Source organism: Schistocerca americana, chromosome 1 (genome assembly GCF_021461395.2).
Source record: "Schistocerca americana isolate TAMUIC-IGC-003095 chromosome 1, iqSchAmer2.1, whole genome shotgun sequence".
Lineage (NCBI taxonomy): Eukaryota > Metazoa > Arthropoda > Insecta > Orthoptera > Acrididae > Schistocerca > Schistocerca americana.
Genome location: NC_060119.1, coordinates 635,741,440 through 636,029,797, shown reverse-complemented (window position 1 = coordinate 636,029,797; position 288,358 = coordinate 635,741,440). Strand labels below are relative to the sequence as shown.

Below are 288,358 nucleotides of genomic sequence, written 5' to 3'. Positions count from 1 at the left end.
TAGCAATCTCACAGATATTTTTGAAAAAATGACTCACAAAAACATTCATTTTTTCTCCAGAATCAATAACTACAGTGGCTGACATTCCATCCACAAATGGTTAAACTGTGGCCTGAACCTGATCTTTAAAAGCTTCCATGCGTACCATACACTAAGGTGACGCAAGTCATGGGATAGCGATATGGGCATACACAGATGGCGTTAGTATCGCGTACACAAGGTATAAAAGGGCAGTGCACTGGCAGAGCTCTCGTTTGCACTGAGGTGATTCAGGTGAAAAGGTTTCCGATGAAACAGGAACTAACCAATTTTTAATGTGGCGTGGTAACTGAAGATGAACACATGTAACATTCCAATTCGGAAATCGGTAGGGATTTCGGTATTCCGAGATCAACAGTGTCAAGACTGTGCCAAGAATACCAAATTCCTCTTATGTCTCACCACGGGCAACACAGAGGACAATGGCTTTCACTTAACGACCAAGACCAGCGGCGTTTGCGCGGAATTGCCAAGAATACCAAATTCCTCGTATGTCTCACCACGGACAACACAGAGGACAATGGCTTTCACTTAACGACCAAGACCAGCGGCGTTTGCGCGGAATTGCCAAGAATACCAAATTCCTCTTATGTCTCACCACGGACAACACAGAGGACAATGGCTTTCACTTAACGACCAAGACCAGCGGCGTTTGCGCGGAATTGCCAAGAATACCAAATTCCTCTTATGTCTCACCACGGACAACACAGAGGACAATGGCTTTCACTTAACGACCAAGACCAGCGGCGTTTGCGCGGAATTGGTAGTTGGTTGGTTGGTTGGTTGGTTGTTTCGGGGAAGGAGACCAGACAGCGAGGTCATCGGTCTCATCGGATTAGGGAAGGACGGGGAAGGAAGTCGGCCGTGCCCTTTCAAAGGAACCATCCCGGCATTTGCCTGGAGCGATTTAGGGAAATCACGGAAAACCTAAATCAGGATGGCCGGACGCGGGATTGAACCGTCGTCCTTCCGAATGCGAGTCCAGTGTCTAACCACTGCGCCACCTCGCTCGGTGAATTGGTAGTGTTAACATACAAGCAACACTGCGTGAAATAACCGCAGAAATCAATGTGCGACATACGCAGAACAAATCCGCTAAAACAGTGCCGCGAAATTTGGCGTTAATGGGCTACGTCAGCAGACGACGAAAATGGCTGCCTTTATAAGACATTGCCTGCGGCGCCTCTTATGGGCTCCAGATCATATTGGTAGGACCCTGGACGATTGGAAAACCGAGTCCCGATTTCATAAGTAAGAGCTGATGGTAGGTTTCGAATGTGGCGCAGATCCCAAGAAGCCATGGGCCCAAGTTGGTGGTGGTGGCTGCATAATTGTTTGGGCTGTGTTTACATGGAATGGAGTGGGTCCTCTGGTCCAACTGTACCGATCATTGACTGGAAATGGTTGTGTCTGGCTACCTGGAGAACACTTGCTGCCATTCATGGACTTAATTTTCCCAAAAAACGAGGACGATAACAAGCCATATCAATGGGACACTGATGATCGCGTTTGGTTTGAAGAGCATTGTAGATAATTCGAGGGAATGATTTGGCCACAAATATCGCCCGACGTGAATGCTATCTAACATTTATGGGACGTAGTCGACAGTTCCAGTTCGTGCACAAAAGCCTACACTGACAATACTTTCGCCGTTATGGGCGGCTACAGAGGCAATATGGCAGAATGTCCCTGCAGAGGACTTCCAACGACTAGTTGAGTCCATGCCACGTCGAGTTGCTGCACGATGTCGGGCAAAAGGAAGCTTAGGATGTATCCCATGTCTTTTGTCACCTCAGTGTTGGATCATCACATAATTCATAGTGTATATCTTTTCCCATCGTTATAACGTGCTAAAATGCCGTGTACACTTACTTTGTGATCCATTATACCTGGAATGACATGGTATGAGAACACTATGTCAGCAGTATCGGTTTGTTGTTGATCACTAACACCACTGCCGCTTCACCTTCCTGCTGCAGTCAAATCATTCACAGCACATGAGAACTGCACGACAAATGACAGTTTACTATCACACAGATATAGCAGCTACCACTCAATGAATTCCAGCACCCAAACCGGTAACGCGTCTCTACACTTGTATCCTGTGACTCCGTCATTTCTGGTAGCACTGGGTACGAAGCCCCTCTGCCGTTTGTATGCTGGAGTATGGCTAGACCATTATCTACTACATTCTGTCCGCTCCGCATACGGCTGTCGAAAAATGTGCTATATTGAAACAGGTGAAGCGTTATTCTCCACAGAAGTACAGTCCGTCCGTCGCTATTATTCCTTTACGTTATTATTCTGCAGTTTTTTCCGGAATATTCTTTGACGCCATTAATTTATACACAGTGCACATATTCTACCTCGCGAAACACCACTATTAATCTAAATTAAAGGAACCAGCCTACTTCGGTGATTCTATACAGACTTTCCAGGATAGAGCTTAGTATTCGGTTGGACGGCACGCCTCGTATAAATAGCGACACATAGGGTTATACTATACGATAAGACAGCTACCGTCGACTGTTTAACGTGGGTAACCTCCAAATGTGAAGCTTATATAATATGATATATATGTCAATCTTAAGCCCAGGTGTCGCCAACGTTATTGGTAACCACGTTATAAATTTTATTAAGTGACGAGACGCGTGACTGACCAGAGTATTAGTCGACTGGAGACCATTATAGTATGGATCACGTGTTTGATCCCTGTGCAGGGCTGTTTAGACGTGTTCTTGACAACTCTGTTATGCAATATAATTACGTCACTTTGGCAACTATTAGCAATTAACCATCGCTAATGCTCCTTTAATCACATTATTTTGCGTCTATTACGACGTCGATATCTTCGTCTCTGCAAACTGGCACTGTCACACTGTCACTTAACAATACTGGGGTATCATACCTTGTAATATTTACATCCATTTTATTGGAAATCCTAATATGTACATTGTGGTTGAGGGCTTGATATTAAGCGTACATTCCAGCTGAGGTGGCGTCGTGACCTGCTCTGGTAGAATCTCTAACGTCATTTCAATTTGTGATCCACAAATTTTTTTTAGAACATGAAAACTTTCGCACCTGTATATCTGTACTGTTGGAGAATGTCACCACTTTAATATGTGTTGTGACACATGTTTAGTCTTTGTATAATGGAAAACGGTCGTAGAAAGGCTTGCGTTAGCCTTTAGGCGTACAATGACGTCTCTTTGTGTCTGCAAGGCGTACGAAATCAAATTTTAGTGGTGAATTTGTTTATACTACGATAAAGGAGTTAAACAAACAATTTAGATGCAGCAATATTTAATTTCTGCTTACAAAGTGTAGGGCGTCCCGAAATATATTATGTTTTTTTTTTTTTTTTTTTTTTTTTCGAGATATCGACTGCGGTTCTGTCTTTGGAAATGTCACATTTCCCACTGTTATCTCTTCGGTGCTATGTTTACAAGCTGTAGGCTACATATTCTTCAGTTGTCTAAGTAATACTTTTGATAATAAAAGCCACCCTATTCTTACAATAAGAGAGTTATGTTATGCATGTGTTTGTTGTGGTAGAGTTGGCTTCTGATTTTACTTTTCACAAACCATAATTTGCGGAAATACAAGTGCAGGGTTAGAATAGTCACTTTACATATTTAACAATGTGAACAGCGCACCTGAAGAATAATGTGGTCTATAAGATTGGACAAATAGAGTCTGTAAAGCTTGTAGGGATCCTTCTAACCACAGTTTACAATAACTGTGGTTATTTTCATAGCTTTTAGTAGATTTATATTATTTGTAATAATAGCAATAATTGACAATGAATAGCTTCCAGTATAATGTTCCTCGTGAATAATGCAGTGCATTATCTTTGTCCCGCCAAAATTGTTACTTAAAAATATGGAAACTCGTACTTAGAGAATGCATCAACCTCAATTGCCAATGAAAGCATCGTTCTTTTTGTGCTGTCTCGGACATACTTTATTTGAGGGTGTGCCCAATTAGTTATATTCATTCTATTTGATTGCTTAGCTAACAATTATTTTTCTACTGTTACAAGCTTGACCAAATGTTAACTGTTGAAATCTTCTCGTATTATTGGGGTATGTACTTCGGAATTGTGGGCAATAATTTAGCGAATATATGTACATGTGGAAATTAGCTCAGGCTTTGCCGATGCTATTTTGTTGTGTTGTGACATTAAACAGCATTTTTCATGTATTAATCTCAACTAGTGATGTAAAAATGGTACTTTTTGCACTACCTCGGTAATATGTTATTTGAGTGTGTGTTGTGAGGAGTTATATTCGGTCTACCTATCTCCTGCTTAGCTAACACTTACTTTTCTGCAGCTATTGCTCTAGTCAATCTAGTTTTAAGACATCGAATTTTTAGCCCTAATTTCTAGAGTTTCAAATGTTAAAATCTCCTACTGGAGTACACACTGCACAATTTTGGACAGTAATTTGGCAAATATGTGTATATGTGGAATTTAACCGTGCTTCCTTTTACATTGCAGACTTTTTTTCATTATTGTGACATCAAACAGCATTTTTCATGTATTAATCTACATTAGCAACGTGAACATCGCACTTTTTTTCACTGCTGCTGTATTTAGCGCTATTTTAGAATATCTGCAACATCTTAGATGGAGAAAATTATTAATTTATAATCCGTTGAATCTATTAAATGCTATCGCTGCTATCTGTTGGTGTGGAAAAAAAAATCAATCAACTGTCGAGATTTTACAGTGCAGCCACTTGCTGGAGACTGGAGGAACAGGGATTTGCTATTATTTCATGTTTCCTGAGTTCGGTATATAAGGTAAATCTCTTGTTCAACAAATACAATCCTAATTTATTATTTTTATTTTGCAAGAAAACATCGGTTTTTAATTATTTGTAGAGAAAAATTGATTTTTCAGTGCAGTCATCTGCTGGAGATAGGAGGAAGGAGGATGTGAAAGTGTACTTACCTTTATTTACTTTTCCAGAATTTGTGGGAAAGTGTTCATGGTAAGACACTCCTTTTCAGTTATAAAGAATTCCTATTTCGTTCTTTATATTTGAATGTAAATGAAGGTTTTTAACTGTCTCTAGAAAAATATGCTATCTATTCGTTTCAGTATGATATATAGTTTCAAATCTTACCAATGTAAGTACTAATAAACCAGTCTTTAAACGATTTTTTTGGAAGTCATTAATGCAAAGTTATTTGCAGAGTGGAGGTGTGAGGCGTGAGGTCCGAAGTGCGAGATGCGAGGTGAATGGGAGAGGGAGTGGGGATTGGGATGGGGAGTGCTTCACGCAAAATTTGCAAAGTTGAAATGCTTTCCCGTCCTGCCTGCTTTCTCTCCTTAGCATTGGCAGGTTGTCATGATTCCTGGAATGACGTTGGAGATAAGGAAGTGCTGAAGCTGGCTGCTTCCAGTAAAATGTGTCTTCCGTAATCGTCTCAGCTCTCATATAACACCAGATGTGTAACCTTATCTCATCAGTTCCTGTAAATGGAACCCTTACCTTACCAGTTGCTGGAATTTAGATCACTATCTGCGCATATACCGGCCCTGGTCTGTTACTGAGGTGCACTGAGATAACAGTGCAGGAAATTACGCGCAGTGTCAATCCTTAATTTGAGTATGAATCCAAAGCAAATGGTTACTTAGATCGTAGATCTTTATATTGTGTTTTTACTAATCTACTTAAGACTTGATTAATTACTTGCCTTCTCCTTGTAATTTGTTTAATTTATTTCCATTATACTTGTGTTGTCATGGTATCAAAAAGCAAAGTGAACCATGTGTTGTTTTTGTAAAGGTTTGAGAATGCAAAGTAGTTAGGGAATTACTTTCAGGCCTATACCTTGAACGTTTGCGTCACTCGCGCACTTAGTGTTTGCTATCTTATATCTCATTCCGAAAAGTTACGTACCTTAAATCACATTTTCGGTAGACTTGATTGGTTGGTTTGGGGGGGGGGGGGGGGTTGAAGGGACCAGACTACAAAGGCCATCGGTCCCTTCTGCCGGTTTGGAAAATCTGCTGTCCAAACCTCTCCAAGAAATTATTTCTGGTTTTGAGAATAGTGGGCCAAGGTTGAATGTCTGGCCAGTTTATTTCACAACAGAAAACACAACCAATAAGTAACATTATCCACAGTTAAATATCCGTATGTGCCCTATCGTTATACTCAGTAAAAGAAAAGCAAGCATAATGTGAAAGAACTTTGTTAAGAATGATAATTACGATCCAGAGATTCAAACGAAAGAACTACTTGTTTTTGTGAAGAACGTGATGAGTGCGGAGACAAACGAACAATATACTTCAAAGTAACACTTTCGGTGAAAAAAAAAATGCACATGCTGTAGTGCCATGTGCAAGAAACTGTCTCACCGACGTAAAAACAAAGTGCAGGTGAAAAGTATTTATGTACACAGTGAAAAAGTACTTACCTCTGACGAGCAGACAAGTGACGAATTCGACGAAAATACAAAATCCTGTAGGTGTGTTGTGCACTAATACACGAACGTTTGCGACAAGAACAGGCACCAGTGTTCTGTGTTGTATTCCCACGAAGGATTGGGTGCGAAAAATAGCAGCGGACAATACTGGGCCCTGTTATGGACTTAACTGTTGCAGTGCTACGTTGAGTGTGCGTACAAATTTAAACTTCTCGCTGTACATGGATTATACACAACTGCCATGAAAAGACACTCCTGTAGTGCAAGTATTTAGACTAAATAAGAAGACACTGAACTACGGACTCCAGTAGGAGCAAAACAAATCAGTCAACTTTTAGTATGAGTAATTTGTAAAGGCAGCAAACATAAATACTAGGACCTACGTGACACCCGTGAGTGACACAAGTCCCTATAGTTGTGGATCATGAACACATTAATTAATTGCAACTGAAAGCGATTTGTTCAGGAATCTAGAAACTGCCAGCTTCGTATCCTGCAGCCTCTACCTTGCATTGATACTGCCATTCACACTTTGTTTCGTAGTGACCGCCGCGTGCTGATTAGGACTATTGGCAGCACTGCCGCCAGTTCGGCTGTCTGCACGTGACCGCCAGTTGTCTAGGGAGTACGCTGCAGCTAAGTTGATTACGTGGTGGCGCTCGCTGAAGTCAGCACCTATATAGGGGGGCGGAGCCCTGCCTCCATTCCCACGCTGATCGCGAGGCCACTGAGTACACGAAGACGAGTCTAATTTGTACTGTATTTAGTAAAAAAATTTCTCAATACGTCTATCATTTCCCATACAACTGAAGGCATGGTGTCTTAGTATTATGTAAATTCAAAATCGTTATTAACTTAATGAAGACATGCCTTAAAGCCAATTGATCCTAGTAAAATGGGACTGTAGGCTGAACTCTTATTTAGAAAAATCTCTAAATAACGCTAGTGAAAAGTACTTTTACATTAACAATTATTCATTTTCAGATGCAACTTAATTCCATACATAAATGTCTTAAAGCTATGTTAAGGTAATCAACAGGCAAAGAAACGTCATTATGCTCAGTCACTACTTGCTACAGTTTAATTATTTGAAGTTTCATGATATTTACCTGAGTACACACAACCTTGGGAACATGTATTTTTTTATCTCTCTTCTGCTAATTTTTATTTTTTAAAAAACGAAAGTAACTATGTATCTGCTTAATATGCGAAATCTACATATTTTGTACTGAGAATTATAGTCATCACATTACATTCTAACTGATGAAGCTCCCCAATTTTTTTCGATGCCTTGAAACCTGTACATTTTGTAGACTAGCTTCAAGCCTTCGAGGGGCGATGAAGAACTACTTTCTATAAAAACTTTATTTTTCGTATAATGTTCAACTGGAACCCGTTTCTCGTGCGTATTTGCACTTTACGTTCTTTGAATACATAAAACATTTTACGTAAATCTTTGTAAGTCAAAAAATGGTTCAAATGGCTCTGAGCACTATGGGACTCAACTTCTGAGGTCTTCCGTCCCCTAGAACTTAGAACTACTTACACCTAACTAACCTAAGGACATCACACACATCCATGCCCGAGGCAGGATTCGAACCTGCGACCGTAGCGGTCGCGCTGTGCCAGACTGTAGCGCCTAGAACCGCTCGGCCACCCCGGCCGGCCCCATGGTTTTAATCTCTTCTGTAAAACCAGTCATCTCCCCATGCAGCTCCTTTATTCCTTTCTACCCCACTGTATAGCAATATATTCTCTTATATCTTCTGAACCTTTCGCCGGCTTTGTAAGTCAGGTAGTAACTAATATAAAGGTAATCGCAGTGCTAGATGCATTCTAGAAAATCAGTGATTTAAAATCATCCTGTGGCTGAAACGAAACACATGTATGAACTTGTTACTACCTCGTCTTTTGGTAAGAGGATAGCTGTACATATATTTCCATGTGTATTCTTCCTCGTCCTGCCTTAGTGAGCACACGCATATTGTAAGTGTATAGATGATTACTGCTTGTGTTCTAGGAATTAAATATGAAACAACGGTAAAGAAACTCCTGTTATTATTTTTATCGTAATTTCTCCTAATGTGGCTATTTACATGTTTGTGCAAAAATTAATTCGGTATCATATCGCTTTGGTGAGGTAGCTAAGTCGACAGATAATTGTTAACAGACGTAATGGCGGAAAGTGCATTGCGTTCAACCATTAATTTGCCATTGCTGACAGCAAGTCGCGGCCCTGAGCTTAGATGCCAATCATTTTAATGTGCCTTGCGCTTATTACATGTACGAAATTATTGCGAATTATTAGGCCATTCATCTTTGCTCAGTCATGTTGCTAGGCTTCAATCCCATCAAATACAGGCCCTACTATAAAATAGCGACTGATGGTGATCGATGAAACTAACTCAGATTTTTGTTATTAACATATGTGCACTTTTACTGAGCATGCTATTTGATCACAACACGCACAATAGCGGTGTGTTATTAAGGACATATTACCACCATCTAAATGATGTGTTGCTCTCTCTGACGATAGTTGCTTTTTCGGTGAAGATTTTCGGTATTGTCCATCTCCATTACAATAAACTTATCGCTTCACTTGAGAACTTAACACTCAAGCAAAGCTACAAGTAGCTGTATAGTGAGATAGTGGAGTATCGTGTCAACGCTACCTCTTCCCACGCCTCCTACTGGTGGCCTACACATATGTATGGCTGGCTCATGCCGCACTGTGTTGGCATGATGCTGATCTGTTCAGCAAATAAGAGAAAATATGGCTTGATGATAACGCTTGCAGCTTCTATCGGTGACATTTACCACTGTGGGACACACATTCATAGCTTATTCGCAGCTTCAAACATGAAAGAAAATTGAGATGGCTAGTAAAATATCCGTTCTATCGCTATGAAGTACCGTACTTACTTACTGTCATTTGTGTTTGCTCTTTTTAAATGTTTTAATTCTACTGGCAAACTTACTTTTGCTACGGTTTTCAACCGTTGTATCGCTCCTTCCTTTCAGATGGCACCTCCCTTTTTAGCTGCTAGTAGAACTTTACATAATTCCCAGACCATGATAAGAGAATAAACTAGTTATTGTTTTCATGTATTATACGTTTTACTGCCACATACTATACTCTATCACTTAATTTTGCTGTTGAAAAGCACCTCTGTTCATATTTAAAATATTGACAACCATATATTTGAGGCTGTTACATATTCTTTAGTTGAAGCATCATTTGCCTTATCAGCTGCCAGTTGTCGCTCTTTCACGTAATATGACGCTAGACCATGATCCTAAATCATAAAGTGACTATTTTTTATTTTCAATATGTCTTTCTTATGTTATAGCGAACAACTCTTGTCACTTTTTCTTAATATGTCTCTATATTTGTATTTTGGTGCTCAATAAATAAATTAATGTTTATGTGTCATATGGCAAGCTGTGTTACAGGAATTGTTCTGTTTCTGAATGTGGGCTAACATCAGTGATCAGTATCTACATCTACATCTACATCTACTTCCATACTCCGCAAGCCACCTGACGGTGTGTGGCGGAGGGTACCTTGAGTACCTCTATCGGTTCTCCCTTCTATTCCAGTCTCGTATTGTTCGTGGAAAGAAGGATTGTCGGTATGCCTCTGTGTGGGCTCTAATCTCTCTGATTTTATCCTCATGGTCTCTTCGCGAGATATACGTAGGAGGGAGCAATATACTGCTTGACTCTTCGGTGAAGGTATGTTCTCGAAACTTTGACAAAAGCCCTTACCGAGCTACTGAGCTTCTCTCCTGCAGAGTCTTCCACTGGAGTTTATCTATCATCTCCATAACGCTTTCGCGATTACTAAATGATCCTGTAACGAAGCGCGCTGCTCTCCGTTGGATCTTCTCTATATCTTCTATCAACCCTAACTGGTACGGATCCCACACTGCTGAGCAGTATTCAAGCAGTGGGCGAACAAGCGTACTGTAACCTACTTCCTTTGTTTTCGGATTGCATTTCCTTAGGATTCTTCCAATGAATCTCAGTCTGGCATCTGCTTTACCGACGATCAACATTATATGACCATTCCATTTTAAATCACTCCTAATGCGTACTCCCAGATAATTTATGGTATTAACTGCTTCCAGTTGCTGACCTGCTATTTTGTAGCTAAATGATAAAGGATCTATCTTTCTGTGTATTCGCAGCACATTACACTTGTCTACATTGAGATTCAATTGCCATTCCCTGCACCATGCGTCAATTCGCTGCAGATCCTCCTGCATTTCAGTACAATTTTCCGTTGTTACAACCTCTCGATACACCACAGCATCATCCGCAAAAAGCCTCAGTGAACTTCGGATGTCATCCACAAGGTCATTTATGTATATTGTGAATAGCAACGGTCCTATGACACTCCCCTGCGGCACGCCTGAAATCACTCTTACTTCGGAAGACTTCTCTCCATTGAGAATGACATGCTGCGTCCTGTTATCTAGGAACTCCTCAATCCAATCACACAAGTGGTCTGATAGTCCATATGCTCTTACTTTGTTAATTAAACGACTGTGGGGAACTGTATCGAACGCCTTGCGGAAGTCAAGAAACACGGCATCTACCTGTGAACCCGTATCTATGGCCCTCTGAGTCTCGTGGACGAAAAGCGCGAGCTGGGTTTCACATGGCCGTCTTTTTCGAAACCCATGCTGATTCCTACAGAGTAGATTTCTAGTCTCCAGAAAAGTCATTATACTCGAACACAATACGTGTTCCAAAATTCTACAACTGATCGACGTTAGAGATATAGGTCTATAGTTCTGCACATCTGCTCGACGTCCCTTCTTGAAAACGGGGATGACCTGTGCCCTTTTCCAATACTTTGGAACGCTACGCTCTTCTAGAGACCTACGGTACACCGCTGCAAGAAGGGGGGCAAGTTCCTTCGCGTACTCTATGTAAAATTGAACTGGTATCCCATCAGGTCCAGAGGCCTTTCCTCTTTTGAGCGATTTTGTTTCTCTATCCCTCTGTCATCTATTTCGATATCTACCATTTTGTCGTCTGTGCGACAATCTAGAGAAGGAACTACAGTGCAATCTTCCTCTGTGAAACAACTTTGGAAAAAGACATTTAGTATTTCGGCCTTTAGTCTGTCATCCTCTGTTTCAGTACAATTTTGGTCACAGAGTGTATGTCGCTTTCTAGCTAAAGAAAATATTATTTGCCACAAATATGTAATGAGAGTTACATTTATAAGCACTTTATTGGACATTGATATCTTTATCAAAAGCTCGACGTAAGATCGTTTTATTTTTACAAATACGGCGGCTATAATAAAAACCAAAAATATGATGACGTGTCGTAACCTGATAAACGCTTATAGAGGTCTAAGGTACGATGGATTATTTTGACGAAGACACGAAATACAGCGAGTGCTAATTTCATAAAGAAGTACAGATTACGGATACCGTATGATTTGTAGCCTGTTATCAGTTTCATGTATTTTGTAACGGCGTAGCTTAATAGATGTCATGTTCATTTCTTCATTAACTTGTGGTATAAGGAAAAACTTTAAGCAAACTAATATCAACGACCTGCCATAAGAGTTAACAAGATTCTGGGCTTAAAAGAATAACTTTCGGTAACACATTTCGCTCTATCGATAGCTGCAAATGTGTTGTAACAATACACTGAAGAGCGAGAAAGTCTTGCACATCTGCCTAATATCATACAGGGCCCCCGCGAGCACGCAGAAGTGCTGCAACACGACGTGGTATGGACTCGACTAATGTCTGAAGTAAAGCTGGAGCGAATGGACACAATGAATCCTGCAGACCAGTCAATAAATCCGTAAGAGTACGAGGGGGTGGAGATCTCTTCTGAACAGCAAATTTCAAGGTATTCCAGATATGCTCAATAATGTTCATGTGTGGAGAGTTTGGTGGCTTCCCTTGCAAGTGGACACGGGTTCGATTCCCACCTGGGTTGAAGATTTTCTCCGCTCGGGAACTGGGTGTTGTGCTGTCCTCATCACCATTTCATCCTCATCACCGGCGCTCAAGTCGCCCAATCTGGCGTCGAGGGAAGTAAGACCTGCATTTGTCGGCTGAACTTTCCCGAATGGGACCTCCCGATCAACCACGTCATACAATCATTTTCATTGTTTACCAACTCATTACCCCAGTTGAGCAACTGCACGTAAGCAACATGTTGTGTCCTGAGTAACTGTATTAAATTTTTTTGATTTCTTTTGTTTGCTTCATGTTGAATGAGCAAGTTCCCATCAAGGCTGACCAGTGTTGATCTGCCTACACGGTGAGTGGCAATGTCAGTCACTAAGAGAAAGAGTTGGAGTCAGTGCCAGAAAGAGTAGCTGGACTGCATTGTCAAGAAAAATTTTGTACTTTGTTGTTCGCAAAAGGAGCTATTCCTTACTGCTGTATCAATAGCCTTAGAGAACTTCGAGCGTGTCTCGTCACTCCTCAGTACTTCATTATCCTCATTCCTTGCATATTGATTCTTCCTGACTAATCTCTTAAACTTCAGCATACTCTTCATCACTCTAAATTATGATGTGAGTGTGCATCCGCTCCTGGTACCCCTTACAATCCAGTATCTGATTTCGGAATCTCTGTCTGTCCATGATGTAATCTAACTGAAATCTTTCCATATCACCTGGACTTTTCCAAGTATACCTCATTGTCTTGTGATTCTTGAACAGAGTATTTCCTATTAGTATCTGAAATTTACTGCAGAACTTTATTAGTCTTTCTCCTCTCCCATTCCAAGCACATATTCTCCTATAACCTTTTCCTCTACTCCATCCCCTAGAGCTGCATTCCAGTACCCGGTGACTATTAGATTTTCATCTCCCTTTCTGTACTGTATTACCCTTTCAATATCCTCATACATTTTTGCTATCTCTTCATCTTTAGTTTGCAGCGTCGACATGCGTATCTGAACTATTGTTGTCAGTGTTTTGTTGCTGTCGATTCTGATAAGAACAACCCTATCACTGAACTGATCACAGTAACACACACTCCGCGATACCTCGCTATTCATAATAAATCCTATTCCAGTTTTACAATTTTCTGCTGCTGTTGATATTACTGTACGCTCATCTGAGCAGAACTCTTTGTCCTCTTTCCATTTCACTTCATTGTCCTTTACTGTGTCTATATTGAGCCTTTACATTCCCCTTTCCAGATTGTCTAGCTTTCCTACTACGTTTAAGCTTCTGACATTCCACATCTCGACTCACAGAAAGTTATCCTTTCGTTGATTGCTCATGCATTTTCTGTTGGACACTCCCTCCCCACCCCTCACTTCTCTTGTAAGTCCTCTCCCAGAGATCCAAATGGAAAGATCATTATGGCACTTTTTGAATTACAGGCCACTTGTCCTGTGGATACACAGGACAAGTGCAGTGGTTTCCATTGCCTTCTGCATCCTCAAGCCATTGATCACTGCTGATTCTCCGCCTTTAGAGCCAATTTCCCGCCCCAAGGACAACAGAGTGTCTTGAACCTCTGTTGGGTCCTTCATCCTCTTTGACTTTTTTATGCTGAAAGTCATCAGCCGTCAATGCTGATTCATAAGCAACCACGACTGATCACATTTGGATTGGTAATCAAAGACGCTACACGTAGACCACCTACAACATACTCCTGTAATAAAAAATGTGTACACTCAAAAAGTAGAAAGAAAAATTGTTTTAAAAGTGTACTCTACCTCAATAGTTGTAATGCGGATGGTATCACAACCCCCGTCCCTCCCTGCTTCTGATCCTCAAAGTTATCTACAACAGCAAAGAATAGGCATCAGAGTTGTTGGGCACGAAATAACACCAACATATTATGTATACACAGCAGCATGATGAAATTTTAGAAATAACATTTTAACGAACAGTGTATGTCACAGCAACATATGATGTATACATACAGCACTAGGATGAAGAGAATATGTACTTAAATGTTGACGCTGTCGCTGCTGCCTCTCAGCTTCCAGCTGATCCAGTATTTCATGGGTATACGCTGAAACAACGAGAAGAAGACGTGTATTTAATACTAAGAAAAAAGTTAGAGTTATGGATTTGAATATATACTTACCAAATAATTCTCGTTTCCTTGTGAATTCCCCAAAGGCGCTGCTGCTGTCTGCTGTTGGTGGTTGCTTAATCTTGCAATAGCTACCTAACAACGACAGATGAGTAGTCCAGCAGCAAACTAACAAACACTAGGAACGTCAATAAGCACACAGACATCTGATGCAGCCACGGATGATAGGAGACTGAGAACGAAAATGGAGGGCATAGACATTATATAGGTTCATTGATCCAGCATTAGCCAATAGTAGTGTGGGAACAGTGACCAATAGTTGGGACAAGTCAGCAGGTGAGTGGTGGACCACACACATTGTAGGTCCTTGCTCAACAGGTAGGAACTTTTCAATGCGCTGGTGTTCCCATCTGACAAGGAAGATCTGTCGACTTCTTCTGAGTGGCCCAGAAACCTCTGAGGTAGATAAATTGGTTTGCTTCACACAAAACTGCGAGTTCACAGACAGAGGAGAAGGTACTGCTGGGAGACTGTTTTGTGAGGGAAGCAGGGCCATAGCCCTTCCTAGAAGGAACCTGTAGATTGTTATCATCTCTGGCAGTGAGGAACTCTCAGGGAGCAGAGAGCTACTGGCACAAAAAGGAGGTAACTGGACACGTCTTTTGCGTCCATCTTGGAAGGAGTCAGTATTATGTTTGCTATCTAAATATATCAGAGCTTCAGTTTTTCATGGTATATCCGAAACATATCTGGGGGGAATGATGGTCATCAGCAGCAAACACGTGTACAGGACAATGTGAGCTGCCAGCTGATATCGGATACTTTCTGGCTACCACAGCAGACCGCAGTGGTTGGCTCACAGGCAGGGCTAACTTCCCATGGCTAACTTCCCAGACTGTAGGGAAGCATGACACAATGATCCTGGAGTGATAGCTCAGGCACCAGCCACTTCACGACACTACAGGTGGTGGCTCTGATAACTAAGGTGTGGCGACAACTGCCAGCTGGCAACACATGTTCTGTGTGGCACCATACAACAGCTGACAGATGGGGACAACCGATGTTATTTTTCTTTAAACACATTATCGCATTTACTGGGCATTATGTGTATTGCACTAGCAGCAACAGTATTAGCGTCCAGTGCAGTAGCACCTACTATTACAGAGATTTTTTTGTGATGCTTTTATATCCATTAACCCCATAGCAAATTTTTTTCTATGTGCGTACAGACATAATTTGTCCAATTCTTTGTTTGGTGTGGCCATGAGAACATATGTTGGTTTCACTGCTGGGTAGGCATACAAAGAACCACACTAATATCAGCACATGCATCTTCTGATGGTACACTGTGAGACCTCAACAGCAGCTCCTCTGCAGCCCCCAACAGCAGTTTTCTCTGTTTGGCTGTGCAGTGGACAGGTGCGACGTACGCACTCAGTCTTGAGGTAGTTGTGTAGCAGCTGGATAGCGACACTAGTGGCATGCACTGTGGTGCAGTCCTAGGGAGTGCCGGAAGCCAGCAGGCTTCCACAACAAACAGAGCTGTCAGCGTTTTTGTGGTGTGTAGAATGTGTTACGATCTTTCTATGCATGTGATCAGTAAAAAGGATTTGTATTGTTATTTTCGAGTGGTATACAGACGATCTCTCTACGTGCAGTCGACATTTAGTATCATTCTTAACAGTGATTTTTGTATGTTACAGCCTTTCTATGCATGTGAATGGGGAAAAAAGTTGTCAGTACAGTCTAGGTCGGTATTTAGCATCGTTTTCAACATCATGTAGATGTGAGGACTAGCTGTGAGTGTCTGGCCGGCTGACACATGCTTGGCTGACCCAAAATGGCAGCTAATACATCGCGCTCCATGCCATTTCTCGGTGCTCATGTCAAAGGAAGTGGGGGAGCAATGTCTCCTGTAAACGGATGAAATAAAGAATATGCATAGTGAATTTTATAATATATCCTCTGCAAGATAACTGAGATTGATATGAAATTAATGTCATGAGATCTTTCATCTACAGCACAAATTGAGTCTTTTTCCCACCAACTTCCAGGCTTGGGAGGGGAGAGGGAGGAGGGGAAGGGAAGGGGAGGGCTGAGGGTTTCATGGCATGAGAAAAGCGGCTCAGAACTGAACTGGGGTATGGTGACAAACAAAATTATCCCTTTGGGGTGGGGGTGGTTTGGGGGGGAAGGGACCAAACATTAAAGTCATCAGTCCCATCGGATTTGGGCAGGATGTGCACTTCCAAAGGAACCATCCCTGCATTTGCCTGAAACAATTTAGGGAAATTATGGAAAACCTAAATGAGGAACGCCAGATGTGGGTTTGAACCATTGTCCTCCTGAATGGGAGTCCAGTGTGCTAACCACTGCAGCACCTCACTTGGTATTGTCCTTTTTCCAGAGGGATGAGGGAGGAGGAGGAGGAGGAGGAGGGGGAGGGGTGGGAAGGGGTTTATAAGAAGTACAGGCTATCCCCAGGGGTTATAAATCAATTTGCATAACAATAGGTATCCTCAGGGCGTCATAAATCAATTAGCATGACGATAGGTCAAGGTCACAGATCAATCAGCTTTCACTTGTTAATAGATTAGAATAATAATTTGATATCAAAAGTGTGCCAGATCGAACTTTGAACTACTACTGCAGCTATCCACAAAACAGTTACGTGAATATTAAGAATAGTGGTGAAGACTAGCCTCTCTGGAGCATAACCAAATCCTATTCAGTTTTAGAAATCTCTCTTTGAATGTAGTTAGAAAAAAGGAAATTGTAAAGAGTGATTAGAATTATTTTATACAGAGTCATCTTAATAGATTTATCAAACCATAGCTTCAAGAATCATTTATTCAGAAATAATTCAGAGCCGTATAGTCCAATAGCACGTCTGAGTTATCGATCTCAGTGACGAAGCATTGTTGTTTTTCACGAACGATCATTTTCGAACTTAGCACTAACAAAAAGTGATTTGAACGATTTCCGAACTCTAGTTTTTCGATAATGGAACCTGTATCGTATATAGAATATTTAAATAACAAATTTACAATCTCTGGAAGTTACAAATTTAAAGAGGATTTGAAATTTCCTGACAGATTAAAACTTTGTGCCGGACCGACACTCGAACTCGGTACCTTTGCCTTTCGCGGGCAAGTGCTCTATCAACTGAGCCACCCAATCACGACTTACGACCTCTCCTCAGAGCTTCAAATTCTGCTAGTACCTCGTCTCCTTCCTTCCAAACTTCACACTTGGTAGAGCACTTGCCCGCGAAAGTCAAAGGTCCCGAGTTCGAGTGTAGGTCCTGCACACAGTTTTAATCTGTCAGGAAGTTTCATATCAGCGCACACTGCTCTGCAGAGTGAAAATCTCATTCTTAATTGTGTGACGGCATTAAGCGTGGTGAACCAATCATTTCATGAAAAGTACACTCCTGGAAATGGAAAAAAGAACACATTGACACCGGTGTGTCAGACCCACCATACTTGCCCCGGACACTGCGAGAGGGCTGTACAAGCAATGATCACACGCACGGCACAGCGGACACACCAGGAACCGCGGTGTTGGCCGTCGAATGGCGCTAGCTGCGCAGCATTTGTGCACCGCCGCCGTCAGTGTCAGCCAGTTTGCCGTGGCATACGGAGCTCCATCGCAGTCTTTAACACTGGTAGCATGCCGCGACAGCGTGGACGTGAACCGTATGTGCAGTTGACGGACTTTGAGCGAGGGCGTATAGTGGGCATGCGGGAGGCCGGGTGGACGTACCGCCGAATTGCTCAACACGTGGGGCGTGAGGTCTCCACAGTACATCGATGTTGTCGCCAGTGGTCGGCGGAAGGTGCACGTGCCCGTCGACTTGGGACCGGACCGCAGCGACGCACGGATGCACGCCAAGACCGTAGGATCCTACGCACCGCCACTTCCCAGCAAATTAGGGACACTGTTGCTCCTGGGGTATCGACGAGGACCATTCGCAACCGTCTCCATGAAGCTGGGCTACGGTCCCGCACACCGTTAGGCCGTCTTCCGCTCACGCCCCAACATCGTGCAGCCCGCCTCCAGTGGTGTCGCGACAGGCGTGAATGGAGGGACGAATGGAGACGTGTCGTCTTCAGCGATGAGAGTCGCTTCTGCCTTGGTGCCAATGATGGTCGTATGCGTGTTTGGCGCCGTGCAGGTGAGCGCCACAATCAGGACTGCATACGACCGAGGCACACAGGGCCAACACCCGGCATCATGGTGTGGGGAGCGATCTCCTACACTTATCTGTGATGGGGTGTACCCTGATATTTTTAGTATCGTGGTATTACTTTACATCTTGAGTTATTGCGATACAGAGCAGTGTTTTCTAGTGGTGGCTTGTTGGAACTACACTCCTGGAAATGGAAAAAAGAACACATTGACACCGGTGTGTCAGACCCACCATACTTGCTCCGGACACTGCGAGAGGGCTGTACAAGCAATGATCACACGCACGGCACAGCGGACACACCAGGAACCGCGGTGTTGGCCGTCGAATGGCGCTAGCTGCGCAGCATTTGTGCACCGCCGCCGTCAGTGTCAGCCAGTTTGCCGTGGCATACGGAGCTCCATCGCAGTCTTTAACACTGGTAGCATGCCGCGACAGCGTTGACGTGAACCGTATGTGCAGTTGACGGACTTTAAGCGAGGGCGTATAGTGGGCATGCGGGAGGCCGGGTGGACGTACCGCCGAATTGCTCAACACGTGGGGCGTGGGGTCTCCACAGTACATCGATGTTGTCGCCAGTGGTCGGCGGAAGGTGCACGTGCCCGTCGACCTGGGACCGGACCGCAGCGACGCACGGATGCACGCCAAGACCGTGGGATCCTACGCAGTGCCGTAGGGGACCGCACCGCCACTTCCCAGCAAATTAGGGACACTGTTGCTCCTGGGGTATCGGCGAGGACCATTCGCAACCGTCTCCATGAAGCTGGGCTACGGTCCCGCACACCGTTAGGCCGTCTTCCGCTCACGCCCCAACATCGTGCAGCCCGCCTCCAGTGGTGTCGCGACAGGCGTGAATGGAGGGACGAATGGAGACGTGTCGTCTTCAGCGATGAGAGTCGCTTCTGCCTTGGTGCCAATGATGGTCGTATGCGTGTTTGGCGCCGTGCAGGTGAGCGCCACAATCAGGACTGCATACGACCGAGGCACACAGGGCCAACACCCGGCATCATGGTGTGGGGAGCGATCTCCTACACTGGCCGTACACCACTGGTGATCGTCGAGGGGACACTGAATAGTACACGGTACATCCAAACCGTCATCGAACCCATCGTTCTACCATTCCTAGACCGGCAAGGGAACTTGCTGTTCCAACAGGACAATGCACGTCCGCATGTATCCCGTGCCACCCAACGTGCTCTAGAAGGTGTAAGTCAACTACCCTGGCCAGCAAGATCTCCGGATCTGTCCCCCATTGAGCATGTTTGGGACTGGATGAAGCGTCGTCTCACGCGGTCTGCACGTCCAGCACGAACGCTGGTCCAACTGAGGCGCCAGGTGGAAATGGCATGGCAAGCCGTTCCACAGGACTACATCCAGCATCTCTACGATCGTCTCCATGGGAGAATAGCAGCCTGCATTGCTGCGAAAGGTGGATATACACTGTACTAGTGCCGACATTGTGCATGCTCTGTTGCCTGTGTCTATGTGCCTGTGGTTCTGTCAGTGTGATCATGTGATGTATCTGACCCCAGGAATGTGTCAATGAAGTTTCCCCTTCCTGGGACAATGAATTCACGGTGTTCTTATTTCAATTTCCAGGAGTGTATTTCCTCGTAATTGTATAGAGAGTAAAATGTTTGGATAGTAAGAATTCATAGGCATTCACGTCTACATAAAGGTGAGAATACTCTTTACCCAGGGGAGTGTTACTGAACAGTGGAAACTGGTAAGGAACATTTTCAAAAGATATTTTTCCCAGCTTAATTGAAGCAGCGTAGTCGGACTGCGGCAAAGTCTGAGACCGGAGAATCTCCAGTAAATAACTGAGGACTTTGGATACAAGTGCTACTCTGAGATGAGCACGTTGACACACGAGAGGAATTCGTAGCCACCTGATAGCCAAAAGAATAAAAAAAATAAAATAGTACGAGCGTGTTGGACTTGTGCCGATTTCGTTAGCACGTCTACCACATTCATTTAGATCAAAACCATGAAATAAAGTTCGTTTCATAAAGACCTTGGCGCCTCATAAACAATCCCATTTTAAATATTTAGTATTAGTGGGGTGGCTACCCACACAGAATTAAAAATGCGCTTAATGATATAAAAACTGCATTCCATGTATTAATACCTCATTATCTCAAAGTGAAAGTCGTCACTAACAATGGGTCATAAAAATGTTATGACCTGGAATATGATTGTGTGACTGAATTCGTGTATTTATTAGTCCTCGTGACGACAGTTCACTTGATAGTATATTGTGTTTTACTGTGACGAGTGTGTGATGTGGCATATGCTTATGTTTTTAATGTGCATGACTTCAATGTGGGATTATTTTTGTGGACTGTTATTTTTATATTGCTATGAGAAAGATACAAAAGGAGGTAAACAGCCATTCGTAGGGAGGGCGCATAGCCAATATCTCTCAAAACCAAGAATGACATGCTCATCAAACTCTGCATCACCCTAAATAGTATAAGAGGCCCTCATTATATACGACAATTCTCAGAAATTGTGGCTCTAACTTAGGATACTGTCACACAGTCTGATGATCGAAAACTGTGCGCGCCGCACTTCCAACTGATGTCAGCCAAATTACCCCCAGCAGGACGCTTCAACGTCGGCTGCCACAGCACTAGCTGCTGTTAGAGGCTTCGTCTGTGGAGGCAAATCCTAAAGCATAGATATTATCATTACTTTGATAATTTTTTGTATGAACAGTATAGTCAGGTAAAGACTGATTCTATTCAGACGACCAAAAGTACTGTAAATCTCAGGAGCGAAAACAGGCTGGTAAAACCCTGTTTCTCAACATAATCTCCGTTCAATACGACGACCTTCGCCATCTTACTGAGAGGGCCTGACAAGCCTCGTAACGCGCAAGAAATTGCGCACACATGGTCCATCGTTGCTCTTTATGGTCTTCTGTTAAGCGATGGGGAATCCAGCAGGCATACACCTGCGAGTACCCCAGCTGGTGGACCAGTGTCTCAGCACTACCAACAGAGACGTCCAATTGTACAGCGACGTGTTTCATTGAGGTCCGTCGATCACCTCCAACGAGAGTGTCCGCACGTTCCAATGTTGAAAGGAGTAACAGCTGTGTGTGTGGCCGGCTGGCAGGCGTGTGATGGGATAGGTTGTGCGGCCTAGGTGCTATGATGACAGACACCTGGCCCATCGACTCAAAATGTTTTGCTCGGTGTCAGATCTCCGTAAACATTCTGCAAGCGCATGTGAATACCTGCGGTACTCTGGTTTTCCGTCAAAAGAAACTCAATGACGGCTCTCTACTTGGAACGCACCTCTGTTACAGACGCAAGTTTGAAGCCTACGTATAGCGCCGCCAACTGTCGGAATTTCACGAAACTATAGAGGCTGAAACGGTAATATTTCACGATATTCCACAATAAATTCCGCATTTACTACACCGAAATTGGTCGAGGAAAAAAAAAAGTGTTGCATTACCTACCGAATATCCCTCGTAGACTCTTATATAAAATTGTCTGTAAAGCTTACATTCTGATCTATTCAAGAAGTAAAATGTTGAATTTAGTCATTTTCTTCGTGTGCCGTACCAGAGGCGTACCTATTGCACTTGAAAGTGTTATATAAGACCCATTGCGCAAGACGTAATAAAGTGAACATTTGTCAGCAACAACCTATAAAACGTCTTTTATTTACACCACACTGTCTTTGGTAAATCTTTCAGTCCGTCTACCTAATGCCTGTGTTTGTGTCATTCGGGCGCTGGATGGTAATGGGCTGGCAGCCGGAATGAGCGTCACGACTGCTCCTGGCGCTCCAAGGCCGACCGCTGGCCTGCCCTGTGACGTCATGCCGTCGCTTCGTGCGTAGACACAGCTCACACGCTGATTCGCACGGTGTTTTCCCTGAAATCTCCGCCCGCTGAATGGGAATTGACACTTCTGCGTATAAGCCGCGCCAGCGTCCAGACGTTCTCCTTGCGCGTTAAACAGTGCTGGCAACTTAAAAGCACTCTTGCTCAACGTTGTGGATTTCTCTCTTATCAGATAGAAGCCTATTCTTCATTAGCGTGGCCACAGTTCCCGCAGGTGCTTAGCAGTTATTAAAGGTATTTAAAATCAGTCTTTACAAATATTAAAAATGCTTGTTACATATTAACATACGCCACTTATTTTATTGATTTAAAACACAGTCAGTGGTGGCATATTTGTCTCATTTCCGATTATATCTGGAAGTGTTGTCGGCTTGTACATTTTCCATGTGTCTGCGTTTGTCACGTCGTTTTCGATACTAGGCAATAAATACTGGTCCAGACGTGGAAAATGTGCAAGCAGACGAACTCCCAGATGTAATCGGAAATCAAACAAAATTGATACCACTGGCGACGTTCTAAAATAGTTAGACGAAGCTCATATAATAATACAAATTCACAGATTTTAGCTGTGAAGATGGATATTAGAAGTCTTTAATATGGAAAATATTTGTTTTACTGGAAATCTGATTTTAGTTAACTTTTCTTCGGATTCACGATGATGTTGTAACACTCATTCAGGTATGTAAGTACCATTTGTCTAAGTTTTATCTACTGAAATTGCTAACTGGTGGAGCTTTACTGGAGTAGATAGATGCATGATAAGTTTCACAATGCGGATATTTTCCACAGGAAGTATAAACACATTTAAAAAATTGCCGCAATATGATACTTATTTACGTTCCAGATGCGTTTTGTCTTTACAAGTGATGCTTATAAATTTAAAGAATGAATAATAAATTTATACACGAGTAAAATTTTGCTGCTGCCCTACCAAAATCTCGGTTTCTCCTCACATGGTTATAGGGGAGATGGCGCACTTCCATTTCTCACATTACATTGCAGCGGGACAAAGGCGTGTACTTTTATAAAACGAATAGATGGACACGTTTGCGAAAAAAGGAAAAAAGAAAAATGTGCAGTACACTGTCCTAATGGCTGTTGTGACAAAGATGTATCTTCGATAAACTGATAAGAAAATCAGTAAATTTTTCATTTTTAAAAATAAGGGAAAAGGTAGTCTTTGAGCTGAGTTTTATGTATTTGATATTTTCATGCGATTTATTCATTTAAAAACATCATTACAAGAACCATGAGTATTTAATAAAACAAAATGAATTTACTATTCAAATTTTTTTTGTATGCTGCAATTATTTTTGACAGTGAAACTAGAGAGGTTGGTGCATTTGAAATGAGAACTGGACACTACACAACATGTCACAGTAATAACGTACTTGCACTAGTCGACGTCAGAGGCCAGCACAGGAAATGTTGCCGACTGCTATCTTGTGTGTATAGAAACACTGAACACTGAAGGAGTGCAGAACTACTCCCACAGGATATGGACTTAGAGGACTGTAAGTAACATCTTTAGAGTTCATCATGCGCAGGATAACACCTTAAAAGAATGTATGGAACTAGAGAGATTAAAATAGGGTCAAGGAAAACGAAAGTTTTTAGTACGGAAATATCGAGTGTATGGATGAAAGCAGGCTGCCAGAAATAAAGTGACAGGTGAGCATAACGTTGTGCAGCACTAAAAAAATTTATTTCTAGGGAACTATGCTAGATACAGGTATGCGGTTTGATGCAAATGTTAGGTTAACTCCTGAAGTTTTTATGGATACGCGTTCACACGCGCTCTGAGACCATCTTTCTCTCTCTCTCGCTTGTTAAAAGTAGCATAATTTAGGAGTGCTGCTGATACAATGGCCTCTATGCAGGACGTGTTTTGTGGTTTCATGAAATACGGTGGACCATAAGATGTCAGCGACAGCCCCGAAGTGCCCCTCAAGGCAGAAAGCGGTAAGCCTGCAGGGGGTGCCGACACTGTTGGCGCTCTGTTTACGGCACTTCAGTGCAGTCCGCACTGATCGACGCATCGTGCTACCAGGGAAACCGTCCTACCATGGCGAAGATTCTACACAAATGGCTGGTTTTCGGTATAGAAAAAGCGCAACTCCTGCAAGATATTCAGCCAGATGATAGGTCCACACGTGCTGAATTTGTCAGAACCATACTGGAACCAATCGATTACCTTAAGAAAGTCTGCTCTTCCAATAAAGCGATTTTTCACTTCTCCAGGAAATCAAACGGACATAACGTCCATCTACGGCGTTGGAGCACCCACAAATCGGGGTACAGCATGTAAGGGCCAGACGAAAGTGAAAGTGTAGCGTGGTTTAACGCACTAAACCGTTGCGGGACGGTTCTTTTTTTACTGAGCCTATCATCACGGCAACATTTGACGTGGATATGTTGGAATTTTTAATTGCGCCTCAGTTACAGGAATTTCAACTGTGAGTAGCGTCTCGACAAGATGGTTCATCGCCACACTAGGAATCATTTGTCCGTCAGTTCTTGGATGAAACCCTTCCGGACAGATGGACCGGTAGAGACGGTCCAACATCGTGACCACTACGTTCACCAGACTTGACGGTTTGCCTGAGGTTAGGTTAAGAACAAACTGCTCAGTTCAGCGGTTCCTGATCTGAAAAATTCTTACGGCGTGAATCGATATGCCGTCTAAGCGCTGACGGAAGAGAAGCTGCTGAAGTCTCGGAGAGAAATCGTGTAACGCCTAGGCGTTCTACGGGTAACAAGTGAAGCACCTCTGGATCTATATCCACGAAAAACACTGAGTTAAGTTGCCAGTTGCAACAAACTTCTTAGTTGGATCTAGCATAGGTCCTTAGAAACAATATTTTATAATCAGACACGTGCTGATCCTTTGCATGTATCTCATTAGACAGGGTGGCTAGAATATCCATCTACCAGCAATCATGAAGTTAATTTTTTTGCCGTCATCTCAACAGGACTATAAACAAGTGACTGTCAGGACACGTGTCTTTGGAATTTGGGGATATTCACATCTCGTCAGTCGAAAGCTGGGTTATGTGCCCATCTTATATCAGGAACACACTACGCACGATATCTAACACGCCCATTTAATGCAGAACTGAACACAACACTTTGCGAGAGGCTGGCCCGACGTATAAAAGGCGGGGTGGAGTATAGTTTTGTCACCAGAGAAGCAGCAACAACACAGCGACTCAGTCAGGAGAGCTGTGTGACATCGAACGTGAGCCAGTTACTCAATGTCACCTGAGTAACAAATCCATGAGCGGCATTTGAACCCTTCTACATCTGGAACTGCGCGATCAAAAATGGTTCAAATGGCTCTGAGCATTATGGGACTTACCATCTGAGGTCATCGGTCCTCTAGAACTTAGAACTACTTAAACCCAACTAACCTAAGGACATCACACACATCCATGCCCGAGGCAGGATTTGAGCCTGCGACCGTAGCAGTCGCGCGGTTCCGGACTGAAGCGCCTAGAACCGCTCGGCCACAGCGGCCGGCTCTCACTGTGGATTCCGGTACGTCTGACAGGAAGACCACACGGAAACTGGAACTAAATACCAGTGCTAAGAGTAAAGGAACTGAAATGCTGTACGGGGAGGCATGTGAACTAATAAAAGTGTGAAAAACTGCTGTGTGTATAAAAACAGATTTGCAGGGCCTGTACTAATGTCAACAGGACTGCAGTCTAGAGAGTTTAGCGTTGAAAAGCAATGGTCATATACCTCGATTTCTTGGGACTTCATCCTTGAGAGTATTTTTCACATAAGGAAAAAACTTTCATTTTTATTTATTTGTTAGAGTACAGATACAAATTGCCACTTCGCTTTGAACTCTCTACAAAAATTCAGTATTGCATGCTACAGTTACGCACTGTGACGTCATAATTATTAAGTTTAATGGTTTTTTTATAAATGTTATCACCAGAAATAATCTTAGCCCTAGGAATAACACAATCCTCTGTCAGGTCGGCTTGGCTTTCCACAATTTTCCATCGACAGCGAGCACTTACCGGAGATCACATTTTTATATTTATGGTATGCGAAGTTCAGAACCTTAATATCAATTTCCAAAAGGATTCGATGCAACTCCGAAACATTCTGGGCAAAATCGACATTGAAGTTTTCCGTTCCTCTTTAATTTTTAAAGTAAGGTCAACGTCTCTACCGGTAGCGTGCCACCGTGGTATAATGCTTACTTGCACCGTGGGGGGGGGGGGGGGGGGGAGGGAGGGAGGGGGGGCGAGGGAGGGAGGGCGGAGGGCCGATATCGATACCCAAACAAAGCTGGATACTCTTCGAGAATTTCCGTGAAGCGTAAAATATATAACGTCTGGAAACAGTTCAGTAGCGCTTGATATTGGTAAGCACTGGTCGAATCCGTTTTGGTCATTAATGTTTTCGATTTTGCATTTTTCGAATACACTACATCATTTGAATGTAAAATTCATGTAATATATCCTAATTAATATACAGTTAACCGACAATTTCATGAAAAACACATGTTATTTATTTCCAGTTACATATGGAACTAAAAAACCTCGTTTTCGTTGTAGATATAAATTATTAATTTAAAGTTTTTTTTATAAAAAACTGCTCATAAAGATTGTTTAATTTAAAAAAATTGCATTTTTTATTTTCGTACATTTTCGCTTCACGGCAATGCACGTAGAATATGAGTCTGTTTAAAAATTTGCCATGGCCAAAAATCAAACCCAGGCCTCCTGCATGATAGGCAAACATTCCGCCACAGGTCCACGCTACCTGTCGAAAAACATACCATACTTCAGAGCACTGAAAACTCTCGTAAAATTTAAATCGATTTTCTCGAGATTGTTTTAGAGTTGCGCCGCAATGCTTCTGAGGATTGATAGTTACGTGCAAAACTTTATGTGCCATAAATAAAAATGTCCCAAAAATCCGATTGCTATGTGGTCTCTCTATTAGATGCACCGCCATCTGTACTCCAGGAGAATTTCATATATATATGACTGCAATTCTCCAAGAAAGTGTTTTCTTTTTCGGTCAAAAATCCAACGCCGTATCTCCTTCTGGAGTCAAGACAGCGATACAGTGGCAAGACGCAATCAATACAACGGTGAAGTCACTGACGACAGTCCACAAAAGCAGAGTTATTAAACACGGTTTTCCGAAACTCCTTCACCAAAGAAGACGAAGTAAATATTCCTGAATTACAATCAAGAACAACTGCCAAGATGAGAAACATAGAAGCAGACATTCTCGGTGTAGCAAAGAAGCTTAAGTCACTTAATAAAGACAAGGCCTCCTATCCAGATTATATATCAGTCAGGTTACTTTCAGAGTATGCTGATACTATAGCTCCATCTTTAGCAATTATATACAACCTCTCGCTCACAGAAAGATCCGCACCTAAAGACTGGAAAATTGCTCAAATCACACCAATACCCAAAAAGAGAAATAGGAGTAGTCCGCTGAATTACAGGCCCATATCACTGACGTCGATTTGCAGTGGGGTTTTGGAACATATACTGTGTTCGAACATTATGACTTACCTCGAAGAAAACGATTTATTGACACACAGTCAGCACGTATTCAGCAAATATCGTTCTTATGGAACACAGCTAGCTCTTTACTCGCATGAAGTGTTGAGTGCTATCGACAAGGGATGGTTCCATAGTTTTAGATTTCCAGAAGGCTTTCGACACCGTTCCTCACAAGCGTCATGTAACCAAACTGCGTGCCTATGGAATATCGCCTCAGTTGTGCGACTGCATTAGTGATTTCCTATCAGGAAGGTTACAGTTCGTAGTAATAGACGGAAAGTCATCGAGTACAACAGAAATACTATCCGGCGCTCCCAAGGAAGTGTTATAGGCCCTCTATTGTTCCTGATCTATGTTAACGACATCGGAGACAATCTGAGTAGCCCTCATAGATTGTTTGCATATGATGCTGTCATTTACCATCTTGTAAAGTCATCAGATGACCAAAATGAATTGCAAAATGATTCAGATAAGATATCTGTATGGTGTGAAAAGTGGCAGTTGACGCTGAATAAAGAAAAGTGTGAAGTTATTCACATGATTACTAAAAGAAATCCGCTAAATTTAAAGTCACACAAATATGAAGGCTGTAAATTCAACTAAATGCTTAGGGATTACAAATTCAGATAACAGAAATTGGAACGATCACATAGATCGTGTTGTGGGTAGAGGAAACCAAAGGCTGCAATTCATTGGCAGAACACTTAAAAGGTGCAAGGGGTGGGTTTACTAAAGAGATGCTTATAACACGCTTGTCCACCCTATTCTGTATTACTGCTGTGCGCTGTGGAATCCGCATCAGGCGGGACTGACGGATGACATCAAGTTCAAAGAAGGGCAGCTCATTTTGTATTGTCGCGAAGTAGGGGAGATAGTGCCACAGACATGATACGTGAATCAGAGTGGCAATCATTAAAAGAGAGGCGTTTTTCGTTGCGGCAGGATATTCTCATGAAATTTCAATCACCAGTTTTCTCCCCCGATTGCGAAAACATTCTATTGGCACCCACCTATATAGGGAGAAATAATCTGCACGATAAATAAGAGAAATCATGGCTCGCACAGAAAAATTTAAGTGCTCATTTTTCCCGCGCTCCGTTCGAGAGTAGAACGGCAGAGAGACAGGTTGAAGGTGGTTCATTGAACCCTCTGCCAGGCACTTTATTGTGAATAGCAGAGTAATCACGTAACTGTAGATGTAGAACAGGGATGTATCGGGACGCTCAGACAGAGACATGCGTTACGTACCCACTGAATGTCGCAAAGCCATACCCATCAATAATCATCATAAAATTGATCGTGACTACTTTTTGAAATGGTTAGACAACACTGGAACATGCCACGATATTCATTCATATACGTTTTGTGTTAACACGCATATGCTTTATATTGATCACGAGTTTGAAACTGGCCAGCAGCAAATAGGAACGTTACACCAAACAATATGTAGCATATCTTCGTGGCACAAGAGAAAACGTTAATGCTTTTCTCCAGTGTTATTATGACTGATAGCAAGCAAGCCGACAGCTAGCAGTCTGCTCCCCGGTGCCTGCATTGGCGGCACGCGTGGCGCATCACGGCAGAGTTCCGTCGCGCCAGTATCTGCTCGTGTCTTCTCCTGTCGTCCAGCTTTCCGGAGGTCGCGTCCTGCCGAGGCCACGGCGGCACCAGACCTAGCGGCTGAAACTGCCTTCGCCAGCTGCGCGACCGGTTACGCTGCTGCTACCCTACCGCTTGCCGACGCAGAACACAGAGCAACCAGTTGCGGTGGCTGTTGGACATTTTTTCTTGGTTTTGCTACGGGGTGAGGAATCTGTTCTAAATCCCAAGAAGAATTAGGATAAAGATTAGATAAATGGAGTAATCTACTGAAAACAAGAGCTGGGAAGGCAACAGGTAGTTGATGTTGCTACAATGGTCATTCTGATAACAGGATATGATGGTATTTAGCGAAGTACACAGCTAAGATGAGAACAATGAGGAATAGTAGAAAGCCGACTAAAACGTTGCTAATCGTCGAAGTGAAATATTTTTAAGTGAAATAATTCTTCTTACCAGGGACAAACATTACGTTCGAAGGCCCAAAAAAAGAAGATACCAATGATAAGCTATCGTACATGAAAACTTTCTCAAACAACCAGCTACGTTGATACCAAAGATTGGCGAAGAGCTGTACATCTGTAGTACAAAAATGTGGAGAAAGGAACCGTAAATGTTTGGCTCTGAGCACTATGCGACTTAACTTCTGAGGTCATCAGTCGCCTAGAACTTAGAACTAATTAAACCTGACTAACCTCAGGACATCACACACATCCATGCCCGAGGCAGGATTCGAACCTGCGACCGTAGCGGTCGCTCGGCTCCAGACTGTAGCGCCTAGAACCGCACGGCCACTCCGGCCGGCGAACCGTAAATCCTTTCCGAAAGAAGGGACGGAACACAAAAGATTGGAATTATGTTGCAAATATTGACAAGCATTCCCTACCAGTCCTAGGAAAACTTAATAATATATGCAAACAAAAATGTCAAATGTCTTTGAAGTTCTCCCATAGCTTTCAATTTATTTAAGAAATGGTTTTCGACAGTCAACTGGTGTTACAAGTGCGGATAAATCTGACTTTGGGTGAGAAAGAAGCATTAGGTAATAAAATAGACAGAGGTAAGAGCATTTACAAATTTAATCTTGAATGAGAACTTCACACAAAAGAAATTGTTGGGTCTTACAGATTATAGTTGTCCGTAGAGGTAGAATTGTCTAGTTTCGTCTTATAAACGTAAATTTTAGGGGTAAAAATTTCAACTTCAGAAGGAATGCTATGTCATATCTGTAGGATATACAGCAAAAATGTGGTAGGGATTGAGATGTGACTATCATTTCGTCCAACATTCTCGTCGTATTTGACACTGTGAATCCGCAAACTTTGTTATCAATTTTGTTAAATAGCAGCTCCAATGCCATAAAAACGTGTTTATTTTCACGGCTGGTTTTAGTCCATAGGCCATTATTACGGATAAATTATTTATAACAGCGTAAATCATATTGTGATAAATAATGCACCACATTATAATGGCCTAAGGGCGGAAAGCGATTGTGAAAATTAACACGTAATTATGCCCCTCCAGCCGCCATTTAAGAAAAAACTAAAAACTGAGTTCCGTGAATTTTGGATGTATAGGTAGAGATAAGACAAGGTGAAGTCGAAAATGGCGTTGAACTATCCTAAATAACGAATTTATTATCCATGTGCATGTTTAAATCGAAGAATCCTATGATATTACGTCACTAGCACTGTTACCCGAAAAGGACTTGAACCAAAATATTGTGCTTACTACAAGCAACCCCGTAACAAGTTAGATCTTCCGAGAAAGCCTCCACGATCTGCTCAGCTCCATTAAACAATTAAGATGGTGGACTGGGTAATCTATCTGTGTTCCAACTATCTTCCTTTATGTCTGTGTATATATATGTTCGTACACGGGCGTGTGTGTGTGGTTGGGTGTGTGTTGCCCCATCGATGGGGTTTCTTAGCACTGTGCAACGAGGAAAATGCTATGTAATTACAAAGGTTTTGTAAATTATAGAGTGTAGCAATCAGTCGTCCTTTTTTAGATTTTTTAAGCATATCCAGATTTCGGCTAGTGGCTAGCCATTCTCAGTGCACTATTTTCTATCCTCCCTGTTTTCAAATTGATTCAAATGGCTCTGAGCACTATGGGACTTAACTTCTGAGGTCATCAGTCCCCTAGAACTTAGAACTACTTAAACCTAACTAACCTAAGGACATCACACACATCCATGCCCGAGGCAGGATATCCTCCCTGTTGTTCGGGCGTCAGTCACAGCTCAGTATTCAAAGAAATGTGACTGACGCCCGAACAACAGGGACTTACATGCTTCGAGGATAGAAAATAGTGCATTGAGAATGGCTAGCCACTAGACGAAATCTGGATTTTCTTAAAAGATCTAAAAAAGGACGACTGATTGCTGCACTCTATAATTTATAAGCCACATAACAGTAGCTGAGTGCACCCAATTTCCGAAGGAAGGAAAACTGCTACAAAGGTTTTGCTTGTATCTCTACAGCGAGTAATGGCATTGGCTATCTTTCTACATAACTATGTTTAAAAAAGACGCCTGTTGTTCCGACTCACTGTGTCAAATAAAAAGGTGAATCATATTCAGTTACTGTGTTGCACTCGACGGTAGAGTTCAGCTCCAATTACTTGTAATTGTGAGGCAGGGTTAAAGAGAGGAGAGCCTTACGCCGTGTCGACGACGAACACGTTAGATTCTGAGAAAGTATGGGATAATGGTTGTGTCTTTTGCAAAGGAAGCATCCCGAAATGTTGCTTAAATAATTTGTGGCAACCACTGAAAATCTAACTCTGAGTGATACACCCAAATGTTCGTTTCCATTTCCGCAACACTTATCCTAAGTTACTCTCATTCTGAGATACATAATATTCAAAGTTGCATAACAACAACTAGGGCGCAGATAAACGAGTCTTCCATTGCCTCGGTATGGGTGCCTGAACGTCAGGATGTAAAAAATAAAGAACAGCAGTTATTAAAAGATCAGTTTATGGTAATACCCCGGACCTGATGAGTTAACGGTAGTTCCCGTTAGCTACTGAGGGCATGAAGGCTTTCTAGCGCTGTTTGGTGTTTCCTCATAAGTATGTAGAGCTTCTCAGCCACGATTTAATACATGTTCAGCTTATGGGGCTAAATTGTTTCGTGTTTTATAAATAAGTGATCAATCAATTTATAGCCCATTAAAAGGACCATTCTTTTCTCAAGGACGCAATTTCTACACTGATTACATTAAATGTTTTAGCAGTCATTAGCTCTGAACATAAATTTTGGGTAAGTGCTCAGTATGATACCAAAATGCATGTCTCATTTCTCTTTCAAACTACAACCAACCAATGTCAGCCTACCTCTTACAAAGAAGTATGTGGTGTCAGAGCTTGCGCAGTTGGGGAACTATTGATTGCTCAATGTCGCCCACCTCGCCACACATGCTCAACAATGTTGTGCTCCAATCTGTGTGTCTTTCTTACTCTTAGACTATCACCTTTGAAAAAACAAGAGTTCACAAAGATTAAAGTCACATACTTTGGTCCATAAATGTGTGATTTACTTAGGAACAACAATTTTCAGTGAATTGCCAACCGTCATAAAAAGTTTAACTACTAATAAAGTTAATTTTAAGAGAAGCGCAAAGGATTTATTGGTGACCAACACCTTCTATTCCACTGATGAGTTTCTTAGCAGAACCAAGAATGTTACTAATAATATCAAACAATGCTAGTATTAGTACAATCTGATTTCTGCACTCTCACTATTTTTCATGCATCTAGCATGCTATCCAAATGGCTACCCTAGAGCATTTTATCACCGATGCCATTGAGTTGTGTCAAGTAGATACTTATAGACAATCAATTTCCAGTGGCTCCTGTATCTTTGGAAGCCCTTGTAAGTAAGGGTCACTACCGTTTCAAGATGGAAGTGGCTGCGTATAACTGTTCATAAATAGTGTCTTGGTGGCCAATAAATTACCTCCCACGACTCGAGTGGAACGTTGAGCAGCTGCATCTGATGCGAAAGCTGCAAGTTGCCAGCACCGGAGAATTTGTTCAAAAATGGCTCTAAGCTCTGTAGCACTTAACATCTGACGTCATCAGTCCCCTATACTTAGAACTACATAAACCTAACTAACCTAAGGACATCACACACATCCATGCCCGAGACAGGATTCGAACCTGCGACCGTAGCAGCAGCACTGTTCCGGGCTGAAGCTCCTAGAACCGTTCGGCCACAGCGGTCGGCGGAGAGTTTGTTGTGGGACACGTCCAGCACCTACAGCTGCTGCAGCGGCACCAGCAGCTGCGGACTCACCGTCTGCGCTAGTTGTGAGACACCTGCACGCAAAGGAAGGTATGTTGGTTGTTAATCTGATCTGACGTCACTACCTGTAGACAGGTACACGTAATGACAAGGTTCTCCTCTTGGGGGACGTACATGATGGGATTGCATAACACTTCATTGGAGACCATATCCACAGTAAAAATGATGAAAGTCTGTACGTTCTTTTTATGTTATCCAGATAAGAGGCACTACGGATGCAAAATGAGTATGTCGCGGATATGAAATTATTTTCGATGTATTTGTCGATGGAGTTCTTCTCTACTTTCTCATTATAACTACTATTCTTTCCTCCAATATACTGAGAGACAATATAAACCGAAGACCATCATCAGACGAATATCCGCGAATGTCCGGCTCATAGTGAGTGAAATAACTGTGTATGGGTGCATGACACATCTGCTCTCAGTACACACAGTGTGTATAGGGGTGTTCTCCGACAGTTCTTTCAAATTAATACAGGAGACCTTTTTTTATTGTTTCTGAGTCATCAGTTTTCTGACTCGTTTGATGCGGGCTCTCCACGAATTCCTCTCCTGTGCCGACCTCTTCAACTCAGGATAGAGCTTGAAACGTACGTCCTCAATTATTTCCTGAATGTATTCCAATACCTATCTTCCTCTACGGTTTTTGCCCTCTACAGTTCCCTCTAATACCATGGAAGTTATTCCCTGATGTCTTAACAGATGCCCTATTATCCTGTCCCTTCTCCTTGTCAGTGTTTTCCACATATTCCTTTTCTCTCCGATTCTGCGCAGAACCTCCTCATTCCTTACCTTATCAGTCCACATAATTTTCAACATTCGTGTCTAGCACAACACCTCAAATGCATCTATTCTCTTCTCTTCTAGTTTTCCCACAGTCCATGTTTCACTACCGTACAATGCTGTGCTCGAAACGTACATTCTCAGAAATTTCTTCCTCAAATTTTGATACTGGTAGAATTCTCTTGGTCAGAAGTGCCCTTTTTGCCAGTGCTAGTCTGCATATGATGTCCTCCTTACCCAGGGTTATTTTGCTGCCCAGGTAGCAGGATTCCTTCATCTACTTCGTAACCATCAGGCCTGATGTTAAGTTTCTTCCTGTTCTCTTTTCCGCTACTTCTCACTACTTTCATCTTCCTTTGTTTTACACTCAATCCATATTCTGCACTCATTAGACTGTTCATTCCGTTCTGTAGATCATGCAGTTCTTGGTTGGTTGGTTGATTTGGGGGGGGGGGGGGGGGGCAGGGTGAGCCAGGTCGCTGGTCGATCATCAGCGATCATCTTGTTATCTTTGGCGCGTCCCCGGGCACGAGCATCTTTGCGTTTACGGCTGGGGCGTGCGGGACGGCGAGAGGCGGTGGGTTTGGGGCGGCCGGTCAGACTGCCGGAGTTTTGGCTCGGGCGTAAGCACATGTGTGATGTCTGCTACGCTGGGCCTGTTTGCGAATCGTGAAACTCCTGCGGCGGTTACTGGTTGCCTGGAAGGTATTTCGTATAAACTGTGCCAAGCCTCGCAGTGAGAGGGGAGTCCGGAGTTTGCGTTTGCCCAGATGTTTGTACAGATTGAGGTGCCTGTGTGAGAAGCACGGCGTGGGCCTGTTGGTTACTTCGTCCTTCTGCCAGCCACCGCAAGCGGATGTTCGGCTGGAATGTCTACAGTTTGTGGTGGGCATAGTGCGAACAAGTTCTCGTAGGATGTGCTCCCAGCCTGACCCTGAGCCTGTGTTATTTGTGGGTGCCGAACCCCTCGTCTGTTACTGCTTCCGGGTGTCCTGTGAGATTTCACAGCAAAACTGTGTTTTTGTGGCATTCTGTGTTTCTGGCTCAGGCTCTGCCTAGAAAAGGGAAAGATTTGGAATGCCTTAATGGTGAAATTTAAATATATAAAAATTTGTTTTTTTAAATTCCTGTTTAATGCAAGACAGATTCAAATTTAGTTTACCTCGTTATTGGCTTAACTCGCGCTTCACGCACTAAATCAGCTGATATTGAAATTGTTTTTTTTTTAATTCCTGTTTAATGTCAGACAGATTCAAATGTAGCTTCATTTACGTTTTTGAAATAAATGTGTTGAATTGACCTTAATGAATTATGTGCAATCGAAGTAAGGGACCCAGTCCTTCATTACTGCTTAACAGTGGCGTGTAGTTCGGGTTGTGAGCCCCGTGCTCGGACCAGAGGGGACCAACATTGAGGTCATCGGTCCCATCAGATTAGGAAAGGAGGATGAAGGAAGTCGGCTGTGCCCCTCAAAAGGAACCATCCTGACATTGCCTGAAGCGATTTAGGGAAATCACAGAGACCCCAAATGAGGATGGCCCGACACGGGTTTGAAAAGTCGTCCTTCCGAACGCGAGTCCAGTGTGCTAGCCACCTGCGCCATCTCGCCCAGTTATCTAATTCTTCTTCCCCTTCGCTTAGTGTAGCAACGCCATCAGCGAATCGTATCATTGATACTCTTACACCTTGAATGCCTTGAATTTTAATACCACTCCTGAACCTTTCTTTTATTTCCATCATTGCTTCTTCGATGTACAGATTGAACAGTAGGCACGAAAGACTACATCCCCGTCTTACACCCTTTTTGATTCGAGAACTTCGTTCTTGGTCGCCACCTTATTATTCCCTCTTGGCTCTTGCGCATATTGTATGTTACCCGTCTCGCCCAATAGCTTACACCTTTTATCTCAGAATTTCGAACATCTTGCACCACATTACATTGTAGAACGCATTTTCCAGGTCTACAAATTCTATGAACGTACCTTGATCTTTCTTTAGTCTCGCTTCCATTAGTAACCGCAACGTCAGAATCACCTTTCCTGAAGCCAAACTGACTCTCATCTAACATGTCCTCAATTTTCTTTTCCATTCTTCTGTATATTATTCTTGTCAGCTGATTGTGCGATAATTATCGTGCTTCTCAGCGCTTGTACTTTTCGGAATTCCGTGGATGATACTTTTCCGAAAGTCAGATGGTATGTCGTCGGACAATCTAAACACAAAAGTGAATGGTCGTTCTGTTGCCACTTAACCCAATGATTTTGGAAATTCTGATACAATGTTATCTATCACTTCTGCTTATTTGATCTTAAATCCTCTAATGCTCTCTTAAATTCTGATTTTAATACTGGTCCCCTATCTCTTCTAAATCGAGTCCTGTTTTTTCATCCATCGCATCAGACGAATCTTCGCCGTCATAGAGGCCTTTAGTGTTCTATCTTTCCACCTATCCGCTCTGTCCTCTGCATTTAACAGTACAATTCCCTTTGCACTCTTAATCTTACCAACCTTGCTTTTAATTTCACCGAAGATTATTTTGAATTTGCAGTATGTTGAGTCAGTCATTCCGACAAACATTTCATTTTCGATTTCTTCACATTTTTTATCGTCCATTCCGTCTTAGCTTTCCTGCGCTTCCTCTTTATTTCATTCCTCATTAACTTGTGTTTCTGTATTGTTGAATTTTCCTGAACGTTTTTGTACTTCCTTCTTTCATCGACCAGCTGACGTATTTCGTCTGTTACGCATGGTTTCTTAGCAGATAGCTTCTTTATACCTATGTTTTCCTTTCCAGCTTGTGTGTTTGCCCCTTTTAGAGATGTCCATTCCTCTTCAGCTGTACTACCTCTTCAACTGTACTGAGATATTCCTTACTTCTTTATCTACAGCCTTAGGGCACTTCAAGCGTATCTCAACATTCCTTAGTACTTCCGTATAACCCTTCTTTGAGTATTGATTCTTCCTGACTAATCTCTCAAACTTCAGCCTGCTCTTCATCACTACTACACTGTGATCTGAGTCTATATCTGTTCCTCGATATGCCTTGCAATCGAGTATCTGATTTCGTATTCTCTGCCTGATCATGATGTAATCTAACTGAAATCTTAACGTAGCACCCGAATTTTTCCTAGTATACCTCTTCCTCTTGTGATTCTTGAACAGAATATTTACTATTACTAGCTAAAATTTTTACAAAACTCAGTCTTTCTCCTCTCTCAATCCTTGCCTCAAGCCCCAAGCCCAAGCCCCATCATTCTGTAACCCGTTCTAGGGGTAGCGTCTTTGATTCATAATCAAAACGTCTTCGGTCCCGGGTTCGATCCCCGCCAATGACTAAATTTTGATAAATAATCAGCATTGGCGGCCGAAGACTTCCGGCATAAGAAGTCAGCCTCATTCTGCCAACGGCCTTGTCAAAGAGGGCGGTGGAGCGGATAGAGGTTCAGGGCACTCTCTTGTCCTAGGGGTGGGAAATTGCCCCTAAAGGCCGAAGAATCAGCAATGATCAACGACATGAGGATGCAGAAGGCAATGGAAACCACTGCATTAAAGACACGTAACGTGTATCCACAGGACATGTGGCCTGTATTTAAAGAAGTGTCATGATGATCTCTCCATTGGCAAAAGATTCCGGAATAGTTCCCCATTCGTATCTCCGGGAGGGGACTGCCAAGGGGGAGGTTACCATGAGAAAAAGATTGAATAATCAACGAAAGGATAACGTTCTACGAGTCGGGGCGTGGAATGTCAGAAGCTTGAACGTGGTAGGGAAACTAGAAAATCTGAAAAGGGAAATGCAAAGGCTCAATCTAGATATAGTAGAGGTCAGTGAAGTGAAGTGGAAGGAAGACAAGAATTCCTGGTCAGATGAGTATCGGGTAATATCAACAGCAGCAGAAAATGGTATAACAGGTGTAGGATTCGTTATGAATAGGAAGGTAGGGCAGAGGGTGTGTTACTGTGAACAGTTCAGTGACCGAGTTGTTCTAATCAGAATCGACAGCAGACCAACACCGACAACGATAGTTCAGGTATACATGCCGACGTCGCAAGCTGAAGATGAACAGATAGAGAAAGTGTACGAGGATATTGAAAGGGTAATGCAGTATGTAAAGGGGGACGAAAACCTAATAGTCATGGGCGACTGGAATGCAGTTGTAGGCGAAGGAGTAGAAGAAAAGATTACAGGAGAATATGGGCTTGGGACAAGGAATGAAAGAGGAGAACGACTAATTGAGTTCTGTAACAAGTTTCAGCTAGTAATAGCGAATACCCTGTTCAAGAATCACAAGAGGAGGAAGTATACTTGGAAAAGGCCGGGAGATTTCAATTAGATTACATCATGGTCAGACAGAGATTCCGAAATCAGATACTGGATTGTAAGGCGTACCCAGGAGCAGATATAGACTCAGATCACAATATAGTAGTGATGAAGAGTAGGCTGAAGTTAAGACATTAGTCAGGAAGAATCAATACGCAAAGAAGTGGGATACGGAAGTACTAAGGAATGACGAGATACGTTTGAAGTTCTCAAACGCTATAGATACAGCAATAAGGAATAGCGCAGTAGGCAGTACAGTTGAAGAGGAATGGACATCTCTAAAAAGGGTCATCACAGAAGTTGGGAAGGAAAACATAGGTACAAAGAAGGTAGCTGCGAAGAAACCATGGGTAACAGAAGAAATACTTCAGTTGATTGATGAAAGGAGGAAGTACAAACATGTTCCGTGAAATACAGAAATACAAGTCGCTGAGGAATGAAATAAATAGGAAGTGCAGGGAAGCTAAGACGAAATGGCTGCAGGAAAAATGTGAAGACATCGAAAAAGATATGATTGTCGGAAGGACGGACTCAGCATACAGGAAAGTCAAAACAACCTTTGGTGACTTGCGGTCAAATAAGGCAGAAGGGATAGATAACATTCCATCAGAATTTCTAAAATCATTGGGGGAAGTGGCAACAAAACGACTATTCCCGTTGGTGTGTACAATATATGAGTCTGGTGATATACCATCTGACTTTCGGAAAAGCATCATCCATACAATTCCGAAGACGGCAAGAGCTGACAAGTGCGAGAATTATCGCACAATCAGCTTAACAGCTCATGCATCGAAGCTGCTTACAAGAATAATATACAGATGAATGGAAAATAAAATTGAGAATGCGCTAGGTTACGATCAGTTTGGCTTTAGGAAAAGCAAAGGGACAAGAGAGGCAATTCTGACGTTACGGCTAATAATGGAAGCAAGGCTAAAGAAAAATCAAGACACTTTCATAGGATTTGTCGAGCTGGAAAAAGCGTTCGACAATATAAAACGGTGCAAGCTGTTCGAGATTATGAAAAAAGTAGGGGTAAGCTATAGGGAGAGACGGGTCATATACAGTATGTACAACAACCAAGAGGGAATAATAAGAGTGGACGATCAAGAACGAAGTGCTCGTATTAAGAAGGGTGTAAGACAAGGCTGTAGTCTTTCGCCCCTGTCGCTGATGACATTGCTATCCTGAGTGAAAGTGAAGTAGAATTAAATAATCTGTTGAACGGAATGAACAGTCTAATGAGTACACAGTATGGTTTGAGAGTAAATCGGAGAAAGACGAAGGTAATGAGAAGTAGTAGAAATGAGAACAGCGAGAAACTTAACATCAGGATTGATGGTCACGAAGTCAATGAAGTTAAGGAATTCTGCTACCTAGGCAGTAAAATAACCAATGACGGACGGAGCAAGGAGGACATCAAAAGCAGACTTGCAACGGCAAAAAAGGCATTTTTGGCCAAGAGAAGTCTACTAATATCAAATACCGGCCTTAATTTGAGGAAGAAATTTCTGAGGATGTACGTCTGGAGTACAGTATTGTATGGTAGTGAAACATGGACTGTGGGAAAACCGGAACAGAAGAGAATCGAAGCATTTGAGATGTGGTGCTATAGACGAATGTTGAGAATTAGGTGGACTGATTGGGTAAGGAATGAGGAGATTCTACGCAGAATCGGAGAGGAAAGGAATATGTGGAAAACACTGATAAGGAGAAGGGACAGGATGATAGGACATCTGCTAAGACATGAGGGAATGACTTCCATGGTTCTAGAGGGAGCTGTAGAGGGCAAGAACTGTAGAGGAAGACAGAGATAGGAATACGTCAAGCAAATAACTGAGGACGTAGGTTGCAAGTGCTACTCTGAGATGAAAGGAATTCGTGGCGGGCCGCATCAAACCAGTCAGTAGACTGATGACCAAAAAAAAAACTAAGGAAAATCAAATGTTACGTATTGGTTTTTCTTACCAGCTGCTAGGTGCTGGACTCTAAAATAAGGATAGAAACTTTTGTGCGCAAGCGACAATTGAACTGTTCACCTACCGTGCATCCACGAATATAGCTTAAGTAACAGTTGCTTACTCACCAATAGTAAGATGTGTGCGTGTTTGAGCAGAAATAAATAACGACACCTATTGCGATTCTTGGCAACACGTGAACAGACGTTAAAAATGCACGTTAATTTTCACTAACAGACCGGTGTGCACGTGATAGGGCTTGAAATGAAATTATGAATAATTGTGTACTGGATCAGGATTCGGACCCATATACTTACCTTTGGAGGAGACCTAGAGAAGACTGCAGTCTTGAGAAAGGGAACAAAAGGATTGAACTATACTGTTCCGAGAGATTCAGATCCTCGAAAGAGGAGACACGAATTCGAATCACAGTCCAGCACCAAATTTTTCTACGTCTCTAGTTCAATCAAATACAAAAGAGCGCTGTTCCTTTAAATGGCTATCGGTTCATCAAATAAAATAAAGTTTTCTAATTTAAGTTTACTGGCGACTGTATTTCAGTTTACCATGACTTCCGCTATGTCATTTCCCAACGTAAACCGGCTCTGCCCAGTTGGTAATGAAGGAACGTGATGTTTGATGCGGATTCTGGATTATAACGTCTTTCTCTTGCTGTTACCGGGGGTAAAGTAAATCTGTTTGTGCTTCTTAAAGGTAAATGCCTGAACCCATGCATTGCACCTGTGATAGTTCGTTCCGCCAGACCATTGTCGCCACATTTCCCAGCCCCAGGAGTGTGCTGTAACAGGTGATGTGCTTAGCTTACAAAATTAGTCATGGTGGAAAAACGCGACACTATTGGATGGTTAAGTAGAAGCAAGCTTCTGAAGCGGGGATTATGCTATTCTCATGTCAGCAGGATGTAAAGACTCTTCTAGGCATCATAGGCTCGATGTGAAGCCTTTTGAAATTTTCACAAATTCAGCAAATTTCTGAGTTCGAGAAAATCCACTGGGAAGTGTGAAGTTACCGGATAATTCGATTATTACCGTCATTATTACTATCATTTTCTCCATACTGCTGCTGGAGCACTGTACTTGAAGATCATTTGATGCCTTTTGGTCATTATAGAAGTAGTTTCCCAAGAACAGGTTCTTTCCCTGTGTACGGAATCCTTTTCATATTAATATCAAACGTCAGTAATAACTCGTAGATTACATTAAAACTAAAGTAATTGATGAAGACGTTACTTGATAACAAAAACGCGCAGCCTTTCTTCATTTACTTGCGCCAAGAAATGGCTTCGAGTACTACCAAACCTAAAAACAAGAGATCTTACTGCCTTCCGATATACGTCGCTGTCAGTTCTTCCATATGATTTGGTCGACATGACCTGTTTCAAGTTGTGTATGACAGACAATGTTTTAGAAAATCAATTGTTTTCCTTTGCAATAAACAGAAAGATTTTCATTCTAAGCTATCCAAGTCCAAAATTTTCACAATATTAGTTCAAATTTAATATTCGCTTCTATAATGTAGGAAAGTATTTCACAGCTGCAAACCTCGCAGCCGACTCATTGACCTTACACTTAGTCGCTGACCATAAATTCTGGCTCGGAATGGCACCAGATTAAATAACCTGATGTAGCGAAGACTGTTTGCCAGTGCTCTTTCTCACCGGAAAATACGTAATTCACTCATTTGGCTCCATAAGTACACTGTAACAGTAATTTCTGTGTGTATGCAATGCAAACGGATTAAAATTTAGTGGTACTGTCTCTTCCACTTCTGTATACAATATGCCTGACGTAAATGGGCCTTTTATCATTACAGGCCCTGGGCAGTGCAACATCTTACTGACAACAGTAATGTGCTTATACTGACCACCTGACTGTTCGTTTTACCTGATTTTGTAATAATTTAAATAAAACAACATGACCTTCCAGTGGGAGACATTTCGTCCTCCTTTTCCTTCTGTGAAATTTGTCAGTAAACTTTTTGCCTTCCAACCAGTGAAATGCGGTAGAGTACGGCCAGTAAATGATTCACAAACCACGATTTAGTGCCGTTAAGACGATTTCTTTAAACATTGTCGTAGCTGAAGGAATTTAGTTTCGTCCTAAATCATCTCAAGCAGCAACGTTCACAGAAATCTCAAACAAGAAAAAGCTCATTATCCACATAGGAAGGTTGTAAAACAAACTTCCCACAGTTTGTGTCAGGTTGATCTTTTCGTCTGATAGCACTGCGCAAGTATTTTGTCTATGAGGTATCACAAGTAGTGTTTCTGTAGCTGTGGGAATCATTGGTTGAAAACGAGTTTAACACCAATGGGTACAGTACTGCTAAATATTCAAAATGATTATCAACCTAATTCTGAGTTCATCCGCAAACTGAGGAATTTATAATGTTGAAGCTAGACTGTGTGTCCTTGTCTTCCTTGAGTGGGAATTAGAAGGCATTTACACACACGTATACAATACTATGAGTATTTACACTGTAGTTAGTGAAAATTAACGTGCATTTTTAATGTCTGTTCATGCGTTGCCAACAATCGCAATAGGTGTCGTTATTTATTTCTGGTCAAACACGCACACATCTTACTATTGGTGAGTAAGCAACTGATACTTAAGCTATATTCGAGGATGCACGGTAGGTGAGCAGTTCGATTGTCGCTTGGGCACAAAAGTTTGTATCCTTATTTTGGAGTCCAGCACCTAGCAGCTGGTAAGAAAACCAGTACGTAGCATTTGATTTTACTTAGTTTTTTTTTTTTTTTTTTTTTTTTTTTTTTTTTTTTTTTTTTTTTTTTGTCGTCAGTCTACTGACTGTTTTGATGCGGCCCGCCACGAATTCCTTTCATCTCAGAGTAGCACTTGCAACCTACGTCCTCAATTATTTGCTTGACGTATTCCAATCTCTGTCTTCCTCTACAATTTTTGCCCTCTACAGCTCCCTCTAGTACCTAGTACCATGGAAGTCATTTCCTCATGTCTTAGCAGATGTCCTATCATCCTGTCCCTTCTCCTTATCAGTGTTTCCCACATATTCCTTTCCTCTCCGACTCTGCATAGAATCTCCTCATTCCTTACCTTATCAGTCCACCTAATTTTCAACATTCGTCTATAGCACCACATCTCAAATGCTTCGATTCTCTTCTGTTCCGGTTTTCCCACAGTCCATGTTTCACTACCATACAATACTGCACTCCAGACGTACATCTTCAGGTATGTCATTTATTGTAATAAATGTGAGCTTACAAGCCTTAAGGACTGTCTTATCTGTGATAAGGGGTTCCCCGATATTTGTAGTATCGTAGTATTACTTTACATCTTGAGTTATTGCGATACAGAGCATGGTTTCTAGTGGTGACTTGTTGGAACTATTTTCAATAGTCAAACGACGGTACGAAGGAGCGATTAGAGGACCTGCTAGACAGCTGCGTTATGTAGGTTGCATGCGAATCAGGCGAAATGCAATTCAGGTTGTTCGGATACTTTTGTGCATGACTGTACATAACTCAGCACCAAGAAGAATTCATAAAAAATCAGGATTATATCTATCTCAGTTTTTAAGTGTAGATATTGTAAATAAACTTATCAATGTGTCACCCATTTGCAGATGTCAGAAAAGTCATTCCTCTCCAATCCCAAACTCTGTGGCACTGGTACAGCATTCGTGGTAATGTTATATAGAGTCGTGCTTGGAATAAAGATGGATTTGTTAGTTCTTCTTTTGCGAGGCGTTTCGCCTGTATTGAAAGGCATCTTCTGACAGTCTAGGAAAATTACAAAACCCAGTACAAATACAATGGTCATACACAAAAATTCTGAAACAACAATACCAACCTAAAATTCTTTAACCTTACAACATACATCCCTGTTCAGGAAAAAACAGAACACGCTGAATGACTAGAGATACAACGTTCATATCCACAGGACTTGTACATTAGGAAGTTCTGTTGAAATGATTAACATTTCAGTCAGCATGTGTCCTGTTGTCTTGCAGGCACAGGGTTCGTCATGGGCCCTGTTAACTTGTTCCATTCGTGACGGCATCGACGTGAATAAGGCGCAAATGGCGTCCTGCGGTATAGCAACCCATGCTGCATTCACCTGCTTCCAAAGTTTATCTGTCAAAGCACAACACCCATTGTTTCACCTTATCCCACACGTTTTTGATTGGCGACAAGACTGGCGATCTGGTGGACCAGGGCAAAAGGTGGACATCCTGTGACACTAAGAAAGAACCTGTTCACGAAGCAACATGTGGTCGTGCATTATCGTCCGAAAAATCATGTCTGGGATGTTGTGTAAGAAGGGTATGGCTATGGGTTGCAGGCTGTCATTCACGTAGGTCTCACTGGTCACGGTGCTCTCGACACTCACTGACTGTGATTTGTGGTTGTACCCAATAACACCCCACATCCTAAGGCCTTAAGTTAGCGCTGTATGACTTGTGCGAATGCAGTCACTGTGTTGCCGTTCTCTGTGTCTGCAGCGAACCAAGATGCAGCCGTCATTTTCAAACAAACAGAAACTGGTTTCGTCCGAAACACTACCTGATGCCGTTTCTGTCGCCAGGGACGTCGTTCCATACACCGTTTCCGCCTAGGATGTTTCTACACACTCGCCAAAGATAGGCGGAGAAGTATACAAGCGCACGTAACCCATGCCGTAATAAACGGCGACGGACTGTCACCCCTGATAGTGTACGATGTGTTTCACTGTTCCATTGTTGCGCCAGAGGTGAGGAGGACGCAAATCTGTCCTGCAGTGTCATTCGGATGAGTTGTCGATCCTCTCGGAGGCTGGTCTCGGTGGTGCGACGTGACCCATCTCGTCGTACTCTGTGGACTTCCCTGAACCATTCTGTACACGCCCCGCCCGTTGCACTGCCGGAGCACATTGTTCCACACGAGCAGCATTTTCCCGGGTCGATGCATCACATTCTCTCATGCCAATAATGCGCCCTCTTTCAAACCCACTGATTTGATGATTCGGTCTGCGCATGCTTCTGCGAAGTATTCTGCACGTCTGATCAAGTCACACTTCTTCGGTTTATAGCGACAAAGACAGCCGCAGGCATATTTTACCGGTAGGTAGTGTTGCGCTGCAATATCGATGATGACCTTGAAGCTGCGCGTTGACATGGTACAAATACTAATCATTTCTGCGGAAGTTACTAATGTACATGTCCTGTGGATATGAACGTCCTATCTCTAGTCGTTCAAGGCGTTCTTTTTTTCTGAAGGTGAGTGTAAAATTTAAAGGTCCTAAATGGTGTTTGGGAGGGGGATTGAGGGAGGAGGGGGGGGATGGTAACTAAAGCGTGGACTAGCTCCCATAGTATGAAATAAGAAATTTATCACTTGTAAATGTGAGTCTTTCTTGCCCACCTCAGTTACGGACACAACAAAATGAGAAGATCAAGTCACGGCTATCGTGAATGTAGAAGGCAAGTTATTTAGACGGAATGCGACATTTCGAAGGGCAGTTCTGAAGTCGGTGATCAAAGAAGCTATTTTTAGGGTTCCGTATCTCAGACGGTAAAAATGGAGCCCTTGTACGATCACGTAATTGTCCATCTGGGTGTCTCACTGTCCGACCGTGAAATACACTTTTCACGGGAACGCGTAGATGTATTAAGTCGAACCTTATGTCACTTACTAAGATCTACAGACCCTTGGCAGTGTAAATCATTGAAGCTTCCAAGTCAATACAATCAAAAGATACTGCTATTTGTGTCACATATTTAGATACTCAGAAACTATCTCATAAAATCGTACAACGTACTTCCCCTTGGCCTAAAATGATGTAATTTGGCAAGAAGAAACATATTACGGCACAAGTAAGGGAAAAAATCAGAAAATTGATAATTTGAAATTAAATGACATGAAAAAATATTTCTTTTTCCATTTGTTATCTGCATTCAAAATTAAAATAAAAAATTCTTGGAAGTTTTGGATTTCCCATGACCGATATCACTCCAGACTCAATTATGGCAACAGGTGAAAATCGTCCAGATTCTCGATTCGCGATATGGATGAAATATACATACTAAGTTTGTAAGGAATCTTCATTGTACGGGACCTATTCGCACCTGGCCAATTTTATTATTATTATTTTGTTTTTTTAAATACTTTGAGACTACAAGATTCCAGAGGTGTCTTCCAGTATGAGTTCGTGGAAATCTGACTAAGTCTTTTCCGACTGTCTCGGCGAACAGCACTGTGTAGCGTGTGTGCACAAACATGACAGACACAGACCTCAAATTAGGTTGTGATGTCGAGTAGTAGAAGGGGATGAACCACATGCGATTTAGTTGAAGACATTAAATCACATTTGCTGCTGTGAAAACCTGCTTTTGCGTGAATTTCAGCAGCTGCCTTCGAATTCTTATTCTAATTTTACTTTGTTGTATATTACCACAGGAACTTATGAGCCAACTGAAGGACGTATATGAACTGTTAGTGATGAACATCTACCATGCTTGTGGTATGTTAGAGGACTAATGTAATCTCGATACTACAGTTTCCACTTGTTTATTGAATGATAACGACAGGTTATTTTAAATTACCTTTCATTATTGTATCAGGATTCAGAACTACTTGCTTCCATCAAGAATATAAGTCTCACGTTCTGATATATTCTTACTTACTTGTATGTCGGTAGTTGACAAAAACAACTTATTAGATATTGCTCTGGTTCAGAAGAATCATTTTTCAGTTAATCTTCCATCGCCAGAAATATTTTCAATTATTTGCATGCATTTTATAGCAAGTATAACGCAGGTATGTGTTGCTGCGGACTTCGACTACTCGACCTGATCCGGAATATTTTCGAAGCTAGAAGGCAGCTAGAGTGTATTGACCGTAATGTTGCATTCACTTAAATACATGTTCAAGTTCCATTTGTATTTGTCGTTGCGCGAAAAAGTGTTTTATGCTCCTAATAATGGCAACCAAATAGCACTGAGATCTCGTTAATACTTTTTCTAAAAATGAAAATATTTTCAGATTTTCACTAAAGTCATAATTTAGAAAGGAAATGGAGGTAATCAGCCTATGAAATTCTTCTGGGGGCGTGTGAAGAGCCTAGTTTTCGAGATTCCAGTCCATACTCCCATTAATTTAGTTGCTAGGATTATCGCAGCCGCGGATGTGTTACACCAAATAGCTAACGTTACTGACCGTGTTGCCCGGTGGTGCGTAGCTTGATATCCTGCCGTGATGATGGTGGTCGGCATTTTGACCCGTCCTTTATTTGTTACGTACTGTGTTGTACGCTCATAGAACACGTTGAACTCACAGCGATAAAAGTATACTTTTTTCGCCTGAGAATTGTTGTATTACTCTACAGTTATACGCTTTGTTGATTAATATTTCAGGTTTCTTCACTGTTGTTAAAATTTCAAAAGAACAAAGGTAACTGAGGTAACAAAACAGGAAATTATATTGTTTTCTTCTTTAGGGGCAACAGATGATGACACAATTATTAGAAAGATGCACGGGAGTAGTTGCTTACTATAATTAATCTTTGTTAAAGACAGACTGTTCGGCATTTATCGTCACTGTCAAGTACGTCTGGAATAGTGTTACGTCCATACTACGTCTTTAGTGAACTGTCTTACACTGAAGAGCCATAGAAACTGGTAAACCTGCCTAATATCGTGTAGGGCCCCCACGGGCACGCAGAAGTACCGCAAAACGATGTGGCATGGACTCGAATAATGTCTGAAATAGTGTTGAAGGGAACTGACACCATGAATCCTGCAGAGCTGTCCATGAGTCCGTAAGAGTAGGAGTGGGTGTAGATATCTTCTGAACAGCACGTTTCAAGGCTTCCCAGATATGCTCAATAATTTTCGTGGCTGGAGAGTTTGTGTGGCCAGCGGAAGTGTTTAAACTCAAAAGTGTTCCTGGAGTCACTCTGTGGCAATTCTGGACGTGTGGGGGTGTCGTATTGTCCTGTTGGAATTGCCCAAGTCCGTCGGAATGCACATGGACATGAATGGATGTAGGTGACCAGACAGGATGCTTAAGTACGTTCCACTTGTCAGAGTCATGTCTAGACGTATCAGGCGTCCCATATCACTCCAACTGCACACAGACCACGCCATTACAGAGCCTGCACCAGCTTAAAATGTCCCCTGCTGACATACAGGATCCACTGATTTATGAGGTTGGATAGAAAGTTTCCTAACAGACAGAGAGCAGTATGTCGTCCTGAATGGGGAGACTTTAACAGAAACAAGCGTAACATTAGGTGCGCCCCAGGGCAGCGTAATAGGTCCGCTGCTTTTTACGATTTACATAAACGATCTGGTTGATGGCACTGACAGCGGCGTTAGACTGTTTGCCAATGATAATGTAGTCTACAGGAAAGTAGTATCACATGAAAGTTGTGAATGAATCTATGAGGATTTGCAGAAAATAAATGCGTGGTGTAATGACTGGCAGTTAACTCTCAATATTAGTAAGTGTAACCTACTGCGTATAACAAAGTCAAAATCCCCATTAATGTACGAGTACAAAGTAAATGCCCAGTCTTTGGAAGCGGTAACATCCGTCAAGTATCTGGGTGTGACTATTCGAAATGATGTCAAATGGAACAGTCAGATTACGCAAGTAACGGGTAAGCCGAACTCTAGATTGCGGTTTATTGATAGAATCCTGAAGCGAAGCACTCCTTCAACAAAGGAAATTGCTTACAATTCTTCAGTTCGCCCAGTCTTAGAGTATTGTTTGTCTGTATGGAACCCTTACCAGTTTGGTCTAAATGGCTCTGAGCACTATGGGACTTAACAACTATGGTCATCAGTCCCCTAGAACTTAGGACTACTTAAACCTAACAAACCTAAGGACATCACACAACACCCAGTCATCACGAGGCAGAGAAAATCACTGACCCCGCCGGGAATCGAACCCGGGAACCCGGGCGTGGGAAGCGAGAACGCTACCGCACGACCACGAGCTGCGGACCCAGTTGGGTCTGATTCGAAAGACTGAGAAGGTCCAAAAAAGAGGGGCAAGATTCGTGACTGATACATTTAGCCATTTAGCCATCGCGGGAGCGTTACAAATCTCTTAGAAAGTTTGAAGTGGGACGCACTTGCAGTTAGACGAGTAGCTATACTAAATTCCAAAATCCGACCTTCGCAGAGGATGTAGAGCATATATTATTACCACCAACTTTCAAATCGCGCAATGATCACCATTCAAAGATAAGGGAAATTAGAGCTCGTACTGAGGCGTTCAGAGAGTCGTTTTTCCCTTGTGGGATCCGTGAGTGGAACGGGGGGTGGGGGGGGGGGGATATGACTTTGGCGTTAATAGAGCCCTCCGCCACACACCGCTTGGTGGCTGGCGGAGTATATATATCTAGATGTAGATCAGCTCTATAAATTACAAACGAGACTCATCCGACCAGGCAACATGTTTCCAGTCATCAATAGTCCATTGTCGGTGGTGACGGGCCCAGGCTAGGCATAAAGCTTTGTGTCGTGGAGTCATCAACGGTACACAAATGGGCCTTCGGCTCCGAAAGCCCATATCGATGATGTTTTCGTTGAGTAGTTCACACGCTGACACTTGTTGATGAGCCAGCATTGAAGTCTGCAGCGATTTGAGGAAGGATTGCACTTCTGTCACGTCGAAAGATTCTCTTCGGTTGTCATTGGTCCCGTTCTTGCAGGATCTTTTTCCGGCCGCAGCGATGTCGGAGATCTGGTGTTTTACCGGATTCCTGATATTCACGGTACACTCTTGAAATGGTCGTAAGGGAAAATCCCCACATCATCACTACCTCGGAAATGCTGCGTCCCATCGCCCATAAACTCCGTCCGAACAGGCCATGAGGGCACAACGGTACCGGCCGGCCGCCGTGTCACCTTCAGCCCACAGGCGTCATTGGATGCGGATGTGGAGGGGTATGTAGTCAGCACCCCGCTCTCCAGGCTGTATGTCAGTTTACGCGATCTGAGCCGCAACTTCTCAATCAAGTAGCTCCTCAGTTTGCCTCACAAAGGCTGAGAGCACCCACGCAAGTGCTAGCCCAGCCGGATAGTGGCAAGGCCGTTGGCGTCCCACTACTTACGTGCTGACTATAACATCACATTGTAACTTACTTAAATCTTGATAATCTGCCTTGTCACAGCAGTAGGCGATCTAACAACTGCGCCAGACACTTGTTGTATTATAGGCGTTGCCGACCATAGCGCCGAATTCTGCCCGTTCACATATCTCTGTATTGGAATACGCATGCCTATACCAGTTTCTTTGGCGCTTCAGTGTATAACTGACAATATTTTGATTAGACGGTGAATCTTTGTTTGATTAGTTGGTGAATGACGTATATGTATTGAAAATAATATGTCAGTTACAGTTTGATTGTAGATTAACAGTTATACTCTTATGACGCTATATGTTTACAATATATAATCTTTGTAATCATATAACGTCAAAAGAGTGGAACTGTCAAACTACTGTCAGACCATAATTAACATGTTATTTTCAATATATGTACGTCCTTCACCAACAAATTTAAAACATTGGTTCAGCATCTAAACAAAACAATGACAGTTATAAGACAGATCACTAACGACGTAGTATGGAAACGCCGAGAAAATCTGTCGTTATCAAAGATTAATTACAATAAGAAATATTCTGGTGCATCTATCTAATAAAATCATAATTATGCTACTACTCTCAAACGAGCCACCAACGGCCCCTTATACGAAAACTCAGAAAATATTCCTGAACAACCTCCGAAATGTTATAGCTCATTTCGGTTTCAGACGGTATACACCGACATTTTGCGGAAGGCCACTTCCAACAGGCATCAGACAGTTGGTTCACATAAGGTCGACGCGATCCAGTAGGTTCAATGGCATCCAAAACTTGCCTGAGTGTGACGTGTTTCACCCTCAACAAATTCTAGGGATGAAATTAATTAACATTATGACTGCAAGCTGCCTTTTCCAAGGTGCCAGGTTTAGACCTTAAATATAAATGGCTGTAAATATTTGTAGCTTCTCAGTAATAAAGCTGAAAGCTTCTGGTGTTTGTTGATACTTGCCTCGATATTACTTCGCGAAAATTTAAGGACGACGAGAGAGCCAGGCAGCGCGCTGGGTAATATGCTGAGGTGGTTGCAAGAGACGTTGAGGATCTCCAGCAATCCAGGCAGCGCCTGTGGCGGCTGTTCCAACTGGTTTCCAGACAAGTCTAGCACCAGTACGCCAGGATTCTCCTACAGCAAAGTTACAACACACAAATAGATAACATTTGCTGTGTATATCACTCTACTTCGGCAATAATAGTAATTTAGAAACAGATGTGAATAACGAAGCCACGAACACGCAGATAATGACAAGTTGATATTTGATATTCTGATGGAATGACCCGCACTACAACAACTCTCTTCGATATAACTGTTGTTGCAACTCGGACGATGCGTTCATTTCTTCTTTCATTTTTAAAGAAACTGGTTAGTGGAAACAAACGGTTGGCACTTGACTGTTACCATTACACATTTACGGACACGGTCGGGTTCTAAGTTAAATAACTCGAAAACGTTTAATGATTTACGAGTGTCTGAGAACTTATCTAAGTGTTGGCGAGAACGTGTAGCTTTGAAGATGATTACAATATAAACTGAAAACTCTAAGAAAAGGTGCCAATAATAAGAACTTCAGGCTCTTACCATTGGCTTCATTGTGTAATATTACACAATTGTATGTTGTCTTGTTGAACACACGTTTTGTTTTCTAGCGTTAAGCTGTGCAATAACTGATTTCTCGAAGTGGTCGAGTCTGAAAACATTTGGGTGTTCTCGGAAACTAGTTTTGAATTTTCTACCTGTTTTCCCTATATAGTAGACAGAACAACTGTAGCGTGGTACTTTATACACTTCTGTTGAATTTTTGGTTATCAGTTTTTATGTTCTGGACTGGTAAGCGTACTAATTTATTATTAGTGAAGAATGCAAATCTGTTAGAACAATTGGAAGTATACCTCCACAAAATCAGAGTGCTTGAATTTGTATTAAATGAACTAAAAGATTTCATTAGCCATAGCTATTTTAGTAATTTTTAAGACTTATTTTAAATTTGCTCCTTGCACATATCAGGTGCTTAAAACGCAGATCTCTGACACTATGCGATAAACTTGATCATATCAGGTTAAACGACATTTGCGAAGTTTTTTGCTTTAATACTCTAAACAAGTCTGGGCCTTGAGTAACGTGTTCTTCCACGATATTATGAATATACCAAATTATGTTGACGTAAAATAGTTAATAATGTTCTTCCTTGTTTGTTAGGTAGGTTTTTCAATGTTTCTGTCACAGTTTGATTTTTGCTACTCTGCGATATTATGAATATACCAAATTATGTTGACGTAAAATAGTTAAAAATGTTCTTCCTTGTTTGTTAGGTAGGTTTTTCAATGTTTCTGTCACAGTTTGATTTTTGCTACTCTGCGAAACGATGACAATCACCAGAAAGTTTATACTCCATTCACATTTTCTTGCCGTGTTGCCTCCCTAGTTCCTAAATTTTTAGAAGTCTGAAGAATTAGGGCCACTGACAAGCATTAGTTTTTAAAGAGGACAAGAAAATAAAAAAATTTAGATATAACAATTAAAAACAACTTCGTGAACTTACCAAAAACCAACGACAAACTGACACGATAAAACACTAACCTGAGTTAAACAACAGTTACAAAAATAAGCAGCACTCCGACATGTGCTCTACAGATTCAATAATAATAGTAATAATAACTCTAAACACACAATCGCAAACAATGCTACTATATGATATTGCAAAGAAAAGCACACATATTAAAACAACACTACAAAGAAAAAACGACAGTAAAAAAAAGGGGATGCAAACACTAACTCACACCAAAAACACCCACATTTTCACGTTCAAAACATAAACGTAGTACGCGAAAAAGTCATTTCAAAAGTACCAAAAGACAAACATCTGTTTCTAAGAGGAAAACATGTGGAACATTCGGCATTCGATGTCTGAGAGTCTAGATATATGGGACAAATCATTCAATATCGACAGATAACCTTAGCGAAAATAACCAGAAGCCAACGACAAGAGAGGAAGACATAAAGGTAATCAGAATAAAGAGTGAAAGACACCAAACTGCAAGAGAATTAGCATATTCACCCGAAAAGGAATTAAGGAGGAAGGAAGATTGGTTTAACGTCCCGTCGACATCGAGGTCATTAGAGACGGAGCAAAACCTCGGATTGTGTCAAAAATGGAGAAGGAAATCGGCCGTGTCCTTTCAGAGGATCTATCCCGGCATATGCATGGAGTGATTTAGCGAAGCTACGGAAAACCTAAATCGGAATGACCAGAGCCGAGATTGAACCATTGTCCTTCCGAATGCGAGTCGAAAGGAGCAAAGAAAAGCGCTTTTAATGATGCTGCTGTAGAAATGACAATTCTGTAAATTGTTAAAACAAATTCCGTTAAAATTTCAATCACATGAAACATTACAGCATTTCATACCTGCGTTTGACACTTCGCACGTGCTCACTACGAAGTATAAATCGTAGTTGATGATATCTGCACTCCCCTATTATAGGTACTGTTATACGCCCAATGTCCTGTCCATCACACCGTTAGTGATGAAGAAAGCAAAGTAGCAGGGAGAAGGGAAAGAAAAATGTGTGTTTATGAATTTTAGTTTAAGCGTCATAACAGTGGTGATGGATCTCTTCCCACGGCTTCATCTTACCTTATCCATTACTCTTATATCAGCAGATGATTGTCGTCAGCTGCTCACTGCAATTGCGAAGAAGCCAACGAAAGGTAGTTTCCTTCCAAACTTCATTTTTTTGTACGTTACGGATATGACGGATCCCAAAGACATCCACGCATCCGATATCCTTCGATTAACATCAGAACATTTCCTTTCGACCGATCCGTCATTCATAACAGATGCATAGCAGATTATGACTTCAAAATTTGTGCTGCTCCCACCGAATATACACTAACGGAAAAAATCGCAACATCAAAAAATAATTAATGTGTTGTTCTTGTGGTCTTCAGTCCAGAGACTGGTTTGAGGCAGCTCTCCATGCTACTCTATCCTGTGCTAGCTTCTTCATCTCCCAGTACCTACTACAATCTACATCCTTCTGAATCTGTTTAGTGTATTCATCTCTTGGTCTCCCTCTACGATTTTACCCTACACGCTGCCCTCCAATCCTAAATTGGTGATCCCTTGATGCCTCAGAATATGCCCTACCAACCGATCCCTTCTTCTAGTTAAGTTGTGCCACAAATTTCTCTTCTCCCCAACTCTATTAAATACCTCCTCATTAGTTATGTGAACTACCCATCTAATCTTCAGCATTCTTCTGTAGCACCACGTTTCAAAAGCCTCTATTCTCTTCTTGTCTAAACTATTTATCGTCCACGTTTCACTGCCATACATGGCTACACTTGTAATGCTATTGTAAATATAATACTGCCATTAATCTGTACATATTAAATTTTTTTTGTTCCATAATAATTTTGAAATTATTAAGCAAATACTATAACGAGAGTAAGCTTTTGTTAAGTGTAGTTTATCTATTGAAAATAACCTCTTTGACGTAGATGGAATAAATGTATTAAAAGGTATTTTGTAAATAATTATGTAATATTTCAAGTACAACTGTAATTAATTATGTCAATTTTGTATGTATACGCTGTCATGCAATTGTAGATTGTTCATACTTAGGGTTTTTTGTAAGCAGAAGTGTAAATTGAAAAGGTGTAGTGATCATAGGTAGAACGGAACTCCGTTCTGTAGTGGAATGGAGAAGGTGGTGTGGCGCGCGAGTGAGAATTGGCGCGCGAGTAGCACACAGACGGTAGCTGCTCTGCAAGTAGTGAACACGCATTACGTTGGTCAAGCACTAGAGGCCCCGAATTTATCCACAAGACTGGGTTTTTGGCCTCGGACGTATTCTACATGATTGGCGCAGTACGGCAATAAATTAATAGCTCAGAAATTTGCAATTTTATCGTCGCCACCAAGAGGAAGACAGAGCTATGTACATCAAGAGCCGTACCTGCGCAATGTTACTACGCAGCACCGCCTCACGCTACCTTCGACATCAGTAACAGGGAAAGTACTTTATGTAGAAGTGTATCACAGTATGAACCATCCTTATTCAATCAGTGGAATAGAAGTGTTAAATGTACCTCTGTGTTTAACCGTGATTTCCCTTTGTCATTTACCTCAGTAGGGTCCTTACCTAAACGAATTTATTCCGACTATCCTGATGTTTATTGAAGCTTGAATAACAGTAAATTACTGGCAAGAGTACTGTTTTGGTAGTAAATAATGAAAATCATTATTAAATACTAAAGTTTGCACGTATCAGTTTAAGGGCCACCGCTTTGCGTGACCATGAGGATAAGTTTTCAATAGTATTTCTGAAAGTAAAGTAACATAGTTGTTTAACTGCAACAATTTTAACAGTAATTGTTCGTGTTGCTTCTCCATATCAAAGAAAGCCAGACAAATATTGGTTTTAGTAAAACGTTAACTAATAACAGTCCTAAAGAAATGAAATTTAGTCGTGTTAAGTAATAGTTTTGGTCATATGAATAATAGCAATAAGCTTAATATTTTTTTGTATCCTTGTTGAAACATATGTGTGTCTTCTTTAAATAATTACTGATGTATAGTGATAAGTAACAGAAAGTGGGATTAATAGTACTTACTGCCAAGTGACCGTAGTAAGTGAAAGTAGTTATTTATTCAGTGTCGAAAATTGACTTCATCTTTTTGTGTAGACACTGTGCCCGATTTGGGCTGGCGGCCGTTTTATTAAGCGTAACAGTTTATTGTTATAACAGGCTTTGGCTGATAAAAGGTTTCCAAAAGTAATTATTCTCACTGCATTCCCCCCATACTGTATGATTCGCAGAAAAATAGTTCGATACTTTACCATTGGGTTGAACACGGTTAAAATCTCTCTCCGAGAGTCGATAGTTTGGAGTGTTAGCGCTGCGCGATTTTGCGGTGGTGTTCCTGCCGCTACTTACTGCACGGTTCTGACATTCCGAATCGCGGATCTTCCGTCTTTACAGTGGTCGAACTTAAACGTTCTGGTACCGTATTGACGAGAACGCGAAAGAGCCGTTGCACACTCCATACAAATAATTTCAGAAACGACTTCCTGACACTTAAATCTATACTCGATGTTAACAAATTTCTCTTCTTCAGAAAGGCTTTCTTTGCCATTGCCAGTCTACATTTTGCAACACCCCACCCATCACTTAGCTGTTTTTGGCGTGTGTTCACCCCAACTAATTGACTAACAGATCAACAGAGCGTGCAAAACTGCCGCAATATCGGATAACGCAAAAAAAGTAATATGGTCCTGTGACTCCTGATTGAACTGCGGTGGCAGTGTTGACATTAATTTATTCAGAATTGATCACTTTTAATTAAAAAGGGGTGCACATTGATGTTATATTCAGCTATTGAACACCAGATGCAAATGTTGAACATAAAATTAATTAAGAAAGTGACTTGGGATTTCAACTACTTGATTGAAAACAGATGCAGTCGATTAGCACAAATTTATTTTAACTCCCGACCTTCGATCATCACATTACAAGACTCTTCTATCAGGCAGTGATAACAAATTGCGTTTGCGTGGAGCAAAGCGCGATAACTCAAAAGTAATTCCTATCGACTGACCCAGGCGTAATGCGAAGTGCGAGAAGAATTCTACAATACACGGCACATGAAAGCCTCGTGGAAACTTTGCCGATGTGATCCAACAAATTAATCAATGGCTGGAGCGGGCGCAATATCACCGAATACAGCATGGAGGAGCGGCATCGTTGTGTGGACGTCGGCCGACTTCAGGGTCCTCCAAGGCTGCGCTCGTCTATTCACTCCTAGCTATCTTGCTCAGTACATAGCTGAACCAAAACTTTATATCTCCAAGCTCAATCGTACCATTTGCTAAGTTACTAAACTCTTTCTCAGGCTAGCTGAGTAAAGAACGCCACGTCCGCGCTCTAGGCAAGCTGGGAATGGAAGACCTCTACGGAAACTTCTGCCAGTCCGCTCTTTGCCTCGGTTTCCCCTCCAGCAAAATCACTTACGCCAATTGCAGCGCAAGTCGCGTTAATTATGCATCGATTCCCAGCACTGACTATGCCTACTCCGGGAAGTGAACAAATTCCCACAAAATTTCCCTTCCTCTCAACTTCTGCTACTTAGCTGCTCCCAGGCCACCCATCAAGGTCTGCGTCTGCACAAACACCAAGTTTTCCGGAATTCTGACTCCCAGGAGAGTACTTCAAATTCCTTGGCCCTATGTTCCCATCGGAGGCCGGCGTATTTCCTTCTGTTGCTCTTCACCTGATTTACTTCAGACTCTGCGGACCGTGAATTCAGCGTGAAGTTGCTATAGTTACGAACACGCATATTTTGACCTCTGTTGACCGCTCCACCGTAGCTTTGCGCGGTTTTCTCGCATGTTTCCCTGAAAACGGGAGAACGGACGTTTATCAACAGGCATACAAGTTCTCCATCTGTTTCCCTGTACACCAGCATGGGGTTCGGGTCAACCACCCATTGCTGTCACTCATCTTAAGGCGGCTGGAGGCCTCGCCACGTTACCACTTTCTCAGAGCTTGAGCTGCCCTAAGCTGCCTAATGTCGGTTCAATTTGCTGTTCCCCAGCTGGCCATGGTCAACTCTAAATACTTCCCTGGGGTAAACTAGCGTCCAGTAAATCGACTCGTTTCCACAAAGTTTTCATGTCATGTGAATTACTTTAAAACCATCACCCAACATTAATTATTCCACTACGTCCATACTATACCCTCTACAAGATGCATTGTGCCTTGTCAGTCATTTTGTTCAGCCCTACTGTTCACTCAACATGAATTAGGTGATCTTTAATGACTTCATGTAAGGCAAAGTTCTTGCCATCTTACTATTTTATGTCCTCTCAACTTCGACCATCACAGTTATTTTGCTCCCCAAATAGCAAATCTCATTTACTACTTTAAGAGTTTCATTTCCTAATCTAATTCCCATAGCATCACCTGATTTAATTAGACTACATTCCATTATCCTCGTTTTGCTTTTGTTGATGTTCATCTTATATCCTCGTTTCAAGACACTGTCCATTCCATTCAGCTGCTCTTCCAGGTCCTTAGCTGTCTCTGACAGAATTACAATGTCATTGGCGAACCTCAAAGTTTTTATTTTGTCTCCATGGATTTTAATTCCTACACCGAAATTTTCTTTTGTTTCCTTTACTGCTTGCCCAATATACAGATTGAATAACATCGGGAATAGGCTACAACCCTCTCTCACCTCCTTCTCAACCACTGCTTCCCTTTCATGCCCCTTGACTCTTAGAATTGCCATCTGGTTTCTGTACAAATTGTAAACAGCTCTTCGCTCCCTGTATTTTACCCCTGCCACTTGCAGAATTTGAAAGAGAGTATTCCAGTCAACATTGTCAAAAGTTTTCTCTAAGTCTACAAATGCTAGAAATGTAGATTTGGCTTTCCTCAATCTATCTTCTAAGATAAGTCGTAGGGTCAGTATTGCCTCACGTGTTCCAACATTCCTACAGAATCCAAACTGATCCACCCTGAGGTCGGCTTCTATCAGTTTTTCCATTCGTCTGCAAAGAATTCACGTTAGTATTTTGCAGCCATAACATACTAAACTGATAGTTCGGTAATTTTCACATCTGTCAACACCTGCTTTCTTTGGGATTGGAATTATTATATTCTTCTTGAAGTCTGATGGTATTTCGCCTGTCTCATACATCTTGCTCACTAGATGGTAGAATTTTGTTACGCCTGGCTTTTCCAAGGCTGTCAGTAGTTATAATGGAATGTTGTCTACTCCCGGGGCTTTGATTCGACTTAGGTCTTTCAGTGCTCTGTCAAACTCTTCATGCAGTATCATATCTCCTATTTCATCTTCATCTACATTCTCTTTCATTTTTATTTTATTCTCCTTAAGAACATCGCCCTTGTATAGACCCTCTATACAGGGTGGTCCAAAAGTCTGGAAACACCCTCATAAAATTCAAATGGAGTAGCAAACAAGGAAACAGAGCCCTACACACGAGGAATGGGGAGGGGGAAACTTTATAGGCTATGCCACCAACATGGCGGCCATCTTGAAAGCCGCCACCATGGATTCAACTCCAAAATTTCAAATGGGAATGTGGTCTTGTGACATATCAGACAGATAGAGAATTTCACCAGAAAAACAATGCCGTTGTTATTTTAAACATACCTTTATTCGTTCTCGGGTTATAGCCAGTTACATGTGGCAGCGGTGGGATGTTCGGCAGCATGTGTGTTATGTGCCGAAGAGACATTACGCTGATGTTACACAGTCCCGAGAGCCCACCAACAGTCATAGGAATGGGTTGATATGTTGTCCATTATGATGGATTGTTAATGCTATCCTCCGAAACAAGTCCTGATGAACTTTGACCAAAACATCTGGCTGAATTTGACCACACGCATCAATAATGCGCTGCTTTAGATGATGCAAATCCAGTATTTTCACAGAATAAACCAATGCTTTCACATGACCCCAAAGATAAAAATCCAAAGGAGTCAAATCTGGTGAACGTGGTGGCCACTCCACAGCACCTCTATAACCAATCCACTTGTTAGGGAACTGCACATCCAGGTATGCTCGCACATTGTGCCCATAATGTGGCGGGACTCCATCATGCTGGAAGAATTCCAGAAATGTCCCGTTCTCCGTTAACAACGAGAGAAACACTTCTTCATCCAATAACCTCAGATAACCGTTGGCTGTTACCGTACCATCAATAAAAAAAGGTCCAATGACTTTGGTACCCCACACACCACACCAGACCATCACTTTTTGTGAGTCGACCGTTTTGGAAGCATCAATCCAGTGTGGATTTGTGTCGGACCAGTATCTGTGATTCTGCTTGTTTACCATTGATAAAGAAATTGGCTTCATCACTGATCAGCATCTCATAGGGGAAACGTGGGTTTATCTGCAGCTGCTGTGTCACCCATTCTGCGAACTGTACCCGACGGTCTGGGTCATCCTCGTTCAGGTGAATTTTGTATGGGTGCCATTTGTGCTGCGATAAAATTCGCAGTATGGAGGTACGGCTAACCTCACATTCTTGTGACAGGCGACGAGTACTCCGTTGCGGACTCTTGCTAAATGATGCCAACACGCTCACTGTTGTTGCTTCATCGGTGGCGGATTTTGGTCTTCCAGCCATAGGTTTATCTGCGACAGAACCTGTTGCTCAGAACTTGGCCAAAAGCTTGGCAATGACCCGTGTGCTTCTTTCTCCTGATATCAAGATGATTTGGATGTGGTCTTCATGTGTTAAGGACATTTTGTAACCTGTAAATAAGGAAATGATACCTAACAGTCAAACACATGCAACATATCAGGCATGGGATAGTCACTTTGAACCGTTTCAGACTCCATTTTATGACTTCTCAGTACGTAATACTCACACTGCCTAGCGTCCCACTGCTGCCGCAGGTAATTGGCTATAACCCGAGAATGAATAAAGCTATCTTTAAAATCGCCCTCCTCCATCACCATAATATTACGCTTAAGTACGTCGCCCTTGTGTAGACTCTATATATACCCCTTCCACCTTCCTGCTTTCCCTTTTTTGCTTATAACTGGGTTTCCATCTGAGCACTTGATATTCATGCAAGTGGTTCTCTTTGCTTCAAAGGTCTCTTTAATTTTCCTGTACGCAGTATCTATCTTACCCCTAGTGATATGCACCTCTACATCCTTAAATTTGTCCTCTAGCCATCCGTGATTAGCCATTTTGCACTTCCTGTCGATCTCATTTTTGAGACGTCTGTATTCCTCTCTGCCTGCTTCATTTGGTTCAAATGGCTCTGAGCACTATGGGACTTAACATCTGTGGTCATCAGTCCCCTGGAACTTAGAACTACTCAAACCTAACTAACCTAAGGACATCACACACATCCATGCCCGAGGCAGGATTCGAACCTGCGACCGTAGCAGTCGCGTGGTTCCGGTCTGAGCGCCTAGAACCGCGAGACCACCCTGCTTCATTTACTGCATTTTTATATTTTCTCCTTTCATCACTTAAATTCAAAATCTCTTGTGTTACTCAAGGATTTATGTTAGCCCTCGTCTTTTTCCTACTTGATCCTCTGCTACATTGACTATTTCATCTCTCAAAGCTACCCATTCTTTTACTATTGTATTTCTTTCCCCCTTTCTTGTCAATCGTTCCCTAATACTCTCCCTGAAGCTCTCTACAACCTCTGGTTCTTTCAGTTTATTCAGGACCCATCTCTTCAAATTTTCACCTTCTTGCAGTTTCTTCAGTTTTAATCTACAGTTCATAACCAATAGAATGTGGTCAGAGTGCACATATGCCCCTGGAAATGTCTTACATTTTAAAACCTGGTTCCTAAATCTCTGTCCTACCATTTTATAATCAATCTGAAATCTTCCAGTGTCTCTAGACCCCTTCCAGATGTATAACCTTCTGTCATGTTTCTTAAACCAAGTGTTAGGTATGATTAGTTATGGTCTGCGCAAAATTCCTCTTTCATTCCTTAACCCCATTCCATATTCACATACTAGTTTTCCTTCTCTTCCTTTTCCTACTATCGAGTTCCAGTTGCCCATGACTATTAAATTTTCGTCTCCATTCACTATCTGAACAATTTCTTTTATCTCATCATACGTTTCATCAATCTCTTCGTCATCTGCGGAGCTAGCTGGCATATAAACTTGTACTACTGACTCGAGTATTGACATCATCAGATCAAAAGTTACAATTCGAAAAAGATCGGTCAGTGTCGGTATCGATAAAAACTTTGCCTAATCAGGGAGCTTAGGCATAGATTTCTAATCAGCAAAGAAACTGGTGCTTAAAAATGTGCATCTAATAGTTTGAAGCGATGTGTTCTGCGTCATCTGATAGGATTCAAGAAAAATCATACTCTTATCTGGTCAGGATAAACCATGAATTTAATGCTTCTTCAAATTAAACGAAGTGGCTGTGAGATGATGAGGTGACGCTCAGAGAAGTGTGAGGTAATTCAATTTCTAGGGAAATAATTCATCGAACATTAAGAAACGCTTGGCCTGTGTGCATGAATCTTTTAAAAAGAGGCTGAAGCGCAGAAGTATTTCCTTGCGTTATCAGGTGGCGCGGACTCAGCTGCGGACGGCACTGTCTCACTTCCGTTTCCTGCGCAGTGGTCGCCAGACAGTACAGTTGAGTCAGTTGCCGTTTTTTTTGTTTTTTTTTAAAAAAAAACAACAGGCAACTGACTCTCTTCAAGTACACAGTCCTCGTGTGAAACAACCTTGCATAGCAGCATTTGGGGTCACCAATCTTATCGCCTCGATTCATTTACTCTTTCGCAATAAACTGCATCCTATCATTTCCTGTACCGACACTCACATGAATATCCCACTTCCAACCTCACTCATTCATGCATACAAATGTCACACTGAAGTGCAATTGTTTTACAAACCAACAAAAATAATTTACGAGCATTAACTTCACAAATGAGGCCTTAACTAATTGCATTAATAAATAGTTACTGTTCACGAAGTGGTCTCTCCAAGCACATCAGTACGACGTGTAACATCACTTGGCGTCCTACCAATAGGATATTCCACAGTCAAACAGCCATACAGGATGATTCAAAAGTAGCTGTACACACTTGGTGGGTGTACTGTGTGTATCAAAATAAGGCTTAAATATTATATAAAGTTTGTCTGAAATTGCTTAATTTACAAGCTATGATCCATACTGTCACTTGTGGTAGGCACTATACCATCGGTGTTGAGAACATCCTGGAAATGGCAGACGAAGATCGTAATTGCCCGCTGTATAAATGAGACTGTAGGGGTTCCTCAGTCAACTGCACGGTGCCTGCTACGGAGACAGCAATTCCATCCTTTTCACGTGTTGAAGGTACAGGAGCTGGCACCTGAAGACTAACCTAGGCGTCAGAGTTTCTGTCAATGGTTATTCGAGTGTAATGCTTCTGATACACTGAACAGTCGTCCGGTACTGTTTGCGGAAGACAGTTTCTTTATCCATACAGGTATCGTGGACGTTCATAACATGCACATATGGGCGTATGAAAACAGTAAGAGAATATCAACATCGTTCTGCAGTGAACATTTGGTGTGGTATAGTGGACAATCAGTTACTCCGACCGCATGTTCTTCCACAGCACCTGAAGGTCAGAGTGTATCAACAGATTTTGGAACATTACCTTGGTGGTCTGCTTCACAATGTACCCTCTCACCACACGAATCACTTTATGGTTAATACACGATGGTGCCCCTGCACATTTCAGCTGGGAGACAAGAGAGTATCTCAGTGTTGCTTATCCCAATTAGTGGACAGGCCATGCAGGAACAGTTGCTTTGCCTGCCAGACCTCTGGATCTTAACGCCTGAAATTCTACCTTCGGAGCCGTCTCAAGGACTACGTGTATGGTTTTGTAACTGAGAATGTGGCACAACTACAACAGCAAAATGAAAATGGCTGTGTAACTGGGCAGAATGAGATGAAAGGAGCCTGTAACATTTCGAGAGCAGACAAAACTTTATTTAACATTTTAGTCTTTTTTTGATACATCTACTACACTCACAAAGTGTGTGGAGTTACTTTTGAATCACTCTGTATATACATCTTCACTTAAACATGTCATACATTTATCTGTCAGCATGCCAGTCATCATCTACATTGTGTCAATTTTTTATGTAATTTTTGTCTTAACGAAGAAAAGTTGAATGTCAGTTATATTTTTTAATTAACAACGTAAGTTCTACACTTGATGTAATACCGTTACACTTAACTATATTTTTTCTTTCATTGTTGTACAAGAAAAGTTTCAGAATAACATTTAAAATCTGCAGATCAGTCTTTACAAACAAATCTTAACAGTGGCTTTACTTAATATATTCTCGAATGGCTTCAGCTGTGGACTTTCGCAGGAATCTATACTATGAACAGAAGGGAAATGACATTCGATTTCTTTACCACGATCGCTTAGACACATTCTTTCACACAAATGACAGTGTCATCGTTAAAGGAACGATGAACTGACGCTGAAATAGGCTTATTACTCCATTTTCAATGGAGTAATGGAAAAGGATTTAATAAAGAACAAACACTGGCTTCATTATTACAAAAACAATGGACTGATGAATATATGAATGTATAAATTGAGGACAGCTCGAGATCGAATTCAGACGACATTGAATAACCAGGATCAGAGCACGCTGTCATATCCACAAAGAACCGATAGGCTGTAGGAAGTACTGGTGTAAATATCGAATTGGTAAAACACTATTCAGTAGGGTTCAAAACCAGGTTAAATAGATTTCAGAATCTTTGGTAGATAAGGAAGGAAAAACCCAAATAATTGGACATATCGCTCATAAAAACCAATATTCAAGAACAGCGACAAATCAATTAAGGAAAATTATTGAAGGATATCGCTACTGAAATCGGCGTATTAGATACGTGATAGAATTATAGCCTCAAGATTGAAGCCCATAACGGAGTGCTTGCTGCCAGAGGAATAAAGTGGATTCAGATAAGAAAGAAGTTGTGCACACAATGCATTTTACTAAAAGAAATTTAGAGTAAAGCAGGAAAACAATAAAGAAACGGACTTAGACTGAGTAAAGGTCTTCCATAAACGAAATAGACTATTGTTTCAAAAATGGTTCAAATGGGTCTGAGCACTATGGGACTTAACTACTGAGGTCATCAGTCCCCTAGAACTTAGAACTACTTAAACCTAACTAACCTAAGGACATCACACACATCCATGCCCGAGGCAGGATTCGAACCTGCGACCGTAGCGGTCACGCGGTTCCAAACTGACACGCTTAGAACCGCACGACCACACCGGCCGGCGACTATTGTTTCAGGAGATGATAAGAAGCATATCAATACATCTTATTCAAGTAATTTAGAAGATCTGTGATGATACAAGAATCCAAATAACTTGAAAAAGAACAGAGGATATTCTTCAATGTATGCATTGGACCAACTGAACACCAATGGAAAAAGAGACTACACGTTTACACACATGATTTTCACAAACAGGTGGGTATAATGACGTTACTATTTTAATCACAATATGTGAATGATACGTAACATAACGATTTCAATACGAAAAACAAAATCGCTGGTTTTTTGTGGGAAAGAACAAATAAGGGTAAAAATATTAAATCATATCAAATCTGTGTGAAATCTTGCGGGACATAACTTCTAAGGTCATCAGTCCCTAAGCTTACACACTACGTAACCTAAATTATCCTAAGGACAAACACACACACCCATGCCCGAGGGAGGACTCGAACCTCCGCCGGGACCAGCCGCGCAGTCCATGACTGCAGCGCCCCAGACCGCTCGGCTAATCTCGCGCGGCTAAAAATAGCAATATGAGACAAAATAATAGTGCAAGTAATTGGATATAAATGTTTAGGAACCACATAACCTACAGAGAAGACGTAGACTAAACAGACAGACTTCATAAATTCACTTACCTAAATGGTAAAATAGGAAGATTTTTCCAAAATAAAGTGAGAATAGAGACGTATCTTAAATTTTATAAAGTTATGTCAATACGAGCACTGCTGTGAGAAAGCAAATCTTGGGTAAGGAACGTTAAAAGATAAAGTAAGATTGCAGGCCAACGAAATGAAATTCCCGAGAGACATACAAAGATACAAAAAGTTACGTACAAAAGAAATATGAGTTTTAGGAAGGAACTGAAAAATTGGTATAAAATAGGCAAAAAGTGATAATTATCGCATCTGTTGCGAAAGGTAGAGGCGAGAATTCCACTATACATACACTCCTGGAAATTGAAATAAGAACACCGTGAATTCATTGTCCCAGGAAGGGGAAACTTTATTGACACATTCCTGGGGTCAGATACATCACATGATCACACTGACAGTACCACAGGCACATAGACACAGGCAACAGAGCATGCACAATGTCGGCACTAGTGCAGTGTATATCCACCTTTCGCAGCAATGCAGGCTGCTATTCTCCCATGGAGACGATCGTAGAGATGCTGGATGTAGTCCTGTGGAACGGCTTGCCATGCCATTTCCACCTGGCGCCTCAGTTGGACCAGCGTTCGCGCTGGACGTGCAGACCGCGTGAGACGACGCTTCATCCAGTCCCAAACATGCGCAATGGGGGACAGATCCGGAGATCTTGCTGGCCAGGGTAGTTGACTTACACCTTCTAGAGCACGTTGGGTGGCACGGGATACATGCGGACGTGCATTGTCCTGTTGGAACAGCAAGTTCCCTTGCCGGTCTACGAATGGTAGAACGATGGGTTCGATGACGGTTTGGATGTACCGTGCACTATTCAGTGTCCCCTCGACGATCACCAGTGGTGTACGGCCAGTGTAGGAGATCGCTCCCCACACCATGATGCAGGGTGTTGGCCCTGTGTGCCTCGGTAGTATGCAGTCCTGATTGTGGCGCTCACCTGCACGGCGCCAAACACGCATACGACCATCATTGGCACCAAGGCAGAAGCGACTCTCATCGCTGAAGACGACACGTCTCCATTCGTCCCTCCATTCACGCCTATCGCGACACCACTGGAGGCGGGCTGCACGATGTTGGGGCGTGAGCGGAAGACGGCCTAACGGTGTGCGGGACCGTAGCCCAGCTTCATGGAGACGGTTGCGAATGGTCCTCGCCGATACCCCAGGAGCAACAGTGTCCCTAATTTGCTGGGAAGTGGCGGTGTGGTCCCCTACGGCACTGCGTAGGATCCTACGGTCTTGGCGTGCATCCGTGCGTCGCTGCGGTCCGGTCCCAGGTCGACGGGCACGTGCACCTTCCGCCGACCACTGGCGACAACTTCGATGTGCTGTGGAGACCTCACGCCCCACGTGTTGAGCAATTCGGCGGTACGTCCACCCGGCCTCCCGCATGCCCACTATACGCCCTCGCTCAAAGTCCGTCAACTGCACATACGGTTCACGTCCACGCTGTCGCGGCATGCTACCAGTGTTAAAGACTGCGATGGAGCTCCGTATGCCACGGCAAACTGGCTGACACTGACGGCGGCGGTGCACAAATGCTGCGCAGCTAGCGCCATTCGACGGCCTACACCGCGGTTCCTGGTGTGTCCGCTGTGCCGTGCGTGTGATCATTGCTTGTACAGCCCTCTCGCAGTGTCCGGAGCAAGTATGGTGGGTCTGACACACCGGTGTCAATGTGTTCTTTTTTCCATTTCCAGGAGTGTATAACAGTATATTTCGAAAGGTAAAAGATGCGTTGGAAGACCAGCAGAAAGAGCCAAGGACAAATGTAGCTTCATCAGGCCAAGTAGAGCCTAACGGACGACAAAAGAAGGAGGAGGTGGAGGGGGGAGCCGAAATCGCGAAGGTGTTGAACAAATACATGCAACAGCGGTCCAGGCGGAAATAATGGACGGAAGGCACACGTATTTCCACGTGTCCATACGATATGAGCTGGCTCCATCTTTGACTGAATAATCATATAATAAAAAATAACTAATTTTTTGGGGTTCCATGCCTCAATATGTAAAAACGGAATCTTTGTAGGATCACTTTGTTGTCCGTCTACCTGTCTGTCTCACTATCCAAAATCTCTTTGAGTAGATGAAGCAAGTTGAAGTTAATGCCAGGTATTAAGGCCTACAGGCCCTTACTAATGTAAAAACGTGAAGGTTCTAAATGTTCAAATGTAAGCTCTGTAATGTGGATATATACAGTTGTTACACTCGCTGCTTTGGAAGTTGTTACCTCCAGATATTTGGAGCGACACTGGCGCTCCCAGCGGCAAGAAATCTGGCCGTCTCTTAGTGTCGAATGAGACGTAAGATTGTCTGCTTTTAATTATTTTTTCTACTTATTTGCCACATAATTATTACAATTTTTGTACCCCAAGCATTGGTAAAATATGAAGAGGGTTGAACCCTTTCCTTCCTCTTCTGTTTTTTTATATGGATATGGTGTCTTTTCTTTCGGACAAGTCCGAACAGGAACAGACATCCATATAAGTATATAGTTCTGGCAATACCAGCCATGACCTTCTTCTTCTGTGCGGATGCACACATATTACCCGAACTCTTACGGGACTTGGTAACAATGTCTTAAACGAGTAATGAGTGTGTTGGGTAGCGACACTACGAATGTAGTGTGTTGACATATATGGTGAGTATGTGGGTCTCGCGAGAGGCGTGCGCGAGATAGTCTTTGCAAGCGCACTCTCCTCTGTGCCCTCGGTGGCTCAAATGGATAGAGCGTGTGCCATGTAAACAGGAGATCCCGGGTTCGATTCGCGTTCGGGGCACACATTTAGCCTGTCCCTGTTGATATATATCAACGCCCGTCAGCAACTGAAGGTATTAATATATAATTCTTCTGTTTCTGCCTATTCCCCGTATCTTCTCTGAGGCCGCATTGTTATCTAAGATGAGGCAACGTTGGTGGTAGAATTTACCCTGAGTACTCTATGTGTCAGCGTCCAGAGTAAATCTATCTTCAGGTGTGGAAATGAATTCCAAATGTTTGCATGGAGTGTATCTGACGCGGGATTTAATTCCAGATACTTATGTAGCTGGACGTAGGAAACCCCCTAAACATCACGTCGTTAATCTGACATGCGAATTCGATGCAGGGCAAGTTCGCCGCCCTGTATCCTGGGAATATATTCCGCTATCCGGGAGAGTCATCAATAAACATGAATGGTTGGAAAATTAATTGTAAATAGGTCAAAACACAGAAACTGAGTAACGTAAGTTACTACGTATTCGTGTAGAAATGTTTTCGAAATGGCATATACAGGGTGTTTCAAAAATGATCGGTATATTTGAAACGGCAATAAAAACTAAACGAGCAGCGATAGAAATACACCGTCTGTTGCAATATGCTTGGGACAACAGTATATTTTCAGACAGACAAACTTTCGAAATTACAGTAGTTACAATTTTCAACAACAGATGGCGCTGCGGTCTGGGAAACTCTATAGTACGATATTTTCCACATATCCACCATGCGTAGCAATAATATGGCGTAGTCTCTGAATGAAATTACCCGAAACCTTTGACAACGTGTCTGGCGGAATGGCTTCACATGCAGATGAGATGTACTGCTTCAGCTGTTCAATTGTTTCTGGATTCTGGCGGTACACCTGGTCTTTCAAGTGTCCCCACAAAAAGAAGTCACAGGGGTTCATGTCTGGCGAATAGGGAGGCCAATCCACGCCGCCTCCTGTATGTTTCGGATAGCCCAAAGCAATCACACGATCATCGAAATATTCATTCAGGAAATTAAAGACGTCGGCCGTGCGATGTGGCCGGGCGCCATCTTGCATAAACCACGAGGTGTTCACAGTGTCGTCTAAGGCAGTTTGTACCGCCACAAATTCACGAAGAATGTCCAGATAGCGTGATGCAGTAATCGTTTCGGATCTGAAAAATGGGCCAATGATTCCTTTGGAAGAAATGGCGGCCCAGACCAGTACTTTTTGAGGATGCAGGGATGATGGGACTGCAACATGGGGCTTTTCGGTTCCCCATATGCGCCAGTTCTGTTTATTGACGAAGCCGTCCAGGTAAAAACAAGCTTCGTCAGTAAACCAAATGCTGCCCACATGCATATCGCCGTCATCAATCCTGTGCACTATATCGTTAGCGAATGTCTCTCGTGCAGCAATGGTAGCGGCGCTGAGGGGTTACCGCGTTTGAATTTTGTATGGATAGAGGTGTAAACTCTGGCCCATGAGACGATACGTGGACGTTGGCGTCATTTGGACCGCAGCTGCAACACGGTGAACGGAAACCCGAGGCCGCTGTTGGATCACCTGCTGCACTAGCTGCACGTTGCCCTCTGTGGTTGCCGTACGCGGTCGCCCTACCTTTCCAGCACGTTCATCCGTCACGTTCCCAGTCCGTTGAAATTTTTCAAACAGATCCTTTATTGTATCGCTTTTCGGTCCTTTGGTTACATTAAACCTCCGTTGAAAACTTCGTCTTGTTGCAACAACACTGTGTTCTAGGCGGTGGAATTCCAACACCAGAAAAATCCTCTGTTCTAAGGAATAAACCATGTTGTCTACAGCACACTTGCACGTTGTGAACAGCACACGCTTACAGCAGAAAGACGACGTACAGAATGGCGCACCCACAGACTGCGTTGTCTTCTATATCTTTCACATCACTTGCAGCGCCATCTGTTGTTGAAAATTGTAACTACTGTAATTTCGAAAGTTTGTCCGCCTGAAAATGTACTGTTGTCCCAAGCATATTGCAGCAAACGGTGTATTTCTATCGCTGCTCGTTTAGTTTTTATTGCCGTTTCAAATATACCGGTCATTTTTGAAACACCCTGTAACTGCAGCTTAGTTTACTGAAAGCAAATGCACAGTATAAACACAGTATAACATGCAAAAGATGCAGATACAGGGTGGTCCATTGATAGTGACCGGGCCAAATATCTCACGAAATAAGCATCAAACGAAACAACTACAAAGAACGAAACTCGTCTAGTTTGAAGGGGGAAACCAGATGGCGCTATGGTTGACCCACTAGATGGCGCTGCCGTAGGTCAAACGGATATCAACTGCGTTTTTTTAGACAGGAATCCCCGATTTTTATTACATATTCGTGTAGTACGTACAGAAATATGAATGTTTTAGTTGGACCACTTTTTTCGCTTTGTGATAGAAGGCGCTGTAATAGTCACAAACGTATAAGTGCGTGGTATCACATAACATTCCGCCACTGCGGACGGTATTTGCTTCGTGATACATTACCCGTGTTAAAATGGATCGTTTACCAATTGCGGAAAAGGTCGATATCGTGTTGATGTATGGCTATTGTGATCAAAATGCCCAACGGGCGTGTGCTATGTATGCTGCTTGGTATCCTGGACGACATCATTCAAGTGTCCGGTCCGTTCGCCGGATAGTTACGTTATTTAAGGAAACAGGAAGTGTTCAGCCACATTTGAAACGTCAACCACGACCTGCAACAAATGATGATGCCCAAGTAGGTGTTTTACCTGCTGTCGTGGCTAATCCGCACATCAGTAGCAGATAAATTGCGCGAGAATCGGTATTCTCAAAAACGTCGGTGTTGAGAATGTTACATCAACATCGATTGCACCCGTACCTTATTTCTATGCACCAGGAATTGCATGGTGACGACTTTGAACGTCGTGTAAAGTTCTGCCACTGGGCACAAGAGAAATTACGGGACGATGACAGATTTTTTGTATGCGTTCTATTTAGCGACGAAGCGTCATTCACCAACAGCGGTAACATAAACCGGCATAATATGCACTATCGGGCAACGGAAAATCCACGATGGCTGCGACAAGTGGAACATCAGTGACCTTGGCGGGTTAATGTATGGTGCGGTATTATGGCAGGAAGGAAAATTGGCCCCATTTTATCGATGCAATCTAAATGGTGCAATGTATGCTGATTTCCTACGTAACGTTCTACCGATTTTACTACAAGATGTTTCACTGCATCACAGAATGACAATCTACTTCCAACATGATGGATGTCCAGCACATAGCTCGCGCTCGGTTGAAACGGTATTGAATAGCATATTTCATGACAGATGGATTGGTCGTCGAAGCACCATACCATGGTCCGCACATTCACCAGATCTGACGTCCCCGGGTTTCTTTTTTTGGGGAAAGTTGAAGGATACTTGCTATCGTGATCCACCAACAACGCCTGACAACATGCGTCAGCGCATTGTCAATGCATGTGAACATTACGGAAGACGAACTACTCGCTCTTGAGAGGAATGTCGTTACACGTATTGCCAAATGCATTGAGGTTGACGGGAATAATTTTCAGCATTTATTGCGTTAATGTGGTATTTATAAGTAATCACTCTGTAACAGCAGGCGTTCTCAAAATTTATAAGTTCACATAGGTACATGTATCACATTGGAACAACCAAAATAAAATTTTCAAACGTACTTACGTTCTGTATTTTAATTTAAAAGACCTACCTATTACCAACTGTTCGTCTAAAATTGTGAGCCATATGTTCGTGACTATTACAGCGCCATCTATCACAAAGCGAAAAAAGTGGACCAACCAAAACATTCATATTTCTTTGCGTACTACACCAATGTGTTATAAAAAATGGGGATTCCTATTTTAAAAAAATGCAGTTGATATCCGTTTGACCTATGGCAGCGCCATCTAACGGGCCAACCATAGCGCCATCTGGTTTCCCCCTTCAAGCTAGAGGAGTTTTGGTCTTTGTAGTTTTTTCGTTTGACGCTTATTGCGTGAGATATTGGCCCGGTCACGATCAATGGTCTATCCTGTATTTCTGTTGCTGACTGTCCTTATGTTATGACAGGCACTTTTCGTTACAAGTAACAATTCTGCACATTCTTACACTTCACTCGAATTTCGAACTCACTGGTGCTTTCTTTTGTAGTTACTCACTCTTCAAAAGACGACTGTGTTCGCGATTCTGGCGTTTTTGGCTCCAATGCACAGCCGGTCACGGCTTGCCAAATGTGCAGGCCGAGTGTTCAGGCCAATGCTTAGACTGTCTCGGCTTTCTTCGTTCCTTTCCGAAAGTACTCGGTACAGCGTAACATTTCGTTTACACTGAAGAGCCAAAGAAAATGCTACATCTGCCTAATATAGTGTACGGCCCTCGCGAATACGCAGAAGTGTGGCAACACGACGTGGCATGGACTCCACTAATGTCTGAAGCAGTGCTGGAGGAAACTGACATCATGAATCCGGCAGGCCTATCCATAAATGCGTAAGAGTGCGAGGGGCTGGAAATCTCTTCTGAACAGTACGTTGCAAGGCATCCCAGATACGCTCAATAATATTCAAGTCTGGGGAGTTCAGTAGCCAGCGGAAGTATTTAAACTCAGAAGAATATTCCTGGAGCCACTCTGTAACAATTCTGAATGTGTATGGTGTCCCATTGTCCTGCTGGAATTGCCCAAGTCCGTCGGAATGCACAATGGACATGAATGGATGCAGGTGATCAGACAGGATGCTTATGGACGTGTCACCTGCCAGAATCGTATGTAGACGTATCAGGGATTCCACATCTCTCCAATTGCACAATCTCCACACAATTACACAGCCACCACCAGCTTGAACAGCTCCTGCAGACATGCAGAGTCCATGGATTGATGAGCTTGTCTCTATTCCCGTACACGTTCATCCGCTTGATGCAATTTGAAACGAGAATCTTCCGACTAGGCAACATGTTTCCAGTCACCAACAGTCCAATGTCGTTGTTGACGGGCCCAGGCGAGGCGTAAAAGTCAGCATCGCGCAGTCATCAAGGGTACACGAAAGGGCCTTCGGTCCCAGAGCCCATACCGATGATGTTCCGTTGAATGGTTCGCACGCGCACTCTTGTTGATGGTCTAGCATTGAAATCAGCAGCAATTTGTGGAAGGGCTGCACTTCTGTCACGTTGAACGATTCTCTTCAGTCGTCGTTGGTCGCGTTCTTGCAGGATCTTTTTCCGGCGGCAGCACTGTTGGAGATCTGATGTTTTACCATTTTCCTGACATTCACGGAACATTCGTGAAATGGTCGTACGGGAAAATAGCCACATCATCACTACCGGGGAGACGTTGTGTCCCATCGCTCATGCTCCGACTAAAACACCACGCCCAAATTCACATTTTGATAACCTGCCATTTTAGCAGCAATAACCGATTAATAACTGCGCCAGACACCTGTTGACTTACATAGGCGTTGCCGACCGCAACGCCGTATTCTGTCTGCCGTCTCTGTACTTCAATAGGCATGCCTATACCAGTTTCTTTGGTGCTTCATTGTAGTATTCCAGTGTGGCATTTTTCGGTCGGCAGATCTCTCTTCATTTCGCAGGATCGTGGTATCAGCACTATTTGCCCTTCGTGGTATGAAGTACGTTCACAGAACTAGCGGATTTGCACAAAAAGACGGAGTCCAGCGATCTGTCGTCACAAGCCTTTAAAAATGACTGGGAATGACAGAAGAGAGAGTGAGCATTCTCAGTACATTTTACGCAGTCTTATAAGCGACGGGTACTGTAAAATTACTATGAAACGACATTACAACTCCATGCAGAAAGAATTTAAAGATTTTGTTGACGATGAAAGAGCAAATAACTACAGAGATCGACAGATGTGCTTCCTTTTTCAGTACATAAAGAAGCAGCTGTGCTAAATTGTCAGCTATACAACACGTAAAGATTTTGGTGATATGCTTATAAAACTTTCTGATATCACACACATATTATTTCAACTGTCAGTTGCAACTTTTCTCGATGGAATTGACAAAAGATATGGAAACTTTACAAATTACTGAAAAGTACGTTGGTTAAGTCAAGGGGCAAGCCTGGGATAATTTTTTAGATTTAAAGCTGGCTGTTGTTGAATTTGTGAACGAAAAATTATTGGAGGAACGGAAAGTAGATTATCTGGAATGGATTGCAGACCTCGCACTTTAAGTGGGCACTTTGCCCACAGTAAGACAAGTACGACATTGCAAGGTGAGGAACTACTTCTTTCTGATTTGATGGGTATGCATTTAAGAATAATATTGTCTTATAATGGACACATTTTGACAAACACAATCTATTTCCCTATGGTCGTTGCCGTTAAAGAAAGCGCGAGGTTTGAAGAATTCATTATGGTCATGAAGGAATTACAGAGATCATTCCTCAACGTTTTAGGATATTGTTTTCGAGCTGTTGTCAAAACCAATTGCAGTTTCAGTTGAAAGCACTTATGTGCATGTGCAGTTGTAACTGATTAACCTGAAGGGAATTCCCGTTTTAATGGCAAATCGTTTCACTTTAAAAGTTTCCAGGACGTCTACACTGCTTTCTTCAGATATAGTTTCCACGTCTCCATAATGAGGCTGCAAAAGTGCCACAATATTTCGATCGACATGTTTGTGTGAAAGACCATTATCCCTGTTACAGACACGAGCGACCCGCGAGCGGTACACGGTAGAGAATGACGACGCGAAGCCGCCAGGCGGGAGAGCCGCTGGACGTACCGATAACAACGGACAGACAGGAGAGACGAATACGTAGGAGGCAACTGACACTACGACCGACCAGGACACAACACGAGAGACAAGCAAGCAAAAACTGAGGTGATAAGCACGGCGAGACAACAACAACGCAGGAACAGTTCAAACAACGACTGTATGTACCTCAACACACGGAACTGGAACACTGTACGGCCAAATGCACACGCGGGTAGCAATTTTTTTCCTTTATTGTTATTTTGACACCTTATACAAAGGTAGGCCGGCAGCGGCAATATTACGCCGCTCTTCGGCCACAGATAATACATTTATTACAAGTGCAGACATCGAAAAACGAAACAACACGGTGGATAGACAACAGTAGACACACTAATTTAAAAATACATGAAGTCGTTCACAAGCGCAGTGTCCAAAGAAAAACGTTCAGCACTCGGGCACTAACAGAGACGACAGAAACGGCACACGTGAACGAAGGAGCACAAATGACGAAACACAGAATCACTAACACGATGGCACACACAAAACACTGGCGACGATCTCCGGGGCGTGAATGTTCACTTTACGTGTACGAGTCCAGGGACCTGTCAAAAGGGGAAAAGGTGGGGGAGGAGGGAGAGAAGAGGGTGTAGATGCCAGTGGCAGAGGAGATGGGAGGGGGAGGAAAGAAGGTAGGGGGGTTGGGGGAGCCTGGGGGGAGGAGGGGGGAGGAAGGGAGGAGGGAGAGAAAGGAGGGAGGGTGCCCTAAGGAAAAAACACAGGGTGTGGAAGGGGAGGATCAAAGTTGGTAGGAGAGGTAGATGGAGGGTATGAGGGCATCATCAGGGAGGGGGAGTTGGTGGAAGCCACGTTGGACGAGGGTATGGAGAGTGGAGAGATGGCGAGCAGGTGGGACGTGGGAATACAGGCGCGGCAGCGGACGGGGTGGGAACGGATGGGAGAGACAAGTGGGTGAATGGGATTAAGTTTACGGGATTTGTAGAGGATCCGTATCCTTTCGAGGTAAAGGAGGAGGTGCGGGAACGGAATAAGGTCATACAGTGTCTGCGTGAGGGAGGGAAGACGGATACGATAGGCGATGTGGAGCGCATGGCGTTCTAGGATTTGAAGGGATTTGTAAAAGGTTGGAGGGGCGGTGATCCTGCAGGGTGGGTGTAGCAGAAGGTAGGGGGGGGGGGGGGATGAGGGAGCCCGGGTAGCGCCGCGCGGCCGCCTAAATACATGGCAGCGGGAAATGCGATTGGCCGTGGACTTCACGTAGTGCGGAGAGAGGCGCACTCGCGCGGCGAGGCTCGGGGCCCAGGCAGGTGCCGGAGAACAGAGACCCCTACTGGATATCATAGTCCATACTCTCTGGCGCGCATTCGACATCCGCGCTTTCCGACACCAGAATCCCATTATGAAACTAAATATGTCACTATTGAGAAGCAACTTGAGCGCGAAAATCTGCATCTGTCTGTACACTGACAGTTTGTACCACATAAAAATAAAAGTCTTCAGAGCGCCAAAAATAATTAAATATTACTGAAAATTGGTTTTGTTTGTGATCTGAGTTCCTAACTGTGAAATATAAAACCAAGTAGTATGCAGTGCGACTGCACTGCCATTTAACTGCGACGCGTTCGCAATTTTCCCCTCTCTCCCCTCCACACCCTCAGACGGAAATGGGTAGTGAAGTTGAGCACTATGGCACTCGTATCAGAGCATGGCCCGTGAACCAATGTGGGCCACCCGTGCTCTAATGGCTCTGGACTTGATTTATCAGTTACTTTGGGGTTAAATTCTTCTGCTTCTCGCAGCGTTTTTCACGTAGACTTTTCATATTTTCCGCAATCATTACCTAGTGAGCCGTGTTCCGGCACACGTTGGTGTCGTTGGTAGGTTGGCATCATGTAATAGTGGCGTCTCGTTTTCTTCTTGTGTTTACTGGCGCCACTACGTTTGCTAGCGGTGTCTGTCCGTGAGTGGCAGCAGCAGCGATTATCGATATCTAGTGCGGTGGTACTGTCTTTGGAGGAATGGAGTCTATCGGGTAGTTCGGTTAGGACATAGCAGCAGTGAGGCGCGGCAGTGAGAGGACACGCCGGGACCGCTGGCGGCACGCAGGCACTGCCGGATCGAGGGGCTGTAGTTGCGAGGTCCACAACCTCGTTGTCGACAGGACCCAGGACGATTGAGTTGAGTGAGCATTAACCCAGTTGTGAAACATCCACTACTTTGAGATTACGCCATTTGTTCGCGCGTTGCTGCTTGCAGGGTCGCTGAAACGAAGAGCAACGAGTGGAGTGTTTGTGGTTGGCGAAATTAATTAGCCGTCCTCCACTTCTTAATGTTAATCATTGAATTCCTTCTGTTATTATTGAAGTTCAACTAGCGATATTTTTCCGCCTAGTGGCCGCTATCGCCCCAGTTGTATGCCCAGGAGGATAGCGTATTTTCGCGCCAGTGTACCTTTCCTCGCCTCGCCTTGCCGCTGCTCTCTGGTAAGGCGTGTAGTTCGACAACCTCCTTGATTGTGGTTCGGATATTTTGTTCTTTAAGACTACCTTGGTCGTGGTGGTTCCTTCTGCTTCTGGATGTTATAAACACCGGATTCTGAAGACGCAGTGCTGTCCGCTGGTTCCGCCTTGCCTGGGTTATTCCATCGTTATGTTGGTTACCAGACGTTAGGTAAATTTTGCAAGAGTATTCGTCTGCGTTTAAACTGTCCGGTTAAGTAAATACAACTCTTGGCTGCCTGTCTCATCGGCTACGAAGTTGAGCGACTTTCCCAGGCCAATTATTGGAGCGCTGTCTGAGGCCCATTCCTCTCTTAGTTTGATCAGATTCTGATGATTGAGTTTTTTAAAAAAAAGTATTTTAGTATCTCTTGGAGAAGTTAATTGTACTTAAGAATTCATTATCCAGGCCTTCAGCCGTTATATTGTTTTCGAGTTATTACTATTGAGGCCTTCAGCTAACAAATAATTTGAATTCCTGGTCATTAAGCCTTCAGCCATGAACGCAATTTGTCTAAAGAATTTTTAATTAGGTATTGTCTCTTAATAGCAAAATTTGATGATTGTGTATTTTTAAAAGAATATTTTAGTATCTCTTGGAGAAGCTAACTGCTCTTAAGAATTCACTATCCAGGCCTTCCTCTGCTAAATTGTTTTTGAGTTATTACTATTGGGGCCTTCAGCCGCAAATAATTTGAATTTCTGGTCAACAAGGCCTTCAGCCATGAGTGCAACTTGTTTAGCAATTTTTATTAGACATTGTGTCTTAACAGTGAAATCTGATAATTGCTTCTTGTCGTCAACCTCATTTTCAATTGGTTCCAAATAAAGTGTACATGATTTAAAAATAAAAAAAAAAAAACCTGAGTAAGCAACGGTAAACGAGTAAGGCCCCGTCTACACCGAATCCTGACTTTTCCTAAGTCCCATGTCTCACCTAGTTATTATGTTAACTTGATCATACTGAGTGATAAGAGGCGATCTGTAAATATTCATCTTGAAGACAACTTCTCAGTCAAGATCGCACTTTTTTTCTTTTTTCGAAGACCGGTCTCGGAAATCAGCAGACATACCATCATATGTAAAACGGGAGAAAGAAAAGGGAGGGGGATCACTGCTGTCATTACGCGGTATCAGCAGGGACGAGTGAAAATGTGTACCGGATCAGGATTCTAACCCGGGAGTTCCTACCTACTAGGCAGGTGCGTTAACGTCTGTGCCATCTGGGGCACAGCGTTGTCGCAACTAGGTGGACTATCTTAGCATGCCTCCCTGCCGATCCACATTCCCATCGAGTGCCACCTATCTGCTGGCCCTGTCGAATTCCTCCATATTCGCTCTCTGAGATTCCCACAGGAGGTCGGACGTATTTGTGCATCTGCATCCATTACCCAGCTAGGCCAATCAAATCTTTCGGACATGTCCAAAATAATAGACACCACACACATCTATAGAAGAGTTACTATCATCTGTTCTAGGCCAAGGTTAATGCAAGTGGCCAATTAGAGCTATAAATGTGGTAAAAGCCATTCATACGGCAAGATCGTGCAAAATATTTTTTATTCAAGACAATCGGTATCAAAAGTCTTCAGGTATCAAAAATTTTTTTTTAGTAAAACATGTTCATTTTACGCTGACCTCATGCACAAGATGTCAAGTGGATAAACCTCAGCAGCTTATAAACGTTTGTCATCGCTAAATATTTAGAAACACACAGCATCTTTTCCAAAAATCCATGTCCGTATACATATTGCTCACAGATGCTTGCAGACCGCAGAGCCGTATTCTACCTGTTTACATTTGTCTGCATTTGAATACACATGCTTATACCAGTTTCTTTGGCGCTTCACTGAATATAAAAAGTCTTTCTGTAACAGCTCATGGCTTCTGATATTTACTAATTATTTCTTGTTCTTAAAGCGAAATGTCATTTTTCAATAGATACGAATTCTAGGCCATGGTTGTAAATCTGCAGTTGCGCGAATTAGCGTTGTAATGAAATATCGATATGTATGTACATCGATATGTCTCCCGAACTGTGTCGGTTTATATTGGCAATATTCTTTTCGCCCTTACATCGATGTCGTAATGGCAATATAGAGTGCTGATATTTTATTTTATATTTTTTTTGCAATTTTCGATAAATGTTTGAAGTTGTTCTTTAGAAATTGTTGTAAGACATAATTTTACTTTCACTGTCTGAAGGAGTCTTACTACTTTTTGAGCTTTCATCAAAGCCAATCTTTCTCTCTGACTGTGTGAAGCAACTCCAATTTCATTAAGGGGTGGCGGTGTGGATGGAATAACAAGATATCCTATGTGAAGAAATAGCATACCAGTTGCGTTTAAAACAATTTTTAACGCAAGTTCAAAAATGGTTCAAATGTCTCTAACCACTATAGAACTTAACATCTGAGCTCATCGGTCCATTAGAATTAGAACTAATTAAACCTAACTAAGCAAAGGACATCACATACTTCCATGCCCGGGGTAGGATTCAAACCTGTGACCGCAGGACTGAAGCGCTTAGAACTGCTCGGCCACATCGGCCGGTTAACGCAAGTAGTGCGCTATTTTTTCACATCGGCATCCTTCAAGAACAGTTGCTGAAACTGGTGAACAAAAGTGTAAATGACAAGATTGGTCTTTGCGGTCGGCGGAGACGTGTGAGTGGAAATGCTGACGTATTCGGCTTTCGGTGCTACCAACAGAAACTGAAACATTTAAGTTCACCACGCAATATTGACACTACAACTGCTATGTCGTTGGCGTTGGCAGAAATGAAAAAAAAAACAGGGAAGACGACATGAAGTTTCCAGACAAATCCGAAATGTGACGAAACCGAATAACGTACACATCGGTCACCTTTTGCTGTACCACTTACCTGCAGTTACCATTGTTAGCAAAGTGGTTGTCATCAAGTGTGAACTTGCATCGTCTTACTTTCAATTCTTGCTCTAAGTGGGATAAGCAGGCTGCTAGCTTGTTGATGTACAGAAAAGTATATATATATATATATATATATATATATATATATATATATATATATATATACACACACACACACACACACACACATATATATATATATATATATATATATATATATATATATATATATATATATATATTCCGTTACGTCGATATTTTGTACGTCGGTATCGATATGTTAACATATTTTTCGATATGTCGAGTGCCGGTAATTATATTTTTTAAATATCGACATGTCGGATTCCTGATATTTTTAAAAATATCAGCAAGCCTAGTCGGAATTAGGCATTATCACTTTCTCTGCTTTGAATCGCTTGAGCGTGTGGTCCCGCTCGTGACACTGCGTAGTTCCCACCTGTCGTTTGACAACGTAATGGGATCTTGTTTGACTGTATGAATAACTCAGTGCCATGCATACTGTCGTATGAATGCATAATAAAGTGCTTTCTCGTTAGAGATACTGGTTGTTACTGCGATTTTATTTTAGAATGTAATGTTTTAGTTCTGAATTAATTTGTTCAATGAATAATTCATGTAACACTGCTCGTGGATTTATGATAGTGAAATTTCGTGATACATGCAGTAGTTTTTAACATCGATTAGGTTATATTTTCGTTACAGAAAACCATATTTATGACCATTGGCAGTAGCTGTTTGTCAAAATACGTTACAATCTTTGGAGATTACTAAGACAGCAAAAATAGTTAGGGTCTTCGTTACTTTCGTTTTGTTTTATGCCAGCACTGCTACAAGGTCCAGACGCACCTAGCACACCGAGCAAAGATAATAATTAGTATGCTCGAATCGAGAGTGTTCTGTACTCCAAATTCCTATATGAAGTCCTTGAAGCAACTGAGGTAGAATCGATAGCACGGAGAATCCGCCTACAGAAACTCGAGAGGGCCTAGGGAAGTGCTCATGTTATCTGCTACAAAAAAAGCAGCAAAGCTCTCACGCTTATCATAAGAGGCGACATGGAAAACATCCTGAAAGAGGAACACAAAATTATGAGAAAGATTATCGACCCATACAGAACAGAAGCTGCCTCTAAATTAAAATCACAGTAAACAACAGAAAAATTATCCAACAACGTGGCAGACATCCGGGAAAGAAGATTAGGAGACATCCATGAACTCCCAGCAACAAGACTTACCCACAAAATTTTAACATACCTAAAACGACTGAAAACTATGCCCTACATTCAACAAGTCAAAAAAGATCTAGCAAGACAGCAGATAAATTCCTTGGAAGTTTCAGGCAGAGAATGGGATGGATAAAATGGTGACCTATAGGAGGTGCCGTCGAGAACCGAAATACGATGAAAAGAGGATCAAATTGTCTTAAGAAAGGAAAACCGCTGAGGAAAACTCAGAGCTGGAATCAAAATCCGAAAATTGAATCATCAACCTCTGCGTGATTCAGCAGGGTACAGCTGCACTTAACAATAATAACAATGATAATAATAGTAATGATACTCTCATTGCATTAAATATTACATTCGAATTGGTAGTACATGAAGATAATCAAGGATGGTTAGTCACTGAGTGTTGCGAAGAACCACGGTAGCATTCGTTCTAAATGGTTTCGGAAAACCATGAGGAATCCAAATCAGAATCTCTAACAAAGTAACAATTCTGAATCACTTTCTTGGAAATAATATCCACTAAATCCTGTTCTACATAATAAGTAACACTTAACAGCCACCATCTGCTGTATCTTTGGTACGTTCATTCTAAACTCGCATTTTGTAGGAAGAGCCTGCACCCACCCGTCCGTGGATCGGCAATGAGGCATGCTAAGATAGTCCACCTAGTTGCGACAACGCTGTATCCCAGATGGCACAGACGTTAACGCACCTGCCTAGTAGGTAGGAACTCCCGGGTTAGAATCCTGATCCGGTACACATTTTCACTCGTCCCTGCTGATACCACGTAATGACAGCAGTGATCCCCCTCCCTTTTCTTTCTCCCGTTTTACATATGATGGTATGTCTGCTGTTTTCCGAGACCGGTCTTCGAAAAAAGAAAAAAAGTGCGATCTTGACTGAGAAGTTGTCTTCAAGATGAATATTTACAGATCGCCTCTTATCACTCAGTTAGCAGATGTTGCGTTCGAACTTGAACTCGAAAAGCATAGCAGATGTTACGTTGGAACTTGAACGCGAAAAGCATATTGCACTAACTCCGTCTAACGACCACAGTTAGTTTATTTACGGTAGGCTGCCTGAATAAATAGCAGTAGTCCACGGTTCGCTTGCAAATCGGAATCTGACCGAAATACTATCTATCGGTGTCGTTTTCATGTTGTATATATCGTTAAATTTAAAAGCATTTAAATGAAACTGTGCCTCTTTATGAAACTAGTTCTCATTTGTTTTTTTTTTTCTTATCTGATTGATTCTGATGGTGACCTAAACTGTTATGCGTTAAGGAGCCTTCTTCTTCTTCAGTTTTAAGCAGGGGTAGTAACACACCCTGAAACAAAAGGAATTTAACATAACTGTTGTCTCCATCTATTAATCTGCCGTACAATATCCTGTTTTCCAATATGGTTGAAACGAAATGTTTGCCATGGCAGACACACAGGTGCCATGGCTGTAATGTGAACTTTCTTTTTTATCGCTCTGTTCTGTATACTTATAATTCTTGCTGGCATCCACTACTCTGGAATTTTTCTAAAGCACTATTTATCATTCGAAACTTCACAGATAACATTTTTTCCATTTGATTCTAATATATCTTGTAAGTTCAAGATTTCATCCATCTGTACCTGTAGCCTTCCTGTCTCTGGCCTCCTTTTAAACTATTTACAAAATTTGTCATTGTGATTGCATTGCTCACAGTGTTGGTGTAGTAGGGCTTACTTTGCTTGACTAATTTCTATTCACAGTATAGCAACCATCCCTTTCCTGGTATTATATCTACCTTCACTTTGCCATTTATTTAACTCCACAACTTTCTGAAAATTCTGAACCCAAACCTCTAAAGTCCATTTAAGGCATGTTATAATCTCTTAACAGTTCTGTCCCGGGTATCTTTGGTTGCGTGACTTGCTTTGCAAACTATCGTTCTCTGCTAACTATTCTGTATCATGCTGTCCATATTCTTTTTGTTAATCCAAATCAGATATGGTTTCTTGTTTTTCCATTACAGCTTGCTTGAATTCATCATTCCATAATTTCAAAACATTTGGTTTTCATTGTTTTTTTGTCCCAAATGTTTCCTCAGCAGACTGAATTATAATTTCCATTAGCTTACTTCTCTTCTGCCTCTAACGTAATTCTTCATTCTCATCTAATTTATAATCTCAATAAGAAATGATCAGTATCAGCTTCAGCTTCTTTAAGTACTCTTCTGAACTGGAAACGAATACAAATTTTCTGATTTGCTGTTGTTTAATTTTTAATATATCTATTTTCCCTTTCTGACCAAGTGTATTTGCGCATATCTTTGCGTGAATAAATACTAATTAAATTATTACTAATACTAGTAATACTTAAACTATTGTATGTGCAGAAATCAATAACCTGCTATGCTTTCTGAATTCAGAGTTCGCTCTCCATGTAGTCCAGTGATAGGAAGTACAGTTCTGTTACCATTTCTTGCATTAAGGCACCTGATATTGTCAGATAGTCATTTTTTCATACCTATTGCAACGATCTCTGTAGTTGGTCATAAAACTTCTCTGTTACTTCATTTGGCCGGCCGGAGTGGACGAGCGGTTCTAGGTGCTACAGTCTGGAACCGCGAGACCGCTACGGTCGCAGGTTCGAATCCTGCCTCGGGCATGGATGTGTGTGATGTCCTTAGGTTAGTTTGGTTTAAGTAGTTCTAAGTTCTAGGGGCCTGATGACCTCAGAAGTTAAGTCCCATAGTGCTCAGAGCCATTTGAACCATTTTTTTGTTACTTCTTTTAATCTCTCTGTTGGTGCATAATCTCCAGTTATGTTGCAACGTGATCTTCCAATTTTAAGCTTTAATGTTATTTTTCTGTTACCGATCCAACAGTATCCTAAGACCCATGGTTTTAATCTCTTTGTGATACCATACCATCTCCCCATGCATCTCCTTTATTCCTTTCTACCCCACTGTATAGCAATATATTCTCTTATATCTTCTGGACCTATCGCTTTTTCCTTTGTTTCTGAGGCCACCAATACATCAACAGTCATTTGTTCCATTTCATTTGTAGTACCTGTTAGTTTATGTCTGATGCCCCTGATGCTCCAGTGGCAACTGTAGCTTTTTGTAGTAAGCTTGTCCGGTTTCCATTGCTCATGTTGTCATGCGATACATCCGTCCGGCTTTTTCCTTTCATTCTTCGACAGCGTTAAGGAGTATTTATAAAATAAAAAATACCATCAACACAGAAAATTATTGCAATTGGTGCTATAATGGTCGTGGCCCCGTGTAATGTCTTGTATCATTCATAGACGTCCTCTTTAAGGATTTTTGCTATTTCCTGTGGCCGAATCTACTTCAGCAGTGCAAGTAGATCTGTTTTTCGTTTTCCCAACGCTGAATGGCCTCATATTACCGATCTATTGCTGACATAATTACATATTTTGGTAATGCTTGATATACTGTCAAGAGGGAGTCGTACATTTAAAAAACTAGTTATTATACTAGTAATAGCTACAAACTGACACAAACAATAACGGCTTTCTATCACTTAATGATCATCTTCAGATCTGGTTAATCACGAATTGTGGAATAGAACTTAGTCATTATCTGTAAAATCAGGGGAATGGCACTTGTTACAACATTTACACTAAAATCAGGATACTGCTGAATGTTGTTACTATCTGCTGTTTATTTTACTGTTACTTGCTGTGTCCTTTTTCACAACTCGCTATTAATCAGATCTGAAAATGCTCGTTAAGTGACCGAAAGTAGTAATTATTTGTGTCACTTTGCAACTGAGGCTGTTACAATACATATTTTTTTAAGAAGCTACTTATTTGATAGACGACTGGTAAAAATACGTTTTTTCCCCTATGACGACCGGAGGTAACTGAACTGACTCCGTCAAAAAGTGGACCCCTCGCGCGGAGGGTTGCTTCCCTCACGACGACAGGAACATCCATAGTGCTGCCAGAGATCGCCAAATTATCGCACAGTTTGGCGCCGAAGCTTGTAATCCTTGATTTGCTGAGCCGCGAACCACTACAACAGCTATACAAAAAGGAAATAGGTAGTATCTAGCACGAGACACAGCTTCTGTAGTATCTATTTCGATGAGGTTAATGTTATATGTCGGAATAAAATTGCAAACGAATGGAAAAGAAGTATTAGTATTCTCATGTACAGCAAAGAAGATAAGAAAGGACCATCCAATAACAGAGAGATAAATCTGTTAAATTAAATCCTCATAATAGAAGTAATTAGATATAGAATAATAGAGATTGCAGCCCTTTCAGAGGAGGAAATGTTTATAGATCTGGTAGGTCATACAAAGATGCAGTATTCACTCTTAGAAAGGTTCTAGATAAGTTGAAAGGAGTATGCTGGAGGACACTTGTACGTGGCACCACAGTAAGATAAGAATATTAATAAATTAAATTGAAACGATGAATTTCTCTGATAGGCTCGATAACGCCGACCGCTGACTTTGCGCGACTGCAAAGCCAAAGACACTCTAATTCTTTGTTGGAGTAAGAGAGTGCTTAGCGCTAAATTGTAGGTAGCTGACTGTGAGGGAAAGACGAAGGAGTAGGCAGTCTTTGGGGTGTGCTGTGTGAAGCCACCAAGAGTTAGATTAACGTAGATATGTCAATATTGTTGAACATGGAGGCAGAAGTCTTCATGTAACCAAGGTAAAAATGTTAAATAATTATGATTTCTGTATTTGCCAGCGCGTTAGTATAGACGAGTTGGCTCATAGTTTGTAATTTTTTAGTAACCCCATAATGTACGTAAACGGTTTCGATAAAAAGGCTAGTTAGATATTCCATTTTTGTAATGCTTTTAAGATCTGTTAACAGAGCTATGCATAATTTGAAGATTTTCATTTATGTTGCATTAGTGAAGTTAAATAATACTTACTGTTTAAACCTCATTGTTTGTGAGTAAATTGTAAGTAATGTAACTTCAATTGTCAGATGTTTTGGAAAAGCCGAACTTAACTTGCAATATAATTTTGCTAAAACAGACTGAGTGTCAGTAAATCACCATAATCAGTACCGACTCCCAGTCCAGGTCATATATTTTTCAGGTCATATATATTTCTTTAATGTTCTCATTTATCAGCCAAATTAATTTCATGTGCATCTAAAGTATCATGGCCAGCTTTGCACACTGCTGAGCCTATAGTTAGTCTATTTATATTTTTTAGAGACACCAGAACATATCGTGTTACACCGTTGCAGCTTTAGAGGTAAGACAATTTAATTTATTTGCTGTGTGCACAGGGATCAAAGTTATTAGTTATGAACAGGGCCTTAGAAATCAGTACTTAAGGGACTGTATGTATTTTGTAGTGACTGTATTTCTTTATTGGTATTTTTAGTTGCATTGCCCAATCGATCCTTAAAGTTTTGCTAACAGTAACACAGAGTAAGCACACAACTTGCACTTACAACACGCAGTACGACAATTCGGGTTCAATACTCATTCCACTGGTCAGACATGCATTCAACGTAATCGTAAAGTGTATTATTTCATTTTACTAATTAATAGAACGTTACACTTGGCGACAGCTCTGCCAGTCGTTCGCTTTGTGAAGTCTTTGATATTAAAATAATCAGATATGTATATTCTGTTCTCTGAGCCACTCTGTAGCGATAATAGTACTTAGATTTTTGGTGCAAAGCAGTTTACTAACTTGTACAAAATTTTTCCACAGTTCATCGGTATTCTCATGCTCCGACTTTTTTTTCATTGAACTGAGTGTTGAAATTTTGTATTTGGACTTGTACTGTGATTTACGACGCCGTGCAGAAGCCAGAAACCTAAATATGGTCATAGCCTCTCAACAAACCAAATGTAGAGCACATCTGTGGAACCAACTATATGAAAACTGCTAGTACATGGAAACATTATTCAACAATTAATGATATTTAAATACCTTGGTATTGCATAGCCTAGAAATGGAAATGTCGAAAGGGAGTTTAGGGATCAAGTAGCAAAAAACAAACAAAGAGGAAGAGTATTTAAATGATACAGTGTGAAGGACAACATGCAGGGGGAGTTATGTAAGACGTAATAACCCTGTTATTTCATGAGCGGTTACACATATCGAAAAGCGGTTTTCGACAAATATTACAGCGTTTGATTAATGTTTTTAGCGCACGTATCAACGGACGTATTGAAGTAAGTACTTTTCCTAAATGGAACCGTATACTTTTTATAACTGCATTTGACAGCTCTTGAGAAGACAATTACAGTGATATAGTGTCTATTGATGTTGACATAAAAAAATTCGAGAAATGTTCTAGAATTCATGAGCATAGTGGCCGGAATTGGCATTAGCGGTGCAAACACCGCGAAGCAGTGCTCCTGTACTACGCCGAATCAGAAAGTCAGCATACACAGAAGAGCCAAAGAAATTGGTATAGGCATGTGTACTCAAATACAGAGATACGTAAACAGGCAGAAAATGGCGCTGCGGTGGGCAGCGCCTATGTAAGATAACAAGTGTCTGGCGCAGTGGTTCGGTAAAGATTTAAGTGAGTTTGAACGTGGTGTTATAGTCGGCGCACAAGCGATGGGATACAGCATCTCCAGGGTGCTGATGAAATGGGGATTTTCCTATGACCATTTCACAAGTGTGCCGTGAATATCACGAATCCGGTAAAACATCAAATCTCCGACACCCATTCGGCCGGAAAAAGATCCTGCAAAAACGAGACCAACGACGATTGAAGAGAATCGTTCAATGTGACAGAAACGCAATCCTTCCGCAAACTGCTGCAGATTTCGATGCTGGGCCATCAGCAAGTGTCAGCGTGCGAAGCATTCAATGAAAGATAATCGATATGGGGTTTCGAAACCGAAGGCCCACTCGTGTACCCTTGAAGACTGTACGACACAAAGCTTTACGCCTCGCCTGGGCCCAACAAAACCGACATTGTACTGCTGATGACTAGAAACATGTTGCCTTGTCGGACAAGTCTCGTTTCAAATTATATCGAGCGGATGGTCCCGTATGGGTATGGAGACAACCTCATGAATCCATGGACCCTGCGTGTCAGCAGGGGACTGTTCAAGCTGGTGGAGGCTGTGTAATGGTTTGGGACTTGTGCAGTTACAGTGATATGGGGCTTACGAGATGTCTATATACAACTCTGACTAGTGACACGCACGGAAGAGTCCTGTCTGATCACCTGCATCTGTTCATGTCCATTGTGCATTCTGATGGACTTGGGGAATTCCAGAAGGACAATGCGACACCACATACATCCAGAATTGCTACAGAGTGGCTCAAGGAACACTCTTCTGAGTTTAAACACTTCTACGGGCCACCAAACTCCCCAGCCATGAACATTATTGAGCATATCTGGGATGGCTTGCAACGTGTTGTTCAGAATAGATCTGTACCCTCTTGTATTCTTACGCATTTATCGATAGCCCTGCAGGATTCATGGTATCATTTCCTTCCAGCACTAGTTCAGACATTAGTTGAGTCTATGCCACATCGTGTTGAGACCCTTCTGCCTACTTGTGGGGGCCCTAAACGGTGTTAGGCAGGTGTACCAGTTTTTTTGCTCTTCAGTGTATTTTCCTTTTGACTTGTTGCATTGCACGCCACTCATTTCTGGTACAACATTTGTTGCATGCAGACATGTACAGCAATTAGATTGGATTAGATTTACTTTCATTCCAATTGATCTGTAGTGAGGAGGTCCTCCAGAATGTAGAACATAACAGAAAAACAATAATACATGACAAACATTTACAACTGAAACAAATAAGCTTATGTACCTTCCACACGTCCCAAGTGGAATGATCGTAATTTTTTTAATGAACACTATATGAAAGGATCATTTTACAGACACTCATTTACTAAGATCACATTGAGGAACTGAATTTAAAATTTAAAAAAATATATTTTTTATTTATAAAGTAATAAACAAATAATAAAACTACTACAATACTTATTTAAAATAAACACATTACTGCACTGAAATGGTGCAGAAATTAGATTGTACTTACACACGCACACGCACACACACACACACACACACACACACACACACACACACACACACACAATAAGCACAGTATACCAGCGTTTTCATTTTTATATCCACTATGTCTGAAACAATTGGCATTGAAAACAGGGATTTGTTAAGACACTTCAGCAGCTCTGTTTTGTCCTCCTCCCAGTCGAATTTATTATCAAGCTGTAATCCCAAGAATTTAACACTGTCCACTTCTTTTATCTCTTTCTCATCGCATGTTAGGTATATACTCGTGGGACACTCCTTACAAGTTCTGAACTGCATGTAGTGTGTTTTTTCAAAGTTTAGAGACAAAGAATTGGTTTAAAACCAGTGATTAATGTCCACAACTATTTTGTTAGCCGATCTTTCTAAACTACACTTGATTTGCTATGTATTCCAGTATTTGTATCATCGTGAAATAAAACAAACTTGGCATCTGGTAATGTTACTGATGAAAGGTCATTGATATACACAAGAAAAAGTAAGGGCCCTAAGATGGAACCTTGTGGGACCCCACATGTAATTAGTTCCAGTTGGATGATGCCTGATAGCTTAATACATGTCTCTTTCCTAATAACACCCTTTGTTTCCTGCCAGAGACATAAGATCTGAACTATTTTGCAGCACCTCCTGTTACACCATAATATTCTAATTTACTTAAAAGGATATTGTGATTTACACAGTCAAATGCCTTTGACATGTCGTAAAATATATCAGTTGCCTGCAGTTTTTTGTCTAAGAAATTAAGTACATTTTCACTGTAAGTGCAGATTGCCTTCTCAATATCAGAAACCTTTAGAAATCCGAACTGCGACTTTGACAGTACGTTATTTGTGATTAGATGGTTATGAAGTTGATTGTACATTACCTTTTCTAAAATTTTTATGAATGCTGGTAAAAGTGATATTGGACGGAAATTTGATGCTATTTCTTTATCTCACTTCTTAAACTGTCTTAACTTCAGCATATATCAACCATCCAGGAAATATTCCACTGATAAACTACTGGCTACACAGATAACTTAATATGTTACTTAACTCAGAATCACATTCTTTAATTAACTTTGTTGATATTTCATCATACCCACTAGATGTGTTTGATTTTAAAGATCTTATGATGGATATTACTTCTGCTGGGGTAGTGAGGGTCAAATTCATATTATGTAAGTTACTTGAAATGTCTGGTTTGAGGTATTCCGTAGCAGCTTCCACAGAACCTGACAACCCCATCTTTTCAGTAACAGTTATAAAATGCTTGTTAAAAAGTTCTGCAACACTATACACATCTGTCACCAATGTATCTTTTACTCTTAATGCTATTTGTCCCTCTTCATGTCTGGTTCTACCAGTCTCCTCCTTCACTCTATCCCATATTGACTTTATTTTGTTATCTGATATGACCATCTTTTCCCTGTAATATATTTGCTTTGATGTCCATACTACAGTCTTTAATAATTTGCAGTATTCCTTGTAATGTGCTGTAGCATCAACATCAGAACTGTTTCAGATTGACTGATACAGTTTTCTTTATGTTTTACAAGATATCTCTGTTTCTTGAGTTATCCACAGTTTGTTCGTAGACTTTTATTTTTCATTCATGCCATGAGCACTGTAAACATCACTCCAGTGAATGTCTCTGAGTGGGAATTAACTTGAATGATAGTGTTAGTAACTCATATAAGTTCTTATTCGGAGACTCTTGAAGGAAATCTACACCGAAGTCACCAGCAACCACTATTCCTTTGTTTTCGGTTGTTAAATGGCCCAGTACAGCTTCAAGGTGGTTTATGAACAGATTAAAGTTACCTGCAGATGCTCGATATACACTTAACATTATGAAGGATTGTTTTTGAAATTCTACTTCTGTTGCAAATGCTTCCATTTGCTGTTCTAGGCAAAATTTATGAATGTCTATGTTCTTAATTTTGTGGAAGTTCCTGATGAATGTGGCAACTCTTCCTTTCTCTTTTTCTGCTCTACAAAAGTGAGATGCTAACCTAAATCCTGTAACACTTAAAAGTTCTATAGCAGTGGTCACATGATGTTCAGAGAGGCAGATTATGTCAGCTGGGTTTGAGGACACTAATTCATCTATGGAGATAATTATTTCATTAATTTTATTTCTCAGTCCTCGAATATTTTGATGCAATAAAGATAGCTGACATTTCACATTGACTGAGTTAAAATTTGGTAGAGTTGAAATTTCTGCTGATTGTTGAAAATTCTTAACCAATAGCTGTTTATGCTGATGTAATAAGCTGGAATTATGTTTTTTTGGTTTCTTTCTCAAAACGAAAGAATCCTAACCTCTCTTTAAACTTGGTTTCTTTCTGTCCTCCCTACCCTAAAAAAGGGTCTTTTCTGAATCCTATAGCCACTGGTATTTTATCACTCATGACAGTGCCTCCCCCCTTTAACTTTCCTGCTATTTTCCCTGACAGTTTACCCTTCCCTTTCCTGCTGAGGTGAAGGCCATGCCTAGTGTAATTCCAATGAGGAAAAGTTGGACACACTACTTTTATACGCTGAAAACAAAAGAAATTCCTTAAAAACAGTAAAGTGGTGTAGGGTTATCTATCAGGATCGCCGATGTCCGAGGCACCAGGCAGTTGCACGAATTATTAAGACGGTAGTGCGGACAGGCTGCTTGAACGTCAAAAATAGGACAACAAAGAAGATTGCAACTGACAGAGAATACGAAGACTCTGTTCTGACTACGACGCTATCAGCGTGTTCGGTCAGAGGGTTAGCTGCCCTCTGTAATAAAAAAACTGAGATAATGGATCAAGAAAGAACTTAAACGGATGTCTGACGACGTCCGCCCCGAGCAGATGCAACGAACAAAAGCGAACAAAATGAGATTAAAAAAAAAAAAAGGAATGTCGAATCAGCCAGGTGAGACTCATTCGCATCGAGCATCGACAGAAATTCCGTCTCTATGATCTGGCACTCGACGACCGTCATCAGAATTTTGTCCATTTGCCCTTCAGTAACTGAGAGACGACCCTACATTTTTCCAATGTACCGATGAAGCAACGTTTATTAACTACATTAATAAAAATTTCTTAATATGCACTACTGGGCAGCCGAAATTCCACACTGGCTTCGTCAGGTGCAACATCACCGACCATAGAGCGTAAACGTATGTTACGGCATCATAGGAAATCACATTGTGGGATCTTACTTCGTCTCATGCGTTCTAAATGGACGTTCATAAGAACGCTTTCTCACGAAAATTCTCCTGGTTCTTCTAGAAGAGGTACTACTGGATATTCGACAATGTATGTGGCTGCAACACGACTGTTTTCCAGTTCACTCGTCCCGTGTTGCAATGCAAAAAATGAGTGAGAACTTTCCAGGACATTGGATAGGACAAAATTCTGTTGCGAGGTCCCCCGATTTGACTCCTCTTCGTTCCTATCTTTGCGGAACTTTCAAAGATGCAGTATATGACGAAGCCCCAATTACGCCAGACGATATGTGTTGTCAAACCCCCACTGCATGTTCTACAGTACCTCTTTCGAATGGCGATTGCAAATGTATCTTTCAGTCTATGATCAACAGTTTGAACATGTGCTTTAATGTAAGATAAAGCTATTTTTTTGGAAGAAAAAATTTATGTCATGTGATTTGGGTGGTTACGAAATCATTGATGGTTTACTGTTTATCTCACTTACGTGTGCACGAAATTGCATTGATATATGAAATAAGTCGACAGCGTGTATTGCACGTATCTGATAACATTGTCGTTATTCGCTTATATTCAGCGTGAAACGACGTTTCAATAAGGAGATATCTATTTTGTGGTGTACAGGTGGTCATCAAAGCATATTTAATAAATTGTTTAGCTCAATGAATGTATCTCACATGATAGAATTTAGAGCAGTGTAGGCAGAGACAGTTGTTCGATAGCATGTATTTCACCTCTAACAAGCATATATCCACGTACAGGAAAATATAGATCAAATCTCCCTTCTCACTTTCTGATTTTTAATACAGTAGTTTCTTTTTGTAGTGTATAAGACCTCTTTATTTTTTGAGAATGAACAGTTGATTCTTTGGTTTCAGCTCACGTAAATCCGTGAGGACACACAAGTGCGAAATAGTTTTCCTAAGTCCTTTCCGATACGCTAGATTCTAGCCTGTGTGGTATTTCCACGTGCAACATTCGTAGGTGAACCTTAATCTAGATTGTAAATTGATTCAAAGGGAAATAAAGCTCTATTCTCATAGCACGGATCTACCTTACGGTCTACAACTACGCAGCATGATCCGAGATGGCTGCTTAGCTGTGTTTGCTCCATAAATGTCCTTTCCGGCCGCCGTGCTCTCACATTCCAGGATATTTCCCGATTTTTCTTTACGACAGGTTTCAGCGTCAACATTAACAAATGCTATATGACTGTAATTGTCTTCTCAAGAGCTGTGTAGAGCAGGTATAAAAAATGAACGGTTCCATTTCAGAAACATACTTACTTCAATACATCAGCTGATACCAGTGGTAAAAGCATTAACCAAACAAAAACATAAGCACCCCTCCAACATTTGCCGAAAACCGCGTTTCGAAATGTGTAACCGTTCACAAAATAAAAAGGTTGTTAAGTTTTACATGGCTTATCCCGCATAAGAACAGATGCAAGAGCAAGAATACACAAAACAATACGAGACCAGTTACGACATACACAATTGAGACAGGACCTGAAACATCAGAAACTAGGAGACTTTTGGATTCCACGGAAATGGAAATTCTGCAGAGGACTGCAGGGACGACACTAAAAGAGAGAGAAGTGAAAACATTAGGAAAGGTTACAAAGTGGACTCCATTAATGAGTTTGTACATAAAAGAAAGCATGACTGGATCGAAAACATAGGCAAGATGGACTACCAGAAGATCGTGAAAAACGTAAGAAATAAATCACCAGCTGGTAAAAGAAATATAGGCTGTCCAAAGAAAAGATGGAATGACGGTTTCAGAGTAGATTAATGAGTGCTGAAGGAAACAGGCTTTATTCCAAGAAGAAGTCAAAGAAATTTTAGTACGAAATTATTTTCGGTACGAAGTTATATCTCTGCATTTAACATCGCGAGTCCTGGGGACAAAGATGTTATATTGTTGTTGACAAATCATGTCCCGGGTCTTCTATCAAATTCATTACTTAGCTCAGTCGTCTGAATGTTCTAGAAAATTCTGACTGCTTCTCCTGAAACTGTTCAAAATGGTTCAAATGGCCCTGAGCACTATGGGACTTAACTTCTGAGGTCATCAGTACCCTATAACTTAGAACTACTTAAACCTAACTAACCTAAGGACATCGCACACATCCATGCCCGAGGTAGGATTCGAATCTGCGACCGTAGCGGTCACGCGGTTCCATCTGAAGCGCTTAGAACCGCACGGCCACACAGGCCGGCCCTGAAACTGTTATTTTGTTTCATTGTAGAATATCGGATATTGTTTCCTTGACTCAGTACTTGAGCTTTCAAATATTACGTCAACGTCTTATCACGGTAAAAAACAGAGGTTACAGATTAATCCTGTACTCGTTTCACAGTTTGATTAAGAGCCATTGTTCAATTAATCCTGTTCCGTGTTTGAGTGTATGTGTTGTCTGCGTGTTAAGTGACTGCTGCGGCTGATTTCTGTATTTTATGACGGTAGTGTTTATCCTCGCATGCAAACAGACAGACTGCAGACCTGCATGAGTAGTAAAGGAGATGAGGTCGTACGATACATTCAGACACGAAGCGTACTATTCAAATAATTATTCATTTTCATTCGGCGTCCAGTTTCATGTACATTTCTACCAAATTATTTTTAATCTATATTTAAATATTTTATTTCTGTTACATACACCATTTTCGTTCGTTCCATAGTGTTAAACATATTCTGAGTTTCAGATTCCGTGCTGAGTCACTAGTATAGCAAGTCCATTTTTTAAACAAATGCATTTCGATTATTTGTATTTTGTATGAGAAAGGTTTGGTACGTCTCCAGTAATAATCTTTCAGGTTGTTTCTGTCACCTCTGGGGCCAGTGCGGGACATTTCATAATAATTACTAATTTTGACGACAGTGTCGGCGTATGTAAATTACGCTCACATGTTGGTTCGTCGTTAGGTCGGGTGTGGGGCAGCAGCAGGCTGTGGATGACGGCGACGGGTTTTGGCGTTGGCTCAGTGATGCACTACGAATCGAGCCGAAGCACTAGTGGCGGGTAACATGTTTCTGGAATCGAATCATACCATTCATTCCGGATACATTACTGGTACGGAAATGTCTGCAGCAACAGGAAATCTCGCACACATACAGTGCATTATGTGAGAACCACACTGCGTGACGGAAATGGCTACGTGTCAGAACATTTTTGTCCGCACTTGCACTTCGTGAAGGTCAGCAACTCTTTGTCGGCGGTTGTTACTGGGAGCTCACACCTGTAGCCTGCAAAACAGCAGTACTGTGAGACTTCAAAGCCCTGGATAAAGACAAAACTGAATATACTTCTGAGTACAGTTAACTATACACATACTAGTAGAGCTGGAAAGATACGCTAGAGTTTTTAAGAAACTGTTAACTAAATTAAGCTTCTGACATACCGTATCGGCACACTAGTTTGCTTTCTTCGGGAATACTTCTTTAGAATTTGTAATACCTACAAATCGGAATGTCCACCTGGAAGGTCCCTCCATTTACCAAGTGATCTACAAACCATTTCGTTCTTTTCATTTTCTTAAATGATTGTAGGTATTTTTAAATTTCCTCTCGAAAGGAATGGACGAAGTTTTCTGTCCTTCCAGAATCAAGATTTGTCTGATCCATGCCTAGAAATTATGACAGGTCAATTGTATCGCTTCTACTGGTGGTGATCTGACAGTAAGATTTCTTCTACATCTTCACCTACATCTATAATCCGTGAGCTCCCTTTCGGTGTGTGGCGGAGAGTACTTTGTGTACCACTGTCACTCGCCCCTTTTCCTGTTCCATTCGGGTGTGGTTCACGGAAACGACGACTTCTGGCACCCCTCCGTGTGACATCAAATCTCTCTAATTTTATCCTGCGGTCTTTTCGCAAGATAGACGTAGGAGGTAGCAATGTATCGTTTGACTCTTCTAGGAACGAACACTGTCAGAAGACTTCATCTGTTGGCAATTTTCCGAGCCTGGCAGGTGGAATTTTTTCCTCTGCTTGGAACAACATTTGAGTTCTCGGTACTAACAAGTAACTTCCGCCCCAGGTTGCTCCAAGTAACATGCAAGTTTCCTGGACTGTTGCTTCATCTGCGGAGCAACTTCCTCCTCCACGTTCCCGTCTTTACGACGCACTACAGGACCGCATGTTCCTAATTTTCTGATACAAAACGTATTTCAAGAAGTATCCTAACCTGGTTTTCTCTTCCAGAGAATCATATCACAACGAAATCTTTTCTTACTGAAAGTTTTTGCTACGTTGTCGTCATACCTATAGAAGAAACTGAATACTCCGTCGTTGGCTTTACTAATGCACTATTTGCTCAGCCACTGGCAGCTGAGCGCCTATACTGTAATGAAAACAGTATTACAGTGCCATAGTTAGATAGTTGACTGTTCTTGAACCTCAGTTGGCTCGGAGAGTGTTTTGTGTTGATTAGCCTTGCTCCAAGAAATTTAACCTACACAAATATTATTTCAACGATGTAACACTATGAAATCTCTGTTCTATCTAAAATACCAGTTGGAAGTAAAAATTTAAGTCCATTACCTCTTGACCCACAGACTAACCTGAAATTTATAAAGCTTGAGAAGAAGGATCGAAGGTCCGTTCACAATAACGCGGGTTTCTGAAACAAAGCGACAGTGTCACACAAATGTTCAGTGAAGTAATTAGGGGCTTACACGATGTTAATCGAACCTCAGTTCAATGGCGAGGCCTTTGATACATCGTTTATCCCATTGTGAACTATACGCAAGCCTTCAGTAACTAACTCTGATTCACTCTCTCGAATGGTGCTAAAAAAATCATATTTGTCTAATGATCCCATGAAAAACAAATCGGAAACTATCAGCAATCCTGTCAACTGTCGTTACCTCCATAACACGTGCAGTGATTCGTGGATTAAATGTTTAGTTTCAGAGGCACTTAGAGACTTTTGACAACTTTGTGTAGCAAAGGGCGCAAGTTCTCTACTTTGGGATGGATTTGTCAATTTATAATCCTAGTAATTCCCTTCCGGCTCTATGTTACCTAAACCTCTATGTTACCTTAACCTAATCGTACTGCCCCGAGCCGTATTACCGCATATATTTTTGTCTCTAACGTGCAGTGGATCACATCCTGTTATATTACCTCCACTAATTAGTAACATACAGCTTAGGGGAGAAGAGTCATCACATGCTGCATAAAGGTTGATGTCTATGTATTCGGCGATAAATTATCTTGCGTAAGGCACCAAACTATTGAACATGTGGGATTCGTATATTGGTACGGTGTGGTTCAGGGCTCTGTAAAGTCTGCATTTACAATGCGTGAAAGTGTAAGTATGAGTAAAATTCATGTATGTAAGTGAAAGCTCGACTGTGGAAGTGTTTGGGAATTTGTTCTATCGAAATAAGTTATATGATTATTACGCCTCAAAACCTTCCAGTCCTTCTACTCCTCAGTGCCAACGCTGCTATAATCCTATCACCCTTCAAGAAAAGAGCAGTAACCACTGTCTAGTCAACTACTTATATCAGTTTCCAAAAATATATTCCGCCATTTGTGTTAAATTCCATTGGTACACTTAGGCGCTTCCAAAGCCTACGTAAGCACCATGGAAATAATCCATACATATTATATAAATATATGTACGTATGTGTTGTGTATGTATGTATGCATGTATGTTCCCCATCTCCTCCTAAACCAGTGGGCCGATTTAAACCAAACGTGGTAAAAATATCCCTTACTGTCAATCAGTAATGACTGTGGGGGCAAGAACAATCTGCTTTTCATAGTTCAGGATATATGACGTTGCAAATACTGAGATGCGTTAAAAAAGTCTACATCATGCATGACTTTTAAATTTGTTACTTCTTTGCTACCAACTCTATTCGCAACATATTTCATACACAGAATCCACATATGAAGCTGATTGCACCTACACAGATATATCATTGTACGACACATGGTTTATGACATCATAAACTCTGACAAAAAATGCCGCATCATTTATGAAGTTTTGATACAGATTTATTCTTTATCGCTAAGACATTGCTACAGTCGTGTCAACTTAAGGAAATCCTTGACACTTGGCATCTCTTTTGACAGGTTTCAACTGCGAAGCGCAAATTGCCGTAGACGAAACCAAAAGGTGTCTATAGTACTGTGAAGAGGCGTTACCATAGAGACATTTACAAAATCACGTTGTAGACACGCGCAGCATACAGGATACAGGAACTGTCCAGGATCAACTCACACCGAGTCTATTGCAAGTGTACACATAAGGTTTTGTTTCTTATAGTAAACTGGGAAAATGTATTGCCAAGCATTGCCGACTATGTCAGCTACTTAGTTATAAAACATAGAACGTAAACATTCGCATCATTCATTTTTGACTCTGCTTACTGTTTTACTATTTGTGGGACATCTCTACGGCATTTTTCTTTTATCATTTGTCAACGTTACTTTCCAGATTGAAAGGAAGAGTCGCTAGTTTATCTACACAGTTACGAGATGGCAAATAGCATCCGCCTTGAAGCAAAGCGACTTTGGCTATCAGTTCCAAAAACCGAATACCGTAGATGATCTGAATGTTAACTGCGGTCTTCACAACTACTGTCCAGAGGCTTAGGCTGCATTCGAATTGACGCGACCAATAACCATCTAAATTTTCGAAACGGAGGGTTAAGAGATAGCAGCTTTGTAATAACGTCGCGTTCGTCATCTTTAATATGAGAAATGGCTCGACGATAGTGCATACAAGCCATATCGCTGGTAGGTACGAGGAAGGTGGGTTTTGTCTAATCTAAGACGACTTACGCAAACACGATGATTTCTTACGCTCGGTCAGTAAAATCTCGTAGTCCCAGAGGCAGCAAATATTCGTACCAAGGACACCTAGCGTCAGTGGGGAGCGTCAGCGAATATCTTGTCAAACAAAAGTTGTTTCCCATGCCGTGGTCTGTCGCATCTAGACGTCTGTAGCAAAGACTTTGAAACAATATATACTGGCCTGACAAGAAAAGTGAGGCACCCAAAGAAAAGATCGCATGTCAATGTAGCTTTGTTCATGCACACATCGTTAGTTGGCATGTAAACGTGTAGGATTACAAGTCTCTGTGACAGGTAGAATGGCCACCACGTGCATTAATGTTCTTCATGTTTAGTGTAGTTACCACGCCTGGTGAGGCATATAAGGAATGTGAACAGTCTCAGATGTGGAGTGATCACTGTGAAGAACATGGAGATGCCGTGACGTCTTCTGAGAGAGCGTTATCAGCACCTCACAGAGTTTGGAAGGGGACTCAGTGTGAGTTTCCATTTGTCCAGCAGGTCTAATCGTTCGGTATTCAGCTTTGTGGGACATTTGGATGTATTGTGCCACAATGTGATGGGCACGTGAGAGCAAGTGTATTCATCATCAAGTTTCCGGTCGACCACGTCTGACCACCATAAGAGAGTATCGTGATACTGTGCACCAACCACATCGTGACCTTTTCACATCTGAGCCTGCCATCCAGCAAGTGATGGATTCCCTGCAACACTCAGTGTCATCCCGCAGTATCGGGCGGAGACCAGCAGTCGCCAGGCTGGGGAATAACCGAGCCATGTGAAATGCTGCCGTTAACACCACAAGACAAACGGCTGCGTCGGGTGGCGTGGCCGCGAAGCATGGACTGCTAATACATGGCGTCGCATAGTTTTCAGAGAGAAATCGCGGTTCTCCACCACCTCCGGCTGATAATCTTCGGTATGGTGGCGACCTGGGGGGAGATGCCTTTCTTCCTACGTTTTGAGGAGACACATCTGTGTCACTCTTTGCGTCATGGCGTGGGGAGCAATCGGGTAGACTTCAGGTCACAAATGGCAGTGACTGAGCTAATTCTGGCTGTACAACTGGAATGATGCGTCTTGACGTTGAAACGGAACTTGTTGTATCGTTCCAATGTTTCATTAAATTGCTAGCACGCAGAAATTATTAGCACGAGTTTCTTCTCTTGCAGGTAATACCTCAGCTGGTGTCCAAAAGGGGAGAATGGACTAAACAGTGTTACTTATTGAATTTTTTTCTGTTGTGTACCACGTTTCCCATTTTCCTTTCCTTTGTGCGGCCTGGACGGTATAAATAAGTGAGTGTGTGAACTATCAGAAAGCTTTAGGCACAGATTGTAACGCTGCATGAGTGGTCGTTCTGGGGTAGGGTAGTACCAACCCCCTAAGCGTGAACAAGTTTAGCAGAGACCAAGTTTGCAGGTCAGGGCAAAGATGACACGTAGGCGCGCGTATTGGCTCTGTCAGGTTGGCGCGCCACCCCCACCACGTTTGTAAGCGGACCGGTTAGGCGAATTCGGTTGGAAGAGCACTTGTTCCTGGGTTGTGGTGCTGGACAGACATGGAGACGCAGCTCTCGTTTTGGTAATGTTAACATAGGTATTAGATTGTCTGACATCTGCTCTGTAATGAAGTCCAGATGTTGAAATCAGGTGCGAAATTCCCACTGAACCCCATAAGGGAATTCATTTTCTTAATTTACTCGAATTTCAGTAGACCTTGCGTTAGTGCCTTGTTCAGGCAACGCACCATGTGCCTTAAGCTCTCGGTCACGTTATTGCTCTGTGCTTAACGGAAATTCACTCATTCAATGTATTTTAATCTGCTCTTCCATTTGCAGTAATATTTTGGGGATTTTTATTTATTTTCCATATGTTTTCTTTGTGAATTTGCTTTCGCGCCACGTGGTCGGTGGAGCAACCGCCGCATTGATAAATTGTAGTTTCGGTCTGAAAATATATTGTATACGATGAATAATCATACGCTAGAAAGCGAGTGTAAAATAGGGAAGGAATAATCGTTTGTGTCCATATTTTTCTGGGTTTCTGTTGGCTACTGAAACTTGGCCATGTGGGTTGAACAACATTGAAGTGATGTTTCTTGTGCACCCCCATAACGATTAGATTTGTTGGCGACGTTGTGCGTTAAGTAAAATACTCGTGCCACTAGGGAAAGTATCGGATTTTAGTGCCCACTGGTTTGATAAAGATTTGCGAAATACTCTTACACCCTGACCTAGTTTTGCTTGTATTGTCTCTGCGGAACTTGTTCTGAGTAATCTATAGCAACTGAATGTAATAACTGACGGTTTAGGTATAATTGTGCGGTTGTATAAAATTACATTGATGCCAGGTCTGCGCTCCTCTGTCCCATTCCATAATTACGTGGCGAAAATGAACCATGTTAACTAGAGACCAGTTTTGATGATGTACATTGCAAGAGAAATACGACTAGTTGTTGAAATACCATCGGTACTGAATAAATATCAATTAATCTCTACCCCTGACTGATTATTTACTCCTTCCATCATAAAGAATAGGTGGCAGTCAGTACCAGAGTCGAATTCTGGGTCATGAAAGCAAATAAAAGCTATATACTGCCTATTAAGACCTGTATAGGTGCCTTCTGAAGTGGTTCAAAAAAATGGGTTATCCGCTGCGTTCAAATTTCTACCGGTTCGTTAAAACCTTCCGCTAGAAATTATTAATACCCAGCAATAACTCGCAGGGGCCAGTAATTTCGTGGTCCACACGAATTTAAGAAACCATTTACTACAGACGGTAGCTTGCAGGAGCGGTAGGACATGTCAAAGCGACGGTAACCTATCTACTTAAGTAGACTTTTACCCCCACCAGTACTGGAAGGTTACGTTGCAACGTGTTATCTCTTATGTGACAGTGGTGTTAACTGTCAACAGGCAACTGCTCCTCGCCCGTAAATGACATATTTCTCTATGAAGTGTCTGCGTGATGTTGAGATACTGCCGTGCCCAGCACGATCTCAAGATCTGCCCTGAAAAATGATGCATGGAAACAGTTATGATGTCCATTCTGTCCCAGTGTCAGGACCTCTTACATTGGTTGTGGGAGAGCTTGCAACAGGAGAGGATACAGCAGCTTGAGACACCCTTCTCAACCGAATTGGTGGTGCGTGCAGCCAGTCCAAGGGTTGCAATGTCATGACGGTAAATGAGCTCGTACTTCCAAGTATCTGACTGGATTTTATAACAAACCGAATAACATCACATCAAGCCGTACAGTTTCATTTCGTTTGCTCCGTCCCTTCGTGTGTTTCATTTTCTCTTTATCGATATAGTTCCATTTGATTAAATGAGCTAAACCTGGGTTACAGGCAAGATCAACCATTTCGTTGGATGCTGAGGTGCTGTTCCAGTACAGATCTGAAGCCTCTGCAACGCTGATCGAGTTTAGAGCGAGTACCAAGTGGACTGAGGCGGGAATAGGAATTTACACCGAGGAGGATGGCGTGTAGAGTAGCCCGTACAGTTAAGCAAAGCGACTGAGAAAGGGTGGTGTAGTGGTTAGCGCCTCTGCCTAATGAGCAGGAAACCACGTAAATGATGCATTTATGCAGACAGAAGCGAAGAACAAAAATTTATACAAAGGGCGGGATTCGAAACGGGGTTTCCTGCTCATTAGACAGGGCGCTAACCACTACACCACCTCGGTGTAAATTCCTATTCTCGCCTCAGTCCACTTGGTATTCGCTCTAAACTCGAACAGGATTCCAGAGGCTTCCGATCAGTACTGGAACAGCACCTCAGTATCTAACGAAATGTGTGATTCTGCCTGTAACCCAGGTTTAGCTCATTTAATCAAATGGGACTATATCATTAAAGAGAACTTTCTAAGTCTCAGATTTCTATGATACATGTATTTCTACGATACTGAAGTAACAAAGTTTGTACCAAGGCCAGTATTCAAACCTGTGTCTCCTGCTCACTAGGCAGATGTGCTAATCACTACGTCACCATGGAACAGTGGCTTTGTAAGACTGCACACACAACCAACCATAGCACGACTTCCTCCTGAATGCAAACTGCCATTCACGCCTCAGCCGACGTGGTATGCCCCCTAAACACGAACACCACTGCAGAGGCTCTCCAGCTGAATTGCTATAGTACCTCAGACTCGAACTAAATGGGGGGATCCCACTTGAAATCGTGGCACATATTAATCAACTGAACTTTTTTGGTTCCAGAAAGGCATGCTAGAGTTGTCAGTGCCGTTGTGCAAAGCCACTTTGCCAGGGTGGTGTAGTGGTTAGCGTACCTGCATAATGAGCAGGAGACCCGGGGATCGAATCCTCGCCTTCATACAAAATTTCATTGTCCACTTGAGTCTGCATGTATACATCATAGGTATTTGAGACTTGAAAAATTCTCTGGTACCATATAAGTTTCATTTGTTTACTGAATAAATTGTGGTTTAGTTGTAAAAAAAAAAGAATATTTAAGGCTGTTATGCCAGCATAGAAAGTTATTTCTCTGGAGTGATCGGTTTACAAATTTTTTTGACTATATAATGATACAACAAACAATTATGACCGGTAATTCATCGAGACTGTTGACAGTGAAATAATAATCCACAATCACATCCAATCTTGCGCTTCCCCGATCTTTCTTTAGGTCGCCAAAGATGTGAAAATTACACGGCGAAAGATCCGGGCTGTAAGGAGGTTAAGTTTCTCAGCCAAATCGCTGACGCGTAGGCTTCGCCGGAGTGACAGTATAGAGACGGGCATAATCATGCAACAGAATGATTCCATCCGACAGCATACCGATAGCCCGAGAGCAAACGGCAAAGCCTACAGTGGGAACAATCCACATCTTCACACAAGTTCCGGTAAGGTCTTGACGACCTCCTTCTTCAAGTATTTGCAACGCGCCATAAAGTCAATGCTGTGGGCCCATGCCCAGGCTGTCAATGGGACGAAGCCTACATGTCAGCGAGGAATTTGATACCAAGGTGCAAATACAGTAAACAGATACAAATTGGTGTAATTTGCAGTAGTTATTCAGACACGAAGAGACTTGCCCTGTGTAGACTACCACAGACCATCTTACGACTGAAGACCACAACAGCAACAAGAACTACCCAATTTTTCCCATAATGTTGCTAATGCTGGTCTCTCCACAACGGAGCAGAGTACGTATTGACTATACATACAGGGTGGCCAGAAACATTCAGAAAAATCTGTAAGAGTGTTGCAGGGTAGGTTGTGCTGAGAAACAATTTTTTAACAGAATTCGATATGTTGCGCCGTTTGCGAGATAATTAGACTTAAGTTAGCCAATCATGTCGTTCCGCGCGCAGATTCAAGCGGCCAACCAGGAAAAGTGTCGCCAAACGCGTTCTTCGTTTGGTTTCCTGGAACTGAACACGAGAGCGACACAAAAATTGGAGCCCTATCCAAAGGCTGAGCAATCTCGTGCACCATTGTCTACGCTATGAGAGAAACTCACACTACTTGTGTCGGGCGAGCTGCTTGAATCTACACAGGCAACGACCTGATTGACTGACTAACTTCAACGCTAGTTAACTTTGAAACGGCACAACGTAACGAATTTGTTGGTTAAAAATTATTTCTCAGCACAACCTCCATGCAGTAACCTTACATGCATAGCCTGTAGGGATACACGTGTACAGTGCCTAGAGAAACAATGCTGCAGACACTCACCTTCAACACTGCTTTGATTTTGTTTAAAAGTGGTTCAAATGGCTCTGAGCACTATGGGACTTAACATCTGTGGTCATCAGTCCCCTAGAACTTAGAACTACTTAAGCCTAACTAACCTAAGGACATCACACACATCCATGCCCGAGGCAGGATTCGAACCTGCGACCGTAGCAGTCACGCGGTTCCGGACTGAGCGCCTAGAACCGCGAGACCACCGCGGCCGGCGATTTTGTTTAGTTTAGTTTCATTATCAGTACGCTTCTCTTTAAACTTTGAGTGCTATCCAGGCCTTTGTGCGGAATGAATGTTTCACTCCACTTTATGTTCGTACTTGTGTTTCATCCGTACAACTGCCTTGGCCGATCGAACCTGTATTACACTTTCTTAGCGATGGTGACTATAGCCGTTGCTCGGATGGCTTACTGGGAAAAGATCTTAATGATCATTGAATAAGTTTCCTTATGCTCAATAAGCTCCTTTTGGCACCTTCTACACGTCCGCTTTAGTTACTGGACAGATTTGGAATAATTGAGTATCAGCAAGTATAGAACGAGCTGCAACAGTGTTTGTATGAAAGATAATTCTATATAAAACTATTACAAACCTACTGACACGTTTATAGTTCTGCAGCAGTGTCGTCATCTGGAATAATTTTTTTTTTTTCAAATGCATAAGTGTACAATGTGCGTGCCGCAAAAACTCAGAAACGAGTCCCATTACGATCAAGGGAGTTCTATGGTGTGATAGCCTTCTGTCCCTCGAAGGTTACCGTTTTTACCTGAAGGACGTTCTTTTGAAGATATAAGGGCTCAGACGTTTTGCCCTCCACAAATTTCTAGAACATTTCAGAACATTTGATAGTATCTGAAAACATTCCAGAACATTCGAGAGCATTCGAGAGCATTCCACAACATTACAGAATATCCCGGAATATTCCTCAATGATTTTGGATGTTCTGGAAGGTCGGGAATGGTCTGGAGCATTCGGGAAGATTACAGAATGTTTGGGAACATTCTCGAACATTCCAGGTCGTTATGGAACATTCCGGAACCTTCTAGAATGTTGTGGAATGTTCAGGAACATTCTGGTTCATTCAAAGACTTTTTGGTATCTTCTGGAATTCACCACTGTTGGGGCTACCCATAGGTAGGGGTATATAAAACAGGACCCCTCGTGGGTTCGAACGTCAGTTTTTTATCAGTGATGAAGGGAGGAACCGAAAGTAGTGCAGTGAGTGAATAAAAACAAACAGCAGAGTGTGAGCAGCCAAAGTGATTCAATGACTGAATATAAATCGAAAACAAAGTGTGAAAAATGTGTAAAGTGTTCTTATTGTATTTATTAATAGTAAGTTGATCTGATTTATATTTTAGACAACGCCCAAACCCAAAAGAGGACTAGTAATAATCCATGCATGTTATGCGTGAGTGTGTTGTCCACATCTCCTTCCAAACCACAGGACCGATTTCAACCAAACTTTGTACTCATATACCTTAATGTCAAGGGCAATCACTTTGGGGGGGGGGGGGGGGAAACAACCACCTAGCTACGAAAGGTGTGGGAAAGGGGGGGGGGAGAGGTGAAAGAAAAGTGTAGCCCATGACACGCAGATTCCCAGACTTTCTTCATCCAGGAACTGAGAAGGAGAGCGCTTAGCAACTTGCATAATTTCAGACCTCGACAGAAATGTTTATCGCTGATAATCCCTACAAAATAAAGAAATGAAACGTGTTCATCACTTATTACTTTTCCACTGTTCTTGCAGTAAAAGTACCGTATGAGGCATGGCGTTATAATTGATTAATTCTTTATTACAAACTATATGCACGGCACATATTACAGAAATGAACCATTTTTGAACAAAAATCAAATGGTTCTGAGCACTATGGGACTTAACTGCTGTGGTCATCAGTCCCCTAGAACTTAAAACTACTTAGACCCAACTAACTTAAGGAGACCACACACATCCATACCCGAGGCAGGATTCGAACCTGCGACCGTAGCGGTCGCGCGGCTCCAGACTGTAGCGCCTAGAACCGCTTGGTCACAACCGCTGGCCACATATTACAGACAGTACGCACATATACCAGTGAATCTAAGTGCAATATTATATCATTGTAATACGCGTAGTTGAGGAGATGTGACGTCATACGAAATTCGTGAAAAAATACTTCATCATGCATGACGTTTAAATTTATTCTTTGTTAGTAACTTTTTTCGCAATAAATTTTGCAGACAGTGTCAAAATATACTTCTGTATGTACCTACAATATTATATCGTTGTACAACACACAGCTCAGGACATATAACGTCATAAACAGTGAGATGCATGAAAAACTGCCGCACTGTTCATCACGTTTACGTTTATTATTTGTTGTTGTTACTTCCATTCGCATCATAATTTTCGTAGGAGATAAAGCCTGCCTACGCTGTAGCTAGCTCTATTTTCTCCACTGGCGATCATGGCAATTGGACGCGATCACTGAATAACAACCAAGATTGCGAGAGGTTCCGACTACGGTCCGTCAGCGATGAAAGTCCCGTTTGCAGCCGAAGGGGTTGCCTAATTTGAGGCGCCGGCACCTGCAACTTCGACTCTCCGTAGCGTCGTAATATGACGTTTTCGGACACGAGTTCATTCCTTCAATTTGTTCCTAAAGACACCCTTTACAACCCCTCGAAGTTTGTCGCAACAGTTCTGGGACACCCTTTATATGTATTTAGCACTGTGAACGTAAGTATGGCATGATACCCTCTAACCTAGAACACAACTTTGGACACGTGAGATGAGACATCATTAGCGATCACAGCGTATGCGAAAATGTGTTTAGTCAAAACCAGCTTGTGAGACATCTTCATTTTCTTACTGGTTCCTACTTTTCGAAACATCGTGAGTCATACAGTGGACCATAGATAGCTTCCCTAATGACCACAAAGCAGTGGAGTAGATGTGGACAGTGCAACCAGAAGCCCAAGACTACTGCTCTTCTCTACCATTTGAAAGAAGTATTATTACTTTTAAAATATTAAAAATGTGTTAGGTGGATTACAATAAGCATTCTTTTCCATTTTTCGTGAGCATTCCACACTTGAAAATAAACTATACTCAATCGGTATTGTATATATTAATGTTGTGTGTTTGTCTTATCTACTATGTTACGTACAACTTATCTTGTAAATCGTAATGTAATTTAAAATGTATGGGGCATGACAAGAGATATTAACTCTCGACCTGATGTTTCTCACATAATGTCATGACAAATGATTATGATTGTGTTGATCATATCTTTGTTTCTAATGTTTTGCTTTCTACACACTATTGTCTTTCGTTCGTCAGTTGTTTCTTGACGACAACCAGTCAGCCGGAAACTTGTTCTACACTAAAAACAGTAATATACCTTAGCAGAACAAAATCGTAAGTTATTTGCTTTTGAATCTTCAAAATACGTTTTTGTAAACATAATTTCGTATTGCCTCTTTTGCTCTTGAACAGGTTCTGTTCACACTAGTTTCTACTGTGTTTCTTGTAACTAAAATCCCCAACCGCGTTCTTCAAGTTGCATGTTATGGCTAATCCCAGGAACTACTGGAGGGGTTTAGACACAGTTCCCACTAATTGCTAATTCAACAGGAAGACTTGTGTATATATTTTATTGTTTATAGTAATGATGAGCGTGTCATCTGTTTCAGATGTAACGTTTTGAGCGCACCTCGTGGCAGTGAAGGCAGGTTCGAGCTGCTCAGCTGCAGAGGAGGCGGTATCTGGCGGGAAAAGCAGTAAAGTAAACAAACGCTGCCACTCCAGAGGGCAGTCAAGCTTGATCCGAGTCTACCCACGCTATAAATTAAAGTCTCCCGTCACGTTTTCTTCTCCGCATGTGAAGACCACTGTCAGAAACATTTGAAGGCATTTTGATATGGTTTTCGCTAAGAGAATGATTCATGGGCAAGTTTTCTGTGTATAGCTACAAATGGCCCAGCCATAGATAGTGCTATCCAAGCGAAGCGTAGGCGGGTCGATAGCTTATTATAAAAACACTAATACAGCATCTAAAAGGTGTACAATTACTTCAATACGTATGTGCTACTAAAAATAAATGTGCATTTCAGAAAGAGAATATTTGTGTATGAACCACGAATCATGTGTCTCAGTTTTGAACCCGTTGTCCTGTAAAATTTATTAACGTGACATTAATTCATTTATCATCAGTTGCCTTCATTTATCGTCAGTGTTGTACCATTTGGAGTGCATAATTTAGTACGGTGCATTTTTTTAAACGAGTCAATATTTCATTCATATCTATTATTAACGATTCCCTGTGAGGCCAAATCTATATCGGGGTTGGCTGAAACACTCTAACAATTTGGAAAAAAATAGCTTGAAGTGTGTTGCACGATAGGTAATATTTTACTTATGTAAGAAACAAGAGTAACCTTGTGTAGTGTCTTGTGGAAAGTTGTTTACGACATCCGTTCCCGCCAGGAAGAAGAGGGTGCACTAAAGAGCAGTGACTAAGTAGTCGATATCATTTTACGGAATGAGACAGAAACATTAAAAAAGGTTTCCGTATCTTGTACGTCACTGTAGCCATTAAACAACGCCAGCAGACATTTTACAGGCTTTCGCTTTCTTTATGTTGGAAGCCTTTTGCAATTCAAAACTCATAATTTTTAGACTTAATCTATCATCTGACCTGATCTACTCTGATTGTAAAGAGAAAGCCGAAAAACGCCTGTAATATGAGATGAAGCTGATGCCTTAGGCATGGTCAGGATAAGGAGTAGAGTAGTAGGTGCTCGTTGTAAAAATACACACCTGGGAATGCGGATTCGCCTTTTCACAGGTGGAAACCTGTTTTGCAAAGACGAGAAAGAAATGGCAGTAATGAAATTCATGAATATAAACGAGACGTAGTTAGAAATAAGTTTATTCAATATAATTAGAAAAATAAGAAACCAGTAGTAAGATAATGCCGTGACACGTATTTTTCGTACTAGTAACAGCTGAGTTCATATGCCGTGTCGGTCAGAGTTATATAGTGCTGCGCGCAAAACGCCGTGGCCGCTAGGTGCGCAGTCGGCTGGGAAAGCGTTCGGTGAGCGTAAGAGAGCGGGGGTGAAGGGGGGAGGGGGGGAGCGTCGCTCAGCTTCTAAACTGAAGCTAACGCTCACATTTTTTTTAATATTTAGTGGAACTCTCCGCACCCACGCTTGCACGATCATCCAAAAAGATCTACTGTATTCTCTGCTTTCGTTAGTATCTAAAAGCAAATTCCGCCGAAAACGCAGCGATTTATTTTCGCTTGGCTTTTATCTTTCAGAGAAGCGTCGTGAGTGGCGAATTTTGATTAAAACCTACACATTTCTCTGGTTGCCATGTCAAAATTTGCTTCTTTTGCGAATACACAGCGGAGTTCAAAAATGGTTCAAATGGCTCTGAGCACTATGGGACTCAACTGCTGTGGTCATTAGTCCCCTAGAACTTAGAACTACTTAAACCTAACTAACCTAAGGACATCACACACGCCCATGCCCGAGGCAGGATTCAAACCTGCGACCGTAGCAGCAGCGCGGCTCCGGACTGGAGCGCCTAGAAACGCACGGCCACCGCGGCCGGCACACAACGGAGTTCACAAGGTCTCACCTCACTAACAAGTGCAGACACATTTGCCAAAGAATTCTGAAGCAGTGGTTTATTAACTTTACTTAGTGACGAACTGAGGAAAAGTAAAGTCAGTAGCTTATGAAAAAGCGTATCTGGGCACAAAAAAAAAGTGTAATGTCTTCAGATATGTTGTTCCAAAACCCATAGCATTTCTCGTTTCACCAGAGACAGATGGCTCTCAAAATTACATTCTTTCAGCGAAAAAGTCTGTAGTTATTCGCAAAACACGGTAGATGATGAAGTTTTACATAATAACGATACGGTAAAAACTGTCCTCTTCGCGTGCTATCATTTTTCTAAATATCATTTCGATACCTGAAACCGTTTATGAAATATGAGGAATGTTTATCACTGGCGCGGCGTGATCGCAAATGAGTGTGCTACATCAGATCAATTTTCACGAGAGTCGTGTCACACAGATACCTCTACCCAAGTGTAAAGAAAAATTTAATATGTTAGCTAAATTTCATACGCAACAACATATTACGTAATATTCACACAAATTCAAAATCATAGCGATCTCTATTTTTCATTGCACACTTCTCCGAATTCCACGCAGTGTCTTGCTTTGACGTAAATATCACAGTAACTATGGCCATTAACGAAACAGATGGGCACATCACAATAAACGGCACATGTAAATCTATAAGTAAAACAAAAATGATTTTTTTTTTACCGACTACATTCTGTAAAATAGTTTGAGAAAGATTGCGGTGTGTTCGCGTCGATTCTGTCATCGCCGACCGGCCAAAAGGTGGCAAACGCTCGTCGGCGTCCCCTTCTGAACAAACGAATGAATCGACGCAGAGCTTTTTTTGTTTTTTCTTTTTCTTTATTGTATTTAAATCCCTCATCGGGGCGGGCTGGCAGCAGCATATGCGCTGCTCTTCAGCCGAAAGACATAGCACATACAATAGAAGTCATTTAAAAATAACAAAGGAGAAAACATGTTGTACATAGATATAAAAAAGGGGGTAACATTATGGAAGACAATAGACAAAAAGGGGCGACTGTAAAATGGAGATAAAAACAGCAAAAACGTAGTCCACACAAAAAATCACACACTGCGACAATTAAAAGAACATAAGGCGAAATATGACAGGAGCATAAAAGTATCGACGGATGGCGTACCACATAACAATCACTGACAGTAAGACTAAGTACAAGGCCAGCACACAATTAAAATCGCATCTCTCGACGCACAAGAGAACAGCACCAAATACAACACTGACGTGGCACACTGGATGATCAAAACGGAGGATGTGCCAGGCGCAAGGAGATGATGGAGAAGGGAAGAAGGGAGGGAGGGGAAGAGAGGGGCGGGGTGCGCGCCGAAGAGGGCGGGGGAGGGATGGACGTGGGAGGGAAACAGGCGAGGATGGGGTGCAGGGTCTCCGGGGGGCGGCCCAGCGCTTTGGACGAAAACTGGTCATTGTGCATCTGACACCATATCCTGCGCGATCTACGACACCTACAGCTTCCGCTGAGTACGTCAACTTTCGATAGCGGTAGCGATCTGTAGCTTCCACTCTATCACTGTAATTGACGGATATTAAGGCAGTCCTTACACAGTAAAAGCTGCTTATAACAGTGAAACGTAGTCCAAAACGAAGTGATGAACCTGTATGCACGGTCAGAGTCACACTTGATGGTCCTTCAGGCAGCCGTTCTGTTGCGGCTGTTCGCTTGCACTGGGCGTTCCGGCATCGGCGCCGGCGCTGCCGTCTGCGGCGGCGCTTCTGGGGGCGCCCGGGGCGGCGAGCACGGCCCGCAGCTGCCTCCATTTGGCCTCCTGCGCCCGCCGCTGCGCTGGCCACTCCAGGTAGGTGCGCGTGTCCATCAGGTAGCGCAGGTTTCGCGGCAGGCGCGACCGGTTCATCCGTTCCAGCTCCAGCAGCACCAGGTGGTGCACCTTGTTCGACGCCACCTCCAGTTCCCACCGGCACCACTGTAACACACGGGACACTTTGTTGGCGACAACACATTTTGCAGTCAGTTTTAGTTTGGAAATATGTTTACGGAAACAGCATGAGAGAATTACCTGTTGGAATGAAAGGACATGGCCAGGACCGAATTTACGTATAGGCAGGGTAGAGTACAATTTCTAAAATCATTGGGGGATGCCGGCCGCGGTGGTCTAGCGGTTCTAGGCGCGCAGTCCGGAACCGCGCGACTGCTACGGTCGCAGGTTCGAATCCTGCCTCGGGCATGGGTGTGTGTGATGTCCTTAGGTTAGTTAGGTTTAAGTAGTTCTAAGTTCTAGGGGACTGATGCCCACAGATGTTAAGTCCCATAGTGCTCAGAACCATTTGAACCATTGGGGGATGTGGCAACAATATGACGAACACGTTGGTATGTAGAATGTATGAGTCTTGCGATATACTCTTTCACTTTCGGAGAAATATTAGCCACACTATTCCGAGGAATGTAAGAGCTGACAGCTCCCAGTAATTTACGTGCTTTCAATCGAACCCATCAATATTCCGCCACGATATTTCGGCCCAGAGATGTCCGGCCATCCTCAGGTGAGCAGATCTAGACTTCGTCTACTCACCTGCGGATGGCCAGACGTCTCTACGCCGAAATATCGTGGCAAAATGTTGATGGGACCCGGCTGCAAACCGGAAAATTACTGGAAGAAGAAATACGCCGGGAAAATTTCAGAAGTCAGTTTAACAACTAATGCATCCACGTTTTTGGCCAGAATAATATACAGAAGAATGAAGGAAAATTGAGGATGTCTTAGATGACAGTCAATTTGGCTTCAGGAAAGGTAAAGGCACCAGACAGGCAATTCTCACGTTGAGGCTGACAACGGAAGCAAGGGTAAAGAAAAATCAAGACACGTTCACAGGATTTTCCGACCTAGGAAAAGCCATCGACAATGTAAAATACTGTAAGATGTTCGAAATTCTTAGAAAAATAGCGGTAGGCAATAGGAAGAGACGGTAATATACAGTATGTACAAGAGCCAAGAGAAAATAATAAGAGGGTGCGGTCAAGAACTAAGAGTACAGATTAAAAAGGGTGTAAGACAGGTATGTAGCCTTTCGCCCCTACCGTTCAATCTGTACATCGAAGGAGCAATGGTGGAATAAAAGAAAGGTTCAAGAGTGGAATTAAAATTTAAAGTGAGAGGATATCAATGACACGAGAACAGTCCCACGAATACAGAATATGGATGGAGAGTACATCGAAGAAATACGAAACTGACGACAAGTAGCAGAAATGAGACCAGCGAGAAAGTAAGCATCAGGATTGATAGTCACAAAGTAGATGAAGTCAAGGAATTCTGCTAGCTAGGTAGCAAAATAACCAATAACGGACGGAGCAAGGAGGGCATCAAAAGCAGAGTAGCACAGGCAAAAACGACATTCCTAGCCAAGAGACGTCTACTGGTATCAATCTTAAGCCTTAGTTTAAGGAAGAAATATCTGAGAATGTACGTTTTGAGCACAGAGTTGTACGGTAGTAAAACATGGACAATGGGAAAACCGGAACAGGAGGGACTCGAAGTATCTGAGATGTAGTGCTACAGATAAGATGGAAAGGGGATTGAACCCGTGGTCTAGGGGTAGCGTCTTTGGTTCATAGTCAAAACGTCTTCGGTCCCGGGTTCGATCCCCGCCACTGCCTAAACTTTGATAAATAATCAGCATCGGCGGCCGAAGACTTCCGGCATAAGAAGTCAGCCTCATTCTGCCAACGGCCTTGTCAAAGAGGGCGGTGGAGCGGATAGAGGTTCAGGGCACTCTCTTGTCCTAGGGGTGGGAAATTGCCCCTAAAAGCCGAAGAATCAGCAATGATGAACGACATGAGGATGCAGAAGGCAATGGAAACCACTGCATTAAAGACACGTAACGTGTATCCACAGGACATGTGACCTGTATTTAAAGAAGTGTCATGATGATCTCTCCATTGGCAAAAGATTCCGGAATAGTCCCCCATTCGGATCTCCGGGAGGGGACTGCCAAAGGGGAGGTTACCATGAGAAAAATCCCTTCTGCCTGAGATGATCTTAAGTCTTACAAAACTCTTTTAAATTCCGATTCCAGCACTGGTCTTCCTATTTCATCTAATCGACATCTGCTTCTTCTTCAGTCACAAGTCTTCGCCCTCATAGAGGCCTTCAGTGTACTTTTTACATCCAACCGCTCTCTCCTCTCCATTCAACAGCGGAAATAAAAAATCTTAACGTTACCACCCTTGTTCTCAATTTCAACATAAATTATATTGACTTTTCTATATGCTGCGTCAGTCCTTCCAACAATCCTTTCTTTTCTTGTTTCTTCACCTGTTGTCATGCAGCCATTTCGCCTTACCTTCCCTGCACTTCCCATTTATTTCGTTCTTAAGCGACTTGTATATTTGTATCTCTCCATTGGCAAAAGATTCCGGAACAGTCCCCCATTCGGATCTCCGGGAGGGGACTGCCAAGGGGGAGGTTACCATGAGAAAAAGGTTGAATAATCAACGAAAGGATAACGTTCTACGAGTCGGGGCGTGGAATGTCAGAAGCTTGAACGTGGCAGGGAAACTAGAAAATCTGAAAAGGGAAATGCAAAGGCTCAGTCTAGATATAGTAGGGGTCAGTGAAGTGAAGTGGAAGGAAGACAAGAATTCCTGGTCAGATGAGTATCGGGTAATATCAACAGCAGCAGAAAATGGTATAACAGGTGTAGGATTCGTTATGAATAGGAAGGTAGGGCAGAGGGTGTGTTACTGTGAACAGTTCAGTGACCGGGTTGTTCTAATCAGAATCGACAGCAGACCAACACCGACAACGATAGTTCAGGTATACATGCCGACGTCGCAAGCTGAAGATGAACAGATAGAGAAAGTGTATGAGGATATTGAAAGGGTAATGCAGTATGTAAAGGGGGAAGAAAATTTGATAGTCATGGGCGACTGGAATGCAGTTGTAGGGGAAGGAGTAGAAGAAAAGGTTACAGGAGAATATGGGCTTGGGACAAGGAATGAAAGAGGAGAAAACTAATTGAGTTCTGTAACAAGTTTCAGCTAGTAATAGCGAATACCCTGTTCAAGAATCACAAGAGGAGGAGGTATACTTGGAAAAGGCCGGGAGATACGGGAAGATTTCAATTAGATTACATCATGGTCAGACAGAGATTCCGAAATCAGATACTGGATTGTAAGGCGTACCCAGGGGCAGATATAGACTCAGATCACAATATAGTAGTGATGAAGAGTAGGCTGAAGTTAAGACATTAGTCAGGAAGAATCAATACGCAAAGAAGTGGGATACGGAAGTACTAAGGAATGACGAGATACGTTTGAAGTGATCTAACGCTATAGATACAGCAATAAGGAATAGCGCAGTAGGCAGTACAGTTGAAGAGGAATGGACATTTCTGAATTGGGCCATCACAGAAGTTGGGAAGGAAAACATAGGTACAAAGAAGGTAGCTGCGAAGAAACCATGGATAACAGAAGAAATACTTCAGCTGATTGATGAAAGGAGGAAGTACAAACATTTTCCGGGAAAATCAGGAATACAGAAATACAAGTCGCTCAGGAATAAAATAAAAGTCGCTGAGGAATGAATTAAATAGGAAGGGCAGGGAAGCTAAGACGAAATGGCTGCAGGAAAAATGTGAAGACATCGAAAAAGATATCATTGTCGGAAGGACAGACTCAGCATACAGGAAAGTCAAAACAACCTTAGGTGACATTAAAAGCAACGGTGGTAACATTAAGAGTCCAACGGGAATTCCACTGTTAAATGTAGAGGAGAGAGCAGGTAGGTGGAAAGAATACATTGAAAGCCTCTATGAGGGTGAAGATTTGTCTGATGTGATAGAAGAAGAAACAGGATTCGATTTAGAAGAGATAGGGGATCCAGTATTAGAATCGGAATTTAAAAGAGCTTTGGAGGACTTACGGTCAAATAAGGCAGAAGGGATAGATAACATTCCATCAGAATTTCTAAAATCATTGGGGGAAGTGGCAACAAAACGACTATTCACGTTGGTGCGTAGAATATATGAGTCTGGCGATATACCATGTGACTTTCGGAAAAGCATCATCCACACAATTCCGAAGACGGCAAGAGCTGACAAGTGCGAGAATTATCGCACTATCAGCTTAACAGCTCATGCATCGAAGCTGCTTACGAGAATAATATACAGAAGAATGGAAAAGAAAGTTGAGAATGCTCTAGGTGACGATCAGTTTGGCTTTAGGAAAAGTAAATGGACGAGAGAGGCAATTCTGACCTTACGGCTAATAATGGTAGCAAGGCTAAAGAAAAATCAAGACACTTTCATAGGATTTGTCGACCTGGAAAAAGCGTTCGACAATATAAACTGGTGCAAGCTGTTCGAGATTCTGAAAAAAGTAGGGGTAAGCTATAGGGAGAGACGGGTCATATACAATATGTACAACAACCAAGAGGGAATAATAAGAGTGGACGATCAAGAACGAAGTGCTCGTATTAAGAAGGGTGTAAGACAAGGCTGTAGCCTTTCGCCCCTACTCTTCAATCTGTACATCGAGGAAGCAATGATGGAAATAAAAGAAAGGTTCAGGAGTGGAATTAAAATGCAAGGTGAAAGGATATCAATGATACGATTTGCTGATGGCATTGCTATCCTGAGTGAAAGTGAAGAAGAATTAAATGATCTGCTGCACAGAATGAACAGTCTAATGAGTACACAGTATGGTTTGAGAGTAAATCGGAGAAAGACGAAGGCAATGAGAAGTAGTAGAAATGAGAACAGCGAGAAACTTAACATCAGGATTGATGGTCACGGAGTCAATGAAGTTAAGGAACTCTGCTACCCAGGCAGTAAAATAACCGATGACGGACGGAGCAAGGAGGACATCAAAAGCAGGCTTGCTAAGGCAAAAAAAGGCATTTCTGTCCAAGAGAATACTAATATCAAATACCGGCCTTAATTTGAGGAAGAAATTTCTGAGGATGTACGTCTGGAGTACAGTATTGTATGGTAGTGAATCATGGACTGTGGGAAAACCGGAACAGATGAGAATCGAAGCATTTGAGATGTGGTGCTATAGACGAATGTTGAAAATTAGGTGGACTGACAAGGTAAGGAATGAGGAGGTTCTACGCAGAATCGGAGAGGAATGGAATATGTGGAAAACACTGATAAGGAGGAGGGACAGGATGATAGGACATCTGCTAAGACTTGAGGGAATGACTTCCATGGTACTAGAGGGAGCTGTAGAGGGCAAAAACTGTAGAGGAAGACAGAGATTGGAATACGTCAAGCAAATAATTGAGGACGTCGGTTGCAAGTGCTACTCTGAGATGAAGAGGTTATCACAGGAAAGGAATTCGTGGTGGGCCGCATCAAACCAGTCAGTAGACTGATGGAAAAAAAAAGATGGAAAGATAAGTTATGAATGATGAGGTTCTGCGCAGAATCGGAGAGGGAAGGAATATGTGGAAAACACTAACAAGGAGAAGGGATAGGATGATAGGACATCTGTTAAGACATCAGGGAATGACTTCATCGGACGTAGAGGGAGCTGTAGAGGGCAAAAACTGTAGAGGAAGACAGAGATTCGAATACAGCCACCAAATAATTGAAGATGTAGGTTGTAAGTGGTACTCAGAGATGAAGACGTTGGCACAGGAGAAGAATTCGCGGCTGGCCGCATCAAACCGACCGATGTCTTACCTATCACCCTCAGCGCACAAAAATTTAAATATCAGCATTTAGTTTGAAAACGCGGAAGGCAAGCCAGCAGCACGATCTGTGTCCTAGCGTTTGGTTCTATATTGAATATGTTAGGTTTCGTATGTCTTCAGCCATTGTAAATAATTTAGCTTTACTGCACTGAAACAGAGATGTATGAGCGCGCCGTAAAAAGTAATGAAGAAGGCCCTTGACTCTGTGTTATCTTTTGTTCGCTTGGTCGACAGAAAGTTGTGCAGTCCTGGGACATTCTTATTTGACGAGGATCAGCGTGCAATTGAGTTTTTAGGGAAGGAAAATCGATATTCGTGAATCCGAAAGAAATTATCTGGAATATTTATTACGAAGATGGAGACTCATCTGTAAAAATGTGTTACTGATTCTATGGATGGAGAAGACTTTTGAAGGAGTATTTCAAGATAACCATCGCCTGCGCAAGAAATAAATAATTGTTTGTCAGAACTTTTAATGGTTCAAATGGCTCTGAGCACTATGGGACTCAACATCTGTGGTCATCAGTCCCCTAGAACTTAGAACTACTTAAACCTAACTAACCTAAGGACATCACACACATCCATGCCCGAGGCAGGATTCGAACCTGCGACCGTAGCGGTCACGCGGTTCCAGACTGACGCGCCTAGAACCGCATGGCCACACCGGCCGGCCCAGAACTTATAATTGAAGGAAATCTTTGTGCCTCAGATAACCAATAATATTTATGATGAGTGTTACTTTGATCTCTTTGGTACAATTGTGTCACAAGTAGCGGAATTAGATTAAACGTTGTTAGGGTCTTCTTATGTTGTACAATCTTTCTTGAGAATGATTAGAGTTTAATTTTTCAAGAACGACTTTTTATAAAGTAAAACCGTCGTCCATCATTCTTAGTAAAGCTTTGAACGTCTTGCCATGCGCGCATTACACCTTACGCCACAGGACGCAATACATCGTGTATGATAAGTAAAAAACAAATTTTGTAGTGAGAAGATTATTTTTCTTTAGCTGCTGCATTTGCTGATTTCAATTTTCTTTCGTGAATGTCGGTACACTAGACACAAAACAACTTTCTGAGCATGAGGTAAATTACTTTTATTTCAGGGCAAATCTTACTTTCCGTTCTTGTGAGGAAACAATGCAGTCAGAATTTTTAGGTGTTGTGCTTATTAAGCAGATAATTTTCAATGAAAAGTGTAGATAATATTAAACAATTACACTCCTGGAAATGGAAAAAAGAACACATTGACACCGGTGTGTCAGACCCACCATACTTGCTCCGGACACTGCGAGAGGGCTGTACAAGCAATGATCACACGCACGGCACAGCGGACACACCAGGAACCGCGGTGTTGGCCGTCGAATGGCGCTAGCTGCGCAGCATTTGTGCACCGCCGCCGTCAGTGTCAGCCAGTTTGCCGTGGCATACGGAGCTCCATCGCAGTCTTTAACACTGGTAGCATGCCGCGACAGTGTGGACGTGAACCGCATGTGCAGTTGACGGACTTTGAGCGAGGGCGTATAGTGGGCATGCGGGAGGCCGGGTGGACGTACCGCCGAATTGCTCAACACGTGGGGCGTGAGGTCTCCACAGTACATCGATGTTGTCGCCAGTGGTCGGCGGAAGGTGCACGTGCCCGTCGACCTGGGACCGGACCGCAGCGACGCACGGATGCACGCCAAGACCGTAGGATCCTACGCAGTGCCGTAGGGGACCGCACCGCCACTTCCCAGCAAATTAGGGACACTGTTGCTCCTGGGGTATCGGCGAGGACCATTCGCAACCGTCTCCATGAAGCTGGGCTACGGTCCCGCACACCGTTAGGCTGTCTTCCGCTCACGCCCCAACATCGTGCAGCCCGCCTCCAGTGGTGTCGCGACAGGCGTGAATGGAGGGACGAATGGAGACGTGTCGTCTTCAGCGATGAGAGTCGCTTCTGCCTTGGTGCCAATGATGGTCGTATGCGTGTTTGGCGCCGTGCAGGTGAGCGCCACAATCAGGACTGCATACGACCGAGACACACAGGGCCAACACCCGGTATCATGGTGTGGGGAGCGATCTCCTACACTGGCCGTACACCACTGGTGATCGTCGAGGGGACACTGAATAGTGCACGGTACATCCAAACCGTCATCGAACCCATCGTTCTACCATTCCTAGACCGGCAAGGGAACTTTCTGTTCCAACAGGACAATGCACGTCCGCATGTATCCCGTGCCACCCAACGTGCTCTAGAAGGTGTAAGTCAACTACCCTGGCCAGCAAGATCTCCGGATCTGTCTCCCATTGAGCATGTTTGGGACTGGATGAAGCGTCGTCTCACGCGGTCTGCACGTCCAGCACGAACGCTGGTCCAACTGAGGCGCCAGGTGGAAATGGCATGGCAAGCCGTTCCACAGGACTACATCCAGCATCTCTACGATCGTCTCCATGGGAGAATAGCAGCCTGCATTGCTGCGAAAGGTGGATATACACTGTCCTAGTGCCGACATTGTGCATGCTCTGTTGCCTGTGTCTATGTGCCTGTGGTTCTGTCAGTGTGATCATGTGATGTATCTGACCCCAGGAATGTGTCAATAAAGTTTCCCCTTCCTGGGACAATGAATTCACGGTGTTCTTATTTCAATTTCCAGGAGTGTATTTTCTACCGAGTTGAGAAGTATTTTATTTCGTGGATATTTAAGGCCAAACATTCCTTCTTTCATTACGTTTTTCAGTAATGAGGTACAGTTAAGTAGTTTTTACTATGTACACTATTAATTTGTTTTCTAATTTAATTATATTTATTTTCATTATTTCAAATTCAGGATTTCAGTTAGTTTAATGTTTTGTTTAACGACACTGTCCATATGCGCAACGCAGGGCTCAACCAACAGTCTGTACTGCCCAGTAGTGGAATACGATATCCAAAGCACACGTTACATGGGGTGAAAATTTTTGAAAAAAGAATATTCGATATTTTCATTTATAGATAAATTTTTATAGGAAACTTACAGATTTAGTTCGAACATATTTGTTAATGGCGCTTGTCTCTCTCTCTTTTTAGGGTTCTGTGCCTCTGTCGGTGAAAACGGAACCTTTACAGTAGGGGCGCTCACCTTTTCATGTCTGTGGTCTGCTACACGTAATTTAGTCTAACTATGATGTCATAAGGTCAAGTTTTTTCATGAAACCATTCCTAGATGGCATATGAGTTTTTACCGTTTGTTTTTTTTCATTCAAGTTCTTTGTTTAATTCATTTAGTTTAACTGTCATATCAGTTATAAATGCCAGATTCAACAATCACCTCAAATCATATAGCTATTTATAATTTTCTTCTCTTTCAGACACAACAGGTTTTAAAGATCACAGAAGTTCTCTATGTTTGTTTAGAGCCTTACATCTATTTAGTCATCGAACTTTAGTGTTCAGTATCAGGTCTTCATACTGGCTACCGAAGTCTTCTAATAGCACTCACTCTAAACTTCCTTCTCTGCAGTGACTGTGAGAGAAATGAATTCACAATTTTTGTGACAATACTCATAACATGTGCTGTTTCCAAAATGTGTCAATAAAGCCCTTGCTGGTGCTCGATACAATGATTAAGAAAGTCGTTCGCACATAAGATAACAAATCGTTTGCGTTTGCGTACCGTGCAAGACGCTCCATCAGTATTAATAGCGCAAGTTTCTAAATTGGCGAAACACATTCAAAAATATTTAATTGGAAAGCATTGTAAAAATATTCTCCTTGTAAGGTGTCTTTCGAGTTCATAATTGTATGCAAGTCTTCTTTCATACTGCAATCAGAAAATATCAATCTTAAAAAAAAAATCATATTTAGAGGTGAATCGACCCCATCTACTGACTAGTCTAACTGCTATGAGAAACGGAAACAGAGCTGTAAATCTATTATCAGCTGACCTTGTGTATTTTCCGCCATTAATTTCAATTTTCTTGCTACAGTAGGTCTTGGCAGAGGCATAACTCTGAAGGCTGATATTATGTCTGACTTGTTTTTAAATGTGGGAAACAATGAGTCTCTAGCTGCCAGAAAGAACTGCTTGACTATTGTACCATCGTCATCTCGTCGAATCGGCTGTACTGTTGGTGGACTGCATCTTGTCAACACAATATGTCGACGTCGAAACTCGGCGTCTTCATCAGGAAACAACTGACGTCGATATATTGTTTTGGGAAGACGCAAACCACAGACAGTACACCCCGATGCCACGAGATCACATGAAGTCTAAGAAATTAACCTTTACCATTGTCAAAAAGTTTTGCATGTTTGGACAGTACTTCTGATAAACGAAATAATGCTACAGACTTTTCTGTACAGGCATTACAGAAAAACAACTGCTGAGATTATAAGTTACTTTTAACATTAGTAAGATTTCTCCTCCTCAACTCACTACCAGCACCGGGTTCCGATTCGAAGCCTTCGTGAACTGTTCTAAAACGGAGTTCAGTATTTGTTTTGTTAGAATACTTGTCAAACAAATACGCCTGTCTTTATGAAATGTAACAAAAAACTGTTCTTCCCATTCACCGTGGAAGTTGAAGGTTTTCCTGTGGTTAGCTGCACTCACTTTTCAAAAACACTTAAGGGGGGTAGGACGTCAAACGGGCCGACTTGGAGCAGGAGAGGCACCACAGGACATTTTAATTTCCACTGTCTATATGTTTGCAAGTAAATTCATAAGACTTTGTCAGAATTACCAGGAAGGATTCATGATTCACACTCGTAGCAGCGGAAGTTCAAAAACATAACAAAATAATTTTTTTTACATGTGAAATTTCATCATTTTTTTCACTTACTATTGGCTGCATTTCTTGCTATAGGTACAATTTTCTTCATAGTAAGAGAGACTGTTCGAAGAATTTTTCACAGTATACAAACCATAGTTACAGGTGTCTGAAACTCTAGAATCTATTTAATTTATGAAAAAATGAATGAGCTGATACTTTTTAAACTTTATGTTCAGAAAAAAATCAAATTTTGTAGTTAATTATCTCAATTTTTACCACAGTTTTTAATAGATTTGGAACATTCTAGAGTTTCATACACCTGTAAGTGTGGTTTGTATGCTGTGCAAAATTCATTAAAGAATTTCTCTTACTTGTGAAGAAAAATGTACCTGTGGCAAGAAATGCAGCCAACAGTAAGTGAAAAAATGATGAAATTTCATATCTAAAAAAAAATTATTTTGTTATGTTTTTGCACTTCCACTGCTATGAGTGTGAATCCTGAATCCTTCCTGGTCATGCTGACAAAGTTTTATGAATTTATTTGTAAAAGTGTAGACAGTAGAAAATAAAATGTTCTGTGGTGCCTCTCCTGCTCCAAGTCGGCCCGTTTGAAGTCCTAGCCCCCCTTAACCGACTGAGAACTGTAACGTGGCGCGTGGACTCCCTAGTTCTGATCGGTATCATTCGACAACGATCGGGTAGACTCCGCGCCGTAGAGATTTGGACATGTTCGTTGCCAGTTGCACAACACACTACCCGCCGGTGTTGACTGCACTGTCACTGAGGTGTTCTGTCGCTGTGGTGGGTATTGTTGCGCTATTGGTTCGAAAATATGCGAAGAGGCGGTTACTTCACTTGTCAATACAAACAGCAATCTCAGTTTCAATAGTGAAAAGTATGTAATTGATCATTATCTCCGTCGTGTACATTGTTGTCTCGCAGAAGATCGAAAACAGAGTTCATGTTGCCCACTGGAGGCAGAGTTTGTTCACCCACTCTCCCGTACCACACACCGCACCTCTCATCCCACAGCAAACGCTGGGAGCTCTCCTCGCTCGCAGCTTGCCAAGTTACGGTTTGCGAGTGGTAACCTCACTATGCAGGGTGAAAGACTGTTGCTTGACGCGAGCGGTAAAGCCAATGAACTGCGGATGGATACGAAAGAGGCGGAGGCAGTGTTGTCAGATTTCCCGCCAATAAATACCGTGCTAATACTCATTTTCAAGAAACTGTTATTCTACGTGAAAACGTCGTTTAATCATATTTCTGACAAAAGTTCCGCAGGTCGACTCATAAAGCCATGCCGATCGACCGGTAGATCTCAACAAACAGAATGAGCATCCCTGTTTTGTAGGATTACTTTGTTGTTTGTCTGTCTGTCTACCTGTCCCATTGATAAAAAAACATTTATCTCTGTTGAAAGTTGAAATTTATGCAATATACAAAGGTCTAAGTTCCCTTGGGGTGTTAAAAATTGAAGCTTTTAAGCCAATGCAATCAAAAGATTTCTGTCATATACACTACTGGCCATTAAAATTGCTACACCACGAAGATGACGTGCTACAGATGCGAAATTTAACCGACAGGAAGAAGATGCTGTGATATGCAAATGATTAGCTTTTCAGAGTATCCACACAAGGTTGGGGCCGGTGGCGACACCTACGACGTGCTGACAGAGGAAAGTTTCCAACCGATTTCACATACACAAACAGCAGTTGACCGGCGTTGCCTGGTGAAACGTAGTTCTGATGCCTCATGTAAGGAGGAGAAATGCGTACCACCACGTTTCCGACTTTGATAAAGGTCGGATTGTAGCCTATCTCGATTGCGGTTTATCGTATCGCGACATTGTTGCTCGCGTTGGCCGAGATCTAATGACTGTTAGCAGAATATGGAATCGGTGGGTTCAGGAGGGTAATACGGGACGCCGTGCTAGATCACAACGGCCTGATATCCTTAGCAGTCGAGATGACAGGCATCTTATCCGCATGGCTGTAACGGATCGTGCAGCCACATCTCGATCCGTGAGTCAACAGATGGGGACGTTTGCAAGACAACAAACATCTGCACGAACAGTTCGACGAAGTTTGCAGCAGCATGGACTATCAACTCGGAGACCATGGCTGCGGTTACCCTTGACGCTGCATCACAGACAGGAGCGCCTGCGATGGTCTACTCAACGACGAACCTGGGTGCACGAATGGCAAAACGTCATTTTTTCCGATGAATCCAGGTTCCGTTTACAGCATCATAATGGTCGCATCCGTGTTTGGCGACATCGCGGTGAACGCACATTGGAAGCGTGTATTCGTCATTCTCCATACTGGCGTGTCACCCGGCATGATGGTATGGGGTGACATTGGTTACACGTCTGGGTCACCTCTTGTTCGCATTGACGGCAATTTGAACAGTGGACGTTACATTTCAGATTGGTTACAATCCGTGGCTATACCCTTCATTCGATCCCTGCGAAACCTTACATTTCGACAGGATAATGCACGACCGCATGTTGCAGGTCCTATACGGGCCTTTCTGGATACAGAAAATGTTCGACTGCTGACCTGGCCAGCATATTCTCCAGATCTCTCACCAATTGAAAACGTCTGGTCAATGGTGGCCGAGCAACTGGCTCGTCACAATACACCAGTCACTACTCTTGTTGAACTGTGGTATCGTATTGAAGCTGTATGGGCAGCTGTACCTGTACCCGCCATCCAAGTTCTGTTTGACTCAGTGCCGAGGCGGATTAAGGCCAGAGGTGGTTGTTCTGGGTACTGATTTCTCAGGATCTATGCACCCCAATTGCGTGAAAATTTAATCACATGTGAGTTCTAGTATAATATATTCGTCCAATGAATACCCGTTTATCATCTGCATTTCTTCTTGGTGTAGCAATTTTAATGGCCAGTAGTGTACTTTGATACTCGAAAACTCACTCATCAAAACATATAGAATCCTTCTTGTTGACCTAGAACCACAAATTTTGGTAAGAAGCAGGCTTGCAGTAAAAATAAAGGAAAAATGTGAAAATTGTTTTTGTAATTATACCACAGGAAAAAAAAAATCCTTCTTTGTTATCGACTGTCAGGGTGTCCGTTCGTCTTCTAAGACCACATTTTCGCAGGAACATTTACACTATCAAGTTGAAATGTATGTCAAATACTGAGGTTTCAGGCATCTTGGCCGTGTATTAAATGTAAGCTTCTAAGTCAATGCAATCAAAAGTTACGGTCTGTTATGTAACATAGTTTGGCTCTTGAAAACTCACTCATCTCAATCTACAGGGTACGAAACGTGGCTATAAGCAAGGTTTCAGAATACAAGTAAAGGAAAAAGTTTCGAGAATTATTAATCTGTAATTATACCACATAAGAAATGAAAAAACGTCATTGGTAGTCCGGCTGTCTCTCTGTCTGTTAAGATCCCTTTTTTTCAGGAACGGGTAGAGTTATCGAGATGAAATTTATATCACGTACTAAGGTCTATGGTCCCTAGGCGCTGTAAAAATTTGATGCTTCTAAGGCAATGCAATCCATATGTACGGAAATTCATGGCACATATTTTGATGCTCGAAATCTCACTCATTAAAACCTATAGGGCACTTAACTTTGACCTAGAATCACGAAGTTTCGCAAGAAACAAGGTTTAACGGTAAAAGGAAGGGAAAAAAATCCGAGAATTGTTAATTTGTAGTTACATCACAAAAAATTTATTGTATCATTTTTTGTTCGATTTCACACTTAAAATATTCTCAAAACTCTTTGAATTCCCGGAACTGATACCGATATCTTGCCAGTATCAATGTCGATAACAGGCAAAATTCGCCCTGATTCTCGATTCCTGGGATGCTTGAACTGTCTATGTAAAGAAATAAGTTTGTGCGGGGCCCTCAGAGCGAGACTCCTACCCGCACATAGCCAATTCTGTTTTTTTCTTCGATCGTCTTGTGACTGGTCTGATGCGGCGTGTTACAAATACCTCTCTAGTGCCCACATTCTCGTATCAGTGCTCTACTTGCATCTTATGTTCAAATTCAAATGGCTCCAAGCACTATGGGACTTAATATCTGAGGTCATCAGTCCCCTAGACTTAGAACCACTTAAACCTAACTAACCTAAGGACATCACACACATCCATGCCAGAGGCAGTATTCGATCCTGCGACCGTATTAGCAGCTCGGTTCCGGACTGAAGCGCCTAGAACCGCTCGGCCACATGCATCTTAAAGTCCTCAATTATTTATTCTCTCCAACTCCCTGTATCACCTCTTCTTGTTGACCGTGTTTTCAATATATTTCTCTGTTCGCCGATTCTGTGAAGACCTTCCTCATTCTTCATCAGTCTACTTAATTTTCAGATTCTTCTTGTAGCACCATATCTCAAGCGCTTCTTTTTGCGTTTTTTTCCCCACATTCCCTGTCTTACTACCACACAAAGTTATGTGGGGAAGTTTCCTCAAATTCACACCAATTTCTGATAATAGTAGACTTATATCTGCAAGGAATGTCAGATTTTGCCTGTGCTAGTCTGCGTTTTATATCCTCTTTGCTTCATCTAAGAAGTGTTATTTTGTTTCCGAGATCGCAATGTCCCTTAACTACGTTTACTTCATGGTCACTAAATTTGATGTTAAGTTTATGGCTAACCTCGTTTCTGCTACTCCTCATTACTGTTATCTTTCTTCCGTTTAGTCTCAATGCATACTCTGAACTTATTGAACCGTTCATTCAATGCAACAGGGCTTGTAATTCCTATCCACTTTCGTCAGCATATCTTAGAATTACCCTTTCACCCTGATATTTAATCCGACTCCTGAACATTTCCTCTATAGTCGCAGTTGCTTTTTCGATGTACACATTGAGTAATATAGGCGAAAGACTACAACCCTGTCTTACATGTTTTTTGACAAAGCAATTAGTTCTTGTACCATTGTACGCTTTTTATAGCTCGACAAATCCTATAAACGTCTCTTGATTTCTCCTAAGTCTGCCTTCCAGCATCAACTGTAATATCAGAGCTGTCTCTCTGGTGCCTTTACCTTTTCTAAAGCCAGACTCACCGTCATCTAGCATATCCTGAGTAAACTTTTCCCAGTCATTCTTTAACACAAAAGCTTATTCAATCGATATCCACAGCTAAAAACTTCATGCTGAACAGAAAACACCGCTGCAGCAGTATGGTTACTTTAGTTAAAAAGTGCGACTGGTTTCGTAACCTTAGTTTCATCGTCAGGTGAAGTCGTGAATACGAAGACACCGTGCAACAATAAAAGGACGTGACAACCTTATATAAAAGGAATGTCAGATCATCGCCAAAAGTGGCTGAATGCAGGCGACGTAAAATGTGAGGATGACTGGAGTACCAGATTTGTATACTTTCACTTCAGTTCAAAAATCATGTCGGGGCCCACGACGAACTAATGTCGATGAGAGGCCAATAGCCGGATATAAAAAGGAATATAAATAAACCGCAAAAGCATGGGCGATTGGGGGTGGCGGGTGGAGGGGGGGGGGGGACAGAAGAAACCGGAAAAAACGCGGAGAAAATCATACAATGTACTGGTGGAACAAATGAGTTGAGCACAAGGCAGAGCCACGACTGACCGCAAACTAAAGTGGAACATATGATGGGTGATTAGACATGTGGTGCAAGCGTTGGCGGCCACTTGAATGTGAGAAAAATACTAGTGATCGGACGCACACGAGGCTGCAAAGTCAAATACTTGCAAGTAGAACTGGATACTGTCGAAAGACACAAGTGGCGGAATGTGGGAAACTATTAAAATTTTAAAATTCTTTAAAAACTAAAGGAAGGTGGATCGGTACGTATCAACTCAGTCAAAATACCGAAAGGCGGGGACGAGGGGGGGGGGGGGGAGGGGAGACGAAGAAGGAGGAAGGCGGAGGAGGTTGGATGAAGCGCTGGTAACAGAGTGTCCCGTCTCAGAAACATGGGTACCCAAAGCTGAGTTAGACCCGGATGAATTATCCCTAAAGCTGACCTCAAATTTTCTAAACGTCCAGCCTATACAGGGTGTTACAAAAAGGTGCGGCCAAATTCTCAGGAAACATTCCTCACACACAAAGAAAGAAAATATGTTATGTGGACATGTGTCCGGAAACGCTTACTTTCCGTGTTAGAGCTCATTTTATTACTTCTCTTCAAATCACATTAATCATGGAATGGAAACACACAGCAACAGAACGTACCAGCGTGACTTCAAACACTTTGTTACAGGAAATGTTCAAAATGTCCTCCGTTCGCGAGTATACATGCATCCACCCTCCGTCGCATGGAATCCTTGATGCGCTGATGCAGCCCTGGAGAATGGCGTATTGTATCACAGCCGTCCACAATACGAGCACGAAGAGTCTCTACATTTGGTACCGGGGTTGCGTAGACAAGAGCTTTCAAATGCCCCCATAAATGAAAGTCAAGAGGGTTGAGGTCAGGAGAGCGTGGAGGCCATGGAATTGGTCCGCCTCTACCAATCCATCAGTCACCGAATCTGTTGTTGAGAAGCGTACGAACACTTCGTCTGAAATGTGCAGGAGCTCCATCGTGCATGAATCACATGTTGTACCGTACTTGTAAAGGCACATGTTCTAGCAGCACAGGTAGAGTATCCCGTATGAAATCATGATAACGCGCTCCATTGAGCGTAGGTGGAAGAACATGGGGCCCAATCAAGACATCACCAACAATGCCCCCAAAACGTTCACAGAAAATCTGTGTTGATGACCATGGTTGCACAATTGCGTGCGGATTCTCGTCAGCCCACACATGTTGATTGTGAAAATTTACAATTTGATCACGTTGGAATGAAGCCTCATCCGTAAAGAGAACATTTGCACTGAAATGAGGATTGACACATTGCTGGATGAACCACTCGCAGAAGTGTACCCGTGGAGGCCAATCAGCTGCTGATAGTGCCTGCAGACGCTGTACATGGTACGGAAACAACTGGTTCTCCCGTAGCACTCTCGATACAGTGACGTGGTCAACGTTACCTTGTACAGCAGCAACTTCTCTGACGCTGACATTAGGGTTATCGTCAACTGCACGAAGAATTGCCTCGTCCATTGCAGGTGTCCTCGTCGTTCTAGGTCTTCCCCAGTCACGAGTCATAGGCTGGAATGTTCCGTGCTCCCTAAGACGCCAATCAATTGCTTCGGACGTCTTCCTGTCTGGACACCTTCGTTCTAGAAATCTGTCTCGATACAAACGTACCTCACAACGGCTATTGCCCCGTGCTAATCCATACATCAAATGGGCATCTGCCAACTCCGCATTTGTAAACATTGCACTGACTGCAAAACCACGTTCGTGATGAACACTAACCTGTTGATGCTACGTACTGATGTGCTTGATGCTAGTACTGTAGAGCAATGAGTCGCATGTCAACACAAGCACCAGAGTCAACATTACCTTCCTTCAATTGGGCCAAGTGGCGGTGAATCGAGGAAGTACAGTACATACTGACGAAACTAAAATGAGCTCTAACATGGAAATTAAGCGTTTCCGGAAAGATGTCCACATAACATCTCTTCTTTATTTGTATGTGAGGAATGTTTCCTGAAAGTTTGGCCGTACCTTTTTGTAGCAACCTGTATATTTGTACAGTCAGTCACTATACTAACTCTGTAATCCCCCGGCGACCTAAAAGAAACACCACTGGTTTGTTCATTATGTTTCAAAATCTGACCGTTATTCCTGGAAGTGAAATATGTCGGGACAATCTTATGAGTCGAAATCTGTTTGCCAACACGATATAAATTGCCAACACATTAGAGAACTGTTCGATATTAAACCGCCTACGGGGTACATTTACCTAATGAATCTTTTCTTTCGTTACCCCCATCGTACCAGCTTTTAACGGCTTATTTATATTCCTTTTTAGATTCCGGCTATTGGCCCCTTTATACTTTAGTCTGTCTTGGGCTGCGACAAGACTTTTAAAATGGAGTGAAATTACTGGAATCGTGGGAAACTTTAATACCAATTGTACTCCAGTATCTTGTTGTAACTGTAAGTATTGCTCATTGCTACATTTTATTTCATTTGCATTCTGCCACTTATCGCAAGGATTCGACACTCTTTTTATATAAGGTTGTCACTTCCTGCTATTACTTTACAGTTTTTTTCCATTCCGGACTACATCAGATGATAAAACTGACGTTACAAAAGCGGAATGCTTTTTAAATGAAGAAACCACACAGCGGCAGCGGAGTTTTTTACTCAACATACACTATTGTTGTCATGAACTCTTCTGCATGAGCTATTAAGCTGATTGTGGCATTGTTATTCCACTGATCAGCCCTTGTTATCTTTGAGATTGTGTGGATGGTATGAAGGGCTTATTTAAATAGTGGTACAAGTCCATTACCTCCACTTTTCTGCCTATAATGCTTCTGAAATTAATGATCCAAAGGAACAGAAAGAAAGGTTCATCTGTAGCAAGAAGCCATATTCTAGAATATTTGTGGTATCTCAACTGCGGATCTTTCAGCGCTCATTTAACTTAAGGATTCTGTATCTCAAAATGAACAAAAATGGACTTGTACTACAACTAAATGAGCCCTTCAAACATTCTCGAAAGCATGACAGTATGTCCCCAGTCTTATAGATTCTACACAGAAACTTCAATAGTCGTTTGGTTTCCATTTCCTCCAATGAATTTAATTTAGGAATGCTATCTATAAGTTCCACTTTAGTTGATCACATTTCTTCTACAGCTCATTTCGGCTCTAATACTGGGCCCCCTATGTCTGCCATATCGATTCCCATTCTTCTGTCATGTCATCAGGTCATCACACCTCTCACTCGTAGAGCCCTTCAGTGTTTCCTTTCTAGTTATCCACTCTCTCCTCTGAGTTTAGCAGTGAAATTTTCATTGCACTCATAACGCCGATACCATAGTTTTAATTTCACCGATGGTTCATCGATAGAAACCCTTTCCTAACGGAAGCACTCGTTTTCCAATATTCACATGTGTAACGGAGATAGAGTGCATCATGTGCCCGTTTTTGCAAACAGCAAGAAGATAGGTGTTGCAGAACTCCAGCACTCAAGTCAGCAGGGCGATATGCCATAACGGGTTACTGTGTTTTCGAGGAGGACCATTCCACATTTCTGGGAACCATCGGAAAGATGCTCCACCTCATGGGACGGAGCGTACTTCTTCTTCAGTGCAAGGTGACTTATACTTACCACGAGGAGACCAAGTGGCGATTTACCTGGCTGTCGACGAACGCTTGAGACAGGACGATGACGGTGGAGCGGCTGTCCTTCATGGAGGAAACGATGTTGTCAGCAATGAAGGATCCGAGCGGGAAGTCCCTCTCGTGCAGACATAGGCGCAGCGCCGGCTCGTCAGGGGAATCCCCGGCATGCTCCAGTTTGGGCAGCAGCTGGCCCACCACCCAGGCGCGGTCTGCGCTGCTGCGCTCACAGAAACACACCATCTCAGTAGAGGAAGAAGGGGATGCCTTTTTAAAATAGTGGAAAAGCATTGATCCGACAGTCATTGAATTTTGCGACTGGGTGCAGCAACAGCTGTTCTAGGCGTCATCATCTACATCTACATCTGCGTGATTACTCTGCTATTCACAATAAAGTGCCTGGCACAGGGTTCAATGAACCACCTTCAAGCTGTTTCTCTACCGTTCCACTCTAGAAAAACACGCGGGAAAATCGAGCACTTAAATTTTTCTGTGCGAACCATGATTTATCTTATTTTATCGTGATGATCATTTCTCCTTATGCAGGTGGGTGCTAACAGAATGTTTTCGCAATCGGAGGAGAAAACTGGTAATTGCAATTTTATGAGAAGATCCCGTCACAACGAAAAACGCCTTTGTTTTAATGATTGCCACTACAATTCACGTATCATGTCTGTGATACTATCTCCCCTATTTCGCGATAATACAAAACGAGCTGCCCTTCTTTGTACTTTTTCGATGTCATCCGTCACTTCCACTTGATGCGGATCCCACACCGTACAGCAATACTCCAGAATAGGGCGTACAAGCGTGGTGTATGCAGTCTCTTTAGTAGACCTGTTGCACCTTATAAGTGTTCTGCCAATGAATCGCAGTCTTTTGTTTGCTCTACCCACAATATTGAATAGTACATTATCTAAAGACGTCTTTAATAAATGTCTATGTGATCAAGACTTTCTTTACTAATTTTTAGTTAATGACAGATAGTGTTTCCAATAAAGTTAAAATAACGAATATCTTTTTGTCCCATTACTGGGTCGTTTAGTAGAAATAAGTGTGTCATCAGTAAATGTATACAGTAAAGCATACATATTGCAAAAAAACTATACTGAAGAAAACCACGTTTCCACTATGGTTGTAGTGACCAAAACGTTGGTTTCTCCAGATTTTTATTTTTTTTACACTACGACGCGGCACCACACGCAGAAAACTTTTATGCTAACCATTCTTGCGTAATCTTGGGGTACCGTCTTTTACTATTATTCAAAACGTCCTGAATCCCGGTATCGAACCTCGTCACTGCTTAAATTTTGCATAATAAAAGAGCATAGCGGCCGAAGACTACTCTGCCAACGCCGTTGTCAAAGAGGCTGGAGGAGCGGATAGAAGGCACTCTCTTACACTTGGGCTGGAAAACTGTCCCTAAAAGGCGGAAGAATCAGCAAATGATAACAGCATGAGGATGCAGAAGGCAGTGGGAATCACTGTATTACAGACACGTAGTGCGTAACCACAGGACATGTGGCGTGTAATTGAATAAGTCATGATCTCTCCATTGGAAAAATATTCCGGACTAGCCCTTCATTCTGATCTCTGGGAGAGGACTGCCAAGGGAGAGGGACCATGACAAAAAGTTTGAATAACCGACTGAAGGGAAATCTTCTACGAATTGTTGGGGGAGGGGGTTCAGAAGTCTGAACGTGGTAGGGAAATTAGAAAATCTGAAAACGGAAATGCTAACTATCAGTGTAGACACAGTATGGGGTCAGTGAAGTGAAATGGAAAAGGGAGAAGGATTTCTAGTCAGATCAGTATAGGGTAATATCAGCAGCAGCAGAAAATGTTGTAACGGGAGCAGGATTCATTATGAGTAGGAAGGTAAGACAGACAGTGAGTTACTGTGTACTCTTCAGTGAATGGGGTGTTTTCACCAGAATCGACAGCAAACCAACACCGACAACAATAGATGAATTATACAAGCCAGTGTCGCAGGCAGAAGATGAATGTATAGGGAAAGAATATAAGGATATTGAATGGATAATCTACTAATTAAAGAATCTATTGTCCCTTGGCGCTGTAAAAACTTGATGCTTCTAAGTCAATGCAATCCAAATGTACGGTCTTTCGTGGCACATATTTAGATGCTTGAAATCTCACTCATTAAAACCTATAGGGCACTTAACTTGAGGACTGGAAAGGGGTTGTAGGGGAAAGTGTAGAAGGAAGGGTTACGTTAGAATAGGGGCTTGGTAGTAGGAATGAGAAAACAGAAATAATAATTGAGTTCTGTAACAAATTCCAACAAGTAGAAAGGGATGCTCTGTTCAAAAATCACAGGGGGAGGAGGTATACTCGGAAAAGGCCTGGATATACGGGAAAATTCCAGGTCGAGATTCCGAAATCAGATATTGGCTTGTAAAGCGTACCCAGAAGTAGATATCAGATCACAATTTAGTAATGTCAATGAATAGGCTGAAGTTTAAGTGCCTTGTCAAGAAGAACCAATACGCAAAGAAGTGGGATACGTAAGAACTAAAAAATAAAGGGATACGCTTGAAGCTCTCTGAGGCTATAGATACTGAGATCGTAAACAGCTCAGTAGGTGGATCAGCTGAAGAGGAGTGAATAAGTCTAAAAAGGGTAATGATAGAAGTTGAAAAGAAGAGAACAGGTACAAGAAAAGTAACTGCAAAGAAACAAGGAGCTACTTCGACAAAAGAAGAAAGTATAAAACTGTTCAGAGAAGCTCAGGAATACACAAGTACAAATCACATAGAACTGAAATAAATAGGAAGTGCAGGGAAGCGAAGGCGAAACGGCTACACAAAAAATGCGAAGAAATCGAAAAAGAAATGATTCTCGGAAGAACTGACTCACCATATAGATAAGTCAAAATATCCTTCGCTGAAATTAAAAGCATGGGCAGTAATATTAAGGGCGGAGTGGGAATTACACTGTTAAATAGAAGGGAGAGAGCAGATAGTTGGAAGGAGTACAGTGTAGACCGCTATGAGGGGCGGATTGGACTAATGACGTGATAGAAAAACAAAAAGAAGTGGTCAGAGAAGAGGTCGGCGATGCAGTCTTAGAATCGGAATTTAAAAGAGCTTTGGAAGACTTAAGATTAAATAAGGCAGAAGGGATAGATATATTCCATAGCAATTTCTAAAATCATTGGAGGAAATGGCAACAAATCGACTATTCACGTTGGTGCGTAGAATGTGTGCGACTGGTGAAGTAATGTCGTACTTTCAGAAAAAACACCGTCGACACAATTCCGAAGTTAGCAAAGGCCGACAAGTGTGAGAATTATTGCACAATGAGACTGTGTGAAACTGGTGTCGCACTATCAGACTTTCAACATAACATCATCTGCACAATTCCGAGGATAGCAAGAGTCAAGTGCGAGAATTATGGCACAATGAACTTAACAGCTCTTGCATTGAAATTAGTGACAATGATAACTTACAAAAGAATGAGAAAGAAAATAGAGGATCGTGTAGATGACGATCAGTTTGGCTTTAGGGAAGTTAAAGACGCCACAGAGGCATTTATGACGCTGTTGATAATGGAATCAAGACTGATGAAAAAACGAGAAACGTTTATAGTTTCTGTTGGCCTAGAAAAAGTGTTCGACAGTACAAAATGATGCAAGGAGTTCCAAATGTGGGAAAAAATGTAAGCTCTAGGGAAAGAAAGATAATATGCAATATGCACAAGAACTAATAGGGAAAAATAACAGTTGAAGACGAAGAACGAAGTGTCTGGATTCAAAAGGGTGTAAGACAGGGATGTGATCATTCGTTCCTTCTGTTCAATCTGTACATCGAAGAAGCAGATTGTCTGGAGACGCCCGGGCAGCTGTGGGATACCAACGTGACTGGCGTCTGCTTCAAATGGTTCAAATGGCTCTGAGCACTATGGGACTTAACATCGATGGTCATAAGTCCCCAAGAACTTAGAACTGCTTAAACCTAACTAACCTAAGGACATCACACACATCCATGCCCGAGGCAGGATTCGAACCTGCGACCGTAGCAGTCGCGCGGCTCCGGACTGAGCGCCTGGAACCGCTAGACCACCGCGGCCGGCACTGGCGTCTGCCAAAAGGTGCTAGAGCCAGGAGTGATGGTCTGGTCTGGGGTGTCTATTCTTTCCATAGCAAGTCCACTTTGGTTGTCATCCTTGGCACCCTTATTAGCACAGCGGTACGTCGACGATATTCTACGCCCCGTTTTGTTGCCTTCGTGGCAAGCTACCATGGGCCTGCATTTCAGCAAGATAATGCCCGTCCGCATACGACTAGAGGTTATGCAACATGTCTTCGTGCTTGCCAAACTTTACCTCGGCCAGCAAGTTTGCTGGATTTCTCCCCAGCGGAGAAAGTTTGGAACATTATGGGCATGATCCTCCAACCATCTCGAGACTTTGTTGATCTGACGCACCAACTGGACAGAATTTGGCACAATGTCCCTCAGGACGACATCCAACAACTCTATCAAGCAATACCAAGCCGATAATTGCTTGCTTATTGTTAGAGTGGGACCAGCGCATTATTAACTTGCTCAATTTGTGAGGTTCTTTCTCTTGAATAATCATCCTGTTTTTCTGAAACTGTAATATTTGTTTGTACACGTACATCACATCTACCAGTTTACATCCATTCGGATCATTCTTTACTTTTTTCTCTGAAATTATACGTCTCTTAACACGTCTGTTAATAGGAAAAAAAACGAGTTGCACCATCATTTTAGTCTGCCTTACACTGTAAGTGAATTTTAGCTGGCTGGACAAGCCAGTTCAGGGGTCAGAGGATGGCAACAGCATACTACTCCAATAGGGACATGCCTAGTAAAGCACTTTGGTGTTCAAACCAAATTTGGAGTTGTCGGTTTCGATTTAGTAATGAACATAACTTTTCCCGTGATGTCGATCTTATTACTATTTTGACAAGTAACATTTTCCACAACCCTTTGGTAGTTTGTATACCGTTCGATCCAAAGTAAGTCCCTGTTCGTCACTCACAGCTTATACTTTGGATATAACGGTTTCGACTTTTCAAAAAATGTTCAAATGTGTGTGAATTCCTAAGGGACGAAACTGCTTGGGTCGTCGGTCTCTAGATTTACACACTACTTAAACTGACTTAAACTAACTTATGCTAAGAACAATACACGCTCACCCATGCCCGAGGGAGGACTCGAACCTCCGGTGGCAGGGGCCGCACAGTCCGTGACATGACGACTCAAACCGCACGACCACTCAGCGCGGCTTCGACATTTCCGTCATTATCAGAAGCACATTTTGTTTTGGCCGCTGACTGCATCCAACTATGGTAGGAGTGAACATATACTCAAGGATCCTATTACAAGATTCGTACAGTACATCCTCAGTACAGAAAATTCAGGAAACGAAGAGACGGCTTTGTTTCTTACAGTGTCAATGTCATGAAACCGCTCAGATTCTTGAGAGTTTGTTACTTCTTACTCATCTTGTCGGTCAAATACCACAGACGAAAATTTCTTGTGGCGCCTGAATACCGGCAACCAAGACAGATAAGGTAATTAATTAATTTTTATTTATTTATTGACTTATTTATCTAGGCTGGATAAGGACCATAAGGCCGACTCGTAAACCTAATTAGGCATTCTTTGTTTTACATTTCTTCCGTTACCACAGAACACTTTAAGAGATTTGAATGTAGAAATAATTTTGACACAGATGATGAGACGTACAGCAGGGGAAACAATTTATATTTGTGAACAACAGAATAATAATCGTAATTTAGATTGAAGTAGGTGTAGGCAGCAATTTGGATTGTAGAAGAGGCGGGAGCTGACATAAACGTAAATTTTTAAGGGAGACTTTATGAAGTTGTCAAAAGGACGTGGTTTCGCATTTCCTTAAATTCAGTGGAGCATTGATGTGTGCGTAGAATTCAGGTACGTTACAGAAACGAGTTAGTTTTTATCTTAAGGAAAGAGTATCGCAGTTTTGACGGGATAATAGTTTATAGACCTTACTGCAAGGTACTGTAGGGCGTAAAAGCTATAGTATCGATGAATTGGACTCAAATCACGGTATTCACGTAACTAGTCTTGCCGAAACTGTATGAAGCATTGTTAGCGTCACACAGGCAGAGGTTGCAGACGTTCTCTGTACGTGGTTACGAAATTTTATAATCATCCAAAGTTGCACCCAAGTTATACATTGTTTTCTGACATGATACTGGGGTACCGTCTGAAAGAATGGAAAGTACGTTGTCGCGGATTCAGTTCTAATTGCCACCTGATGCGATCCTAAAATTACAAATTAATGACTTGGTAGGAGTAGTGCACAGGAAGACATGTTTAATTTTCCTTAAAGTACTTAGTACACGAAGAAAAACAATACTGAGGAAAGTTGGTCTGTAGATGTGTTACGAAACGTTTGCCGTTAAATCTCTCAGCCTCACCTGTAGCAGACGAAGGCGTCGTACTTGTAGCTTGAGGGGTGGCGCCGCTCGGCGGCCACCCTCTCACGCCGCATTTTCATCAGGTGAAACACGTACGTTATCTCGTACCTGCAGGCAAGAACAGAAGAAAAAATTAAAAAACTTGAATGACGTACAGAAATGGAATACAATGTACTAAAATAGTTCCTTAAGTCGAGATAGCGTTATGGATCGTAGAAAACCTGTTCTTGCAGTTATTGAAACCTGTAACAGCTGTAAAATTCGTATAGAACTTCCATTTCTTCTAAATTTGATACCTGTTAATAAAAGAAAACTTTTTGTTGAATATTGTTATTAATATATGGCAAATTTGGTGTGAAGACAAGCCAGAAATCAAGCGACAGCCTGTATCCAAATTTTTCTTGAGTTACGAAAGTTATTTAGGCTTGGTAAACATGTAAAACCCTACGCCGATGTTAGACTAAGGTTGGTTCCAGAACATTGGGTTCCTTCGTTTTATCTCGTAACGGCATTGCAGCAGACTCTTAATCTCGACAGCACCGACGGGCAGTTCTATTCCCAAGGTAGGCGTCTCATGGTTATAAAGTTGCCCGGCTATACGGCACGTGTCCTACCGAACTCATACTCTCACAACTGCACATAACTAAGCCAGTAACACATAAAATGACGAGAGAGATCTCATGAAATCGCAAGCATTTGGTGCTATACACCGTATTAATTGTACTTTAAGTTCACAGAATACATCTCTACGATGATGTCTTACTATAATGTATTATTGCTACTAAATATCCCAGAAGTTATGTGTGCTAATCCTAGTTTTGCTGCACAGCTTTAAGAAGTCTGTGAAAAAAATTCCGGAACAATCATGTGTTGGAGTGAAGTGCGGTTGGCATCCCTACACACGACTGTGTTTGATGTGTAACTGCCGGAAGTTTCATTGTGGTATGTCTGTTAGCTATTGTTCAGTGCTGTACTGAGTAGAACGTTGTGTCACACAGTTTGCGAATTTCGAGACCGCAGAGTTAGAGAAGCAACGCGTCTGCATTAAATTTTGCGTGAAACTCAAGAAAACCTGTACAGAGACACGCCAAACGATGCAGGACGCCTACGGTGATGAGTGCTTAAGCCGTACTCAGTGTTTCGTAAGATTCAAACGGTTTGAAAATAACCGGACGGAAGTTAAAGATGACCCTCGTTGAGAATGCCCTTCGACGTCTACCGACGATGCTCACGTCAGGAACGTCAACGAAATTGTGCGTGTCAATCGAAGACTGACTGTCCTAGAGATTGAAAAAGAATGTAACGTTTCAGTTGGACCATGTCATAAAATCCTGACACAGCATATTGGAATACATCGTACTGGCCCCAATTTCGTCACATGGTTCGTGAGTCAAGACCGGGAAGACCTTAGCTTCGCAACCTGTGAAGAGCTTTTGGATCGATCAAAAGAGAACGAGACGTTCCTTACGAGAATCATGACTGGTGTTGGGACATGGGTCTATCGCTGCGATGTTGAGACCAAGGTTCAATCTTCACAATGGGTCGGGAAAGGCTCTCCAAGAGCAAAAAAAGCTCGTCAGGTCAGCTCAGATGTCAATTTCACGCTGGTAGTTTTCTTTGACTTTGAAGGATGAGTTCATCATGAATACGTGCCACAGGTCCAAACTCTAAATCGATGGTACTACCGGGACATGTTGCGACGCCTGCGAGAAAATGTGAGAAGGAAACTGCCTGAAATGTGGTTCTTGCATCACGATAACCAACCACACATTCATCCCTATTGGTGAGACTAATGTACAAAAAATCGAAATTATTGTGCTGCTTCATCCTCCGCACTCTCCAGACCTGGCCCTGTGGACTTCTTTTATTCCCAAAGTTGAAAATCCCGTTGAAAGGACGAAGATTTGCAACGATATTCGAGATAAAATTCGCAGACGGCGCTTCGCACAATCCAGCAAGAGCCGTACCAAGACTGCTTCATGAGGTGTAAATGGCGTTGGGACCGGTGTATCAATTGTCGAAGAGAGTATTTCGAAGGAGAGAATGGACAATAAGTAAAAGTTAAGCGTAGACATATGTTATGGACAAAGTTCTGGAATTTTTTGACCAAACCTTGTAGTAGTAATAAGATTTTTAAAAAATAGTTTTCTGTCAGCTATACACTCCTGTTCAGGATAAGTAACATTTGATATTGGTGGAACCTATTGTTTGTAGTAAAAATATTTATGCACGGTGTATATGACTATTTATTATAACCAAACATAATTGTAGTCAGTTGTTTTGAACGCATAAGGAACAGTTTTTAATTAACTAACGAGTCACTTAACAACTGATGTTCACGCTCATAGCATGTTTTGAGATACAACAGTCAGCAGATACAAAACTGAAGACGGTGCTGAATGCATAACAATTAAGCCAAAGATATATCACTCCTAATGCAAGCGAGAGCAATTTTTTTTTAAAAAAAAAAAACCTGTACAACAATACAATGAACACTGTTTTAAATGTGTATCTAGTGATGGCGTGCAAAAATGTAAAATGACTTGGAGAATGCTCCACTGAACAATTTGAGATAGGGAACCTGGAGTCGGAGAAACGAGCTTGTGATGTGGACGTAAACTTGTCTACCGCTTTGTCTAGCATTACGTTTTCTATCTTATTTACAACGAATATGCGTATACGTTCACACGTGCTGTGCTGTTTATTTACATGTACATTCTTTATTTCCTGCAAGGAAACAAGTAGGAGAGTCTAATTACCAGGAAGTCGTGATGCAGGTTTAGTTTACTTTACTTGTCCAAAAGGTGGCTCTGTTGTATCGTATTTACATTGTCCCATGACCGAACGTTCTTTGAATCAACGACAGACCCATTCATTCATTACTCAGTGCTGTTCACAAACGTACAGTACAATACGATGGAACAGTACCGGTACAGTGTTTCCTGGTCGCTGAACTGGAAGGGGAGATCCTATTCCATGGCCTGCGAGATCATTTGACCTGAACTACCTTAATTATTTCCTACGGATATACGCAGTGGATACGGAGATGAAATTAGTTGCCAGAACTGTAGCTGCCTGTGATGCGGATGGAAACAAACCAGGAATATTTATCATGCTTGCATTGAGTTTGATCTCCGTCAATTTCAGCACATTTTGTAAGATGTAGTAAAAGTGGTAAGTTCATTGTGTCAGTGATGGTATTTGTAGTTAAGTAATATAAATAAAAGTGTACGTAATAGCCGGCCGGGGTGGCCGAGCGGCAGGTTCGAATCCTGCTTCGGCCATGGATGTGTGTGATGTCCTTAGGTTAGTTAGGTTTAACTGGTTCTGACTTCTAGGGGGCTGATGCCCTCAGATGTTGAGTCCCTTAGTGCTCAGAGCCATTTGTACACAATAATGCGATTTTATTCCTGTTATCTCCTTAAACTGGCTTCTCCGAACCCAAGTTCCCTACCTCAAACTGTTCAGCTCTCTACGTCCTTCTAAATTTTCGCACGCTCTTATGGAAACACTCTGTATTAATTTTGAGCAAACATTCTGCACAATTGTTGATGTAGGTGTTACACTGAATAACTTTTTTATAGTGTGTATTTGTGACAGTAACGCTGAGAGAGAACAAACGAAAATCGTACACTGAATGGAATTATGAAAAAAGCTATTCCTTTATCTTGGAGTTTTGGGTTTATCTCGCAAAAGACATTGATCAAAATCGAATAATGTAAGAAACATTTAGAAACGCTAAGAATTTTCAGCAGCAACAGGTAAGAATGACTGCATGTCTCCTGGTGACGTTCGTTGGTGGTCCAGTACTGCTGTACCTCTCATCACGCCTGGATCACGCACTGCTAATGTGTGTAGCGCACTGTGATCCCCAAAATCACTACGACATACAGAGGCAATAAGCTACAGGTCGCAGTATTGATTTTATCTTGTGGTAGTCTCAAAAACTGAACTACTACACATTACGGTAGTGGAACATCGACAATCACTGCTAATATCGTTGTGATATAATGAGACATACGATGTATAAGAAATGAGTGAGAAACATAATGAAACTGACATCACTGCGAACCATGTGGCAATGCTGTGCTGTTCTAGTTATGTCGACTCCTGTGTTTATCACTTCCAGAAGCTCACTCACAGATTCGGCTCCGTACGGCCATCACGTGATTTTTGAGAGCGCCGTCTCTGAAGTTGTGCTTTTGTTGTGTGTAACGAAAACGGAAAGCGGAATTTCGAGCAAAGTTATGCGGTAAAGTCTGTCAAACATGGGGAATCGCGACTGTAATCCTTGAAATGTTGAACAGGCCTAAGGGGAACATTCCTTATCAAGAGCACAAGTTTTCCCCGATACAAATCATTCTTGCAAGGTCGATGACACGTCGAAGATGAACCTCGTTCACGGAGACCTTCAACTTCAAAAACCGACGAAAACCTCGAACGTGTGCGTGCCCTTGTGAGATTGTTACTCAAGGACAAACTGTCAACCGAGTGTTTTACAAATATATCGTTGAAAGCCTCACGAAAGTAGTGAACGGTGTGAGACCGGACACCGCAGAGAATTGGATGCTGCACAATGTCAATAACGCAAGTCACACGGCCACTTCCATCACGGAATTTTTGACCTCAGAAGGCATTCCTGTGGTTCCACAGCCCCAGTTCTTGTCATTTTTCCTTTTCTCGAAATTGAAAAATGCATTGGAAGGGCGTCATTTTGGACTTTGGAGAACATTCCAAAGAATGTGACGGGTATGTTAAAGGCTGCATCGGATGAAGCCTTTCAGTACTGCTTTTATGACTGGGAGCAACAACTCCTCCGGTGTTTAGTTGCGGAAGGAATCAACTACTTTGAAGAGGACAATACCGTTGTTTGAAAATTTAAATCTTTCGTAGATGAAAAATCAGTCGCATTGTTTTTCTCACACACCACGTATGTTGGAGCTTTCTCCATCGCATGTTGGAGTTCACTCCGCCGTATAACCATTAAAAGGCAACCCCTTTATGAAAGAAGCCTATTTTATGATAGCGATACAATAGAACTCAGTGGAAGTGATTACAGGCACGGAGCTTAATATGCAAAGATGAACAAAAATTGCTGGATTCATTGTATCGAATTTTGGATACATCAAGAGAGTGATACAGAATGTCAGGATACAATGGAAGCGAAAATTCAAATATTTACAACACAAAAAATTCGATACACCATAATAAATATTGCTGTTGCTGTTACTACAGTTTTCCCATCAAAGACCGGTTTTATGCAGCTCTCCACGCTAGCCTGTCCTGCGCAGTCCTCTGTCTGGACCCTGCATCTACTCGAACTTGGTCACTGCAGTCATGTCTTGGTCTATCTCTACAATTTTTACCGCTGCCGCCTCCTCACTCACATTTTTCTCCATTACCAAACTGACCACTCCTTATTGTCTCAGGATGTGTCATATCCACTGATCCCTTACTTTAATCAAGCTGTGAGACTCTTTTTTTCGCAGTTAGATTCAGTATCCCATCATTAGTTTCTCCATTCACCCACCAAATCTTCTGTAGCACCACTTTTCAAAATCTTCTATTCTTTTCTTCTCTCAAATGCTTATTGTCCACATTCCCTTCCGAACATAGCTACAGACAAATACCTCCAGAAAAAGAGCTTCCTATCACTTGCATTCTTATTACATGTTTAGAAATTCCTCTTCATCAGATATCACTTCCCCTGCAATAGTCAGTCTCCATTTTATATCCTCTGTACTTCGGCCATCATTAGATATTTTGGTGTTCATATAGCAACTCATTTAATACTTCCGGTGTGCAGTCCTAAAGCACTGACTGCACACCCAGCAGCGCAGCGCCACGAAACGGCATCAAGAAGGCGCTGACCTACGCGCCAATGGAAAAAGCGGGCAGCGCCACACCTCCAAGAAGACAAGAGTTCAGCGCTCCCTGTCAACACTGATTTTACCGGCCGCCTATTGCTGGTCGGCCCAGTTCAGTTGACTGCAAGTCTTCGACAACATCAGTACAGAGTAGTAGGAAGACGTTACTTAGCCTGTGTTCTGCGAGTGGTAACAGAGAGAACAATATTTGTATGTAGAATATGCGGCTGATCCCGGCGGAGGTTCGAGTCCTCCCTCGGGTATGGGTGTGTGTGTTTGTCCTTAGGATAATTTAGGTTAAGTAGTCTGTAAGCTTAGGGACTGATGACCTTAGCAGTTAAGTCACATAAGATTTCACACACATTTGAACAGGAAGCGCAGGAATTAAGATAAGTTATATTTATCTTGTTTTCAGAAATAAAGTATTGTAATAATTTCAAAGTTTAATGTACAGATAACTTTTGGATTCGTGCCGCCAGTCACTGCAACTTCTCTCCTTCCTCGTTTGTGTTACTGCTGACTTCCACAGTGGCCGTGGCAAAATCTGGCGATGAGAATTCCAGAACCAATGCTGCCTTCGCTCTTCGTCGCTTTATCGCAGTGTATCTGTAATATTTCTCTCTTTCTTTCAGAGGTAATTGCTAATAATTGCTTATAATAGTTTATATAACTTGGTTGTTGTGTTCATCTCATTAAAATGGCCTCCAACCCGCATCCTACACCTCCTGCTGCATCTCTGGCTGCTGATGGCTTTGATCTACTGCAATTTGTTAAGTTTCAGAACAAGGTGATGACTGCCGTCAAGCAGCTCATTGACGCAAGATCCACTGCTGCATAAATTCTGCCACAACAGCCAGCCACATCCATGAAACCGTCTCGATGCATTCCGATGTTCCGAGCTTTCGATGAACAGCAAGAGGAGTGGAATGAGTACTACGCTCAGTTCGACGCTCATGTGTGCTACACATGGCCTCGAAAAAATTATAAAAAGATACAGGACTTAATCTAGCAAATGAACAATAAAGTATAATTATTAAAATCAAATCCATAAAAACAAAAAAATTAGAATGATAAGAATTTAAATAAACTGAATCTCTAGCAGTAATTATTAAAGAACAAATTGAAAAACTAAACAAAATTAAGCTAAAAGAAAAATAATCAATACCAAAATAATATCTAATTACATTCAAATCACCATATGAATATACACAAATCATAAAAACAAAACTTGACAGGGTGGCGCAAGATATCGTGAAACTCTCTTATCTCTTGTCAATGGTCGGCAGAGGAATGTACCGCCTTGCTCACAAGTTATTCCCGACTAGTAGGCTTGAGTTGCTAGTTTCTGAAGTTTTATTTTCTGCCCTCACTAAGTATTACGAGGATCAGGTACGGGTTGCTGCAGCCCTGTTCAAGTTCTTTTGATAGTCAGGACAGACATACCATCAGTGGATCACTGAGCTTCAGGGTTTGATGTGACAATGTCGTTTTCATTGTGGCTGTGGTTAGTACTATAATGACGCAATCATTCGTGATGCCATTACATACAATATGCCAAAGGGTAGGATTAATTAACAAATTTTTAAATATTCTGATCCTACGTCAAAATAAGTGTTTCAGATTATTGAATTCAAGACTTGTGTGATTGTGCCATGGAAAGCTTTGAAGTAGCTCCCGTTTGCAGTGTAACGCAAAGTGAGAAACAGGTATGGCCGCTGCATGCATACCGGCCCCCGCGTTGCGACAAGAGTAAACAAGTGTCATCGCATCTGTCTGCCGTGAAATCATGTCCCTACTGTCTTTCCACACATAAAAGTCATCATTGCCCTTTGCGGAACACACTTTGCTCGTGGAAGGCCAGATTGCGTACAGTCTGTGTGCTTACAACAGAAAAAGAACTCTATCCACGATTGCTCTTATAAGCACAGAGCACCCTCTCACTCAGTGAATGTAGTTTTTGCTAAATTGGCTACCGGTACTAGTAATGACCAAATTCAGGATGTACCTTCACCCCACCCAAGTGCTGTGCAACGACAGTCAAACTGTTCGTGAACTTAGTCACTGCTGGACGCTGTGTATGACTTCGGTTAGACACTGGCACTCCCATTACATTGCTTAATCATGTCACTTACGAACAGTTGGACTCGCCACAGTTGACAAAATTTTGCACGCAACTTAGTTCATACAACGGTCAGGGCATTCCAGTGTTTAGTACATATACTTTGCCTGACACACACCAGTCTCACAACTGAAGGGTGACATTTACAATTTAGCACTCGTAAGACTAAGAAAATATTTTTGGGTTAGACTAATTTGATTTTCTTGGTCTTTGTATTCAGGATAATATACTTTCTGTTTCTGCTATCAACCCAAAAGACAGTCCGACTCAATTGATTGAGGAGTTTCTTGATTTATTTTCTCAGACTTGGCAGAGCAACTAATTTTGTGGTGCACGATACAATGAACGACAATGCACAACCTAAGTTTTTTGGGTGCATCCCATGCCCCATGCACTTAGAGACAAAATTGAAAGTGAAGTTACAGACAAACAGTGATGTTCTAGCCCTTATCCAGGCTGTCAATGGACTTCTCCCCGCCCGCATCTCGTGGTCGTGCGGTAGCGTTCTCGCTTCCCACGCCCGGGTTCCCGGGTTCGATTCCCGGCGGGGTCAGGGATTTTCTCTGCATCGTGATGGCTGCGTGTTGTGTGCTGTCCTTAGGTTAGTTAGGTTTAAGTAGTCCCAAGTTCTAGGGGACTGATGACCATAGATGTTCCATAGTGCTCAGAGCCATTTGAACCATTATTTTTGACTTCTCCCCTAGTAATCTTACCAAAGCCTTCTGGAAGATTTTGTCTGTTTGATGACTCTAAACCCACTGTGAATCCCCAAACAACAATTGATACTTATCCGTTACCTTGCCTTGAGGAATTAATAGACAGGCTTAGTGCAGGCTCTATTTTTCAAAAATTGACTTACGCAACACGTATTTGGAAATTTCCGGTAGATGAATAGTCCCAGAAAGCGTTTAAAGTTAACACACATTTAGGGTTGTTTAAATTTTTGTGCCTACCCTTTGGCAGAGCTTCCACGCCTTCCATATTACAACGCTACTTAGAATATCTTACTGGAAAAGTTCTATTCTTTTAAAATTACTTGGACTATATTGTAGTGTCAGTACATATACGGAGGAATATATCAGTAACCTTCGTCAGCTGCAGGTTCGAAGAGTCTCCTGGCCAATTTTTTTCAGTCTTAAATTCAGTACTTAGGGCGTTTTTTAAATAGCCAGTTTGTTTACCCCCTTCAATCACATTTTCTGATCATTCGGGACATCCCTCCCCCGCGGAACGTGACGGAACTGCAGTCCGTTCTCGAGACGTTGACATATTATATCCGGTTTATACCCAACGCAGCTCAGATCGCTTCATCGTTTGCACAGGAAGATATGCGGTTTGTTCGGACCAAAACTAAAAAATGTCTTGTTGAGGGGCATACGCCTTGTTAATTCTCATCCCGCTAAGCCTGTGGTTTTGGCAGTTTACAAGTTACTGATCAAGACTGAATGTAATTATTCCGAAATCGAGAAGGAAGCACTCGCTGTCGTCTACTGCGTGACTAAGTTTCATCATTATCTGCTAAGTCGGAGCCGGCCGTTGTGGCCGAGCGGTTCTAGGTGCTTTAGTCTGGAGCCGCGCGACCGCTACGGTCGCAGGTTCGAATCCTGCCTCGGGCATGGATATGTGTGATGTCCGTAGGTTAGTTAGGTTTAAGTAGTTCAAAGTTCTAGTGCTCAGAGCCATTTGAACCATTTGTTAAGTCGGAAGTTTTGCCTAGTGACGGACCATAACCCACTTGAGTCTTTGTTTCAGTCGTCCAAACCTGTTGCGCCACGCACGGCTCAGAATCTGCAACTTTGTCCTTTGTCCTTTGTTATCAGTACGAAGTACTGTACCGGCCCACGTCGAAGCAAGCAATGCTGACCCTCTTCCTCGCATTCGTATTGGCCCTCATTCTGAATTCGATGTTACTGCCGCTCTTGTCTGATCGATGTGCAGGACACTGAACTTTTACAGTCTTTTCCACTGAACTGCAGGAAAACTGCACAGGCCACAGAAGCACACCCTGAGTTGAAGCTTTTGTTGCACTACATCCGTACCGTTTGGCCTCGTTCAGTGAAAAACATTCAGAACTCCTCTGTGCGCCGATATTTTGCTCGTCGGCATAGCGTCTCCGTCCAGCGCGGTGTCATTTTTTTGCAAAGTGACTAGACAATCGTGAATGCCTATTCCTCAAGTGCTGCAAAATGATGTGTTGCGATTACCCTTCCAAGGACACTAGGGAATTGTACGCACAAAACAGATAGCACGTGGGTACTGTACTTGGCCAGGCATGGAGGCCCACATTGAGCAGATGACATCACAGTGTCACGCTTGTGCTGGAACTCTGTAGGACCCGCCCTGGCAACGAGTTCATTGGTCCCTTTTGGAGCACTCTTTGGCTTATTGTTGTAGACTCTTTTAGCAAATATCCGTTTGCAGTGTCCATGAACTCGACTACGTCGCTTAATACCATTCAGGCTTTTTCATCTATTTTTTACTTCTAAGGTTTGTCTGAAATTTTGGTCACAGACAACGGACCGCATTTACGGCTCAAGACTTTGAACGAACTTGTGCAGCCGGTCGTATCACTACCTTACCAGTGCTCCGTTTCATCCTCAGTCGAATGGGGAAATTAAAAGATTTGTGCGTACGTTCACGCAACAGATAAACAAACTACGTGCCTCCCAACAGGGGAGCAAACACTGCTGACCTTCATCTCAATGTACAGCTCCGAGCCCCACGACGGTCCGTCGCCGGCACCACTGCAAGATGCTCCAGTTGCTGCAGCCACCGCAGCTCGCGGCGCCTCACACGCACTGCAGGTGTCGCTTTGCGCTTAACGATTCTATTATTTTCAAAGTTTTTGGTCGGACTAGGCACTGGGAAAGAGGAATGATTCTTCGAAATCTGGGCGCTTGGATATATTTAATTCAAACTCCTGCTGGGGTGCTGCGCTACTATCAGGAACAGTTCGTGCTTGACGATTGCGAGATTCTTCTGCAAATTTTCAGCAGCTGAACTTCACGGCGCTTGTCCCAGCGCCTGCCATTGACCCAGCGCCGTCGTCGTCGTCGTCGTCGTCGTCGCCGCCGCCGCCGCCGCCCTCTCCGTTTTTCGTCGGACAGTGTTAGGAAGAGGGTGGGGGCTTTCCGGAAGTTTTCCGACCGACGTTCCCCTCGGAGCCCAGGACGGTGTCGGGGTGCGGCCTGGGGCTTGGTGTCGGTCTCAGTAATTGTGGCTACCGGCTCCTCACGCTACCCAGCTTCCTGCCATCGCCTCCCGTTCTCTTAAGATGGGTCCCTACACGACAAGAGTGCGACATTCTTTTTTTTGTGTGGTGGGCGGGGGGGGGGGGTGGGGGGGGAGAGGAATGTGCAGTCCTAAAGCATCGACTGCACACTGACCAGCTCAGCGCCCGAAACGGCATCAAGAAGGCGCTGACCCGCGTGCGAGTGGAAAAAGCGTGCAGCGCCACACCTCCAGAAAGACAGTGTTAGCACCCCATGTCAACGCTAATTTTACTAGCAACTCATCGCTTGTCGGCCCGTCCGGTCGCAGTCTTCGAGAGCATCAGTACGGAGTAACAGAAAGAAATTACTTAGCCTGCGTTCTGTGAGTACTGACAGAGAGAACAGAGCTTGTGTGTAGGAGGCACAACAAGCACAAGAATCAATAGAAGTTAAGTTTGTTTTTAGAAACAAAGTAATGTAATAATTTGAAAGTTTAATTTGCAGATTTTTGGATACCTGACGCTGGCCATCGCAACTTCTCTCCTTCCTTGTTTGCATCGGTATTGGCTCTAACAGTAGCTGACAACATTCAGTGCCTCATTTCCTGATAGAACTCGCTTAGCTACATTCCATTACCCCTCTTTTTCGATTTTTGATGCTCATCTTGTACCCACCTTGTAGATTCCATTCAAATGCTCTTACAAGGGAACCTCCCCATCGCACCCCCCCTCAGATTTAATTATAAGTTGGCACAGTGGGTAGGCCTTGAAAAACTGAACACAGATCAATCGAGAAAACAGGAAGAAGTTATGTGGAACTATGAAAAAATAAGTAAAATATACAATTTGAGTAGTCCATACGCAAGATAGCCAACATCAAGGAGGGCGCGATCTCAGGAGCGCAGTGGTCCCTTGGTTAGCGTGAGCAGCTGCGGCATGAGAGGTCCTTGGTTCAAGTCCTGCCTCCAGTGAAAAGTTTAATATTTTATTTTCAGTTTATGTGACAAACTCTTATGTTTTCATCACTTTTTTGGGAGTGATTATCACATTCACAAGAAAAACTAAATCAGGCAAGGTAGAAGAATCTTTTTACCCATTCGCCAAGTGTACAAGTTAGGTGGGTCAATAACATATTCCTGTCATGTGACGCACATGCCTTCACCAGTGTCGTATAGAATATATCAGACGTGTTTTCCTGTGGAGGAATCGGTTGAGCTATGACCTGGCGATCAAATGTTTTCGGTTCCCATTGGAGACGCACGTCCTTTCGTCTACTAATCGCACGGTGTTGCGGTGAGGTCGCAAAACGCAGAAACTAAACTTATTACAGTGAACAGAGATTTCAATGAACGAACGGACAGATCATAACTTTGTGAAAATAAGAAATTAAAATTTTAACTTGAGAGCGGACTTGGACCGTTGACCTTTCGTTCCGCAGCTGCTCATGCTAACCACGGGACCACGGCGCTCTTGAACTCAGTCTACCCTAGATATTGCCTATCTTCACATAGACAACTCAGTTTGTATATTTTGCTTATTTTTTCATAGTTCCATACAACTTCTTCCTGTTTTCTCGATTGATTTGTGTTCAGTCTTTCAAGGCCTGTCCACTGTGCCAACTTATAACTAAATCTGAGGAGGGTGTGATGGGGAGGTTCCCTTGTTAGTAGTCATTTGCTGTCTTTAACCGAAATAAAATTTCATAGGAAAACGTAAAAAATTTTATTATTCCTTTCTGAACTTTAATTCCCTGTCCAGTTTTCTCCTTGGTTTCATTTACTGCTTGCTCAATGTGCTGATTGAATAACACCGAGCCGCTCGGAGTGGCGGCGCGGTTTGAGGGGCCATGTCACTGACTGCACAGCCCCTCCCGCCGGAGCTTCGAGTCCTCCCTCGGGCATGGATGTGGGTTTTGTTCTTAGCATAAGTTAGTTTAAGTAGTGTGTAAGTGTAGGGACCGATGACCTCAGCAGTTTGGTCCCTTAGGAATTCACACACATTTGAACATTTGAATAACACCGAAAACTGGGCAGAAACCTGTCTCACTCCCGTCTCACATACTGTGTCATGTCCTTTGACTCTAATAACTGAATGGTGGTATCTCCACAACTCGTATCTGCACAACTTTTAAATGATCTTTCATTACCTGTATTTTATCCGTGCTACCTACAAAATTTCGACGAGTGTGTTCCAGTCAGCAATGTCAAAAGTTTTCTCTATATCTAAAACTGGTATAAACTTTAGTTTGCCTGTCCTTAAAGTATCTTCTAAGACGAGTCGTAGGTTCAATATGTCCTCGAGCGTTTTTACATTCCTTGGTACCCGAAACGGATCGTCCCCCAGATCAGCTTCTAACCTTTCTTCTGTAAACAATTCCTGTGAGTTATTTGGTGCATGACTTATTAAACGGATAGGTCGGTAATATTCACAACTGTCAGCACCTGGTTCTTTGGAGCGTACTCGCCTTATTAGCAGCAGGAACGCGAGTTGCTCTGTCTCTGACGGTCTAGGGCGCAGTTGAGCACCCCACAAACCAAACATAATCATCATCACTATCTGACGGTCTATCCTACACTGTTTATCTGTCTTGTATAGATCCTCTATATACTCCTTCCAACTTTTTGCTTTCCCTTCTTTGCTTAGGAGTGGTTTTCCATCTGAGCTCTTGATATTCATGCAGCTGCTTCTCTTTTCTCCAAAGGCCTGTTTTCCTGTAGACGATATCTACCTTTTCCTAATGAATATGCTTCTAAATCCTTACGTTTGTTTGCTAGCCAGTCCTGTTTAGCAATTTTAAACTTCCTGTCAATCTGATATTTTAAAAGTCTGTATCCCCTTTCTCCTGCTTCATTTTCTTCATGTTTATGTTTCACTCTTTCATCAATTAAATTCAGTATCGTAGTGTTTTCCAGGGATGTTTACTACGCCTTGTCTTTTTACCTATTTGATCCTCACTATTTCATCCCTTAAAGCTAGCTATTCATCTTCTATTGTAATCTTTCGTGTGTCAATCGTTGCTTATTGCTCCCTCTGAAACTCTCAAAGACCTCTGGTTCTTTCAACGTATCCGAGTTCCATTTCCTTAATTTCCTATCTTTTTCCCATTTCTTCAGTTTGAATCTGCAATTCATAACCAATAAAATGTGGTCAGAGCCAACATCTCTCCCTGTCTCTGAATCTCTGTTTTACCATTATGTAAACAGTCTGAAACCTTTCTGTGTTTTCCAGTCTCTTCCATGTATACAACCTTCTTTTACAATGCTTAAACCAAGTTTTATGGTTAAATTATGTTCTGCGCAGAGCTCTGGCAGGCGGGTCGCTCATTCATTCCTGTCCTCATTTTTAGTACAAAGCCCACATTCTCCCGTAACTCTTTCGTCTTCTCCTTCCCTACAACCGCATTCCAGTCTCTATTGACTACTAGATTTTCACCTCCATTGACGTACTTTGTCTGTCTCTTGATCTTCTGCTTGCGACGTCGGCATGTATATTTAACTAGTGTTGTCGGTGATGGTCTACTGTTGATCCTGCTGGTAAAACCCTGTCGCTGGATTATTCATATTAACTTACTTTCTGTCCCATCTCCATACCCAAAAAGAATCCTACCTCCGTTATACCGTTTTCTGCTGCTGTTGATATTGTCCTATACTCATCTGACCAGAAATCCTTGTCTTCTTTCCATTTACTTCACTGACGCCTACCATATCTAGTTTCAGCCTTAGCATTTCACTTTTCAGATTTTGGAGCTTCCCTACCACTTTCCGTGCCCCGACTCGCCCGGAGGTCCGTATGGAGGACTAATTCGGAATCTTTTCTCAGTGGAGATATCTTCACATCACTTTTTCAATTACAGACCACACGTATCGTTATGTATCTTTAGTGCAATGGTTTCCTTTGACTTCTGAATCCTCGTGCCTTTGATCAATGCTGATCCTTCTGCCTTTTTAGGGGTAGTTTCCCGTCCACGGGCAAGAGAGTGTGCTGAATCTCTGTCCGCTCTTCCGCCCTCTTTGACAACTCCGTTGGCAAAATGAGGTGACTTCTTATCACTGAAGTCTTTGGTTGCCATTGCTAATGAATTTTATTCAAAATTTATTCGGTGGCGGGATTATAACCCTGGAACGAGAGCGTTGTGACTACCAATCAAAGCCTCTATTCCTCCTTTTTTTTATGGCTGTTGGTTGATATGGGGAGGGGACCAAACAGTGAGGTCATCGGTCCCATAAGATTACAAAAGGATGGGGAAGGAAATCGACTGTGCTCTTTCAAAGGAACCATCCCGGCATGTGTTTGAATACGATTTGGGTAAATCACGGAAAACCTAAATAAGGATGGCCTCACGCGGGTTTGAACCGTCGTGCTTCCGAATGCGAGTCCATTGTGCTAACCACTGCGCCACCTCTATCGATCTTTTTTTTGTGTTCTAGGTATTTGGTATGGGCGGACGTCAGATGGCACCCCTTCATAGTCATCATTTAATCCTTCACCAAACACGCTGGTCTACTGTGCCTGCAATCCTAGACCATATATTTTCCTATAAGTGACATCTATCTTTCTCCTAGTAGTGCACGCTTCTACGCTCTTGTGTTTCTCGTCAAACTCTTCCTGCTTTGGCAATTTGGCATTTTACATTTTCTGTTACTCCCATTTTTAGATGTCTCTTCTGCTTTTTACCTGTTTCATTTGCTACATTTTTATGTCTTTTTCCTTCAAAAAGAATAGTTCTTACTAAAAAAATAATGGCGAGTAAGTCCGTTATTATTTAAATTTGATTCGACAATTGGTTTGTTGTACATGTTTTTTTCAAGAAAAATTGGTTAACATGAAAGGAAAAATAACAAGACTTTGATAACTTTAAAACTAAATAAAATAGATAAGTCCTGTTAGATACACTAATGTTATTTTAATACAGTTTTCATAGACTAAAAGAAGGTACAGATGAATAGTAAAGGTTTTGTGATACTCGGTGTAGTTAACCTGGTAATGGAGAAAAGTGAGCTGGCGAGGGTAAAAGTTGCAGGGATCCCAAGGCGTGAATACAGTAAACAGGTTCAAGTGGATGTATATGTTGAGTAATGCAGAAATGAAGACACATGCGCAGGGTAGTTTATTAGATCTGCTCCCAAACCAACCAATTGTTGATTTCTTCCGCGATTCTCCCGATAACCTATTTATTCCTTATTAACACAACCTAACATTTGACATCCTTCTAAACCATTTTGTGCCTGTAATAGTGTGATTTTATGGTCTCCGTGCGTCGTCCATCATGCGTTATAATACACTCCTGGAAATGGAAAAAAGAACACATTGACACCGGTGTGTCAGACCCACCATACTTGCTCCGGACACTGCGAGAGGGCTGTACAAGCAATGATCACACGCACGGCACAGCGGACACACCAGGAACCGCGGTGTTGGCCGTCGAATGGCGCTAGCTGCGCAGCATTTGTGCACCGCCGCCGTCAGTGTCAGCCAGTTTGCCGTGGCATACGGAGCTCCAACGCAGTCTTTAACACTGGTAGCATGCCGCGACAGCGTGGACGTGAACCGTACGTGCAGTTGACGGACTTTGAGCGAGGGCGTATAGTGGGCATGCGGGAGGCCGGGTGGACGTACTGCCGAATTGCTCAACACGTGGGGCGTGAGGTCTCCACAGTACATCGATGTTGTCGCCAGTGGTCGGCGGAAGGTGCACGTGCCCGTCGACCTGGGACCGGACCGCAGCGACGCACGGATGCACGCCAAGACCGTAGGATCCTACGCAGTGCCGTAGGGGACCGCACCGCCACTTCCCAGCAAATTAGGGACACTGTTGCTCCTGGGGTATCGGCGAGGACCATTCGCAACCGTCTCCATGAAGCTGGGCTACGGTCCCGCACACCGTTAGGCCGTCTTCCGCTCACGCCCCAACATCGTGCAGCCCGCCTCCAGTGGTGTCGCGACAGGCGTGAATGGAGGGACGAATGGAGACGTGTCGTCTTCAGCGATGAGAGTCGCTTCTGCCTTGGTGCCAATGATGGTCGTATGCGTGTTTGGCGCCGTGCAGGTGAGCGCCACAATCAGGACTGCATACGACCGAGGCACACAGGGCCAACACCCGGCATCATGGTGTGGGGAGCGATCTCCTACACTGGCCGTACACCACTGGTGATCGTCGAGGGGACACTGTATAGTGCACGGTACATCCAAACCGTCATCGAACCCATCGTTCTACCATTCCTAGACCGGCAAGGGAACTTGCTGTTCCAACAGGACAATGCACGTCCGCATGTATCCCGTGCCACCCAACGTGCTCTAGAAGGTGTAAGTCAACTACCCTGGCCAGCAAGATCTCCGGATCTGTCCCCCATTGAGCATGTTTGGGACTGGATGAAGCGTCGTCTCACGCGGTCTGCACGTCCAGCACGAACGCTGGTCCAACTGAGGCGCCAGGTGGAAATGGCATGGCAAGCCGTTCCACAGGACTACATCCAGCATCTCTACGATCGTCTCCATGGGAGAATAGCAGCCTGCATTGCTGCGAAAGGTGGATATACACTGTACTAGTGCCGACATTGTGCATGCTCTGTTGCCTGTGTCTATGTGCCTGTGGTTCTGCCAGTGTGATCATGTGATGTATCTGACCCCAGGAATGTGTCAATAAAGTTTCCCCTTCCTGGGACAATGAATTCACGGTGTTCTTATTTCAATTTCCAGGAGAGTATTTTCAAGGTATCAGAATTCTTTGAGTTCGTCTACAATGCCTGAGAAAAGGGTGGAACACCCGAAAGGGGAAGAGTAAATGAAATGTGGTGTTATTTAAACGATTACAAAATCGAGTCTAATTTACAAACATCTTGGCATAATGTGCCCATTTATTACTATGACTTTGCGTCCATTTGGCCTGGTTGCATGCACCGATTCGGCCGTTCTAACCTCTGCTGAGGAGGGCTGGCCCATAACTGTTCTGACTGGTCCTTGATGTTATGAGTACTGGCACTGGGACAGAGATGACGTCCGAGCTGGTCGCACACATTTTTATCGGGGACGTGTCTGGGGATCATCCTAGCAATGAGAGTACCTCAGCATCACGCACGTAGTTCATGGATACACGTGCGACGAGCATTGTCTTGTTGAAAAACGGCTTCACGATACTTCCACATGAGCGTTAACACGTAAGAATCCGTGACGTGTTGTTGTGCCGTCAGAGTTCCCTCAGACAATCAATTGATAAGTCAATGAGCTGAAGTTATACCCGATCGTTCCCCACACCATTACACCAGAAGTGCTTCCACTGTGACCGAAATATTGGAAAAATTGGACCTCTCCCGAAGTCGCACCCATACTCATCGACACAGTCATCCGTGTCAGTGCAGAACCACGTTTCGCTGCTGAACAGAACGCGACGGATTCAGTAACAGTCCATGCTTCCCCGTCACGGCACCACTCCAAACGGTGCCGTTTTTGTTGCACTCTGTCCATGGAACTGTAGTTCTATAGTCTGTTTGCTGCTACCCTGTCAAATTCTGTCATGTTCTGATGTGGCTGTCTCAATGAGTATGTACCACATCCACGACCTTCACAGTGCTGACTCAGTATTTGACACTGTCTCGTTACCTTAGAGACTCTTGTAGATACAGCAACAACACTAAACACAAACAACACTAATCAATTACTTGTCACAGAGATTCGCAACTCTAATCTATTACATACAAGTCGATGGAGTGTATGTACACGTAGCGACATTAGCGGTCGACCATATCATCTGAGTGTTTAACGGTTTTCTCTGTTCAGTTGTAAAATTTAGTTTTCCGATTCTGGTCAATATTTTCGTATTTCTGCCATATTCTGTAGTCATTAGACTGTTTATTCTTTTCAATAGGTTCAGTATTTCTTCTTCACTTCCACTGATGCTAGCTACAGAGATTGGACTAAAATATGGAAACACCGGGGCAAATGCGTGCTTGAACATAAATGAAGATATAAGCCAAACCAGCCGGTTGTTCTATTGTAACTGACCACGAATGGCACCTCTACAATATCGTCAGAGCACTGTTCTATGTCGTTGCGAGTTCGTTATGTCAGAGGTAAGTGACTTTGACAGATCACCACATCCCCCGCTCCACCTCCTCTCATACGGAACTCGTATTGTGAGCATGAGGATGAACAGTTGCATCTCCCCTGGCCACCACACACACCAGATCGCAATACTCTTAAGATTGTGGTCTACTTTGGAGTGAAGAGTTCGTGATAGTTCTCCACCTCCTATATCGTTATGTGAATACACTACTGGCCATTAAAATTGCTACACCAAGAAGAAATGCAGATGATAAACGGGTATTCATTGGACAGATATATTATACTAGAACTGACATTTTCACACAATTTGGGTGCATAGATCCTGAGAAATCAGTATCCAGAACAACCACCTCTGGCGTAATAATGGCCTTGATGCGCCTGGGAATTGAGTCAAACAGGGCTTGGATGCCCATGCAACTTCAACCCGACACCACAGTCCATCAAGAGTAGTGACTGGCGTATTGTGACAAGCCAGTTGCTCGGCCACCATTGACCAGACGTTTTCAATTGGTGAGAGATCTGGAGAATGTGCTGGTCAGGGAAACGGTCGAACATTTTCTGCATCCAGAAAGGCCCGTACAGGACCTGCAACATGCGGTCGTGCATTATCCTGATGAAATGTAGGGTTGCACAGGGATCGAATGAAGGATAGAGCCACCGGTCTTAACACATCTGAAATGTAACGTCCACTGTTCAAAGTGCCGTCAATGCGAACAATAGATGACCGGGACGAGTAACCTATGACACCCCATACCATCACGCCGTGTGATACGCCAGTATGGCGATGACGAATACACGCTTCCAATGTGCGTTCACCGCTATGTCGCCAAACACTGATGCGACCATCATGATGCTGTAAACAGAACCATTCGTGCACCCAGTTTCGTTGTTGAGTACACCACCGCAGGCTCTCCTGTCTGTAATGCAGCGTCAAGGGTAACCGCAGCCATGGTTTCCGAGCTGATAGTCCATGCTGCCGCAAACGTCATCGAACTGTTCGTGCAGATGGTTGTTGTCTTGCAAACGTCCCCATCTGTTGACTCACGGATCGAGACGTGGCTGCACGATCCGTTACAGCCATGCGGATAAGATGGCTGTCATCTCGACGCTAGCGATACGAGGCCGTTGGGATCCAGCACGGCGTTCCGTATTACCCTCCTGAACCCACCGATTCCATATTCTGCTAACAGTCATTGGATCTCGACCAACGCGAGCAGCAACGTCGCGATACGATAAACCGCAATCGCGATAGGCTACAATCCGACCGTTATCAAAATCGGAAACGTCATGGTACGCATTTCTCCTCCTTACACGAGGCATCACAACAACGTTTCACCAGGAAACGCCGGTCAACTGCTGTTTGTGTATGAGAAATCGGTTGGGAACTTTCGTCATGTCAGTACGTTGTAGGTGTCGCCACCAGCGCTAACCTTGTGTGAATGCTCTGAAAAGTTAATCAGTTGCATATCACAGCATCTTATTCGTGTCGGTTAAATTTCGCGTCTGTAGGACTCCATCTTCGTGGTGTAGCAATTTCAATGGCCACTAGTGTACTTGAACTCCCTTCCCAAGTATTTTGCAGGAAGAATGGTACAGGGCTTGTAAACCGGACAGGACCTGTAATAATAGGATTGGAAGCTTTTTAAATTCTAAAGTCTTTCCTACGCCGCATTGTTGTGTTTTTGGTGTTTCCAAAATCTTGTGCACCCATTGTATGTCATCAATAAATCTGGTCATGTGTATTTTTGCAGTGTGAATTTTGATCCCACAGCCGAACCTTTCTTTTATTTCCGTCATTGCTTTTTCGCGGGACAGACTGAACAGTAGGGGCGAAATAGTGCAGACCTGTCGGACACTCTTTTTAATCCGAGCACTTCATTCTTGTACTTCCATTCTAATTGTTCCCTTGTATCTATGAAATTAATGTGATTGTCGAAATATAGACATAATAATGTCGATGCACGACCGTCGATATTAATCTGCAATATTTCGATATTACTACCTCTATTCAGGCGTGACATTTAGCGACTAGCCGACTGGAGGCGGAGTCCCTAGCCGCTGTTGTGGCTCACTCACTCACCTGCGATGGTAGCAGAGGAGGGTTATGGCTACTATCACTGCGAGCAGGCTGATGAGCAGCACGAGGAACTGGGCCACGTAGCGGGGGGACCCGGGGCAGCCGGACCGCTCCTCCAGGTCTTCCATCCTCGCCACGGGCTTGCCGGCTCGCTCTTGCGGCTCGCTGCATACCGGCTGCTCCGGACGCACCACTCGAAGTCTGTCCGACGACGTACTGTCGTATTACGTGACAGGTATTAGGAAAGAGTACAAAAATAATCAACTTTAAACAGTAGGTTAGAGATTGGGATAAACATTTTCATCTAAAACTACAAACCGAAGGCCACCGAACGGTGCGTGGCGGAGAGTACTTTTGGGATGGCTACCATTTCTCCCCTCTCCTGCTCCATTAGCAAATGGTATATTGAAAGAACGACTGTTGATAAACCTCCATATGAGTTCTCATTTCACTGATCTTCTCGTCGTGACCATTTTCAGCAACGGAGTTAAGGTAATTAGGGATTAACAAACCTTTGACGCTAGAAATTACATTAATTAATTTCGACAGTTATTCAGTTAGCGGTTTTATAGGCAGTGAGAGGTATACCAGGCAGGCAGTGAAGATGTTGAGGTACAGAGATATTGTCCATAACTTTTGCTAGTCGTAATGGCAATGGAAAATTTCTGGTAAGTTCCTATGGGGTCAAACTGCTGAGGTCATCGGTCTCTAGGCTTACACACTACTTAACATAACTTAAACGAACTTACGCTAAGGACAACACACACACCCATGCCCGAGGGAGGACTCGACCCTCCGACGGGGGGCAGCCGCTCGAACCGTGGCCAGGTGCCCAAGACCGCACGGCTACCCCGCGCGGCGGCGATGGAAATAGAGTACGCACAGGATACGGATACAGTGCCCCCTGCACAGTGACCAAGTTTTTCAAGGGCGCCTCTCTCCGGGAGCATTTCCATGATCTTATTGTACTGCTTAACTAAGGACTGTAGCATTCTAAACACGTATAATTCACGTCACCAGTCTTTGTTTTTCGTCTGTTTTACGAAACAGACTATCTTTGTTAGCGCAAATCTATGTGTAAAACACAGGAAGCTCATTTACCAAATAACCAATCATCCAACATGTGCTGCAGGACTGTGTTCAAAACGTATATAACGTATACATATTGCTGAAAGAATTGCAATGCTTTGCTTGTATTGGTGCATCGCTCAGTGACAGACGAAATATTAAACTGATAGGGATTTACTATTTTTTTCTTTTCTTTTGAACATATCAATCTTCTGACTGGCTTGATGCGGCCCTCCACAAATTCCTCTCCTGCGACAACCCTTTCATCTCAGAGTAGCACTTGCAACCTACGTTCTCATTTATTTACTGCATGTACTCCAGTTTCTGTCTTCCTCTACAGTTTTTACCCTCTACAGCTCCATCAATTATCGTGGAAGTTATCTCCTGGTGTCCTATCATCCTGTCCCTTCTTCTTGTCAGTAGTTTTCATATACGCCTTTCTCTCCGATTCTCCGAGAACCTCATTCCTTATCTCATCAGTAGAGCCAATTTCCAACATTACTCTGTGTTATATTGCTAGAGAAGGCCGAAATGCACGCTATAAGCTCACGCAGGATGGCGTGAGGTCTGAAACAGGATACGTAATGAATGCTATAAAGAAAAGTACGTAGCTTCTGGAATACTGAACTTTAATCCATCATTTGTATACATCGTTCTTGATGAGACATGCTTCATACGATAACTATCAATTGCTATGGCGCCTTGCTAGGTCGTAGCCATTGACTTAGCTGAAGGCTATTCTAACTATCTTCTCTGCAAATAAGCGAGGCTTCGTCAGTGTTGTATCGCTAGCTAAGTCGTCCGTACAACTGGGGCGAGTGCTAGTAAGTCTCTCGAGACCTGCCGTGTGGTGGCGCTCGGTCTGCGATCACTGACAGTGGCGACACGCGGGTCCGACATGTACTAATGGACCGCGGCCGATTTAAAGCTACCACCTAGCAAGTGTGGTGTCTGGCGGTGACACCACACTCTGTTGCGCTATATCTCAAATGCTTCGATTCTCCTCTGTTCCGTTTTTCCCACAATCCATTTTTCACTATCATACAGTACTGTGCTCAAAACGTACAATCTCAGAAATTTCTACCTCACATTACACAAATGCCCCTTTTGCCAATGCTAGCCTGCTTTTTATATCTTTCTTACTCCATCTGTCACGGGTTATTTTTCTACCTACGTACAAAAAGAATGGTAACTCCCATCTTAAAAAAAAAAAAAAAGAAAAAACAAGAACAATTGTCGCCTCTGCAAGACGGATAAATCAGCAGCAGCAGGCCATGCACTAGGGCCGGGATACCACCAAATTCGTTTGTCTGACACTATAGTTGTGGCAAGATCTAATAATTACTACTGTAGTTTGTATGGAGAGGCTATAGAAATACAAAAGCACAACACCAATGTCAATAGAAAAGAAGACGGACTGAAATCAAGCATGTTGAATGCCCTAGTACCAAATGAAGAAAACAGCGCCAACTCTTCCCGACTACAAGCTCCATAACATACATCGGCGCGTCGCTGCGGTCTTAGGCAGCACTCTGACGAGGTTACGAACAGGTCGGCTTGATGAGTTTCTTTGAGTTTGTACCTGCTTAAAGCCTCTGACAATGTCTCCAGCACTAGAATACGAAATGTTAGGGAGATAATTATGCCTTGGCCCACGGCCTAATGCCCGTAAAACACATATCACCACTAGTTGCAACAATCATATCATTCGGATTTACACTGGCAACTTGTAATTACTATGGCATCACGACTATCAATGCATCCTGCCGCAGCTGAGGTAATCTGCCGCATTCTACTCCATGTGTCACCGTAAATGTCTCTCCCCAACGACCTAAATTACGTGATTTATTTCTGCATTTTGTTGTTCTCTGATTGCTTATGTGTATTGTTTTTTCATAACTGACAGTATCCAGTATACAGTGTCAAGTGTCCAGTGGACAGTCTCCAGTCCAATAAAAATTCTCTGGTATTCAGGCACGTTTGCCAACCTAATTCAGTGCCTTTTTACCCTGTTTGATCTATGAGTTTCGTTGTTAATATTTCTAGATTTTATGGAAATATACATATTTAATTTGTGATCGACTTTTGTTTGAGTGGAATAGTTCTATCCCCTTCCGTCCTCAGCTTGTCCACTATGACTGGGAAGACATGGTCCAGTCACGCTTGTAATAGAAGGTGAATTCAGTGCTTTACGCCAAATCAGGATAGGAAGTAGTGTAGTGGATGCTCGTTTCGAAGCCGCACAGCAGGGAACACGATTTTCATTTTTTCACGACCTTGGCTATAGCAGGACAGGACTTTACAACCTCATCGTGACCATATCTGAATTTCATCGATCGCATTGAGACCCCTAACTGACACTGTACTGCCTGAGGGACATAACGCTGTGTAGGGATTGGACAAAAATATAAAAACACTTCGAGAAATGCATGCTTATCATAAATCCAACTGCTAGGCAAGCCTGAATGTTGCTCTGTTGTATTTAACCACAAACTGCACCTGTGCTATGTTCTCAATATGTTGCAAGCGTCAGTCGCGGTCAGAACAGTGTTATACGTAGTAGTGAGTGTATTATCTCGGAGCTAAGTGAAGTCGAGTGGAGGTAGATTGTTGGTGGTCGTATGGTGAGTGCTTCCGTAACCAAGAGAAGTGAACTGTTTTGGGTTTCAAGAGGCACCGTATCGAATATTTATACCGCATACGGGGAAAGCGGAAAAACATCATCCGCTAAACAACGCGGATGAAAGTGTATGATAAGTGATTGTGACAGACGGTCGTTGAAGAGGATTGTGATGCAAAGTAAGTGGACGACAGGTGCCAAAGTCACTGCAGAACTGAATGTCGCATTCGCGAAACCTATCAGCAATAAAGCAACACGAAGGAGACTCCATAAGCAGGGAACTGGAGAGCGAGATGGAATTCCAAATCTACACATGTCACACAAATGTCCCTAACATGAAAAGGTGCTGCAGAAGCCATAAAACATCGAGTAGGGACCAATGGAAGAAAGACATTTGTTCGGATGAATCTTGTTTCACACTCTTTCCAACTGGCTAAGTTGAGGTCTCAAGAGTGAAACGTGACGGGGGTTTGATGTTCATTTCGGTAGCCATATCGCAGTATAAAAATTCAGTAAATGAAGCAGGCAAGAAGGAATACAAACGTCTCAAAAATGAGATCGACAGGAAGTGCAAAATGGCTAAACAGGGATGGCTACAGGACAAATGTAAGGATGTAGAGGTGCATATCACTAGGGGTAAGATAGATACTGCCTACAGGAAAATTAAAGAGACCTTTGGAGAAAACAGAACCACTTGTATGAATATCAAACGCTCAGATGGAAACCCAGTTCTAAGCAAAGAAGGGAAAACAGAAATGTGGGAGGAGTATATAGAGGGTCTATACAAGGGCGATGTTCTTGAGGACAACATTATAGAAATGGAAGAGAATGTAGGTGAAGATGAAATAGAAGATATGATAGTGCGTGAAGAGTTTGACAGAGCACTGAAAGACCTGAGTCGAAACAAGCCCCCGGAGTAGACAACATTCCATTAGAACTACTGACAGCCTTGCGAGAGCCAGCATTTGTAGACTTGGAGAAAGCTTTTGACAATGTTGACTGGAATACTCTCTTTCAAATTCTGAAGGTGGCAGGGGTAAAATTCAGGGAGCGAAAGGCTGTTTACAATTTGTACAGAAACCAGAAGGCAGTTATAAGAGTCGAGGGGCATAAAAGGGAAGCGGTGGCTGGGAAGGGAGTGAGACAGGGTTATAGCCTATCCCCAATGTTATTCAATCTGTATATGGAGCAAGCAGTAAAGGAAACAAAAGAAAAATTCGGAGTAGGAATTAAAATCCATGGAGAAGAAATAAAAACTTTGAGGTTTGCCGATGACATTGTAATTCTGTCAGAGACAGCAAAGGACCTGGAAGAGCAGCTGAAAGGAATGGACAGTGTCTTGAAAGGAGGATATAAGATGAACATCAACAAAAGCAAAACGAGGATAATGGAATGTAATCGAATTAAATCGGGTGATGCTGCGGGAATTAGATTAGGAAATGAAACGCTTAAAGTAGTAAATTAGTTTTTCTATTTGGGGAGCAAAATAACTGACAACGGTCGAAGTAGAGAGGATATAAAATGTAGACTGGCAATGGCAAGGAAAGCGTTTCTGACGAAGAGAAATTTGTTAACGTCGAGTATAGATTTAAGTGTCAGGAAGTCGTTTCTGAAAGTATTTGTATGGAGTGTAGTGGTGTATGGAAGTGAAACGTGGACGATAAATAGTTTAGACAAGAAGAGAATAGAAGCTTCCGAAATGTGGTGCGACAGAAGAATGTTGAAGATTAGATGCGTAGATCACATAACTAATGAGGAAACATTGAATAGAATTGGAAAGAAGAGAAATTTGTGGCACAACTTGACTAGAGGAAGGATCGGTTGGTAGAACATATTCTGAGGCATCAAGGGATCATCAATTTAATATTGGTGGGCAGCGTGGAGGTTAAAAATCGTAGAGGGAGACCAAGAGATGAATGCACTAAACAGATTCAGAAGGATGTATATTGCAGTATTTACTGGAAGATGAAGAAGCTTGCACAGGATAGAGGAGCATGGAGAGCTGCATCAAACCAGTCTGTGGACTGAAGACCACAACAACATCAATAACAACAACAACATCGTAGTATTCCGTACCCTCCTTCGTTACTCTGCAGTGTCACATTAATGATAAGGATTGCGAGACTATGACTCATCAGGTCTATCATACTATGCAATGTTTGTTCCCCAATGATGATGCTGTGTTCCACGACGACAGGGCCCCTGCTCACACAGCTCGCATCGTCCAGAACTGGTTTTGTGAGCAAAAGGATGAACTGTCGCATCTCCCATGGCCACAGCGAATCCCACACGAAAAGAGCCAGCGCAGAATCCGATGTTCTCAACGGGCACTTACCAGTCCTGGTGAGCAATATATTAATCTCCAAGTGCAGTTAGCTGCTCACGATCTGGGAACGTTTGGACGTTTGGCATGGCACGTTTGTTGCCGAACTTAACAGGATTGGATAGTAAATTGGACATCCTGACTAAGGAGACAAAGACTCAAATGATAAACGATCTGATGGTTTTAACATAGAGTTTCTGATGATAACAAGTAAAATAGATCAGCTAACCATCAAAAGCAATAGAATGGTTTGATCAGAAAGAGACTGCTTTTGCTTTGTTGACCAGACAATTGAGGGTTACCAGTGTACAAATTACTGAACAAGGAAAAAATATGAAGTAATGTGAAACTGAGTTAGCATCTGTAACCAGTAATGTCGACTGTCAACTCGTATTAAAAGAAATAGACACTGAGAATCTTGTTAAATCAATAGCTAGAACTGCAAATGATAAGATTGTTAAATGTCAAGTGGCCAGCACGTCTTGAGACAGACAAGTTCCTGCACTCGGCACTGATTTGCTAAGACAGGTGGACGCTATTGTATCACGTTTGCAAATTGTGAAGAATCCTGTAAGCAATGTCAGTAAGTCCCCTGCCGGGTCCCTACAAAGCACCTTTGCTTAGAGCCCTCCCCCCCCCCTCCTCCCCCATACATAGGGTGACCGGTCCGCTGACCCGCTCGCCGAGGGGTCAGCGCTGACCTACCCGCCTGTGTGCGGTTGGTTCCAATGGCCAGCCCCTACTTGCTTACTCCGGCAGCTACCTGCCTATCCAAACTCCGTCAGCGTAGGCAGATGGTGTCTTCCAAACACTTGCCTGTGTCTACACAGAGTCTCTAAACTGTAACTGGACCGTATTCCCATCTCAAGTATGGAACAATGTGATGTCATTTTCTTTCGGAAGTGGCTGCTGTCTGGCGAGGTAACCAGGGCTGGTTTCTATCTCAGTGCTACAGTAGACTATTTTTATAGTCGTGGCCGAATAAGACCTGCAAGTATGTCAATACCCATTCATACACACATAATTTTTTTTTTTTTGCATCACCCCGGTTCCCAGAACTTCTGAAGATAGACATTGCCTGTGGATATTGTACCACAGACACGGTCCCTTTGACTGCTCGAAGACGTCACTAAACCCGCCCAAAGATACAAACAACCATGAATGAGCAGCGCTTATTAGACGGAGTGGGTCCGACAGCTGATCAGTTCCAGTCATTCCACCAGGAAGGAGGTACACGGCTCGTGTTGTCTGTAGTTCAACCATGCCTAGGCAGTCAATACCACGGTTCTATCGCGTCCACATTGTTACTTTGTGCCAGGAAGGGCTCTCAACAAAGGAAATGTCCAGGCCTTTCAGAGTGAACCAAAGCGATGTTATTCGGAGATGGAGGAGATACAGACAGACAGGAACCGTCGATGACGTGCCTCGCTCAGGCTGCCCAAGCGCTACTGCTGCAGTGAATGACCGCTACCTACGGACTCGGAGGAACCCTGACAGCAACGCCACCAAGTTGAATAACGCTTTTCGTGCAGCCACAGGTCGTCGTGTTATGACTCAAACTCTGCGCAGTAGGCTGCATGATGGCAACTTCACTCACGACGTCCTTGGCGAGGTCCATCTTTGCAACCACGACACCATGCAGTGCGGTACAGATGGGCCCGACAACATGCCGAATGGACTGCTCAGGATTGGCATCATGTTCTCTTCACCGATGAGTGTCGCGTATGCCTTCAACCAGGCAGTCGTCGGAGACGTGTTCAGAGGCAACCTGGTCAGGCTGAACGCCTTTGACACACTGTCCAGCGTGTGCAGCAAGGTGGTGGTTCCCTGCTGTTTCGGGATGGCATTGCCGGCTGGAGTAACCGTGCCGTTCTAGGCGCTACAGAGTGGAACCACGAGACCGCTACAGTCGCAGGTTCGAATCCTGCCTCGGGCATGGATGTGTGTGATGTCCTTATATTAGTTAGGTTTAAGTAGTTCTAAGTTCCAGGGGACTGATGACCTCAGAAGTTGAGTCCCATAGTGCTCAGAGCCATTTGCACAATTTTTTTGGGGTGGCATTATGTGGGGCCAACGTACGCAGCTGGTGGTCATGGAAGGCGCCGTAACGACTGTACGACACGTGAATGCCATCCTCCGACTGATAGTGCAACTGTATTGGCAGCTTATTAGCGAGGCATCCGTTTTCATGGACGACAATTCACGCCCCCATCTTGCAGATCTTGTGAATGACTTCCTTCAGGATAACAATATCGCTCGACTAGAGTGGCCAACATGTTCTCCAGACATGAACCCCATCGAACATGCTTGGGATAGATTCAAAGGGCTGTTTACGGACGACGTGACCCACCAACCACTCTTTGGGATCGACTCCGAATCGCAGTTGAGGAGTGGGACAATCTGGAGGACCAACAGTGCCTTGATGAACTAGTGGATAGTATGCCACGACGATTACAAACATGCATCAGTGCAATAACACGTGCTACAGGGTATTAGAGGTACCGATGTGTACAGAAATCTAGACGACCAACTCTGAAGGTCTCGCTGTATTGTGGTACAATATGCAATGTGTGATTTTCAGGCGCAATAAAAATTGCGGAAATGATGTTTATGTTCATCTCTATTCAAATTTTCTGTACAGGTTCCGGAACTCTCGGAACTGCGTGTGTGTTAATTACGTTTTCATATTCTTAAACTTAATCTCACGACATTTACAGTAACCTCGTAACAGTGATTCACAGATGAATAACACTACAAAAAAGGAAAAAAAAGGGCTACTAGTAGAACTGAGTGAGAATGGTTGTTGGATGGATAGTATTTTGAATGGTTATAGCATGGAAGAAATGAGGTCTGGGCCGAGTTGATAGGTACTACAGTTTTCTTGCCCTAAAAAGTGGAGAGCATGTAGGTGTATAATTGGTACAATGTGTTGGCACAATCCCAATAGATTACAACGGCTAATAATCTGGGATGAAACGACTAGGTGGTAGTTGCAGAATGTATAAAGGAGTTCATTGTGGAAGAGGAGAGAGAATAAAGTAATAAGTTCGTAGAGGATTCTAGTGGGGGATGGTAGGCGCGTAAGGAAGGCGAGGCGTCTGAGGATTTCAGGGAGTGGTAAAATGTTGATGGAACAGAAATCCAGAAGGAGGTGGCATTGGCATAACACAAATAATGCTTTGTAAGTGTATAGTATGGTGGAGGAATGTGCTGGTTAACAGTTCCAGACAGTTTTGTGTTTTCATTGGATCCGTACAAGGTGCTCTTAGTGTGTGAATTAATTGGGTATGACGGTTTAAATGGTGAGGATGACGCAACTGTCAAATCCAGAAATCATTATTATATTCTAGTGACACACTGTTGCACCTGAGTACAGGAAAGAGTGCTAACATTCACAAATAACATACGTGAGGATGGTGCATTCGAAACGTAGAAATAAGCTAAAACTCCAAAGGCATATGGAGTGAACAGTAAAGTACTGCATAGAACAAGTATGTCAGGTATCTCTTCCACAGCCGGCCGAAGTGGCCGCGCGGTTCTGGCGCTGCTGTCTGGAACCGCGAGACCGCTACGGTCGCAGGTTCGAATCCTGCCTCGGGCATGGATGTGTGTGATGTCCTTAGGTTAGTTAGGTTTAACTAGTTCTAAGTTCTAGGGGACTAGTGACCTCAGCAGTTGAGTCCCATAGTGCTCAGAGCCATCTGAACAATTCTCTTCCACACACTCATTTTATTTGAGACGTTAAAATACAATAATAATTTATGGTTTTGTCTTGCTATAGAATCTGCTATAATATAAGCATGTGTGTGTTGTTTTATATTATGCCTCTTCGTGTCATTTTAAATCTTAAGGTGGTAGTTGTTATGGACTGAAATTAATTTCAAGTTCAATTTTTGTAAGCAATATCTAGAAATAAAAACATTTTATATTTGACCACTGGAAAGTCAGTCGTCTCCTGAAACATTATGCGAAACCATCATCAGCTGTATAATGCCTGCAACTTTTCTCACCCAACCTACCCCTACAAATTCCAGGCCACCTTCCATTCTACAAGAGTTAACAGTCCCGACCCCTTCTATTGACCCACCACGACACCCAGGGGATTTATTTCGTCATGCACCCACCGCAGAAGACAGAATCGTAACCACAGTCCTATGAGAAGAGTCATATCTTTCACCTAATTGCACTGTCAGCCTGTTCTGCATCTCATGTTAATGCCACACGTACATAATACCAGAATCACTTCCTGTTTTACTGTCTATCGTCTAGATACCCTCGTGTAATCAAAATCTTATCCCACCGCACAAAGCGTCCTGTATCCAGCTAGAATAACTCACCACCACAAGCAGAGACACAGTCTATTACATACCCAAACCTCGCAGTACATACCAACCCACAGTTTCAGCCCCGTCCCCAGTCCACTCTCTGTCATTCGGTTCCATTCCATCAGAGTTTCTTTCCTGAAGTTGGTAATTGAGTCACTGAAGGTGATAACCAATTGCACCACAGAAGCCAGAACGCCAAAACGATCTGCAGCACTGTAAAGACATTTCCATTACCATCGTAGATATCAATCGCCACACGAGGAGCATACGTTTTAATTGACGAAAGCTGCACATTCTTATCTACCTCTTTTATTTTTACATTTATAGTTACTTTCATCAGTACCTGTACCGCTGAGGAGTAGATACTGAAATGCTGGCAAAAAGAAATTATATAACGAGAAAGAAAATTAAATGAGCCGTGGCGAGATGGCCTCAGCGTTATTTTGTTCATGTATCGTTGAGATCGATTGTGGTTGAGCTAAGTTATCTTTGCTTTTTGCGTGTCTTATCTTCCGGGTTGCGGGCGAAGGGATTGGGTTGTTAGTCTTCGACGGGTAACCCTCGAGATCTCGTGACATTCGCTGGGAGACGAGTGTCAACGGCTGCCGAACGAGCGTGATGACCGTTGCATGTTGTGGTGTGAAGTTGGTCGGGCGTTTTGGCAACATGTGCAGCTTGGAGATAAAAGTTCTGTGACTTCGCTCAGAACTAAATTTGAAGTGAAACGGTGGAGCTGTGGAACCCGCTCCTTCGTATTGTGTACGTGATATGAAGTAAGTGGTCGTAGTTGTATTTTGTTGACCGACGCACTCAAAGCCATTTAAATTTCATAATTATGGTGAGACTTTCACAGTCGAACTTTAAGATGGTGTGGAAGAGTTCAGTTGGCCCAATTAAATGGTGGCCGTTATTTGAAAGTTTTCTCAGAAGTTTTACTAGTGCTCTGTGTTTCATGTAATCTAATGATTTTATGTTGGCGTTTCCAAAGCCTGCACTCTATTAATACAGTTGTCCATGTGTAAAATGCTTAAGGTCAAAGTTGCGAATTTGTCAGAAGTGTAATGTGTTCCTTTACACGCTTACCCATATATCGAGTCAAAGGTTCTGCCGAGTGTTTCTATGTTTCAGAGTTATTGGAATGTCTTTACGCGCAAAAACCTTTGATTGTGGCAGCGCCTTGGCGGAGAGTGAAATGTCATCCGAGGTCTAGGCCTGGCAGTGTTTAAGAACCTGGCCACTACCGGGAGTTGTTCACATACCGCCTTCCAAAGTTGGGTATTTATTTTCTTTCCGCCAAGGTGGGTTAAGCTGGTGGATATATAAATGTATGTTGTATATAACCTGTTCTTATACCAACCTGTTTCCTTAAATATTAGCGACTGGCAAATGGCTAAACTTTAAACTGCATAGAATCTGCTGAGTTCCTTGCGCAGCTCTTTCTAGTAGTCTTTTATTAACACGTCTGAGCGTGTGAGCATTCATTCTTAAAGATCAGTGTTTCTGCTGTAGTTTTTGTGTAAGTGGTTCTATCATGTTATTTGACTGGATCTTAGCTTGGCACTAATGTTGAAGTGTCATTAAGTCACCCTTCATTGGTAACGGTTTTCATTATATGTATTTTGAAGGAAATCCTATATGGGAGATTGAATTTTTGAGGTTTGTCAGTAATTCTGTTTTCTTAATAAGGGAAAATAAAGCGAGGGGTATTAGTGTCCGGCAACGTTAAGTTTGTAATTGACATTTTAACAAGTGCTTCTTTAACGGATCGGAATAGGAAGTTTATAAGGGTATTTTAGTGAAGAATATTAAGTGTGGCCATCTTAATGTAATGTAATGGTTTTGAGGAGTTTGATGAAGTGCCTATGTGAAATAATTGATAACTGCTATGCTTAAGATTTCTATAAATACCTGGCACATTAAGTTTTCTATAACTTTCTCTTAAGGGACTGTTTATTTGAGTACTGATTACGTTGGGTTTCTAACTGTATTTACAAAGCTTTATCTAGTGGCTCGTCCATAATTTGTAATTGTCAAATTCCTTAAAAGGCGTAATGTCTATAAGCTGTCTTAATTATAAATTGTGACTACCAACCATGATTCCATCCTGCTTCCTCTTTTATGGTATCTAAGATATAGTAGATAAGTGTGGTACGAAAAGGGAACCACGTACCAATAAAATCGTTCAGCACAGTAACAAAATGCTTCGGAACGTTAACAAGTATGGGTCTACACTGGCCGTCGTTAGTGTTGTAATATGAGGGTATCGAATGGTAATTATGCAAGGCTTTATCATACTATACGTATACAGGGTGTTACAAAAAGGTACGGCCAAACTTTCAGGAAACATTCCTCACACACAAAGAAAGAAAATATGTTATGTGGACATGTGTCCGGAAACGTTTACTTACCATGTTAGAGTTCATTTTATTACGTCTCTTCAAATCACATTAAACATGGAATGGAAACACACAGCAACAGAACGTATCAACGTGACTTCAAACACTTTGTTACAGGAAATGTTCAAAATGTCCTCCGTTAGCGAGGATACATGCATCCACCCTCCGTCGCATGGAATCCCTGATGCGGTGATGCAGCCCTGGAGAATGGCGTATTGTATCATAGCCGTCCACAATACGAGCACGAAGAGTCTCTACATTTGGTACCGGGGTTGCATAGACAAGAGCTTTCAAATGCCCCCATAAATGAAAGTCAAGAGGGTTGAGGTCAGGAGAGCGTGGAGGCCATGGAATTGGTCCGCCTCTACCAATCCATCGGTCACCGAATCTGTTGTTGAGAAGCGTACGAACACTTCGACTGAAATGTGCAGGAGCTCCATCGTGCATGAACCACATGTTGGGTCGTACTTGTAAAGGCACATGTTCTAGCAGCACAGGTAGAGTATCCCTTATGAAATCATGATAACGTGCTCCATTGAGCGTAGGTGGAAGAACATACTGACGAAACTAAAATGAACTCTTACACGGAAATTAAGCGTTTCCGGACACATGTCCACATAACATCTTTTCTTTATTTGTGTGTGAGGAATGTTTCCTGAAAGTTTGGCCGTACCTTTTTGTAACACCCTGTATATCAATACAATGCCCGGGGTAGTCTGAGACTGATGACTTATTGATGAGTTTAGCGATTATATCAAATGACACAAAAGTGTGAATACTTTCAGAAATATTTTCTGTAGAACATACTTTCTTTGTTTTTCCATCCACTGGCGTAGCTGCCGAGTGACTTCAGCATCACTTGAGCAGGGATCACAGCTCAGCAGCATGTTGTCGCCCAGGTCTATGGTCATTCCCGAATCATCAGCTCTGAGGAACTGGAGTCCCAGTGGTGATCGTGCATTCCCCACCAAGGTTAGATGACCCGCTCGAACCTGCGAGAAACATCGAAAAGGACCTGGTAATAAAAACAGATCTTGGAAAACTTTGTTAGTTCTCTTTTTTTTAACTCGTTGTGTTGATGAATTGGTTTCACTACAAAATATGTCTGACATGGACTTCAAAAGATGACATACATTGCGAGGTCCTCTCGATAGTATCATTTTCTACAACAACAAACACTTGATCATTTTATGACTTTTGTTTCGTCAAAAATATCTGTCATACCTTTTGAACTTCACTTCTGCCAATTTTAGGCTCCTGTCATCACAAGAATGACTACCCATTCGTTCTGCTCCGTTTATGTACAGGGGAGACTGGGGCACGCTTACCCAAGGGGCACCGTTTACGTAGAGCACTTTTCTGGGGAACAATTCTTACTAGAGCGCCATCAACAGAAAGAAGTTAGTATTGCCATCTATTAAGGGCTCTACAAATTTCACAGCATCTTAGCGAGAAGAACATATTTGTGTTTTTGTGCAAGGTGAATAAATTTTTTTACTCAAATATCTAATCTGCTAGGGAGCAAACATTTTAGAATTAAGAACTGAGCTTACTCTACCTAACAAGGTGCAGTTGTATAATTTGAAAGCTTTTTGCGGTACTACTTTGGTTTTGAAGCTAATCGTTTATTCAGTTCAGTATGGGCACATTTATACACTATTCTGCATTGCTATCCTAGCTGATACCCGAGTCAACGAAATATGACAACAGAAGCTGGAAACTCAATCTCAAAAAATTAAGGCACAAGAGATAAAAGGTAGAAACAGCTAAAAAAAAGCTATTTTAGCCTAATGAATCTCAGAGGTAATTTCTATGACAGCAAAGCTTGACACGGGCAAGAAATTACTATAAGCAAGAGCAAAGAAAAATTGAATTGGCCTACTTCTGACATCTATAGCTTTTTGCCCACATGCAGGTTTACACACCGTAAATTTATATGCTCTCCTGTCGTCTGCAATCTTCGACATATCTGCGTAATTGCCGCTTCCGATTATGTCATCCATCACCCTGTATCTCTTCCTTGCTCTGTCTCCTTCCACAAATTAGGCACTTCAAAGCGTCTATTAGTAAGCACTCCCATCTCAACGAGTGTCCCATCCAATTGTTCTGCCCTTCTCTTATTACCTGCTGCAGTCTGATCAAGAGGATGAAAGCTATTTTTGTCTTTACTGCTTGATAAAACCAGCCAAAAAGAAGTGAAGAATTGGTCGAATGCCTTAGTTGTAAAAGGTAGCCACAGGAAACACTATTTTTTTTTGCTTGCATAATTGCAACTCGGACAATGTTTATGAATTGACCTTCAATTAACACCCAAATTTCGTTGTAGGCCATATTATGCCTCCTTGTGGAAGTTCATTATGGTGAATAAACCCACAATTAACATTCAAATTTCAACAAAAATTTATTTACTGATAGTAACATTTTTGTATTTTACATCTTAATTGGTGTAAGCAAGTCTGTGATTTCGTTTATTTCCAATAACAGACATTTTGAATATTTTAGCACTACGTTTTGTTTATATATTACTGTGTCTTATGATAGGCCTAGACGTATCCCCTTAGGTGCATAAACCTATCCAACTGCGGGACAAGTTTTTACACTCGACTTGAGTCTGCATAAAATTATTCTTCAGTCTTAAATATACCGTAGAGTGAGAAATATATGTACCAATCTATACTTTAATAACCATTTTATAAGACTAAACAAGATAAATATAACAAAAAATTAAAAGTGAGTGCACTCTGACCTAAGTTAACATTCATACATATTTCCTGATGGAAATCCAACGTGGCAGCAATTTTGTGAGAGAGCACACTGGCAAGCGCGTGGAAATTTTCATTTTTGGACATACGATGGTGGTGAGAGCATCCCCCGTATAATCATTTTACCGGTATTTGTCAGCCCACAAACTATTGTGATAGTCTCAGATTAGCACCATAAATATATCGTAATAAATCACCTTAAAAGGTCTGCTGACATTAACGGCTCCTGGGAATAAGTATTTTGGAAGCAGTGATGCTGGTCCAGTGTAAGAGAATTTGTTCTCCACGCCTCGTCGTGGAACGTCGAAGTTGGTGACTGGCCCGCTCTCTGAAGCAGGACTGGCGGAAATCTGTTGCAGATTCGACGACAGGATAGATTGCTGGTGCATGCGCAAGCATAACGATCAGTGGACACTGTTGAATATGGGGCTCCACGGCAGACAACCCCTATGTTCCCATTTTGACACAATGACACCGTCAATTACGATTTCAGTGGGCACAGGATAATCGAGGCTTGGACTGTACATCAAGGGAAATGTTTCGTCTAGTCAGGTGAACTATGTTTCTTTTTAGACCATCTAGACAGTCGCCTCCGGATACGCCGCTATTCCAGGCAAACGGCGCCTCGAAACATGCGCAACGTCTTGGACACAAACCGTTGGGTGCATTATTATAGCATGGAGGAAATTCGTCTGTGATTTCTCGGGGCCTGTGGTAGCACTGGAAGGCGCCATGGCAGCTGTGAACCACTTCAACATTATTGCGGATCACGTGCATTCCTTCATGTTTGATATCTTTCCTTACCTTCCAGCAGCATAAGTGTCCCTGCCGCAAAGCCAGAGTCGTGCCGCAATGGTTTCAGAAACACCACACTGAACTGACGTGGATGTCCTGACCAACAAATTCGTGGTAAATCTATCAATTTGACGTAAAGAACCCTTTTGTGAAAGTGACCGAGTCGAAAGTTGTAAGCGAAAATCTTTCTGATAGCGAAAGTATCTAACCAAAATTGTATCCTTTTTTGGTGAATGTATCATTGATACGATTGATCTAAACTAATTATTCAACAAACCTGCATCCGACTGCGTCTGTGAACTTGTTTCTTGCACTCCTCCATTTTGCCAGAAATGCAACATGTATTTGACTCAGCAATCAAGTTTAAGAGAATAAAGTCGTTTGTGCAATAGCATTAAGACGGTACTGGAAAATTAACTTTTGGCCCGGATGTTTACTTAATGAAATTATATCTTGACTTGAATAATGCCAGTTGCGCAATGGCATAAAATTAGTTATTTGAAATAACTTTGCTCTGATATCGTTAGTTCTACCAAAATCGATTTCATACTATGAACTGCACATATATATTGCATAGAGGCCTCATTTTCTTTACGTTCTTTCATTTGGTGGGTAACTTTACTTTACTACTCATTTTCATATTCAATACAAGCAAAGGATATGGATTATGATTCAGGCTGTTAGACTTAAACAAAATGTTGATCTCAATATATATATATATATATATATATATATATATATATATATATATATATAGTTAAAATTTTAAGTCATACACAAAACCAACCATTTACAACATTTTTGTAGCACGAATCACTCTTACAAAAAATTTTACAAAACGCTTACTGCGTCGAACAAATCCCAGCTCTGAACATTATCTAACAAAACCAATTTGAAACAATTATATATCTTCTCTCATTTATGTGCTAAAGTTTGGTCAGGGGCAGCGAGCGCGACCTACCTTAAAGCTGTTACCACACATCTGCTTCCTCCCGGCACCTAGCTGCGACTCCTAACTTAAAGCCGTCTGCACACGTCTGCTTCCTCCGGGCTCCTACCTGCTACTCCACGGTATTTTACTGTGCGCGTCCGGCTCTCTTAACCATCAAAGATCCTCCTACTCAAAGATATTATACTCGTTCCACCTTGCGGTTGGCAACTACCGACTTTATTTTCTGGAGCTACCGTGATCAGACTTAGCACAAACTTCTCAATACCTTTGGCAGAGGAACACATGTACCAGTACTGTTGTTTCTAAGATTGTGTGGTAGGCAGTCCCGACGAGAACTTGTTATTTGTTAACAGATGTGGTTCCAACATTATGGAGCTCCTCCTCACTTCGGACTGAGGTATCATGAAGTCGTATGTTTTTAGGTTAATTAGTACAAGTATATGTGGCAAGAGCATGCCATTAATGCTTAGCTTTACCTAGGCAGAAGGTCATGTGTCGAAGTTTGGATGCGTGGCGCAGAAAAACATCAGGTTACCAGGTCATACACTTTCTGATTTGTTTGGGAGAAGACTGTTCGACGCAGAGAAAAAGCTGTCATCACACTGATGTATGTACATATTAAGTTACCACATGTAATAACCAAGTAACCATACGTATTACATATATATATTATTATATATGTATATACACTGAGACACCAAAGAAGCTAGTATAGGCGTGCGTATTCAAATATACGTAAATGGGCAGAATACGGCGCAGCAGTCGGCAACGCCTATATAAGAAGACAAGTGTCTGGCACAGTTGTCAGATCGGTTACCGCTGCTACAATGGCAGGTTATCGAGATTTAAGTGAGTTTGAACGTGGTGTTATAGTCGGCGCACGAGCGATTGAACTCAGCATCGCCGAGGTAGCGATGAAGTGGGGATTTTCCGTACGACCATTTCACGAGTGTACCGTGAATATCAGGAATCCGGTAAAGCATCAAATCTCCGACATCACCGCGGCCGGAAAAAGATCCTGCAAGAACGGGACAAACGACGACTGAAGAGAATCGTCCACGGTGACAGCTGTGTGAGCCTTCCGCAAACTGCTGCAGATTTCAATGCTGGGCCATCAACAAGTGTCAGCTTACGAACCATTCAAGCAAGACACATCATCGATATGGGTTTTCGGAGCCGAAGGCCCACTCGTGTACGCTTGATGACTGCATGACACAAAGCTTTACGCCTCACCTGGGTCCGTCAACACCGAAATTGGACTGTTGATGACTGGAAACATGTTGCCTGGTCGGACTAGTCTCGTTTCAAATTATATCGAGCGGATGGACGTGTACGTGTATGGAGACAATCTTATGAATCCATGGACCATGCATGTCACCAGCGGACTGTTCAAGCTGGTGGAGGCTCTTAAGTGGTGTGGGGCATGTGCAGCTGGGATGATATGGGATACCCGATACGTCTGGATAAGACTCTGACAGGTGCCACGTACGTAAACATACTGTCTGATCACCTGCATCCATTCATGTCCATTGTGCATTCCAACGGACTTGGTCAATTACAACAGTACAACAGGACAATGCGACATCCCACACGTCCACAATTGCTACAGAGTTGCTCCAGGAACACTCTTCTGGGTTTAAACACTTCAGATGGCCATCAAACGCCCCCGACATGAACGTTATTGAGCATATCTGGGATGCCTTGCAACGTTCTGTTCAGAAGAGATCTGCACCCTCTCGTACTCTTATGGATTTATGGACAGTCCTGCAGGATTCATGGTGTCAGTTCCCTCCATTGCTACTTCAGACATTAGTCTAATCCATGCCACGTCGTGTTGCGGCACTTCTGCGTGCTCGCGGGGGCCCTACACGATGTTAGGCAGGTGTGCCAGTTTGTTTGGCTCTTCAGTTTTTGCACATGTGTGGTGTTAGGACTGTAATGGCAGATATTTGTGTTTTACCTGAGGACATTATTTCACTATTTATTTCATTTGCAGAATATAATTATGTCTGTTATGAGTAGCATGTTTTTACTTTGATTGGTACCTCCAAGTAAACATAAAAAAGCAACCCATTACTGTTTCGTTTACCCTAGGCTTAAGACAGGTGCTGAAGTGTGAATGTGTGAGGAAAAAATGGATTAGTGAGATATTAAGTATACTTTATGGCACACTTACAAGCACACAGGAAACATCAGGTAGTAAATTATATGAGTTATTTGCAAGAAGACTGTTAGTCGCAGACAAAACACAACTCGCATCCCTAAGTGGGTACATATTAAGGTACAAATTATCAAAATATCTGTACCTATACCTCTAACACACAATTTATTATGTATGATATTGGAGGCTCCAAGATACCGTTCTCTAGGAAGGCTGTAACGTCTGAAGTTTGTACCGAAATGAAGAGCACCTGCTGAAGACCGACCATTTGGACAGGCAGTTGACCCTGAATCTAAGCCATGTTGTATGTTAAGCTGGTTACCTTCCAAGATTCGATTCGGTTGTAGGAGGCGTCGATGTGTGACGCGTTTCCCGGTCCCAGCAGCCTGAGGTGGAGCAGCGCGTTGTGGGAGATGTTGAGCAGCCGCAGCTGGTGGGACAGCCACAGGCCGTCGGCGGTGGTGAGCTCGTTGTGGGACACGTCGAGCACCTGCAGCTGCTGCAGCGGCACCAGCATCTGCGGACTCAGCGTCTGCAGCTGGTTGTGTGACACCTGCATGCCAAGCAGAGAGGCTTCGTCATTTCCTGTGCCGCTCTGCACAACAGTTGCGGGTAAAGCAGGTAGAACGCTGGGGTAGTGCAATCTGTCCACAAAGGAGACTGTTTACTAATCAGTCATGTAACCAGTTCTAGAATATTGCTCAAGTGTGTGGGACACGTACGAAATAGGACTAATAGGGGATATTGAACTTATACAGAGAAGGGCAGCACGATTGGTCGCAGCACGAATGGCAGCATGAAATGGTCGAATAGTTTGATCCGTGGGAGAGTGTCACAGAGATACTGAAGTCTATAAACAGTTTCAAGAACCAGCTTTAAATATACTACAAACCCCTATGTACAGCTCACAAAGGGATCGTGAGTATAAGATTGGAATAATTACTGCACTCGCAGAGGCATTCGAACATTCATTCTTTCCGTGCTGGTACAATGGGGCGTACCCTCTGCCATGCACCCCACCGTATTTTGCAGAGTATAGATGTAGATGCAGATGTAGACGTGCTCTGAACAGCTCGGTAAATACGTTGGAGATTTTATCGATTGTTAAATTTCGTGTAAAAGGTGAAATGAATTTAATGTGCAGTAAATTACAAGATAGATGTCTCACTGACACATTGACACACATAAATTAGACAGCAATAATAACATAAATAATTTAAGTTGAAAATATGAAACATCTACAGATCTGAAAAGAATAAGGAAACTGAATGTTGATGTAAGTGGCAAGGGTTTTTTACGTTGGAGGTAATAGAGAGAAAATTTTTTATGACAATATTCAAGTAAATCTACAGAACATAACCAGTTTCATGAGGCAGTAGTGTAACCGTATGTGAAACGAATAGCAGGAAGCAATCGCATACAAAATATATAAAACGAAAATTTCAACCGAAACTAGTGAACTTATTACTTATATCTAATTGCAGCCTAGAGACAGAATACAGAATGATACACAAATAGCAGAAAAACAGCAGGAGAAAACAGGAGCACAGAAGAAGCTGTTTCCGATCTAAGATTGTGGAGGAATCCATAGAGTTTAATAGCCCTGTCTGTTTGTATTTTATTGAATTGTCGAATGCTTTTGATAGATGTATTTCATTGACTAATTCATACAGTATAACAGGTGTTAAGACTGTTAATATAGAACTGAAAGAATTAGAAAGGAAGGTGTAATTCAAACTTTACTCGACAAAGGAGTGCCAATGGGTTCAGTGAAAATTGTAGAGATATACTTGAACGTACATGTAATAATACGAGAATTAAAACATACGAACGATTGACAGAGAATAAAAGATGTAAATAAATGGATGAAGATAAAGAATATAAATTTGAAGGACCATGTGGAAAGGATGGACCCCATGGTAAACGACTGCCAGGATGAACACAAAAGAGATGAGCGACAGATGATCCAGTACGCCCACCTAATGAGGCTGACTAACAGGGGAAACCCTAGTCAGCAAAAGAAGAAGAAGAAGAAGAAGAGGTGTATTCCCAATCCATCGACAATGCGTAAACGTTACGAGAGCGTGTGACTTGATGCAATCCGAATGGATGCCGGGGTATTTGAAAGAGCGCGTGATTCACTGCTAATAAGGGCTGAACATGTTTCAGGAATTGTGGTAACCACATGAAGCACTACGTATGGTGTGTACTCCACGTAACAGACAAAGGAATGGGACAACAGATTGGCCCAACAGGTGTTGGTATACACTGGTATATGCTGCGAACTACAATTAAAGGATGATTAATTTAAACCTTATAATTGTCTCCTATTCGGACGCATGAGTTTGAAATATGGCTCAGAGATGCCTACCCAACTTTCCTTTGTAATGGTGCAAAAGCGCGCGCCCTACGACGTTACCATGGCGCTCGACGATATTTCGAACAGCACAGTGTCGACACGTGCGAGAAAAGGCCTGAGCTCAGAAGTGCATGTGAGGTGTAACGTGGATTAATGATGTCACACTGGCACCAAATTTTGCCATAATTTTTCCCAACGTCCTTGTGGAAGTTTCACACGGTGTAAAGGTTGTCACACCGGTTCTTTCGACGGGTTGGCTGTGAAGGTCTGAATCGCAAGGCCCAGCATTGAAATCACACGATTTTCTTACGGGTGGCCGGTAAAAATATCTCATACACACTACGCGAATGAGCCTGAGACAACTCATGAGGAAGGACATTGCTTTAAGACAGCAATCCTCTTCACTTGTCCAGAACTGCCCCACGTAGTCCATTTTGTCGAATCACCTGATGCACTCGCTGAGCAAGATCATCGGCTGACACTATCTTCCTTCCCCGACCACCTGCGTCATGGCTGTCTCAACGTCTTGCATTAATGTTTCTGCCGCACTTTGCTGGCTTGCATGACAGCCGTGTCGGCTCGTTTTCCGAGCTGCTATATTTTTGCTTACTGGTGCAGTCAGTTTTGTTGACGCTTCGGTCTTCTTGTAGTTAGCTCTTTTGTTAGAGTGAGTTGGAAGGTTGTTGACGGGGTGGAGAGAGGAAAGCAGGCGACGAACGGTGGGCGTCCGAATACGGGGCCTGAAAGGCGTTTGCTCTTCCAAGTGGGCGGCTATTTGTACAGGGCCGGGTTGGTATGGAACGTTGGGCTCTACGCTTTTGTTCAAATGGTTCAAATGGCTCTGAGCACTATGGGACTCAACTGCTGTGGTCATCAGTCCCCTAGAACTTAGAACTAATTAAACCTAATTAACCTAAGGACATCACACACATCCATGCCCGAGGCAGGATTCGAACCTGCGACCGTAGCAGCAGCGCGGCTCCGGACTGGAGTCTACGCTTTTGTATCCGATTTACTATGTGGATTTGGGATTTACCGCCTGCTGATGTGGGACGTCGTGATCACGTTGAGTTCCTCTGGTACCTGCCCGCCCTACCTCATCTTTGGGTAAGGTACTTCTGTTTATGGACTTGGGCACATAACTCCGCTGCTGAACTTGCTCCCTTTGGGCTGATTTACCCGCTGTTCTCCGTTGCTCCGTACTCAAGCTACTACATTCACCCCTCCCCCCACCCTATTTTCTGTGTGAACTCTCTTTATGGATGATACATTTGTGTGTACTTAAATAGTGTTTCCCTTTATTGCAATCTGTTCAGCGTTTCATTGATCTTTGCCATTATTGCTTGGGTGTGAAATTAATTTCCTGCGATATGTTCTAGGGCATCACAATTATTAGCGACCACTGATATCAAATACCGAGCCTGACCCTTAAGGTGGATATTCCCGTTTGTCCGACATGTGCGCGAATTGTAACGTCGGACACGGTCGTGGTCGTGGTAAGCAAGCGCCAGCTGGGTTCTCTGTACTCACGTTGCAAGGTCTTGGCGAGGTCCAGCACTTCTCTTAAAAGAAGGAAATTATTGTTTACTGCTGTGTGTTTCTTTCCTGCTGTGATCTCGTGCTTAGGTATTAACGCTCAGGCATTTATTGCTACTTCTTGTCAACAGCTGGCTGCATGAAATTAACTGTTATGTTTGATCATTACTGTTAAACGACTAACCGGTAAATCTCCTTTGTTTTGATTATACGTCATTGTAATAGATTTTGGTCGGTGTCTGGGGCGAGGTTTGCATTTGGTATTCTTGTGTCAGACTTTGAGAAGTTACATATATTTGATGCTTAGTCTTGTATGAATTATACGCCCGTTATTTTGCCCTCAGCTTCCCGAGCTGTTCGTAGCGTTGGAGCCATTGGCCCCGGTGTGTTATCCTCTACCCGCCGAATCACCGGGCGTGCCTAGTCCACGTCGGCTGTGTACGTGTGTACGGCGCGATGTTCCGCCTCCTGTTTTGTGGTAGCCACTGAGACACCGCGGCCTCCTCGGTTGCTACGGCACCTCCCTATAAATTAAATCCCTAATCTCTGTGGCATTCGGACTCGAATCAAAGCGTCCGCTACCCTAAGCCATACTACCCAAGCCTTGCCTCCGCAAGCCCGAACTTGTCTTGTTATTTCTGCTCTAAAATTTCAATTCTTTAATTGTGGATTGCAGAACCTGTGAATTTTAAAATCGTTGTTACCTTTTTGTTCCAAGACTGCTAGTGCCCCAAGGGCCCTGCAAATCATTTAATCGTAATCGTGAACCTGTAAATTGTAAAATATTGTTGCCCTTCCTGTCTGTAAAACTGCTTATGGCAAAGAGACTCTCCAGACTGGTAAAATGTTGAATATGTAGGTCTCAAAAACTTTCGTTACTGTTCCTGTCTGAGAAAGTTCTAAAGCCTAAGGACTTCAGATTGTCAAATGCTTTACTTGTAAAATTTTGAATAATGTTACCTTCCTGTTTGAAAGGTTCCTAATGTCAAAGAGTTCCATTCGTTTTTTGAAGTGCTGAACCCGTAATTTCATTTTTAAAGTAAAGAATTTAAAATAAAAAATTCTGTTTCTAAAATGCTAGCTACAGAAGCGCCCTCAAGTTATTTTAATCGTAATCCTGAACTCGTAAAATTTTTACTAAATAAGGGCCACCTTCCTTGTTTGAAGTTAACTGTCTAATGTGTGGTTCTCAAATTGATATGGTAATGCTGTTTCTGTTATTACAGAGAAGCCACATTTCCCTGTTAGAAATTTTACAAGAGCCCAAATGGCTCTCGAGCTGTATTTCTGTTGATGTTTAACTTATTTTGAAAAAGGATTACATGTGCCGTAAAAAAAAAAAAATTGCAACTGCTAAAGGGGTATTTAAACCGCCTTGCATAACTTATGTTAACTTGCCTTAAACTTCCTGTTCTGTTAGAGTTACTTTATTGTAATTTTGGTATGTATGGTTTGTCGCCGTGAAAGTTACTATTGATTTGTATGTTATTGATGTTTTAAGTATATATTGTTAAATAAAGGGTTGCTAACTATTGTGAAGCAACAAGTGGCTTTCCGTAAACTCAGCCTGCACCTTCCTCCCGGCCGTTAAGCTGTTGTATCCTGGGGCGTCCACTGAGGTCTCAGTTACGTTAAGTGGGCTGCATGACATTAGGTGGAACGCCTCAGCAGGAAGGAAACAAATGGCAGCACGCACTTCACAATTCGCGGGAGACTCTACTGCTCTAGTCATCTTCACGTGTTCACCGTGCGCTCAGAACTGAGAAGGGCTATGTGGCCCGATCGGCAGGTGGGCACACTAGAGAAACTGCGCAACACATCTGCGCAATGCATCATTCGATTGTCACTGTGGTTTTAATTTCGAGACTGATCGGACCTTGACGAAAGAATATCGCCCTTATACAAACATTAAAATATAGGGAATTTCGTGTACCTTTCAGAAAGGCGAAATATTAAAGAATAAATCATTTCTGGTGGTTGGATGGAATGGCGACCCTCAACAAGCAAGCCAGCGACACCTTACTGCTACACACTTCTTGCTCCCAACAACACCAAAATCGGGACAGTTTGGTGAACAATGTGGAAAACCCAGCACAGTGCTGCAGCTCGTGGGACCTGTGATTACCTGCAGGACTTGTAGCTTGGGCGGCAGCTTGTCAGGCAGCACCTGCAGCTGGTTGTGGGAGAGTGACAGCAGCTGCAGCCCAGCTGGCAGGCCCTGGGGCAACCGCTGCAGCCTGTTGTGGGACGCATCCAGCGTCTCCAGACCAGCGGGTAGCGGCTCCGGCAGCGTCTGCAATGGAAGGAGCAGAATGTTGGCGTTATGTGAGACCATTCTGGTTCTACATCATATACATCACTGTACAGTGAAAGTGGTTGTATTCTGTATAAGTGTCTTTCGTGCACTGTGAGTAAATCGGAACAGAAGAGAATCGAAGCCTTCGAGATGCGATGCTACAGAAGTATGTTGAAAATTAGATGGACTGTTGAGGTAAAGAATTGTTTTCCGTAGTATCTAGATGTAATAAGGTTAACTGTGATTCACTATGTTAACATTCATTTCCTATTAAGATTGAATACTATTATCATGCAGTAAAATCTGATTAAAAAACATAAATGATGTAAGGTCTTAGATAACATGTCTACATGTTAAATCTGTTTATTTGGACACACCAGTACACAGATATCAAAAGAGTACAGAAAAATATTCCTGTCGACACATGTGGAATGCGTACCTAAAATTATGCCCTCTGTTTTTGAAGCGTCCTGTACAATGAAAGCACCTATAAAAATTTCCTGCAAATTCCAGCAAACTATGATTACATGCTGAAAGCATTTGTTTCGTTTAACCCATAAGACTTAACGAAGCATCCAAGCCAGTCCAAGGATACACAATACCTTATCGGAACTGAACCATGAATTTTAATTGTTCTTTATTGTTCTAAAGCAAAAATCTTCAAAAGTGATATTTTTACGCACTTCCCAATAAATTTGTATTTGTACATTCCTCATAAAACTGAATATAGGGTTATATAACTGTAACTTCAATAAGAAGTCAATGAAAATAGCATCTGAACATATATAAATAAAACTTGGAATAAATTCGAGATCAAACATACCAATGTAGAATAATTATACTGTAAGTTCCATTTTTGTGGCGTGTTGCATCTTCTGTATGTATTCTGCTGCACACTCTCAGCTTCTGGTATTGGATTGGCGCAGGCAACGTATGTGACTGACCTTGTGTTCGCATATTGGATAGAACTCACATTGCTTTCAAAGTAAACTAATTCCATGTGGATGGAAAGCTTTCTTTCTTTTTGTGAGCAGAGAAAATACTTTATGGTCTTCTGACTATATTATTAAGAAATTTTGTGGAATGGAAAAGATAATTTATTTCGGATATCTCCATATTAGGGAGGATACTTAATAAAGATATTTTAGAAGAGCTTAAGTAACATATTTCAGACGTAAATGTAACTTAGGGTCTACCCGAAGTTAGTATTTTAGAACCATTTCTTTTCTTAATATGTATAAACGTCCTAGTGAAAAACGTTGAAGGGTCTACGACGCTTTTCTTGGATGATGCTGTTGTATACAGAGGAGCCGCGACACTATAAAATTGTAGCGAAACGCAGGAATACCGGCAGAGGATCGACACTTGGGTAGGGATTCGCAGTTGATCCCCGTCAAAAACGAATATAACGTACACTGACGGAAAAGAATCACAATACCGAAAACTAATTAATTTAGAGTAATGAAATTACGGGAAAACATTTGTCTAGGTAACATATTACAGAGATTAACATTGCAAGATCACAGGTTAATGCAAGCGAGAGATAATTCATTGCAAATGTAAAATGCTGGCACATTAATTACCCGTGTAACTGTCAGAATGTTGACTGCAGGCAGGTAAAGTGCATGCATTGTGTTGTACAGTGGACGAGGCTGTAGTTGTCGTCCGATAATGTCCCATGTGTGCAAGGCCGGAGACAGGTCTGTGACCGAGCAGGCCAAGGCAACATGTCGACACGCTGTAGAACATGTTGGGGTAAAACAGCGGTATGTGGGCAAGAGTTATCCGGTTGGGAAACATCCCCAGGAATGCTGCTGATACATGGCAGCGCAACAGGTCGAATTACCAGATTGACATACAATTTCGCAATGAGGGTGCGTGGGATAAATACGAGAGTACTCCTGCTGCCATGCAAAATCGCACCCTAGACAGTAACTTCAGGTGTAGGTAGGTCCAGTATGTCTTGCAAGAAAACAGGTTGGGTGCAGCTCCTTAACTGCTGTCCTTCTAAGCAACGCACGGCCATCACTGGCACCGAGGCAGAAACAGCTTTCATCAGAAAACACAACAGACACCCACCCTGCCCTCTAATGAGCTCTCGCTTGACACTACTGAAGTCGCAAGTGGTGGAGGTTTTGGGTCAGTGGAAAGCACGCTACAGGGCGTCTGGCTCGGAGCTGTCCTTGAAGTAACTGATTAGTAGTAGATTAAAACTGTGTGCCGGGCCGAGACTCGAACTCGGGACCTGCAGGAGAGCTTCTGAAAAGTTTGGAAGGTAGGTGACGAGGTACTGGCAGAAGTAAAGCTGTGAGGACGGGGCGTGAGTCGTGATTGGGTAGCTCAGTTGGTAGAGCAGTTGACCGCGAAAGGCAAAGATCCCGAGTTCGAGTCTCGGCCAGGCACACAGTTTTAATATGCCAGGAAGTTTCATATCAAGGCACACTCCGCTGCAGAGTGAAAATCTCATTCTGATTGGTAGTAGTTTATTGTGTAACTATGGTACCAGCTGTTGCTCAGATTGCTGTTGCAGATGCAGTGCGACCCGCCAGAGCCATACGCTAAACACAATGGTCTTCCCTCTCGGTAATGCCACGTGGGCACCCGGTGCCAGATCTTCTTCTGATCATACATTCTCATGGCCACCGCTGCCAGCAATCGTGTACAGTGGCTACATTCTAACCAAGTCTTTCTGCAGTATCGCAGAAGGAACATCCAGCTTCTCGTAGCCCTATTGCACGACCTCGTTCAAATTCAGTGAGCTGTGGGTAATGGCGTCTTCGTCGTCTTAAAGGCATTTTTGACTAACATCAACTTGTAAAACCGAAAATGCAAATAAAATACTTACTGCGGCACCCAAAATTTTTCGACGTTTTATATACGTTGATAATTTGTATTGTACTTCTAATTCTGAATCTGTAAGCTTTATTACAGAAACAATAGTTAATATGTAATGGATGTAATAGTGTATTTATTTCTGACTATATAATTGATTGTAATTATAATATAAATATTGTAAATTGCTGGGAAATAGCAATGACGAAATGGCAGTAGCTGTGCCGTTGTTCATCTCTGCGTATGGAGAGTCTGTCCCACTACGAGCAGAGAGGAAGCAGAGCAGCTTGAGTCATGAGAGAGTGCAGAAGTGTCTGTTGGCCGCGCCCGCAGACGCGGTGTGCAGCTATGATCGCGCCAGTGTTGACGCATCTAATTCGTTAACCCCCGAGTACCGAGAGCACGGTAGAGGTGGACAGGCGGAGGAAGCTGCAGTTATAACTGTTGCCTGTCCTGTAACTAGCCGTGGCTCTGGAGACGACTCGTGGTTCTCAACGAGCAGCAGAAACAGCAGCAGTTCAGCATTGTCGTCGGCTACATTCTTCATCGTCCGCACTGCTACTGTTAACTGACAGAGTATCGCTAATATTGTACAAGCATTACCCAGTCACATTTCCTTCACAAATTATAAAAATTTTCTTGAATAATAACTTACAATAGCTAAAACTTGTAGGGAATCTGTGTTGTCGTTGTCCTCTGACATTCTTACCAATCAGCGTCCATTTCCTTTCCATGCAATCACCGAGTGTCGTAAAAATATGAAAACTGATTAACTATTTACTGCCAGTTTTGTTTTTTTGATAATGATCAGTTTCAGTCTTCGCTTTCTACCTCAGTAACTGCATAACAGACTTACCTAATTTACAGTTTTGAGTAATAACTTCATTCATTTAAAGTAACGTAAAATTTCACTGGTGAAACTAATAACTGGAGATACAGCACAAATTAAGAACGCGCAATTTCATTTATTTTGTACTTAGCTTAGTGAGTGACTTTTGCTGGCTTGGTAAGTACTTTATTGCTCTTATGTTAAAAGTAAATTCAGTTACTCGTTCGTTCAAAGTAAATTCAATTCAGTCTCTCAATGTTTAAAAGTTAATTTCTTGTCCTTTTTCAAATTTTTCATTACGTTACTCTGAGGAAACTGAAAGTTATGTTTTTACGTAACGAAATTTCAGTTACAGCCAGTCATACATTTAACCAGTAACCTCATTTAATTTTGCTTTCAAAGTTTAGTATTTCAGGTTAAGTAACTGCCAACTCAGTGCTTTCTGATTCACTTATTTTCTCATGAACTCTTGTGTTGTAGGAAAGCGTGACATCCTTCCATTGCCACGCCAGTGATTATTTGCTTAATTTTCTTTGCAATTCCCTTTATTAAGATTCTGGAGATTCAATGCCTTAGTGGTCTGGCGACCGTTTCATTATCCCTTTTTTGCTAATCAGTATTTTTTGTGTTATCTGTATTTTTGCATTAAAAATATTAAGTGGTCACTTTTCCCTGTGTGTGGTTCGTGAGAGATTGCACTATATTCCAACAATTCCAAAATTATTTTTAGTGTTTACATTAACTTTACAATAGATTCTTCCTTCAGAAGAGTCTGTTGTATACTTTCCTCCAACTAACAGCCTTACTCATTGTAAAATTTCACTAGGCATACGCCATCACGGTCACTAATATCGCAATCCAGTAGGCCGATTAGGAAGGGGGAGGTTACAGCTCAGTACGTCCAACGGTAACTAGCGCTCACGACCATTACAGCGCGTATTTAAAGCATGACTGATTTGCATCCTGATCGTGGCGCTTCTAGCGCAACTCTCATGATGCGACTGATAAAATCTGACTAGATATCATCTTTCGGATATAGAAACACGCGTACCAACTTTGGTCGCACAACTCCTTCTTGGTACACTGCGGCTGAAAAGGGAGAAAGGCCTCTTATAGTATGATTACGCGATTGCAGAACAATCACTGGAATCAGTCATATACTTTAAACACCCAGGGGTACGTTCAAGGAGCGACTTAAAGTCAAATGGTCACATAAAACTAATCACAATTAAGATAGAATCCAGGCAGATTTATTGGGAGAATCCTTAGGAAGTGTAGTCCATCCACGAAGGTAGTTAACAAAATCTTCATTCAATCAATGGCTGGATATTACTCATCACTCTCGGATCCATACTAGACTAGACTGATTGAGGAAACTGATAAAATCCAAAATAGGGCTGAGCGTTTCACAAGACCATCATTTAATACACGCTGTTGCATCACAAAAATCCTCATCTAATTCCACTGGCATACGCATTGTATACCAGAGTGGGGTTTATTGTCAAACTTTCGAGAGCGGACGTTTTTAGAAGAGTCAACCTACGCGTGTCCTCCTCCTACATATATTCGTCAAAAAAGACCATGAAAGTAAAATTATGGACATTCAGTCTCAGACGGAGAAAAAAATGGTTCAAATGGCTCTGAGCACTATGGGACTTAACATCTGTGGTCATCAGTCCCCTAGAACTTAGAACTACTTAAACCTAACTAACCTAAGGACATTACACACATCCATGCCCGAGGCAGGATTCGACCTGCGACCGTAGCAGTCGCGCGGCTCCGGACTGAGCGCCTAGAACCGCGAGACCACCGCGGCCGTCTCAGACAGAGATTTACCAAAGATCGTACTTCCCGGAGACCATTCGTGACTGAAACGGAGAAGTGGGAAATGATATACGAAGTACCCTCCGCCACACACCATAAGGTGGCTTGCTAAACATAAATGTAAGCGTAGATGTTTGTAGACAGGCGCCGAAGTGGATGCAGCAATCCGGTGTTTCTTTGCAGGACGTAATGTAAGTAGTGTTGGCCACAGTGGGCAGTCCAGTCAGCGGCTCCACCCAGGTCTGAAACGGAGAGTGAAGGGGGCGACCTGTTACCAGAGAGGGAGCTGTTTACCCTCTGAGAACAGCAAAAGAAACATAAAAGGTTGCAATGGACATTACTACGCATTTCTAAGCTAAACGTAATTCACTCTACAGACAACCATGTAGGTGGGGCAACCACAGCTAAAAGCCACATGTTCAGGTGAACATATGATTAAAACATTAGAGCAGAAAAACTCGGAATATTTTTACCCAACATTTGTTGTCCGTCAAAAGCTTTTAATCTATGACATTGCCTCTTTCAGTGGTGATTGTTTCGACGGACAACGAAAGTTGGGAAAAAATATTTACAGCTTTTCTGCTCTGATGTTTTAATCATATGTTCACCTGACGATGTGGCTTTTAGTGCCAGGAAACCGGCTGTGATTCAGTAATAAAGGACTAAATATAGGTGAAGCTGTTATTAATACCCAAGATAATAATTCACTCTGTGGGCAATATGTGGTATGTGTTCCCACTGGACTTCTAAATTTTTTGCTCCATAAAAAGCGTAATAAGTCAACAAAATTTATTATTTCTTCTGGTATCCAGGATAGTTTTGAGTGAACTGGAACAAATTACCTCTGAGATGATGTAGGTGTGTACGTGTGAGAGCAATTTTGTGGCTTAGCGTAAAATACAAAATCAGTTAATGTCGTACTCGCACTCTCTCATTTTTATCTCGCCTAAACATTGACAATCAGGCTTAAACAATAAAAACTGAAAAGTGATAACTGTTTAAAAACTTTGGAACATCGCTACAATAACAGAATAACTGATACAACAGAAGTTCAAGAACATGTGTCTGGCCGATCACTTCGAAGAGAACTGGTTCCTTCCCTGTACATCCGCTTTATAAATGTCTGTGCGTTCCGCTTCAGAGTTCCTGCACCATTGCCGTATTTTGCTGTCACGCGTTATATTAAATAGTTATCTTATGTGGGCTCCGTAAAATGAGGCGGAACCCCTCAACATGAAGAAATCAAATGACTGCACGCTCTACACGTGTGGCGGAACTCTCTATAGTTCTAGACATATTTACATGCTCACTGTGCATTCAGAAGTGAAAAGTGCGATTTCAAGCGATCAGCGGACATACTAAAGACGCTTTACACATGTCTGCGAAAATCTTTACAGGATTTTTCACTGTGGTTTTAATTTTGTGAGTAGTTGGACCTAGGAAAATAAATAGGCCTCATAAAAACGTGGCCATTGTTAACATGTTAAGAATTCGTCGCATAAGACGAGTGCTGTCACTCATACTACGGTGACACAGTAATGTGTTCAGGCCATAAGCCTATGTAGACCAAACTTATCTCTTGAAGAGGAAAAACGCTCATGTTTGCCGGCCGGGATGACCGAGCGGTTCTAGGCGTTACAGTCTGGAACCGCGTGGCCGGTATGGTCGTAGGTTCGAACCCTGCATCGGTCATGGATGTGTGTGATCTCCTTAGGTTAGTTAGGTTTAAGTAGTTCTAAGGTCTAGGGGACTGATGACCTCAGGTGTTAAGTCTCGCAGTGCTCAGAGCCATTTGAACCTTTTTTTTTTTTTTTTTTTTTTTTTTGAGTGTGCATGCAGTGGGAGGCGAGCGGACATTGTCCGTATGTAATATATTTTATTTGTGTTCATATTGTACGTGGTGTTCCATTTGTCTGATGACCGCACGCACGTCACACTAGATGGTGGGCAGTAAGCACTACGGTGCCCAGTAAATCAGATGCTGTGTCGCCCGTCTAGTACCGCAGAAAATTTGAGATATATGCAAATGAATTTTGTACTCATCCACGTCATGCAAAGGGATGCTAGAACTGGCCACTATTGTTGTCCACGCATTTATGATCTACTCAAGAAATTATTCATCTCACGATGTAATTCTCTTTGGGAAATTAACTAACTCGCGGATACTATCCATGAGCTCCTGTAAAGTATACGGATTTGTTGTTACAGTTTATCCTTTACTACTCCTCGCAGATAGAAATCACACGGGGTTAAACTGGGGCTTCGAGTGGGACGTATATTTTTTTAATGTCTCTATCATGGAACACATCACGATTTTAGTGCAAAGAAAGACTGGACGTATGAGCCTCTGCCAAATCCTGTTGAAGAAACGCGAAGCTTCGTTCTCTTTCAATCAGTTCATGAAAAAGCTGTTGTAAAATGTTCCGCACATATCTTTCACTGTTAACAGTGTAATTTAAAAACTTTGGACCTATCATTCTGTCACCATTCACTGCGCACCACATTTCTATTTTCTGATCATGAAGCGGTTCCTCACGAAGCTGAATAGGTCTGTCGTCGCTCCATTGTCGACAGTTTTGGGAATAAACATACCCGCCGCGTAAATGGAACCAAGCTTCGTCTGAAAACAGTATGAGGTAAGGATTCATTTCATCGTCATGCACTTGTTTCAAAACTCGTTCGAAGATCCTACACCTGTGCACCGTATCATCAGCTTTAAGTTCTTGCACTTCTGCTACTTTATAGGGACTTAGCCCAACTAACTGAACAGCTCTTGGGAGAGAGGTGCAAGGAAGTTGCGTTTGCTGTGAAAGACGTCTAATAGATTTTTAGGGAATTTTCCTGGCGGTATGCAGTGTCATTGAGATGAGGTTCGCCGGCCGCGGTGGTCTCGCGGTTCTAGGCGCTCAGTCCGGAACCGCGCGACTGCTACGGTCGCAGGTTCGAATCCTGCCTCGGGCATGGATGTGTATGATGTCCCTAGGTTAGTTAGGTTTAAGTAGTTCTAGGTTCTAGGGGACTGATGACCACAGATGTTAAGTCCCATAGTGCTCAGAGTCATTTGAACCATTTTTTTTTTTTTTTTTTGGTGAGGTTCTGTGAACACTGTACACAGACACTCGGCGTTGCCGCGCGGTCTGAGGTGCCTTGTCACGGTCCGTGTGGCTCCCCCCGTAGGAGGTTCGAGTCCTCTCTTCGGCACGGGTGTGTATGTTTTCCTTAGCGTAAGTTAGATTAAGCAGTGCGTCAGTTTAGGGACCGATGACTCAGCAGTTTGGTCCCATAAGATCTTACCACAAATTTCCAAATTTTTCCAAAAGTAACTATCAAATGCCATTTTTTTTTAATTTTGCTTTCTTTGGTTGCCGAGTAAGGCGAGCTACTAATTGTAACTGTTTTAAAATTATATTTGAACACACCGCTCGTCGTGAAGGCGCTTAATTACCGCGTTTCTACATTCTGCTGCCTTTTAAGGCGGCTAATAATTTTAACTGTTTTTCATATTTTATTGACTGTGCCATCATTATTCTGAGCGTTTACTAGAGGGGAAAATTAATAGGGTGTAAACCGATTTTCTAAAGTATCTGCCTGGAACTCAACGTACGCTGTGTAATGGAGGGCACTTACAACATCACTGTCACTTCTCCCCTCCCCTGTACTTTTCGTGAATGGTACATGAGAAGAATGACTGTCGATAACGGTCCATATCAACTATAATTTTCCTAATTTTCTAGTGATAATTTTGGGAGACATATGTGGGAGGATAAAATAACTTGCCCAGCACATCTTCTCACGTATGCTGTCATACTTTCACAAAAAATGGTTCAAATAGCTCTGCGCACTATGGGACTTAACTTCTGAGGTCATCAGTCCCCTAGAACTTAGAACTACTTAAACCTAACTAACCTAAGGACATCACATACATCCATGCCCGAGGCAGGATTCGAATCTGCGACCGTAGCAGCAGCGCGGTTCCAGATTGTGGCGCCTAGAACAGCTCGGCCACTCCGGCCGGCCATAATTTCACAGCTCCCACCACAGTACACAATGCTTTTTCTCTAGCGTTTGCTCCTGGAGTTTGTTGAGAATCTAAGTAGGATCACCATGCTTGTGAAACGATCCCGTGACCCAATGTGATGCTTTCTGTTGCATATTCTCTATCTGTTCCGTTAATCTAACTTGATAAGAATCCCAGACGGCTTTGTAATACTCAGTAACCGATGTTACAAGTGTTTTGTAAGTCACTTCATTCGCTATGTCAAAGATCCCTGAACATCACCTCTCTCAGGTACGGGGAAGCTACTGATGACCAAAGTGCCAGTGACTACTTTCCAGAGTGTATGTGTCTACCATATATCGCAGACCCAGAGAGGACGTCGCTGAGATATGTGATTAGCAGGACAAACAGTGTGCTGTGCATGCAGCTGGCTGTATTTCGACGTCCCGACAGGTTTTTCAGGCCTCGATGGAACATAGTGAAAAAAATCCCGCAGTGTCTCTCGTGGCATGATTTTACAATCGATAAACATAGAAACCAACACAAAAAAAGTCTTCACAAGTGCCCCTAGATACAGTCCACCGTCCTAATGTATCACTACAAGTACCGGGTGATCAAAAAGTCAGTATAAATTTGAAAACAGAATAAATCACGGTATAATGTAGATAGAGAGGTACAAATTGACACAAATGCTTGGCATGACACGGGGTTTTATTAGGACCAAAAATATACAAAAGTTCAAAAAATGTCCGACAGATGCCGCTTCATCTGATCAGAATAGCAATAATTAGCATAACAAAGTAAGACAGAGTAAAGATGATGTTCTTTACAGGAAATGCTCAATATGTCCACCATCATTCCTCAACAATAGCTGTAGTCGAGGAATAATGTTGTGAACAGCACTGTAAAGCATGTCCGGAGTTATGGTGAGGCATTGGCGTCGGATGCTGTCTTTCAGCATCCCTAGAGATGTCGGTCGATCACGACACACTTGCGACTTCAGGTAACCCCAAAGCCAATAATCGCACGGACTGAGGTCTGGGGACCTGGGAGGCCAAGCATGACGAAAGTGGCGGCTGAGCACACGGTCATCACCAAACGAGGCGCCCAAGAGATCTTTCACGCGTCCTCACAGCTCCCTCTAATACCATGGAAGTCATTCCCTCATGTCTTAGCAGATGTCCTATCATCCTGTCCCTTCTACTTATCAGTGTTTTCCACATATTCCTTTCCTCATTCCTTACCTTATCAGTCCACCTAATTTTCAACATTCGTCTATAGCACCACATCTCAAATGCTTCGATTCTCTTCTGTTCCGGTTTTCCCACAGTCCATGTTTCACTACCATATAATGCTGTACTCCAGACGTACATCCTCAGAAATTTCTTCCTCAAATTAAGGCCGGTATTTGATATTAGTAGACTTCTCTTGGCCAGAAATGCCTTTTTTGCCATAGCGAGTCTGCTTTTTATGTCCTCCTTGCTCCGTCCGTCATTGGTTATTTTACTGCCTAGGTAGCAGAATTCCTTAACTTCATTGACTTCGTAACCATCAATCCTGATGTTAAGTTTCTCGCTGTTCTCATTTCTACTACTTCTCATTACCTTCGTCTTTCTCCAATTTACCCTCAAACCATACTGTGCACTCATTAGACTGTTCATTCCGTTCAGCAGATCATTTAATTCTTCTTCACTTTCACTCAGGATAGCAATGTCATCAGCGAATCGTATCATTGATATCCTTTCACCTTGTATTTTAATCCCACTCCTGAACCTTTCTTTATTTCCACCATTGCTTCCTCGATGCACAGATTGAAGAGTAGGGGCGAAAGGCTACAGCCTTGTCTTACACCCTTCTTAATACGAGCACTTCGTTCTTGATCGTCCACTCTTATTATTCCCTCTTGGTTGTTGTAGATATTGTATATGACCCGTCTCTCCCTAAAGCTTACCCCTACTTTTTTCAGAATCTCGAACAGCCTGCACCATTTTATATTGTCGAACGCTTTTTCCAGATCGACAAATTCTATGAAAGTGTCTTGGTTTTTCTTTAGCCTTGCTTCCATTATTAGTCGTAACGTCAGAATTGCCTCTCTCGTCCCTTTATTTTTCCTAAAGCCAAACTGATCGTCACCTAGCACATTCTCAATTTTCTTTTCCATTCTTCTGTATATTATTCTTGTAAGCAGCTTCGATGCATGAGCTGTTAAGCTGATTGTGAGATAATTCTCGCACTTGTCAGCTCTTGCCGTCTTCGGAATTGTGTGGATGATGCTTTTCCGAAAGTCACATGGTATATCGCCAGACTCATATATTCTACACACCAACGTGAATAGTCGTTTTGTTGCCACTTCCCCCAACGATTTTAGAAATTCTGATGGAATGTTATCTATCCCTTTTGCCTTATTTGACCGTAAGTCCTCCAAAGCTCTTTTAAATTCCGATTCTAATACTGGATCCCCTATCTCTACTAAATCGACTCCTGTTTCTTCTTCTATCACATCAGACAAATCTTCACCCTCATAGAGGCTTTCAATGTATTCTTTCCACCTATCTGCTCTCTCCTCTGCATTTAACAGTGGAATTTCCGTTGCACTCTTAATGTTAGCACTGTTGCTTTTAATGTCACCAAAGGTTGTTTAGACTTTCCTGTATGCTGAGTTTGTCCTTCCGACAATCATATCTTTTTCGATGTCTTCACATTTTTCCTGCAGCCATTTCGTCTTAGCTTCCCTGCCCTTCCTATTTATTTCATTTCTCAGCGACTTGTATTTCTGTATTCCTGATTTTCCCGGAACGTGTTTGTACTTCCTCCTTTCATCAATCAACTGAAGTATTTCTTCTGTTACCCATGGTTTCTTCGCAGCTACCTTCTTTGTACCTATGTTTTCCTTCCCAACTTCTGTGATGGCCCTTTTTAGAGATGTCCATTCCTCTTAAACTGTACTGCCTACTGCGCTATTCCTTATTCCTGTATCTAAAGCGTTAGAGAACTTCAAACGCATCTCGTCATTCCTTAGTACTTCCGTATCCCACTTCTTTGCGTATTGATTCTTCCTGACTAATGTCTTAAACTTCAGCCTACTCTTCATCACTACTATATTGTCGCGTCTAGCAATACTTTTTTTTTGGTTCTAATAAAACCCCATGTCATTCCAGGCATGTGTGTCAATTTTTACCTCTCTATCTACATTATTCCGTGGTTTATTAAGTTTTCAAATTTACACTGACTTTTTGATCACCCGGTATGTAAGGCCATTACTAGGTTTTACATCAAACCCAGCGTGACTCAAGTAGGAGCTGGGAAATGTGATTGTATCAATTGATATGCCAATATAATATTGAGCTGTCATTGGGTGAGTAGCACAGTTGATTAGTAGCTCTCTGTTTGGCCTCCAGAAATAGATGAAGGAAAGAGGTATGGGGCTGAGGAGGTAGGAGGGGAGTGGAAGTAAAGGCCAAAAGAGGGGGTTCGGTGCAGGAGGGTTTGCTTACAATGAGGGTCTGGATTAGGAGAGGGTTTTTGGCATGATGACGTCAAGCATTTGTTTCCTGGCCCTGCTTATAGAGAAACCTAAAGTTAAATGTCGAATCTCATCCAAAATCGGAACTGCTTTCCTATTTTTAAAATTCTGCAGTGAGTTTTTACCAGAAAATTAACACGACAAACGAGCAAAGCACATTAGATTCGAGGTACACGTACAGAATTTCCATATGTGCTGCATGCCGCCTTTCCTGTGTATAAGACGATGGTATTCTAAAAACTTTGGCACTTGATGGAACTCATTGGATTAGGGCTCCAAAATTGTACCTCCAGTCATAAAATCCTTCCATAATGTCCTCTGACTAAACTGATAAATCAAATGTGTGTATAAACGCAAATGTCTTCTGTTATTCTTTCTTCAAATGGTTCATTGTGTTCCTTACAATTAACAGTTCTTCAACTGGCAGTCTTCTTCTGTTTCATTGTTGGTAACATGTTAAGAGTAATTCACAACTTATGGAATGGTGGCCTATATTTAGTGAATTGTTACATCCTTTGACTAGACTAACAAATACAAAACACTACATAGGACGAACTTCTAGTTACAGGCCACTGTCGTCAATTTATTTGTCTTTCCAACTGATAGCTATTAAGTAGCAACTACTTCGATTTAATGGTACAGCACGACTCCCACGTATGCGTAATTTACAGGGGATAACCTTACGTCTGATGAGCACTAGTGTTCCAGTGAGTAGCGTACAGTTTCGAAACGTTTTTCAATGTTTGAACTAAAGCATTATCGTTTTGCCACACAGATCAGTGGGGCGACAGAATAAGGATATCTGTAACTGGGTGCGTACTCACCGCGATGTTGTTGTTGGAAACGTTGAGGTTGAGGAGGGAGGCGGAAAGCGTTGTGAGGGCAGATAGTCTGTTGTAGGCGACGTTGAGGATCTCCAGCCCTCCAGGTAACGACTGCGGCAGCTCTTCCAGCTCGTTGGCAGACAGGTCCAACTCTTTCAGTTCGGGCACAGACTGCAGTGCCGCTGCGTACACAACAAAAAAATATGCTCACGGCCGCATTTATATTTTAAAAATATCTGTAACACAGAGGTACGCGTAGATTGGACCCACTGACCACAGCAGATAAAAACAAAATTAAACTCATTGAAATACTCTGGTACACCTGGCTCATATCCTGTAGGGCCCCCGCGAACACGCAGAGATGTCGCAACAAGACGTGGATTCGTCTAACGTCTGAAATAGTGCTGGAGGAAATTTACACCCTGAATCCTGCAGAGTTGTTCATAAAGACGTAAGATTACGCAGGGGTGGACAGCACGTTGGAGGGCATCCCAGATATACGCCAGTATAGCGCTATCTGGGATGCACATCTACGAAAAGTCGCTTAATAAGATGTCACGTACTCGCATAAGACATTTATAACAATTTGCATGTCAATATTAATCTTACGACGTCACACAGCATAAAATCTATCGTAAGTCTCTGAAAATAAAGGTACAGTTAAAGTAATAGGACTGACGGTGTTACACATATGACTAAATACTTAAGTACGATGTAGTTGTACAGTGTGATCTATTGTCAAATAATAAACTGTGTTACTGTGTCAAAAATAAAATGTACCAGGCACTGTTAATCGCTCTTCATTACATACAGTCTGGTTCCAACATTTTGTGTGCATGCACTCTACAAATTTTCCAGTATGCCACTGATGAATGTTTATAAGTTGAAACGAAGACAGTACATGCGGTCTGCGTACATCGATATTTACAGTGCAATCCCTACAATTACGCAAGTTGTGTAGCATATTTAATTGAGAGTACTTATGGCAGTCATACTCGAAAACATAACCACCTATACGTTGTATTGAAATACATATTACTTAGGCCGTGTATTTGTTTTCTATTTGTTCATTAAGTTTGTTCTCTATTCTTTTCGAGATCTATAATCTTTATTTTGGGGATTTATTATTTAATAATTGATTATACATATTATGTGTAACACAACAATATTACCGTTGATGGTAGTGATGCGCAAATGAGTAGCAAGTTGTTACGTCTTTTCACAGTGCTGATATAATTTACGCCTTACGTTTTTTATGCACATTGTTTTTGTTTTAGAGCGATCTTTGGGAACAAACCGCACTTAAGTTATAATGTAAAGGAAGTACAAAAAAGTACGTTTATACAGGGTGTAACTAAATTCCTTTTACGGACTTCAAGGAAAGCAAGATAAAAATGTCTAGTAAACATGGGCTCTAAACTGCATACCTTCATCTTCTATACTGTATCACACATTTCTTCTACTGCAAGCTCTTCAATTTCCATATTTTGGGAGGAGGTAGTATAGACAAAACAGGAAAATATGTTCAGTAGAAAGGGCTTAATAGCTATGAGCACTTATTCAATAGCAGAATGAGTTTCCCAGTAGAGAAGAAGAAGTCCTCTTAGCACTTAAGGTATGCATTTTAGAGCTCATGTTTACGAGTCTTATTTTCCTTGTTTTGGTGTAAAGCACATGTTCTCAAATTCTGCAAAGGGAAATCTGTAAAGAGAATTTAGATGTACACTATATGTAGAAGACGGCGCTGGCTCAAAGCAATTACATTAACATTTAGGTTATCACTCCTCAAAGAGAACATTAGGCACAATGAACCTTCAATATGTAGGCTGCAGTCATATCTTCCAAATGTTCCGGCTAGAGAAGTTGACTCCTTTGATGTGAACATTGTAAGAAAATGCCATGTGAAGTTTACCCCGCCGTTACCTTATTACAAAGAGTTTTCTGAAAGTTTACTGTAGGGTTTCCGAAATGTATTCGCACTTCGTAAATCTCGATTGACGTCAGCTGCTGGCGACATACGAAAATTATCGCGAGCAATCACCATAACGACTTGGGCTGTCCGAGTGCGCTCCAGGACCGATCCAAACTTCCATTTGTCACAGAATCTAGAACAGTGTGTCTTCCTTCAGACAGGCATCAAAAATCAAATGGCTCTGAGCACTAGGCGACTTAACTTCTGAGGTCATCAGTCGCCTAGAACTTAGAATTAATTAAACCTAACTAACCGAAGGACATCACAGACATCCATGCCCGAGGCAGGATTCGGACCTGCGACCGTAGTGGTCGCTCGGTTCCGGACTGTAGCGCCTAGAACCGCACGGCCACTCCGGCCGGCAGACATGCATCGACATTGTAATCTGGAGATACAGACGCTGATAAACGTAGACATTGTAACTATCCACAATGTATCCAAGCCTCGACGGACTAAAATGACGGTAAAAACATTTGTCACTCCTTGTACAGGAGTCACGAACTGTGCGAGTATACGGGTCGTGGATTCCCTGTGAGATGTGGATGTTTGGAGCTGTCCTGGAGGTGAACTCGGATAGACAAAATGGTTAAGGCGTCCTCTCGCGATGAGCAGCATATCCGGGTTCGAGTCCCGGCCAGGCACAAATTTTCATGTGTAGCAAACAGCTGAGGTCAATCCCTGATTCAGGAATGCAAATCCATTTCGTGATATTTACCACGGTCAGAACTGCGTCAGTTCCTTGAAACACGCACATATGTCTGAAGGACATTGAAATACGAAGACGCAGACACTGTGTAAGCACAGACACTGTAAGCAGGTATGATTTACTGTGCGGACGACGAGACGTGAGCCTTACCTGCACCGAGTTTAGTGATGCCGTCCCCGGGCAGCCGGAGCACTTGCAGCGTTGGCATGGCGACCAGCGGCTCGCGCACCTCGCCCAGAGGCATCCCGGCGGCCGTCAGCTCCTTCATGCGCAGCTCCGGGGACAGCACCCGCGTAATGAACTGGAGCGGGACGAGGGACAGCCGATCGGATTTGGTTATCGACAGCTGCGTCAACTCGGCGCCGAGGTTTTCGACAAAGCGTCTCTTCAGGAAGCTCCAGAAATGGTCACCGTTGAAATCTAGTTTAAACGTCCCTCGTTTAATTTCCTTCAGAAACAAGACCTTGTCCACGCACTCCGACCGCAGGTCCTTCCTGTTGTGCACAGCATCGGAGACATCTGTAAAACACTTAATGGTGCTATTCGAGCAAAACCCTAAAATGTATGAGCTAGGTTAGTGATTATACTAGTGGGCTATGATAAATCGGATAACACTACATCCACTTCTGTTTACTGAATTGTTTTCATTAAACCAAACACAGTGTTCTATGCTGTTAACAAGAGCAATGATTAACGTCTGACATTTAGTTTAAACAGGTGTCTCATATTATTGAACTCATGTCCAAAATGTCCATTAAGAGCACAGTTCAGATGATTCTAAAAGCAATGGTGTACAGAACCACACATTTTGATAGTTCGTACGTTTACGAAGGATGGGCATCTAGTGCATACTACATATTTCTATGCTTTTCTAGCGACAGCTATCTGAATTACCGTGTGGTTGTAATTAAACTTTCCCTATTTAACACGTTATAACACGGAAACTAATTACCGTACGAATACCAGACTTGGTAGCATTAATGTAAAGGACATGGGGAAGAGAAATATTGCAGAATCAATTCAATTGAACTAATTTTATTGTGCTGTTACGGCACACCATACCATTACTTACCAGTACCATTACTACTACAAAAGGGGCTCAATATGGCGCCCATCAGTGCCCAGAAGAGTCTGACAGCCCAGGACTGCATTCTGCACAGCAGAACGAAGCATGACCGTAATTATGCTGGCTACCTCTCCTGATAAGCTTCGCTTCAGATCAGCACATGTGTGAATGTTCTCCTAATAAACCCTCTCATTTAGGAAGCCCCCACAACCAGAAATCACAGGGAGAGGGAGTGAGATCAGGTGATGGTGCCGGCCAAGCATTTGGAAACGATCGGCTGATAATTCGAACGTTTCCAAATGTGTTTCGGAGAAGCAGCAAGTGAACTTCACGAGCGATGTGTGGTGGCGTCCCATCTTGCACGAAAACTGTTGAGTTCAATGCGTCTGTCTCCTGTAGGATGGCATGACGTGCTGGCGTAGCATATCGCAGTAACGCTGGTCCTTGGGCGCCAACCTGTTCAAAAAAGAATGGGCCGTGAAGCCACACCATACGGTGACACATTCGCCATACAGAGGAACTTCATTCACAGTGACTGGAGGTTAAGATCCCCACACTCGGCAGTTCTGTGTGTTCTCCTCACCTGTCAGAGAAAAATGAGTTTCGTCAGTCCATAGGACGGTCCAAGGCCATCCCTCGTCAATTTCAGTTCTTACGAGAAAGTGGAGAGCGAAATCAACACGTCGTTGCTCGTACTGTGGTGCAAGCTGCTGTACGATATGGGTCTTGTACTGATACCATCTCAGAGGGCACTCGTACTGCCTGACGATCGGAAATTGCGCGCAGCGTTGTCTGCTATAGCAACAGCGATTTCATCACTCACCTGTGGTGCAACTGGTCGTCGGCTTCTTGCCGGAGCGACGCCCAGGTTTCCAGTTGATTCGAACTTCTTCATAATGCTCCACACAACAGGTGGAGAAAGAGGACCCTTCCGTATTCTATATTTTCGAAGTGCAGCTGCAGAATTACTGTTGTTTTGATAATAGAGCTTCACCATTAATGCCCTACTCCTTTTGACCAAGCTCATGTTGACACATTCGCCGGCCGAAGTGGCCGTGCGGTTAAAGGCGCTTCAGTCTGGAACTGCAAGACCGCTACGGTCGCAGGTTCGAATCCTGCCTCGGGCATGGATGTTTGTGATGTCCTTAGGTTAGTTAGGTTTAACTAGTTCTAAGTTCTAGGGTACCTCAGCAGTTGAGTCCCATAGTGCTCAGAGCCATTTGAACCATTTTGACACATCCACAAGTGCACTACGAGTGGTCAGGTGTCTGAGACTATTAATCACGATGACTGATCATGGGACCTGGTGTCCACAGTTGGATATGGACTGTGGCGCTGTGACGCATGGAAATCATGCACCCCACGCTCTGGACTTTAATGCTACCAAGGATGGTACTCTGCTGGTAATTAGTTTCTGTGTTATAACGTGAAAAATTGGAAGCGTTTAATTATAACTACCTGGTAGTCTAAAATAGAAACGGTGCACCATTACTTGTTGCGTTTTAATGTCAGCTTCCCTTCACGAAACATGTTCAGAAATATTGCCGTCAAAGCCAGCGTATTTTGCAGCTAGTATTGGTGAATGCTCCCTTCCTAATCGATCAAATTAGCACTCAAAACGTCAGCAACCAATTTCCTCGTAGCCTATGCCTTCCTTCTGTAGAGTACGTTCGTTAAACATACCAACAAACAATAATCTGATAGAAGAAGATCAACTGTTAACGCACTTGCTGTACAACAAACCGCCTTGAGTGATTCAACACCCACGACAAATTTCAATAAATTTGTATCACTAGTCAAGATGATATGTAGGGCGTCCACTATGTTGCCAAGGAATTGCCCTTCATTATGCATACGATAAGTCCTTGGAAGATTTCCGGAGGTATGTGGAATCATCACGCACGTCACGCAAGTCCCGTAACTTACGGCCCTGTGAGAGTACTAGATGTGTCGCATTTCATATCGGGCGACTGGAGACCAAGATATCAGCGTGTCTTCAGTATCATGTTCCTGAAATTATTGTAGCAGGATTCTGGAGCTGTGACAAGAATAGCTACGCTGCTATAAGGTACTACTGCCATCGGTGAAGACATCAAGCATCGAGGAATGCGGCTGGTCTGCAATAATGCTGATGAAATCCACAGCCGTCACAGTAACTTTAGGTACTACCACAGGTCCCATTGGAACCTGGGTGAATGTCCTGCATCGCATTCTATTGTATGTTCTATGATGAAGCGATTTCAACCACTTTCCAACAGGTGCTCTCGAAACTTCGCCGTTTCTGATATGTTCACCCCGGGCGCCGGGCCATAAGAATCTGCCCATTATCAGAATCGTTTATATCAGTGAATTTCCCCATACACGGCGCGTTTCGTCATTGTGATCATTCTTCATTCGTATATGAACCGCTTATATATTTTTCTTACCGCATCATCTGCCCGCGGTGGTACAACCGGGCATAGTAAAAACGTTATGGATCGTAAGCGCATATACGTAGTAGCACTCTGGAGCATGTGATGAGATCAAGAAGGTATAAACTAAGATGATAAAAGTCATGAGACAGCCATATGCACATATATAAATGGCGGGAGCTGTCATTTGTACTTCATGTTTTCATGCGATAATGTTTCCGACTTGATATAGCCGCACGACGGGAATTAACAGACTTTAAACATGGAGTGATACTTCGAATTAGGGGCATGAAACATTTCATTTCAGATATCGTCCGAGAATTCAATATTCCGTGATTCATAGTGTGAAGAGTGTGCTGAGAATACCAACTTCCAGCCATTACCTCTCAACACGGACAATGCAGTGGACGACGGCCTTCACTTAACGACCGAGAGCAGCGGCGTTTGCGCTGAGTTGTCAGTGCAAACAGACACAGAACCCTGCGTGAAATAATCGCAGATGTCACTGTTTGACGTACGACGAACATATCCGTTAGGACAGGGGGCGCAAATCTCGTTTAATAGGATAGGGCAGCAGGCGACAGACGCGATTGCCGTTTCTAACAGCACAACATCGCCTGGTGCGCCTCTCCTAGGCTCGCGGCAATATCGGTTGGAACCTAGACGACTGTAAAAGCGTCGCCAGGTCAGATAAGTTCCGATTTCAGTTGATAAGAGCTGGTAGCAGCGTTCAAGTGTGGCGCAGATCTGACGCGGCCGTGGATCCCAGTTGTCAACAAGGCACTGTGGACACCGCTGGTGGCTCCATAATGGTGTGTGAGGGCTGTGTTTATATGGAACAGACTGAGTCCTCTGAATGTTCGGCTACTTGGAGACCATTTGCAGCCATCCATGAACGTCATCTTGCCAGAAACCGATGCTCCATGTCACTGGGCCATAGTTGTTCGTTGTTGATTTGAAGAACATTCGGGACAGTTCAGGTGAATGGTTTGGCAGCTCAGATCGTCCAACATGAATCCCATCGAAATTAAGGGACATAATCGAGAGGTTAGTTCTTGCACAAAATCCTGCACCGTAAACACTTCCGCAATTAGCACGGCTGCACACGTAGCATGGCTCAGTGTATATGCAGAGGACTTCCAACGACTTGTGGAATCCATGGCACTATACCGGGAAAACGCTTGTCCGACACGTTATTGAGAGGTGTCCCATGACTTGAGCCACCTCAGTGGATAAGTGTCTGTTCCGTCGCTAGTAACCTCTTCGTCAGCTGGCTGCTTAAACAGAATATTTCGTTCCTTTTTAACCGAACTTCTCTGTCAGGCTCTGAGGCCCACTCTATACCGACCGACTCTTATTTCACAAGAGACTGAGTGCTCCGCTACGCGCTACGGTCGCAGGTTCGAATCCTGCCTTGGGCATGGATGTGTGTGATGTCTTTAGGTTAGTTAGGTTTAAGTAGTTCTAAGTTCTAGTGGACTGATGACCTCAGAAGTTAAGTCCCATAGTGCTCAGAGCCATTCGAACTCCGCGACGTGCTTATTTCACTTGTATTAGTCATCTCCTCCATCCTCTCTCTCTGTCAGTCTCCTCTGTCCCTGCCTCTGTTCGTCACCTTCTCCCCATTCCCTCTGTCCGGCTCCTCCATCTCCATTCTCTGTCTATCTCCAGTAACTCCTCTCTCAGTCCATCTCCTCCTCTTTCCTTTCTCTGCCTCTCTCTTCTTCCCCACCCCCTCTCTTTCTCTATCTCGTCTGCTTCCTGTAATCTCCCACTCCCCTCTCACTGTCTATCGGTTCCACTCTCTCCGTCTCCACCTCATTTGTTTCTCTGTCCATCTCCTCCATCCCTTTCTCAGTCCACATCATCACTCCCATCGTAATAGCATGTCGCTGGCTTTTAGTCCTACAGTATTTTTTCCCAGACGGTTAGCAATATGTGTGTTTGGCTGAAATCGATGCCGGGTTTGAGGAGCTTTTGCCCATGGCTATTCCCGTGTACGCACATGTCACATATAATGTATTTAACATAGCAAATATAATGTATTTATCATACCCAAACACGTATTTCACCTGTATCTCCAGCTAATTTCGCCCTGCAGTTTCGTTTTCAAGCAGCTCAAAGTTTATGACGTCATATTTCCTGAACTACGATTCGTACAGCGATATAGTTTGGTACATATATTCAGTGGCATATGTGGATACTGTCTGTGAAACGATTTGCGAATAACAGTGAGTAATTAACAAATAATAAATTTCACCATAATGCACGATGCGGCACTCCCTCGCTCATCTCAGTGCTTATGACGTCGTATCTCCTGAACTATGTGTTGTACACTGATATAATTTTGTACGTACGTTCTAGGATTTATGTGGATACTGGCTGCAAGGCGTGTTGCGAATACAATTAGTAGCAAACAGTAATAAATTTGAACGCCAATCATGGTGCGATAGTTTCTCAGGCATCTCAGTGTTTATGAGGACATGTCTCCGGGACTATTTGTTGTACAATGATGTACGAGAGTTGGAACGTTAATAGTGGCAACTATTTATTTACAGCTCGTACAAAATAAATGCGGGTTTCAAAGTTTTACTGACCTTCAGAGTAGTCATCAGCATTGTGTATAACCCGTCGCCAGCGATGTGGAAGTCGTAGGATACTCTTAGCAGTGCCAGTTGTGTTGACAGTTCGAGCGGTGCGGTCTATTGCCCGACGAATTTGTAGCTGTTCTGAAGCGAATGCCGTGAAGTGTTTCCTTCAGTTTATAAATCGAGTTACATTCACGAGGGCTTAAGTAAGAGGAGTGCAGTAGGTGGTATAGCATTTAGCAGCCCCCTCAGCCAAACAGATCAGTAACAGCTTGCACTGAACGTGCTTGAGCATTGTCCTGTGAAATGATGGTCAGGTCCTGCAGAAAGTGTCATCGCTTCTGTCTGTAAGCTGGTCGCAGGTTGTGTTCCACAAATGAACAGCAACTCCCGTTATACTATTTTCTGCTGCTGTTGATATTACCCTATACTCATCTGACCAGAAATACTTGTCTTCTTTCCATTTCACTTCACTGAAGTAATCATAGCTCTTAAGATAGACCTTATACATTTTAGGTCCCAGTGTGTGCTGTGATTATCGTATGGCAGCGAAACTTTTTTTGCTTCGAATGATGTTTATTGTCACATCCCTAAATACTGACCGTTCCTCCTGGGACCCCGCCCCCCCCCCCCTAATGTCGTGAAGTACTAGTCACTGTAATCTTACCGGAACCATAGATCTGTGACAATTTCTAGATCAGTTCTGGTTCAACTGTTTAACAGTGATCAGGTGTGCAGTTGTAAGTGTGCAGAATGCCTTCGTTCCTAGCACTAAGGCTGAGTGTTGATGTAACGCGAACAAGTGCACAGTCTGGCACAGTTTATGATAGCGTAATTTATGTTACAATGTGACAGTAGTAAACTCTGCAGGAATGCGGTTTTTCTAAGTTTTTATGAGATACTTTGTTCCTTGTTAGTTACGTTATTCTAAGTGATTGAGTGTCTTACTCTTATTTCCAGTGAGAGATTCATGGTTTTATTATCTGACGCCAATGGTTTTATGAATGTTAACATGGTTTTGTAAATGCTGTTTTTTACGTGTGAGCTTCCTTTAACATGTGTATCAGTTAACAGGGTTGTGACAGTTTAATCTTGTAATTCTATATGTTCTTTCAGTTGGTACAAAGGAACGTGATGACACCTGGGGACTCAAATTGGTTGTTAAGTAAAGAAAGTTTATCATTAGCGCTTGTCGGTAATCATGACGTTCTTCGATTGTATGGGTGCTTCCTAAAAGGAAAGCTCAAGCATGTGATGTAAATGAGGCGTGATTATTGTAATAAAATGCAACGTCATTCTGCCTTAGCTGTCATTATCCCGAGTTTGGAACCACTGGAGGCCTATGCCTTTTATTAATTCCAGCTGCTGTTGTCGCTCATGCTGTTGCAGAGTGTTGGGGCTATCAGTTGCGCGACAGGGCACAGCTCTGAAAGTCTAGGTTGGTCTCAGTTGTGCTTTGCATTACAAAGCAGATTTAGGTCGGCTCGATTCCGCAGGATACGGTATCTGCACGCCGGCACTCAGCTTATATCCTCAGAATAAGTAAGTAAAGTTCTAAATGCAGCCCCTTACTTACACTTCTGGACTCCCGCTCTCACAACCAAAATTGAATTTCAACTTCTTACAATCGATGTGTTTATTGCTGTTGGAAAAGGATGCATAAGACGAATGTTGTGGTGTGTTTATTAGGAGGTCTCAATAAATATCAAAGCCTGAGTGCAGAAATGCTACCATCATCGTGAATTGTACATTTAGAGTGTAAGTTTTATCTATGCATCTAAAAGTTCATGATCACAACACGAAAATGTTTCCATCAGCATAGGCGTGACTTCCAGATTTGCCGTTATTGTGTGTCGGTGTCCGTTCCTGTATATGCTATGGCCGCGGACCTAACCGAATCACACCCGCCCTTCCGTCACTCAGCCCGGCCGCACATGCGCGGTGGTCGGCCTTATTAGCTTCACGTCGCGGCCGCCGGAGGTTCATGGCGCTATCTCCGGCTTGCCTGCAGCTCCCTCTATGGCCACAAGATATAACGGCAGCACAGACCTGACGCCACGGCCCTCGCTCTTACTCGCTATCTGTGTTAATATCGAAGTGTTATTGTGTAGATCTTATATGACAACTTTGGGCTTAGAACTTAATTACAATTTGGATTGCACTGTGGATTTGTGAATTGTATTGTGAACTTAATTACGTAGCCACTTGCTATGAGAGCAATAGATGGTGCCTGCTTCAGTATGGAGAATAAAGGTAAGTAATCTTCCTGATCGCTGGCGCCTTACTTTGAGACTAATCTTTTCTCGGCCATCAGATCTTGCGTCACACCCCGGTCACGTCCTGCTGCCAATTCCAACTTATGTTTGCCACTCCAGGCAGACAAAAAAGTATAAATGGATATTCAAAACAATTTACGGTATACTGCTTAAAAACCCACGGCTGAGACATAAACACATGTCTTACAGGCTCACGGGCAAAATCATTGCTTTTGTGGACAGCAGATACACAGTGACAGCGATAACTTACCTTGGCAAACCTTGACACTCCGGGGAGAGGCTGACAGTAGCTACAGGAACATCCTTGGTGAAGTCGATGTGAGCAAAGCTGTCGTTTGTGAAGAAATTTAGGAAGGTGATGAAGCCAGGAGGCAGATCAGCTTCGGTATGGCTCTCTGTTATGTCGTTGTCCCTGCAGGTAAGTTAAGAGATCTCTGAGATAGAGCAGCTCTCTCTCTCTCTCTCTTTCTTCCACACGCTCTCTCTCTCTCTCTCTCTCTCTCTCTCTCTGACACACACACACACACACACACACACACACACACACACACACACACACACACACGTGCCCTCACACACGATAAAATCAAAAGCCGTACCAACAGGTAAATACATGTAATTTATTTGCGATAAACGTGATAAATACGCGAATCGTGATAATGAGGCAATTTTTTTTACAAAGCGCGATCGGTTGCGAACTTAAAACCACAGTGAAATCCGATGAAACTCCAAGCAGATTTTCGCATATTGTCTCTAGTATACCAGTCTATGGTGTCATATCGCTCTTTTCAGTTCTGAGCGCAATGTAAGCACGTGAAGATGCCTAGACAACTGAATCGCCCGCCAGGTGTGAAGTGCGTACTGTCATTCTGTAACGGCACGGAATAGTAATGGGTATAAATTAGAAAATGTTATTAAAACCCATTCACGTTGGCAGAGGCAAACTCAAGTCACGCCAGAGACAAAGGCATAAGCAGGAAGCGAGCTAGCATATGGATTATCAGACCAATTGTGTGATTGGATTGAAGAGTTCATAGATAACAGAACGCAGCATGTCATTCCCAATGGAGAGAAGTCTTCCGAAGTAAGAGTGATTTCAGGTGTGCCGCAGGGGAGTGTCGTAGGACCGTTGCTATTCACAAAATACATAAATGACCTTGTGGATGACATCGGAAGTTCACTGAGGCTTTTTGCAAATGATGCTGTGACATATCGTTGGTTGTAACAATGGAAAATTGTACTGAAATGCAGGAGGATCTGCAGCGAATTGACGCATGGTGTAGGTAATGGCAATTGAATCTCAATGTAGACAAGTGTAATGTGCTGCGGATACATAGAAAGAAAGATCCCTTATCATTTAGATACAATATAGCAGGTCAGCAACTGGAAGCAGGTAATTCCATAAATTATCTGGGAGTACGCATTAGGAGTAATTTAAAATGGAATGATCTTATAAAGTTGATCGTCGGTAAAGCAGATGCCAGACTGAGATTCATTGGAAGAATCCTAAGGAAATACAATCCGAAAACAAAGGAAGTAGGTTACAGTACGCTTGTTCGCCCACTGCTTGAATACTGCTCAGCAGTGTGGGATACGTACCAGATAGGGTTGATAGAAGAGATAGAGAACATCCAACGGAGAGCAGCGCGCTTCGTTACAGGATCATTTAGTAATCGCGAAAGCGTTACGGAGATGATAGATAAACTCCAGTGGAAGACTCTGCAGGAGAGACGCTCAGTAGCTCGCTACGGGCTTCTGTTGAAATTTCGAGAACATACCTTCACCGAGAAGTCAAGCAGTATATTGTTCCCTCCTATGTATATCTCGCTAAGAGACCATGAGGATAAAATCAGAGAGATTAGAGCCCACACAGAGGCATACCGACTATCCTTCTTTCCACGAACAATACGAGACTGGAATAGAAGGAAGAACTGATAGAGGTACTCAAGGTACCCTCCGCTACACACCGTCAGGTGGCTTGCGGAGTATGGATGTAGATGTAGATGTAGTGTGTCGTAAGTGGTTCAGGGCACTGACACGTTACGATACTATCTGCCGATGGAGGATACACATTCAGCAGAAAACCAAAGAAAACAATACAAGGATATTCGTTAGCTTGTACGATACGTTGCAAGAAATTGTCTGTTTCACAATGGCACACAGCGAGGAACTGATACAACAGTTAACAGCATGCAGTCATTACGAAAAGAGCCTCGCGTCACAGCCTCACTCCAATTCCCTTTAAATACTTCAGCTCTCCAGCTGTCGTCACGAGTTAATCATTGGAATAACACTCAATCCCATTGTTAAGATATTGCAGTGAATCTATCTCCTACATACTCCAGCACAGAATATGAACTCGCTAAAGATGTATTCAGCGTGATGCCCTTTACCAGATGAACTTAATGCAGCTCGGTGCCTTCCATCTACTGATGGAGGAAGTGGTGTCTTCCGACAACACAACATCGCATTGGGCTGCGAGCACAGAAATTCAACGAGGAAGCCAGCAACAGGGCCTCCCGGGTGCACGTTCCTGTTCAACCCCAGGCGCTTCTAGGTGGTGAAACCTACCAGGGGGTAGGGAGATCAACCGACCACACGGCTCCCGGCACCAGGTATGTCGCGGATGGGCCGTCAAGAATTATACTAGAATTCTGAGTGGGAATGAGGGCTCTCCAGTATCCATCCCGAAGGGGCTCAGTGCTCCGTGCTCCTGCTCACCGACTACTTGCAGCGCCGCCGGGGTCTCTGGCATGTAATGTACACTACTGGCCATTAAAATTGCTACACCACGAAGATGACGTGCTACAGATGTGAAATTTAACCGACAAGAAGAAGATGCGGTGATATGCAAATGATTAGTTTTTCAGAGCATTCACACAAGGTTGGCGCCGGTGGCGACACCTACAACGTGCTGACACGGCGAACGTTTCCAACCGATTTCTCATACACAAATAGCAGTTGACCGGCGTTTCCTGGTGAAACGTTGTTGTGATGCCTCGTGTAAGGAGAAGAAATGCGTACCATCACGTTTCCGACTTTGATAAAGGTCGGATTGTAGTCTATCAAGATTGCGGTTTATCGTATGGCAACATTGCTGCTCGCGTTGGTCGAGATCCAATGACTGTTAGCAGAATATGGAATTGGGGGGCTCAGGAGGGTAATGTGGAACGCTGTGCTGGATCCCAACGGCCTCGTATCACTGGCAGTCGAGATGACAGGCATCTTATCCACATGGCTGTAACGGATCGTGCAGCCACGGCTCGATCCCTGAGTCAACAGATGGGGACGTTTGCAAGACAACAACCATCTGCACGGACAGTTCAACGACGTTTGCAGCAGCATGGACTATCAGCTCGGAGACCATGGCTGCGGTTACCTTTGATGCTGCATCACAGACAGGAGCGCCTGCGATGGTGTACTCAAGACCAACCTGGGTACACGAATGGCAAAACTTCATTTTTTCGGATGAATCCAGGTTCTGTTTACAGCATCATGATGGTCGCATCTGTGTCTGACGACATCGCGGTGAACGCACATTGGAAGCTTGTATTCGTCATCGCCATACTGGCGTATCGCCAAGCGTGATGGTATGGGGTGCCATTGGTTACACGTCTCGGTCACCTCTTGTTCGCACTGACGGCACTTTGAACAGTGGACGTTACATTTCAGATGTGTTAAGACCTGTGGCTCTACCATTCATTCGATCCCTGCGAAACCCTACATTTCAGCAGGATAATGCACGACAGCATGTTGCAGGTCCTGTAGGGGCCTTTCTGGATACAGGAAATGTTCAACTGCTGCCCTGGCCAGTACATTCTCCAGATCTCTCACCAATTGAAAATGTCTGGTCAATGGTGGCCGAGCAACTGCCTCATCATAGTACGCCAGTAACTACTTTTGATGAACTATGGTATCGTGTTGAAGCTGCATGGACAGCTGTACCTGTACACGCCATCCACGCTCCGTTTGACTCAATGCCCAGGCGTATCAAGGCCGTTATTACGGCCAGAGGTGGTTGTTCTGGAGACTTATTTCTTAGGATCTATCCACCCAAATTGCGTGAAAATGTAATTACATGTCAGTTTTAGTGTAATATATTTGTCCAATGAATACCCGTTTATCATCTGCATTTCTTCTTGGTGTAGCAGTTTTAATGGCCAGTAGTGTAACTGTCATGCATGACAGCGAATTGCGGCAGTGGTGCAGAAACTTTGTATTAAGTAAAGTCGTTCATGGTGCAGGCGGTGATTTGATCAGCCTATTCGATAGAAATCGTTTACGAAGGAAAATTCGGAAGAAGCGAAGAGGAATGTCGTCTTACGTATTGCCCTGCTACACGACAATGCTTAGCCGCACACTGCAGTAGGTTTCAATGGAACCTTAATGCCTAACCTTTCTTCTTCTTCTTCTTCTTCTTCACGCGCAGCTGCAGCAAACACATTGCTGCATCGTACTCGATGAAAAGTGTTGGATCACCCCCCATACAGCCCGACCTTGGCCCTCTTGGGTTTTCATCTCTTCACTCACATGAACTGCTGGATATGAGGACAGCATTTTGGCACAAACAACGAGCTGTAGACCTGCGAAGAGAAGCACAGGTGGCTGCCTCCTCGACATTTGTGTAGAGAAGTACCTGGGTTTTGCCAAATGCTGCAAATAAACCATTTTTGATTTTCTCTGTGTTTCCATTTCGCATCGACTGGACTTTTTCTTTTTTTTTAAAAAAAAAATGGAATCAAACCAAACCAAATCAATGGAATCAAAGTTCTAGCTGAATCAGAAATAGCAAGCAGCACCTGGCTGCTTGTTTGTCCCAGGTTTTTCCGGCGGCACATTGTCTATGGGAACGGTTCACCATACCACCTGTGGGACAGGTCAACGACTTCTAAAGGACGGTTCCTCCAGGACGGCCTCATTGCCGCTACCGTCTCGTTCCTCGTTCCATTTCGACCGTTCTTCGTTCCTTATGCGGTTTCGTTCGGTCAGTTTCGTTCTTTTTTCGGAGGGTCACTTGTTGTTCGTTCCAGACCCAGCGTTCTTTGTTCAGCTGTAGTTCCATTTCTTGATTGCGTTTGCCCATTCTTGTACACGCTCAAACCGTTCTCGAAATATCGACTTCTATTTCTTTGCGTACCCTGCTCAGCGTCTACGACCGATAATCTACAATTGAAATATAATTGTGAAACCAAATTAACATAAGAAGTCCTGATTCTCTAGAAATAGTTTTCGGATATGTTAGTGCGTGTTTCTGAAAACAAAGTGCCCACACTTCTATTTTAGAACTTACGCATAATATTTTTTTTTTTTTTCGAAAACATACTTTTAAAATGAAATGACATGAATTTTTCGTAACAATTCCCTGTACCATTTACACTTTTCAGCTTCTGATGCACGGCTTGTAACATTCAGAAGGGATCAAGGCGTAGTCGGACAACATGGAATCGATTCTATCTTGTGTCATCCGCTGAAGACACCGATTTCCTTAAACGAATTGCGAAAAGTTGAGTGTGACGTTTATTTGGTATTTATGGTATTTATCTAAATGACTCTGAGCACAATGGGACTTAACTTCTGAGGCCATCAGTCCCCTAGAACGTAGATCTACTTAAACCTAACTAACCTTAGGACATCACACAAATCCATGCCAGAGGCAGCATTCGAACCTGCGACCGTAACGGTCGCGCGATTCCAGACTGTAGTGCCTAGAACCGCTCGGCCACCTCAGCCTGCTACAGCTCTGCTCTCTTCGGTTTCCTGCATATTTGCAGGATTTGAATTCATCGATTTCCTAATGCAATACGATGCATTTATCAAAAAACTCAATAAATAGGTCTTGAATAATGAAATATTTCTAAGGCCTCTTTAGTACAAAATCGCCAGCGTATTCCGTAGTAGTTCAGTGTGTGCCGAACAAATTTGGTAATGGTTAATTTACTTACATAACAAAGTAGGCTGCCGCGGGCGATGTCATGATGATTAAAATTTTTCTGGGTGTTGTAGAGCGTCATAGTATAAAATACTTTGATGATAAACTTAAAACCAAAGATTCGACAGTACTGCAACAGCCTTCTTCAGGGAAAGACTGGATTTGGTGGAGAAAAGGTAGTTCTATGTCACTGGGACATCTTAATGGACGCTTTTGTGCAAACGATCCTAGCTCCTGAATGTTACGCCTCTGTTGCTGGTACGGTATTTATCGTTATCTGGCCACAAGGAAAGGTGGAATTGGAAAGCTTCCTTCAACATTTAAACAGCCTGCATAAGAATATACAGTTCACCCACGGAACCTAAACCAACGGTGTATTACCATTTTTGGACGTGGAGGTATATAGTACTGCGAATGGTACAGTGGGTCACAAAGTGTACCGGAAGATAACCCACACAAATCGGGACCTGCACGAGGAGACTTCAGAAGTATTCAGGGCTACACACGCTGACTGCCCGTGTCTTCCAGATAAGTGACTCAAACAACATCAAAGAAGAATGGAGGGACATACAACACCCGTTTCGCGCCAGCGGTTATGGCAATATTTTAAGAAAGGCGACCGAGGCCAACCGAAATAAAATAAGAGAAGAACGCTGCAAATTAAGTGGGCTGGTAAGCCAAGGAAAGAGAAGGTCTTAACAGAGAATCGTCGGAAAGGAATACATGGAAAACTAAGTTGAAGCGAGAATATGTGTAAACACTTCAGGCAGTAAGTTTCATGGTACTAGAGGGGCTCGTAAAGGAGAGGAACTGTAGGGGAAGAGTGAAAAGTTTTCAATAGATAATCGAAGATTTTTGGGTGTAAGGTCAACTCTGTGATGAAGTAGGGTATGTGTTCTTCTTTTTCGTTTTCTATATGCTTAGTGCTATTTCTTTATGTATATTCTGCCTTTCTGATTGTATCTTATTGTAGTATAATTTTGGGGTCATAATCGTTTTCCTGGGCTATGTATTCTAAGGTTTTTATTTCCTTCTGAACTGCGTCATCTTCTAGTGGCAAATTTATTAATATGTTAAGCATTGTGTGGAAGAATGCGAGCTTGTGAGCTTCTGGATGATTGAGTGGGCATTGATAATATAGTCTGTAGCGATAGGCTTTCTGTAAATTTGGTAGCAATATTTGTATAGGGACAAACCGGTAGGAACTTCAGAATTAGATACAAAGAGCACAGCAAAGAAAGGGAAATAGTCCATCCACATTTTTTCAGCATCTACAAACAGAAAAACACGACGTAAAACCTATAAAAGAAGCACTAGAGTTACTCCACATTACGCAGAAGGGAGCATTCGTGAACGTCCTTGAGGAAATGGAGATATAATCACATGTATACAGCAACCCTACTAATTTTCTGAACGAACAAACCGAACTAAAGCACAAAAAGTGCATAGAAAACTTTATTCACATTACACATCACGAAAACGTGTAAAGCAATGAATCAGAGATGCTAAGTAACACATATCCATAGTAACAGCAATAACAACATAAAGAGAATAAAACAAAGACATAACAGCAGCATAATTCAAAGACAATAACAAAATTATGACGAAAAAAATAAAAGTATAAAATAAAAATCTCAAATAAAGCCAAAACAAATTCCAGACAAAAACATGACTAGAACCAAACCTATAAAAATAATAAGAGACAACCGAATTTTCCCTCCACCACTTATAAATAATGGTAACTGTGTAAACATGCAACATCGTTGATCCACTGTCATCCAAGCTGTCAAGATAAATAGCATACATAAAAACCAACTAAAATCTCATACGCGTGTCCAGTGTACATCTGAGGAGAATAATTCTAAAAACGATAGAACATGGCAGCAACGATATTGCATGCAAGGTAAAAACACATAAAGATAACTTTTAAGATCATAGTTACAGACCATCATATGAAGACCATCGCTTGCTTATCTATTTACAGACCACCTGATGGTGGCAACTTGCCGAAATGGGCTCATCGTGAATAATTTATGAAATAAAAATCATTTAAAGAGCAGTGTAGCTGGCTGATATTCATAATAACCATTTTATTAAAAGACATATTGTGCACTGCGGGCCCCAACAAAAAATATCTTACATATGTTTGAAATGTGCTGTGTTGAGCTGAAACGGTCAAAAATGAGCATGGTACCTTGGATTAACTGTGATAAGAAAGTCTTGCTGTGGATACGTTGTGCATTAAACTGCTAATTAATGGTGATGGTATAGCTGTCATTTACTGACTGTCCGTTGTAAACAGTGTGGGAGGCAACGGAATTGGGGTATTCTAATTAGTTACAGCAGAACGTTGAACTTGATTGAAACTTATGTAACAAGCTTAACTAATCCAGTAGCAGCCATGATTAGTCAAAATCAGGTAATAATGAGAAGCCTTTTGTCACTGGCGAATCTTTTCTTTTGCTGTGGCAACCAAGGCGCTGTCCCTCGAACGCAGTAACTATATTTAGTTTAATTGCTCGTGAGTGCGCCAGTATTAACACACATACATGTTATCTTACAGCCCATAAATATTTGTTGTCGTTACCTTATTTGTAAGTGAATAGATGCAATTGAAGCACAGTAGGCATGCTGGTCACTTGATAACGCACCAAGAATGCGGAAATTCATCGTATTGAGCATAATCTTCCGGAAGGACAAAGCATTGTCGTTGTCCTGTTTCTGTTTGACAACCAATTTACAGCTGACCTGGAAAAATACAAGAAGTGTAGTTCAGTATAAAAGCTGGATATTTTTGATTGTGCACACAGTATTTTCCGTGAGAGTCTTCGAAATCCTTGTATTTTGATGCTACATTAAAACGCAACCACAGTCAAAGAGAAATCGTTTAGCACCTTCGCTCGTCCGGGTGTTCGCCGACCCTTCCTGTTACATAATTACATGGAAAGCTGAGCCACTTCACAGCTACGACAACTTCATTTGTAACATCACTGGAGCTAGCAACTGCACGTTTTATTTGACATAAAAGTCTAAAAGTACTCAGAAAACTTTTATGTCAATTGAATCTGGCGTAGGAAGACTACGCAGTTATACATACCTTTCATTGTCTCTCACAAACATCACTGCCGGTTTGCAGTTGTAGCGCTCCACTTACCTGACGGAGTCTATTAATTAAACCTGGAAAATGGTTTTGGGCTATATGTCTCATGTGTCGAGAATACAACGTGTATAAGACGAGAGATAAAAAAAAAAGATAGCGCGTTTTATTCCAGTCAGGCAAGAATGCCAAATCCACCAGGCTCAACGTACCATGAAATGCTGCAGTAAGTATACTCTTTGTAGCTCGTGATGTGAGCATCTATTGCCGACAGGGTCAACAGCAATATGGGATTGACACATGTCGTTTAGGTCTACTTTGCATCTTAAAACATGTTAATTCCTGCACCTGGAGCAAAGACCGCACATGTGAGTCCGCGGTTATATTTGAGTTTTCTCTTCTGTACAACACCATCGTTTCAGGAGCCGAAATACGATGTAATGCCACAGACAACGAAGCAACAGAAGCAGAAGCTTAGCATCTTCATGTTGAACGGTGAACGAATGGGTCCCCTTTCTCTCCTACTTCAAAAATTTGTAATGAATTCCGACAGAGTGTTACCATCCAGTCGACTCCATTCCCTTTAATGAACAAGTATACCGCAAAGCAATACAAAAAGTTCAAATGGCTCTGAGCACTATGGGACTTAACATCTATGGTCATCAGTCCCCTAGAACTTAGGACGACTTAAACCTAACTAACCTAAGGACATCACACAACACCCAGTCATCACGAGGCAGAGAAAATCCCTGACCCCGCCGGGAATCGAACCCGGGAACCCGGGCGTGGGAAGCGAGAACGCTACCGCACGACCACGAGCTGCGGACAAAGCAATACAATATAATTAATAAAATACTCTGTTAAATAGAAAATAGTTTTCACAATTTAACATGCTCACGAAAAAATTTTCATATTTAATTCCACCCCTCGATCTAAACAATACAGAAGTGAGTTTGCTATTTTAATGGAATAGAGTTGAACTGGGGTGGAAGCGATTTATGTGTGAGACGGAAAACGTATGTGTTGCTTTATACCCATCATGGAAAGCAGAACTGACTACCTTCGGCAACTGCGATTTAAACAGCTCCATGCACGTACACCTGACCCTAATGTCCCGAGCGAGGAAAGTAACCCACACAACAAGTACATTATCGGATCCCTACATCTACAGCACTCATGAGACAGTCCATCGTTGCACTCCAAATTTATTTCAGGCTTCACTAATAACACAGGTGCTTACCACAATCCAGTATTTGAAGAACTTGATGTAACTAGTAAAGACTGCCAGTCGTGCTTCTGAGAATAAGTGTTCACCATCTGTAGCATCGTCGACAAGACCGATTACGGTCATAAGGTACAGAGCTGCGTGGAAACTTTGAATCAGAGGCCCGGAAGCTTCTTCGACCTCATATGCTGCACATTCCTCGAGCCATAGGGCAGTGTGGGGGGGGGGGGGGGGGGGGGGTTAGGGGTACCGGGTCTCGTTTAGTACATCAAGAGTCCACCACACACAGGAAGCGTCTACATGGGTAGCGGGTGCTGTGTGGAATAGAGTGAGCGGTTTTTTTAGGTTGAAGGGTCTCAGGAAAGAGCAAAGGGAGTTTCAGTCTCAAAGGGTGAAAGTCAAAAACAAGACAAGGGATGACTTAGGAACCTTTGGTATCATGGCAGCAAACTGTTGCAGCTGTGCTGGGACAGAACCAAACTCCAGGAGCGAATGGAAAGCACTTCAGCACAGATTATTGTAGGTACTGAAAGCTTGTTAAAATCGGAGGTAAGTTCAGGCGAAACATTTGTACAATGGACTTAATAGTTTTCAGAAAAGATAGATTAAACACAGTTGATCGTGACATGATTGTTGCTGTTAGAAGTAGTCTACCCTGTAACGAAATTGAAGTAGATACTTCTTGGTAATACGGATAGAGATTATACTTGAGAATCGTAACAAATTAATAATTGGCCTCTTTCACCGACCTCTCGGCTTAGATGATACAGTTACTGAACAGTTCAAAGAAGACTTGAGTCTCATTCGAAACAGGTACCCCACTAAAATTCTACTTTCATTTTATTCATATGTCGCAGCTTCAAACGTACTGTATTCATTACACTGGAGGTATGAATTAAAAAACGCCTTCAGCCACAACTTTTCGTGTTTTAAGTACACGATGCATCTCGGATCCTGTGGGTCCATTATCACGTATAATTTGTTTTAATACAAGTTTTATTTTTTCTCTTGAATGAGATGAAATACATATTCCAGCCACGAAAAGGTTTGATTTTAGGTTATGAATTTCGTAAGTCAAACGCGGAAAATATGTGCGAAATAGTGGGAAGGATGAACCCCCAAAAATCCAAGAAAAGCGATTTTAACGTTGTAGCACCAGCATACATTCTTTTCTCCATCGTTTTCGCACATATCACTTCATTCAAGAGGCACATTCGCATACACATGTTATCAATTCTAGTGTCCGATTCCACTCGTCGGCTTTGAGCAATGACGTCATACCTAAGGCACTGATGCTACATAGAGGCAATCTTTGGAAGCAACTGATCACAATCGTAAACAAACGAATGTAGCATACAATCAAATTTCAAACACAGTTGACGTGATTAATTATTTGGCCACAAATTATACCGACAAGAATAAAAGGTAACGAAAATAAATAAGAACAGAAAGAGAGAAGTATACATGTCTGAAATAAATTATTATCGTAATTATGCGAGTAACAAAAGCACAGAGAACCTTTAAACCCAGTAAAGTATAGCGCATGGTGAAGTCATAATATTTTGAATCAGCGTTAACTTTTAATACTAATTATTGAGTGTAAAGGGGCGATTACAAAAGTAACGAAAATTGACAAAAAATAGTGTCTAACAAATACTGGACTGGTAACTGGAACTGACCTACGTGGGTTACTTCTAGTTACCGATTCCAACTATTTCACGGTTCGTTATTTACATTGTTTTAACAACAAGTGTGTGCACTAAAGTGTTACGGATTACTACATATGGTATTAGTTTCTCCATTACTTTAAAAAGAGAAAAATTTGGAAGCTGTACCTACAGTATTTATTAGTAGTAGTTTTGAGAGAATAGGAAATCTGGAAATCTTACAAAAACATAATCCACAAATTTACTACAAAAATGTCCAAAATTATGAACCATCGAAAAGCTGGAATAGGTAACTAGAATTGACCTCCTGTATATGTCTCTAGTTACCGATTCCTGCCATTCGATGATTCATTAATTAGATCGTTTTTTCAGCACGCGTGTGTGCTAAAATGTAGCCTAATATGATTTTTGCATTTTTAATTGCTCTCTGAACTACAGAAAAAGTTACTAATAGTGGAATCGGTAACTCATGCTCATAAATCAAGGGGGGTAGGACGTCAAACTGGCCGACTTGGAGCAGGAGAGGCACCACAGGACATTTTATTTTCAACTGTCTATACTTTTACAAATAAATTCATAAAACTTTGTCACCACGACCAGGAAGGATTCAGGATTCACGCTCATAGCAGTTGAAGTTCAAATATAGAACAAAATATTTTTTTCTACATGTGAAATGTCATAATTTTTTCAGTTAATATTGGCTGCATTTGTTGCTATAGGTACACTTTTCTTCATAACTAAGGGAGATTCGTCGATAAATTTTGCACAGCATACAGACCATACGTACAGGTGTATGAAACTCTAGGATTTTCCAAATCTATTAAAAACTGTGCTAAAAATTGAGATAATTAACCATAAAATTTGAGTTTTTTCTAAACATGAAGTTTAAAATGTAACAGCTCACTCATTTTTTCATTAATTATATAAATTCTAGGGTTTCATACACCTGTACGTATGGTTTGTATGCTGTGCAAAATTCATTGAAGATTCTCTCTTACTTGCGAAGAAAAGTGTACCTACAGCAAAAAATGCAGCCAATAGTAAGTGAAAAATGATGAAAGTTCACACGTAAAAAAAATTATTTTGTTATACTTTTGAACTTACATTGCTATGAATTTGAATCCTGAATCCTTCCTGGTCGTGTCGACAAAGTTTTATGAATTTATTTGTAAATTATAGACAGTGGAAATTAAAATGTCGTGTGTTGCCTCTCCTGCTCCAAGTCGGCACCGTTTGACGTCCTACCCCCCTTAAGGATAATTGCAGAATGTGGTGCCACACAACGTGGCACTACACAGAACTGGCGCTAATAGCGTAGGCACATAAGCAACACACACGACACAGATCTGTAAGTCCACGGTATTGGTGATAAGTTGAGAAAACCGTCCAGAAACACATGTGCTACAAAACGCCACTGTTTCCTGCACATGTACCCCGACATCAATATGGGATATGATCACCATGCACACGTGCACAGGCCACACAACGGATTGGCATACTCTGGATCATGTGGTTGAGCGGCTACTGAGGTATAGCCTCCCATTCTTGCACCAGTGCCTGTCGGAGCTCCTGAAGTGTCGCAGGGGTTTGAAGACGTGCAGCGGTACGTCGACCGAGAGCATCCCAGACGTGCTCGATGGGGTTTAGGTCTGGAGAACAGGCAGGCCACTCGATTCGCGTGATATCTTCTGTTTCAAGGTACTCCTCCACGATGGCAGCTCAGTGGGGCCGTGCGTTATCATCCATCAGGAGGAAGGTGGGACTGGTGCAAAATGACGTCCCGATACACCTGACCTCTTACAGTTCCTCTGTCAAAGACATGCAGGGTTGTACGTGTACCAATCATAGTCCCACCACACACCATCAACCATGACATCGATACAGGTCCGTTTCAAGGACATTAAGGGGTTAGTATCTGGTTCTTGGTTCACGCCAGATGAAAACCCGTCGAGAATCACTGTTCAGACTATACCTGGACTCGTCCGTGAACATAAACTGGGACCACGGTTTCAATGGACATGTACTGTGTTCTTGAAACCAGGCTTTACGGGCTTTCCTGTGAACAGGGGTCGGTGGAATACACCTTGCAAGTCTCTGGGCGAATAAACTGTAGACTGTGTGTCTGGAGACAACTGTTCCAGTGGCTGCGGTAACGTCCCGAGCAAGGCTACCTGCAGTACTCCGTGGCCATATGCGGGCACTGATGGTGAGATATCAGTCTTCTTGTGGTGTTGTTCACTGTGGGCGTCCCATACTGTAGCGCCTGGACACGTTTCCTGTCTGCTGGAATCGTTGCCATAATCTTGAGATCACACTTTGTGGCACATGGAGGGCTGGTGCTACGACCATCTGTTTTTGACCAGCCTCCAATCGCTCTAGTATTCTACCCATCATAACGTCATCAGTATGTGTTCTTTGAGCCATTCTCAATAAACAGTCACCATTAGCATATCTGCACACTTACTCGCTGCAACGTACTCTGACATGAACCAACACACCTCTGCATATGTGGACTGCTGCCAGCGCCACCGTGCGACGACCGCAGGTTAAATGCACCGCATGGTCATACCCCGAGGTAATTTAAGCCCGCAAGCCGCCCACCAGAGCGTTGTTTCACCATGTATCAGCATTATCCTTAATTTATGAGTATGATTGTATATAGAAGGTCAGTTCCAGTTAGCAATTCCAATTTTTGTTTTATACTGCAGTAGTTTTAGAGAGCAGTTACAAACGTAAAAATAGTATTACGTTTCAGTACATACAACTGCAAAAATAATTTACATCTGAATCATGGAGCGGTTGGAATCTGTAAATGGAATTTACATACATTATTTAATTCTAGTTATCGATTCCAGTATTCTTTTTTTTTTTTTAGATATTCGTTTGTCATGTCCTGGCTTTTTTTAGAATTTAGTGTGTCGGTTTCTCAACATTTTAAGCTACTGTTTCGTATTTATTGTCATTCATTTTTCTCATTTTTCTGATACATTTTAGTTTCTCCTGCCCAGAACCCCCATTTTCCCGCGCTTCTCTCGTTAGATTCAATAATTTATGTACAATTAATGCTATTTTATAACGGTATGACTTCACCATGCGCTTTACTGTAATGCAATTTAAAGGTTCTCTGCTTTTTTAGTCACTAAATTACGTGAATACTTCCTAACAGGCATGGAAATTTGTTTCTAATTCTTGTTCTTAATTATTTACGTTACCTTCAGTTCGTTTCGATATAATTCAAGACTAAGTAAATAAGTCTGTGATTGTTATTGCAATTTTATCGTATACTACATTCCTTTGTTTACGAGTATGATCCGTTGCTTTCACAGATTGCCTATACGTACCGTCTTTGCCTTAGGTATGACGTCATTGTTCAATGCCAACGAGTGGAATCGGAGACTAGAATTTATCCCATGTTTGTAAACACTTCACAGATGTTATTGTACATGTGTGATCAAAGATGAATATACTCATAGTGTTTAAGATATAATTATTAAACACTTGATATATGCAGGAAACAATTGACATGTGCAGGAAATAACTTTATAACCGGTCTTTAAAATTACTGAAATAGCTGTGGCTTGCGAAATCTGTTTGTTCATTTAATACATATTTTGGTATTTTGATTTTGTGGCGGTATATCTCCAGTTGTTCTAACAGATTTAAGGTCTTACCATTGGCTTCATTATGTAGTACTACCAGATTGTTTTCTAGATTGTTGATGACATGTTTCGTTTCCAACCTGTGTTGTGCAATGACTGATTTTTCGAAGTGGTTGAGCCTGAAAGCATTTACGTGTTCTTGAAAACGGGTTTTGAATTTTCTGCCTGTTTTCCCTACATAGAAGCCAGAACAACTGGGCCATGATACTGTGTACACTCCACTGTTATTGTATGTTTGCGTATTTGATTTTATATTATGGAAGAGTAAGTTTCCTAACTTATTGTTAGTTGAGAATGAAACTGTTGCATTTTTTTTTTTTTTTTAAATGTTAGAAATTTCTTTGTGATATGGGGTGCAGATATGGGATATTGGTGAATATTTTCTCTTCTTTCACAGTGTGGCCATTCGTTATCTTGCTTTTGTGTATTTGTCTGTCTAAATTGTCAGTTGTTTTGACTGTGTAGCCATTGCTTATAGCAATCCTCTTTATCGTGTCTATCTCATTCTTGTGGGTGTTTTATTCTAAATCAAGAGAGTGTACTCTGTGTAGCATGAACCTAAATGCAGCATGTTTCTGTGTGGTGGGATGGCATGGTGAGTTGTCCAGTGTTATGTCTGTGTATGTGCGTTTTCTGTGTGTGCTGAACTTATGTTTTTGTTGGTGGTTGGTGATTTTAATATCCAGGAAATTTATGCTTTTGTTTTTCTCATGTTCTATTGTGAATTTTATGTTTTTGTGGAAAGAAACGGTAGAGAGACAGCTTGAAGGTGGTTCATTGAACCTTCTGCCAGGCACTTTGTTGTGAATAGCAGAGTAATCACGTAGATGTAGATGTAGAATACTGCTAGTAGTTTAACGATCTCATCTTTTGTTCCATCAAATAGCAGCAAGGTATCATCAACATATCTCCAGTAATATGTTATTTTACTTTTGAGTCTATTGTTTTCATTAAAGAACTTACTTTCCAGATGATAAGAAATATGTCTGTCAATTCTACTTGGTGATAACTCCAATCATCCGTCGATAGTTGACGAAATTGCATGTTTATAATCGGTGGCGGGCATAAAAAATCGTCTGAAATCTTGCTAAATGCTTTCTCCGAAAAGTTTTTTGAACAGTTAGTTCAGGAGCCTACTCGAAGTGTATATGGCTGCGAAAACGTACTTGAACTCCAAGCAATAAATAATCCCTTGCACATAGGGAGCATTATGACGGGTACAGGTATTAGTGACCACAGCGTTGTTGTAAAGAGACTAAATACCTCCGATCATTCGAACCCATCAACCAAATCCACCACCATCCGTTTAAAAATGCAGTTAAAAGTTCATTTCACGCCTTCCTAAGAGACAGCCTCCATTCCTTTCAAATTAACTATAAACGTGCTGAAAAGATGCGGCTTAACTGCAAAAAAATAGTATCAACAGCAAAATACCAAATAAATTAATAATAAGTGTATCTGAGCCCCGTCCCCCACGGTACACAAAAATAGGTAGAACGTTATTACAGGAGCGACGAAAAAACCATGCAAAATTTTAAAAACCTTGAAATCCCCAAGAGTGGCGAAGTTTCACAGAAGCTCGAAACTTAGCGTGAACTTCAAGACGAGATTAACTTCTCATGGTTGGGGTTAACAGTCACGTAGAATTTTTTAAAGGACATGTATTCCCACAACTGCAATATCAGCCTTTGGGCCATTTTCAAGTGGTAATGCAAAAGATTTGCTTCAGCATATGTCAGACTTTGAAATCCTTCGATAGGTACAGATGTCATCATCAAAAAGGCATATCCTCCGACATGTATAGATGTCATCGTCAAAAAGACTTATTTTTGACGGTGACAAATATACTTGTCGGAGGATTTTAAAGTCTGGCGTATGTTGAAGCAGTCTCCTGCAATACCACTTGAAAACGACCTATCGGCCGGAATTGCAACTGTGAAATAAATACTCTCTACAGTCAACGGCGAATATGAAGTCCTTAAAAAATTCAAGATGAGATGCTTTTAATAGTTTCTGAAACGAAACCCTGTCTTGAAATCTGACAGAAAATCAAAAAAGATTCTAGTCGCATGTGAAGTACGCCAGCAGCAAAATCCAATCAAAACCTTCACTGCGCGACAGAGAAAGTCATGTTACTGATGACAGTGCCACTAAAGCGGAGTTCCTAAATACAGTTTTCTGAAATTCCTATACCAAAGAAGACGAAGTAAGTATTCCAGAATTCGATTCAAGAACCACTGCCAAAGTGAATAATTTGCAAATAGATATCCTCATTGTAACAAGTCATCTTAAATCACCTAATAAAGGCAAGTCCTATGGTCCAGATAGTATACCGATTGGGTCGAAGAAAGAAAGTTGCACCGGACTGGAAAATTGCACAGGTCATACCGATACTCAAGAAATGAAGTACGAATAGTCCGACAAACTAAAGACCAATGCCAGTGACATCGATTTGCAATAGGGTTTTGGAACATACACTGTTCTCGAACATTATGAACTACCTCGAGGAAAACAATCTCTTGACACATAGCGTCGAATCAGAAAATATCATTCTTGTGAGACACTACTAGTTCCTCATTCCCATGAAGTAATGAGTACTGTCGACAGGAAACCTCAAATTGAATCTTTATTTATAGATTTCCAAAAGACTTCTGATACCGTTCCCCACAAGGGGCTTTTCATCAAGCTGCGAATAACGCTTCAGTTGTGTGACTGGATTCGTGATTTTCTGTTTGGAACAGCACAGTTCGTGGTAACTGATGGAAAGTCATCGCGTAAAATTGTAGTGATATCTGGCGTTTCCCAAGGAAGTGTTATCAGCCCTCTGTTAATTCTAATCTAACAAAAAAGAAAAAACGATTTAGGAGGTAATCTGAGCAGCCATCTTTAAAAAAATGGATTTATGAAATAATCTGAGCAGTCATCTTACATTTTTTTACAGATGAAAGTGTCATTTACCGTCTATTAAAGACATCATATCAAAACCAATTCCAAAATGATTTAGACATGATATCTGTATGTTGTGAAAAGTAACAATTGACCCTAAACAATGAAAAGTGTGAGGTCATCCACGTGAGTAATAAAAGGACCCCGTTAAATTTCGGTTACACGATAAACCACAAAAAACTGAAGGATGTCGATTCAATTAAATACCTAGGAATTATAATTACGAACAACTTAAATTGGAACGAGCACATAGGTAATATTGTGGGGAAGGCAAATCAAAAACTGCGTTTTGTTGGTAGAAGGTTTAGAAGAGGCAACAGGTCTGCTAATGAAACTGAATACACTACAATTTCCCCTCCACTGCTAGAGTACTGTTGTGCAGTGTGGGATACTTACCGGATTGAACTGACAGTGGACATCGAAAAAGATCGAAGAAGAGCAGCTCGTTCTGCGCACGCATTGTCACGTAGTAGGGGGCAGAGTGTCATAGATATGGTACACGTGTTTGGATGGCATTCATTGGAATAAAGGAGTTTTTCGTTGTGGGAGAGATTTTCAGGAAATTTCAATCTACATTGTTCTTCTCTGAACGCGAAAATATTTTTTTGACACCCACCTACATAGGAAGAAGTAATTAAATTTTCGTTTTCCCCGCGTGCTGTTCAAGAGTGGACCGGTAGAGTAAGCGGTTCGATGAACCTCCTTCCAGGCACTCAGGTGTGAATCACAGAATAGTCATGTAGAGGAATTACTTGACTTTTTCGGTCTCCTTCACGGCCCTCATTACGTATAAATAAGGAGTATATCTAGTGCGACATATGTAATGTCTCTGAAATTCTGTAAGAAATGGCACAGATGCCGAGGCTGACCAGTGCGAAGAACTAGTTAAGTATAATATTCGGCACTTAACTAATAAAATTATAAATTTATCTTGTTATGACTACGTAGGATTTCCAGACATAATAATTCTTGGCAGTCATCTATTCTATACATTTGTCTGTATTGCAGATGAGTAGAACTTTACACACTTAAATCTGTAAGCACCTTTTCTTAAATTAAAGAGAAAATGTAAAATATTTAATTCATTTATCGTACATATTGAGAGAAAAAAAGCAGAAATAAAGAAAAAACTTCAACTTGTTTCGGAATTTCAAAAACTGTAGTCTGAAATCTACAAAAGTGTTCTTATCCCAATAGGATCTACGAAACATATTGCTGAAGTACTTGCAAGTAATTAAAATAATATTTAAACTATATGACAATGTAAATACGAGTGTGCATCACCGATCTGTCCTAACAGAGATTAAAACTGAAATTTCACTCAACGATACTTTTCAGCAGACTGGAAGTAGGTACACTGTGTTTATCCGCCAGGAAGTGACAATCAGCGCTTACGCCGTTGCTGGGTGAAAAATTCATTCTGGAAGCACTGGGATTAGTTCCAGCGCTCTCGTATACCAAATAGGATGTGTAACATATGATAATGCGTCTCTACACATAAACTTCCAGTATTAGTTCGAACACACGAAATATCGTTACGAATGTGACTTTACTCTCTGCTGCTGTAGCCACCTAAGCTACATCTAAATAATAACAAGTAATCATTTTTATTATACGCATGGCGGCATATTAAAGAGCTACAAAATACGACGCCAGGTACGTGACAGAAAGTGATAAAGTAAGTGATGCCTTTGTAATTCAGCAAATGCCGAAGTCCTCGTATAGAAGTACTCGAGTACAAGGGGATTATTGAGTAGTATTAATAATGAAATGGCCCAAGAAACTCTGGCAAAATCTTGAATGTGAATGACCTCTCCGGGATGCTTGTAAACATGATGGACGTAAGTCTAATTAATTTCCATGTCCTAGAGACCAAATAGTGGTATTGAGGAAATGATAACTGCACACTGTACAATTCTGAGTGCGTAAAAGCTTTAAACTACCCCTTGGGATGTGCTACTCTCAAAGAATAATCATATGACAAGATTCCAAAATTGGAACGGGTCCTTCCAGATCTCATTAAGAGCACAAGGTGCCGCCAAATGCAGATGGTGACTCACGTCGGTACAATGATGTGTGTCGCTTTGGATCGGAAAAAATTCTCTCTGGTTTCGAGTGGCTATCAGAAGTGGTAAAGGTTGCCTGTCTTGCTTGCGAGATGAAAGCAGAGCTCACCATTTGCAGCATAGTCGACAGGACCTATTGTGGACCTCAGGTACAGAGCCGAGTGGAGGGTCTGAATCAGAGGCTCAGACGGTAGACTGCAGATTCCTCGACTTGGGCGATAGGGAGGTGTGGTTTCTTGTTCTGCTAAATAGGTCAGGAGTGCATTACGCGCAAGAAGTGGCTACACGGGTAACGGGGGCTGTGTGGCGTGGACTGGGTGCTCTTTTAGCTTAGATGGCCTCAGGGAAATATAGAAACAGCTTCAGTCTTGGAGGGTGCAGGTAGAACACAGGAAAACGTAGATCTAGTAACCACCAGTATAGAAGTTGTCAATTGTCGTAGCTATGTTGGGAAAACACTGATGCTCAAATCTTTACAGGCATTGGAAGTTGGCTAAAGCAGGAGATAAGTTAAGCCGAATTTTTTGCGAAGGGCGTAACGCCCTTCAGAAAGGATAGGCTAAATATAGTTGGCGGTGGGGTGTTTGTTGCTGTGCATTGTTTTGAACGGCCAGTGTCGGTTGGTCACAGTCAGTGTGCTCCCTGCCGCCGTTGGATAAGCAGCTGCAGCAACAAGTCGTATACTCCAAGCTCACTCATTTGTTACATAGTTTAATTCTTAATTTCTCTGCGCGTTTTTGGTACTTGCATTGTTTAATTCTTAAATTTCGGGCGTATTATAGTATTTGAGAGTTGTAGTATCGCGTTTTAGTACCTGAATAGTGTAAAATCTCGTAGTCTCCTTCCGCCGCCGAGCAGTGTGTCAGCAGTGCGCAAGTAGCAGCATTACTACATTTACTAGGCAACCTTGTATTTTAATAACCGTTTAGATTTTGTGTCGATTTGTTTGCGATCTCTGGAGATTAGTTCAGACGTCCATTGCACAACAGTTTTTAGCATGGATAGCGACTGCAACTGCTGTGTTCGGATGCAGGCTGAGTTGGCATCCCTTCGCGCCCAGCTTCAGGCAGTGTTGGCTTCAGTCACACAGCTTGAGGCTGTTGCCAATGGGCATCACTGTGGGGGTCCGGATGGGGGTTTGTCAGGGACGGCCAGCTCGTCCCACGCATCCCCCGATCGGACTACGACTGTGGTTGCCCGGGATACTCCCCGCATTGAGGCTGATCCCTCACCTGTGGTAGAGTGGGAGATCGTCTCAAGGTGTGGCAGGGGGCGAAAGACATTCCGGAGGGCTGAACGGAAGGCTTCTCCAGTTTGTCTGACGAACCGGTTTCAGGCTCTGTCTCAGGCTGATACTGATCTTCGGCCTGACTGGCTGCTTGTCCTGTTCCAGAGGTTGCCCCTCAGTCTGCAAGATCCGGGCGGTCGCAGAGAATGGGCTTACTGGTAGTTGGGAGCTCCAACGTCAGGCACGTAATGGGGCCCCTTAGGGATATGGCAGCAAGAGAGGGGAAGAAAACCAATGTGCACTCTGTGTGCATACCGGGGGGAGTCATTCCAGATGTGGAAAGGGTCCTTCCGGATGCCATGAAGGGTACAGGGTGCACCCATCTGCAGGTGGTCGATCATGTCGGCACCAAAGATGTGTGTCGCTGTGGATTGGAGGAAATCCTCTCTGGCTTCCGGCGGCTATCTGATTTGGTGAAGACTGCCAGTCTCGCTAGCGGGATGAAAGCAGAGCTCACAATCTGCAGCATCGTCGACAGGACTGACTGCGGACCTTTGGTACAGAGCCGAGTGGAGGGTCTGAGTCAGAGGCTGAGACGGTTCTGCGACCGTGTGGGCTGCAGATTCCTCGACTTGCGCCATAGGGTGGTGGGGTTTCGGGTTCCGCTGCATAGGTCAGGAGTCCGCTACACGCAACAAGCGGCTACACGGGTAGCAGGGGTTGTGTGGCGTGGGCTGAGCGGTTTTTTAGGTTAGATGGCCTTGGGCAAGTACAGAAAGGGCAACAGCCTCAACGGGTGCGGGGCAAAGTCAGGACATGCGGGAACAAAGCAGCAATCGGTATTGTAATTGTAAACTGTCGAAGCTGCGTTGGTAAAGTGCTGGAACTTCAAGCGCTGATAGAAAGCACCGAAGCTGAAATCGTTATAGGTACAGAAAGCTGGCTCAAGTCAGAGATAAATTCTGCCGAAATTTTTACAAAGGTACAGACGGTGTTTAGAAAGGATAGCTTGCATGCAACCGGCGGTGGAGTGTTCGTCGCTGTTAGTAGTGGTTTATCCTGTAGTGAAGTAGAAGTGGATAGTTCCTGTGAATTATTATGGGTGGAGGTCACACTCAACAACCGAGCTAGGTTAATAATTGGCTCCTTTTACCGACCTCCCGACTCAGCAGCATTAATGGCAGAACAACTGAGAGAAAATTTGGAATACATTTCACATAAATTTTCTCAGCATGTTATAGTCTTAGGTGGAGATTTCAATTTACCAGATATAGACTGGGACACTCAGATGTTTAGGACGGGTGGTAGGGACAGAGCATCGAGTGACATTATACTGAGTGCACTATCCGAAAATTACCTCGAGCAATTAAACAGAGAACCGACTCGTGGAGATAACATGTTGGACCTACTGATAACAGACAGACCCGAACTTTTCGACTCTGTATGTGCAGAACAGGGAATCAATGATCATAAGGCCGTTGCAGCATCCCTGAATATGGAAGTTAATAGGAATATAAAAAAAGGGAGGAAGGTTTATCTGTTTAGCAAGAGTAATAGAAGGCAGATTTCAGACTACCTAACAGATCAAAACGAAAATTTCTGTTCCGACACTGACAATGTTGAGTGTTTATGGAAAAAGTTCAAGGCACTCGTAAAATGCGTTTTAGACAGGTACGTGCCGAGTAAAACTGCGCGGGACGGGAAAAACCCACCGTGGTACAACAACAAAGTTAGGAAACTACTGCGAAAGCAAAGAGAGCTTCACTCCAAGTTTAAACGCAGCCAAAACCTCTCAGACAAACAGAAGCTAAACAATGTCAAAGTTAGCGTAAGGAGGGCTATGCGTGAAGCGTTCAGTGAATTCGAAAGTAAAATTCTATGTGCCGACTTGACAGAAAATCCTCGGAAGTTCTGGTCTTACGTTAAATCAGTAAGTGGCTCGAAACAGCATATCCAGACACTCCGCAATGATGATGGCATTGAAACAGAGGATGATACGTGTAAAGCTGAAATACTAAACACCTTTTTCCAAAGCTGTTTCACAGAGGAAGACCGCATTGCAGTTCCTTCTCTAAATCCTCGCACAAACGAAAAAATGGCTGACATCGAAATTTAGTGTCCAAGGAATAGAAAATCAACTGGAATCACTCAACAGAGGAAAGTCCACTGGACCTGACGGGATACCAATTCGATTCTACACAGAGTATGTGAAAGAACTTGCCCCCCTTCTAACAGCCGTATACCGCAAGTCTCTAGAGGAACGGAAGGTTCCAAATGATTGGAAAAGAGCACAGGTAGTCCCAGTCTTCAAGAAGGGTCGTCGAGAAGATGCGCAAAACTATAGACCTATATCTCTGACGTCGATCTGTTGTAGAATTTTAGAACATGTTTTTTGCTCGAGTATCATGTCGTTTTTGGAAACCCAGAATCTACTATGTAGGAATCAACATGGATTCCGGAAACAGCGATCGTGTGAGACCCAACTCGCTTTATTTGTTCATGAGACCCAGAAAATATTAGATACAGGCTCCCAGGTAGATGCTATTTTTCTTGACTTTCGGAAGGCGTTCTATACAGTTCCGCACTATCGCCTGATAAACAAAGTAAGAACCTACGGAATATCAGACCAGCTGTGTGGCTGGATTGAAGAGTTTTTAGCAAACAGAACACACCATGTTGTTATCAATGGAGAGACGTCTACAGACGTTAAAGTAACCTCTGGCGTGCCACAGGGGAGTGTTGTGGGACCATTGCTTTTCGCAATATTATAAATGACCTAGTAGATAGTGTCGGAAGTTCCATGCGGCTTTTCGCGGATGATGCTGTAGTATACAGAGAAGTTGCAGCATTAGAAAATTGTAGCGAAATGCAGGGAGATCTGCAGCGGATAGGCACTTGGGGCATGGATTGGCAACTGACCCTTAACATAGACAAATGTAATGTATTGCGAATACATAGAAAGAAGGATCCTTTATTGTATGATTATATGATAGCGGAACAAACACTGGTAGCAGTTACTTCTGTAAAATATCTGGGAGTATGCGTGCGGAACGATTTGAAGTGGAATGATCATATAAAATTAATTGTTGGTAAGGCGGGTACCAGGTTGAGATTCATTGGGAGAGTCCTTAGAAAATGTAGTCCATCAACAAAGGAGGTGGCTTACAAAACACTCGTTCGACCTATACTTGAGTATTGCTCGTCAGTGTGGGATCCGTACCAGATCGGGTTGACGGAGGAGATAGAGAAGATCCAAAGAAGAGCGGCGCGTTTCGTCACAGGGTTATTTGGTAACCGTGATAGCGTTACGGAGATGTTTAACAAACTCAAGTGGCAGACTCTGCAAGAGAGGCGCTCTGCATCGCGGTGTAGCTTGCTCGCCAGGTTTCGAGAGGGTGCGTTTCTGGATGAGGTATCGAATATATTGCTTCCCCCTACTTACACCTCCCGAGGAGATCACGAATGTAAAATTAGAGATTAGAGCGCGCACGGTGGCTTTCAGACAGTCGTTCTTCCCGCGAACCATACGCGACTGGAACAGGAAAGGGAGGTAATGACAGTGGCACGTAAAGTGCCCTCCGCCACACACCGTTGGGTGGCTTGCGGAGTATAAATGTAGATGTAGATGTAGATGTAGATGTAGTTAAATTGAAGTAGATAGCTCCTGTGAATTAGTGTGGGTGGAGGACATTTTAGGAACCGGAATAAAACAATAATTGCATCCTTGTACAGACCTTCCAACTCGCATGATACAACTTCTAAAAGGTTCAAAGAAAACTTGAGTCTCATTTCAAGCACGAACGCGATTCATATGATTATAGTTCGTGGTGATTTCAATTTACACTCGATATGTTGGCGAAAATACACCTTTAAACACGGAGGTATGCATGAAACATCACCCAGAAGAGTGCCAAAAGCATTCTCTTAAAATTAATTCAAGCAACTAGTTCATAAGCTCACTCGTATAGCATGCAGTTGTGAAAACACACTTGACCTCTTAGCAATAAGTAATCCTGAGCTAATAACGAGCATCAAAACGGATACAACAATTAGTGAGATTGAATATTGTAAGTCTCAAATCCTCCAAAAAAAGCAGATAAAAATTCACTTGATGCCTTCCTGAGAGACAATCTCCACTCCTTCTAAATTAACTATGTACGTTTAAGTGTAGACAAGATGTGGCTTGAATTCAATGAACTAGTATCGACAGCAACTGAGAGATTTATACCAAATAAATTATGAAACGATGGAGCTGACAATGGGTCAAAACACTGTTGCAGCAACAATGAAAAAAATACATGCCAAATTTAAACGAACGCAAGTTTCGCGATCTTTTTTTTCAGAAGCTCGAAATTTAGCGCGGACTTCAAAGCGAGATGCTTATAATAGTTTCTACAACGAAACATGGTCTCGAAATCTGGCAGAAAATCCAAAGAGATTCTGGTCGCATGTGACGTATGCTGACGGAAAGACACGATCAGTGCCTTCTCTGAGCAATAACAATGGAAATACAATCGATGACAGCGATGCTAAAGCAGAATTATTAAACACAGCTGTACGAAATTCCTTCACGAAAGAAGACGAAGTAAATATTTCAGAATTCGAGTCAAGAACAGCTGCCAACATGAGTAACTTAGTAGTATATATCCTCGGTGTAGTGAAGCAACTCAAATCACTTAATAAAAGCAAGTCTTCCCGTTCAGATTGTAAACCAGTTAGGTTCCTTTCAGAGTATGCTGATACAATAGCTTCATACTTAACAATCATTTACTACTGCTCGCTGGGCGAAAGATCCGTACCCAAAGGCTGGAAAATTGCACAGGTCACAACAAGAAAGGCAACAGGAGTAATCCACTAATATATATGTAGCAGGATTTTGGACCGTGTGTTGGAACATTGTGAATTACCTCTAAGAGAACGGTCTATTGACATATAGTCTACAAGGATCTAGAAAACACAGTTATAGTGAGACACAACTAGCTTTTTACTCACATGAAATGATGAATGCTATCGACAAAGTATTTCAAACTGGTTCCACATTTCAAGATTACCAGAACGCTTTTGACACAATACCTCACAAGCGGCTTGTAATCAAATTACGTTCTTATAGAATATCGCGTGAGTCATGCGACTGGATTGCTGATTTACTTTCAGTGAGATCACAGTTTGTAGGAATTGAGTTAAACAAAAGTGATTTCCGGCGTTCCTCAAGGTGGTGTTATAGGCCCTCTGTTGTTCCTTATATACAGGTATATAAACTTTTTAGGAGACAATCTGAGCAGACATCTTACATTGTTTGCGGATGATGCTGTCGTTTGTCGTCTAGAAAGGACAGCAGAAGAAAAAACCAGTTGTAAAACGATTTTGATAAGATGTCCGTATAGTGCGAAAATTGGAAATTGGCCCTAAATAAGGAAATTTGGGAGGTCATCCACATGAATGCAAAAAGGAATCCGTTAAACTTAGATTACTCGATAAATCAATCAAGTCGAAAGGCCGTAAATTCAACGAAATACTTAGGAAATGCAATTATGAATTGGAAGGAACACAAAGAAAATGTTGTGATGAAGGCGAACGAAAGACAGCGTTTTATGTCAGCACACTTAGAAAATGTAACAGATCTGCTAAACAGACGGCCTACACAACGCTTGTCCGTTCTCTTTCGAGTGCTGCTGCGCCGTGTGGGATCCTTACCAGATAGGACTAACGGAGTACATCGAGAAAGTTCAAAGAAAAACAGCACGTTTTGTATTATCAAGAAATAGGGAAGAGAGTATCACGGACGTAATACATGATTTGAGATGGATATCATTAGAACAAAGGCGTTTCTCGTTACGGTGGGATCTTCTCACGTAACTTGAGTCACCAACTTTCTCCTCCGAATGCGAAAATGTTTTGTTGACGCCAACTTACATAGGAAGGAACGATTATCATAATAAATTAAGGAAAATCAGAGCTATCACGGAAAGCAATTGGGGTTCGTTTTTTTCACTTTCTGGAATAATAGAGAATTATAGTCAAGTTGGTTCGATGAATCGTCAGCTAGGCACTTAAGTGTGATTAGCAGAGTAGCCACGTAGACGTAGATGCAGGTGAATGAAGAGACAGAGAGTTAACATGTGTTATGTGATCTGAGGCTTTCCCTGCATATACAGGGTGTTACAAAAAGGTACGGCCAAACTTTCAGGAAACATTCCTCACACGCAAATAAAGAAAATATGTTATGTGGACATGTGTCCGGAAACGCTTAATTTCCATGTTAGAGCTCATTTTACTTCCGTCAGTATGTACTGTACTTCCTCGATTCATCGCCAGTTGGCCCAATTGAAGGAAGGTAATGTTGACTTCGGTGCTTGTGTTGACATGTGACTCATTGCTCTACAGTACTAGCATCAAGCACATCAGTACGTAGCATCAACAGGTTAGTGTTCATCACGAACGTGGTTTTGCAGTCAGTGCAATGTTTACAAATGCGAAGTTGGCAGATTTGATGTATGGATCAGCACGGGGCAATAGCCGTGGCGCGGTACGTTTGTATCGAGACAGATTTCCAGAACGAAGGTGTCCCGACAGGAATACGTTCGAAGCAATTGATCGGCGTCTTAGGGAGCACGGAACATTCCAGCCTACGACTCGCGACTGGGGAAGACCTAGAACGACGAGGACACCTTCAATGGACGAGGCAATTCTTCGTGCAGTTGACGATAACCCTAATGTCAGCGTCAGAGAAGTTGCTGCTGTACAAGGTAACGTTGACCACGTCACTGTATGGAGAGTACTACGGGAGAACCAGTTGTTTCCGCACCATGTACAGCGTGTGCAGGCACTATCAGCAGCTAATGGCCTCCACGGGTACACTTCTGCGAATGGTTCATCCAACAATGTGTCAATCCTCATTTCAGTGCAAATGTTCTCTTTATGGATGAGGCTTCATTACAACGTGATCAAATTGTAAATTTTCACAATCAACATGTGTGGGCTGACGAGAATCCGCACGCAATTGTGCAATCACGTCATCAACACAGATTTTCTGTGAACGTTTGGGCAGGCATTGTTGGTGATGTCTTGATTGGGCCCCATGTTCTTCCACCTAAGCTCAATGGAGCACGTTATCATGATTTCATACGGGATACTCTACCTGTGCTGCTAGAACATGTGCCTTTACAAGAACGACACAACATGTGGTTCACGCACGATGGAGCTCCTGCACATTTCAGTCGAAGTGTTCGTACGCTTCTCAACAACAGATTCGGTGACCGATGGATTGGTAGAGGCGGACCAATTCCATGGCCTCCACGCTCCCCTGACCTCAACCTTCTTGACTTTCATTTATGGGGGCATTTGAAAGCTCTTGTCTACGCAACCCCGGTACCAAATGTAGAGACTCTTCGTGCTCGTATTGTGGACGGCTGTGATACAATACGCCATTCTCCAGGGCTGCATCAGCGCATCAGGGATTCCATGCGACGGAGGGTGGATGCATGTATCCTCGCTAACGGAGGACATTTTGAACATTTCCTGTAACAAAGTGTTTGAATTCACGCTGGTACGTTCTGTTGCTGTGTGTTTCCATTCCATGATTAATGTGATTTGAAGAGAAGTAATAAAATGAGCTGTAACATGGAAAGTAAGCGTTTCCGGACACATGTCCACATAACATATTTTCTTTCTTTGTGTGTGAGGGATGTTTCCTGAAAGTTTGGCCGTACCTTTTTGTAACGCCCTGTATGCTCTTTGAAGGGTTCTCGTGTGTCCACGAGGTTACGAACTTCTAATACCCACGTGAAGGCAGAGGATCACGATATCTGTGATATTCCTGGAATCTACAATAGGTTGTGTTCTGTTGACCTTTTACGTAGAGCTTCTTGTAAAGACAGAACCCACACAACTACACGGAGTACCCCACGGTCTGCCCCAACGATCGGAAGGCAGTCAAATTTGCACGTATCTCTTTTATTATCCATAACACGTGAGACTGTCCCACTGTCAATGCACAATGTTAAAAAAATGATGGCCGCGAGTTATTTCACGCTGTTGCATTGGGTGAGCACTCCCTCTCCAACATGACTGCCACTTTGCCACCATTGTGGTACAAAAGAAGCGATAGAAACGAATTGAGAATGATTCCATTATTGGTTACTTTCACTTTTGGTGAACCTAAAATAAAGTTGCTGCAGGACATTTCAGACATTTCGATAGGACAAAATTCAGCAAGTGTAACTACAGCAGGGATTCTGAGACGATAGTCTCATTGGACGTGACAGCTCCAAAGAAATTCTTTCGAGACGACGTTGTTTGGGACTAATTTATTCCTCCATAAATATATCGTACAAGAATGATTCTGAATCTATTGTCTTCAGCTTATTTTCATGGCCATTACAACACATAAAGAGAGCACAATAACACATTTAAAAAGTTTTCAGCTAGCTAGTGTCATATTTCCAGATAATCACCCCAACTTTCGACAGCGACGAACGAAATAGGTGGCTGACAAAACTCCGTTCGACCATTACTTGAATATTGCTCGTCAGTATGGGATCCGTACCAGATAGGATTGATACAGAAAGTAGGGAAGATCCAAGGAAGAGCAGCGCGTTTCGCTACAGGTTCTTTTAGTAAGCACGAAAGCGTCACAGAGATGATCAAACAGCTGCAGTGGCAGAAAATGCAAGAGAGGCGCTGTGCATCACGGTGTGGTTTACCGTCAAAGTTCGGAGAGTGTACGTTGCTAACAGAGTCAAAAAATTACTTCTTCTCGTGTATATCTCGCGAAAGGTCGTGAAGATAATATCAGAGAGTTTGGAGCAATCGTTCTTTCCATTCACGACGGAAACAGGATAGTTGGGAAGCGACAATGGTGCACAAAATGTCCTCCGCGACACACTTGAAGGTGCCTTGCGAACTAAAGATGTTGATGCAGAAGCCTGTATATCGCAGTCGTAAAAATTTTGACAACTGAGGCTAGCCACTGTCTTACAGCTTCGACAACAGCATCTCAGCCGAGAAAGTGTTGGCGACGCAGTCCATAGGCCCAGAGACATGGAAGCCTGAAGACACTACATCAAGACTGTTCGATGGATTTAGTTGGGCAGTCCATCCAAATGTGTCAATAAATTCCGTTCAAATGGTTCAAATGGCTCTGAGCACTATGGGACTCAACTGCTGTGGTCATCAGTCCCCTAGAACTTAGAACTACTTAAACCTAACTAACCTAAGGACATCACACACATCCATGCCCGAGGCAGGATTCGAACCTGCGACCGCAGCAGCAGCGCGGCTCCGGACTGGAGCGCCTAGAACCGCACGACCACAGCGGCCGGCAATAAATTCCGTCGACGCAGAACTATTGTGGATCTAGCGTTATCGCATTATGCACGGAAGTTATTCTCTTGCCTCATTCTCAGTGGTGTCTTGTAATGTTGTGACTCGACAGTTGCTTTAGACTCCGGTTTTTCCAAAATACTAAACCCGCTTACCCATATCCCCAGAGATGGCTGCATCTTGAATTTCTGCTTTGTTGTACAATTCACATTTCGCCCATTCCGGAAATAACTTATGGTGGCTACATCTAATTGAAACGTTAATGACGAAGGTCTTCAGAAAGGTACAAAAATGTTTCCATTCGACGATATTTTGGTCTGGTGCAAGCATCTGTGGGATGCATCTCGCACAGACTGCGCGGTAAACAACGTCTCGTAACATTTCGTCTAAAGCGTTACAGTCGACATTTAAGGCTGAACACATAATTACTTACTCGCACTCAATCACCACGGCCGAGTTTATAGAGACGTTGTTCATTATGATGGATGGAAGCTGAGCGTGTTCGATAGTGGTTTAAGTGCACTGCCTTGCACTACATACGTCTGTTGAATTATCTCCACACACTCTTATCACTCGTTGATAGATATTAGTGGACGCAATTTGCCCAGTAGCGAGGAGTGCAATGACACGTATCTACACTGCCGGAAAAAAAATTAGTACACCCTTGTAGAGCTCTCCAGTTCACTCGAGCTGGGACACACATATTAGTACGTTGTACAGTCACCACAGCTGATATTGCAAGCGCTGACTCTGGCATCCAGTCTATCGTACAAATGGCGAATACTGTTCTGGGATACATTATGCCCCGTCTGCTCGACCTGTCCACATAGATCTATAAGAGTTGTTGGTTGACGAGTCGCACGAGTCAATTCTTGTGCCATAGACGTAGTCTGGAGATCACACTGGCCAGGGAAGTTTCCGCCCATCTTATAGGGCACGTTGAGTCTCACGGTCAGTGAGTGGACGAGCATGATCTGTTGGAATAACACGTCACCTTCCTGTCACAAAAACAGCACAAGAATGGGTCACTGCATTCTGTATGTATCAAGCGCGGTTAACGTCCCCCCCCCCCCCCCGCCCCAGAGATACCAAAAGTGACTGAGTGTAGTCACTTGGAGAACCCCAGACCATAAGGCCTGGGGTGGGGCGGCCAGTGTGGCTTGGATGAATACAGTCTACGAGACGGTGCTCACTAGTTCTGTGTCTTACTCGCAAACGACCATCACTTGCGTGCAGGCAGGATCTGCTTTAGTCGCTGAAGACCACGTCGCGCCATTCCATCTCCCGAGTGATCCTCTAAGGCGCCAGGCGAGTCGTGCACGTTTATGCTGTAGCATAAGTGGAATATGGGCTAGAGCTGTGTGTGTGTCCGTAGTCCCATTGCTAATAACTGGTCTGCAACCGTGTTGACATGTCTGGGCTAATAACCCATTTTCTTGCACTTTCGTAACTGTACGATCTACCACTGCTGTCCTTACAATACGACGATCCTGGTCGGCGTCTTTGCAGCATGGATGTACAGAAACTCATTTACGGGTGTGAGAATGATCATGTAACCACTGATAGCAACAACGTTGAACAACTGCGGTAGTACGTCCAACTCGTGTGCCACTTCTCCGAAAGAGCTATCCTGCTATTCAGAAAGCCACAGTTCGAACTCCCTTAATTGGCTATAGCAAGCACGATTGCGTCTCCATGGTATGACTGCCTGCCTGCTTGCTTCACACTTTTGGATCTCACCGAGCCTTCTGGCTGTGAGCACTCTCTATTGAAAGGTAGACACAGATGTTGTGCTCTGTTAGTTATGCCACAACGCTCTCTGTTGTCGGACCACGTTGAAACCATTATCAGTACATATACTATCCCCTAGGTCGGTTTCCTAAACTGACAAACGTCTGGGAGAGCGGTGTCCTGACCACGTGCCCCTCCATTTCGCATCGAGTGACGCCTGTGGGCTGAGGATGACACGGCGGCCTGTCGGTACTGTTGGACCTTCACGGCCTGTTCGGGTAGAGTTTAGTTTTCTTTACTATCCTCCAGATGGCAAATGTCGTCATTGGATAAAAATCGACATAGTCTTTCCAGATGTACTGATTTTTTATTCTGGCAGTGTGTTTTACATGTACTTCGATGTCTGACGTAGTACTGTAACTCTCGCCTACTGGTGTCACAGGACAACGCAAACAACATGACAGCAGTGGGATGAAGTAAAAATTAGGAGTACATCAACATAGCTTGGCTCGGAAACTCAAAGTCAACGAAAAAAATAATAAGGAGTAGTTAATTACGACACTCTACATGCTGTAAAGAGGACGCAATTCACAATATGTTTTGTGGAATGTATTATTCTCTAGCTTGACTGAGCTCCAAGATATCGCCTTGAAGAAACTAAAACGAAACATCTTCTCTGTATTTACTGATCACACATCCGCAACAGCCAAGAGATTCTGCGCAATGTCTTACTGAGCGACATTCCTGTAGGGCTGTGGTGAAACTCTGCATGTCTTTATCTTTCAGTGTAGTTACCTGAAGGGATAAGTCACGTAACTACAACTATCAACAACAACACCGTACTGGCTTTGTTTCAGGGAACGACTGCCTGAACCTCTTGCTATGCGGAGAACCCCTAAATTTGAACTTTCAAATTCTCCTCTTTCAAATGGCTCTGAGCACTATGGGACTTAACAGTCCCCTAGAACTTAGAACTACTTAAACCTAACTAACCTAAAGACAGCACACAACACCCAGTCATCACGAGGCAGAGAAAATCCCTGACCTCGCCGGGAATCGAACCCGGGAACCCGGAACCCGGGCGTGGGAAGCGAGAACGCTACCGCACGACCACGAGCTGCGGACTCCTCCTCTTTCTTCTGGTGCTATCATCATCAGTTCATGGCTACTGTTGGTGGCTGTTTATAGACGTTCGAATGCGAACAATAGTTTTAATTTCTGTATATAGCAGATTGCCAGATTTCCGCAAGTACTCGAACATTGGTTCAATTTCTGAATCCAGATAGATACTCCGCAAACCGATGTGAGCGCACTGCAGGAGGTGCTTAGCATTTTCTAATCGTATATGGAGTGCGGGAAGAATGCCTCTGTGCGTGCAGTGATTGCAATCTTGTCATCACCGTTGCTAAGGGAACGATATGTACCAGGCTTGAGAATATATGTAGATTATTCACTCAATGCCGGTTCTTGAAATTTTAAAGAGGGATTTCGCAGTACGATTTGCGTCCAACTTAAAGAGTCTAACAGTTCAGATTCCCCATAATTTCCGTGACGCGTTCTTGTGAATCAAACAAATCTGAGACCAATCCTGGCGCCATTCTTTGTATACGTTCCTCGTATTTGGTATGTGTCGTACACACGTAAGCAATAGTCTAAGATGGGATTCACAAGATATTTGTACGCACTTTTCACCGTAGAGTATGTTTTTACAGTATCTTGGCAATGAACTGAAGTCCGCGGCCAGCCTATGTAATCATTCCATTTCATATCCCTGCAAATCGTTAACCCCAGGTGTTTGTCTCACTTGAGTGTCTCTGTGAATTGTAGTAGTAGGATGCATCTTTTTTTTTTTTAGTTTAGTGAACTGCATAACCCGACGTATCTATACTTTTACAGTAAGTTGTACCACTTCGAATACTTATCAAGATGTGATTGAGCATTTAGAAGCCTTTTTGAGACAGTATGTGATTACAGATAACTGAATCATCAGCAAAAAAGTGTGAGGTTATTGCTAAGACATTAATATGGAACATGAAGGGAAAACGTCTCGACACATTTTTCTGTTGCACGCCTGAACTTATTACGTTTTACCTCTAGTGGGCCTGGTGCATCCAGCAAGAAGAAAATGTACTGAGACTTCTTAAAGCAGTTATTTTGTTCTGAGTAACCGTAAAGGAAGTAACTCTCATTAGCCAAACACGAAGCCGGAAATTTCAGCTGCGCATGCACCTGCGCCGCACGGAGTGGCCGCGCGGATTGAGGCGTCATGTCACGGACTGCGCGGCCCCTCCCACCGGAGGTTCGAGTCCTCCCTCGGGCATGGGTTATTTTATGTAGTGTGTAAGTCTAGGGACCGATGACCTAAGCAGTTTGGTCCCTTAGGAACTCACACACATTTGAACATGCAGCGGCGGACAGTACCTGTTGCTCAGTTCCGTTGACGAAGGAAAACCGGCAACCCTCCAGTGGCTCCACGTCTTTCATTTCATTGCACGTGAGGCTGCCGATGTCAATCTCCTTGTATCGGATCTCACTGGCTGCTGAAGTTGGTAAGATGAGCAAGGCGAGCGCCAGAGGCGGGACCCACGTGGCAGCCATGGCCGGCGTCGCCCAGCTGCTGCGACACTGCAGCCACAGCGCTGGCTGCCCGGAACGTGGTCTGCGGGAGAGCCTCCCCCACCTCCGTGCCTGGTGAGCGAGGTCGTGCTCTCCCCTCCTCCTGCCCGTCACCGACGTCACTCTTACGTAGCGGTAGGGACAGCTGTGCGGCCTCCAGAACTGGTTACACGGGAACTGCACCTCACAAGACGTCTCTGTCCATCCGTACGTTTGGCGCATAGGTGCGGATCCAGAGTTCGGTTCTGGAAAGCGTGCGTGTGTGTGTGTGTGTGTGTGTGTGTGTGTGTGTGTGTGTGTTCACACAGGTGTGGAGGGAGGGAGAGGAGGAAGACATGGTTCACCGCTGCCTCTGTCTCCCCTCCTCCCAAGACTTGCCGTCACACCCACTTTTAATAATACTAATTTCTTTACACCGGAGAATAATACGTTACTTTAGAATAACGCCCAAGTTACCACAATAAGGAAATATTAGTCTTTGGAAAGCCGAAAATTTGAGAATTGTATGTGTCTTGCAATTATTTTGAAAATAATAAGGGGAAAAATCTTTCACATCTTCGATAATGTCAGAATTTACACAATATAAAATCGAAGTTAACAGCATTTCACCAAGGACTACAACACTGAACAGATGTCAGCAAAATCTGACTATACGACCGTGTAAATGAGGAGAACGCTTAAATAAATTCATTTTCGATGTTAGGCCCTGTCCATGTGAAGCGCTAAAAACAGTGATGCAGCCTGGTAACCAAGACGATTTTATTCAGATTCACGCCTGCCGTGGAATTATATGAAGAGAATGCTGTGCCCTTATCTTTCTGAATTGTTACTGGTCATGTCGCAGGCCCATCCACGTAGGCACGCCTTCAGGCGAGCAAATTAGAAGTATCCTGCGTCAAACGTAGATATTATGTTAAAGAAATCCGTGCCATTTTTGAGATAGTTTTCATGTTTATTTTCCAAAATCGAGTAGTGAAATTTCGAAACTAGTTTATGTAATAACGTAAATCTGTCTGATAGTTTTTGAGGAGGCGTGGGAGGCTAGGTAATTTCTCTGATGACCCGTTGGATTCCCCTTCATTGGTGGGAACTACGAAGGAAGCGGCAAGGAAGAATCTGAAAGCATTTGTACTACAAACGGATGTTAGAATTTAATAATACAAACATGGTGTATGTAAAAATTCAGAAACTTTAGGTATTTATTCTCGACATCAAAACATTGCAAAAAATTCATATAAACACGGGTCCATAGGTCCCTCTTTAGGGAGATTTGAAAGCATTTAATATTTACAGTAAAAAAATGAAACATTCATCAAATACGTTTATACATATCAAACTATTTATTATTCATGGTTAAAAAAGTGATACATTCACCAAAAATATTTACATTTTAAAAAGTTGCTCGAAGTGAAGAACTCTTGCTTCCATGTTTCCTGTGAACCAGTATTACAAACTTTGCTGATCGTTGTGAAAAATTAGTGCTTCGTTCCGTACTCAGGCGAATGCGTTTTGGATATGCTCCCTCACAGCGACTATGGTTACGGGAGTTGTATACATCAGACCGGCATGGCTGCTTGGCCGGCTGGTAGGCACGGTGCGACACGCCATAGCAGCTGCTTTTGGCCGACTAATACAGAGGCTTCCGGCACACCATTAATGAGTCAGTTAGTGGTACCATAATTATGTATCCTCTGCCAAACACAATCAGGTGGCTCGCGGAGTATCGATATAGATCTACTTGTAGACTCTGTGCAGCATCGGGACTGACTGCGGTCGGAGTGGTTGCACTCCTTCAGCCAGCCGCTGAGCTGTCGTCTGTGCGGCAAGTTTTATTCGTAGAGAGATCAGCCAGTTGCCCTCGAGCATGCTTTTATTGTGGTCTCTTCCGCTTCAGCCGTTTCCAGAAGAGGAGGTTTGTATCTGCTTGCTGTTGCTCGGTGCCTCCGCCGTCGGTATGCCGTGGCGCGGACGCCGGGGGGAACGGCTAGTCTTCTGCCTGTACGAACGCCACGCTGGAGAGTCGTCGCGGCCATAAGACTGTCTTGGCCAAGGCCGATAGCTCGCAACATGCGCAACGCCACAGTTTACACACTTAGGTATGTGCGTCCTTCATAGTGGCAGTTTAGTGCTCGCATAACTGCCGGGGCACTTGACGCATATTTCAGGGAAGGAGGAGCTGCAAACTGCCAGAGTAATGCGCCACCATCGTGTGTAGAGGTATATCATCAAGTACATCTGCATCTACATCTACATGAATACTACGAAATTCACGCTCAAGTAATTGGAACAGAGTTCATCGAAACACTTTCACACTGTTTCTCTACAGTTTCACTCTCTAACTCTTTCCGTACAAGTTCATTCTCTTATCTTATTACAATGTTTATTTCTCTCTATGTAAGTGGGCGTCGAAGAAATATGTTCACTTTCGGAAGAGAAAGTTCTGGAAACCAGAGGCTCAGACGACTCTGCGACTATAATGGTTGCAAATTCATCGACCTCCGTTATTGGGTGGAGAACTGTAGGGCCCCCCTAGACAGGTCAGGCGTGCACTACACACCGGAAGCAGCTACTAGGGTAGCAGAGTACGTGTGGCGTGCACACGGGGTTTTTTTTTAGGTTAGAGGGACCCCCCCTTGGGCGAAACGATAAAATACCTGACGGCTTACCAGAGAGGACAGTATCATCGTTGATAAAGAACGTCCGTCCTCAGAGACCAAAAACAGGAAAAGTTAACGTAATATTGGTAAACTGCAGGAGTATCCAGGGCAAGGTTCCTGAATTAGGATCTCTTATTGAAGGAAATAGTGCGCATATAGTATTAGGAACGGAAAGTTGGTTAAAACCGGAAGTGAACAGTAACGAAATCCTAGACACAGAATGGAATATATACCGCAAGGATACGATAAACGCCAATGGTGGAGGAGTATTTATAGCAGTAAAGAATTCAATAATATCCAGTGAAGTTATTAGCGAATGCGAATGTGAAATAATCTGGGTTAAGTTAAGTATCAAAGGTGGGTCAGATATGATAGTCGGATGCTTCTATAGACCACCTGCATCAGCAACCGTAGTAGTTGAGCGCTGCAGAGAGAATCTGCAGAACGTCGTGAAGAAGTTTCGTGATCATACTATTGTAATAGGGGGAGACTTCAATCTACCAGGTATAGAATGGGATAGTCACACAATCAGAACTGGAGCCAGGGACAGAGACTCTTGTGACATTATCCTGACTGCCTTGTCCGAGAATTACTTCGAGCAGATAGTTAGAGAACCAACTCGTGAAGCTAACGTTTTAGACCTCATAGCAACAAATAGACCGGAACTTTTCGACTCCGTGAATGTAGAAGAGGGTATCAGTGATCATAAGTCAGTGGTTGCATCAATGACTACAAGTGTAATAAGAAATGCCAAGAAAGGAAGGAAAATATATTTGCTTAACAAGAGTGATCGGGCACAAATCGCAGAATATCTGAGTGACCACCATCAAACGTTCATTTCTGAGGAAGAGGATGTGGAACAAAAATGGAAAAAATTCAGAAACATCGTCCAGTACGCCTTAGATAAGTTCGTACCGACTAAGGTCCAAAGCGAGGGGAAAGATCCACCGTGGTATAACAATCATGTACGAAAGGTACTACGGAAACAAAGAAAGCTTCATCATAGGTTTAAGAGTAGTCGAATCATAGCTGATAAGGAAAAGCTGAACGAAGCGAAAAAGAGCGTAAAGAGAGCAATGAGAGAAGCATTCAACGAATTCGAACATAAAACATTGGCAAACAATCTAAACAAGAACCCTAAAAAGTTTTGGTCATATGTAAAATCGGTAAGCGGATCTAAATCCCCTATTCAGTCACTCGTTGACCACGATGGCACCGAAACAGAGGACGACCGAAGAAAGGCAGAAATACTGAATTCAGTGTTCCGAAACTGTTTCACTGCGGAAAATCGTAACACGGTCCCTGACTTCAGCCGTCGCACGGACGCCAAAATGGAAAATATTGAAATAAACGATATCGGAATTGAAAAACAACTGCTATCACTTAGTAGCGGAAAAGCATCCGGACCAGACGAGATACCCTTAAGATTCTACAGTGATTATGCTAAAGAACTTGCTCCCTTTCTATCAGCAATTTATCGTAGATCGCTGGAAGAACGTAAAGTACCTAGCGACTGGAAGAAAGCGCAGGTCGTTCCCATTTTCAAGAAGGGTCATAAATCAGATGCGAATAATTATAGGCCTATTTCGCTTACGTCAATCTGTTGTAGAAAATGGAACATGTTTTGTGTTCTCGTATTATGACGTTCTTAGATAATACAAATCTCCTTCATCATAACCAACATGGATTCCGCAAACAGAGATCATGTGAAACTCAGCTCGCCCTATTTGCCCAAGAAATTCACAGCGCCGTAGACACTGGCGAGCAGATTGATGCCGTATTCCTGGACTTCAGGAAGGCATTTGATACGGTTCCGCACTTACGTTTAGTGAAAAAAATACGAGCTTACGGAATATCGGACCAGGTTTGTGATTGGATTCAGTATTTCCTAGAAGAAAGAACACAACATGTCATTCTTAACGGTTCAAAATCTGCAGATGTAGAGGTAATTTCGGGAGTACCGCAGGGAAGCGTGATAGGACCTTTATTGTTTACAATATACATAAATGACTTAGTTGACAACATCGGTAGCTCCGTGAGGCTATTTGCAGATGACACGGTTGTCTACAAGAAAGTAGCAACATCAGAAGACTCGTACGTACTCCAGGAGGACCTGCAGAGGATTAATGCATGGTGCGACAGCTGGCAGCTTTCCCTAAACGTAGATAAATGTAATACAATGCGCATACATAGGGGCAGAAATCCATTCCAGTACGATTATGCCATAGGTGGTAAATCATTGGAAGCGGTAACGACCGTAAAATACTTAGGAGTTACTATCCGGAGCGATCTGAAGTGGAATGATCACATAAAACAAATAGTGGGAAAAGCAGGCGCCAGGTTGAGATTCATAGGAAGAATTCTAAGAAAATGTGACTCATCGACGAAAGAAGTAGCTTACAAAACGCTTGTTCGTCCGATTCTTGAGTATTGCTCATGAGTATGGGACCCTTACCAGGTTGGATTAATAGAAGAGATAGACATGATCCAGCGAAAAGCAGCGCGATTCGTCATGGGGACATTTAGTCAGCGCGAGAGCGTTACGGAGATGCTGAACAAGCTCCAGTGGCGGACACTTCAAGAAAGGCGTTACGCAATACGAAGAGGTTTATTATCGAAATTACGAGAGAGCACATTCCGGGAAGAGATGGGCAACATATTACTACCGCCCACATATATCTCGCGTAATGATCACAACGAAAAGATCCGAGAAATTAGAGCAAATACGGAGACTTACAAGCAGTCGTTCTTCCCACGCACAATTCGTGAATGGAACAGGGAAGGGGGGATCAGATAGTGGTACAATAAGTACCCTCCGCCACACACCGTAAGGTGGCTCGCGGAGTATAGATGTAGATGTAGATGTAGAAATTTCGTGGCTGGCCGTTGTGGCCGAGCGGTTCTAGGCGCTTCAGTCTGGACAGTCTGGAACCGCGCGACCGCTACGGTCGCAGGTTCGAATCCTGCCTCGGGCATGGATGTGTGTGACGTCCTTAGGTTAGTTAGGTTTAAGTAGTTCTAAGTTCTAGGGGACTGATGACCTCAGATGTTAAGTCCCATAGTGCTCAGAGCCATTTGAACCATTTTTTTTTTTTTTTTTTTTGAAATTTCGTGACAAGCTCTTGCCGCAGCGACAAACGCCTTTGCCACTTCAGTTCACGTATCAAGCCCGCGACACTCTCTCCACTATTTCGTGATAATACGAGTACGAAACAAGCTGACCTTCTCTGAACGTTCTCGATTTCCTTCGTCAATCCTGTCTGCTACGGAAACCACACCGCACAGCAATACTCCAGCAGAGGAAATACGAGCGTAGAGTAAGCAGACTCTTTAGTACACCTGTTGCATCTTCTAAATGTTTCGACAATAAAACGGAATCTTTCGTTTGCCTTTCCAACAACATTATCTGTGAGATTGCTCCAATTGAAGTTGCTCGTAATTGTAGTTCCTAGTTACTGAATTGACAGCTTTAGATTTAAGGATTGCTTTTAGTACTCATGTTGATGAATTCCCACTACTCATTATTTAGTGTTAATTGTCGCTTTTACAACCATACAGATATCTTGTCTAAGCCATTTTGCAATTCTGGTAACTTTACGAGACGGAAAACGATCTAAGAGGTCTTCTTTATTCCTAAATCGTTTATACAGTTTAGGAACAGCCGAGGACTGATATATTTCCTCGGGGAACGCCAGATGACTTTCCGTCAATTACTACGAACTGTGACGTTTTTGGCCGGAAATGACGAATTCAGTAGCACCGCTGAGATGATGCTCCATGCCCATGCAATTTGATTAGAAGCCGCTTGTGGAGAACGCTCTCAAAAGTCCTTTGCAAACATAAATATGGAATCAATTTGTGAACCAAATAAAGCAACTCATTCATGAGAAACCGTATACATGTTTTTCCAGTAAGACCTTCCAAAACGAAGAGAGATGATGACGAATGATTACATTCCGCATTTGGAAACTGGATCTGTGCTGATATCTGTCCTATCGCACTTCATCGGGGTTTCATAAGCTCAGACGTAACTGTTACTGTGACTGAAAATCTCTTCATGTGGAAAGCCAGCCTTATCAGTGTTATGAACTCCAGAACATATCAAAGCGCCTAACTTCGCCTTGGCAGAAAATTATTCGTGGCCGAAAGTCTGCCTCATTTAACCCTTGCACCCGTTGAAGGTGATACAGGTACTGCAGATTTTCAGTCAGAATGTTCCCTTCTTGTAAATCTCCTTGTGCTAATTGATGGACTTTCATCCACAATAGGAAGACTCCATTCTTCGAGCTCAGGCATGGTCTCCCACCGTCTGCAATTCTCTTTCCAAATGAGCCTCTCGCAAACGTTGAGAATCTACAAACGTTCTTACACAAGGTAATTCAGGATAACGTTCAGCCTGAAATAAACGTTCTGCAACCGCTCTGCCATTTGCTAAGCTGTACATGTAGCGCATATTCGTCATTTCAGACACTGAAAACATCGTTGTGACGTATTGTATTGGAAGTTACTCAAATACCAATGGCAATAAGAGAAAATAAAATAACGGCTATGACTAACTGCAAACAATAATGGGAGGGGCATATTGCTAAGTTTCGTTCCGCTTGAGACTACTAATGTAATACAGTACTATATCATCCACATACTTCTTCAAGTACCTGTGTATGCAAAGTATTTGACGTTGATAATTGTATCAGATTACTCTTAATGATCTGATGATGACAGTGAGCCGAAACCGGTCATATTGTGAATTATACCGGCTGTCTCTTCTAAGTGTTGTCGGAGGTATTTCCTCTTACGTTTCTTCAGGTATTTGCAATTTCGTTTTTGTAATATTTAGCTGGAGCCAGCCCAAACATGTACCTCTCATCACGTCTTTTATGCGACGTTCCGCGTCGAAAGGAAACGTCGATTTGTTTCCAGCTAAAAACAAAATTATTCTTAAAGTGGAATTTTACGTGCTCACTCGGTAGAATTGTTCTGCATCAGTCTAGGGAAATATTATTTCTATCGATATCTATTAAAAGTAACAGTAAAACTTTATGAGTAACAAATACTGCAGCAGCGTCAGCACCGCCACGGCCCACACTCACTGCTGCCGCCATGCACCACTCCTGCTCAGTCGCCACTGTAGTACTGCTTATTCTTCGAGTTTTACTGTCCCTGTTAACATATATCGGTAAAAGACATATCGCACTAGACTAATCTTGGACCGCTCTATCGAATGGACACGTGAAAACTCCGCTTTACAAATCGACGTAGGGACTCGCATAAAAGACGTGATGATCGATGTTTATTTGCGCTAACTCTAGCTACGCACTATAAAAACAGAATTGCAAATAGCTGCCGAAACATCAGAGAAAATGCGTCTGTCGTCTCTTAGGAGAGAGAGAGCCAGTATAATTCAAAGTATGGCCGGTTTCGGCATACTGCCATCTTCAGACCATTAACAAGTATCAACGTCAAATGCTTTGCACATGCAAGTACATGAACATTTACTTGCGTGCCATAGTAACTGGGAGAGTGAAGCACAACAAAACCTGGCAGCATGCCCGTTTTGCTTCACGCTGTCTGGCTCCAAATGGGCTGCTTTTCACATCTCATCTGTCAGACTGCACATAATTAGTTGTGACATTACACGTAGGATGTCACTAATGGGTAGTAAATGAACTATTTATGGATCGAGCCAGACCCTACGTGACCTCCGCCTCAAGGCGGTGACAGTTATGTGGAGATTCCTCACTCCATAATGATGTGTTTGTGACTGAATACATTCTTTCTACGTGAACTGTAGCCAAAGTCAGATTAAGTAAAATTCACCCTGGCGTGTGACTGCATCATTACATAAAATAGCTAATGACATTTCAGTTATTGCAACAGTCAGCCATCAATACTGTACCTCCTTCAGCAGTAGCAGTTATTTTGTGCCACAGTGGAGTCACACAAATATAAGAATTGCACTAAATCGTATTCTTCTGATTTCAGTGTTTCACGATTTCTGCCACTTGCTGCCTACATCTTGCGCATATACAGGGTGATTCAAAAAGAATACCACAACTTTAAAAATGTGTATTTAATGAAAGAAACATAATATAACCTTCTGTTATACATCATTACAAAGAGTATTTAAAAAGGTTTTTTTTTTCACTCAAAAACAAGTTCAGAGATGTTCAATATGGCCCCCTCCAGACACTCGAGCAATATCAACCCGATACTCCAACTCGTTCCACACTCTCTGTAACATATCAGGCGTAACAGTTGGATAGCTGCTGTTATTTCTCGTTTCAAATCATCAATGGTGGCTGGGAGAGGTGGCCGAAACACCATATCCTTAACATACCCCCATAAGAAAAAATCGCAGGGGGTAAGATCAGGGCTTCTTGGAGGCCAGTGATGAAGTGCTCTGTCACGGGCTGCCTGGCGGCCGATCCATCGCCTCGGGTAGTTGACGTTCAATTCAGACGATAAGGTTTCGTAACTAACCTTTTTCGTAGGACTCTCCATACACTTGATTGTGGAATTTGCAGCTCTCTGCTAGCTCTGCGAATCGATTTTCCTGGGCTGCGAACAAATGCTTGCTGGATGCGTGCTACATTTTCATCACTCGTTCTCGGCCGTCCAGAACTTTTCCCTTTGCACAAACACCCATTCTCTGTAAACTGTTTATACCAACGTTTAATACACCACCTATCAGGAGGTTTAACACCATACTTCATTCGAAATGCACGCTGAACAACTGTCGTCGATTCACTTCTGCCGTACTCAATAACACAAAAAGCTTTCTGTTGAGCGGTCGCCATCTTAGCATCAACTGACGCTGACGCCTAGTCAACAGCGCCTCAAGCGAACAAATGTACAACTAAATGAAACTTTATAGCTCCCTTAATTCGCCGACAGATAGTGCTTAGCTCTGCCTTTTGTCGTTGCAGAGTTTTAAATTCCTAAAGTTTTGGTATTCTTTTTGAATCACCCTGTATATCACAGCCGCGTCACTGGGTACCGTGAAAGTTGGTTGCCGTGTCGGCAATTGAGACGGCCTAGTGACGTCAGTCTGCGGTGGTTCCCCGCACACCTCTTCCGGGAATCCCGCCCCTCCAGGGAGACAGGTTACCCCACTCCTCCACGGCGCTGCTATGCAAAACGTGTCCACGCACATGAGCTTTCGCCAAAGACCTGACACAGTTACCGGGCCGCATTCGGGCACGGATGTGCTTCACAGTGATCCCGCGAGGTAAAAGTGTGTGCTGCGATACATCTACGTAGTACATAGTCCGCAAGCCATCAAACGGTGCATGGCGCAGGATGCCTTACACAGCCTCCCTGTTCTACTCGTAAATGGAGAGAGGGGAAAACGACTATATATGTGTGCTTCTGTACGAGCCCTGAGATCTCTTGTTTTTGCAGTCCTTATGCGGGAAGCACACCGGTGAGCCAAAACATTATAATCATCTATTTCACTGCGAGCTTGTCCACCTTTGGAATTCAACAGAGCAGCGTTTCTGCATGATATGGATTCGACAAGTCTTTTGTTGGTTTCTGAAGGTATACTGGACCAGATGTCACGTCTAACACTTTGTCGCATATTCGTAATTCCCCGTCATTCAACTACTCTCACAGGTGCTCAAGGAAGCAATATGCGAAACCCGACCAGCTTCGCTGTTATCGAGATGCCCATTTTCAGAAGTGTGGGCATGTGCTCTTTGTCAAAGCCGCTTAAGTAAGTTGATGTCCCATTCGCGGCCCCTATCACTGTTAGAATGCTTTTCCATTTGTGTATACCGTCATGTAGCATTCAAACTTTCGATGGGCAGTGGTCCTAATGTCGTTCATCAATGTGTTACACAAAATTCATAACACAAAGCTGTATTTGGTTCTTTTATTGTGCTACCGGTTCCGTTTGCAAACTACTATCTGGTACCTGAATCATAGCAATTGAAGCATGAGTCACATACTACAATTACAAAAATAAAGTGTAAGTGACAAGAGCATTACATTGTAGTTTACTAACATTTTTATTTTTGTTCCACATCCCTCGTATTTACAACCAAATAATCTGTAATGATGGACCTACCTGAGTTGACAACAGTCACTAATATTTCATTTCGTGAACTAATTTGCATCACTTTTCCTGAGAATTCTTTTTGCTACTTACATATTTATGTTGGTACAAAACGACACGTGCTGTCATCTTAATTTTTTGTTCTAATTGTTATTTCACTTACCTACCCTGGATACAGCTCTTGATCCTGTTGATATTCTAGAACTGACAGTATGTGAAAAGAATTTTGTGTTCCATATTATAGCAATCCACTGGCTGCTCTTTGTATTCTGTGTGATTTGCTCCCGCTACTACGTTGATCTATTTATTCATCACTTACACGTATGCAACTCTTCTTGTCTGTTTCTGATACTCTTTAATGTTATTTTTCAACTTCAACCTGATTGACATATTTTTGTGAATGAATGTGCCAATAGCTGCATTCATATGTTTCCATTTTCGTAATGTGTAAGGTATTTTTTTCGAATTTCGTAAGTGCTACAGTGTAATACTCTTGTGATTTACATTTTATTTTTGTAACTGTAGTTACTTTTATGACTCATGCTCCAATTACGATGACACAGGTACAGATGTCGGTTTGTAACCGAAATCGTTAGAGCAATAAAAACCATTAGTACAATAAGAGAACCAAGTACAGCTCTGTGTTATGAATTTTATAAAACATATTTTCGCTGTTGACAGTTGCCTAAAGAAAATGTTCTTCGTCAGTGTGTGTTGGTGGCTAAACCATCTTCTATAATTTGTTGCAAATGTTTTTTTTTTCTCTAAACATACTCAGTTGCGTTTCGCAAAGATAAAACCCACTTACCTCCACAGATTATCGTTTGAGCTCATCTAAGATACTGGCTCACTAGTTTCGGCAATATGTATTACCATCCTCAGATCCATAAAACCGAGCAGTGGCAGTAGCAACATAAAAAAGTCGAGGCATATTGCACAGTCCTCATGTTACAAAGTGGTGTAAGCATTGTGTGATGTAACTACCATATCTTTTAGATATGGGGATGGTAATACATATTGCTGAAATTAGTAATCCGGTAATAATGTCAACATAGTGACCTTGGAAAATTGGTTTTCAAAAGCAGATTACAGTACAAAATTATAGACCTTTTCAGGAAATCATATTTCCGTAATACTTGCGTACTGATCGAACCTATGAGTAACAAATCTAGCAAAATGCCTCTGAATTGATTCGGTGTCTTCGTTTAATACGACTGGTGGGGATCCCAAACAATTAAGCAGTACTCAAGAACGGGTCGAACATGTTTTCTTACAATGTCTCCTTTGCAGGTGAGTCACACTTCTCCAGAATTCTACCCATTAGCCGAAGTCGACTATACGCCTTTCTACAACCGATCTTACGTGCTCTTTAGATTCCAAGTTCGCTTTTCAGTGTTACGTCTAGATATTTAATCGACATGACAGTCAATCAGCATATCACTAATATTGTATTAGAACATTAGAGGATTGATTTCCCTATTCATCTGCATTTAGAGCAGACATTCTGTACAAGTCATTCTGTATCCTCCCACTGTCGCCCAACGGCGACACTGTACCATTCACTACAGCATCATCAGCAAACAGTAGCCGAATGAAACTCACCCTATCTACTTAATCGTTTATGTTTATGTTTCGTATTCACTGTTTTGCTGTGTACAATTTTCTTTAATTCTGTCAGATTACCACCGAATACTTTGTTTTCTGTTTAACGACTGAAAATGCGATTATTAATACTATTCACTTAGGGACCCAACAGAACCACACGATGTGCAGTCAATCAATATCGCTTTTGACGGGTGGCATTCCTTGGAATCCAAATCTCCTTCATCCTTTCAGAACGAAATCTCTTTCATCAGACCACTGTGTCCCAGTCCGTTTTCTAATTTACCTCTGACCAACTTTCCAGTCAAATACATTTTGCCTAAATATTTTCTATCAGTAACATCTGCCTGAGTTATACCAGCTACTTTAACGTCCTCCTTAATCGCAGCTATCCATTTAATTGGCTCAGTTTTGGCCTTCCTTCTGTTTTCGTAGAATTCTACTGTTTGCTTTGTCAACCTAGTGGGTGTCATTATTTTGATGTACCCAAAAAATTTAAGTCTTTGTTTTCTCGTGACACCATGTATATCTGCATATTCTTCTATTTCCGTATAACTTGTCAGCCTCTAAGTTTCTCTATCAGTTACTTTCGGGGCCTAATATTTTTCTAACAATCTTTCTTTTGAATTTCTTCAGTATCCCTCTTTCTATTCAAAATTAAAGTTTCTGCTTTGTAAAGACGTTCAGTTTTGATTCCATTGCTGTAATGCCTAAGTTTACTGGGTTTAGAAAGTGATTTTTTTATTATAAATATTTTGTGTTTCTCTGAATGCAGTTGCCATTTTATGACATTGAACTTCGTTTGCAGCTTTTTCCAGACCGTTCTCTTGTAGGATTTTCCCCAAGTATTTAAACTGAGGAACCCTATTTTTTCATATTTCAGGTTCAAAAAATTTGGTGCCTTTTTCTTCATGTCATGTATTTCATTTTTTGAATGATATTGGCAGTCCTACTTTTTCCGAAACTTCTTAAAGAATTTCAATTTGTTTTTGAGCTGTTGTAATATCCCTCGTTAAAATTTCCAGATCATCTGCTAATATTACTTCTACCTAACTTTACTGACTGATGTATATTTTGTCTCGACTTTTGCTCTCGCATTCTGTAATTACCTTTTCCAAAACACAGTTAAACAGCAATAGGGAGAGACCATCTCCTTGTCTAACCTTACTCTTTACATCAAATGGTTCAGAAATTTGTTCCATGAATTTACCTTTACGGCTAGTGCCAGTTAACGTTTCCTTAATAAGTGTTGGAGTTTTATTATCTAGTCCCTTTTCCTTTAAAATTTGGGAAAGAGATTCACGAACAAGTGAGTCGCACGCTTTTTTAAAATCCACAAATGTTCACACAATATTGTTAATAGAAATCCTTTGGTGACTAACGATTACTTTTAAAATACGAATTTGTTCTGAACAGGATCTTTTTGGTCTAAATCCGCCTTGGTATTCACAAATTTAAGGTTCTAACTGTTTCTTGGCTCGATCAAGTGAACATTGCGATAGAATTTTGTATGTGACTGGGAGAAGAAAAATTCCTTGTAATTGTTAACATTTGTTTTATCCCCTTTCTATGCAGTGGATGAACTAGGGCAGTCTTCCAGTCTTCAGGTATTTTCTCAGTTTGCCAGGAATGTCCTATTAGTTGAGTGATCTCTTTTATAGTGTCAGGGCCAGCTGAGTTTCGTAGTTCTGCAATTATACCGTCTTCTCTTGATGCTTTATTGTTTTTAACTCTCCAAATTTTTTTAGTTTTTCCAATTTCGTCAGGTTCTTTGGAGTTAGGATTGGCCTTATTAGTTTGCTGTAGTTGGAATTTGTTCGCTGCTTCTGGACAGTTTAATAATTTTTCAAAATAATTAGCAAGTACCTTACAATTTTCCTGGTTTATAAGAGCCAAACATTCATTTTCTTTTTCTGAAGGAAGACTTTGAGGTTGATAGTTTTGTTTTGAATGTTTTACAAACGTTTCTTCTATTGTTATTTTAGAAGTATTTTTTGATTTCTAAAAGTTGCGCATTTTCGTAGGTTTTTTTGTCTGTCGGATTAATTTGGATGTTTCTTTTCTTACAGTTAGAAAGGTGTTTTACGTACTTTCAGTTTTGTTACTATTCCAATTTCTGAATGCCTCATGCCTAGACTAGTTGCTGTTTCACAATCTGCGTTCCACCAATGGTGTTATTGTTTCTTTCGAAGCGGAATTAAGTTTTGTGTGTTTTGATGAACCTTTCCTTTAGGCTTAGCCAATTGTTGGATTGCTTTTTGTCAAGTTCGCTTGTTAGAGTTGGGGTTACTTTAGAGGTGTCCAATTTTGGGATAACATTTTTTGTTTTGAAGAGTTTTTAAGGTTGAAGTTTTACTTTTATTCGCCTTAGATAATGGCCAGTATCAATATTAGCCCCTTTCCTAACTTGGGCATTTAAAATCTGTTTGTAGTTAGGGTATGAAACTGCTATATGATCGATTTGAAAATCCTCAATAAATTTATTGGGTGCCCGCCAAGTTTTTTGTTTAGAAGAGTTCTTTTTAAAATATGTCGACATTATCTTAAAGTTAAAATTTTTGCATATTTCGACAAGTCTTTGCCCATTTGGGTTTGTCCATTTGTGCGCAGGAAATACATCCACCGTTTTCTTATATTGTTACTCTTTACATAACTGAGCATTAAAATTACCTGTAAAAATTTTAACATAGTTTGAGGAAATCTTCGGGATGATGCTTTCTAACGTTTCCCAAGCGTCATTAACTTCTTCGGGGTTTTTACAGTTCTCCTCATTGACTGGGATATGGACATTAATTTAAATGTGTTCTTTATTTACGTATTTAAGATAAATTGTCATTAATTTATTATTAATGGGTTTTGCCTTCGTTATCGAATTAAAATAATTTTGGAGACTGCAAAAGCAACTCTTAGATATAGTGTATTATTAAGTATTCTTTTTTCAGTTTTACTTTTAAAAAGACGATAATTGCCGAAATCCATGGTGTTATTGTCTGTGATTCGCATTTCTTCAAGTGCCAAAATCTGAATCTTCTGTTCTTTTAATGTACCTCCTAATTTATAAAGTTAACTTGGCTGCAGAAGTGTTTGTACGTTAAGCGTTGCAAAAATGTATTTCTTTTGGTTCTAAGTTGGCCAGAGAACGCCGACTTCCTCTGTTGAATCACATTGCATTTTAACCTGGCCGTCCCAGAATCCGAAAGACCACTTGTGTCAGTAATAGACTACTGATAGTGAATTGACCTCTTGGGGTAATATTGTGATTATCAAAATGCTCTATGATGATTGTATGTGGAATCAGGTGTGGCTGAGTAGATTCTCTGAAGTCAGAGTGTGAAGACTGGAAGGGTTAGTATCAGAATATACAGGGTGTTTCAAAAATGACCGGTATATTTGAAACGGCAATAAAAACTAAACGAGCAGCGATAGAAATACACCGTTTGTTGCAATATGCTTGGGACAACAGTACATTTTCAGGCGGACAAACTTTCGAAATTACAGTAGTTACAATTTTCAACAACAGATGGCGCTGCAAGTGATGTGAAAGATATAGAAGACAACGCAGTCTGTGGGTGCGCCATTCTGTACGTCGTCTTTCTGCTGTAAGCGTGTGCTGTTCACAACGTGCAAGTGTGCTGTAGACAACATGGTTTATTCCTTAGAACAGAGGATTTTTCTGGTGTTGGAATTCCACCGCCTAGAACACAGTGTTGTTGCAACAAGACGAAGTTTTCAACGGAGGTTTAATGTAACCAAAGGACCGAAAAGCGATACAATAAAGGATCTGTTTGAAAAATTTCAACGGACTGGGAACGTGACAGATGAACGTGCTGGAAAGGTAGGGCGACTGCGTACGGCAACCACAGAGGGCAACGCGCAGCTAGTGCAGCAGGTTATCCAACAGCGGCCTCAGGTTTCCGTTCGCCGTGTTGCAGCTGCGGTCCAAATGACGCCAACGTCCACGTATCGTCTCATGCGCCAGAGTTTACACCTCTATCCATACAAAATTCAAACGCGGCAATCCCTCAGCGCCGCTACCATTGCTGCACGAGAGACATTCGCTAACGATATAGTGCACAGGATTGATGACGGCGATATGCATGTGGGCAGCATTTGGTTTACTGACGAAGCTTATTTTTACCTGGACGGCTTCGTCAATAAACAGAACTGGCGCATATGGGGAACCGAAAAGCCCCATGTTGCAGTCCCATCGTCCCTGCATCCTCAAAAAGTACTGGTCTGGGCCGCCATTTCTTCCAAAGGAATCATTGGCCCATTTTTCATATCCGAAACGATTACTGCATCACGCTATCTGGACATTCTTCGTGAATTTGTGGCGGTACAAACTGCCTTAGACGACACTGCGAACACCTCGTGGTTTATGCAAGATGGTGCCCGGCCACATCGCACGGCCGACGTCTTTAATTTCCTGAATGAATATTTCGATGATCGTGTGATTGCTTTGGGCTATCCGAAACATACAGGAGGCGGCGTGGATTGGCCTCCCTATTCGCCAGGCATGAACCCCTGTGACTTCTTTCTGTGGGGACACTTGAAAGACCAGGTGTACCGCCAGAATCCAGAAACAATTGAACAGCTGAAGCAGTACATCTCATCTGCATGTGAAGCCATTCCACCAGACACGTTGTCAAAGGTTTCGGGTAATTTCATTCAGAGACTACGCCATATTATTGCTACGCATGGTGGATATGTGGAAAATATCGTACTATAGAGTTTCCCAGACCGCAGCGCCATCTGTTGTTGAAAATTGTAACTACTGTAATTTCGAAAGTTTGTCTGCCTGAAAATGTACTGTTGTCCCAAGCATATTGCAACAAACGGTGTATTTCTATCGCTGCTCGTTTAGTTTTTATTGCCGTTTCAAATATACCGGTCATTTTTGAAACACCCTGTACATTTCAGCCGCACTACTGCTGTATAGACGCTGCCCTCTTTGCCGTTTGGTACAAAACAGACGCAAAGGAGATTTGATTTTGTTTTGCCTTGGTCCGGGAATGCTTATTCTGTATTTGCAGCTGTCCACCATATCTGATAGAACGTTCACAATCCGCAACCTGTGACCAGTCCAATACCGTAGGCAAAGTCGACTTCTTAGACTTTTAGTTACTAAGTCTTGAAGCCTGAAGAAATGTGATTTGTTACTAATATCTTTTAAAGTGAGACTGAAGTTGATAATATCGTCGCTGCTTAATCATTTTCGCTAAGGGTATTGCAATCTGAAGTGTTTCAAACCAAGTACTGTATCTTTGAATCAGTGATATGAGCGTGCAAGAAAACTATGCTGTTTTAGCTGGTATCAGTCATTGAACGTTGAGTGTGTTAAATTACTTGCCTCTGTCTAATTGTTAAAGACATTAAACGCTCGTAAAGTGAGTAAAACTTTGCACACCCCTTTTAAAACCCTCTGTTCAGTTAGTAGCCGCAACAGTATTTCTCTCAGTGTCTCACCATTGGAGCCTCTGTCAAATAACACAGCTACTAATCCGTGAAAATCATCAGTGACTCATGTGGCACCGTTTTGTGGCACTAGCAGTGGAGTAAATCAATAACTACGTGAAAGCCACCAACTTGCGAGACGGTACGCTACGTATTCTGTTTCGCAACGGATGTCTGAGTTATAAATTACAAAACGGATACCGTATGTTGAAAGAAGCTACAGTACAAAACGTCTGCGAAAGAAATATTTACTGTTTTCCCCCTCCTGGTTTATCACAAAAATAAATACTTACTATTTTCCCCCTTCCGTTTCATCAGAATTTTATTCGTTCATAATTCATTGTATTCTGAGGATTTCATCCATTTAATGAAATATAAAATCCTTGTACTTCTATCCACCGCGAATCTGAAAACAGTTAAAAGACTTCTGTAATAATGTAGACTAATAATTTAAAGTTAATGCTCTATGTTACAGCAGACCGTATGTTAGTAGTTATGCTGGTAAATGAGGCGATAAAATAAGTTCCAGCTCGGAGATAAATTTTTCTGTGTTCCCTTTCAAATTTAGATGTAAATGACGAGGTAAACTTTCGTTGACCTCCTCCGTCTAAATCATTTGTTGTAACTGACACTGTCGTGGAATTTATATCTAACAGCTGGCCAAATTACGCCATGGTTACATCATGCAAAGCCCCAGGAATGTACATGTACTACACAAGGTTATGTCAGTGGAATGGAAGAATGGTAGTAGTGCCACTGATTTCATTTGTAAGAATCTCGGTGTCTAACGCCTGGTACAGTGCACCACCGACGGCGTACTACTCGAGCAATTTGTTGAAGGCACTGTCGGCGCGCTGGCTGATGGCGGCTAGGAAAACCGTTGCAGTCCTAAGGTATTCGATCGGCACTGACGGATTTTACTCTTTGCTCTCCTAGCCCTATTTTGTTAACGAAGCATACCATCTGCTTTTGTACGTATGGCCACTAAGTTAAGGAGACACGATCAAATCTCGCCACAGCGAAGACAAAAACAGAATGGCTGCAACAGTGCCGGTGTGCACCAGTGGCGGATACAGAAAAACCTCAAGGAGGGGGCGCTAAAGATACCTTGAGCTACCTTTATATTTACCGTAACAAAAAATAATCAAGTCGTATGCAAAGTTTAAGAAAGTTTTATTTAAACTGGTCATACAGATTACAAGACAATGCCATCTTATGACATAAAAAACTTACAATTGTGGTTCGCTTCCTTAAATGATGAATTCTATGCTCCTGTTCTTCCTGGCGAGTTGGTTAAGTACATCGTCAATAGGTCAATCACTGTCAGGGTGAGTGTTCAACAGAGGTAGCTCTGTCAACCTCAGCCATGTCTTTGTACGCCGCAATGTTGAAAAACTTCTTTCTACTGTAGCAACAGATGCAGGTAGACAAGCAAATATTTTGTACAGCGTGTGCAAAGTAGGACAGTCACAGTTAGGACAAACAGATAACGCTTCCATAATAGAATCACGATCATTAAGGGCGTTTATGCTCGTTCGCTTGTATTCAAGAATTTCTCCCATTAGTCTCTTTTTAATCACAAAACCGTAGATTATCCGCAACTTTTCTCGAACAAATACCAGACAGAGTAACATATCGAGATCACTAGAATGGAGGCGACTTTTCTCGTAGGTTTAGATTAGGAAATGAGACACTTGAAGTAGTAAAGGAGTTTTGCTATTTGGGGAGAAAAATAACTGATGATGTTCGAAGTAGAGAGGCTATAAAATGTAGACTGGCAATTGCAAGGAAAGCGTTTCGGAAGAAGAAAAATTTGTTACCATCGAGTATACATTTAAATGTCAGGAAGTCGTTTCTGAAAGTATCTGTATGGAGTGTAGTCATGTATGGAAGTGAAACGTGGACGATAAATAGTTTAGACAAGAAGAGAATAGAAGCTTTCGAAATGTGGTGCTACAGAAGAATGCTGAAGATTAGATGGGTAGGTAGGTATTGAGTAGAATTGGGGAGAAGGGGAGCTTGTGACTAGAAGAAGGGATCGGTTGGTAGGACATGTTCAGAGACATCAAGGGATCACCAATTTAGTATTGGAGGGCAGCGTGGAGGGTAAAAATCGTAGAGGGAGATTAAGAGATGAATACACTAAGCAGATTCAGAAGGATGTAGGCTGCAGTAGGTACTGGGAGATGAAGAAGCTAGCACAGGGTAGAGTAACATGGAGAGCTGCATCAAACCAGGACTGTAGACCACAACAACAACAATGTGTTATCTATATATGTGCTAGACATAAACGTATAAAATACGATGACGCGGACGCGCGTGCTACATAGGAAAGTACAACTACTGGATAACTCGATTCAGTCGAATCGACTGACGAAAGAAACGAACGAATAGCGTGCGGGCTGACTGCTGGAGACGGCTTGGCAAAGGTCGGGGGGGGGGGGGGGGGGGGGGGGGGAGCACGTAACTCATATGTATCCGCCACTGGTGTGCACTGCACACTATGCTAGGGTACCGTTTGTAGCGACAAGAAAAAAGTGAACACCGGTCCAGTCAGTACACCATCTTTCTTCTTTTTGGTGATTATACTACATCCACCACTCACGGTGCCGCGTGTCTTCCTGGAGTAAGAGATTAGCACAGTCAATGTACCGGTAAAACTTGTTGTTGCACGTAGATCGACGCACGGTTTTTTCATATTTCCACATCTATTTAGACCTGCAAATGGACAGCTTTCTCGAAACAGGTCACTTGAGAATACAGAAAAGTTTTCTGGGCGCTACAGTCTGGAACCGGGCGACCGCTACGGTCGCAGGTTCGAATCCTGCCTCGGGCGTGGATGTGTGTGATGATGTCCTTAGGTTAGTTAGGTTTAAGTAGTTCTAAGTTCTAGGCGACTGATGACCTCAGAAGTTAAGTCGCATAGTGCTCAGAGCCGTTTGAACCAAAAGCTTTCTGCAGATTGAATTTTAACAGTTTTGTAGATGTAACGTTTGTGGACAATACATGCTGACGAATATTCTAGTTTTGATAAACATTATTTTAAGTTCTTACGTGGCGCCGTGCTAGACACTACTGATATGATTGAATCTCGATATTTAATGGTATGTCAGTGTTCTACACAAGATTTTAAACCTGTAGGTATGGGTTGACTAAGTTCAAGCTCAGTACCACTTACAAATATGGACAATGAAGTACGTGAGGTTTTTACGAAGCCTGTCGATGTGGCCGATATGAAACTATCGTATACGTCAGGTACGTCTATTACGAGCGTCTCGATAAATGTGATAACAAGTTTCATTAGTTAGTATGTGAGTCAGTGGATGTATACTAAGGGTCTGACACAAGCTCGGTAAATTAATCACGCAGCACAATCAATCGTTTGGGCTGGCAGGTGTTGATCAAGGAGTCGCCTGATATTTGTATATTCGGGCGGTGAGTTCCGCATTCAAAAGGAAACGCCTAGTTCTCTCTTCTGGGCTGGGTACGAGGAAAGATACTTGCTAATATACCTCTAGATTCCTTAGACAATATTTTTCAACAAAGCCGCTTACAACCATTCCTCTCCTCGTTGATGTTTTTTGAGCTTACTTCCAGTGGACAATGTTTTAGTTGCTTACGTTTGCGATGTCTAACCAAGCAGAATATCGCAAAAATACATGTAAAATGGCACGAAAGGCTGAGGATCCTGAACAGAGTATTGTGAGATAAGGGACCAATGGTCGGAAATTAATACTTCAAGCGGTACGACCTTTTGCATGAATAATGCGTGTTCGATATTTGTCTGTATAATGCTTATCTCTTTTGTGGGAATTCGCTACTATTATGCTGACAAGAATTCTTCATGTTTCCCAAATATCAGTACATTTGTACAATCATCTGTGGGTCGTATTCAAGTCTGGAAATTACATCTACATCTACATGGATACTCTGCAAATCACATTTAAGTGCGTGGCAGAGGGTTCATCGAACCAACTTCACAATTCTCTATTATTCCAATCTCGTATAGAGCGCGGAAAGAACGGACACCTATATCTTTCCAAACTAGCTCTGATTTCCATTACTTTATAGTGGTGGTCGTTTCTCCCTATGTAGGTCGGTATCAACAAAATATTTTAGCATTCGGAGGAGAAAGTTGGTGATTGGAATTTGAAGATCCCGTAGCAACGAAAAACGCTTTTCTTTTAATGATGTCCAGCCCAAATCCTGTATCATTTCAGTGACACTCTCTTCCATATTTCGGGATAATAGAAAACGTGCTGCTCTTCTTTCAACTTTTTCGATGTACTCCGTCAGTCCCATCTGGTATGGATCCCACACCGTGCAGCAGTTTTCTAAAAGAGGACGGACAAGCGTAGTGTAGGTAGTCTCCTTAGTGTCCTGCCAATAAAACTAAGTTTTTGGTTAGCCTTCTCCACAACATTTTCTATTTGTTCCTTCCAATTTAAGTTGTTCGTTATTGTAATTCCTAGGTATTTAGTTGGATTGACGGCCTTTAGATAAGATTGATTTATCGTGTAACCGAATATTAACGAATTCCTTTTAGCACTCATGTGGATGACCCCATACTTTTCGTTATTTAGGATCAACTGCCAATTTTCATACCATTCAGATATTTTTTCTAAATTGTTTTGCAATTTGTTTTGATCTTCTGATGACTTTATTAGTCGATAAACGACAGAGTAATTTGCAAACAACCTAAGACAGCTCTCGAAAGCCCAAAAATATTCTCCAGTAGAACTATTCAAAATACCTAAATTTTGTTAAAGTCTTCTGACAAACATTTCTTTAAAAAACGCCGGCAGTATTCCAAAACATTAGAGAACGTTCAAAAAAGATCAGGAAATTTCTAGAGTATTCTTCAATCGTGAGCGTTCCGTAACATTCTTCATTTTTCGAAACCATTTGTTAACGTTCAAAAATATTCATAAAGTCTCGACAGTATAAATAATTCTCGAACTTTTCCTTTAACATATACATTGATACGAAAGAGACGGAAAACCACTACAACGTAATAGAAAACACTTCAAACAGTCATATCTCCAGAAAAACAACAGCTGTCACCGCACTACAGTCCACTATAGTATACAACAGGGGAACCAACGGTAGCGTGTTTGATTAGTAATCAGAAAGTTCTCGTTTCCGGATTCGAACCCCGCCACCACATAAATAGTGAATAAATTTTATCAGCAATGGGGGCCGAAAACTTCCGGCATAAGTCATCCTCATTCTGCTAATGGCCTTCTCAAAGAGAGCGGTGAAGCGGACAGTGGTTCAAAGCACTCTCTTGCCCTTGGGGTGGGAAAGTGGCACTAAAGGTGGAGGAATCAGCAATAACAACGGCATGAGAATGAAGAAAGCAATGTAAACCATTGCATTAGAGATACATAATGTGCATCCACAGGACAGGTGGCCTTTAACTGAGAAGTGTCATCATGATGTCTCCAACATTAAAAAATTCCGGACTAGTCCCCCATTCGGATCTCCGGGAGGGGACTGCCAAGGGAGAAGTGACCATTAGTAAAAGACTGAATAACCAACGAAAGGATAATGTTTTTAGAATAGGGGCGTGGAACTTGAAAATATGGCAAGGAAAATGCTAAGGCTCAGTGTAGGTATAGGGAGGGTCTGTGAAGTTTAAATGGAAAGAAGACAAGGATTTCTGGTCAGATGAGTAGAGGGTAATATCAACAGGAACAGAAAATGGTGTAACGGGATTCATTATGAATGAGAAGGTACAACAGAGAATGTGCTACAGTCGTCAGTTCAACAATAGAGTTGTTCTCATCAGAATCGACAGTAAAACAAAACCAACACCGACAGTTTACGTATATATGACGAAGTCGCAAGCTGGAGATGAAGAGATAGACAAAGTATATGAGAATATTAAAGGCGTAGTGCAGTACGTAGACGGCGATGAAAATCTAATTGTTACAGGGGAATAGAATGCGGTTCTAGGCGAAGAAGTGGAAGAAAATCTTGGTACTTGGAACGAGAGAGAAGAAATTCTAATTTAATTCTACTATATATTTCGTCTATTAATAGCAAATACTCTGTTCAAGAATCACAAAAAGAGGAGGTATACTTGGAAATATCCGGGAGATAATTGAAGATTTCAGCTAGATTACATGATTGTTAGGCAGAGATAACGAAATCACATAATGGATTGTAACGCATTTCCTGGAACACATATAGACTCAGATCACAATTTAGTAGTGATGAAGAGTAGGCTAAAGTTCAAGAGACTATTCAGGAAAAATCAATGGCCAAAGAAGTGGGAGATGGAACTAAAAGACACGCTGAACGTCCCGAGGCTATAGATACTGTGATAATGAATAGCTTAGTAGGCACTACGCTTGGAGAGGATTGGACGTCTTTAAAAGGCCTGGAAAGAAAAGCGTCGTACAAAGAAGGTAACTGCGAAGAAACCATCGGTTACACAAGAAATACTTCAACCGATCGACGGAAGAAGGAAGTACGAAAATGTCCGAAGAAATTCAGTAATATAAAATACAAATAACTTAGGAATGAAACGAATAGAAACTGCAGGGAAGCTAAGGCGAAATGACTGCATTAGAAAGAAATGATTGTGACTCAGTATACACGAAAGTCTAAACAACATTCGGTGAAATTAAAAGCAAGAATGATAACATCAAAAGTGCCATGCGAATTCCAGTGTTCAACGCAGAAGAGAGAGCAGATGGGTGGAAACAGTACAGTGAAGGCTTCTATTAGGGCGAAGACTTGTCTGATGACGTGATAGAAGAAGAAATGGAGTCAATATAGAAGCGATGTGGGATCCAGTATTAGAATCAAAATTTAGAAGAGCTTTGGATGACGTAAGATCCAATAAGGAAGTACGGCTGGACTATATTCCACCGGAATTTCTAAAATCATTGAGGAACGTGGCAACAAAATGACTATTCACGCTGGTGTATAGAATGTATGAGTCTGGCGATATACCATCCGACTTTCGGAGAAACGTCATCGACACAATTCAGAAGATTGCAAGAGCCGACAAGTCGAGAATTATCACGCAATCAGCTTAGCAGCTTATGCATTCAAGTTGCCACTTAGTACGTACAAGAACAAAGATGGAGCAATAAGAGTGGGAGAGCAAGAACGGAGTGCTCGGATTAAAAAGGATGTAACACAAGGATGTAGTCTTTCGCCGCCTGTGTTCTATCTATATATCGATGAAGCAATGGCGGAAATAAAAGGAAGATTCCAGAACGGGATTACATTTCAGTGTGAAAGAATATAAATGGTAAGGTTCGCTGATAACATTGCTATCCTGAGTGAAAGTGAAGAAGAATTACAGGGTCTGTTGAATGGAATGACTGGACTGAGAGTAAATCTAAGAAAGAAGAAAGTAATCAGAAGTAACAGAAATCAGAACACCGAGAAACTTAACATCAAGATTGGTGAACACGAAGTAGATGAAATAAAGGAATTCTGCTGCCCAGGCAGCAAAATGACACAGAACGGTCGAAGCAAGGAGGACATCAGAAGCAGACTAGCCCTACCTAAACGGTCACTCTTGGCCGAGAGAAGTCTGCTAGCATCAAACATAAGCCTTAAATTGAGGAAGTAATTTCTCAGAATCTTATGTTCTGTACCAGCAATGTATGGTAGTGAAACATGGGCTGTGGAAAAACCGGAACAGATGACAACCGAAACATTTGAGATACGTTGATACAGAAGACTGTAGAAAATTAAGTGGACTGGTAAGGTAAGGAATGAGAGGTTCTCCAAAGAATTGGCGAGGAAAGGAATAGATGTAAAATGCTGACCAGAGGAAGGGACAGTACGGCAGGACATCTGTTAAGGCATCATGGAATAACTTACACGGCTATGGAGGGGATTATAGAGTGTGAACACTGTAGAGGAAAACAGGATTGCAATGCATCGAGCAAATAACTGAGGATGTGGGTTGCAAGTGCTACAAGTTCTACTCTGAGGTGAAGGGTGGCACGGGTGAGTAATTCGTGGTGAGCTGCATCAAAGTAGTCAAAAGAATGTTTGTTTTACACTCTGCAATAGATTTGGTGTTGAAGAGCGAGCACTTCTGTACTGAGAAGCCAAGTCCACTTAATGGTGCAGTTCCAAGCATGCAGAAGACTTTGGATCGTAAAGTTTCTGACGAGTTTGATGGAAGACTGTTTGTCGCAGAGCAAGAAAAACGTTAACGTACCACATATAATACTAATTACACTTATAAATGTTACACCCTGTATATAGTAAAAGAATCATTTAGAAAAAGGTATCTGTATGGTGCGAAACTTGGGTTTGGGTTGTTTGGGGAAGGAGACCAGACAGCGAGGTCATCGGTCTCTGCCAAACTTGGCAGTTGACACCAAATAATGAGAAGTGTGAGGTCATCCACATGCCTGCTTAAAGGAATCCGTTAAACGTCGGTTACATTACAGACCAGTCAAATCTAAAGGTTGTTAATTCAACTAAATAAGCCGGAACTACAATTACGAACAACTTAAATTGGAAAGAACACTGAGAAAATGCTGTGCGTAAAGCGAACTGAACAGTGTGTTTTATTGGCAGAACAATTAGAAAATGCAACAGATCTACTAAAGAGACTGCCTACACTAGGGTCGCCCGTCCTCTTTTGGAGTACTGCTACGCGTTATGTGATTCTTAGCAGATAGAGTTAAGGCAGTACAGCGAGAAAGTTCAAAGAGGAGCTGCACTTTTTGTATTATAGAGAAACAGGGGAGAGAGTTTCACTGAAATAATACTGGATTCGAGGTGGACATCATTAAAACAAAGACGTTTCTCGTTGCGACGGAATCTTCTCATGAAATTTCAATCACCAGCTTTCTCCTCCGAATGCGAAAATATTTTATTGTCACAGATCGACATAGGTCAGAGTAAAATACGAGAAATCAGAGCTCGCACCGTAAGATATAGGTGTTCTTTTGTAATAATAGAGTATTATTGTGAAGGTGGTTCGATGAACCCTGTGCCAGACACTTAAGTTTCATTTGCAGAGTATCCATGTATATGATGATGTAAATATAGATATTATAAAGCTGTACTAAATCATCATATTTTCAGTAGAGCTATATTTAATGTAGTGAAAGAAAACTTTGCTCTGTTCATATATTTCATACATAACTTATTCTATCATAGCACTTGCTTATGAGCTACATTTGTCACAGCATGTTATTTGGTTAGTAGATGCATACATTTTTTTGGTTTGCCATCCATAGAGCAAGCTACTTTCAACTGATTGTGAGAAAAGCTTGATTTTTTCAAATTAGTATCACATATCTTACCGTTTGTGTTTGTCCCTGTTTCGTAGTGCTACTAAATGCTCATCTCACTGGAAATTGTAGTCTTTTGAATTGCGGGGGCAATTCGAAAGACATGAGCTGAGTCCTCGGAATAAATGTTTTTTCTTTACCTTTTCCTGATATTATTTTTCCTTCAATTACACTATTTGATAACTGTTCACGACCATTTATTGTCTTGAAATTTAAATTAATGCCGTCAGCTACTTCTTTTCTTACTCTTTAAATGGCTGTTTCAAATAACCAACTTGAGTAATGAAACGCCATGCTGAACCCGCAGGACAGTACAGGTAGTTGGAATTGTGGAAAGGGGCCAAAATGAGCGGCTGTCAGTTACACTCGAACACATATAACTTTATTTATTTGACCAAACATTACAGTACAAATTCATGAACTTAGCTATCGGCTGAATACACCACACTCTCGTATGCCTTAAGGGCACAACCACTTTCATTAAAAAAAAAAAGGCTAAAAGCCATTAACCCAAAATTCAGACGTCAAAAAGAATATTTAGAAGGCAGAAGGCCTCACGTTAAGTAAGTTCTGTAGTTTGGCTGAAGACCCAAAAATTCAACACTTGAAAAGCAGCGACCTTAATTTAAAGACATCTGAAGGCCGATGATTTAAGACTCATGGTAAAATTAAATAAAAAAAAACCAAGGCAGAAGGCCTTATCTTCAATCAGGCTGAAGGCCCCAAACAGTCTGTTGCTCGAAAGACAAAGATCCTTAATTTAAAAGCGGCTGAAAGCCCCATGACTTAAAACTCAAGGTAAAATAAATTTAAACAACAGAGCCTTATCTTAAATTAGGCTGAAGGCCCCAAACAGTCTAATACTTGAGAAGCTAGAAGCTTTAATTTTAAAACGGCTGAAGGCCGATGACTTAAAACACCAGTAAAAACAATTAAATTTTAAAACCATCGGCTATGAGCCATACAAATACATACAACAGAAAAGAAGAAAGGCAGTGCAGCTAACGCCACTCAGAAGTTTCGGGGGTCGGACAGCACTTGAAATACTAACGATAACGTAAGTGAGACAGGCAGTCGGCCCAACCATTCTCGATCCGATGACAAACCAACCAACAGACAGTCAGCGGACCCACAGGCAAGGTAACTTGCGCTCAACTCGACCAGCACACAACCAGGAGTTCAACGCAAACGTGAAGGCATGGACACCCACAACCAAGCATACATTAAGCTGTCAAACTACACACCGTGCTGGACAGCGACAACACGGTGAGGAAAGGACACTGCTTGAATTTACGTCAACGGCCAGGGAAGGTAACCAGAACCTTAACGGTCGCGAGGCAGAAAATTGCGCTGGTGCACTTCAGTTGCAAATAACCAAATACAGTTAGACCACACCGGATGGTGGCTAAACCTTCGCCAACACACATGTTGTTGCTCGCGGGAATGTCCCGACAGCCAATAACGAGAACCAGACGACACAACGTGAACAGTCTGGACTTGCTGATAAATTAAATCCAAACTCAACATTTCGTGTCCAGGGTCGGTGAGCCACGGGCCTCGTAGCAATGGGAACAGCCCCACACACTCCGACACTGTGTAGAGACCTCCAGCGCGCCCGGCCAAACTACGCTCTGCGGAGATTTCCAGGCTGCTCCATGCTAACCGACCGACTGCCACACATCAGCACGGAGAAAGCACCAAAATAACTGAGCAGTCGTCGTCACAAGCTACACACAGTTTTACGAACACTTGCAGGAAGGACTGGACAATACTAACGGCAGCGATTGTGCAATAACAAGGGCAAATCACGAAAGGGCACACGCATGCAACCCATAAGCGATCGCCGGCCCACATACACGTCGTCCGACAAGACGACTAACCGACGACCAACGAAAGTGGTCCGCACTCAAGTGTTACGTATCGGCAACGGTGGAGCGAGTCATGGCTGTCCGGACCTCATTGCATCCGCGCACCGACTGAACTTCTGCCGTGTCCTAAGTCAAACACTGCCGGTTCCGAACTGCACTGCTAGCGCCTCCCAACTCACTGGCAGATCCGAACTGGCTCTGAACACTCGACAACCTGGAAGTAATAGCAGTCAGCAAAGATAATACGCCAGGGCTTATATCGATAAGCGCTGCTGCTGCCGCTCACGGGCAGGCAAGGCGGCGATTAGTGACACTAGTAATTGAAATTAACATAACGAGGTAGTAGTAAAGTTAAAACAGGATGTGAAATGAGATATGGCACGGACACGAACCACGCACGACTCAAGTAATTTGCAAAAATTTAACAATTAATTCATTTAGACTTATAAAAATGTTACATAAATCATTTGTGAGTTCAGTTCGGTCAATTACACAATCAGTTGGATGAATGCCTTCGCTAATTTGTAAGAATTTGTAGACAAAATGTTTCGCTTTTTCATCATTGGAAAGTTGAGTTCTTTATTGTACTTTCCCCACTCGAAACAAAAGAAGTGATTGCTTCAAACATGCATTGATTCCATCTCAGGGAGTTGATCTGGAATAGCTGGAAGCATTTGCCGAATATATCCAGAATGTGCGAGTGATGCACCTCTCATTAACTCCGGATTATCTTGGAGATCAAGAATATTTCAGAATCTTCTGGGAGATTCGACAACGTTTTGGAACGTTCTGCAACGTACTCCAACATTTTCGAGTATTGTAGAAGGTACATTCTGGCCAGTCTTGTCCACTGCGGCACTCGATTCCAAGCTATGTCACTGTCTACAGATGAGAAGTTTATTGGTCTCTTTTGACACACACATCTTCGAACCCAATCCGTGTAATTCAAACTAAACCTTCCTCATGATTGGCGATGGAGGGCTACCTTATCATATAGTGTGCGGCGGAGTTATAGCGTCACGCACCGACTAACCAGGCTTACGTTTATTATGTTGTAGCTAACAAATGCCATCTTTAGACACCCATATCTTCATAACTAACGCCTGCAGTTCCAAAAAAAATAAAAAATAAAAATAAAAATTCTTCATGGATGGGGGATGGAGGATTACCACATCATATAACCCCTATGGGGATACGAAATCGGCATGCGAAGCTTTGGCGGCGCGCAGAGACAACCCACACTTTTTTAAATTGTATATACTGATTACAGAAACGAAAAATAGGCCTAAACTATAAGCTTTCTATAAACATTTAACTATAAATGAAAATAATAAATATTCTTTTTTTAAAGAACTTTCTCCTAGTGTAACCTGAGGTTAAGATATCGCTTTCAACTATAACGCAATACTGACTGTTGGTTGACACTGTGTTGCCCATGTGAGCAGTGTTGTGGAACCACACTATAAACTTAGTGAAACACTGAACTTGAAATAGTGAAAACTTATCTAATGAAGTGCCAACAATTACTAATTGTGTACTCAATGAAAACTATTTAAATGAAACTCAATCCTGAAGTAGACTGTGAAAGCTCCGTGACATGTAGTGTAGTTTCTGGGTTGAAATGTCCACAAAAATAAAATACTGTTCTAATCAGTAGAAAAATTGTTTGAGGTTGCTTACACTATTCACTATAAATTGATCTGCTTGCTGAGCGCAACATCTGACGAATCTGGCAACGAACTGTTTCCTTATAAGAATGCAAAGTGAGATCTGTCCTGACACATGCTTAGCGTGTGGTTTTATGTTTGGGGTATACTGACGTTTTAGAAAGCAAATAGAAATCAGCAGATGCGGCAGCTAAAGAAAACAATAAACTGCTAAATATAAAATCTGTTTTTTGCTTTTCAGAAACAATCTGACGCTTCACATGATGTAAGGTGCAGTTGCAGTCGACAAAATATTTAAAACTGTACTAGGAATGATGTAAGAGGGTTTTGCTCTGACGGAAGTCGTTCTTGAAAAATTAAACTCCGATTATTGTCAAAAAAGGCAACCTAAGAAGACCCTAACAGCTAAGGAATTCTCTCAATACAAAAATTACAGGCACTCCAACCACTTGCGTTATTTGGGACATAATGAAAACAACTTAACACTAATCATGAACGTTATCTGAGTGAAAAAGATTTCCTCCAATTAAGAGTTCTGACAAACAAACATTTCGTTTTTGCGCACTCTCTAATTACCTTGGAAAACACGTCCGAAAATATTTCTACATCAAACATTTTGTTACAAAGATGTTTTCATTTACATATAATGTGGTCCAGATAATTTTTGTCATATTCACAAATATCAAACGCCCTTCTCTAATCATTCAACTGCTAGCTGCTATACCTCAAAAAAGAATTACCCAGCAATGTACAACTGACCAGCGAGCAAGCGAACCGCATATAAAAACAGAGTCAAGGATCTTTTTGACTACTCGTACAGCGCATTTACTCATCTTCTTTACAGTGCAGTTAAGGTGAATTATTTACGATGACAGAAAACATATGAAAACATTACAAAACTTTTTTGGTGATCCTTACCTCACTCTCTAAAATAATTGGCTCTGCAGGACATTCCGTACATTACCATTTAGCAAGCCGTATTCTACAAAGTGATGTCTTTGGGAAGTTATTTGGAAAGTTTGCAAATGTATCTACTTTTACACGTAATTTCGGTATGTGAAAATGTTTCGCGACAACGTTTATGATTACTCACAAGTTATACTCGCAGCTTTTGTTACACCGGTGCAGTCAATCATACTAACTATTTGCCAATCAGGCTATCTCTGTACCACTTACCACTTTTTGTTTCAAATGGCTTCTGCTCTACCTACGAGCATTATTTTGTAGTAAAAGTAACAGTTTTATTACCTCTGTGATTTCTAGTTGGTATTCTAGTTGTCTTTCAAACCTTTTACAAGCACTTTGGCTTGTGATTATTCTTTAATTGCCTCGGCTGCGAAGAGAGCTTCTGGCGATAGTGATTTAAGTTGAACAATGACAGGTCGACATAAATATCTTGATATTTGGGAGTAAACCTGCACCACTGAATTAGCTCTGTTTGTTTTTATTTCTTAGTGTCATCTGATTTCCTTTGGCAGGAACTACATTTACCAAGAGCGTTATATATAGAAGAAAGTTTTTTTTTTTTTTTTAAGGCTGGTCTACAGTTATTGTGAATGACAGACTTAATTTACCAGCGTTAAAAGTGAAATTTGACTCTAATGGGATATAATTAGTAGACATTTTCACTTTCACAGGCACTCAGTAACTACAGATGTAACATTTGTAATTTATTTTGTCTCCAGTATTTTCAAAAAATGGTACACGGTGGTACAAAGTTATCGCGATTTTCTGTATGCTATTGTCTTGCAAAAACAGGCACATAAACACCGCATATGTTTTCAATGAATCAAATTCACGTAATTTATTCTGCAAACACAGCTGCCGTTACCATAACAATAACCAAATGGTGACAATGCTTACAAACGACAGACTGCCTGCATGATTGGCGGTGGTAGCGCTTTCTGGAAAAATGATGAAGTTTACCATTGTTTACAGTTCACGTTGGAGCTATATGGCCCACAAGAACTTCTAGACATACATTTGATATTTGGTACTGCCTTTATGTCAGAAAGCCTAACAACCATACAGAAAAAAAGCCACACAAATGATTTCAACCAAACGGAAGGATTTATTCGACATTAACGAAAGCTTACTACGGAGTTCTTCAAACCACTGAGAGCAGACCAAGGTTCACAGCAAGAATTTATTGAACGTTACAATTTGAGGAGAAGGTTTTGGATCGTGTTGGAGACTCTTCATCAATAAGCTCACTCCAATACCATCGTGAAATGCACGCTTCAAACAATATGGTGCAAAGGGTGTTAGTGGAACAGAAGTTACATCTCTGACGTGTAGAACCCATATAGCTAAATGATTCTGAACAAAAATTCTCATCTGTGGTGACGCTGCCAACTTCCAGAGTAAATGAGTGTGGAATGATGGAAACGCATCGACCATGCTCGTCTCAGTGATGATGACGATGATGATAGTTTTATGGGCGCACGCCTTTTTTGCGCAGTACCAGAATATGATGAGAACAGTGTCCCTGTAAGATCTGAAAACACCAAGAACTATACTGAGATAAAATCTGAATAAAGTCTTTTGCACACACACACACACACACACACACAGACACACACAGACACACACACACAAAGAAAAGCTTCTTCCTATGTCAGTTTTTAACAGTTTAGTAGAAAATATTGACAGATGCAATAAAGACATAATTAAAAGACCTTGCGGATACTTCTCGTTAGCTGACAAAAAAAAAAAAAAAAAAGGATGTTTCAGCCACTGTGCTATACACTTCTCCCTGTTCGTTCTGTCTTTGTCCCGTATCGACGCAGCGTCTACATGGTTATTTACTGATTTGCATGGATAGCTTAGGTGTATCCGGATGCCATTACTGACGCCATCTACGTGACACACTAAGACCTCCGGTCTAAGAGCTTGGAGTGGAGTGAGGACAATGCGCAAAAGTCTAAGATCTTTGCAACTGTAGTCTCTTTATAAATTTAATATCGTGTGACATGATTGACTGTGATTCCCATGTGGGTGGGGTCTCTCATTGCCCTGTTCCCGCGCAGATGTGTGAGAGTTGTGTCGTATTTGTACACTACTGGACATTAAAATTGCTACACCAAGAAGAAATGCAGATGATAAACGGGTATTCATTGGACAAATATATTATACTAGAACTGACATGTGATTTCATTTTCACACAATTTGGGTGCATAGATCCTGAGAAATCAGTACCCAGAACAACCAATTCTGGCCGTAATAACGGCCGTGATACGCCTGGGCATTGAGTCAAACAGAGCTTGGATGCCGTGTACAGGTACAGCTGCCCATGCAGCTTCACCACGATACCACAGTTCATCAAGAGTAGTGACTGGAGTATTGTGACGACCCAGTTGCTCGGCCACCATTGACCAGACGTATTCAGTTGGTGAGAGATCAGAAACATGTGCTGGCCAGGGCAGCAGTCGAACATTTTCTGTATCCAGAAAGGCCCGTACAGGACCTGCAACATGCGGTCGTGCATTATCCTGCTGAAATGTAGGGTTTCGTAGGGATCGAATGAAGGGTAGAGCCACGGGCCGTAACACATCTGAAATGTAACGTCCAGTGTTCAAAGTGCCGTCAATGCGAACAAGAGGTGACCGAGACGTGTAACCAATGGCACCCCATACCATCACGCCGGGTGATACGCCAGTATGGCGATGACGAATACACGCTTCCAATGTGTGTTCACCGCGATGTCGCCAAACACGGATGGGACAATCATGATGCTGTAAACAGAACCTGGATTGCCATTCGTGCACCCAGGTTCGCCGTTGAGTACACCCATGGCAGCCGCTGCTGTCTGTGATGCAGCGTCAGGGGTAACCGCACCCATGGTCTCCGAGCTGATAGTACATGCTGCTGCAAATGTCGTCGAACTGTTCGTGCAGATGGTTGTTATCTTGCAAACGTCTCCATCTGTTGACTCAGGGACCGAGACGTGGCTGTACGTCCGTAACAGCCATGCGGATAAGATGCCTGTCATCTCGACTGCTAGTGATACGAGGCCGTTGGGACCCAGCATGGCGTTCCGTATTACCCTCCTGAACCCACGGATTCCATATTCTGCTAACAGTCATTGGATCTCGACCAACGCGAGCAGCAATGTCGCGATACGATAAACCGCAATCGCGATAGGCTACAATCCGACCTTCATCAAAGTCGTGATGGTACGCATTTCTCCTCCGTTCACGAGGCATCACAACAACGTTTCACCAGGCAACGCCTGTCAACTGCTGTTTGTGTATGAGAAATCGGTTGGAAACTGTCCTCATGTCAGCACGTTGTAGGTGTCGTCACACATCTGTGAATGCTCTGAAAAGCTAATCATTTGCATAACACAGCATCTTCTTTCTGTCGGTTAAATTTCGCGTCTGTAGCACGGCATCTTCGTGGTGTAGCAATTTTAATGGCCAGTAGTGTATTTGTAGAGTGTAAGTGCATGTAATGAATGTGTTTATAGTGTAGTGTTATGTTTGTGTTGAAGGGCGATATCCGGTGCCGCCACATAACTTAACTCCTCTCGAATAACACCACGGATGCTGCCGAGCTTAACGTCCCCATCTGACGGACGGATCTCCGTCAGCAGTGTCGCATGCCCTCATTTCATGAGACACTACGGAGAGATTTGGAATATAATCCACGAAATTATCGAAAAGACTAGTGCTCATGGACTTCATACCGCAACCTCTCCTCCTCTGGCCGACAAAATCAAAAACTGGCAGTGAAAATTTCATTCAACTCCAGGATTCGAACCGGCACACATCCGAGTCGTGCATAGGCGAGCGTTAGGGAGTTCGCCCAAGGAGGCAGGTTACTCGTTTGATCATTAACTAAAACAGAGAGTAGGTGCCCAGCGGACATAATTACCCTTATCGACTCCGAGAAGTTCCTTATTACATGTGCCCTGTTTTGAAAACTGCGAGCCAGGCGGTGGTGCAATCTCAAATACTATCGCAACGCTAAAACAAAACGACGTCTTTGTGAATTCACAACCACTGACGCTTTTGTGACGGGGCGAAGAGCGGGAAAAAACGATGAATGTTGATCAACAGACTGTATCAATTCGCAAGTGGCTGATTCCCCTCCAAGATTTCGCCTGAGGCAGAAAGGCCCCGTCTGTGTGAATTCACAATTTATGCAGGAGAACGTTAATATTGGGAAATATCAGAATGTTCGTAGTGCCCCATATGGCACTGGCACCCCCCCCCCCCCCGCCCCCTCCCCCAGAAATGTATCGTAAACAACTAAAGTTGTCGAAACAATAATTTCAACAAGAGACAGCACGTAAGTAGAACAAGTTTTTTTCGTATATATTGTGTCTACAGAGACAATAAAGCAACTAAGATTATAGATTGACGAGCCAAATGATTACGACGGACTGCTTAATAGCATACTGATTTACCTTTGTGACGTGATGTAGCAACTATTGTGCTGCTTTTCCGTCGTGCGAGAAATGGAAACTTGTGTTTTCGTATTAAAAAGTTGGTGCTTTCGTACTGAGCGAAATAATAAGTAAGCGAATGGAAATCTATGGACATTGTAAATGATAAGGACACTGTGTATTCGTCGAATTTTTAGGATATGCAAATGCTTGCTGATATATACCATCAGTGCTTCACATGGCATAAAACATGGTATAAAAGCAGTAAAAAAGTACCTTTATAAAAAGAGACACAAAAGTTTGTTGTAGGAAAAGGACGTTGCAGTAGAACGTCTCAATTACGTAACTTATATCCTGTACATAAAATTTGTGGAAAGACAATGTCTGGAACGGAACAATAACGTGAGAGGAGCACTCTGATAACTACAGTAGTATTTGAAAACGAAATGTTGGAACAAGAAGCATATTGCATCTGTGCAATATGATAATCTTCTACTTATTAGTTTCACAGTGAGAAACAGCAGAATTTAGAAAGCTTTCGGAAAGAAATTTGTTCAGTTGGTGGTTTTACTGACCATCTTAGTTATCGAGTGGCTGTAGCCCAGTTCCAGACGATCATGTCTTTCCTGAGACAGCGCTTTCACTTATCGACAACGGTTATTCATACAAAACGCTTAAATTAACAAATTGTGCACTCCAGCACACATGTTGCAGCGTTCTACATTTCCAGTAAGCAGTATACGTGGGAAATGCGTGGACTCGTCCAATACCGTTCTTCCGTAATGCCGCCGTTAATTACATGCGTATCCGTAAGAGACACGAAGCAAGCTGTGAGATTCGACCAGGCGCTTAGCATGGCAGGAAGACTGCCGCAATGCTATCTGAGGCACTTCCTTCCGTCTCTTCGGCGGAAGCGTTTCATCAGCAGCTTTTCTGCGTAACATTATGGACTGTTCGGAACAACGGCCCCAATCACTTACCACATTTCATTAAAATGTCATCAGCTGCCACTTTATAGCCACCCTACTGGAAATGTTTGATAGGTGCTGCATACTGCAAGTTCAGTGACTCGAAAGTACAAGCAGAATGTGTTGTTGTGTTTTTGGTACCAGGGATTGAACCTTGGTTCTTGCACTGTGCCGGTAATTATTATCTGTGACTGTGCTATATTACAACTCAAATCAGGTTTCCAATTTCCAGAACTACCACAGAAATTCTCCTGTATTCCTTGTTTGACTACTTTCCGCCGAGAAAAACGTATGGTGGAGAATTACTTGCCAACAAGAGACTTTCCAGAATGAATCTTTCATTCAGCGGTAGGGACCAGACTTTTATAAAACTTTCTGAAAAATTATCGTTCTTAATGTCGAGTTCAGCAAGGACACACACACCCCGCAAACGGTTTCAGACTGAGCTGTCTACTCGATAATACGGAAACGAACTGTCTGATCGAAGCAGTGTCAGTAATCGTAAGTTGTGCTTAGGTTGTCCAGGCGCTAAGTACACTGTCCGTGAAAGATAACGGTCTGGTTTCGAGTTGTCAATGCGGAAAACAGTTACGGCCAGGAAGCTTCGTAGCTTCGTGGATACCGTTGCAAAGCGAAAGATGCAGCTGAGGCTCTCTTGATTTACGTTTATGTTAAATGCTAAAGAGGTAGCTCGCAATTTGCGCTACGTGTTTGGTAGGCTTGTGTTTCTCTATCCAGTAACGAAGCAATCTGTCAAGTACAAACTGGAACAAGCACGCTGCAAAGAATACTCTTCTGGTCCAGACTCGATACCAGTTAGGTTCCTTTCAGAGTATGCTGATGCAATTCCTCCATACTTAACGATCGACGAGAAGTCCGTACCACAGACTGGAAAGCTGCACAAGTCACACCAATATTGAAGAAAGATAGTAGGAGGAATCGACTAAATTACAGGACCGTATCATTAACGTCGATGTGCAACAGGATTTTGGAACCTATATTATGTTGGAACACTATGAATTACCTCGAAGAGATAGGTCTATTGACATTTAGTCAATACGGATTTAGAAAACATAGTTCAAGTGAAACACAACTAACTTTTTACTCGCATGAAATGTTGAGTGCTACAGACAAGGGATTTCAAACGAATTCCGTATTTCTAGATTTTCAGGAAGCCGTTGACACTGTACCACGCAAGCAGATTGTAGTGAAACTACGTTCTTATTGAATATCGTCTCAGTTATGGTTTCGTGTCAGTGAGGTCACAGTTCGTAGTAATTGACCAAAAGTCATGGGGTGAAACAGAAGCAATTTCTGGCGTTCCACAAGGTACTATTACGGGCCTTCTGCTGTTCCTTATCTATATATACGATTTAGGAAACAATCTGAGAAGCCATATGCGATTGCAGTCTTTCTCAGCGTATTCCACTGATGAATTCTTTTCGGGTTATCAGCCGAATGGTGGTGTCGTCTTAACACGACGTTTCGTACCCATTATCTTCTGGCGAATCTGAGAAGCAGTCTTAGGTTGTTAGCAGATGATGCTGTCGTTTATCGTCTGGTTAAGTCATCAGAAGATCAAAACAAATTGCAAAACTATTTAGAAAAGATATCTGTATGGTGCGAAAATTGGGAGTTGACTTTAAATAATGAAAAGTTTGAGGCCGTCCAAATGAGTGCTAAAAGAAATCCGTTGAACTTCGTTTACGCCATACGAGTATATCAGTCAAATCTAAAGGCCGTAAAATCAACTAAATCCTTAGGAAGAACAATTACGAACAACTTAAATTGGAAAGAACACGTAGAAAATTTTGTGGGGAAGAAAACCAAAGACTGCGTTTTATTGAAAGAACACTTAGAAAATGTAACAGATCTGCTAAAGAGATTCCCTACACTATTCTTTTGCGTCCTCTTTTGGAGTACTGCTGCGCGTTGTGGGATCATTACCAGACAGGATTATTGGAATACATCGAGAAAGCCCCACGTGACTTTCCCCACTCTCCGCTCTGGTCCGGTAATGGGGGTAGCGTGCTCGCGCTGCTCCGTGCTCGCGCCTTGCTGCTCACAGCTTGCTCCGCGAGCACGTATGTTGTGAAGCCCTGCGCCACGGCCTGTCAGTCTCGTGGGCCTCGTCAGCGTGTAACTTACGTCACAGCTTGAAGTCTGACAGCTGGTAGGTGTAAACGAGGGACGCCTGAGCCAACGCGGACAATTTGAGCTGCAGCAGTTAGCAGCGGCAGCCGCAACTGGCGACGGAAAATTATCAGTGCAGAAGTGTTAATACCATCGAGTGACTGATAGTTGTTCAGCCAAAATGAGTAACTTGTAAGTTAAGGAGAGAATATTGGGGTTACAAGATAAGAAGCGTAACAAGTGGAGGAAATGTACCCATGATTGATACAGTTAATGAAACACCAGGAACAGAATTTTAAGTTTGCACGTTTTGTATTATCGACAAATAGGGGAGAGAGCGTCACGGACACGATACAGGATTTCGGTTGCGTTTTTCGTTGCGAAAATATTTTGTTGATGCCGACCTACATTAGGAGGAACGATCTCATAATAAAATAAATGAAATCAGAACTCGCACGGAAAGATATAGGTGTTCGCTCTTTCAACGCCCTGTTGGAAGAATAGATTAGAATAACAGAGAATTATTATGAAGATGGTTCGATGAACCCTCTGCCAGGCACTTAAGGGTGGTTTGCGGAGTATTCATGTAGATTTAGATGAAGGCATAAAACGTAGCAAACACCTCTGTTATTTCCGTCATTCAGGAATAAAAAGGTAAGTATGATTTTGCAGAAGGTGCGAAGCGATTTCTGGATTCAATGTGGCAACTTGTGGAATAACTTCACGACGTATTAAAAGTGGCAACAGCTGTGTAGAATCATTATAAGAAAGTATCTGAACAATGAGAGTATATGTGACGTCTTATAGATGCTGCGACACGTTTTCTGCATGTTTTCTGAACCTGATGTGTGGTTCTAGCAGAATGGGAAACATAACATTTCCCGTCCTTTGGTTTATTTATCGAGAAAAGTGTTCTGTACTTACGTGATCAGTTTACTAAATGACATTCTGCGCGATGAATATTGCATCTACTTTCTCGTGTAAAAGGTTACCTAATAAAAACTAACACTTACTTTACATTCCTTTCTTTGTTTTAAAAAGCGACTGAACTAAATATTAGTAACTGATTATAGTTTTATCTAATGATTACTTGAAGTATGTTTATTGAAACCTGTTACGAAACAGGAACTCTTCTAACATCATTCCTACCAGGAAGGACCGTGCCCATATAATAATAGAAAATTGAACCTGTACGTAAGATCTCGTGTACGTACATTGTTAAATATTCATCTAACAGGTAGGCAAGGCTCCTCAATGGCTTGGAATACCAATGTATAACGAATACTGGTACGTAAATAAATGCGACGCAACAAGCATCTAGCTAAGGAGAATGCGTGCTCTGTTTTCACACACGAAAGTAAGTGTCTAAATTTTGAAAGATACCGATTTGAGTCGGAATTACTGTGATAAATATACAGAGTGTCTTTCGTTAAGGCGGCGGGGGTGAGACGCAAATTATGCTGTGTCTAATTTTATTCTTCCGTCTGTCATAGCGTTCTGTGTGATGTAGTCATCTCGTGAAATTTTCTTGAGCAGTGCGAGGAGGCATCGGAAATTAGAAAAGGAGTCGTAAAGAGAACCGAGAAGCTTGTGTTTAAATACGTGGTTACGGTTTTCTCTTGATTATAAACGTCCACGTTGTAGAAGTTTCTGGAATTTCTTGACTCATTGCAAGGTTCTGATTGCTTAAGATTATTCTAGTCACAGAAGCCTTAAATAATATGC

At 42.4% G+C, this 288,358-nt stretch overlaps 1 protein-coding gene across 2 annotated transcripts; it reads right to left on the bottom strand.

The window, feature by feature from the left end:
- Nucleotides 1–113,258: 113,258 nt before the first annotated feature.
- On the bottom strand, nucleotides 113,259–247,578 carry LOC124625673 (toll-like receptor 1). Of its 2 annotated transcripts, XM_047149188.1 has the most exons (12): nucleotides 247,364–247,578; nucleotides 220,590–220,750; nucleotides 212,324–212,485; nucleotides 203,883–204,226; nucleotides 201,055–201,236; nucleotides 187,055–187,222; nucleotides 181,357–181,587; nucleotides 175,172–175,356; nucleotides 161,636–161,848; nucleotides 140,301–140,408; nucleotides 133,862–134,066; nucleotides 113,259–114,166 (listed from the first exon to the last, which is right to left on the bottom strand). In XM_047149188.1, the coding sequence occupies exons 1-12, from the start codon at nucleotides 247,538–247,540 to the stop codon at nucleotides 113,858–113,860; spliced, it is 2,445 nt and encodes an 814-aa protein (XP_047005144.1). In that variant the 5' UTR covers nucleotides 247,541–247,578; the 3' UTR covers nucleotides 113,259–113,857. The 2 variants fall into 2 exon arrangements, with proteins under 2 accessions (XP_047005144.1, XP_047005145.1); XM_047149189.1 differs by lacking the exon at nucleotides 161,636–161,848.
- Nucleotides 247,579–288,358: the final 40,780 nt, after the last annotated feature.

What these genes read in the sequence shown, in the direction of transcription:
- LOC124625673 (XM_047149188.1), bottom strand. Translation starts at nt 247,540, where the DNA reads ATGGCTGCCACGTGGGTCCCGCCTCTGGCGCTCGCCTTGCTCATCTTA. An exon ending in ACCGAATCGAATCTTGGAAG is followed by an intron (nt 175,357 to 181,356) that starts GTAACCAGCTTA and finishes TGTTTCTCGCAG; the next exon opens with GTTCGAGCGGGTCATCTAAC. An exon ending in GACGCCTTCGTCTGCTACAG is followed by an intron (nt 134,067 to 140,300) that starts GTGAGGCTGAGA and finishes CTGTGAGCGCAG; the next exon opens with CAGCGCAGACCGCGCCTGGG.